Source organism: Pantherophis guttatus, chromosome 2, assembly GCF_059756535.1.
Source record: "Pantherophis guttatus breed Tessera chromosome 2, ASM5975653v1, whole genome shotgun sequence".
NCBI classification, from domain to species: domain Eukaryota; kingdom Metazoa; phylum Chordata; class Lepidosauria; order Squamata; family Colubridae; genus Pantherophis; species Pantherophis guttatus.
The window spans coordinates 11,725,490-11,969,282 of record NC_142064.1 but is presented as its reverse complement, the minus strand read 5'-3'; the positions used below and the strand labels follow the sequence as shown (position 1 = coordinate 11,969,282).

Below are 243,793 nucleotides of genomic sequence, written 5' to 3'. Positions count from 1 at the left end.
TGTTTGCTGCAAGGAGGCAAAATTGCTCAGAGGCAGAGGGAGATTTCTTTTTCTTCTTTTCCTCACCCAAAAAGGTAGGTGCGTCTTATACTCCGAAAAATATGGTACCCTCGAGATGCCACCTTTTGGGAAAGCAAATACTTTCCTTTCCTGGATCATCTGCAAACGTGGTCGTGTTAGATGTATATACATGGATAGTCTACACGCCTAAAAATAATTGAGCAAATCCTGGGGCTGATTTGAGCAATCAAATGGCTGTGCACAAGCATAATCTGAATTAAGTTCATGTGGCGCAAAAAATATTAATTTACACGTAGGAGCCTGGGTCTTTGTGGCTTGAGCGAGAGGCTAGGAGACAGATCGAATTCTGCAGAAGAGTGGGACCATCTTGCAATGAAGTCAGGGGTCAAAGGAAGAGAATCGGAAAGATGTGTTTTCTAAATTAAGAGTTAGGAAAGGACAGCAGATCCAGTTATTGCCAGATGATGGTTGTCCAACCTTATCACTTTGAGACTTGTGGACTTCAACTCCCAGAACTCCCCAACCAGCAGAGCTGGCTGGGGAATTCTGGGAGTTGAAGTCCACACATCTTCAAGTTGAGAGTTGAGAAGCACTGATCTATGGGAAGTCTGTCTTATTGAACCCTTCATCTCTTGCAATAGCTCAGGGGCTGCCACAAAGACAAGGGGGTGAAGCTATTCTTCAAAGCACCTGAAGGCAGGACAAGAAGCAATGGGTGGAAACTAACCAAGGAGAGAAGCAACCTAGAACTAAGGAGAAACTTCCTGACAGTTAGAACAATCAGTGGAACGACTTGCCTCCAGAAGTTGTAAATGCTCCAACACTGGAAGTTTTTAAGAAGAGGTTGGATAACCCTTTGTCTGAAGTGCTGTAGGGTTTCCTGCCTAAGCAGGGGGTTGGACTAGAAGACCTCCAAGGTCCCTTCCAACTCTGTTATTCTGTATTCTTTCCCTCAATAGCATATTCTCACATTAACCTTTCACTTCATATGGAGAAAAAAAACATTTAACTGGTTAGCTTGCTGAGCAAACTATAAACTAAAGTTCTGACATGATGGGGTAGGGGAGAAACACTGATACATTTCACCTTAAATTCCAAGGCTAAGCTATTGGATTTTTAAAACGTCTTAACAAGAAACATTTCCCTACTCCAGAAATTCCACCTAACACATACTTACAACTCACCTTCTATTCATCGGATGACTGAAGAACTTCAAGTCTTAATTCCTCATTCCTACTCAGCTCCCTGAATTAATATTAGGCTACGACAGTATAGCCCCTACCATAATTGTAACCACGGTGTATTAAAATCCCTCATTCACCCCCCAACTTAATTACTATTAGTTTTGCTCACTCTTCAATCTTCACCATCAGCGGATTTGCTGCAAGTCAACTCTGAGAATAATTGGCACTCAGTTTTTGTCTCCATCTAAGTTACAGGCGATCCTCGACTTACGACCACAATTAGGAACAGAATTTCCATTGCTAAGCAAGGCAGTTAAGTGAGCCGCGCCCAGTTTTATGACCTTTTTTTGCCGCGGGTTGTTAAGCGAATCACTGCAGTTGTTAAAGTGAATCATCTGGCCATTAAACAAGGACCACTTTTGCCACAGTCATTAAGCGAATCTGGCTTCCCCCAGCTTTGCTTATCAGAAGCTGGCTGAAAAGGTCACAAATGGCGATCATACGATCTCAGGACAGTGCAATAGTTATAAATACATGGCAGTGGCCAAGCAGCTGAATTTTGATCACATGACTATGTTGCAATGGTCGTAAGTGTGAGGACTGGTTGTAAGTCACTTTTTTTAAAGAGCTGTTGTAACAGTCGCTAAACAAAGGGTTGTAAGTCAAGGACTACCTGTATGCTTCTCTGCACAATTCAAGCCAATCCATATATTTATAATTAATATGAGAAACACCAAGTGTGTTAAACACAGCAGAGCTGATACGTTATTACATATGTTAATATTTAAACAGTCATTCAGATATTTTAGAAAACAGACGGCAGGGTGACAATATTTTCCCCTCCCACATTAAATTAAATGTTCAGTCCAGAATTTTATTACATTTCCAGCTTTAAATTTAAATCCTTAAATGCTCCTGAGGAGCTGGCATTTTTCATTTAGATCAGTTGTTTCTTTCCCTTGGGAATTTTAAAATGCGGAGACTTCAATTCCCAGAATTCTCCCCGCCAGCTGATCTAAATGAATAAATAACACTGGTGTTGTGATGCGACTGGTCCCCATTTATCCAAAATAAATAAATAACAACTTACCTAAAATGAAAAAAAAAAAACGTAGAGTTGTGTAATGCCATCAGAGGGAACACACTGTCTTTTTTTTTACACTGACTAAATCAGGGGCTGGGAAGCATGGACCCTTTATGATTTGTGGACTTCAACTCCCAGAATTCCATGGTTCCCCACCTCTGGACTAGATGTACTGGTAGAGAGCTGGTTCGAGATATTCAGAAATGTGTGTGCGTGGGAATTCCCAGAGTTTTACACTTGGGTCAAAAACTTTGCAAAAAGCTAATACAGGTAATCCTCAACGTACGACCACAATTAAGGCCAAAGTTTCTGTTGTTAAGCAAGACCGCTGTGAGTGAGTTTTGCCTCATTTGACAACTTTTCTTTTGCCACAGTTATTCAGTGAAACACTGCAGCTGTTAAGTCACACAGTTGTTAAACGAATCTGGCTACCCCACTGACTTTGCTTGCCAGAAGGCTGCGAAAGGGGAATCCCATCGCCCTGGGACACTGCAACCAGTGGTAGGATTCAAGTAAGTTAACAACCGGTTCTCTGCCCTAATGATTTCTTCCAACAACCAGTTTGCCAAACTGCTCAGAAAGTTAACAACCGGTTCTCCCAAAGTGATGCGAACTGGATGAATCCCACCACTGCCTTTGATGCTGCAACCACTGTAAATACATGCTAGTTGCCAAGTGCCTGGATTTTGATCAAGAAATCATGGGGATGCTGCAACGTTTGTAAGTGTGAAAAGTAGTTGTAAGTCCTTTTTTGTCAGTGCTGTTGTAACTTTCAATGGTCACTAACCAATGGTTGCAAGTTGAGGACTGCCTGTATAGCCCTGGGGTTTCTCATAGCAATCAGAACATGTGGAAGAGCAGGGGTCTCCAACTTTGGCAACTTCACGCCTGGCGGACTTCGACTCCCAGAATTCCCCAAAGCTGGCTGGGGAATCCTGGGAGTTGAAGTCCGCCAGGCTTAAAGTTCCCAAGGTTGGAGTCCCCTGTGGAAGAGAATTGCATCAAAGTCTGTACAGAATCAGGCTTTTTTCACTGCAAACCTGTTGGCAAGACATTTTAATGGCAATAATACTTTTTGAGTGGTGTTTGGCCTGGGCTCCCTCTCCTTCAGGATCCTTGCATGTTCTCTGCAATCTCACATCATCGCGGACTTCACTTTTTCAAAAAACGAAAGAGCAGGCTGTCTGCTCATCTAAGGCAGTCCTTCCCAAGTTTTCTTTCATTCCCAAAAACCACGTATTGGAAAGTCCTTTCAGCCCAAGATAGGTTAAAAAACAAAACAAAACCCTTTCCATCAATGTCAGTGTCCCTTTTGTGATTGAGTAATGGGGTTGTGTACCTTTAACCAAAAAGAAAAAAACACTTTTACCCAATGGTGGGTTATTTACCCGGGTTTGGGAAGCACTGATATAAGAATATGTGTATGTATATATACAGACATATATATATATACATATATTTATAGAATGGAAGAAAAAAACCCACAAAGGAAAATAATATTCAGTGCAAATGCAAATACCTTGCCCCCAACACCCCCTCCCCAAAAAAGGGCAGAAAAAAAAATCGCTTCTCAATGTCTAATCTAGAATGAGGTTTGGGGTAGGGAGCCACAGAGGACAGCTAAGGAGACCAACCTTTGAAGACACGAGGAGAGGAAGGCGGGGAGGGATGAAGAGCGGATGATCTTTTGGCTTGACAAAAGCTGTCAGTTACCAGCATCTGGGGTGGAACAGGTCTGTCTTTGTCCCCCCCCCTCCTCTCCCCCAAAGACATCTGCTGTGGCCTGCCTCCCGCCAGTTGGCCAACGCAAGCTGCTACAATGCTTCGGAGACCATCCGTTCTTGCCCTCCAAGTCGCTATTCAACCGGCCATGTTCCTCCTGAGCCGCAACAATAGCTTGGCGGGACGTTGAGTCGATGAGCCACGGGTTGCATAAAAGGGAACTTTCAACAAAACCACAGCGGGGAGGAGAGGGAAGAAAGGAGGAGGGGGCGGCACCTGAGGACGCGACTGAAAAAAAGACATGCTTCGCCCCATCGAACGTATTCTTAAACATGCTGCGGGTTGTCTTTTTAGGAATCGGACCACTGAATGGTCACGCCGTCCCTTCTCCAGTCCCTGTAACTCGAGCGCTCCTGCGTCCTTATAGAATATTCTGAATGTGTGTTTTGTGTTGTTTCTTTAAAGTGCGTGTCTTGCTCCCGGCACTGGGCTGCGCCCGCCTGCTGCCTTCAAGCTGTCAGTTTCTGGATTGTCTTGTTGTAATACTGCGTGATGGTAGGGGTCAGGGGGTTCCAACTGTTGGCGTGCAGCTCAATCACCTCCAGGAGCAAGGACCGCGTCAGCATGGACTCCGAGGGGCACAGCATCTTGTCGCGGGCGGTGGCCAGCAGTTCCGTCATCAGCTCGGGAAGCTGTTCTTCCAGCAGCCGGCCGGCGCTTTGCAACTATTGAGGAAGAAAGAAGGGAGGTCAAAAGCGGAGGACCGGCTGGCTCCCCCTCCCCGTCTGGCCCTTCTTTCCATTCTCCCCCACTATGGGAAGAAGAGAGGCAGAGAAGAAGGCTCTGCTTCCTTTTGCAAATGCTCGATTTAGTTATTGCTTTGAGGCACACGGTTCTGTTAGAAATAATTACATTCTATGCCAGGAGTGTCTAACCTTGGCCACTTTAAGATTTGGGGACTTCAACTCCCATAATTCCCCCAGCCAACCATAGCTGGCTGAGGGAATTCTGGGAGTTGAAGTCCAAAGGTCTTAAATGTGGCCAAGATTGGGCACCTCTGCTCTATGCTTCACAAGACTCTGTAAACTGCCATTTTAAAAGCCAGAGGCAAATAACATAAAAATATAGGATGCTGGAAAGGCGAGAAATTCCCTAGGAGAGGCATCGGAATGGATACCAGGCGAAGAGGTGGGTGTAGAAATAGAGTTTTTCTGATGTTTTATTTTAACGTTTTGCCCACAGCACAGAGCTCTGGCAGTAGAGCTAAGAAAAGAATGGAGTGGGGGGGGGGTCCTCCAGGCCAACAAAGGTGTGCCATGAATTCTGCAGTTTGAATGCTTTGGATGGGTAGACGGAGGAAGGAGGTGTAACAAACTTTGCAATTGTCCTTCCTCACATTGGTCCAAGCAGATGTTGGTCAACTAGGTACATGTTTATTAAGAGTCAGATCTCACGATACATTTTGGATACTGAGATTGAGGGATTTAGAATAAACAACACAATGTGGACTTTGTTCTTTGTTTTTTTTAGCAAAGCAATTTACAGTATGAATTTCCACACTGGACTTTTGAGATGTTTCTCCCAAGTTCTGGCTACAATATGCCAGTTAAAAGAAAAAGAAAGGAACCATAGTAAACATCAAATAACGCAGATATCACGTGTATATGATATCAACAAATGGCTTTTTCAGTTAATTTTCTAGATACTAGTAGTCCTTGACTTACAACCATTAACTGAGCCACAAATTTCTGTCGCTAAGCGGGACAGTTGTTAAATGAGCTTTGCTCCATTTTCCTTTCTTGCCACAGTTGTTAAGTGAATCACTGGAGTTGTTAAGTTAGTAACAATGTTGTTAAGTGAACCTGGCTTCCCCATTGACTTGGCTTGTCAGAAGGTTGCAAAAGGGGATCATGTGACCTCGAGACATCGCAACCGTCGTAAATGTGAGTCAGTTGCCAAGCATCCAAATTTTGATCACACGATGCAAATGGTTGTAAGTGTAAAAACGGTTATAAGTCACTTTTTGCTTTGCTGTTGTAACTTTGAACTGTCAATAAACAAATGGTTGTAAATCAAGGACTACCTGTATTTTTTTTTTAGCAATTTTAGGCATGCAGTATCATAAAAATTCAGCTACACTAAACCCTAAAACTCAGCAAGTGTATGATGATGGTAGAATGGGCATAACAGAGCAAGTTTTCCAGTCTTGCCATAAGTCTATAGCAGAGGTGGGTTTCAGCAGGTTCTGACCAGTTCTGGAGAACCGGTTGCGGAAATTTTGAGTAGTTCGAAGAACTGGTAGTAAAAATTCTGACTGGCCCCGCCCCCATCTATTCTCTGCCTCCCAAGTCGTAGCTGATCAGGAGGAAATGGGGATTTTGCAGGAACCTTCCCCTGGATTGGGGAGGGAATGGAGATTTTACAGTATCCTTCCCCTGCCACGCCCACCAAGCCACACCCACAGAACCGGTAGTAAAAAATTTTGAAACCCACCACTAGTCTATAGGAAACATTTATGAAAACAGCTCCTTAGGATAATAAATATAAATAAATACTGTTACGGCTTTAAAAAGATTCTTCTAATATTAGTTTCTGATTTTGTGCAGTAAAAGGGCTGTATAAATTCTTGCTCTTATAATTTTGACATTCTCTAGCAAAGAACAGCCCTCTTTACTGAGCGAAGAAGTGGTGGAAATAGGTTAGATAAACATTTCCAAATATCTACCTCCATTGAGCAGCAAAGAACCGCATCTTCTTTTATATCCTGAGATTGCAACAACTGCAGAAACAGAGAAAAAGGAGACATGGAAAGAAAACCCACTTAGAAATTCTTCTCCTGGAGGAAAAACTCAGGTGTTGAAAGAGTGAGATTTGCTTAGGTCAGAGCCAAAGCAGACTGGCAAAGACCTGTTTTATTTTGCATTCATTCTTTATTGACTCCCTTGATACACTGCAAGAAATGGATTTGCAGGTTAGTTTGATATCTGCCCTCTTTTTGAATTCTTTCCATTTTAGATGATGAGGGGACTGGAGGCTAAAACATATGAAGAACGGTTGCAGGAACTGGGTATGTCTAGTTTAATGACAAGAAGGACTAGGGGAGACATGATAGCAGTGTTCCAATATCTCAGGAGTTGCCACAAAGAAGAGGGAGTCAGGCTCTTCTCCAAAGCACCTGAGGACAGAACAAGAAGCAATGGGTGGAAACTAATCAAGGAGAGAAGCAACCTAAAACTAAGGAGAAATTTCCTGACAGTTAGAACAATTAATCAGTGGAACAACTTGCCTCCAGAAGTTGTGAATGCTCCAACACTGGAAGTTTTTAAGAAGATGTTGGATAACCATTTGTCTGAAGTGGTGTAGGGTTTCCTGCCTAAGCAGGGGGTTGGACTGGATGACCTCCAAAGTCCCTTCCAACTCTGTTATTCTATTCTATTCTATTCTATTCTATTCTATTCTATTCTATTCTATTCTATTCTATTCTATTCTATTCTATTCTATTCTATTCGTTAATAATATTTAATTTAAATGGAATGTTCTGGCATTCCATAAATTATATATAAAATTGCACATGAATGTCTTTTTTTTCTCATTCATCCATCAAATTTCTTGAACTCGCGAGAAGGTTTTCTTTTACAGCGTGTTTCCCTGGAAATGGCGAGGAAAGCGATGCAGCTTGAAAGATAAGACCTACATCCCGCTTCTCGCCCGTCCCACCTGCCACCCCCAAATTACATCCCTAAAGGGGGCGGGTGGCTAAGCGAGGGACAGGAGCCCTGCCATGCCTGGCGAAGGGGGAGAAGAGACGGCAAGGGGAGCCATGTCTCGCTTTTCCCCCGCCCCACCTGCCACCCCTCTCGATAAAGAGACAGCGGGGGAGGGAAGCCGCTGTTGCCATTGGGGTGGGGTGGGACATGTTGGGCCGCTTGGTTGGCGTGAAGAAGAGGGAGGGGAGGCAACAGCAGCAACGGGACATCCAGTCCCACGCTTGCCAATTCGTGCACCCCGAAAATAATAAGACCCCCGATATTAAGGCCAAGCCCTTATTTGGAGGGGTCAAAAGAAAATAAGATTCTGTCTTATTTTCAGGGAAACATGGAAATAAAATCCTATGATAGGTGAATGCGTCACCCTGGTTCACAGAATATATTGACCCAACCAGTTTAATGTATTGTATACATCTAAGGTAAGAATTGCACATCCAAATTCATTGGGAGGATCCTAGTTTAAGACCTCCTGGAGGAAAGCAATGGAAAATTACTGCTTGCTAAGACAACTAAAAGGACACGGCCGTGAAAAAGAGCCTGTAGTACAGTGGACTAAAGCACTGTTATTAACATCAGCTGCCTGCAATTACTGCAAGTTCAAATCTCACCAGGCTCAAGGTTGACTCAGCCTTCCATCCTTTCAAAGGTAGGTAAAATGAGGACCCAGATTGTGGGGGCAATAATCTGACTTTGTATAAATATACAAAAGTATGAAGGCTATTGCTTAACGCATTGTAAGCCGCCCTGAGTCTCCGGAGAAGGGCGGCATATAAATTAAAGCAAAAAAAAAAAGAAGAAGAAGAAGAAGCTGAGATGGAAGGAGGATCTACCTCAGCTTAGGACCTATCCAAGAAAAGAGGGAATAGGATTTCCCTACTTTCTGTGTCCGAATGTGGATTCAAATCTGGTACAGCCCCTTCACCATTATCTACACTGAAGAATTCTGGGAATTGTAGTCTCATTATATCTGAGGTGGTGGTTAAAGTTGGTGGCAATGTGGGTGAAAGTAGCACTGGAGCCATTTTTCTCCAAGCAGCAGAAAAACAGGACCCTGGAACCCTGTTGAGTAAACCCAGCCCTGATCGAACAGGCTCCCATGTAGAAGTTGTGTACAATGTACATCCTCCTCCACTGAGTTGCTAACCTGGCTGCTTTCTCAGGCCAGGCCTACGACTGAACGCAAGTCCATCGCTTTCCAAGAATGGAAGCCAAGATGAATGGAATTTTTTTTTTAAAAAAAAAAAACCCAGTGAAACCAAACAAAGCAGAAAAGGCTGAAATGACTCAGGCAAATGCTTCTCATGGCGACATCGCTCTTTGACTGTCTGCCTTCAATAATAGCAGCTCATGACCAGGGGGAGTTTGGGGGTGGGGAGAGAGAGAGAGAGAGAGAGGGGAGAGAACGACACACAATTTTCCAGAGGATGTTTTTTTGGCTGCGTCTTGTGAATTTTGCTGTGATGACACTGAGGGAGATTATTGGTAACAGAAATGGCTGAACAAAGGTCTTGTTGAAACCTCAAGCCAGGCTGTCTCTGTGTTGGATGTTGGTGGAATCAGAGAGAAGGCAGTTTTAACAGAGTTGGAAAGGGACCTCGGAGGTCTTCTAGTCCAACCCCCTACTCAAGCAAAAAAAACATATACCATTTCGGACAAATGGTTGTCCAATCTCTTCTTAAAAACCTCTGGGGTTGGAGGAACCACAACTTTTGAAGGCAAGCCATTCCATGTATTGATTTTTCTGAACGTCAGGAAATTTCTCCTTAGTTCTAGGTTGCGTCTCTCCTTAGTTAGTTTCCATCCGTTGCTTCTTGTCCTGCTTTCAGGTGCTTTGGAGAATAGGTTGACTCCTTCTTCTTTGTGGCAGCCCCTCAGATATTGGAAAACTGCTATCATGTCACCCTTAGTCCTTTTTTTTAAATTAACTTTGGGCTCTAGGAGATAAACCTTGATTAGATTTATCTCCTAGAGTCCATAGAAGGGCTGATGGTTCTGTGGAATTTATATCTGCCTCCACCATCTGCCTCCACCGGGGTCCATCTATAGCAGTGACAATTATGCTTGAGAGTCCTCAGATGTAGTAAGTTTCCAGCAAAAATGTTATAAATTGAGGTCGTGTATCTATAAATGCTATATACAGTATGATCATAAATGGTGGCCAGCTGCTGAGTGCCCAAAATATGGTCACGTTACCATGGGATGCTGGTCATTGGAACTTGGAATTCAGGTCATAAGAAGCATTTTGGGGGTCTAACTTGACTTTGAATAGTCACCAAGTGACTAATCATAAATGTAGGATTACCTGATGAAAGGTTTCCCTTAGTTAAAATGCCAGGCCTTGACCAGGCAAGGAATGTTTATTTATTTATATTTATTTATTTATTGGTTCGATTTATATGCCGCCCTTCTCCGAGGACTCAGGGCGGCTTACAATGCGTTAAGCAATAACCTTCATACTTTTGTTTATACCTGCTTAGTAGGGCTTTCGCCCCCCCTAAGTGGTGTTCTTTTTTATACAAAGTCAGCTTATTGCCCCCACAATCCGGGTCCTCATTTTACCTACCTTGGAAGGATGGAAGGCTGAGTCAACCTTGAGCCTGGTCAGATTTGAATTTGCAGTAATTGAAGGCAGCTGGTGCTACTTAACCGCACTTTAGTCCGCTGCGCCACCAAGGTACAACTCTTGTTGTGTTCTAACAAATGTTGTTTTACCACATTTATCAATATTTATCAGGTGCTATAGAAATCCTCCCTCTTTTCAGGCAATGGAGTCCCCAAATAGAACTAAGGAGAAATTTCCTGACAGTTAGAACAATTAATCAGTGGAACAACTTGCCTCCAGAAGTTGTGAATGCTCCAACACTGGAAGTTTTTAAGAAGAGGTTGGATAACCATTTGTCTGAAGTGGTGTAGGGTTTCCTGCCTAAGCAGGGGGTTGGACTAGAAGTCCCTTCCAACTCTGTTATTCTATTCCCTCTAATATTGTCTGAAGTGCCCTGCAATTTTATACATTCTCGATTGGGATCTTGCAAAACACAGAATTTTCCAGAGCTGACAATGGCAGGCAAGTTTGCTCTCTTCTTTCTTTTGTCAAAAGCGCTCTGTGGACAGGGATGGATCGTAAGCAAGGAAGAGGTGCCCTCCACCCCCAATTGGACTCACCTCCCTGAGGCAGGTGTAAATGGGGCAGACAAGTACACGGAAGGGCTCCCCGGTGCTGCTCCTCATGGTGCCAAAGACTTCACAGAGGAAGGTGATGAATCCCAGCCAGCGTTCCACGTCCCTCTGCTGCAGCTCTTCTCGCATCGTGAAATCTTTCTGCACAAAAGAAAAGAGGGCAGAGGAAAGTCAGACAGCAGCTGCTGGGAACAGAGAAGAAAGATTCCCCCCCCCCCAAAAAAAACCAAGAAGAGGAGGTTGAAGTGGCCCTCAGTCAGAGTTCATCTTTCTGAATGTTTCCTTTAGTGAAATTTTTTTTTTAAAAAAGTCACAGTCGTAGAACCAGCAGAACAAGGAACAGGTTGGGTTGGAACCTGTCACTCTGATGCATTTGGAAGAAGTTTGGAACGGGACAACACCTGACTGCCAGAGATAGCTTCCTGCCTGTTTCTTGACAGAATGATGGGACGTGGGTGGTATTGAATGTTTGGGTGACTTTAGTCTAGTCTACAACCCCGGGATTACAGTCCTGGGATTCCCAGGGATGCCCTACCCAGCAGGGGTGGGTTCTAAATTTTTTTACTACCGGTTCTGTGGGCGTGGCTTATTTTGTGGGCATGGCTTGATGGTCATGTGACAATTCTTTAGATTTAGCAGAGGTACTGGTCTACCAGGCTTTTAACTGCTTGCTTGTACTGGTCTACTCATTTGTTTTTGGAGGCACTGGTCTATCCATTTATTTTTACAGGCACCGGTCTACTCATTCCCTTTTGGAGGCACTGGTCTACCCATTTATTTTTGCAGGCACCGGTCTACCCATTTATTTTGGGAGGCACTGGTCTACTCATTTGTTTTTGCAGGCACCAGCCTACTCATTTGTCTTTGGAGACACTGGTCTACCACCACACTGCCTTTTAACACTGATCAGCTGTAGGGCGGCCCTTTGAAGCCCCGCGGCAAGAGTTTAAACAGCTTTTTTCCTTCTAGCCGATCAGCTGGGACTCAGGAGGCAGCAATAGATTGGGGGTGGGGCCAAATAAAAGGTAAGAATAATGCGGGGGGGGGCGGGGGGCGGGAGGGCCCAGCTCCCGAACAAAGAGAACCGGTTCGGTGACGTCATATCGGCACCGCTACCGGCTCGGCCGAATTGGGCTGAACCGGAGGAACCCACCACTGCTACCCAGGTTCTAACTGGGCTTACCTCTGCTTTGCTTTCAAAATCACTCACTGGAGACCTTCAGAATACAGGACAGCCATTTCTTTTATATACCCCTTATATATAACCCTTGACTTACAACTGTTCATTTAGCAACCATTCCAAGTTACAACAGCACTGAAAAAAGTGACTTACAGCCAGTCCTTGTACTTACAACCATCCCCATCCCCATGGTCACATGATCAACATTTGGGCTCTTGGGTTCAACAGGCATGATATTGCAATGATTGCAGCATCAATGGAGTCATGTGATTGCCATCGGTGACTTTCCAAGCCAGCTTCAGACAAGCAAAATCAATAGGAGAATTGGATTCACTTAATGCTTGCATTAACAATTGCACTAAACAACTTTGGTGATTCACTTAATAACCATGGGAAAAAGGTTGTAAAATGAGGTGCAATGCATTTAACAACTACATTGCTTAAGGAATGGAAATTCTGGTCCCAAATGATGGTTGTACATTGAGGGCTACCTATGTATGTATGTATGTATGTATGTATGTATGTATGTATGTATGTATAGATAGATAGATAGATAGATAGATAGATAGATAGATAGATAGATAGATAGATAGATAGATAGATAGATGATGGATGGATAGAGATTTTACATAATTTAAATAAAAACAAGAATATAAAATAGGAAAGTAGAAGAAAAAAGATAAAAGAAAAAGTGCTAGCAACAGTAAAATAAAGATAGAAACAATAAGATAAACAGGAAGAAAAAGGAAGAAAAAGGGGAAAAAAAGTCAAAGAAGCAGTGTCTGATCTTCTTTACAGCAGCTACACACTTTTTCCATTTTACCTACTTTATATAACCCCTTTCTTCCCATTGTCAACAGTTTTTAATCAGAATTTTAATCCAGAAATCTCCAGTTCATTTTTATCAGCAAACAAGCTCATGAAAGTTTTCCTATCTTTCATAAAAAGTACTCATTGTTCTGTCTCCAATCAAATAGGTCAGTTTTGCCATTTTGCAAATTCTGCCATCTTCACTGTCCGCTCCTCCTTGGTGGTGTGGTGTGGGGGAAGGAACACAGCCATTTCTAAAGATGTCATCCTCCCAGCTGCAGCATATTTGTGGTGGGTCGCAGCTGTTTTCTGCTGCTGGGACAAACTAGCCAAAGCTTTATCCAGGAGATGTTTTGTGCTCTGGTTCCCTGCCTGGGATTCAGTTTGGCTGCTGGCCTTTCAAAGAAGCATGGCTAATTTCTACATGCCTCTGTTTCCTCCTGTATTTATTTCTGAAAATGCAAGCCTCTGAACTGAAGCTCTGCCAACCAACAGCCGCCCTATTCCTTTTAAAAATCTTCCCTGGCAGGAGTTTCTTGGGATGTCCAGCCAGCAGGAACTATCCAACCCCCAGATTCCTCTTCCCTTCCATTCTCTTCCCCACCACCCAATTCTGAACCTGTTTGTTTTGAAGGCTTTTAATTGGCAAAGAGACTTTTTAGGTAATTCTTTTTCCAATGCTGCTGGTTTCTACCGCTTTTTATGCTGTACCTTTTCCACCCGTTAGGTTTAGTTCCAAGTTTTTAAAAATGTGACCTTAAAGAATTCTAAGCTGTCATGGGAAAACTCTCTTCTTAAAAAAATTAGTTTTTTTTTTTAAAAAAAAAAATCTAATGGATATTCCTTTGAAATGCAAACCGTGGTTTGAGAGAGAAGATTTCAACTTTGGCAACCAAGAGAAGGAGCTGAATTTTTCCTTTGGTGAAAAGTTACAAACCTGAAATTGTTTGGTGAAAATAATCTACTATACAAAGGGAAGTATGCAGTGGGGTAACCCCAGGGCTCTGTCTTAGGCCCAGTGTTCTTCAACATCTTCATAAATCATTTAGACGAAGGAATAGAGGGGGAATTCATCAAAAAAATTTTTTTATTTTTTTTAATTTGATTTATATGCTGCCCTTCTCCGGAGACTCAGGGCGGCTTACAGTGCGCTAAGCAATAGCCTTCATACTTTTGTATATTTATACAAAGTCAGCTTATTGTCCCCACAACTGGGTCCTCATTTTACCTACCTTAGAAAGGATGGAAGGCTGAGTCAACCTTGAGCCTTGGAGAGATTCTAACCTGCAGTAATTGCAGGCAGCTGGTCTTAATAACAGGGTGCTTTAGACCACTGTACTACCAAGGCAGATGACACCAAGCTAGGAATTGCTAACACTTTGCAAGACAGACTTAAGATTCAGAAGGATCTTGACAAACTTCAGAATTGGGCCCTACACAAAAAATAATTCAATTCAGTGATGAGAAAAGTAAGGCAGGAAAAACCAAATGCAGAGGTAGAGAATAGGTGGCACCTGGCTCAAAGTAGTGCCTGTGAGGTGGATCTAGGTGTCCTAGTAGACCACCACTTAAATATGGAGCCAGCAGTGTGCTGCAGATGCCAAAAAAGCCAACCGCAGCCCTCAGTTTGCATCAACCCTGGGATAGCATCAAGATTGTGAGAAGTGATACCCTGTTGGCCCCAAAAGAGCCTGTAGTACAGTGGACTAAAGCACCGTTATTAACAACTGCTGCCTGCAATTACTGCAAGTTCGAATCTCACCAGGCTCAAGGTTGACTCAGCCTTCCATCCTTTCTAAGGTAGGTGAAATGAGGACCCAGTTTGTGAGGGCAATAAGCTGACTTTGTATAAATATACAAAAGGATGAAGGCTATTGCTTAACGCATTGTAAGCCGCCCTGAGTCTCCGGAGAAGGGCGGCATATAAATAAAAGCAAAAAAAAAAAAAAAAAAAAAGACATCCCCTGATAATAAGCCCAATCGGGCTTTTGAGCGCATGGCAATAAGGCCATGCACTTATTTCAGGGTTCAAAAAAAAATATAAGACAGGGTCTTATTTTCGGGGAAACACGGTAGTACTTATTATACTGCACTTGGAGTACTGTGTCCAGTTCTGGTCACCATGGTCCAAAACAGATGCTGAGGACTGAAATTCACACGTCAAGTTACCAAGTTGGAGAAACTCTTGTTTTGTATGAATTAAAAAAAAAAAAAAAAAGCTTGCCTAAAGCTTTTGATCACAAGTGGAAGACTACATGATGCATTTTTTATCAATTATGCTTTGCAAGCTATCTAACCAATATTTATCACCCAGTAGTGCAGGTTGTGAAACTTCACAACGTCAATATTTGAGATTGGCTCAACTGCACGAAGGCTCCACTAAAACTGATCTGTTTGGACTTGCCAAGGTGATTCACAACCAGGCTATGCTTTAAAGGCATTTTTCCCAACCTGGATTGAGATGGGAAGCAACTCCTAACATTCCTAGCCAATGTCACTGAACGTTTGGGAGAAGTACAGGTAGTCCTCGACTTATGACTACAACCGAGCCCAAAATTTCTGTTGCTAAATGAAATTGTTAAGGGTAGGCCCGGTAGGCCTGTTTTTCACCCTCCCCAGGCTCCAGAGGCTTTCTAGGAGCCTGGGGAGGGCGAAAATGGCCTTCCCCACCCCCCAGGAGGCCCTCCGGAGGCTGGAAACAGCCCATTTCCCAACTTCCGGTGGGATTGAAAGGCCCAAAAATCAGCTGGCTGGCACACACATCCGTCCTGGAGCTGAGCTATGGCAACGCTCATGTGCCCACTGATGTGGCTCCGTGTGCCACCTGTGGCACCCGTGCCATAGGTTTGTCATCACGGCCATAGCCGTTAAGTGAATCACTGGAATTGTTCATTTAGTAACATAGTTGTTAAATTGAATCTGGCTTCCTCATTGACTTTGCTTGTCGCAAAAAGATGATCACATGACCCCAGGACACTGCAACCGTCATAAATATGAATCAGTTGACAAGTATCTGAATTTTGATCATGCAAACGTGGGGATGCTGTAATGGTTGTAAGTGTGAAAAACAGTCATAAGTGACTTTTTCAGTGATATTCTTAAATTCGAACAATCATTAAATGAATGGTTTTAAGTTAAGACTACCTGTATGCAAGAGAAGAAATCAGAAACTCTTAAGTATTCCCATTTATTTTTGTGAATAAGAACTGTTGAGATGTTCTTGTTTTTTTGGGGGGGGGCGGGTTAATTCTGGGACTTTGACAACTCCAGGGTTGGAACCTCATCTACCTGAATCCCTTCATAACACAAACCAACAATTTAACACATCAAATGCCATTTCCAATGCTTTTAATTTTCTTGTTTCCTTATTCGTAGCTTGGCGATACACCCTATCCACTTTTTCCTACAGTAAAATTTGATCTGTCTGGCTAAGAGCTGTATTTAGAATTATAGGGCTGGAAGGAACCTTGGAGGTCTTCTAGTCCAACTCCCAGCCTATGCAGGAGACCTTATACCTGCGATGGCGAACCTATGGCACGCGTGCCACAGGCGGCACGTGGAGCCATGTTGCCTGGCACGCTAGCTCAGCTCCGGTGCGCATGCATCGGAGTCTCTGGAGGCTGGGGACAGCAAAAAAGTCACTTCCTGTCCAACCAGAAGTTGGGAAATGGGCCGTTTTGGGCATCCGAGGGGGTGGGGAAGGCTGTTTTCGCCCTCCCCAGATGCATAGAGAGGATTTGGAGCCAGGTGAGAAAGAAAAATGAGCCTACCGGGCCATCGTGTGCTAGGAGCGGGGGGAAGGGGGGGTCACATGCACGGGGCGGGATGCATAGAATTATGGGTGTGGGCACATGTGCACGCGAACCTCCCCCGCCCCCCCTTCCTGGCACGCAATGGCAAAAAGGTTAGCCATTACTGCCTTATACCATTCCAGACAAATGGTTGTTCAATCTTCTCTTGAAAACCTCCAATGATGGAGCACCCACAACTCTGGGAGGCAAGCTGTTCCATTGACTAATTGTTCTCACTGTCAGGAAATTCCTCCTTACTTCCAGGTTGGATCTTGGATCTTCCTCTGAGGAGCTTCCACCCATTGCTTCTTAGCTATTTTAAGTCAAGCGTGAATGCTGATAGCAACATGAAAGAGACATGAAAAGAAAATTCTTTATTTTTCCTCTGTTGCTTGGTGTATTATTCTATCGGGTGTCCTTCAATTGGTGAGATGCTATCTATAAATTTTATATCCTCCACCCTAAACCTAAAATGCTAATGCAATTGTTTAACTTGATGGTCACCGTTCAGTTTTTTTTATAACAGAATGAAAATATGGAGAGAGGGGATCTGTACAAACACAGAAAAAAGAGGAAAGCCCTTTTGTAATTCTTTACAACCATATTTGATCTCGGAATTATGTATGTCGTTGTGGATGTTAAATGGATCATCATGTCCCCGTGCTCAATTTTAAGACCTCTTTTTGATAGTCATTATGAAAACACCATGGTCATGAAGTGAAGCCCTTTCATCCAATGGCTGTTTGATTTTGGGTTTTTTTTGCCAGAAACTGGAAATAAATGTGGGAAACCAGAAAAAAAGACTGAAAATTGGGGTCATGTGGCTCATAGGATGCTGCAAACAGCGGTAAATGCGAGGCAGTTGCCAAATGGCCAAAACACAATCACACGACTGCAGAGAGGGAAGGGGTGGCTGTCCGAACGTCAAAATCGGGTCTTAAGTACATTTTGTGGGTTGGTCCATCAGAACTTCATTTTCCCACTATTTTGAGAAAGAAAAAAAAAAGTAGACTTTATGTGGTATCCAAAACACCTTTCCCCAAAAGCCAGAAATTCTGTCTTCTAGCTGCCACTATTCTCATTCCCAATTATTTTACACAGCCTTGGCCACCAAAGCATAATTTATATCAGAGAAAAAAGGATTGGGAGAAAAAATTAAATTGTCAGGTGCAAATAACCAGCACCATTTGTTGACTTTGAAGTACAGCAGAGTTTATTATTGCTGTCCCTAATACAAGAGTCTAGTCCAGAGGTCAGCAACCCGTGGCTCTGGAGCCGCATGTGGCTCTTTCAGGTAGAGGAAAAAGGACGCCACGTTAGGAGGAGACTCTATGGTGGGGGAACCGGACTTCCAGTTGGCAGAGGAAAGGACGCCATGCTAGGAGGAGACTCTATGGTGGTGGAACTGGACTTCCGGTCGGCTCCAGAATTGAACGGGGGGCTTCCGGTTAGGACCTTTGTGGCTCTTTTGAGTTTTTCAGGTTGCAGACTGTGGGTCTAGTCAACTAACAATCAAGGCTAAATTGGTGCTAGATAAAGGTCAATGGAATTCAAGGATGACTCCAAAATGATGACACGCTTAATGCCGCCTTCTATACAAATCTCAGATTGAAGTTCTGAGATAAAGTGAGTCTAATGCCTCAAAAGGTTGAAGAATGGAGATGTTTACCCTGATCTTATGAATGTGGGTTTGAACAGGAATTTGAGTTCAATAGGGCAGGTTCAGAGGACAAAGCATCCCAGGTTTGCAGACTGATGTAACTTTGATGGGAGTGTCATAAATCTCACGGGAAATATGAAGAATATCTAAGAATAGCTTAGTAAAATGCAACAGGAGGTCATCTCTCAAATCTCACTATTTCCCCCCAAGAAAGCAGAACCCACCAATGAGCAATGGTGTGTTACATTCCGGTATCCTTCTAAGATCTAATCAGATATTTTCACTCACTCACTGAATGCAAAGGAATTTAGCCATGTTTAATTTAGGCTGGATTATATCTTTGATGATTCTATTATTTCTAAAAGTCTTTTTCAAAAGCAAGTCATTAATTGTCCTAACCCTAATTATGAAAAAAAAAAGCTTAAAGAAGATAGATGTTTCATTTTAAGTAATAAAATTGAGAACATTCTACGATTTGACTATTGTGTTACTTGAAGAGGGAGCTTTACTGTGGCCAGCAAAAAGCCTTCAGATAGGAAAAATATATCTTCACTTATTTATCCTTCTTACTGCATTTTCATGGCCCCGATTGATTTTTCAGAAGCTGCTGTAGGGTTGGCCAGAGAACTGAGAATACGCGACCTCTTTGTATGTCGGCTAGCAATACATGCTTGCTTTCCACTATTTTAGTCTCTTCTTAATGGCAGAGGGTAAAAAAAAAAAAAGTCAGATATTGAGTTTCCAGGAGTTTGCAGGCATGCATACACAAATGCTTAGAGAAAAATGGTTAAAAACAAAATGCAAATCCTACATGGTGGAAAACTCCCTGGGGGTTACACAAAGCAGGAGCACAGGATTACTTAGTTCTAATTAAGGGCATTTATTCCTTTTCCAATTACAAGGTTTTTGAAAGAACTTGTTTTATCAAGGGAGTTCATGATTAAGGATAAAAGGAGGAAAGAGGAAAGACAGGTATGGAAATCCGAGTTGAAGCTCACATGATCAGGTAGGAACTCAAGTGACCCATTTGTTTTCAAGCTTTCTCCAACTTCCAAGAGGACTGGAAACTCATTTTAAGCAGAGAGAGGGAAAAGTAGTAATTAAAAGAAAAAAGAAAAAGCTATATAAAGGCTCAAATCCCCATGCTGTAACTGCTGCCTTCTAGTTGCAAACAGTTTAAGGGATGTGGTTCATGGAGACACACATGGTTTTCTTTCAGAATCACCAACATTGAGCCCCCCGCAGAAAAGCAGTAGGAAATATTAAGCAAAAAATAAATAAATTAAGGGCATGCCATTAAAAAAAAAGAAAAGGGAAGAGTTTTAATGAGTTTTAAACCACTCTCCATACTTTTCTATCCTTGCAAATTATTTCCGTTGCTGCACAAATCCCATCACACTTTCTGTGAATCTTTCTTAACGTTAGTATGAGTTTTCTTCTGCTTTTCACTGTTCATTTCTGAAGTGTTGTGCATCTCTCTGTGTATGTGTGTCTCCTCTTCAGAGTGCTGCAAGGGGGAAGATTGTAGTTTATGCCGTAATTGGAGTGGGCGTTTATCCAACGTTGAGGGAGTTTTAGGGTTTGCGAGGTGATGCCTTAAGCTTTAGGTACCAAATACGCCAAACACCACCTTCCTGGCAAAACCCTGGGAAAAATGGCGTGAATTATAGCTGGTTTCAAATGTTTTCGAGACATCAAATGGATGGCACTCATCTTCCCCTTAAACATTCCAAAACGTCGAAGTGGCCCCCATTTCTAGCTCAGCTCATTCCAGTCTGCTCTGCATGTATTCTGGAGCCCGCAAAAGGGATAAAGTAGGGCAGAAGTAGTCCATGGGTGGTGCACCTACAAGCTAGAGCAATTCTTAGGAACAAAGATTCCTACAGGGCTTTGGAAAGCATCGGGAAAACTGTTCTTCCAAATTATGGGGTTGCGAGCTGTCTGGGACGGGCGATGGTATCAAGGGAGGGTGAGTCATGCCCATTGCTACAGCTCTTTTTGAAGGACTCGGTTGCCAGGGCTGGGCTTAATTCTCCAAGGAATCCTTGAGTCTTACACAGCACTTTGAGAACGCTCAAAGCGCTCGGCAGATACCTTGGCTGTCCTCGGATCACCCTGCAAGGTAACTCACGGCTATCTCCCACAGCATCTCAGATGATCCAGCCTTGCCCAACTTTTTGGATCTGATCTTAGGGAGAGTTACAGACTCCCTCGGATTCCAGAAAATGCCTGCTATTGTTATAGTACATTGACTCAACGCCCCAAGGAGAGTGGTTCACGCACAGGGCTTCCATTCACTGATTTAGGGATGAGTTTGGGAAGGTGGGGAGTGCCTGACCTCAAATGACACCAAGAGGGAATCTGGGGTGGGCAGCTTCTCCGGCCTTATCCCCAAGGTGGAATTGTGCTTTTCGGCTGTGCTAGAAGATGAGTGAATGTTGAAAACCAGACTGTAGAGAGACTGATGGATGCAGAGCAGAAATTGCTTCCTGCTCCAAGCAATTGTTTCCTGTTCCAAAACCGCTGTCGTTGTCTTCCCTCCCTCCTTGCAGCCAGAAAAGACCAACTGAGGCCAGAGACAAAGGAGCTGGTTGTTGCTCAGCTTTCCACAGCAGGGGCAGTGAAGCGTCTGAGCATCTCCGCTGCATCATAAGAACTCCCAGTCTGTTTCACACACCTTTGCCACAGTGTCAGGAGAGATTTTGCAGATTCTGCATGATCACCACAAAAAGAGAAGAAGAGGGAATCGTTTGGGATCCTGTCATATGCACCCAGTGGTGTGCTGGAGCTAGTCGATACCGACTTGCAAAAGCTGACAGTTAAATTTTCTGGAATTTGGGGAGCCAGTTAAGAGCAGAGGTGAACCGTGGTGGATGGGGCATCAGTTGTTTGTCCTTTGTGGTGTAGCCGTGGTAATGGAACCAGCAGTATCAGCGAGGCCTGGAGGTGTTGGGAGTTGCTTCGTAAAATGACCTTTGGGGTGAAGGTAGCTACAAAAGATATACAGGTAACCCTCGGCTTATGACCGCAACTGAGCCCAAAATTTTTCTTGCTAAGCGAGACAGTTGTTAAGTGAGTCTTGCTTGCCCCATTTTATGACTTTTCTTGCCATGGGAGAATCTCTACAGTTTTTAAATTAATAACACGGTTGGCAAGTGAATCTGTCTTCCCCATTTGCTTGTCAGAAGTTCACAAAAGACAATTATATTGGGGGCAATTATATCCGGGACATGGCAACCTTCATAAATGTCTGGTGGGCAGGAAGATGGCTATGGCGGCTCCTTCCTAGCAGTTCACAGAGTATGTCGATATTTATTGCAGACAGCTGTTTTAGTTTGGCAAGATTCTGTCTGTAGGTGAATAACAATAAAGAAACTACTCAGAATAATTCCACGTGTTGCTCTTGGTTCTCAGAGAAGAGGTTAGGAATAGATAGTCAGTAGATAGATAGATAGATAGATAATAATCAACCAATCCATTTTCTTTTCAGAGAGCTGGTTATTAAACATTTTCTAGCACACCACTGCATGCACCTCTGACAGATCTAATCGAAGAAATCATAACTGGGATCCAAATAAGAACAAAAGGTGTCATTTCATTGCACTTCCCCATTGCATTGGGCTGGTGATCAGGGGTGGGTTCTATTTTTTTTTACTACTGGTTATGTGGGCGTGGCTTATTTTGTGGGTGTGGCTTGGAGATCATGTGACTAGGTGGGCGTGGCTAGCTGGTCAGTCATTTCTGGAAGGTCCTCGCACTTACGACCAGTCCTCGCACTTACGACCCGACTCATTTGTTTGCTTTTAACACTGATCAGCTGTAGGGTGGCCCTTTGAAGCCCTGCGGCAAGAGTTTAAACAGGTTTTTTTCCCTCTAGTCATCAGCTGGGACTCAGGAGGCAGCAATAGATTGGGGGTGGGACCAAATAAAAGGTAAGAATAATGTGGGGGGATGGGCGGGGGGGAGAACCGGTTCGGTGACGTCATATCGTCACCGCTACCGGCTCGGCCGAACCGGACAGAACCGGGAGGAACTCACCACTGCTGGTGATGCCTGCTTATGAGAAGCAGAGGCCCGCCCAATTAAACCTGTTCCTGCAATCCAGAAAATGAGATTTAAAACAACCTTCATGCCTCTTTGACACACATAAATAAATGCGAAGCTTAAGGGGAAAAAACCCCTCCATGAACAGCAATGGAAGCTGCTTCTTATAAATCCGAGTCACGCCGAGGGTGGGGTTTTGTTTCCATCCAAAGAACGAGGTTTTAAAAGTGAAAATAAAGGTTATACATGCAATGGGTTGACGTGGGTGGGCAACCTCCAGCCCTTCAAACCACTACTCAAAAAACAAAGCATAAATGCTTGATTACATATATCAGCAAAGTTATAAATAAGAGAAAGCCATTTTATATAATCTATCTATCTATCTATCTATCTATCTATCTATCTATCTATCTATCTATCTATCTATCTATCTATCTATGTTTTTCTTTTAGCCAGGTTTTTCCTACGTAACCAAGATTTTTCTACAGCCCTAGCTCAGTGGAGTCACATCCACTTGATTCTGAGCTTTTTTCCTTCTGGCAGCCAGCAGGCCCTATGCTGCCCTATGCTGCCTAGTGAGAGACTTATATAGATCTATTTCTGGCTCATTAGCCATCATCAGTAAGCCACACCCACATCTCATGTATCCTCCCTGTAAAGGTACAATATCTCTTTTCTCTTACTTTTCGTAGGTTTTATATGTGTTTTTCTTTCAGCCAGGTTTTTCCTACGTAACCAAGATTTTTCTACAGCCCTAGCTCAGTGGAGTCACATCCACTCGATAGATCCACTATCTATCTATCTATCTATCTATCTATCTATCTATCTATCTATCTATCTATCTATCTATCTATCTATCTATCTATCTCTTGTGTGCATATTTATGTGTATGTGTGTGTATATACATATCATATAAATAGAATGGTTTTGATCTTGGATTAAACTCTCATGGGAAAATCTAGGTTTAGCAAGCTTTCCGCTTAGGTAGAGATTGGACAGCCACTTGTCTGGAATTGCATAGGGTCTCCTGTTTGAGTAGGGGGCTGGACTAGAGGACCTCAAAGGTCCCTTCCAACTCTGTTATCCTGTTAAAATATTTTCTTTCCGAGAGAGGAATTCACACACAACACCCTATTTATGAAAATATGTGTTGTTTCTCTTTTGAGACAATAGTTCTCCCAGACCAAATCCAAAGAATTTTTTTTTTTGATGCGTCATCTGTTCATACACCTCCAACATCAACCTATCAAAAAAGTTCGCTTTGATGCAGCTCTCGTTCAGGAGGACTTTCTCTGGCCCAATGTTCACTTCGATATATCTGTCTCTAGACAAGTCACAAGGCACCAAAATGTCTGGGGCACTGTGGCTTAGAAAACCCTCTTGGGATGAAGTGCAGATCTATCAGTTCCCAAGATGTTCAGACAGATACTCGGCAACAAGGGACAAACAAAAAGAAACAAATCTTCAGCTGCTGTAGGCTAAACCTCACCGCCTCTTTCCTCTTATTTTTTCAACGGGCAGGTTGAAAAATACTCCAAATCATAGCAGTTTGAATGGGTCATGGCGTTCTTGGATTCAAAGAATCACAGAAAAATTATCTATCTATCTTCTATCTATCTATCTATCTATCTATCTATCTATCTATCTATCTATCTATTTATCTATCTATCTATCTATCCTGTTTTAATCTTTTATATATTCAAAGTCTTTGGCTATAATCACTATCCAATTATTATATTACAATTGGATTTCCAGAATCACAGAAAAAAATCTTTCTTTCTTTCTTTCTTTCTTTCCATCCTTCCTTCCTTCCTTCCTGTCCTAATCTTCTATATACTCAAAGTTTCTCATTGTGATCATTATCCAGTTTTTACAATATTACAATTGGATTCAAAAGACCACAGAAAAGAATATCTCTACCTCTCTATTCTATGTATGTATGTATGTATGTATGTATGTATGTATGTATGTATGTATGTATGTATCTATCTATCTATCTATCTATCTATCTATCTATCTATCTATCTATCCTGTTTTAATCTTTTATATATTCAAAGTCTTTGGCTATAATCACTATCCAATTATTATATTACAATTGTATTTCCAGAATCACAGAAAAAAATCTTCCTTCCTTCCTTTCTTCCTTCCTCTTTCTTTCCTTCCTTCCTTCCTTCCTTCCTGTCCTAATCTTCTATATACTCAAAGTTTCTCACTGTGATCATTATCCAGTTTTTACAATATTACAATTGGATTCAAAAGACCACAGAAAAGAATATCTCTACCTCTCTATTCTATCTATCATCTATCTATCTATCTATCTATCTATCTATCTATCTATCTATCTATCTATCTATCATCTATCTATCCATCCATCCATCTTCTATCATCTATCTCTTCCTATACTAATCTTTTGTATACTCAAAGTCGCTACATGTGATCATTATCTAGTTATTACAATATATTCTACCACTTTCTTCTTTTAAGTCCTCTTCCATTCGCTCTCTCCCCCCTCCCCCCGCCCTCTCTCTCACAGATAAACACGCGTACACATTCATTCCCTGTGTCTTCTTTATTCAGCCCAGGAGCCAAGGAGTCTAGTGAGTGCCGTCAGGTCAGCAAAAACCGAGAGAGCAAAGGAAACTAAAAATGTCCGAGTGAGTCCTGTTTGCATTGGCATCTCCCTTGCAACTTTTCCAGCGGGGATTAATCTTTCACTGGACAGACATAATTTGACGCAAAGTGCCAAGTCCACAAAACACCATCCCTCCTGGTTTCCTCCTTCAGCAATCCTGGGAAAGTTGTGGGGGAGCCTGTCACGGCATTTCCCCCTCTTGACCTGTATGGGGCGTGTCCCTTCCAAAAAGGAGTTGAAGAGCTCGGCTGCCCTCCTGTTCGATGCTTGGCTTTAATTTCTCCTGGGTAAGTTTTCTCCTGGGTTTTTCCTTTATTTGGCTTCCCTTCTCGCTCAAAGGAAAGCAAGCCTTCACCACTAGGATGCAGCAGGAATACCCAAAGATGCATTTCCAAAAGGCAATTGGACTTTCTTGTTTTTTTTTTTCTTGAAAATGTATTCAAGAAACAAAACTCTTCATCTGAGAAGTGAAACCATCATCATCATCATCGTATTATTATTATTATTATTATTTTATTTTATTTTATTTATTTTATTTTATTTTATTTATTTTTTATTTTTATTTATTTTTATATGCCGCCCTTCTCCGGAGACTCAGGGCGGCTTACAATGCGTTAAGCAATAGCCTTCATACTTTTGTATATTTTTATACAAAGTCAGCTTATTGCCCCCACACACCGGGTCCTCATTTTACCCACCTTAGAAAGGATGGAAGGCTGAGTCGACCTTGAGCCTGGTGAGAATTGAACTCGCAGTAATTGCAGGCAGCTGGATGTTAAATGCTGCCTTAGTAGGAGGCATTAGCCTCCTACGCCACTCAGGCTCCTATTCTTCTCCTTCTCCTTCTCCTTCTCCTTCCTCCTCCTGCTCCTCCTCCTGCATGGAATATACTCACTACTTTTTTGCAAAGCTGGCCAAGCCTTATCAGACATCATATCACTCCCCACCCTCCTGTAAGATCAGGGAAAAGTGAAACATTTACAAGAAAGCCATCCATCCATGATTAATCTGTTTTATAATCATAATACCCCTGTAAGGTAGGCTAGACTGGTCAGGACTTGCCCAAAACCACCAGTCAAAGGTATGGTAAACAGCAAAAAAGATGCTAAGGGGCCTGGAGGCTAAACCATATGATGAATGGTTGAGGAAGATAGCTATGCCTAGCCTATCAAAGAGAAGGATTAAGGGGGACAGGATAACTGTCTTCCAGCACCTGAAAGGCTGTCACAGAGAAGAGGAATCAACTTATTCTCCAAACCACCTGAGAGTAGGAGAAAAAGCAATAGAGTTCATCAGCGGGAGATCTAACCCAGAACTCAGGAGAAATTTCCTGATACTGAGAACAATTAATCAATGGAATGCAATATTGCCGGCTAAGTCTGTCCACTGCCAGGAGTTCGATCCTGACCGACTCAAGGTTGACTCAGCCTTCCATCCTTCCGAGGTCGATAAAATGAGGACTCAGATTGTTGAGGGCAATAGGCTGACGTTGTAAACCGCCCAGAGAGCGCTGTAAAACACTATGGGGCAGTATATAAGTCTAAGTGCTATTGCTATAATAAAGTAATTTTACTGCAACTGTGGGCTTCTGTCCTCAGTAACTTCCTGAACGCCACAATTAGGTTTTGCAAAGTTGAGATTTATTATTGAGTCTGGCCTAAAGCCCGACAGTGCTCATTATATCAGCTCATTAAAGAGGAGGTATGCATGCTAAGTACACATATTTCTTTGAGAAGCCTACCCTCTTTGCGTATCAATAAAACTGCTGGGATTAATGGGCAAGGTATATAGAAAGATAATTTGTGTGCCCAAGAATAACACAAAAATAAATTGTTTTGAGGGTCTGAAATTGGGGCAGAGATTGCAGTGAAGGAAGCAAGTGTTTTGAAATGACTAATATGTGAGTGTAAGCTGGGGTAGCAAAGAGGGAACTATTTTAGCAAGGGCCCACTGCCTAGCATTTGGAGGCTGGTGTGTGTATGTGTGAGTGTATGCATGTGTGTTTGTTTACAGACACACAGCAGATGGAAAAATGTCATTGTCTTGTCCTTGCACTGTCTACGTGAATATGAGTAATGTCCCTTTGTGTTGTTCTTGGCAAAAGATCAGCCATCTCCAAAACATCAGGCAGACCTTAAACTGGTCCGTGGGTGCTTTCCTTGAGGTTGACTAGATCAGTGGCAGAATTCTTGGGAGTGGAGATATCCACCAGAACCTTCCCAGTCTGTCAGAGGAACTCCTGCAGCAACAATAAAAATTTCAATGGATACAACCTCATTTTTTCCTCTTCTATAGAAGGGATATTTAACGTTGGCCACACAACCATGCTGGCTGGGGAATTCTGGGTGTTGAAGTCCACGGGTCTTAAAAGTGGCCAAAGTTGGACCCCTCTGTTCTATCGCTTACAAACCGCAACAATCATCAGAAAAAATAAGGTTGGAAAATCCCAGTCTATGTGCGTATGTGAATGACACCTTCGCTCTCTTCCCACCAGCTCCCAGCAGTTTTAGACGCTCTCCCATCATCCCTTTCCAATTTTGGCTGCTCCCCATAGACTCCTTGGCACCTTGGCCGTATAAAGTGGACGCCCTGGAAGTGTGAAGCTTAAATGAAGAATGTGGACTCTTGGCAAACTTCAGCAGATGATGGCTCTGGCCTGCTCTTGTGTATGTGATAACGGACACCATGCCTCATTTTAGATGACCGTCTCTTGTTCTAAGACTGCGAACCAGCTGGCAGGTATGTGCACGAAAGCTTGAGCAGAGGCCATGAGGCTTAAAAGGCTTGCTGCGATACCAGGATCTTTTCTTGGGATTGGCATGGCTTAGAGAACTGGCTGCCACAAACTTTTTTGATGGATCAGGAAGATAGATCATCTGTGTTGGAAGATCTGTTTTCAAGAGGATCTTGACTTTTGCTTTGCATGTTCGTCACCTGAAGCTACCTTGCTCCAAGTCAGAACAACAATCCACCTGTACTGATACTGTCCATCTCAACAAAATCCCCCCCCCCCAAAATTAGCTGATCTCTCGGATCCTTCCAGCTGAAGAATCCAAATGTTGAATTCCCTGAGATCGTTTTTGTGTGATGAGCTTCCTCTGATTGGTGTATAGTACAGCGGTACCTTGTTACTCAACTGCTTTGAAACTCATCAAATTTGGTACTCGGTGCATTTTGATGCAAATGTCTTGTCCTTGTACTCAGCATTTGTTTGTTACTCAATGCATAAGCTAGGACTTGTAGTTGTCGGCTGCCTTGTGACTCACTACATTATTCCTTAAGGGAAAATTTTGTTTGGTTCTCATCATTTTTGGTACTCATTGCACCTCCTGATGATGAATACCAGGTATCTGTATATATGCCCAGTGGGAAAGGAAGCCTCAAACTACAATATTTATCCACAATTAGATATTTATCCACAACCAGATGCTTTGCTGGTAGTTAACACTGGATTAACCTTAAAACTAGAGGAGGTACTTCTGCCAGATAGGACTCAGCCATGGCTATTTGCCTACCATAGTTAAAAGAGCACTACACTAGCATTCAGTGCAGGGGTGGGTTCTAACTTTTTTTACTACCGGTTCTGTGGGCGCGGCTTATTTTGTGGGTGTGGCTTGGAGGTCATGTGACTAGGTGGGTGTAGCTAGCTGGTCAGAGTCATTTCTGGAAGGTCCTTGCACTTACGACCAGTCCTCGCACTTACGACCCGACTCATTTGTTTGCTTTTAACACTGATCAGCTGTAGGACGGCCCTTTGAAGCCCCGCGGCAAGAGTTTAAACAGTTTTTTTCCCTTTAGTCATCAGCTGGGACTCAGGAGGCAGCAATAGATTGGGGGTGGGACCAAATAAAAGGTAAGAATAACGTGGGGGGGTGGGGGGGAGAACCGGTTCGGTGACATCATATTGTCACCGCTACCGGCTCAGCCGAACCGGACCGAACCAGGAGGAACCCACCACTGATTCAGTGCTATTATAAATTTATCAGAACATAGAACATAGAGTCATAGTGCTTGAAGGACTTCTGGTCCAAACTCCTCCCCGAGACAGGAGACCTTATTGCATCCTAGAGAAATGGCTGTTCAATCTTTTCTTGAAGACCTCCCGTGATGGAGAACCCACAACTGTGGGAGGCAAGCTATTTTAATCACTGTGCCACCAGGGCTAAAAAAACGAAGCTGTATGCACACTGAAGACCTGCTTTCTGCAGTACAGGTAATCCTCGCCTCACAACAGTTCATTTAATGTCTGTTTGAAGTTACAACTCACAACAGACAACTGGATAGCTCAGCAGACTAATGCATTGTAATTTAACTCCAGCTGTCTGCAATTAGTAAGTTCGAATCTTGCCAGGCTCAAGGTTGACTCAGCCTTCCATCCTTTCTAAGGTAGGTAAATTGAGGACCCAGTTTGTGGGGGCAATAAGCTGACTTTGTAAAAATATATAAAAGTATGAAGGCTATTGCTTAATGCATTGTAAGCCGCCCTGAGTCTCCGGAGAAGGGCGGCATATAAATCAAATTAAAGAAAAACAAAACAACAGCACTGAAAAAAAGGTACTTATGACCATTTTTTCACACTTACGACCATTACAGCATCCCCAGGATCATGTGATCAAAATTTGGATGCTTGGCAAATGACTCATAGTTATGACAGTCACAGTGTCTGGGAGTTATGTGATCTCCTTTTGTGACCCTCAGACAAAGAAAGTCAATGTTCTAGTCCAGGGGTATCACACTAGATTTCATTGAGGGCTACATCAGGGTTGTGTTTGACCTCAAGGGGCCAGGGTGGGCGTGGACCAGGGTGGGTTCTTCTTACCTTTACTACCGGTTTGCAATGGGGCTGCACATGCACGCTCGCTTCGCTTCACTCACACACTCTTCTGCGCATGCGCAGAAGCGTTCTGATGACGTCGGGGTCGGTGGGTGGAGCCTCCCTCCGGTTTTACTACCGGTTCTATAGAACCAGTCTGAACCGGCGTGGCCAGGGTGGACGTGGTCAGTTTGATGTCAGTAGTGTCGGGGGGCACCCGTGGTGGCGTGAGTGCTCTGCCAGCGAAAATGGGCTCCCGAACTCCATTTTCGGCTGCAACGGTCTCCTGCAACCCTCTGCCAGAGAAAACAGCGCTTGGGAGGGTCATACGCAGCCCTCATGAGCTCTGTTTTCACTGGCAGAGGCACCGCAGGCCGGTCCTTGGCTGTTTCCAGGGCAGCTCCGCGGGACAGATCCAAGCACCCTATGGGCCAGTTCGAGCCCGCGGGCCTTGAGTTTAACACCCCTGTTCTAGTCCCACTTTAGGCATGAAAGCTGGTTGGATGACTTTGTCTAATCACTAGGAGACTGTGAGTTCTAGTCCCGCCTTAGCCATGACTTTGTATTTGACTTGTACTTGATCAGGAACGCCAATCAAACATGGTGTCCTCTCCATGTTGCCTGAAAGTTTCTTAATGGTCTCATGATGCCGACAGACTTTCACTCACCAGGGGTGGCAATCAAGCCGGCCTGTTTCCAAGCACTGCATTTGCAACCAATTCCAGGGAAAACTTAATTAGTCCATGTTCTGCAAAGTACTTTGAATTACGTAAACCATTCTCATTACTTGGGTTAGAAAGGAAACCGTTCATGCGGTTCAGACCTTGGGGTGCCTGCCAGAATGTCAAGCTGGATCAAATTATTGCCTGCACCAATATTATGCATACTTTCAAACCCCCCCCCCCAAAAAAAACACCAGAGTGAATAAAAGATATGCTTTATGCTCATTAGCTGCTGTCATATTTCCTAGGAACTTGCACCTATCGCCTTTCCCCCCCGTGCTTCTACCTTTAACTTTGATCTGCACAGCACCACTTCGACTGCCATTTAATGAAGCACAATTTAAAAAAGAATGGCATTTGCAAAACCCAGAGCAGGTTAGAACAATCACACAACACTAGAGGAGTTCACACAGGAGAAGCCGCAAAACTGCATTGCCTTTGCTTCAGTTTGGGTACAGCTTACAACTGGCGCCACCTTCTGTTTGAAGGACCTCCAAAAGTCATGTTCCTCAGGCCATCGTGGTCTCCACCTTAGCTCAGTGTTTGTCAGCTTCAACAACTTTAAGATGGTTGGACTTCAACGCTCACAAATACCTCAGGATTTCTTATCAAGTCAGAAGAAGAACATGGACATGGTTGACTGTGGAAATTCACTTTATGGAGGAAATGAGGAAGTTATGGCCCTTTAGATGAAGAGCTACAGTTCACTGCATCCCACACAACTGCTCGTGCCAGTTGTGGTTCAACAGCAGCTGGAGGACCAGAGATTTCCTATCTCCTGTCAGGTGTACTGTGGGATGCCCACAAATTTTATACCAACTGATAAAACACAGTGGGATTTTCTGCAGTTCAGATTCAAGTGGAGATAAATCACTAAAAGTCGCAACTGGGAGAGGGATCTAGGTGTCCCAGAGGACTACCCTGCTTAAGAATGAGCCAGCAGTATCCTGCAACTGCCAAAAAAGCTAATGCAGTCGTAGGTTGCATCAACAGAGGGACAGTTTCAAGATCATGTGAAGTGATACCCTGTTTCCCCCAAAATAAGACATCCCCTGATAATACTGTAAGCCCAATCGGGCTTTTGAGTGCATGGCAATAAGGCCAAGTGCTTATTTCAGGGGAAACACGGTAGTATCGCTTCATACTGTGCTGATGAGACCACACTTGGAATATTGCATCCAGTTCTGGTCACTATGATACAAAAATGATGTTGAGATCCTGGAAAAAGCACAGAGAAGAGCAGCAAAGATGATATATAGGGCATGGAAACCGAAGCCTATGATGAAAGGTTGCAGCAATGGTGGGATTCAGCCGGTTTGCACCACTTCGGGAGAACCGGTTGTTAACTTTCTGAGCAGTTTGGCAAACTGGTTGTTGGAAGAAAACATTAGGGCAGAGAACCGGTTGTTAAATTACTTGAATCCCACCACTGGGTTGCAGGAACTGGGTAGAGAAGGAATAGCAGTCTTCCAGTATTTGAGAGGTCATCATGGGAAGGAGTGGGGTCAATCTATTCTCCAAAGCACTTGAGGGCTGGACAACCAGTAATGAATGGAAGATTATCAAAGAAAGATCCAACCTCCAATGAAGGAAAAGTTTTCTGACAATGAGAACAATTAATCAGTGGGATGGCTTGCCTCCATAAGTTGTAGGTGCTCCATCACTGGAGGTTTTCAAGAAGAGACCGAACAGCCATTTGACCAGAACGGTATAAGATCGCCTGCTGGAGCAGGGGGTTAGACTAGAGGACCTCCAAGGTCCCTTCCAACTCTATTATTCTATATTTTTTGTTCCAAGTGAAAACAAGCTTAACAAGCCATCAGTGAGACAGGACATGGCTACTGGGATCGCACAATATGAAAGAGCTGACTAAAATGGGATGAGTTGATGGTGGTTAAGGCACCAGGAGACTGTGAGTTCTAGTCCTGGCTTTGACACAAAGCCAGCTGGATGACGTTGGGGCAGACATTCTGTCTTGGCCCTAGGAAGAAGGCAACGGCAAACCACTTGTGAAAAGCCTTACCAATAAAATGCCAGAGACTAATCACCAGGGTCACCTTTTGCAACTTTCTGAGAAGCAAAGTCGATGGCGAAACGAGATTCACTTAACAACCGTGCTACTAACTTAACAACTGCAGTGATTCACTGTGGCAAAAAAAGGTCGTAAAACGGGACAAAATTCAGTTAGCAACAGAAATGTTGGGCTCAAGTCAAGGACTACCTGTACAATGAGGGACAACTGAATTCCAATCCATTAAACAAATTCCAATCCATTAAAGAAGACCTGAGCAGGATCTTAGCTTATTACATTTTCTAACTAATAAGATAACACCCAACCCCACCTGTCCATTCTCCCCTCAATCTCCGCTATTGCATAAACCCATTAGCTTCCCATCAGGTTTCTTCTGCTCACCCCATCCTCCCACCCTTTAACTCTCTGTATTTAAAGCCCTCATAATAGCAAACTCTTGACTATGCGTCTAATGAAATGAATGAATTGCTGCTCTGATGAAACCTTATGCCTCAATAAAGTTTGCTAGTCTTAAAAATGCTTAGAATCTGCATCAGATTATTCAGTTCCCCTAGATGGTGGCATTGCCTGTATTAACAGTAATATATCATTCTTCTGCACATCAACTCTTCCTTGGGAAGTGGGAAGGGTGGATAAAAGAAGTAAAAAGGAAAGGGAAGGGAAGATAAAAAAGGGAAGGGAAGGGAGAGGAGAGGAAAGGAGAGAGGAGAGGAGAGGGGAGGGGAGGCAGATGGGAGGGAGGGAGAGAAGAGGAGAGGAGAGGAGAGGAGAGGAGAGGAGAGGAGAGGAGAGGAGAGGAGAGGAGAGGGGAAGGGCATTTCTGAAGGGTTTGATTGGGGAAGTCCATGTTTCTGAGCTAACCCACCATCTCAAGCATCTGTCAATTGTGCTTCGCTGGCTTGAATGAAACCACCACTAAGTATGCATTTAAACACAAATACACACACACACACACACCAGCATTAACTCAACACTCCATCTGTCTAGCAGATAATCTCCAATAATAGTAATTACAATCTAACCACACAGGGAGGGGAATGCACTAAGCATCTTCCCAGATCCCCTTGGGGTCCCAAACGCTGACACATATCCCAAGATATTCATTGCTGTCTTGGCATGATAAGCTTTTGATCGGGAAAAGCCAGGAAACAAATTAATGCCTTGAATTTCATTAATGCCACATGGAGGGATCATTTAAAGATACAGATATAGGTTGTCCTCGACTTAAAACCATTCGTTTAGTGACCATTCGAAGTTACAATGGCACTGAAAGAAGTTGAGTTATGACTGATTTTCATACTTATGACCGTTGCAGCATCCCCAGGATCATGTGATCAAAATTCAGATGCTTGGCAACTGACTGATATTTATAATGGTTGCAGTATCCTGGGACCATGTGATCAACTTTTGCGATCTTCCCACAAGCAAAGTCAATAGGGAGCCAGATTCACTTAACAACTGTGCCACTAAACTTAACTACTGCAACAAAACTGTGACAAGAAAGGTAATTGTTGTTGTTGTTAGTTGCAAAGTTTTGTCCGACCCATCGTGACCCCATGGACAATGTTCCTCCAGGCCTTCCTGTCCTCTACCTGGAGTCCATTTAAACTCACACCGACTGCTTCAGTGACTCCATCCAGCCACCTCATTCTCTGTCGTCCCCTTCTTCTTTAGCCCTCCATCGTTCCCAGCATTAGGCTCTTCTCCAGTGAGTCCTTCCTTCTCGTTAGGTGGTCAAAGTATTTGAGTTTCCTCTTCAGGATCTGGCCTTCTAAAGAGCAGTCAGGGTTGATCTCCTCTAGGACTGACTGGTTTGATCGCCTTGCAGTCCAAGGGACTCTCAGGAATCTTCTCCAGCACCAGAGTTCAAAGGCCTCAATTCTTTGGCCCTCAGCCTTTCTTATTTATTTATTAGTCCAATTTATGGACTAATTTCTTATGGTAAGAAAGGTCATAAAAGGGGACAAAACTCACTTAACAAATGTCTCACTTAGCCACATATAATTATTACAATTGGTCCTTGACATACAATCATTGTTTTAGTGACTGTTCAAAGTTACAACAGCACTGAAAAATTGACTTATTCCATTTTTCACACTTACGACTGTTGCAGCATCCCGATGGTCATGGGACATTCGGATGGTTGCAGTGGTTATGGGATAACCTTTTGTGACCTTCCGGTGAGGAAAGTCAATGAGGAAGTGGGCTTCATTTAACAACCATGTTACTAACAACTGCAGTGATTCACTTAACAAGTGTGGCAAAAAAGGTCACAAAATTGGGCAAAATTCACTTAAAACTATATTACTTAGCAATGAAAACTTTGGGCTCAATTGTGCTTGTCACGTTTACCTGTATTGTTCTCCAGGAATAAAGCTCACAAAGAGAAGTAGCAGGGTTACAAAAGATGTAATAGAATAGGGCAGAGGTCCCCAACCCCCCCTGGTCTCTGGACCAGCACCGTTCCGCCGCATGCCAACAACCGGGCCACGGAAACAAGCGAAGTCCCATCCGCGGGATACAGGCAGCATGCAAAACCACGCCTCCTCCGGTCCACAGAAAACCCTTTCTCCATGCTACCAGTCCCTGGTGCCCAAGAGGTTGGGGGCCGCTGGAATAGTCGGAAAGTAGCCTTTGAGTATGTGTAGGTGTGTTATGGAGAGTGGTGGTCCTCAACCTCTGTGGCTTGGCGGCCTGGGTGAGGGTGAGGAGAGGGGAACTGGACTGCACAAGCGGCAGGCTGGCTCATGTGTGAGCAGCAGGCCGGTGCACTGCCACTTGTGTCGAGTTGCACGTGTGCTGGCCCACCACTCACGCGGCCCAGTTCCTAATAGACCGGGAGTTGGGGACCCCTGGCCTAGAGGCCAGGTCAAATTGGGTTGTGTGGGGGGTCTTGGAGTTTTGTAGCCCGCTGCCCCGGGTAAAGAACCCATGACAAACAGGCCAAAGCAGAACGTGCTACAAGTGAGTCTGCCTTCCTGTTACAAATAAAGCGTGGCTCTGATTCAACTTCCCTCTGGTTCGTTCTGGAAATTTTGGGTTCCGTTGTGGTCATAAGTCAAAGACTCCCTGTATATTCCTTCCTCACCTTTGGCCAATAAAAAAGCGGGAAGAAGCCGAGTCCAAAAGGGAACACCGTGCCCAAAATTATCCAGTGACTATCCAGCCAAGCTGGGGATTACGGCACATGGCTCCATCCCCTCTCAACACACCGACAGCCGTCCCGCTGCCTCAGTTTCCCTGGATGGGAGTGGACTGATTCACCCATTTCTCCAGGTTCCCTTTCAGGGTCTGACTCCAAGGGGCACTTGAGAGAAAGGGCAAGGTCAGACTTACATAACATGGCAAGCAAATTTTCCGTAGCTGGGAACTGCCAGGAATCCAGTCTCTCTCTCTGTGTGTGTCTGTGTGTGTCTGTGTGTATCTGTGTGTGTGTGTGTGTGTGTACAGCCTTCTCCAGCCTAGCCAATATCAGCAACCTCTTCCCTCAACTGCCTGCCAGACGTGCTTGTCTTAAACTGAGCTTCAGCCCATTGCTGTTTTGCGTGCCAGAGATTCTCCGGCCAGTTTGATTGACTAGACAGGAGTCAAACCAAGCCCATTGGCTTCGGGGTGACAGAAAGGTTATTTGCATGAGCCGCTTCTCCGATGCATCCAGCCTGAGAGGTGCCATCGCTCCTCTTATGCCCTGGGACAGTTCCCTTACCCCATGGTTGGCTGGACACTTAATACCAGCTTCTTGATGGCTCACTTGATCTGCTCGGATCCAGGTGCAAGAGGCTCACGTAACATTAACAAAGCATAGAGGGGGCAGCCTATCGGGAGATTAGAAGGGGGAAAAAAATTGCATAGATGACGGCTGGGCCAGGCCCAGTTTCACAAAGCTCCCAGTTTCTCACCACCCCTGCTCAACACAGACATGTGCATCTTCTGGAGCTCTGCGGAAAATATCACGGTGACTTCCCACACAATCGGTGAAAACAATAAGCTAGCAAATCCGAATGTTACAAAAACAAAGGACAGAAGAAGACAACACAACCGGCTTTGAATATTGTTTCTATATATAGGGCTTGTTTTTGAATCACAGCAGTTGCTGATGCTGTCAGGATTGACCCCACTGCACGGAACAAACCACTTAAACAAGACCACAAGCAAGCCACAAGAAACCCAGAAATTTTCATAAATAATATTTATTGCAGCAAGCAAGGATTTCAGCGACTGCTGTGAGATTGAAGAAAAAAGCCCTATAAATAGAAACAATGATCCAAACCCTCCTTTGGTCTAGTTTCCCTTTCGGTCCATTTGGATGGTGTGCTTTGGACTGGCTGACCTACCTATCTCCTTCTATTCCTGGCTTTTGTAAGTGGTGAGATTTGCTACCATGTTGTCTTTCACTGACTGTATAAGAACCAGGGGTGGCTGCTGGGGGTTCGCAGGGATTCGGGAGAACCTGTAGCTAAGATTCCGTGCAGTTCAGAGAACCCCCAAATCCCACTCCTGGCAGGCCCTGCCCCGCCCACCTTGCCCCTCCCCTCCCAGGAGTCCCCACGTAGCCCGTTTTGGATGCAGGTAAGTGCAGGGCGTGCATGGAGGTTCGGGGAAGGTGAAAAACAGGCCTACCAGAAGTTCAGGTAGTCCGTTTCCGGCCTCCAGAGGGCCTCTGGAACCTGGGGAGGCCATTTTTGTCCTCTCTGAGGCTCGAGGAAAGCCTCCAGAGCCCGGGGAGGGCAAAAACGCCCGCCCCCCCGCCATGGTGCAGGAGGCAGACTAGGCCACGCCCACCCAGCAACTGGGCAGAGAACCCCTTACTAAAAAATTTTAAGCCCACCCCTAGTAGCTCACAGAGAACTTCAGCTTGTACAGCATCAGGGGGCAGGGCATAGGAAGAGGGGCCTTAACTACAAACACCAGTTAAAGGAACTTGGTATGGATGTTTAGCCGAAAGAAGAGAAAGCAAAGCGGAGACAGAATAGCAGTTTTCCCCTATAGGGAGGATATCACAGAGAAGAAGGAGTAGATCTATTCTCCAAAGCATCTACAGGTAAGAGAAGAACCAGGTGGAAGTTTTGCACAGAGATCCTAACTTGAACTGAGGAGGGACTTCCTGACTGTGAGGGCTGTTTGAGCCAGTTTGGTCTTGTGGTTAAGGCACCCGGCTAGAAACCAGGAGATGGAGAGTTCTAGTTCTACCTTAGGCATGATAATTGGCTGGTTGACTTTGGACCAATAACCAGGAGATGGTAAGTTCTAGTCCTGCCTTAGGCCTGAAAGCTGACTGGGTGTCTTTGGGTCAGTCACTCTCTCTTAGCCCAATTCACCTCAGAGCAGAGGTGGGTTTCAGCAGGTTCTGACCAGTTCTGGAGAACTGATAGCAGAAATTTTGAGTAGTTCGGAGAACCAGTAGTAAAAATTCTGACTGGCCCCGCCCCTATCTATTCTCTGCCTCCCGAGTCCCAGCTGATCGGGAGGAAATGGGGATTTTGCAGTATCCTTCCCCTGGAGTGAGGTGGGAATGGAGATTTTACAGTATCCTTCCCCTGTCATGCCCACCAAGCCACGCCCACCAAGCCATGCCACGCCCACAGAACCGGTAGTAAAAAAATTTGAAACCCACCACTGCCTCACAGGAGGGGAAAATTGTACGGAAAGTAGGAGGAAAGGGGAGAATTGGGTATAAAGTAATATAGATATAAAAATAATAAAGGTGGAATAAAAATATAATTAATAAATAAATATTGGCGTTCACAAGATTGTGATGGTGGCAGTGGGAACAATTTCAGTAAATTCTTTGCCCCATATAGGAAAACAGAGGGTTTTTTTTAAAGTGTAGGCTCTTGAGTCAATGGTTTATGACATCTGATACAGGCATTAAAAGGTTTTAGCAGGGATGTTGATATGGCCAAAGAGAACATTCTGGATTCTTCGGTAACCTGTCACTTGGATGCTGCGAATTCCAATATGATCCAGGCTGTCTCTGATTGCAAGGCTGACTGTCTCTCAGGGGTTTCAGCTTTGTGATCAGGTAGACAGGGCGACAAATTAACGTTAAAAGCAATTCAAGCTATTGGGTGCCATTTGGGATATTCAATCGCAAGATACATTTTTATGCCAACATGGAAGCCGTGATTTTAATACTGGCTAGAGATCTCTGAGGATCTGTGGAACCCAATGATCTTGTCTGCCAAGTGACCCATCTGGGACCGAAAAAGTTAGGAAGCTATATGGAATTTTGGTGAGCAAATGTGTGTGCACTGAAATTGAAACGTTTCCTCGAGTTTCACAAGCCACTGTCTATGTGGGTTTGGTAATCTACAGGTAATCCTCAATTTACGACCACAGTTGAGTCCAAAATTTCGGTTGCTAAGTGAGACAGTTGTTAACAAGAGCCTGTAGTACGGTGGACTAAAGCACTGTTATTAACATCTGCTGCTTGCAATTACTGCAAGTTCAAATCTCACCAGGCTCAAGGTTGACTCAGCCTTCCATCCTTTCAAAGGTAGGTGAAATGAGGACCCAGATTGTGGGGGCAATAAGCTGACTTTGTATAAATATACAAAAGGATGAAGGCTATTGCTTAACGCATTGTAAGCCGCCCTGAGTCTCTGGAGAAGGGCGGCATATAAATTAAAGCAAAAAAACAACAACAACTGGATTTTACCCCATTTTACAACCTTTCTTGCCACAATTGTCAAGTGAATTACCACAGTTGTTAAGTTACTAACATGGTTGTTAAGTGAATCTGTCTTCCCCATTGACTGTCATCTTTGGAAGTCATATTAGGCCGGAAGCTCCAATGCTGCCAATTTAAGCACTTGTCTGACCAATTTGATGTGGCCTTCCATATTTTCGCTGAATATAAGAATGTCATCAAGATAAACAAGAACCCCCTGATATAAACGCTCATGCAAAATTTCGTTGATCAGTTGCATGAAGACTGCGGGGGCCCCCTGGAGTCCAAAAGGCATGACCTTTTGGAAGCTGCCCAAGGGGCAGTTAAAAATAGTCTTCCATTCATCTCCCTCCTTTATGCGAACTCGGTAGTAGGCTTCTCTTAGATCTAGCTTGGTGAATTTTTTTCCTTTCGATAGGTGGTTCAGCAAGTCCTTCATCAGTGGGAGGGGGTAGGTATTTTGTATGCAAATGGCGTTAACGGATCTAAAATCAACGCATAATCTTAAGGTACCATCTTTTTTTTTCTTTAAAGAGTACTGGGGCGGCCATACTGGATTTTGCAGGCTCGATGAACCCTCTGGCTAGGTTGGTGTCCATGTATTTCCTCAACTCGCTCATCTCAGCAGGTGTCATGGAGTACATTCTAGGTTTTGGCAATTTGGCCCCCGGTTATAATTTGGCTGACATTGACTTTGCTTGTCAGAAGGTCGTAAAAGGGGATCACATGACCATGGGACATTGCAACTGTCATAAATATCAGTCAGTTGCCAAGCATCTGAATTTTGATTACTTGGCCATGGGGATGCTATAACAGTTGCGTGAAGAATTGTCACAAGCCACTTTTTTTCAGTGGCACTGTAACTTTGAACGGTTATTTTATTTTATTTATTTATTTATATTTGAATTTATATACCGCCCTTCCCCCCCTAGGGACTCAGGGCAGTGAACAGCCGAAATTAAAATACATACAATATAAAAGTTAAGATAGCTAAAATAAATTAAATCAATCGGCCCCCAATTTAAAACTCCAAAGCTATACAATTAAAAAACTAACCCATAAAAAACCTAATTAGGCTAGGCCAGCTTGGTGAAATAAAAACGTCTTCAGGGCCTTACGGAAAGTGCGGAGATCCGGGATCAGTCGTATTCCGGGAGGAAGCTCATTCCAGAGGGCGGGTGCCCCCACAGAGAAGGCTCTGCCCCTGGGGGCCGCCAGCTGACATTGCTTGACCGACGGCACCCTGAGGAGGCCCTCTCTGTGAGAGCGTATTGGCCGGTGGGAGGTTATCGGTAGCAGAAGGCGGTCTCGTAAATACCCTGGCCCTAAGCCATGGAGCGCTTTAAAGGTGAGAACCAACACCTTGAAGCGACACCAATAGTTTATTAAATGAACTATTGTAACTTGAGGACTATCTATATCCTGTGGATCTATGTGGGGGCCTCTCTCTGTTTATCCATCCATCCATCCATCCATCCATCCGGGTATTTTGATGCTGAAGCATCTCTTCCAAAAGTACCTGGAATTTTGCTACCCTGACAGAATTCATAGCTACTGAAGATGCTCTGGGATTACAACGCTTATCAACATGAGTTGTTGATGGGAGTTGTAGTCCCAACACATCCCAATATGATACTATGGGAAGAATGGATTTAGGGAATTCAAGCTCAATGGAAATCCTTTTTTTTCTCTCCCAAATGTGTTTTATCTCTTTCATTTGTCCATAACAATTTTTATTTATTTCAAAAATAGGGTATTAAAAAAAACTAAAAGATGAAAAAGACAAAAAAAAACAAAACACAAAAATTACAGGCACAACAAAAGAGAAATACTTTTGATTGCTCTTTGCAGATTGTCTGTGTGATGCTGCAGGGTTTTAACTAAAGGTTCATTTTCCTTTACAAATTTCCATAAGTGGCCTGGCTGGCATGATCAGTAGTATTCCCCATGCCTAAATCCCCAACATGAAGATTCTTAGCTTATTGCAACTAATCACAGATCACTCACGAAAATGTTTCCTCTAATCTTGATGAATAACAAAGAGAAGGCTTGGAGAGCGCCCCTCCTCCCAAATTCAGAAGCCATGAAACTTTCAATAAAATCAGTTCAGATAGAATCTGAAAACACAACACTGAAACATGTGCATTCTGCCTCCCTTCGTTTGGTATGCTGCTCCAAGTACAGGTAATCTTTGATTTACGACCGTAATTGAGCCTGGAATTACAGTTGTATGTCCTGCCAGTCTGTGCCCAATTTTATGACTTTTTTGCTTTTGGTTATTTAATGAGTGCTCTGGTTTATTTATTTATTTATTAAATTTATATATCGCCCTACTCCCGAAGGACTCAGGGCGGTGAACAGCCAAAAGATAAAACACACATAATACAAAATTTAAAAACAATATAAAAGCCCATTAAATAATTTGGCCCAAACAATTTAAAACACCCCTATTATTTTAAAACAAATTTAAAATTAACAATTAAAAAGGAGGTTTGGCCAGGCCAGCCTGTTGAAATAAAAAGGTCTTGAGGGCATGGCGGAAAGTGCGTAAGTCCGGGATCCTCCGTATCTCCGGGGGGAGCTCGTTCCAGATGGCAGGTGCCCCCACAGAGAAGGCTCTCCCCCTGGGGGCCGCCAGTCAACACTGTTTGGCCGACGGCACCCTGAGGAGCCCCTCTCAGCCCCACTTGTTAAGTGAATGCGGTGGTTGTTGAATGAACCCATTTACCCAATGGGCATTTTTTGCTGTAAACTGGAAGTAAACACCAGTTTCTGGCAAAAATATCCTAACTCGTGATCATAAACGTCCAAAATGTGATCATGTGACCATGGGGTGGGGAGGGGGAAGCACGTGGCCATTGGAGCTTCAAAATTGGGTTGTCAGTAGCTCTGGGGAAGTCGATTGTAACTTCAAATGGTTGTCAAGTGGCTGATTGTAAGTTGAGGACTAACCGGGGCTACTTTAAGACATTGCTTTTAAAAAACATGAGACTCTTCTCCACAGAAACACTGAGTGCTGTTCAAGCACATGGCTGAAAATGAATAGGAGGGAATGTTTTATTGATCATAGAATTTGGACTACCACCTGCAACAGAAAAACTTAACAGTCTACCCCAGTGTTTTGCAAACCTGGCAACTTTAATATGTGTAGATTTTAACTCTCAGAAATCCCCAGCCAGCATGGGACACATTTTAACACAGCAAAGTTGCCAAGTTTGAACAACACTGGTCTAGACCCATCTTAGCCACTTAGAACCTTGACCTGTTGAGATGACAAGTTCCAGATTCTGAGCCAAAGATTATGCAGCCTAAGAATGATCAAACGTGCACTCCCAACACCTCCAAGATGATTTAAGGATGGAAAATGCCAACATTGCTTCTCATTTCAAGAAGTTGATGCAGGCAAGCTTCCTAATAGATTGGGTCTCATGTTAATGCCAAAAAAACAGGCCACAGGTGGATCAAATCCAATTAATTAATTAGTTAATTCATAATAACAAAGTTGGAAGGGATCTTGGATGTCTTCTAGTCCAATCCCCCGCTAGAGCAGGGGATCCTATACCCATGATGGCGAACCTATGGCACATGTGCCACAGGTGGCACACGAAGCCATATCAGTGGGCACGTGGAGCCATATCGGTGGGCACACGAGCGTTGCCCTATTTAAACTCCGGTGTGCGCCAGCTGATTTTCGGCCCTTCCGGGCCTACCGGAAGTCGGGAAACAGGCTGTTTCCGGGCTCCAGAGGGCTTCCAGGGGGGTGGGGAAGGCCATTTTCGCCCTCCCCAGGTTCCTAGAAAGGCTATGGAGCCTGGGGAGGGCGAAAAACGGGCTTACCGGGCCATCATGTACCAAAAGCGAGGGGAGCATGGGGGCGTCATGTACGCATGCACGGGGCGCATTGAATTATGCGTGTGGGCACGCACACATGCAAGCCCCCCCGCTCCCCCCACTTTTGGCACGCGACAGCAAAAAGGTTCGCCATCACTGTCCTATACCATTTCAGACAAATGGTTGTCCGATTCTTTTTTAAAACCTCCAGTAATGGAGCATGCACAACTTCTGAAGGCATTCATTCATTCATTCATTCATTCATTCATTCATTCATTCATTCATTCATTCATTCGATTCTATTTATTCTCCATGAGCATGAGGCAGCATTTACAGCTCTTATTCTTCCATTTTTTGTCCGCTGCAACCCTAGGAGGTTGGTTATGCTGAGCAACATTTTCCTTGGATGAGGCTGGATTAGAATTTGGGATTTCCTGAACTGTGACATCACACGGTCAACACAGTTTACTATAGCCAGTGGTATTACGGGCAAAGCTTAAAACAACACTGTTGTTATTATTTTATGCATGATACTTTTCAGGTAAAGCATTACAAAACATTTATCCTTAAAAATGTTAAAAGGCATATATGAAACAATATAAAACAGTAAGACTATGACAGAAAAGGACATTGAATTTTTTCCCCTTTCTCTAAGGATGCAGTCTTTGGGACTGCAAACTAGAGAGATTCCAATAAAGGAGAATATTTTTAGCTCAAGGTTGAAATGAGGGGGTGCTCTCTGAGCTTGGTTGTTTTCTTGCATACATTTCATTACCCAAACTAAGTAACATCATCAGTGCAGTCAAGAGATTGCAGCCAAGGATTAGATAAACTCTTTAGCAAAACACAAATCTATGGGTCATTAAATCTATGGAAAAATGGAAGGCATAATATATCCATTTGCTGGTTGGAGACGAAAGAATTAACAGTCCAAGCCATCGGCAGACCAACAGTCAAGGAAAGCTTTGAATGCATTCATTAAAAGTATCCTCCCTGGATTCTACCCCTTGTTTACTTGATAATGACAAGACATAACAACTCCGTCATAATAAGAATTGTTTTAGGAAAGTTTTATGCATTTGTTTCTGTTTCTCTCTTTTGCAACAAGCCGGCAGTCCTGGAAACAGGGAAGAGTTCTGCTAGTTTGGGACTCTCTCTCTCTCTCTCTCTAAGCCCACCTACCCCTTTTTTTTTTCCTGAAAGGTATCACATCCTTCTGTTTGACATGTTGTTGGAAATGGTTGCTAAGGAGAACAAGGTTCTGTTACAACCAGTGAGGCTTGCTCTAATAATACCCTTCTCTGTGCATAGTTCAGGACCAGACACCTCCTGGCTATAAAGAGACTGCACATTTCAGCAGAGGAATACTTTAACTTATGTTACATCCCCGGAGTTTGCAGGCAGGCCAGTTAACCTCCTGGCTCCACACAGCCCAGAGATGGGAGGGCTAATATTTATAACAATGGCCAGCAGAAGCTTCCCAAGAAAAATAGCTTCCAGCTTCTACAACTGGGGATGAAGATCATGTGAAGATTTACTGCTTTATATAATGCCTTGGTAAGGCTAGATCTGGAAGAAGTGCTTGGATAGACACCACGCCTCATAGGAACACAGCATCCTTCATTCACGTTTTTCCCACGTCAACAAACCCTGTGAGGTGGGTTGAGTTAAGAGGCATCCCACTGGCCCAACATCGCCCAGGCGGTATCCATGGCTGATGATGGATCGAGAGTTACCTCCTAATCCAACATTTTAATGTCTAAGCCATGCTGGCCTTTGGTAGCTGAGGTCTATTGGGATTTAGGTAGACCTGTGAGTTTTGCATGGGTATAAAAAGAGCCTTGGTAGTACAGTGGTCTAAAGCACCCTATTATTAAGACCAGCTGCCTGCAATTACTGCAGGTTCGAATCTCGCCAGGCTCAAGGTTGACTCAGCCTTCCATCCTTTCTAAGGTAGGTAAATTGAGGACCCAGTTTGTGGGGGCAATAAGCTGACTTTGTATAAATATACAAAAGGATGAAGGCTATTGCTTAGCGCATTGTAAGCTGCCCTGAGTCTCCGGAGAAGGGCGGCATATAAATCAAATTAAAAAAAAAAAGGTAAAGATTCCCCTCGCACATAGTCGTTCCTGACTCTAGGGGGCGGTGCTCATCGCCGTTTCAAAGCTGAAGAGCCAGCACTGTCCGAAGACATCTCCGTGGTCATGTGGCCGGCATGACTAAATGCCAAAGGCGCACGAAACGCTTTTACCTTCCCACCAAAGGTGGTCCCTATTTTTCTACTCGCATTTTTTACATGCTTTCGAACTGCTAGGTCGGCAGAAGTTGAGACAAGTCACGGGAGCTCACCCCATTACGCCGCACTAGGGATTCGAACCGCTGAACTGCTGACCTTTCGATCAACAAGCTCAGCGTCTTAGCCACTGAGCCACTGCATCCCCCTTGCATGGGTATAGAACAGAGCAAAATAAGCTACTCCCAGTTTGGAAGCAAAATACAATTTGGTCTATTTAACCCAGCCATAAAAAAAAGACCCAAATATACATCAAGCTGGGAGAACAGGAATCTGCTCCAGAATCTGTTTATCCGCCAGGTGGGAAAGATGGGATGCTATGACAAAATTGTGTAGTCTTACTCCCTTCTGCACTCCATGGGGTCTCTTCTGTAATGTTTCTGCAGCCATCTGTTCAGTAATGTAGAAAACCCAACACACCGCAGAAATGGATAGACTAACTTTAAAATTAAATGATAAGGAGGACTCACAGTATTTCAAAATATGGGACAGATGGTATGACTGGATTAATCAGTGGAAAAAAAGGTAATGTCAAATATAGTAGGAAATCAAAGGTAACAAATATACACCGTCATTAAGATAAAAGAAGCAAAGGTTAATGTATATATTTGTATACTTATATATTATAGATAGGTAATCCTATTTGTTATTTTTTATAAATAGTTTTGAATGTATTTTTAGAGTTAAGAACTTTTTGTATAACTTTTATCTTTTTATATTGAATAAAGTTTGTTTTTAAATCAAAAAAAAAAAAGAAAGAAAAGAAAAGAAAACCCAACACACACACAAACAGCCAGAGCTAATCCCAGGATTCATCCAATCTACAAGAAGCAGCAGATCCTCCCCTCCCAACAGCCCCCTTCCCCTTTGACAGTGACAACAGATTATTCGTGGGTGGTGGGTTGCTTGAGAGAGAGAAAGAGTCACTGAGGACGTCTATCGCCTAAAGCTCGTGCGAGATGTCTCTCATTCTTCAACAGACTTTCGGCTGGCGGGCGGGTGGGCAGCTGGGGGGGTTTGCTTTCACAGCTCCAGGTCAGCAAGGGGGCAGGCAACAAAAGGAGGGAGGGGGGAGAGCTAAGCTACAAGGACTGTTTTTCTGTCCAGATGGCACAAAGCTCCTGAGTTCCAAGCAGCTCCTACGTGACTGGGTAGCAGGTGACAGGGAAAATTAATCCAGCTCTCAACAGACCACAAAATAACCTGGGGTTTTCTAAGCATCTTTTGCCAGGATGGCCCCTTTACGACTTGTGGACTTCAACTCCCAGAATTCCTGAAGCCAGGCGATCGCGCGCAAAGCGCCTGGCGCGATGCGAACCGGTGGTAAAACAGATTAGAACCCACCACTGCCCTCATGCCATCACTCTGCTGAACACCTAATCCTCACAGTATTATCTTTTGTCTGTTTATTCAAATTGTATGGCTGTAGTTTTATTATTATCCTTGTCATCTTCTCTATTACCCCCTCTTATTGGTATCGTTATTATGATTATTATTACTCTGTTGCTTTGCATGTAAATTGAGAGCTCCTGCACCGGAGACAAATTCATTGTGTGTCTAATCACATTTGGCCCAATAAAGTATTCTATTCTATTCTATTCTATTCTATTCTATTCTATTCTATTCTATTCTATTCTATTCTATTCTATTCTATTCTATTCTATTCTATTCTTCTACTCTACTCTACTCTACTCTACTCTACTCTACTCTACTCTACTCTACTCCATTCCATTTTATTCCACTCCACTCCACTCCACTTCACCCCACCCCACTTCATGAAAGCTAAAGCTGGACTTTGAAGAAGTAGGATAAAAAGAGAATTGATACTTTTGAATTTTGGCATTCGAGAAGAGAATACATGGACAGTCAAGAAAACAAACTGGCAGATCATCAAATCAACACAGAGGTCTAACTGTCCTAGTTCAGACCCTTATCTGAAGAATTAGTCCTCCAGAGAAGAAGAAGCTGGGAGGAATGGAAAGAAAGAAAAGATGAGCAGCAGTGGTGATGGGTATGCCATTGGAAGACCTAAAACACCCAGGCAGGGGTCAGATCATTTTAGAGAAGATATACCTAGTCCACTAAGTCAAATGACTTGAGGCAAAAATGACCATATTTATTTATTTATTTTTTTATTAAAGGTATATGCTGCCCATTTTGCTAAGCAAATATCCTTCAGACATATTGCATGAAGATCTTGCTCTCTGGAAGAAGAGGATAACTAGTAGCTTTTGTAAAATGCACATTCGCCCTCAGATATAGACAAAATGGACAGTTCAAGCTCTCCTATTCAAAGTTAGTCTTTAAAAATGATATACTGTATGCTGGCTGGGGAATTCTGGGAGTTGAAGTCCAAAGGTCTTAAAGTTACCAAGGTTGGACATCCTTGCTGTACATCAATGTTTCTCAACCTTGGTAGCTTGAAGATGGGTGCACTTCAACTCCCAGAATCTCCCAGCCAGCGCTGCTGGCTGGGGGATTCTGGGAGTTGAAGTCCACCCATCTTCAAGCTACCAAGGTTGAGAAACACTGCTATACATGATCCACTAAAAAAAGAGGGCGTAAGAGAAACTCCACTGATCACACACAATACATACAAAACTGGAGACTCGCAGCCAAAAGCTAGCTGGTGATTTCAAGCCAGCACAATAAATTCAGTTCTCCAAACTTCAATTTTCCTTCCCACCAACCCTTTTGCAATTCCTCCTGTCCCTGGCCCCTGCTTGAGGTTTTTCCTTCCCCTGCTAGCTCTTTCACCTCATTGGGCCTTAGGAGTCACACATATTTACTCAAATGGGATGAAAACCCCTATATAAAACCAGCTCTTTTGAGCACAAGCCAATGTTCAAAGCAAAAAAGGGGGGGAAAAAACCCTCCATCCCTCTGTAGATCAACAGAGGCAGCCTTTCAACCATTTCCCCCCCCCCAAAAAAAACCAGTCCCCCTCTCCCCATATGCAGAACAGAGAAGAATCGCACTTCGAGAAACTGAGTGTTTGCTAAAGCGATCATTTAAAATAGGTAGTGAGAAGGAGAAGGACGGCAGTGTCTATAAAAATTATAACGGTTCCCTGTAACCATGAAACGCATCATGTCAACAAACAGAGATGCCACCGCCCCTTCCCTTTCTCCCTGCTGTTTTTATTTTTCTAAAATTAATTGGGTGCAAAAGGAATGCTGGCTTGCTTTTGAAGCATGGCCAGATGGTATGGAGATCTCACCCCGCCAGCAAAGGAACGCCTGAAGGCGCCGAAGCAATAATTTATCCGGTTACCTGAAGCATGTTGAGAAGAAGACTCCGGAACTTGGTGCCATCCACCATGAAGAGAGCCATCTTGTCGCACAGTTTGGCTGCTGTGCACGCAAAGCTACGGTCAGTCACGGCCTTCTGGTAGATGGTCTTGACGATCTCCCCCAGCATCTCCTCGGAGTTGGTGGAATTCTGGGCTTCCTCCATGAAGTTGGTGAGCTTGGAGTCCACCCCGCTGCTATTGTTATTCCTCATGCTATTGAGAATCTCAATTAATTTGTCCATTTTGTTCCTTTGTGGGTCCGTGGACTCCACCACCACTTCGTCCTGATCCGTGAAAAGGGAAAGACAAGGCATCTGTTACGCAAGGGAGACATGGAGGGAGAAAGAGAAGAGAACACAGATCAGCACTTTGTGACAAGCCATGGTGGTTAGGAGGCATCAAACAAAAGCTAGCATAGAAACCTGCCTGTTCAACCTAGGACCCTCTAGGGAATTCTGGGATTTGTGGTCCCAAGGCTGCCATATTGTGAAAATAGTAGAATATTTTTAGTGGCAGTTCTCACCTGGTATCAATTTTTAGCTAATCTCTACTCAAATAGTGGTACATCTCCATAGAATACCAGAATCAATCTAAATCAGTGTTTCTCAACCTTGGTAGCTTGAAGATGGGTGGACTTCAATTCCCAGAATCCCCCAGCCAGCTGGCTGGGGGATTCTGGGAGTTGAAGTCCACCCATCTTCAAGCTACCAAGGTTGAGAAACACTGATCTAACTGGTACCTTTCAAATTTTTCAATTGACCTACAGGTAATCCTCAATTTACAACAGTTCATTTAGTGACCATTCTAAGTTACAATGGCACTGGAAAAAGTGGTTTATGACTGTTTTTCACGTTTACGACCCTTGCAGTATCCCCATGGACATGTGATCAAAATTTAGATGCTTGGCTACTGACTCATATTTATGACGGTTGCAGTGTCCCGGGATCATGGGATCAACTTTTGCGACCTTCCCACAAGCAAAGTCAATGGGGAAGCCAGATTCAATTAACAACGTTACTAACTTAACAACTGCAGTGATTCACTTAACAAATGTGTCAAAAAAGGTCGTAAAATGGGACAAAATTCACTTAATAAATGTCTTGCTTAGCAAAAGGAATTTTGGGCTCAATTGTGGTCGTAGGTTGAAAACTACCTGTATTTTTTTAACCAACGAATTCCAATATCCAAGGTCTTCTGTAAAAAGTACTGTCCTGTTTCTTCAAATTCTGTGCTCTGGAAATGGAGATAACCACATCCCCTAAAAATTTTTCACAGACCTTGGAGTGTAAAAAATATTCTGTTTTTTGAGCAGAAACTCTGCACTTTTAAGGCCCATATGGCAGGCAGCAATTAAAGGAATGAATAATCCTAAAGAAATACTGACGTCTGTAATACTGAAGCCATGCCCATTGAAGAAATTTGCTCATCATTTTACATGATGAAATTTATTTTCATTGAATTACTCATTCCATGGTGTGATAAATAATTAAAGTCCCCTCCAATGTTGGAGGTAAAATTGCATTCTAATTTTAATTAGCTGGCTTGCTTCAGGTAAATTGGCACAAGAAATAAATGGGCTATGGTTGGTTTGCCATGAATCATACCCAGGACACTGTTTTAATGTGGGACTTTCTTGAATGTGGAAGTGAGATTATCTGGGTCAAAATTTAAGATTAGCTCTGATCAATAGAAAGCAAAAGCAACAAATAATACAGAGTGACACCTAGAGGCAGAACATGGTATTACAGGACATTGCGCTGGTTTTGCTGTAGCAGAAGAGAAATTAAACAGGGACATTAAACATGACTTTTTCAAGACAAAATAAAGCTAAAGAGCAATAGTTTATGTAAAGTTGACAATAGCAATAACAATATATTAGTATTCATTTATATTCTACTTTTCTTTCTGGAATACAACATGATTTCCTTATGATAAGGCCATGAAAAGCTAACTCACTAGAAAGGGCCTTTTCTGTGGTGGCTCCCTATCTTTAGAATCATTCCCCCAGCGATAAGATCGGCCCCAACCTGTTGCTTTCTGCAAACTCTTGAAAAAACTGTTTGGTCAGAGACCCCATTTGGAGCCAATCAAGTGGCTTGCTTGATTCTCCTGTTGCCACCATGGGGTGGGCAGTGGTTCGGTTAAACTATGAATTTTTTTAACTGTTGACTTTTAATGTTGTACACAGTGTTTCTGTGTGCGAGTTGGGCAGCTATATAAGTTTGTTTAATAAATAAATAAGCAATATTCAACATAACAAATGCATCTCAATTCTGCTGATTAATTTCATGCATCTGGATTGAAATACAGGTAAGAGAGGCAGCTTGTGCTGGAAATAAAAAAGTGTTCATATGAGGGAATCATACACAAATGACTCCAGAGAACTGAACTTATTGTATAGGTTTAAAGCACTCATTTGTGCCAGTCCACCCCCTCTATTTTTTCCCCATTTGGGAGGATTTAAAGGCAAAATGGATGCCTTAAGTCTTGTCTGAACCAGTGGTGGGTTGCCCCCGTTTCAGACCGGTTTGCAAGAACTGGTAGTAAAACCAGCCGGAAACTCCATCCGCCAACCTGGACGTTATCAGAAAGTTTCTGCGCATGAGAACCAGTAGTAAAAGTAAGTAGAACCCACCCCTGATCTGAACATTTTGATTCCGCTTGTTCCAGTGACATCATGGTCACAAATCCTCAGAAACAAGGTTAGCGCAGCTCCCTAACACAAGAAACTTGCAAATGTCTGATGCTTTGGTGGCTCAAGAAGTGAGTGAGGAAAACAAGATGGATGTGTGTTTTCAGATTGGGTTCCTCCCCCCCCCCCTTATGATGGATCAATAGAATGGAGGAAATATGAGAATTTTTTTTTCTTTTTTTTAGGGCCATATTAACGGGGAAATATAATATATGCCGATGAAATAAATGTAAAAACTAGTAACAAAAAAGTGGATTGTGAAAAAATGAATTAACAGAGATGTGGAAATGGATTACTATGCTTGTTTTAAGATTTTGTTTAGGTTGATTTTTAAACTAGAGATTATTTTTGCAATCTGGTTTATTAGTTTTTATTTATTTATTACTTTTTATAAGTAGTTCAAGACAGTGAACATATCTCCTTCCTCCTATTATCCCACAACAACACTGTGAGGTGAGCTGGATTGAGAGAAAGTGACTGGATCAAAGTCACCCAGCTGGTTTTCATGGCTAAGGAGGAACTATAACTTAAAACTCTCCCAGTGATTGGGCCAGTTACCCATCCAGCTTTCATGGCTAAGTTGGGATAGAACTGAGAGTCTCCTGGTGATTGGTCCAAAGTCACCCACCTAGCTTTTGTGCCTAAGGCGGGACTGGAACTCATCATCTCCCAATGATTGGCCCACAGTCACCCAAATGGGATTCATGCCTAAAGTAGGATTAGAACTCACAGTCTCCCACTTTCTAGCCTGGTGCCTCAACCACTGGACCAAATTGGCTTTGATAGTGATGACTAGGTATTTCTGAATTAATGATTGGATAGCTGGATTTGTTGAAGACTATAGAAATATTGTAGAGGTTTCTAAATTTGAAATTAGTTATCGGTTATGTTAGGCTTAATTTAGATATTATATATTTGTACTGAGAAAAGTTGAATGCCTTTCCCTACTTTTCTCCTTACACCCACCCCTCCCACTTTTAACTTTATCTCCTTTTGAATTTTCTCCTTCCCCTGTTTTTGGTAGTTAGTGTCAGAGGTGGGTTTCAGCAGGTTCTGACCAGTTCTGGAGAACCGGTAGCAGAAATTTTGAGTAGTTCAGAGAACCGGTAGTAAAAATTCTGACTGGCCCCACCCGCATCTATTCTCTGCCTCCCGAGTCCCAGCTGATTGGGAGGAAATAGGGATTTTGCAGTAACCTTCCCTGGATTGGGTAGGGAATGGAGATTTTACAGTATCTTTCCCCTGCCACACCCACCAAGCCACACCCACAGAACTGGTAGTAAAAAAATTTGAAACCCACCACTGCTTAGTGTCCATTTTAACTCTTTCTGAAATTTAATAAAGTTGTATTAATAAAAAAAAAAGAAGTGACTGAGAAACAAAAGCAGCTACCTTTTCTTTTAGCCTCCGGCGTAGTCTGTCCTTGGAAGACTGCAGCAAGTTAACTTTGGGTCTCTCGTTTTTCCGTTCGTGGAGGTTGTCCTTCCGCTTGCTTTCGGGATCCTGGAGGTACTGCGGCGATGGCCTCTCGGTGGCGTCATGGTTGCGGTGCATCTCCAGAGGGATGTGCACCGTGCAGACAGAGGTATCTTCTATTTTCAGAGTCTCGGTCTCTTTGGCGTTTCGGTGCGTCTCTTTGTCATTGGGGGAGTGTTTCTGGTTGTGATGCCACCGCCGGTTCTGGCTGTAGCCGTGGTGGCCACATCGCCCCGAGGAGTGTGGCGCTTGGCCTCCTTGTGAGGGTTTCTGGTGTTCTTTGTTGTGCTTGGTGGTGCCTTGTTGATTTTCTGAGTGCTGCTGTGGCTTGTTTCCTCCAGGAGCCCTTTGTTTCCTGCAAAGCCAAACCAAGAGAGTCAGCAGGGGTGTCCGTCTGCATGTTTATGGAGATTCTCAGTCATCCAGGTCACGGCTGTCCCCAAAGGTACTTTTTCGAGAGGCAACTGGACTTCCTGGTTTTTCTTTGAAGACGTTTCACTTCTCGTCCAAGAAGCTTCTTCGGCTCTTCTCAGAGCTGAATCCATTCTGAAGAAGCTTCTTGGATGAGAAGCACCTTTGGGTGGTCGGCCTGTACGTGGCCATGAAGTAGGCCTCTTGGACACCATTCTCACAGCGCACAAAATATCTATGTGAGTCCTTCTGAGAAACAATGCAGGTAGTCCTTGACTTACAACAATTTGTTTAGTGACCACTGGGATGCTGTGATGGTTGTAAATCCAAATCCCAGTTTTAACTCGTATTAGTGCCATTGTAACTTCGAATGTCGCTCAACGGATAGTGGTAAGTCGAGGACTACTTCTAGAAATATAGGTAGTCCTTGACTTACAACAGTTCAAATAATAATAATAATTTAGTGACCGTTCAAAGTTATGACACTGAAAAAAGTGACTTATGACTGTTTTTCACATTTACGACCATTGCAGCATCCCCAGGGTCATGTGATCGAAATTCAGATGCTCGGCAACACTGACTCATATTTATGACATTGCAGTGTCCCGGGGTCATGTGATCAGCTTTTGTGACCTTCAGACAAGCAAAGTCAATGGGGAAGCCAGATTCAATTAACAATTCTGTTATCAACTTAACAACTGCAGTGATTCACTTAACAACTGTGGCAAGAACAGTCGTAAAATGAAGCAAAACTCAACACATGTCTCGCTTGGCAACAGAAATTTTGGGCTCAATTGTGGTCATTAGTCGAGGACTACTGGATAAGATAGGCCTAAAGTCTAATCTAGCCCTGCCAGATCAAGCTTTAGGTCCATCATATCCATCATTCTGTTCATTACTCTGTCCAGTTTCTTGCATTTGCAAATTCTCAAATATGCCCAAAGAATTCACTAGGTGATTTTGGAACCAATGTCTAGATAAATAAAGGGCTACCCAAAATCTTTAAAACATGAGAAATGCTGGGGCTCCTTATGAAGGTAGAATGTCTGCACCCACTTCATCCCAGCTCTTCTCATCCCTTAAATGTGGTGCCAACAAATATCAGGTGGCCAACTTTGGATTTAAAGAGTAGTTAACTTGACACATTCCAAATATTTTGGGCTACAGAGTTCATAACTCTCTCATTAATCATGCTGGTTTGGAATTATGGCCATTGTATTTGCTTTATCTGGAATTAAGTCCTATTTGATTGACTTCCTGGTAAACATGAATAAAATTGCATAGTGAAATATAAAACAAACCAAACAGACAAGCAAACAAAAACTTTGAAATATTGTAAATTCTGATCACTGGTTTTCCATGCAACTGACAATCCAAACTATAAACTTTTTTTTTTTTTTAAAGGAGATTGCTAATATCAAGCAGCAAATTCAAAGGACAGAATCATAATCAAATAAACACACAATTATTTGTCATAATCCCTTTTTTAAAAAAATATAAGCATATAAAATAGCTTCATTACTCCTTTTCTTGGCCCCCGACTGGCTCATTCTGGACATTCAGTGGAAGGTTTATAAACAGCCCCATCAATTATTTTAAAACCAGATAACTAAGCACACAATCACCGTTGGAGCCCCTAACCTGGACAAATTTGGTCCTCCATGAATTTAAATTACTCCACCAGTCCATTTCTTTTCCTTCCTTCCTTCCTTCCTTCCTTCCTTCCTTCCTTCCTTCCTTCCCTTCCTTCCCTTCCCTTCCCTTCCCTTCCCTTCCCTTCCCTCCATGAACCTTTGACCTAGGGCCGTGATGGCGAACCTATGGCACCATATCTGTGGGCACACGTGCGTTGCTCTAGCTCAGCTCCAGCACGCATGCGCACATCGGCCAGCTGATTTTCGGGCCTTCCAGGCCCACCGGAAGTCGGGAATCAGGCTGTTTCCTACCTCTGGAGGGCGTCCGGGGGGGGGACAGTTTTCGCCCTCCCCAGGCTCCAAGAAAGCGTCTGGAGCCTGGGGAGGGTGAAAAACAGGCCTACCAGGCCCACTAAGCCATCACGTGCCTTAGGACGTGGCTTAGGACCTGGTTATTTACGGGACCGCCTACTACCACAAGCAGCCTCCCACCGGCCAGTACACTCTCATAGAGAGGGGCTCCTCCGGGTGCCGTCAGTTAAACAATGTCAACTGGTGGCCCCCAGGGGGAGGGCCTTCTCTGTGGGGGCACCCACTATCTGGAACGAGCTCCCCCCAGAGATACGGAGGATCCCGGATCTGTGCACTTTCCGCCGTGCTCTTAAGACTCTCCTATTCCAGCAAGCCGGCCTGGCCTAATTTTCTCCCCTGTTTTAAAATTCTTTTAAATCGAAATTTTTATCTGTTTTAAATTATTGGGATTTTTAATTGTCTCGGGCTAAATTATTTAATCTGGTTTTAATTATGTCTTTTAACTTTTGTATCTATGTATTTTATTTTGTGCCTGTTCACCGCCCTGAGTCCTTCAGGAGTAGGGCGGTATATAAATCTAATAAAACAAACAAACAAACGTGCCAAAAAGGTGGGAGTGTGAGGGAGGGTTCAGGCGCGCATGCGTGGGGAGGGCGTGGCATGGGGGAGCATTGAATTATGGGTGTGGGCACGCGCATACACAAACCCCCCACACTCCCATCCTGCTTTTGGCACGCGATGGGAAAAGGTTAGCCATCACTGATCTAGGGCAATTAGTCATCTCTCTCTACCTTTTATTTTATTTCCCCAAAATACTTCCTAGCCAGGCCTTTTGAGTCAACAAACTAGGGTTATTCAAGCATCAGACAGAGAGCGAACTCCCCTGGGGGCTCTCAGGAAGGATAAACTAACCCCAATTTTCCATGACATACAGTGACTTCCGATCTGTGGCTTTTGCAAAAGGCACATCGCGCTTGGGAGCATGCGCCAAGGGCTGCCAATGAACTCAATGCCATTAGTTCTTCCACATGTATCTATAAGTAGGGATCTGCAGCCAAGGATGGGGTTGGTCATTCTGAATCATGGTGAAAGCCGGCTCTCATCTCTGTAACCACGCTCGGAGTTTCTGTATTTTTTTTTTTTTTAATTCAGAAAAACTGACTTCACACTTCCCTTTCGGCTGCTGAATGAATGATTCACAACATGTTGTCACTGAACCTTGTCAGCAGTTATAATATGTATGAATGTTCCATGACATATGAGCACCTTGGCCAATTCCTGGGAAGAGAACTCTGACAGAACTAGGTCCAGATGCAAATCCAAATATATTTCTGCACATTATGTTGGCTATAGAGTTATAATAACTTTGTGGGTAGCTTAACAAGATGATTAGTGGCTCACATTAAAAAAAACAACTGCTTTCAGTCATTCTCCGCTCCAGTTCTTTGGAAGTAGGCTGATAGTGTAACCGGATTGCTATGTGGGTCTGACGCATTTTCCCACCGCATTTTCAGGTGGAAAAATCCAAAATTTCCCACAAGTGAAAAGAACAACTTTTGGGATTGGCATGGGGTTCTGAAATTGGATTGTTTCATCTTTGTTCTTCCTGGAACAAACTAAAGATTCTTCTTGAACCCAGGGCAGAATCAATTCTACAAGATGTTAAGGACCAGAAATTGCTGCACAACCTATCAACTATGGGAGTAACAATTATGGAAAGATACCTAAATTCTGACAATGGATGATTGGCAGCTGATGGAGGTAGCAAAGATGGCTAAACAGACGGCTCTAATTAAAAGAAAAGAATACAACTAACTTTGTCTCTACTTGGAAATTGTTTCTGGACTTTGTGTTTGAGGTGGGGGGAAAAATGAAACTTTGATTTTGGGTTCTGCTGATTAGATAAGTTTTTGGTTATAGAAATCATTAGTAAATATTACTATGTAAAAGTAAAAAATTGAGACTATATGATATTACTTTATGCTACTGTGCTAAAAAGAGTTGAAATCAATGCTTTTCTTTCTTTTTTTTTACCTTTTACCCATCACTTTCTCCTCTTCCCTTTTTTCTTTCCTATTTTCCCATTATTTTTATTTTACTTTGCATTTTATATTTGATAAACTAATAAAATTTGAAACTGGGAATACAGGTAGTCCTCAATTTTACGACCACAATTGAGCCCAAAATTTCTGCTTTTAAGTGAGACATTTGTTAAGTGAGTTTTGCCCCATTTTATCAACTTAAGAGTTGTTAAGTGAATCACTGCAGTTGATAAATTAGTAACACGGTTGTTAAGTGAATCTCGCTTCCCCATTGGCTTTGCTTGTCAAAAGGTTGCAAAATGTGATCACATGACCTTGGGACACAGCAATGGTCATAAGTATGAACCCGTTGCCAAGCATCTGAATTTTGATCACGTGATCATGGGGCTGCTAAAAAGGTTGTAAGCATGAAAAATGGCCATAAGTCCCTTTTTTCAGTGCCTTTGTAACTTTGAATGGTCACTAAATGAACTGTTGTAAGTCGAGAACTTCCTGTGATAGGTTCCAAAGGTGCTTTTTCAGGAGGCAACTTCAGGAGACTTTCTTGTTTTTTTCTTTTGAATGGAAGGATTTATATTCCTTGAAGGATTTTTTAGCTATACAATTTGGGATGAGCACCCTTTGAATGGTGTGGGAGAGGAATGGATTTCCAAAGGATTTTTTTTTAAAAAAATTCTATTCAAAGAAAAAAATGCAGACTACAGGAACCAGGAGCACCACTCAAGTGAGCCTGAGGACAGATAAACCTCCAAGTGCTTCAACGACCCTCTAAAAGGATGCAAATGACCAGCTGTCTGCATGGAATATAAATCCTTCCCTTCCCCACTATCCTGTCAGAGCTGAAGAAGCTTCTTGGATGAGAAGCAAAACATCTTCAAAAGAAAAAACAAGAAAGTCCAGTTGCCTCCTGAAAAAAAAGCACCTTTGGGACAACTATGACTTGGATGAAAGAGCCTTGGTGGTGCAGCGGACTAAAGCGCTGTTAAGTAGCACTTAAGTAGCACTTAGCTGCCAGCTGCCTGCAATTACTGCGAGTTCAAATCTCACCAGGCTCAAGGTTGACTCAGCCTTCCATCCTTCCGAGGTAGGTAAAATGAGGACCCGGATTGTGGGGGCAATAAGCTGACTTTGTATAAAAAAGAACACCGCTTAGGGGGGGCCAAAAGCCCTACTAAGCAGGTATATACAAAAGTACGAAGGCTATTGCTTAACGCATTGTAAGCCACCCTGAGCCTCCAGAGAAGGGCGGCATATAAATCGAACCAATAAATAAATACAATAAATAAATAAATGACTTGAGACTCTCTACAGACTTCCTATAATAGGGTTCTTCAGCACCAGCGTCTCTGCAGAGAGCCTAGAATGGAACACACCACCTGTTTTTAAATTACTGCAAATTATATTTTAATCCAAGGGGGGCAGTTAAAGATGCTGAGCTTGTCAGCTGGAAAGCTGGCAGCCCAGGTTTGAGATGCATTGGGGTGAACTCCCGTTACTTGCCCCAGGTCCTCCCCACTTAGTAGTTCGAAAGCATGCAAATGCAAGTAGATAAATAGGTACCACTTTGGTGGGAAGGGAACAAGTGTTCTGTGCATCTTGGCATATAATCATGCTGGCTACATGAACATGGAAACATCTTCAGACAATGCTGGCTCCCTCAGCTAAGAAACAAAGATGAGCACCGACCCCTAAAGTTAGACACGACTGGACAGGGAAAGCCTTCACCTTTATTTTTATTTTATTTTATTTTATTTTTTAATTTGATTTATATGCTGCCCTTCTCCGGAGACTCAGGGCGGCTTACAATGCGCTAAGCAATAGCCTTCATACTTTTGTATATTTATACAAAGTCAGCTTATTGCCCCCACAATCCGGGTCCTCATTTTACCTACTTTAGAAAGGATGGAAGGCTGAGTCAACCTTGAGCCTGGCGAGATTCGAACCTGCAGTAATTGCAGGCAGTTGGTCTTAATAACAGGGTGCTTTAGACCACTGTACTACCAAGGCTCCTTTAAGGCTTTACCTTATACTTTAAACCAACCATTTCTAATCTGGTGCCTTTCATATAAATTCATACACAATTCTTATAATTCACTACTGGGGAGGCCATAAATGCAGTGTATGAACTCAAAAGTTTTCGAAAAGCAACATTGCTTTTTTATATTATCTCCCATAAATCACCAGACTGAGATGGGCTGGCTTAGATCTAGCTAAATAATGTAACTGTAAAAAGATGAAAAGCATTTCTGATGATATCCTCATTACTAAAATGATAAAATAAGGCTGCATTATGCCATTAGATCAGGGGTCTCAAACTGGTGGCCCGCGGGCCGAATGCGTCATGCACAGGCCATGCCCACCCCAGCTCCACGAAGGGGGAAAACATTGTGAAATGTCACTCGACAGCAACGTGATGTGGCAAGTTTGACACTTGTGCATTAGACGGATTCATCGTTGGCTGAATGTCCAAACTGAGAGTATTAATCATATGAAATTGGAGAATGGTATTTGGGCAGAAGGTCAGAGAGCTTTGTGTTCAGCATTTTTATTAGTAACCTCGATGAAGGGGTTGAGTAGATGATTATCTGGTCTGTGGGTGATATACATGTCATCCTTGTTTTACAATCATAACTGGGCTCAGAATTTCCATCTAACTTGTTGCATTCATAAATCGAGCCAGAGCCGATTTTATTCCATTTTTATGGCAGTCGTTAAGTGAATGCAGCAAATGGGTATTTTTTTTTTGGTGCTAGAAATAGACAAAAAAGGTTGCAAACATATTCATGTGACCGGAGGATACTGCAATTGGTCATAAATGTGAGACTATTGCCATGCACCTGAATTGCAACCATGTTTGTATGTGTGTGTGAGAGAGACGATCGTAAGTGTTAGTACAGATGGTAAGTTACTTTTTTCAAGACTGCTGTAACTTTGAACCTTTGAACTTAAACAGTCATAAGTCGAGGAGTACCTGTAAAACACGAAAGATGGATAAACATCTTAGAAGAGATAAAGAAGACTGAAAAGCTCTTGATCATGTTTGCAACCTGAACTCTGAGGCCTGAAAAGGAAGATGAAGTTTCAAGGAAGGAATGTAAATTCTGTATTTGGGCAAGAAAAATAAAAGGAACAAGTAAAGAAGGGAAAATGTGGCTTGGCAGGAATATTAGTAAAAAAAGATCCAGGTGGTTGAAATTGTGGAGAATGGGTTACAGGGTCCAATTATCTCTGTTGGGCAACCTGCAGAGCAACTGAAAGAAAATCACCCCAAAACTTGGCCACTTAAAAAAAAAAAATCAAGAAATTGTAAAATTATAAAAGTCAAATCCATCAGTCAGAAAAAAAAAGTATGAGATTTAGCAAATAAATTGTCTGGAATCAAATATTACTGAACAACTTGTGGGTTAGAGAAATTTCATGCTCAGAAAAAGAAACACCAGAGTTTAAGGAAGGTAGTCCTCAACTTACAACAGTTCATTAGCGACTGTTCAAAGTTACAATGACACTGAGAAAAATGACTTATGACTGTTTTTCACAGTTACAACCTTTGCAGCATCCCCATAATCATATGATCAAAATTCAGACGCTTGGCAACTGCTTCATATTTATGACCGTTGCTGTGTCCCAAGGTCATGTGATCACTTTTTGCGGCCTTCTGACCAGCAAAGTTAGTTGGAAAGCCAGATTCACTTAACAACCATGTTACTAACTTAATAACTGCAGTGATTCACATAACAACTGATGCAAGAAAGGTTGTAAAATAGGGCAAAACTCACTTAACAAATACCTCACTTAACAACAGAAATGTTGGGCTCAATTGCTGTGGTAAGTCGAGGACTACCTGTACATTGGAAAATCAATTAAAAACTTTAAAAAAAGTTTTGAAACTGAAAAAAGAAGGTCAATACAAACATCCATTTGGAAGCAGCCAGTGAAAATTCTGAATCGTCAATTCGTAATTATAAAACAGAACCACAGCTGTCTGAATATTAAAAGTTACTTAGAGGAAAAAAGTTTTGGAATGCATGAAAGAAACGGTAAGAAAAAAGATTACCTCCTTTGATATCTATTCAAAAGAAACATTTTAAAAAGGTTTTGTACAGTGCAAATAGGGCTGTCCACTCAAATGATCAAAGGGATGAATCAGCTCATGAACAGCCTTGCAAAAATAACAGCAACAGAACTAGGTTATAAATTAAAAGCAAGCCACCAAACTAAAAATCAGAAGCCAACCTAGAAAATTAAATTGGAAAATGAAATAAATCAATTTCAAAAAAAAATCACGATATATAAAATTTAGAGCAACAGAAGTGGGAAAAATGAAAAAATAAACGCAAATGAGAAAAAGTAAGACAATCCTGAAAGCAAAGTAATTGCAGAAGTCATGGAAGAATTAAAATAAAGAATACCAGCCACTTCTAACAAAATGGAACAATATGAAAGTAGAGCTAAACAATTCCAAAAACAATAGGTACATTCAAACAAAGGAACACTTGTTTTTCCAGAAAGCTTAATTGAAAACATACAAATCAAGTGGACTCCCAAAAATAAGGAAGAAATATTGGAATTTTTTAAAAAATGAGATAACCGTCCCCAAAACAGAATTATATGACCACATGGATACATACAGAAAGACAAATAAAAATAAAAATCTGAGGAAACAGTAAACATAATTGCAACAGCAGAAAGGATAAAAAAAACAAAATCAGAAGGTGAAGAATACCATAGGAAAAAATAAACTTCACGGATTTTAGCTTGAATATCTATTTGACATTCCTGTTTTACAAATCCTTTTTGATTAAGTGTTGCGACAAAGGTTAAGAGAGATGGTTGGCTCAATACAGGCTGGCATTTTTGATCATGAAAAGCAAAAGAAAACACACAACAAAGCAAAGAGCTTTTGGGTTGAATGGCTGTGGTCTCATTTTCTTTTGTTCTGACGTTTTGCCAGCAGCTGTGGCTGGCATCTTCAGAGGCAGAGTGAGTTGCTTTGTGGTGTATCTCTTAACAGATGACAGACAACCGAAATGGGATGAACAGGCTTTGGAATTTAAACCGGATAAGATGTCTAATGAAAAGAAGGACTAGGGGTGACATGATAGCAGCATTCCGATATCTGAGGGGCTGCCACAAAGAAGAGGGGGCCAACCTATTCTCCAAAGCACCTGAAGGCAGGACAAGAAGTAACGGATGGAAACTAATCAAGGAGAGAAGCAACCTAGAACTAAGGAGGAATTTCCTGACGGTGAGAACAAACAAGTTCAGAAGTTGTGGGTGCTCAACCACAGAGGTTTTAAAATGAGGTTTGACAGTCATTTGTCTGGAATGGTTCAGAGTCTCCTGGTTGAGAAGGGGGTTGGAGTAGAAAATCTCCAATGTCCCTTCCAGCTGTGTTATTCTGTATTCTGTTCTATTCTGTATTCTGCATTTTGTCTACTGGTGTGGCTGGTCTACACACAACTCTCAGCAATTTTTGACCAATCTTCTGCCTACAACATTCAATCTGTTAACAAGAATCCTTGCCAATAACATCTACAAACACCTGGTCTTGAATTCATTGAACCTTCTAGAGCCGTGATGGCAAACCTATGGCACGGGTGCCACAGGTGGCACGTGGAGCCATATTGGTGGGCACGTGAGTGTTGCCCTAGCTGAGCTCCAGCACGCATGCGTGCGCCGGCCAACTGATTTTCAGGCCTTCTGGTCCCTCTGGAAGTTGGGAAACTGGCTGTTTTCAGACTCCAGAAGGCCTCCGGGGGAATGGGGAAGGCTGTTTTTGCCCTCCCCAGGCTCCTAGAAACCTCTGGAGCCTAGGGAGGGGGAAAAACGGGCCTACCGGGCCCACCATGCCATTGCGTGCCAAAAGCAGGGGGAAGTGTGGGGGGGGGGGTCACGTGTGCATGCACGAGAGGGCGGAGCGCATTGAATTATGGATGTGGGCACCCACACCCACACTCGTGACCCCCCACACTCCGCCCACTTTTGGCACGCAAGGGCAAAAAGGTTAGCCATCACTGTTCTAGAGTAATATTTTTCAAGCTTGGCAACTTTTAAGATGTGCGGACTTCAACTCCCAGAATTCTCCTGTCAATATTCTAGCTGGGGAATTCTTGGAGTCAAAGCCTACACGTCTTTAAAATACCAAGTTTGAAAAACACTGGCCTATAGGAAAAAGGGAACTTCACACATCCAAGCCCAGTAGTTGATTGATAAAACAGTACGATTATGAATTATCCAATCAAGGACAAACGTTTTTACATTTGCTCTGTATGGATAATAGGAAACTATGTGCAAAAGCATGGAAAAAAGTTACTTTTAGGAATCTTTAGTGATGTCGCGAGAATAGAATTTAAACTGATCAAATGTGCTACACTAGCAATTACAAAAAGAAAAAGTTGAATAATGGATTTGAACTACGGATTGGTACAAAGCCTTGACAATGGAGGGAAGTTGTAAGTATTTGGGTATTTTAGAAGTGAACAATATTTTGTATGCACCAGTGAAAAAAAGAAAACCCGCATGGAATACGTAAAACAAGCTAGAAAAGTTTTTAAAAGGAAGTTGAATGATGATAATATAATCAAAGCCATTAATATCTGATTTATGTTTACAATATCCCACAGCAGGCATTAATGATCGGACAAACGTGGAATTAGATGCTTTAAAACACAAGACCCAAAACATATGACAATTCAGCATGCATTTACACCCCAAAATTGACACAGATCATTTGTATCTATCAAGATAAAACTGTGGTTGTGGTTTGTTGCAAGTGAAGTAATTGAGAATGAAATTTTATATAAATTATTACAGGTAGTCTTTGACGTACAACCAAAATTGGGACCAGATTTTATGTTGCTAAACAAGCAGGTTGTTAAGTGATTCCTGCCCAATTTTACAACCTTTTTGCCACAGTTCTATGCAAATCATTACAGTTGTTAAATGAATCATGTGGTCATTAAGTGAATTCAGCTTCCCCTATTAATCTGGCCTGTCGGATGCTGACTGGGAAAATTTATTTATTTATTTATTTATTGGTTCGATTTATATGCTGTCCTTCTCCGGAGACTCAGGGCGGCTTACAATGCGTTAAGCAACAGCCTTCATACTTTTGTATATACCTGCTTAGTAGGCCTTTCGGGCCCCCCCAAGCGGTGTTCTTTTTTTATACAAAGTCAGTTTATTGCCCCCACAATCCGGGTCCTCATTTTACCCTCCTCGGAAGGATGGAAGGCTGAGTCAGCCTTGAGCCTGGTGAGATTTGAACTTGCAGTAATTGCAGACAGCTGGCAGCTAAAGTGCTAAACAGTGCTTTAGTCCGCTGCTCCACCAAGGCTCTTATTAAAATGATAAATGGGTGATTCCATGATCCCAGGATAGTGCAATTGTCATAAATACATGTTGGTTGCCAAATGCCTGAATTTTGAACATATGACAGCAGGGATGCTGCAACAGTTGTCGATGCAAGAGCTGGTTGTGAGTCCTTTTTTTCAAGGGTGTTGTAAATTTGGTCACTGAACGAATGGTTATAAGTCAAGGACTACCTATACATAAAGGTAAACAAAGAAAAGATGCTAATAAGGGTCTGCCAGGAAAACATTTTGAATGTGGCAGAATCAAAGGTGAACATACAAAACCGCCTAGCTACAAAAGTGAATGAAAAAATGGAATAACAGAATAACAGAGTTGGAAGGGACCTTGGAGGTCTTCTAGTCCAACCCCTTGCCCAGGTAGGAAACCCTACACCACTTCAGACAAATGGTTATCCAACCTCTTCTTAAAAATTTCCAGTGTTGGAGCATTTACAACTTCTGGAGGCAAGTTGTTCCACTGATTAATTGTTCAGGAAATTTCTCCTTAGTTCTAAGTTGCTTCTCTCCTTGATTAGTTTCCACCCATTGCTTCTTGTCCTGTCCTCAGGTGCTTTGGAGAATAGCTTGACTCCCTCTTCTTTGGGGCAACCCCTGAGATATTGGAAGACTGCTATCATGTCTCCCCTAGTCCTTCTCTTCATTAAACTAGCCATGCCCAGTTCCTGCAACCGTTCTTTATATGTTTTAGCCTCCAATCCCCTAATCATCTTTGTTGCTCTTCTCTGCACTCTTTCTAGAGTCTCAGTTTTACATCGTGGCAACCAAAACTGAATGCAATATTCCAAGTGTGGCCTTACCAAGGCATAATTGACCTATGCATGGTCTACGGTTGAAAGAAATTGAAGGCAAGGTGAACAGTATGTAAATTTGGCTATAACTTTAAGTTGGAGCCATCAGGAAGGAAACAGAAGGCTTAACATTTGCTGTACAAAAAGTACTAGCAACAAATCACATAAAAACATTTTAAAAAGCAAAAAGTGAAACCAGAGCACATGTAGACCACACAAATAAAAAAAAATAAGACTGTTCATTACCTAAATGCGCATTATAAGACATGATTGTGCGGTTAAAATGATATGCCAAAACTTATACATGGCCCAGTATATGTCATAACCTGGGTTATAGATGCATTGTGTATGTTCATAAGGTTGATAAAGTGCTTCAGAATAGTGGTGGAAAGCTATTATGGTATTTCTGAATTCAGACAGATCTACGCCTAGAATACAGCTTGCCTAACATTACAGTATAGGTAGTCCTTGATTAACTACAATTGAACCCAAAATTTATGTTGCTAAGTGAGGCGTTTGTTAAGTGAATTTTGCCCCATTTTACATCCTTTCTTGCCACAGTTATTTGGTGAATCCATGCAGTTGTTACGTTAGTGACACCGTTGTTAAGTGAATTTGGCTTCCCCACTGACTTTCCTTGTAAGAAGATTGCAAAAGGGGACCACATGACTTCCGGACAATGTAGCCATCATAAATATGAAGCAGTTGCTAAGCGTCTGAGTAAGTAAGTTAAGTACAGTGGTGAACTCTGAACCGGTTTACTACCGGTTCGCTGCCTGCGCATGGGCTCTATGCGCCAAGCGCCCACTGCACCCACAAAGCGCACCATGTGCCTGCTGCACATGTATATGCGCAGTGCGCACCACGCATCAAATGCTAGGTGCGCGCACACACACAGTGCACACCAAAAGGAGGCATGGGAAGGAAGATAAGTAGAATAGCGCATGGGGGAGTGTCTGTGATCAGCTGTGGCATGCAATCGTGGGAGCCTTTTTCTTTTTACTTTTTAAAAGCATTTTTTTACTACTGGCTCGGGTGAATAGGTAGTAAAAAAATGCATTTAAAAGGTAAAAAAATGGCTCCGACGATCACAGCTGGGGCGTGCGGTCGTCAGAGCCTTTTTTTTTTAGTAGGTAGTAGGTAGGTAGTAAAAAAATGTTTAAAAAGTAAAAAAAAAAAGTTCCCACGATCACGCATCGCTCAGCTGATCGTCGGAACTTTTTTTTTTTTTTTTACATTTTTCTACCACCAGTTCAGCAAACCGGTAGCCTTTTTTACTACCAGTTCGGGTGAACCGGACCAAACCAGTAGCATTTCACCCCTGAATAAGTAAGTAAGTACTAAGTATGAAAACCGCTTTCATAAGTCGCTTTTTTCAGTGCCGTTGTAACTTTGAACGGTCACTAAATGAACTATTGTAAGTCGAGGACTACCTGTACTTGAGGAAAGTGCAAGCTTGATTTATAGATGTAGCACTAGACAATGATATCGGAGTATTGGCTAGTCTAAAGAAAAAAAATTAGGGGTGACATGATAGCAGTATTCCAATAAGCCACAAGGAAGAGGGGGTCAAATTATTCTCTGAGGCACCAGAGGGCTTAGTTACCAAACATAACTTAATTCTCCTGGAATTAAGGAGAAACTTCCAAAGAGTGAGAACAATTAACCAGTGGAATACCTTCCCTTCAGAAGTCGTGGGTGCTTCATCACTGGAGGTTTTTAAGAAGAGACTAGCTAGTCACTTATCTGAAATATTATAGGTTCTCCTGCTTGAGCAGAGGGCTGGACTAGAAGACCTCCAAGGTCCCTTCAAGCTCAAGTCTAATTTTAATTCTAATTCTACTCTAAGTTTACCTCCCATCATTGTGAACATTTTCAATGGTTTTGCTACAAACCAGCCACTGCTGTGGAATGGAAAGGATCTGGCCAGCCAACTAATCTATCCATCCCTCTAGTCAAAAAGTGTACCTGATTCCTAGACTCCCGCCAACACTTGAAGCCTGAGTGGCGCTACAATCCATCAAGAGGCATTTTCTCTTCTCTTTGATGGCAGCAAGATTACTTTGTGCACAAAAATGGAAGGACACTTTAATTTCCCCAATGGATGAATGCAGTGGTGAAACGTAAAATTTGTTACTGTGGGCGTGGCTTGGTGGGGGTGTGTGTAATGTGACTGGGTGGGCGTGGCCATTTTTTTTCTTTTTACTTTTTTAAAGCATTTTTTTACAACTTATTCAGCTGAATAAGTTGTAAAAAATGCTTTTAAAAGTAAAAAAAAAAGGCTCTGATGATCACAGCTGTGGCGCACAATCGTCAGAGCCTCTTTTTTTTACCTTTTAAAAGCAGGAAGTAATGACATCCGGGGCGGGTGGGCGGACCCGTGCGCCACCATCGCTACCGGTTCTCCGAACCACCTGCCACAATCGCTACCGGATCGCCCGATCCGGTCTGAACCGGGAGCCTTTCACCCCTGGATGAATGGCTGCAGAAGTTGATGGAGTTAGCAGAGATGGCTAAACTGACTGTTTGGATTAAAGACAAAAACACAACTACTTTTGTTTCTACTCGGAAGCCACTTCTGGACTTTGTGCTCAAGGTGGGGGAAAAAAATGAAACTTTGATTTTGGGTTTTACCGATTAGACAGGTTTGTTGTTATAGAAATGGCTAGTTTTATAATAGCCAGATATTGGAAATTAGATGTGAATTTTAGAATAGAAGAATGGTATTGTGAAATGTGGAAATTAGCTTTAAACGATAAAATGACATGTGATATTAAAATTAGAAATGGTGACTATAAAGAAGATATTTTCTGGAAAATTTGGAAACCATTTGTGGACTATGCGCTGGGAAAATTGGATGCTTCGGTACCTGTACCCCGAGAACGTGGATTTTGGCGATCATGAGGATATATCCGAAGAACCAAATCTTCCTTTCTTATGTATAGCACAAGGTGAAATATTGTATACGTTGTTTGTAATATTAGTAATTTATTTATAAAAGAAAAAAAAAGAAAAAAAAAGAAATGGCTAGTTTATACTATTATGTAAAAGTAAGAAATTGATATTATTACCACTGCATCTTTCCTATTATTTTCTTTTGTATTTTTATATCTTATAGTATTCATATATAAATAAATTATTAAAAAATTCCCTTCCCACTATGTTATCTGTTGTTCCTTTCTCCCTCCTTCCATTCCTTTTAGGTGTTTTCTTCCTGTTTTAAGGGAGGAAGAATAGGATGCGGTAATGGGTCAACCAGGTTGGTGTAATATGTGAAGGTCCTGAGCTAGAAACTGGGCGATGGTGAGTTCTAGTTTCCCCTCAGGCCTGCAAGATGACAGGGTGATTTTGGGCCAGCCATTCTCCCTCAGCCAAACCCACCTCACAGCCTTTTTGTCGTGCGAAAAATAGGAGGGGCAACCATTGTGTACACCGTTCTGGGTTGTACAAATAAAGGCAGGATCTAAGCCTAACAAAAGTACGTAAATAAAGCCTAGCTAAGTAAACTATTAAGAAGGCAGGGGTGGGGGGGGGAGAGAAATCTTATCCAGCTTCTTCTTCTCCTTCAGAAACCTCAGCCAAGCTTGTTATCAAAGGTGGAAACGAAGAAAAATGGTTCGCCGGGAAGGAGCTTAGAAAATGCTTTTTTTTTTTTTGCGGAAACATAACAAACAAAGCGTATTTGCCAACAGCTATTTTAAGCTTCATATGGAAAGCAAGGTGTCATTTCCTCCAGATAGGAAGTCAATTAAAACATTAGCAACAAAAACATTTTGGTTTTGGTTATTCAAACACCGAGTCAAATCACCTGTAGAAAAGTCACTCAAGTAGAAAGGCATTTAATCAGTGAATATTGACCAAGTACCTCTTGCAGCCTGAAGAGATAAGGAATGAGGGAGTTTAGCTTATACAGGTAGTCCTTGTCTTAAAAACCATTCGTTTTGTGACTCTTTGATGGTCATTTTTCACACCATTGCAGCATTCCCATGGTCACGTGATCAAAATTTGGATGTTTGGCATGTATTTATGAGGGTTGCAGTGTCCTGGAGTCAGGACCTTTTGTGACCTTCGGACAAGTCAATGGGGAACCCAGATTCACTTAACAACTGCAGTGATTCACTTAACAACCATAGTAAGAAAGGTCATAAAATGGGGTAAAATTCATTTAACAACTGTCTTGCTTAGCAATGGAAATGTTGGGCTCAATTATGGTCGTATGTCGAGGACTACTTGTACCTCATTCTTCCTGTACTGCAGGCCCATATAAACTGAGGCCTGAGGGTTTGCAAGAACCAGACCGAACCGGTAGCAACCCACCACTGGGAAGGACCCATCTAAGGACTTGTGGACACAGCACTTAAGAAGAAGACTTAGCTCTCAGCTCTCTTTTCTGTCAGCTTTGGAAGCCATATTAGGCCGGAAGCTTCCATGCTGCCGCCTTCTCATGTGTGGGAAAGTAGGAGGGGAGATTTAGTGGAGGGGTTGTCTGTAGACATAATAGCATTCTTCCTGTCGGTCAAGGTCAGGCCGATCCTGCATCTGGAGAAGGAATGGTTGGAGTGCTGTCTCGAGATGGGACGGATGTTGATTGGAGCATGTGATCGACTGAGGACTGAGGGGATGGTTTTGGAGGTTTTGATTTATTGAGGGAAAACCCGAACCTCTCAGAGTCAGGTTTTCCCAGATGTGCCAGTTTACCTATTCTAGTAAATAGAACTTTGAAAAATGCTTGCTTCAGAGTTTTACTTGGAGTTGGGGGGTTTCTAGAACACTGACACTTTCCATGTGCTCCTTGCTCGAGAGCAGTAGGGCCACCACTCATCCCTGCTGTGAGGGAATCATGAGGCATCTATCACAGGCATCTCACAACATGGCTCCCTGAGGATGCCTTCACCGTGATGCATGTATAGAGTAGAAAACAATTTCACAGAGTGGAGAATTGTACAAGCTCTGGTTCACTGCCTATCCTGGTTCACCACTGGAAGCAACTTTTTGTTGCTAATAATAGGATGCGTCCTGCAAAACTTCAAACTGGCATTTGTTCTGCCCCAGCTCTGGATTTCCGAGGATATTGACACACACCAACGGTCCTTATCAAATTTATTAAGTAGCAAGAATAAACCAAAGTCCGGCAAAGGTTGGCAACCAGCCCAGAAAACAAAATACGATAAGACTTTTCCAAAAATGCTCTGATGATAATTACAAGTTGTTTCCAGCAAGAAACTTACTAACCGTGTGTGACTTAACTAGGCTAAGGGAGTGGCCAATTATCCTCAAGCCTTATTCTCGAGGAGACCTCCTCCTCCTGAGTAGCCACTCCTGCCTTTTGGCAGCCCTGCGTGCTCGAGCATTGAGGAGAGGCTCCTCCACTTCGCTCTCTCCACTTGAAGGAGCCTCTGGAAGTTCTGAAGGCCTTGGCTGAGTCTCTGCCTCTGGCACCACATCCTCTTCAGCCTCCTCGTTGTCCGACGCAACCGCCGGCTGCTGGCACGACACCACACCAGCCTCCTTGTTGTCGGGATCAGCCACGATCCGCGCAGGCCACTGGCGGGCCACAACAGCATTGCAATTTCCATCTCTGCTTCATTTCTTTGCACCTGATCTTCCGCGCATGCGCTTTGCTGGTGCGTGTGCCTTTCGCGCATGCGTCCGGCTTAAAAAAAGTGCCTAAATAGGATGGCATAGAGCCGGGGCAGGTGTGCGGGCTCACCCGCGATTTCTGCTACCGGTTCAGGTGAACTGGTCCAAACTGGCTAAATACCACCTGTGTGTGTGTGTGTGTGTGTGTGTGTGTGTGTGTGTACAAACACACACACACACACACACACACACACATATGATGTATATAAGATATACATCAACTTCAATACATGAACTGTGTAGCATCTGAGTATCATTCTTTTTAATACAAATAACAATGATATTAATAATATTTGTTATATTAATCAAGCTTTTGTAATCTTAGTGTTGATACACATTTTCGTATTAAAATATAATCCTTCATTATTTAATTGTTCAGTGCTTCAGTGTGCCATTCTAATGCCAATCACAATATTAGCTGGGCATATATAGTAATACCATCTTTCAACCTCTAATTTTTCCATCTGGTTACTGCTTTTATTTTATTATATAAAAATGTGTATACTAATATTCCCCCCGTTTCTTATTTCTAACTCTATTCTGACTTTTATTCAGGCCACCATTACTAGATCTGCTTCATTTCTGATGTGGACAATAAGAAGAACCAGTTTTTGGGGAGGGGGGCAAGGGGGAATTATTGACAGAAATTCAGAATGCAAAGTCTTTCCCCTACCTCCGGTCGTTCCTCCTCCTCCTGAACAGTTTTTTGGTGTGTGCAATTTCTGCTTCATGTGGCAATGGGTGACAGCCCTGGCATAAAACAGGGGAAAAAAGGAAGATGGTTATAAGTTCAATAAGAAGAACCAGAAAATACTCATGATTATGGCAAGGAGCAGAATGTAACTGTCTCTGGCCTTCCAGATCTTTAGAACCTCTTGAAATGCCGGTTCAGACAAACCGCTCATTTTAATTTTTCCTAAGAGTTGCTAGAACAAAGTAAGCTTATGATGATTAAGAGTAGAATCGCATGCTATTCATACAATCAAACTTCACCATTGCAATGCAGTGTGAAAAAAGCTATTGCTTCAAAGTTTTAAGACCATCACATATCATGCATCCATGACCATTGTAAAGTATTCTGGGAATTGAAGTCCATAGGAACTCAGATCGTGGATGCTTGGACTAGATTTTTCAAATTCTGGTATTCATCCAAAATTATTGTAATAGGAAAATGCTTTCCATTTGTGTACAGTATCACCAGGTGTCAACTTTCCCAGGTAGACCAGACAGGAAAAACAACCAAATGAACTACTGTAATTCTACTTTATTGCAAGGCTAATTAACAGAATTTTGCAAATCTGAAAGTAAAGATCACTTTTTACAGCCTGATAAATGCAGAAGCATCTGGACAGTCACTTTGAGAACAAATTGTAGGATCGCAACTGGTTGTTTTTTTTCCCCAACTGCCTTTTTATTAGCATAATACAATTCTGACTTGCCTTAGAGGCAATTTCATTGTTACTTGAGATGTTTTAAAATGGTTTAATCCGGTAACAGACTGAGCACAATTGAACCCCTATCAAATTCCACTAACTTATTTACTTAATATACTTCTATGCTGCATTCCAGGGTAAAACGTCTCAGCGAGAGGCTCATAATTGGAATAAAAGAGAAAGTCCAGGCAAGGAAATAATTTATGATAAATCAAAGCATTCAATATAAAACAAATGTGAAATTTGGACATTTAAAAGGTGAGAGTGGAAGGAAAAACATTCATGAGCATCAGTCATACAACTGTGGCACCAAGACTTAATCTTAAAAGCCTCTCAAATAGCATTTCAGAAAGTGAGGCTATTCCTGCAGTAGAAGTTTGCTTGCAATTAATAGAAATGACAGTTTGTAAGATGCCTACAAGTCAGGAGCCCCTTAGAACAGCTTTCTATATTGGCTCATTCATAAGAAGAGGTTGGACAACCATTTGTCTGAAACGGTATAGAGTTTCCTGCTTGAGCAGGGGGTTGGACTAGAAGACCTCCAAGGTCCCTTCCAACTCTGTTATTCTGTTAAATGAAGATACCAACTCCAGAGTGCTCTTCATGAAGAATAAACCACTGTTGTCCAAACTGAAATGGTTTGAACACCAGAGTGGTTGCTTCTTGACCAGTTGGATGTCAACCTCTCCGGTCCTCATCCTACTTTTCTAGAACTTGCCTGGTCTCCTAACATTTCTTACATTCCGCGCTTCCATATCAATCTTCTCCCCATCTAATAAGAAAACTACATGAAATCATCCTATCTCCTCTCCTTTTAGAATGGGTTATCTCATCAGATCCATTAAACCACTGAATATGGATTTAGTTTACAACCGTATGTATGTATGTATGTATGTATGTATGTATGTATGTATGTTTGTAATTTATGTGCCGCCCTTCTCCTGAAGGACTCAGGGCGGCTTACAAAGAACAGAACAAAAATTACATAAACATTAAAAATCCAATTAAAAATTAATTAAAATTATTTAAAATCACCCCTGCGGATCAGCCCATTTGATGAAAGAGCCACGTCTTCAATTCGCGGCGGAAGGAGGGAGGTCAGGGACTGTCCTAAGGCCGCCCATTCCAGAGGGTCGGCGCTCCCACAGAGAACGCTCTCCCCCTAGGGGCCGCCAGCCGACATTGTCTGGCTGACGGCACCTTGAGGAGGCCCACTCTATGGGAGCGCACAGGATGATGGGACAATTCAACCTTTGAAGTCAGAAAAAGGGAAAGCTCAGCTCCACCTTCCTAGCCAGTATGGCCAATGATCAGGGATGACAATTGGAGGAATTCCTTATGAATTCTCTACTCCTGTGGCAGACATTCCACAATGTTGGAATTATCTTTGTCTGCCTGGCACTATTTGAACCCAGAGAAAAAGTCTGATGGTATGTTTACCTTGATTTACATGGCCGATTTGTGTGGTGCACTCAAACAAATCAGCCATCAATAGGCACATAGAGATAAACAACATCTACATACCATTTTAAAGAGACAATCAAAAAGTCCAAAAGGAAACAAAAAGACCAAAATACCTCCTCACCATCAGTCAACACCCGGATGAGCAGAAATTGAAGTCAAGATAACACTAGGCCAACAATCAAGAAGCAAATAATACCCCCGTCAAGAAACTACTAACTCAAACAAACAAGCTAACAAATAATAAAAATAAAGAACAGCCTAATCAAGAAAGACCACTCCCACCAAGACTGACAGGGCAAGCCACAAGTATATAAAATGAGAGCAAACCCCACTCCTTTACTAGCACTGATGATGTAACCTAGTTTGGTAATGAAATGTCTGCAAGAAGATTTAGCGTTTCATTACTATTGTTTAAAGCAGGGGTCCCCAACCCCCAATTTGCGGGCCTGTACTGGTTTGCAGTCTGTGGGAACTAGGCTGCGTAAGCAGTGGGTGAGCGAGCCCAGCTTCATCTGCACATGTGCAGGAGTTGTATAAGCTGTATATGTGAAACCACGGAAGACAACTTTTCTTCCAAAGTTGGTCCCTAGAGCCAGAAAAGTTGGGGACTGCTGGCTTAAAGAAGAGGGTCCCTAATAATTGCAGAGTGTTACTCATTTTCCTAGCACCACAAAACTGTCAGTTTGCAAGCAGTAGAAGTATTTTATTCATGCTAGCCAGTGCCAGGCATCTAAAGAGGGATTCAGTCTGCAACTATCTGGAACAATTCGTTTTCCTGTTTATCTTATAATTTTCTTACAGGCTACCTTTATCTATATAAATCCTTTTCTGAATAAGAAAACTAAATGTGGATGTTTTAAATTCTGGGCTTCTGAAGATTACTTATTTTGACGTTCTTTTTATCATTCGTTGTATTTTGTTTTGGATATTCTGTCCTTCTCTCCTTTCATGCTACCTGCCCTCTTGTGCATTAAGAACAGTTCCCGCTGTATGTTTTAGAAAAACCCACGTAGCAATGTGAATTTATTTTAAAATATTTCAGAACAGATGATACAGGCCAGTGTTTTGTTTTTCTCTGTGCCAGGGCCCTTTGGATTACAATTAAGGAGAATATTTGTAGATCAGGGTTGAAATAAGGGGTCCTTGGTCTTCTCTGCGCTCGCTTGTTTTCTTGCAGGCATATCATTACCCAAACTAGGTAACATCAGTGCCTTTAAAGTCTTCCTTTAAATAAAGTGAACAAAACCAAAAAGTAAAGATACAGTAGGAAACTCGCAGGGAGGAAGAAAGATTTTTAGGTGTGTGTTTGTGTTACCTGTACATATTACCTGCCTCTAATTTTAAGGTCTGGGATTCAGAACTACCAAATGACTTTCAAATGTGTCTTTTTTTTTTCCAGGTGAGAAAAAGAAATACGACAGGTGCAAAGTAACACTTCCAAGGATAATCTCTGGGTTTGCCCAACTCTCTGGCACTCACCTGCCTGCAGGTGCCAACAAAGTGTGCGTGGTCAAAAAAAGATGCGATGCCCATTAAAAATCAGCACAGCCTCAATCACTTCGCAGCCAGCCTCTAGATCCGTGATGGCGAACCTATGGCACGGGTGCCACAGGTGGCACACGGAATCATATATGTGGGCACGCGAGCATTGTTGTAGTTCAGTTCCCGCGCACATGCATGTGCCGGCCAGCTGATTTTTGGGCCTTCCGGTCCTACCGGAAGTTGGGAAATGAGCTGTTTCCAGCCTCCAGAGGGCCTCTCAGCGGGTGGGGAAGGCTGTTTTCACCCTCCCCAGGCTCCTAGAAAGCACCTGGAGCCTGGGGAGGGTGAAAAAACGGGGCTACTGGGCCCACCATGCCATCACGTGCTAAAACTGGGTGGTGCAATTATGGGGGTGGGCACACACGTTGGCAACCTCCCCATGCTCTTCCCGCTTTTGGCACGCGACGGCAAACAGGTTAGCCATCACTGCTCTAGACCAATGTTTTTCAAACTTGGCCAATTCAACATGGCCTGGACTTCAACTCCCACAATCCCCCAGCTGGGGACTCCACGCTATTTAAACTTGCCAAGTTTGGAAAACACTGACTTTTTCGACTGCATCCTGTGGATGCCCCTGTGTGACCTGCCTCAACGGAAACCCCAACAGGACACGGATTCAGTGTTCGCTCAGATGCAAGGAAATGGTTTTTCCGCAAGCCACATTGATAAAAGGATCTCACCACTCTGTGTGTATGTGTGTGTGTGTGTGTGTTAATATGTGGGCTGCCTGCGTGGGAGAAGATCTATCCAGCACCTGAGTACCAAGGTTTCCTTGGAAACAAGGCTGTGAGGATCATGGTTAAGTGGGTCACAGCAGTCCGAGATAAAGCTATTTTTATTCCTGCTTTTGCAACTGAAGGCAGCTGTAGCAGTATTTGGAGATCTTTATTATGTTTCGTATCCACAGCTTGCTCAAGCGATCTCAGAGATCTTGGGGTGGGTGGGCGTGCAACAAGGCAGCTGGTAGCATTCTCAAGATGGTCATCTGACTTGTTCTTTGTCAGTTGTCAAAATCAGGTAACGGGCTCTGCTAGAAACACAATATTTATTTATTTATTTATTAGTCCAATTTATATGCCGCCCTTCTCCGTAGACTCAGGGCAGCTTGCAATGCATTATAGCAATAGCCTGCATACTTTTTATGTATATACCTGCTTATTAGGGCTTTTGGCCCCCCCAAGCGGTGTTGTTCTATACAAAGCTGGCTTATTGCCCCCACAATCCGGGTCCTCAATTTACCTACCTCGAAAGGATGGAAGGCTGAGTCAACCTTGAGCCTGGTGAGATTTGAACTCGCACTAATTGCAGGCAGCTGGCAGCTAAGTGCTAGCACTTAACAGCACTTAGTCCGCTACACCACCGAGGCTCTTATACTACCACTCTTAATGCTGTAGGCCAGGGATCTCCAAACTTGGCAACTTTAAGACTTGTGGAGCCCAGCACCTTCCTTGTCTACCAGCCTTCCTTTGCTGGTCTTCAGAAAATTTAGAACTTTTCTTTGCATATTAAAACTATTTGTTTTGTTTTGTTTTGTTTACTGGGACTACACCTTTGGGTCACTGAATCTCAGGGACTTGTGAAAGTTTATTTTAATTGATGCATGCTGGGCTGGGGAATTCTGGGAATTGAAGTCCACCTGTCTTAAAGTTGCCAAGGTTGAGAAATTTTGTTCTATGGGATATTATTGCCAAGTATTACCAACTCGGATTTTCTTTACCATTGCAGCCAGGAGCGTTTCCAGCACGCTCTGGGGAAGCTGCCCAGTGAACGTGAGACTGACCTGCAGCCTACAAAGCAGGAAGAACTGCTGCTTCCCTTTATCCGAGACCCAGGCGCCAGGTAGACCTGGAAATGTTAATGCAATGCCTCTCTCTATCACGCTCCACTTAAAACCATGGAGGCTGCACAGCCGACTTAAGGAAGAGCACAAAAATAACTCACAAAAGAAAATCCTCTTTTGTTGAGAGAATCAAACCAGTCAATGCGAAAATCAGTTACAATCTGATCTAGGAAATTCAAAGTACTTTTCCCATGTTACGGCTGCATATGGAACAATGCTTTTACCCGTGGATGTGACTGTGATTGTTTTAGCTGATGTTATTTTAGTTCTGTTTGGGTCTATTGCTTATTTGTATGCATTTCCCGTGATGGAGGTCACGTTTAAAAACAGTCGTTTAGCATCGGTGAGCCTAAACTGGGCTGCAAAAGAGATAAAAGGGGTGGGGTAAAGGAAACCGGTCAGAAAAATGAGTGGGAGATTAAAAATATATAAAAAAACACCCAGCCATTGAGCTGTTGAGGCTAAAGATTACGGAAGGCGGCAAAGACAGAAGGCGCTTGGAGTCATTTTGGGGGGAAAAACAGTCGCGAAAAACATCCGCCTAATTGTCAATATTTAGTGCGACGTGCTTGAATAATAAATCAAAAGTATAGAAGCCTGATAATAGCTTTAAAGTTGGCACTGGTAGGCCATGACGTATGACTACAATTGGGACAAGAATTTCCATTACAGATAGTACTCAACCTACAACAGTTCATTTAGTGACCATTCAAAGATACAACAGCACTGAAAAAAGTTTCTTAAGAACACATAACAGCTACTGCAGCATCCCCAACGGTCACAGGATCAAAATTTGGACGCTTGGCAACTGACTCGTATTTATGACGGTCGCAGTGTCCCGGGGTCTTGTGATCCCCTTTTGCGACCTTCTGACAAGCAAAGTCAATGGGGAAGCCAGATTCACTTAACAACTCTGTTTACTAACTTAACATCTGCAGTGCTTCATTTAACAATTGTGGCAAGAAAGGGGGTTAAAATCAGTAGTGAAATCCAATTTTTTTTTTACTACCGGTTCTGTGGGCGTGGCTTGGTGGGCATGTCAGAGGAAGGATACTGCAAAATCTCCATTCTCACCCCACTCCAGGGGAAGGATACTGCAAAATCACCATTCCCATCCCACTCTGGGGCCAGCCAGAGGTGGTATTTGCCAGTTCTCCGAATTGCTCAAAATTTCCGCTACCGGTTCTCCAGAACCTGTCAGAACCTGCTGGATTCCACTGCTGGTTAAAATGGGGCAAAACCCACTTAACAACTGCCTCACTTAGCAACAGAAATTTTGCTCAATTGTGGTCATAAGTCGAGACTACCTGTACCTTCGTTTGGCTGGGTATAAACCCTGCAAGGCTTCCTTTTCTTTAGCCATCGATGGCATTCCCTTCTCTCTGTCGCTGATAAAGGAATATTTCCTACAAGCTCCAGAAAACTGGAAGTTGACAGAAATTCCCTCAGCCTAAGAGGGGAGGAGAGAGAGACATAGTCAAAGACTGGATGGCAAGCCACATTCTCTTTGTCCGCTAACAGCAAGCTTTACGAGGCCCAATTTACAGAGAAGATTCAGAGAGGGTTTTATTTGTTCCAGATGCCTGTTTCCTTTCACCTCTTGAAGTGGCATTTCCTAGAGGGACACAGTTTGCTACGCTTTGCTTTTTATTTTTATTGACTCAACGCCGGAAGAAATAGCTTTAATCTTGCTCTAGTGGAGGCCAGAGAGGGTAGACAGGAAAGAAATGGCTGTATTTGCTCGTAACTCCAGAAATAATAGGAGGATGGCATCACCCAAAGAAAGAAACGCTTGCAGGAATTGGAGAAGAAAAAGGACAAGATTAGAAAGGTACAAGGAGTGAAACAGTTGGGCCACAAGCATAGATGTTTTTCACCTTCTACAGGTAGTCCTCGACTTACGACCAAAATTGAGCCCCAAATTCTTGTTGCCTAAGATAAACATTTGTCCCATTTTAGAACCTTTTGTGCCACTGTTATTAAGTGAATGACTGCAGCTGTTAAGTTAGTAACACGGCTGTTCAGTGAATCTGGCTTCCCCACTGACTTTGCTTGTCAGAAGTTCGCTGTTGTGGCCCGCCAGCAGCCAGAGGAGCTGGCAGCAGATTCGGACAGTGAGGAGGTTGGGGAGGAACATGGGCCAGTCCTGGAGTCTGGGGAAGGCTCTGATGAGGGCTCTGCGTCGGAGGCAGAGAGGGGGCCAGGGCCGGATGCCAGTGATCAGCTGCCTTCGGAGTCGGTTATCAGTGTGGCAGAAGAACAGCTGGAGCCTGTTCCCAGTGTGCGCATGCGCAGAGTTGCCAGACGAAGGGAACAGCTAAAGAACAAGGGTCGACTTGGGAGTAAGGCCACAGATGGACGATGAATGGCCCATCCCAGAGGGAATAAAAGAGGAGCAAAAGGGGAATGGAGTTTGCAGGAAACAATTAGTTCGCTTAATTGGTTCGTGACTCTCCGAGGCTCCTTGCCAAGTTTTGAAGATATCGGCCTGGCAGCTCTCCAAGCCAGATAAGGTCTGTGACTGTAAATTCTCTCTTGAAAGACTTTGCGGAGTGTGAACGAGAGAAATTCACAGTAACTTAATGAAAAGGGGTTCCAGAGTTATTTCATCCCCATTTGCTACCTTCCCAGCCAACTTCCAACAAGCAAGGTTAATAGGGGAAACTGAATTCGCTTAATGACCTCATAATTCACTTAACAGCTATGACCAAAAAGGTTATAAAATCAAGCATGACTCACTTAACAACCATCTTGCTTGGCAACAGAAATTCTGGTCCCAATTGTGGCCATAAGGGGAGGACTATGTGTATTTATTAGCAGAAAAGGGATGGAAGAAGTCCTCCGTGTGGTCTGTAGGATCCCTGCTTCTTCTCACATCAGAGTTGCTTTTCATCATCATCACCACCACCACCATCATCATATCATGTGATCATCATTTGTGACCTTCCCAGGCAGTTTCCAACAAGCACAGTCAATGGACAAAGCTATATTCACTTAACAACCGCATGACTCCCTTAACAACTGTAGTGATTTTCTTAAGAACCCTGGTAAAAAAAAACATGTCCTAGGACCGTGATGGCAAATCCAGAGGTGGCACGCAGCGCCCTCACTGTGGGCATGCAAGCCGTCGCCCCAGTTCAGCTCCATTGTGCATGTGCGTGCGCCTCCTGCCGGCCAGCTGGTCTTCGGGTCTCTGCCGCGCATGTGCAAGGGACTGAGTGCGTGCGGGGGGCCCACATGCACATGCATGGGGGCGGGGCAGATACGGGGCCCCCACATGTGCATGCATAGGGGGGAGGGCGCATGCACATGGGCGCATGCGGGGGCCACACACACATGCGTGGGTGGGGTGCGTACAGGGGTGTGTGCATGCATGGGGGCAGGGCGCATGCAGGCTGCACGTGCATTGCATTTTGGGGGGGTTCGGGTGCGTTCGTGCGCTTTGGGCACTCAGACTGGAAAAGGTTAGCCATCCCTGTCCTAGGATCTGGGACAACACTTCACAGCTTTGGTTAGGAACAGAAATTTTGCTTCCACTTGTGGTCATGAGTTGAGGCCTACCTGCATTGTCTTTACTCTTTTTATCCATTTTTTGTTTCATGCTTTAATTCCCTGATGGCGAACCTATGGCAAGTGGCACACGTAGCCATGTCGCCAGGCATGTGTGGCGTCGCCCATTCCACTTTCCGGTTTCTGGCACGCATGTGCATGCGATGATCAGCTAGCCTTTGTGCGTGCGGCAGTGCCGGAAACTGGAAGAGCTGGTCTTCCATTTTCTGGCATGAGCATGTGCGCCATCCAGCTAATCGGTGCGTGTGCATGCACGGCAGTAACTGGAAGACTTGCTGGCATGCATGCCAGAAACCGGAAGTACCTTATCTGGCACGCACATGCCCTCTGGACCAGGGGTGGGTTTTACTTACCTTTACTACCGGTTTGCAACGGGATTGCGCACGAACACGTGCTTTGCTCACGTGCACGCCTTGCTTCTGCACATTCACAGATCACTGATGATGACATCCAGGGCAGTGGGCAAGGCCTCCCGCTGGTTTTACTATCGGTTCTTGCGAACCGGTCTGAACCGGCGGCAATCCACCACTGCTCTGGACAGTTCCTTTTTCTGGTCGCGGCCCTGACACGCGCAAAGTACTCACAGTTCGGCATCACTGCTTTAATCATTATTTTTGCCCCCAAACTAGAAGGCAGAATTCTAATTTTGGATCCACATTTCGCTTTACAAAATCCCAGGGAGAATGAATGGGATGGAGACTGCCAAATAGTTTTCATATAAAAAGAGCTACAGAAATCTGATTTATTTAATTATAACTTTCCCCCCTTTTTTCCCTGCTATATTAAAAACAAACAAATAAAATGTATCAGCGGCATGGAATCCAGAAGGAACAATCCCTAAATAAATCAAACTCCGCACGATGCCAATGAAAACTAACCATTTCTAAATTGGCCCAACTTCAATAGCTCAAGACTGCAGAAAAGGTCATCCTTGACTTACAACCATTCATTTAGTGACCGTTCGAAAGTTACAAATGGCACTGAAAAAAGGGACTCAATTAAGTCAAGGACTACCGGTACCTGGGAAATGAAACTTTAAATTCTTGTTTGCATTTATATGGAGCAATTCTCACCCATCCACCATCATCCTTTTCCACCATCTCCACCATCATCCTTTTCCCCACCTGGCTCCAGGGGTGGGTTCTAATTTTTTTTTACTACTGGTTCTGTGGGCGTGGCTTGATGGTCATGTGACAATTATTTAGGATTTAGCAGAGGTACTGGTCTACCAGGCTTTTAACTGCTGGCAGACCTGTACCGATCTACCCATTTATTTTTTGCAGGCACTGATCTACTCATGTATTTTTGCAGGAAGTGGTCTACCCATTTATTTTTGCAGGCACCGGTCTACTCATTTGTTTTCTTTTACCAATGATCAGCTGTAGGGCGGCCCTTTGAAGCCCCAGGGCAAGAGTTTAAACAGTTTTTTTCCCTCTAGCCATCAGCTGGGAGTCAGGAGGCAGCAACAGATTGGGGGTGGGGCCAAATAAAAGGTAAGAATAACGCGGGGGATGGGTGGGTGGAGTGTGGGGGTGGGGGCGGGCAGAACCGGTTCGGTGACATCATATTGTCACCGCTACTGACTCGGGAGAACCGGGCCGAACCGGGAGGAACCCACCACTGCCTGGATCCCTGTAGATGTGTTCAGACCACAAGTCTTGGAATCTAGGAAATTCAATTTGGCAAGACCGTGGGAGATCTCATTGTCAGGAAGAACAGGTTTAAAATTCATCCTACATCCTGATTCGGCCATGCAAGTTCAGATTATGGGGCCAAGTGTTCATGTTCTAAACTGTGTTACAATCAGATAAATTGCTGGCTCATAACGATGATTAATACAGTTTTTGTTCTACCGCGGTTTTGAGAGCCGTGTTTCTTTTCAGGGCCTAAATAAATACTAAGGTATTTTGCTGGACACATCGATGTTTCCGTGGGTGGCCTGCTGTAAAGAGCACTGGAGAAACCAGCCAGGAATCACAAACCCAATTTATATATTTTACAAAAGAAACGTGAGAGCTGCAGAAGTGGGCAAATTAAAACTAAAAGGCTCCTATTCCCTAACCTAGCCATTTCCAGATGCACCGAGAACACGACCTAAGACTTCCCAGCCCCGTAGGCTCTGCTGCCTGCGGTTTCTTTCTTTTCCTTATGTAAAAGGCTGGCTGTCTTGTGCCAAAGATGTCCTCGGATACTCTGTGCTTGGGATAAATAGGTTTATGCATTTCTTAGTGCTCTCTGAGCTCGGTTATTCACTAGAATCCAGAACATGCCGGCAGAGGAGGCGTGATGTGGGTCCCATCAGCCCGATTATTCCGGCTGGCAGGGTCCAGGCGGAGGGCTTTCTCTGCTGTGGCTCCTGCCCTCTGGAATATCTTGCCCCCCTCTCCCCCCCCAATGTGAGGTTGGCCCCAACCCTCCTATATTTTCGTAAGGGCCTAAAGACCTGGCTCTGCCAGTCGGCTTAGCGGCCCAGTGGAGGGATCAGCGCAATGGAGGTGGTTGATTAATAACAGATCCCTCCCCCCCCCACTGCTCTGCCCCCACCCTTCCCATGTATCTTTGGTAGTAAGGTTTGATTTTAAACATTTTATGTTTTAACTAAGTTGTAATTGCAAGCTGCCAAGAAGAAAGAAAGAAAGAAAGAAAGAAAGAAAGAAAGAAAGAAAGAAAGAAAGAAAGAAAGAAAGAAAGAAAGAAAGAAAGAAAGAAAGATAGATAGATAGATAGATAGATAGATAGATAGATAGATAGATAGATAGATAGATAGGAAGGAAGGAAGGAAGGAAGGAAGGAAGGAAGGAAGGAAGGAAGGAAGGAAGGAAGGAAACGAAAATGGCCTCCCCCCCCCCGAGGCCCTCCAGAGGCTAGAAACGGCCCGTTTGCCAACTTCCGGTGGGACCAGAAGGCCCCTTTTTCGCCCTCCCCAGGCTCCAGAGGCTTTCTAGGAGCCTGGGGAGGGTGAAAACGGCCTCCCCCCCGGAGGCCCTCCAGAGGCCAGAAAGGGCCCGTTTGCCAACTTCCACTCCGAAGGGCCTCCGGGGGGGGGGTTATTTTCGCCCTCCCCAGGCTCCAAGAAAGCCTCTGGAGCCTGGGGAGGGTGAAAAACGGGCCTACCGGGCCCACCGTGTCATTGGTGCCAAAAGCGTGTGGGAGCACGGGGGGACGGGCCACATTGAATTATGTGTGAGCGCAACCCCCCCCCGTGCTCCCCCCACTTCTGGCACGTGACGGCAAAAAGGTTAGCCATCACTGTTTTATTCTGTTCTATTCTGTTCTGTTCTGTTCTATTATGTTCTGTTCTGTTCTGTTCTGTTCTATTCTATTCTCATTCTGATAAGCAAAGTCAGTGGGGAAGCCAGATTCACTTAACAACTGCAGTGATTCACTTAACAACTGTGGCAAGAAAGGAAAATGGAGCATAGCTCGCTTAACAAATGTCTCGCTTAGCAACAGAAATTTTGGCTGCAAGTCGAGGACTACTTTAACTCAGAGAGTGCAGCAAGCCTTGCTGATGGTGTGGGAAGTACGCATGTTCTGTCTGCAGGAGGATTTCTTTGGAGGTGGATCGGTAGGTGGGAGAGAACTTTGTCCCAGATTCCTCATGTCCTTGTGGCCCCCTGCCATTAATTATTCCAAGGAACACTGCGTTTGGCCTGTGTTGTGTCAGCCTGCCCCGTGCTTACTAACACCCTTTTCTGAAATCCCCACCCAGACAAAGCTCCAAGAGAGGAAATTAAGGAAATGCCTGAGTTTTCCAAGAGGAAAAACTATTCTCACTAGCTTTAAAAAAAGAACCACGTTACGCTGGGTAAATTACTTCCTCCTTGCTCTCTTTTACCCAACATGGTCTCGCGTCTGCGGTGATTAAGGAAAGGCGCTCCAGGAGAAACACCCTAAGATGGAAACGGACTCAGCAGTCTCCTTGAATGAAGACAGGAATCGTCACAATAAAAGGAAAGATCAATTTAGTCAGGGAAGACCCTAGCAATTTAAAAAAAACACACACACACACCAAGTGCAGTTCTGCAAATTTATTCAAATTTGGCTGGTTTGTTTTTTCAACAGAAGAAGTCCTCTCTGGTACCTGCTTGCATAAAATTAAGAAGCACTGATTTTTAGGAATTGTGCTGCTGGGTTAAAAATACACATGGAAGCAAGCTGGTGCTATCAATTAACTCAAGCAGCTGATTAATTAGTTAAAATGCATTTAAGTAATTGTGTTAGATTATCCAGAGATCCAAACAGACATTTCAGAGATATTGGGGGGGGGGGGGAAATAAAATGTATATTTACTTTTAAAATAATTATTCCAAAATATCTTCTGCTCTGGTCAGTTGAGGTCTTTTCTAAATTTGCCTTTGTATATCGATACTCTCCATCTTTGAGAGATGCACCTTTGGCATTTGAGAAAAAGTTATGGTCACTCACAAAGTGGCTACTACACAGCCATGACAAAAAGCTTATGATAGTTGCAGCTCTCCATGGTCACATAATCAAAATTCAGGTGCTTGGCAACTAGCTCATATTTATGACGGTTGCAGTGTCCTGGCGTCATGTGATCACTTTTTGTGACCATCTGACAAGCAGAGTCAATGGGGAAGCAAGATTCACTTAACAACTAGCTTGTTACTAACTTAACAATTACAGTGATTCGCTAGTGGCACATGAAATATGGCAAAAAAAGATTCTAAAATGGAGCAAATTTCACTTAAGAACTGTGTCGCTTAGCAACAGGAATTTTGGACTTAACTCTGGTCGTAAATCGAGGACTACCTATAATACTTTATCTTGGTAATATATACTGGTAGATTGTTGGTGACAATATTTATATATTACCTGGACTTTCATTAAGACCTGCAACTTATCAAACAATATAAGATGTGCATAAAACTAGCTCATAAAATATTGAAAATTCTTTTCTAACCATTTTAGTCCTGTTTGACTCTATGAAGCTTGTACCTTCCTGTTTATTCCCTCTATATTTTATTTTTCCTTCTTTGCGTTTCTCTTTTCTTCTTAGTCCTTTTTTCTTTTCTCAAAAACTTTAAATAAAAATGTAATTAAAAAGAATAAAATAAATAGGCTCATGGTCAGTGATTAGGGGGGGAAAAGCAGAAATCCTTAACTCGGACATGAGGTAATAGCATAAGTGACTGTCAGAAAAGCCTCCAGTTCTAGAAAGAGTCACAACTGGAACCCAAGATGTAGTTTAGGGATTCCTAACCTCCATCTGCTGCTTCAGCAGGAGCTGTGAGTTCAAGAACATACCCAGATGACAGTTTTGCGAGGGAGAACACAATTTCCTCCAGGACAAGAAATGGACTTTTTAAGGAAGCAGAAATAGAAATTATGGGAACTAGTTTACTCTTTTAGGTGTCGATATTTTGACTATGATATTTCTACCTTGCTGCATGGAAGGAAGGTTAAATCTTATTAAATGGAGCAGAACAATGCCCGTGCGTATAGTGTAGAGTTCATTCCACACTCCTTTGCCCTAAGATGTGGGGTGAAACACTCCCAAGTTTACCTACGAAAGGCCCAGCCTGGGGAACTTGTCTACGTGTGTGGACACACAGCTTCAGCCAGCTAAGGTGATGTTTACCTTGGGTATCTGTGATATACAATAGAGTCTCGTTGCAGTGACAAACTTTCTCACAGGCAGACTTATCATCTCCCACAAGGGAGATGGGAGGGGATGTAAGGGTTGTTTCTTTCCACAATTCCCTACACAACGTGTCAGGTTGCACGTACTTGAAGTCTGGCTACAGGGTTCTAAGAAAAGAGAGAATTTCGCCCGATTCACGGCGACTTCCTCTCCTGAAACTTGTCGGTCTCCAGGAAAGTAACTCCGTTCTGAGGAAATCTTTGGCTCCAGCTAACTAAGAAAAGTTGTAGCTTCTCTCCATTTATGGGAGCCATAAGCACGATGCACACACACACACCCCAAAAAGGAGGAAAAATTTAAGATTGGCTAGCTGCCGCTTTTGTTCATGGGAAACCCTAAAGGTGGAAGGTTTACGTGTTCAGTGTGTACTGCCATCAGCTCACTGGGGAGAAAGAAAGGAGCTAGCAATGGTAAATAGCCTTCTGTTTACATTAGCTAACGGGACAGAACAGGTGAAGTAAAACTTTTGCTGGACCAGCATATGAGGGTGAAAAAACATGCCATTTTTTCCATAGCTCCAGTTTGAGACAAGGGCACCTTGTGTAGGTCATTTTATCACCCTGAAAAATATAGAGAGAAAGAGGAAACCAGTTTCTCAGATGTTCAAAGCTGGATTCTCCTTGACTTTCGGTCTACAATTTATGGCATGTGCATGTTGCACGGAGGAACTGAATACTACAGCCTGGAGCAAGGGTCTCCAACCTTGGCAATTTTAAGACTTGTGGCTGGCTGAGGGATTCTGGGAATTGAAGTCCATAACTCTTAAAGTTGCCAAGGTCAACTGAGATCCCTGGCTTGGAGGACAGAAGAGAAAAAGGGGACATGATTGAAACCTTTAAATATATTAAGGGCGTGAATAAGGTTCTAGAAGGCAGTATTTTCAATATTAAATGGAAATCAAGGACACGGGACTATAACCTCAAACTGACAGAAGGCAAGTTCAAAAGTAATATTAGAAAGTATTAAAAGAGTAGTGGAAGCTTGGAGCCAACTTCAAACAGAGATAGTAAATCAAACATCAGTAACTGAATTTAAACATGCTTGGGATAAACACATGTCCATCATCAAACACAAATTAAAAAAATAGATACAAATATTTTTTTAAAAAACCCTCAAAGGACATATTCGATGGACTAAGAGGTTTTTTTTTCCAGTCAGTTTTCTATGTTTCTATGTCTGTTTCAGCAGGTTCTGACCAGTTCTGGAGAACTGGTAGCAGAAATTTTGAGTAGTTCAGAGAACTGGTAGTAAAAATTCTGACCGGCCCCATACCCATCTATTATCTGCCTTCCGAGTCCCAGCTGATCAGGAGAAAATGGAGATTTTACAGTATCCTTCCCCTGGAGTAGGGTGGGAATGGAGATTTTACAGTATCCTTCCCCTGCCACACCCACCAAGCCACGCCCACCAAGCCACGCCTACAGAACCGGTAGTAAAAAAAAAATTAACCCACCACTGGTCTCTTTTCTCCTTTCTATAGAACATGTCCATGAAGACTCTTCAGTCATCCAGGCAAAAGTGTCTACAGATTGAATCATGGCAACTGGGCAAATTTTTGTTTATTTATTTATTTTATTTATAAAATTTGTATGCCGCCCTATCTCCAAGGACTCAGGGCGGCTCACAACAACAATCGACTAAGCAACTGTTAAAATCAACAAATATTCACAAAAATATGAAAAGTTTTAAAAATTTTAAAATATGTTAGCTTGAGACGTTTCACTGCTCATCCAAGCAGCTTCATCAATCAGAGCAAGTCAGTTAGGCAGAGAGTTTTTGGAATGCACCAACTCTTACCAAACCGACTTCAGAGGTTTCCTTCCCAAAATGGGTTCCAATATGTCAATGAACATTTCTATAGAACCTTCCAACATAATTTCCACAGCTCTTCTAAACTCCTCTGGTGGTTTTGTAGGAGTTTGCTGCTGGTGCGAAACAATGTTCAGGAATGTGTAAAAGCTTCATAGGAAGAACAGTGTAGTTAATACAACTGTATTGGACTAAAACAACAACCCAAAAATTAATATCAAAATAGAACACATGCCAAAACTGTTTCCCAAACTTTCTTATTTTTTTTTCCCTTACCACAATGCCAAGGAACTCTTTTTACGATGAGAAATGGATCTGAACTCCTGGCTGGGTTTACACAACATGATAAATCCTAAACCTGGGTTAGCAGACAACATAAAATGCTCACCTATCGTGCAGCAATTCAACCATGGTAGCTTAGCACGATGATCTGATTCACATAATATGCTAAGACAACAGGTGAGTTCTTACAACATGCTAAGATGTAAACTTTGGCTTGTCTGGTGTAGTGTATGAACCAAACCAATGTGTCCCTAAAATAAATACAGAATGTTCATTTGCACATAATGCTTGCGGGGGGGGAGGGGTGTCCTTGGTGGTGTCTGGGCTCAGTGGTTTTCTTGCAGATACTTCATTACCAAACTAGATATTGCACTGAAGATGTTACTTAGTTGGGTAATGAAATGTCTGCAGGAAAACCACCAATCACAGAAAGCAAGGACCACACAGCTCAACCCTGAGCTACAAATATTCTCTTCTATCGGTAGCACATAATGCTTTCATGGTTTTCCAGAGACTGTAAACCAGCAGCAGGATAAAAGTCCTTTACATTAATAGGGGTCGCTTACACAGAGCCCAAGCTGATCCAGCTCATCTTCTCTCAATCTTCTGTTCTCCCAAATGTTCTGGCTACACTTCAAATCCACCACAGTTCTGGGAAATCTAACGCAGTATCTGGGAGCACAATTCAACACACTTTCTGAAGGGCTCCAGGCTGAGAAATCTTAATTTTCTCTGAGTTAAAAAAACCCCCAAACCTAACCAATAACTCAAGATAGTCAAATTACTCTATGAGATTCCACAAGAATACTTCTATTAGGAATAGACAAAAATGGAATTTGCCAGTTACATCATGTTTCATAATTCCTTCTCAGACCAATATTTGTCATGCAGCTAAGGACCTATTGCCTTGAAATTCCAAATTCCAAATAATAGTATTTTAGGTTAGTCCAGTAAATAACCAAGCAAGCAAGCAACAGGTAAGATTGGCCTTGATGGATGTCTTTTCAGCCAGTGTGAAATTCAGATATCCTTCAAAATGGCGCGAGATACAAATGATTGTGAACGCAACCACTGAATATTCTCAAGCCTGTGGGCAAAATCAGGAAAAATCAGAGCAAGCTCAGCATGGTTGGTGAGCTTGCAGTGTTTCTTAGAGGTTCCAGTGTTTCTCAGAGGTTTTGCACTTCCACACCCCTTCCTTGGCCACCTTATCACTAAGCAAGTAAAGGTATAACATGCCCCACCCATGAGAATTTATCTGAACTTTCCTCTCCTTGAAATGAATTTCTAAAGCAGAATCTCTTCCATCAAATTAAACCAGAAGTAGTTAAAAACTGACTCCGGGATAATTTCCCCAGCCTAGTGCCAGTAGTAAAGTTGGGAAATCCACAGCCAGATCAGGACGAGGAGAAAGGAATTACAGCATTCTCTGTAAAGCTCATGGATAGATCAATCCAGATCAGATAATGCGTGCCAAGGTTTCTGTCTGAAAACATGCAAAGCTATCAAGAGACCTCAAAGATAGCTATCAAGAGCTATCTTAGCCACAATGATGAGCAACCTAAAAATGCAAGGATTTCTCTTCAGCGGTGTGGTTTATTAATTTCAACAGGAAACAGGGACATTAGCTGAACTGAAACTACGTCATGTGGCTGCTATGAGTTTCAAAGTATGTCATCTTTCAACCTTCTCTTCAACAAACCATGATATGGCTTTCCCCAAATGGAAGCCTGCCAACTGTTAGCCATCCCAAGCCACCATGGATGAGGTTGTAATCCCACCATCCAGAAATTGCCAGATTGGGAAACTTGAATTGGCATCTTAGCGGCCTACAGGGCACCACGATGTAATAAGTGGCTGAAACAAACCTAGATGGGCATGTATTTGATTCTCATATTACGGTGTAGTAGTTCTTTGGACAGGTTCAAAGTTTACTACACTCACATTTCAAGGAGACTAAAATTGTTCATTTGGTCGCCATGGCATAAAAAAGATGATGAGACTCCAGAAAGAGTACAGAGAAGAACAAAAATGATTAGGGGGCTGGAGGCTAAAACATATGAATATTGATTGCAGGAATTGGGTATGTCTAATCTATGCAAAGAAGGTCTAGGGGTGACATGATAGCACTCTTCCAACATCTAAGTGGCTGCCACAAAAATAGAGGGCCTCAACCTATTCTCCAAAGCACCTGAAGGCAGGACAAAAAGCAATGGATGGAAATTCATCAAGCAAGAGAACCAATCTAGAACTAAGGAGAAATTTCCTGACAATGAGAACAATTAATCAATGGAATGGCTTGTCTCCAGAAGTTGTGGGTGCTTCATCAGTGGAATTTTTAAGAAGAGATTGGACAACCATTGTTTGAAATGGTATAGGATCTCCTGCTTGAGCACATTGGACATTGGACTAGAAAACCTGCAAGATCCCTTCCAACTAGTGGTGAAAACCAGTTCTATCTGGCTTGCACGAGCCAGTAGCGCCAGTGGTGTGTCATTCGGTGAATGGTAGCGGAGGTAGCACAAGGCTCCGCCCACCCACCTGGACGTTGTTACTTCCTGGTTTTTAACCCTCTGCACATGCGCAAAGTCTTCTGCGCATGCGCAGAGGGTCAAGAATCAGATGTGACGCGGTGCGCGCACTTCCAAACCAATAGGGAAGGTAAGTAGATTTCACCCCTGCTTCCAACTCTGTTATTTTGACCCATTGCATGGTCTTGGTATCTTGGTCCAGCTTGGCATGACTATCAGGAGACCAGGTTCATCCTCTCCACTGGCAGCACTAGCTGTGCCCTTCAATGCCGAATACTACGAACATTTCACCACGCAATCATTCTTAGGAATCCTACCTCCACACCCTACCCCAAGGAAATACAATCAGCCTCAAGGACTTGGAGCATTCTTTGATGGAACCAAGATTATGAACATCAAACCTGGTCTGGCCAGACATTCTCTCTCCCTCCCATCATGATATCACGAGCTTTTGCTCAGCTCTGGAGTCCAGAAAACAGCCTGGGATTCTTTGCACAATGGAAGGAAGAGGGTGTAAGGGAGAAGATCTCACCGCTGACCCCTTTATTGTTCTTGGGCTAGAAAAAGCCTTCCTCCAAGCTTCGGAACTGCCACGTTGAAAAATATTTTCCAGCCAAGTCAAGCCATACAGAGAGTGACTTTCAGGTTTCTCCCTTCCCGCCGCCTCCCGTCTCTGTTTGGCTGAGCCACAGGGAGTCACCGGGTTGAAGTCCATTCACAAATACTTGCTAGTTATCACGCACTCTCGCCCCCACTGGCCCCAGCCACGCAGAGCCACACAGAGCCAGGAAAGGCCAGGAGCAGAGGGCCTTAGCTGGCTAAAAACAACTTTCCTCCCCCCCTCCTCCTCCCCGACAAATACAATGGGAGGGGGAAGACAAAGAAAGCAATATTTTCCCCACCCCAATGCAAGTGATGCTTGCAGTTTTTAGATACAAGGGAAGTAACCTCCTTGCGGGAGGAGACCCTGGCCTGTATGCAATGGCCAGGGATGAAAACAAAATCCGTATTTGTTCCTAAAGGCATAATGGCAATTTCTCAAAAGTGTCCATTGGGATCGGACACCCCACATCGGCCAAATGGAAAAACCCAAAGGCAACATTGCCTTTTAATTCTGGGGCAAACAAAGCCTCAGAAGGTAGCATAGAAACGTGATGCAAGTCCAAGAAAGGCTGATCTTCACTTTTGCCTTCTTTGTTCCTTGGGGTTAAGATTAGATTGGCCCTGATCCTGTTGGCCTTCCAGATAGCCCTAGAGATGTGGCTTTGCCAGCCGGACTGGGAGATCCGGTTGCCGTCGACAGCCGGTTCAATAGTTACTTGGAATGCTGTAAATCTTTGCCATTTGCCTGTTTGTATGGTTTTAATATGGTTTTAACGTACATGTTTTGGAGTGGTGCAGTGGCCTAGAGGTGGAGCGCTTGCTTCACAATCAGGAGGCTGTGAGTTCGATCCTAGGTACAGGCAAATATTTCTCTCTCTGGGCACACTGACAATATATCCGCCGAGCAAAACTCCGCATTGGCGACAGGAAAGGCATCCGGCCATTAAAACATTACAGAGCCTTGGTAGTACAGTGGTTTAATGCACCCTGTTATTAACACAGCTGCCTGCAATTTCTGCAGGTTTGAATCTCTCCAAGGCTCAAGGTTGACTCAGCCTTCCATCCTTTCTAAGGTAGGTTAAATGAGGACCCAGTTTGTGGGGGCAATAAGCTGACTTTGTATAAATATACAAAAGGATGAAGGCTATTGCTTAACGCATTGTAAGCCGCCCTGAGTCTCCGGAGAAGGGCGGCATATAAATCAAATTTAAAAAAACAAAACAAAACACTCTGCTAGCTCCATTCAGTTGCCCAGACTCTACCCTGCAAGGGATTATGGGGTTGTTAAATGAAGATGATTTAACATACATGTTTTGTATTGCATTGTGCATTTTATCAGTTTTATTTTAAATTGAGGGTTGCCTAGAGTCACATATGTAAAATGGGTGGCTGCATAAGTGAAGTGGAATGGAGGGTGGGGGGGGGAGGAAAGAGCCTGTAGTACAGTGGACTAAAGCACTGTTATTAACATCTGCTGCTTGCAATTACTGCAAGTTCAAATCTCACCAGGCTCAAGGTTGACTCACCAGGCTCAAGGTTGACTTCCATCCTTTCAAAGGTAGGTAAAATGAGGACCCAGATTGTGGGGGCAATAAGCTGTATAAATATACAAAAGTATGAAGGCTATTGCTTAACGCATTGTAAGCCGCCCTGAGTCTCCGGAGAAGGGCGGCATATAAATTAAAGCAAAAAAAAAAGGGGGGGAAGGGAAGGGAAGGGAAACCAACTCAATCAAGTCAAGTCAAGTCATCTTGATCTATATAACTTTGATAAATAAATAATGAGGTGGGGTATTTTTAGCTTCCGTTTCATATGGTTTGTATCTCTCGCTTTTCTGATAATTTATTAATATGGATTTTTATATTTTAGTTATTTGTTGCTTTTAATCTGAGCATTGTGCACTGCACAGAGTTGCTTTAGGTGAGACAGATAGCTATGTAAGTCTGATAGACAGACAGAGAGACAAATCAGAAACCCTCTTTGCTCCATTCCTACTTTTTCCTTTTCACAGTCAACACTCTATTTAGACTAGAAACAACTCTTCTTCCATGCCAGGGATGTCTATAGAGTAAAGGCAAGATGGCAGCTGTAACAATACAGTCAAATTTCTGCCTGCTTTTTAGGTGCATTGCCTGTCCATCAGACAACCAGACTGATCTCATTACGACTTATTACTGAGTAATCATGTTAAATGTTCTCCCAATCCTGGTGTTCTCCAGATGTGTTGGGATCTATATTTCCTGGAATTCTGCATGCCGCTGGCAGGTAGCCAGTTAAGGAAGATTCCTCGCGAGAAGCAGTTCAGAATCCATGGAGTCTTTGGCTGCCTAATTTAAAAGATTGCTCTGCATTGGAAGAGAGTGCCAATCAGCCTGCTACTTACAGCTACTGTTCTGCCAAAGAGCATCAGGTTGGAAAAGAAACAAGAAGGGGGTAGAAGAGAGAACGAGGCCAACCTCTCAGCAGCTGTTGGATGTTACAGGTTTCTGAATTGAATTATGGGGGGTTCTAACAGATCTCCATAATCAAGCACATCTAGCACAAATCACCATTATGTTAATCCCTGGCAGATATTTGGAGACCGGAAGTCTAAATTCATACCAGTCTTGCAGCAATTCTGGCTGCTGCAGCCCCCAAATACCAGAAGGATGCCAACTTAGAGATGGTTGTGTTAACTCAAGAGTTAATGCCCCAAAGCCTTGCTGAAGACCATGTTTTCTTTCACTGGAAAAGAGATATAACCAAGAGTCAAGGTTGCTAGGGATCAACTCATAACAGGACACTTGCAGACAACCAGATTTTTCATCATCCAGCTCCCTTGGTCTTAAACATGGAAGAGCTGTGGTGGCACAGTCATTAGAATGCAGTATTGCAGGTTGGCTCTGCTCACTGCCAGGAGTTCGATCTTGATCTGCTCAAGGTTGACTCAGCCTTCCATCCTTCCGAGGTGGGTAAAATGAGGACCCAGATTGTTGGGGGCAATAGGCTGATTCTGTAAACCGCTTAGAGAGGGCTGTAAAGCACTATGAAGTGATATGTAAGTATAAGTGCTATTGCTATGGAGCTCTTTTAACTATGCAGAATGTCACTGACATCTCTGCCCTTGCAGATGTCATCGTTGATCTGGGCTTAGTTACTAGCCAATAACCAAGTTCCTTGTTCAGGAGGAGGAGGAGGAGGAGGAGGAGGAGGAGGAGGAGGAGGAGGAGGAGGAGGAGGAGGAGGAGGAGGAGGAGGAGGAGGAGGAGGAGAAGAAGAAGAAGAAGAAGAAGAAGAAGAAGAAGAAGAAGAAGAAGAAGAAGAAGAAGAAGAAGAAGAAGAAGAAGAAGAAGAAGAAGAAGATTTTTTTTGCAAAACCATCACCATAATGATGATGATGTTATCCATTCAGTCATGTCTGGCTCTTGGCAATTGTATGACCAGGTCCCTTCACATCTTCTGATCTGGCACTATTTCTTTGAGTTCTTCTATGCTCTGGCTGAGGTTAGCTTTGACGGTGTCCTGCCACCGTGTTCTTTGGTGGCCAACTTTCCTTTCACCACTAAGTCTTCCAAGCACAATTGCTTTCTCTAGTAAATTCCCTAGCATGACTTGGCCAAAATAAGTGAGATGCACTTTTGTGATTTTACCTTCCAGTGACATGTCTGGTACCACCATCCCAACCAAATAATAAAGAGCACAGACCTTCTCTAATCGCTATGGTGGCCTTCCAATTAACATGCTGGCCCTAAATTTTGATCCCTTTACCATGATCTGCTTGTACTGTCATATCACCAGAAAAGCAGGAGCTTGGCGTCTCATATTGCTTCTATTGGCTAGGCAGGTAAAGACAATATTGTGAACGTTATAATATTGTTATAACAATTAGCGTTGCTTTTACCTGGAAGATCCCTACTTGCCAAGTGTTTTGTGATCACAGGAGGGAGTTTATACCTTTACCATGAGTAAAGGAGAAAAGCTGTGATAATGCCATATGTGACACAAGCTGGTCCAAAGCAATGTTTCAAAACGCTTATAAACTACTTTAGCTCTGAAAGCTGGCTATCTTCCTGCCTCTCTGACATGTAAATTGGCATGTAGTAAGCATAAAAGTGAGAATAGCGTCTTGATCATTGATATATGAACAGCAACAAGTTAATTGCCCCTTTTGGCCATGCCTTAGAGTCCCACTGGAGCGTGACAGCAATGAGGAACAGAAGGAATGCTTATGTGCCATCTTGCCTGATTGGCTGCTTAGTCAAGCCAGGCTGGTAGGTACAGTATGAACACACTCAACCACAGCTTCAACTGGGAAGTTGTGACCATCCTAGATTAAGTCAAGTCCAAAAATGCCAGAGTATTCCTGGAAGTCTGGAACTCAGACAAATCAGCCATCAACAGTCACACAGAGATAAGTAACATCTACATGCCATTCAAGAAATAATCAAAACCCCCTAAAGGAAACAAACAGATCAAAACACCCTCTCACCAGCAATCAACACCCAGATGACCAGCAATTAACACCAAGTTTAACACTAGAACCAACATTCAAGCAGGGTGGATAAAAATCAATGATTTTTTTAAAAAAATAAAAAAAAATCAGATTTTTTTTATTTAAATCGGATTTTTTTTATTTAAATCGGATTTTTTTTATTTAAATCGGATTTTTTTTTATTTTTATCAAATTTATTTTAATAAAAAACTTTTGGGGTAAAAATCTATCATAAGATATTTTCTATTTAAGATACATAAATAATTTAGTTTATTCAGCATGAAATGGAGCTTAGTTATGTAGCAGGAGGCTGTATATTCTGCAACACTGGGACTATCGGTGAGTCAACAGTGGGTCAAAGGAGTAGCAGAGATGACAGTTGCTCTTTAAAAATTATGATTTAAATCAAATTGATTTAAATCAAGCCTTTTTACTAGTGATTTAAATCATGATTTAAATTGTGATTTAAATCAACTCAATTTAAATCAAATCCACCTTGCATTCAAGTAAACAATACCCTAATCAAGGAACAACCAATGCAGACAAACAAGCTAACAATGAACAACAGCCCAATCAAGGAACCACCAGGAACATATTCACCAACACTGACAGAACAAACCAGTTGTATATAACTAGAGAGAAATCCCCTCTCCTTCCTTCTAGCACTGATGATATTATCTAGCTTGGTAATGAAATGTCTGAAAGAAAAACAACCAAGCTCAGAGAGCACCAAGGACCCCACAACTGAACCCCAAGCTACAAATATTTTCTTCTATCAGAAGTAAGAATGACTTAAGCAGCTTTAACAAAGCGGTACACGCCATGCTCTGGAGTGCAAAAAAGCAAGCCAGAAGCGTGCCTTCAACTAAATGCAGAGAATTCTGCGCTGTCAGTCCTTAACATGGCTGGCGCCATATTTATTAAATCCAGGTCTTTGTTTGACATGGGGAAGAGAGAATCCAGACTCCGAGGCTACACTGTACAATAACTCCTAAGTGCCTACCTGCTAGCTGAGGACAGGAAACCAGCATTTGAAGAATTTACATTGTATTGGTTGCTATTTTCATAATATCGGAGGAAATGCTTCAGGGATCCAGGCGGGGGAGGGAGAGAAGAATTGAATACCGAGGACAACCACAAGCAAGCGGAGAACCCATTTTAGTCTCAACAGGAAACATTAACCTATTATATTACGAGAAAGGATGTCCCATTACCACAGATCTAGCAAGGAAACCAAAGCAAGATGATGCGTGGTGCTTGAAAGGCTAATTTTCCCTAGCAGGAATGGGCCCTGATCTGGATGGCCTCCCATTTTAGAGGCATTTTTCAATTTTCTCCTTGGCTAAAACCAAGATCGTGGAAAGATCGGCTAATATTAATTTTTATGTTTGATCCATAAAAACAGAATTCAGTTTTTAAAAAATGGATGAAACGTGGCCCCGTTTAGGATATGGAGTTAAACCAACTTCATCAGCGTCACCATTCAGAATCAATCCGCTATGGCTCTCCAAACTTGGCAATTTTAAGATTTGTGGATTTCAACTCCCAGAATTTCCAACATTTCTCTTTTTTTTTTTTTGCCAAATCATTTTTTTATTTTAAAACAAAAAAAGAAGAAAAATAAAACATACAAACATCATTCATTCAATCAAGTACAGACAGTACATCGGTCAGTTTGCATCCCTAGTGCCCTCTCCCCTCTTCACAATATTACTACATATCCAAAACTTATTCTTATGTAAAATTTATCAGTTGTATCATCATTTAAAGTATTTCAGCATTTACTTATATATCACCATTTTTTATTATCTACCCAATGGTAAAATAAATCCCATATCAAATAATATTATTTTTCTTCCTGCTCTCTTATTTCTAATGTCAGTTTACTCATTTCGGCACAGTCGAACATTTTCCTAATAATTTCTTCATCTGTAGGTATCATTTCTACTTTCCAAATTTTTAGCAAATACAATTCTAGCTGCTGTTCAGAATTTCCAACATTTCTGTTGCTAACCAAGGCAGTGGTCCTTCGGGAGAAGGGCAGTATAGAAATAAAAAAATATACTAATAATTATACTAATAGCAATAGCACTTAGACTTATATACCGCTTTACAATGCTTTATAGTCCTCATTAAGCGGTTTTACAGAATCAACACATTGCCCCCAACAATCTGGGTCCTCATTTTACCAACCTCGGAAGGATGGAAGGCTGAGTCAACCTTGAGCCGGTGAGATCCGAACTGCCAAACTGCTGGCAGCCGGGGATCAGCAGAAGTAGCCTGCAGTACTGCACTCTAACCACTGTGCCACCGCGTCACAGCAAGTTTTGCCCCATTTGATAACCATTTCTTGCCACAGTTGCTATAGTTGACCCAGGGACACTGCAACCATCATAAATACATGCTAGTCATGTCAGCAATGACAACCCTGAATAGGATTCGCACCTTACATGGTGTCTGCTGTGACTCTCTATATAAATGCGGCATAATATCCTCCCCTCTGTGAGACTTCGGGGTTCCACATCAAACTGTACATCACATTATGACCAGCTTTAAGCATCTACTGGTCGAGTATCTGATTTTTAAAAAATATAAATGATGCTGTGCTTCAATGGCTAGATAACCTAGACCAGAGGTGTCAAACTCGATTTAATTGAGGGCCACATCATGGTTGTGTCTGACATTGGGGGGCCGGGCTGGGCGTGGCCAGCTTGACATCACTCATGTTGGGGGTGCCTGTGGCCCAAGCACTGTGCCAGCAAAAACAGGCTTATAAGCTCCGTTTTCAGCAGCGACGACCTCCTGCACCTCTCTGCCAATGAAAACAGAGCTGGGGGGGCCACACGCGGCCCTCGCAAGCTCCATTTTCGGCCGCAATGGCCTCCTGCAGCCCTCTGCCAGTGAAAATGGAGTTGGGGGACCGCACATGGCCCTCGCGAACTCCATTTTCAGGCAGGACAGCCTCCTGCAGTCCTCTGCCAATGAAAATGGAGCTTGCGGGGGGGGGGTCTATGTGCGGCCCTCGCAAGCTCCATTTTCGGCCGCAACGGCCATCTGCAGCCTTCTGCCAGTGAAAACGGAGCCTGCCTGAGCTTCATTTCCACTGGCAGAGGCACTGCCAGCTGGACCTTCGCTGTTTCCAGGGCTACCCTGGCACCCTTGAGTTTGACACCCTTGACCTAGACATTGTTATTTGAACATAGATCTTTTTAACGTTCATATTATATTCTGTTATACTAATCTAAATGAAATGTTGATATATACTAGTCAACTGGGCTAGCTGCTAGTCCCATGCATGATATGCCATGCGCTAAATAAATAATAACATGCCGGTTGCTAAGCATACAAATTTTGATCACATAATGACGAGGATGCCTCAACGGTCATAAGTGCGAAAAAGTCATGTCATTTTTTTCAGTGCTGTTGTAACTTTGAATGGCCACTAAACAAATGGTTGCAAGTCATTGAATCAGGTCAGGAAATCTCTCAACTCCTGCGCGAGCTGCACTGGCTGCCGGTGGTCCTTCGGATCCGCTTCAAGGTGCTGGTGCTTACCTATAAAGCCCTTCGTGGCATGGGCCCAGGGTACTTGCAGGACCACCTTCAACCGGCCTCCCACCGCCCAGTGCGCTCACATAGGACTGCCCTCCTCCGGGTGCCATCAGCCAGACAATGTCGGCTGGTGGTGCCCAGGATGAGGGCGTTCCCTGTGGCCGCACCGACCCTCTGGAATGAGTTACCCACTGGGCTCTGGACGGCCCCTAACCTCCGCTCTTTCCACAGTGACCTGAAGACATGGCTTTTTCAGCAAATCTTCTGATCTGTTTGGGAGCTAGAGTTTTACTTTGGGGATTTTAAATTGGATTTTTAACATTATTTATTGTCTTGTTTTATTGCTGTGAGCCGCCCCGAGTCCTTCGGGAGAAGGGCGGCATATAAATATGATCAAATAAATAAATAAATAAATTACATTCCCTTTCTGAGCAGGGATTCAGAGTCAATGGTCTGAATTACTGTCCAGTTTGACGATAAGAGGGGAAACCAAGCGCAACCTCCCTTTCCAAAATCCATCTCGAGTCCTAGGCCTTTTTATGCAAGGCTGAGGGTTACGTTGGCCAAGCACTGTTGCTTGTAGGTAGCTTGAGGTCAGCCGTGATGACTTCAATGGGAAGACAGCGCGCCCTGACCCTTGTTCAGGATGTGTATAGAAAGGCTGCTACTAACACACACTGCATTCTACTATTTGGAAAAAGTGACAACAGCTTCCTTTCCCCCCAGATCTCTGTTTAGCTAAAGGAGTCGGAGCCAACAGACATCTTTTCGTTAAGCATTGTAAAGATCACAGTGCCCTCTAGTGGTGGCCATGCAAAGTGCAGGGTTTAAATTTTCCCCTAGGTAGGAGAAGGACTTACAATTTTTCATTCGAAGAAGAAAAAGAAAAGCTTAAAGTAAGAGAAGGGAAATAAGAGGCACGCTGCAAGTGGTCCTCAACTTAGGGCTGCAATTGAGCCCGCAATTTTTGTTGTAAGTTAAGTCACAACAGTCGTAAAGCAGGTCGTCACATGACTGAACCCGCTTTTTGCAAATATTTGCAGACTGTTAAGTGAACGTTACAGTTAAGCAAACCCATCATTTTGCTACGAAGCGGTTTGGAGTGACTGTATGACTGGTTGTCGCATGTACAACTGTGGCAGTGTCCTCACAGCCACATGATCAAAATTTGGATGCTTGGAACCAGCATGGATGCTGAGAAACGCCCAGCCGGGCAGGCAGGAGGCAGGGAATTAGCCTTGAATCCAGTGGTGGAATTAATTTTTTTTTACTACTGGTTCTGTGGGCGTGGCTTAGTGGGCGTGGTGCGGCTTGGTGGGTGTGGCAGGGGAAGGATACTGCAAAATCCCTATTCACAGCCCACTCTGGGGCCAGCCAGAGGTGGTATTTGCTGGTTCTCCGAACTACTCAAAATTTCCACTACCGGTTCTCCAGAACCTGTCAGAACCTGCTGAATAGCACCCCTGCTTGAATCCTTGTGCAGTCGCAAAAGATCCAGAACTGATCCCATTAAATTCCATAGAGCCTTATTTATGTGTTCTCAGGCAAAGGTGTCTGGGAAGATTCCTGTATTATAAGCTGAATATAATAAAGCGGTTAGCTGAATCAGAACAGAGCTGGTAGGGACCTTGGAGGTCTTCTAGTCCAGCCCCCTGTTCAAGCAGGAGATCCTATACCAGTGTTGGTGAACCTTTTCAGCACCGAGTGCTGAAACAGGAATGCACATGCGGGGGGAGCGCCAGAAACCGGAAGAGCAGTTCCCAGTTTCCAGCATGCGCATGCGTGCCGGTCACCTGGTTTTCCGGTTTCTGGCACACATGCATGTGTGAAGACCAGCTGGTCAGCAAGCATGCACATGCTGGAAACCGGAAGCTCAGCTTCCTAGCATGCGCATGTGTGCCAGGGAGCTGCTCTTCCGGTTTCCGGCACTCCCACGCGTGCAAAGACCAGCTGGCCAGTGCACATGTGCACGCCGGAACCCGGAAGAGCAACAGGCGATGGCTGGCTTGCCAGGAGAGATGGCTCTGTGTGCCACTTTGGCACGTGTGCCATAGGTTCACCATCATGGTCCTATATCATTCCAGACAAGTGACTGATTCATCTAACAATTGCGGCAAAAAAAATATTCATAAAATCGAGTGGGATTCTTGCTTAGCAACAGAAATTCTGGTGCCAATTGTGTTCAGTTGAGAACTACCTATACTACTCGTCCGTACAGGTAGTCCCTGACTTACAAAAGTTCATTTAGTGGACGTTTGAAGTTACAACATCCCAATGGTCAAGTGATTTACATTCAGATGCTTGACTCATATTTATGATGGTTATGATGGTTGCAGTGTTCAGGAGTCATTTTGCAACCTTCTGGCAAGCAGAGTCAATGGAGAACCCAGATTCACTTAACAACCGTTACTAACTTAACCGCTACAGTGATTCACTTAACAAAAGTGGCAAGAAAAGTCGTAAAGCGGGACAAACTCACTGAACCAATGTTTCACTTAGCAACATAAATTTTTGGGCTCAGTTGTGGTCGTAAGTTGAGGACTACCTATAATTCAAGGCACCTTCGTTTGGTTTGGTGGAACCGAACACACTACCTTCTCGAAATCGATTAACTGTGCCGAATCAAATATGAATATATGCTGCCCTCTCCTGGCTATCAATAAGAACAAACATTTCTTGATGGGAGTAGGGAATAACGGACAATAAGAACTTGGGTTTCTTCAGGCTAATTTGTCCCTGTGGAGAAAGCCACCAGCCAGTTCTTGTTAAGAAAACTTTAGCAAAGGGGAAGTCACAGCCACCAGCATTTTAGGCAGAGCAGAAAGACAAACGCTTGAATCTCCTTTCTTGTTTTATTTCAACACTAAAGAGGTGGCCTAGATATAGTTGATCTCGTTGAAGCCTGACACAGATGGAGCCCTCAGTAATCTGAGGCTTTTTAGCACCAGAGGCAGGAATGAAGCTGCCCTCTTTTTTTAAAATAAATAATAAATAAAATTTAAAATAAATGCAGAGTTGCTCTAGCCCAAGGGTCTGAAACGTGATTTTATTGAGGGCCACATCAGGGTTGTAGTTGACCTCAGGGGGGCCAGGTGGTCATGGCCGGGTGGTCATGGCCAGCTCAACCTTGTTCACTTTGGGGGGGCCTGTGGTGGCCTGGGGGGGCTGGGGGGATCCATTGTCTCCAGCGAATGCCCAGAGGCCGGTGGCAGCCCCGCTCTGGTCCAGGGAGGCCCCGCAGATCTAAGGCTGACTGCGTTCTGGCCCAGATGGCCCCCAAGTTTTAGAACAGCACCTGTTGTGGCCCGTACACGGCCTGTGCGGCTGGTGGCTGATTCGGACAGCGAGGAGGCTGGTGTGGTGCTGCGGCAGCAGCCTGTGCAGCTGGCACTCGAGTCGGACAATGAGGAGGCTGGAGAAGATGTGGTGCCAGAGGCGGGGATTGAGCCAGGGCTTTCAGAACCTCCAGAAGCTTCCTTAAGTGAAGAGGATGAAGAGGAGGAGCCTCTTCTCGATGCACGGGCACGCAGAGCTGCCAAAAGGCAGAAGTGGCTCCTCAGGAGGAGATCTCCTTGAGAGTAAGGCTTGGGGCTAATTGGCCACTCCCTTAACCTATTTAAGGAGGAATGCCGAATGAAGCAATTTGCAGAGAACAACTTCGTTCATTCTCCTTTGTGCCTCGATCTTAGTTCTTTGCAAATTGCTTCTGGGCTTTCTGCCAACCATACTAAGATTAAGATTATTTATTCTGTGGATTCTTGTAGGCTGTTAAGAAAGTTAATTAACAGCCTTTGTTTTGGGGGGGGAACTTATTTAATTTAGTAAAACTAAGATTTGTACAGACTTTGTGTGTGCTGTGTTCTTTGGGGTTCGTAGCTGGGGAATCTGCTAGGATACAGAGCATTGATCCACCCAGAAAAGTAGGCTAGATTAGAAAGTTTAGGAGGAAGAATCTCTAAAGAAAACAGAGGAAAACCTATTCTGTAACGTTGCTAGCCTAGAACCCAGGCACTGGCCACTAATTCTAAAGAAGTCTTATAGCTTGATAGTTCAATAGGCAGCTGAATGCTAAATATTGGACTAAAATCCACACATGGTTGGAAAAAATGACAAGAAACACATTGACTTTAAACCTGAGATATTTTTGTTAGGGATTTTACCAGAAGTCTATAATAGTGAACTGAGATATTTAATTGTAAATGTTTTAACAGCGGCTAGAATTGTATTTGCTAAGAATTGGGAAAAAAGAGAAAATACCTACTGAAGATGAAGTTATTAAGAAAATTATGGAATGTGCTGAAATGAGTAAATTGACATTTGAAATTCGAGAACAGGAAGATAAAACAATATTATTTGATATGGGATTTATTTTATCAATGGCTAGATAATAAGGCATGGAAATGAAGTATGAAATATGAAATTAATGTGATGATAAAATATACGAAGTGATTTCTTAGGGAGTTAAGCCTTTGTTAGATAATTGTTAAATGAGAATAATGATATTAAGAGATATATAAAATTGTTAAATAAGAGAAATTAAATAACTTGTAAATGTTGGATATGGGATTAAGCACAAAAGAATTTTAACTGATCGACACACTTTCTGTGATTGTAATGATGATGTTATGTTATGTTATGTTTAAAAATAAATTAAAAAAAAAATAGGCAGCTGAATGCTAAATGGTTCATCTGAGGCCACTTATTCTGATCTGAAGAAGTTCAGTCCTGGCACACTGATCTACAAATTATTATTATTATTATTTATTTAATTTATATACCGCCCTACTCCTGAAGGACTCAGGGCGGTGAACAGCCAAACAGTAAAAACACATAAATACAAAATTTAAAAACAAAGTAAAATCGAATTAAACAAATTTGGCCCAAGACATATTAAAACCCCAATCATTTAAAAACCAATTTAAAATTTGCGTAATTAAAAAGAGGGAAAAAATTAGGCCAGGCCCGCCTGGTGGAATAAAAAGGTCTTAAGAGCGCGGCGGAAGGTGCGCAGATCCGGGATCCTCCGTATCTCCGGGGGGAGCTCGTTCCAGATAGTAGGTGCCCCCACAGAGAAGGCTCTCCCCCTAGGGGCCGCCAGTCGACACTGTTTGGCCGACGGCACCCGGAGAAGCCCCTCTCTATGAGAGGGTACCGGCCGATGGGAGGCTATTGGTGGTAGTAGGCGGTCCCGTAAATGTTAAAGCACAACCTCAGAAGGAATTTCAAGACGTTATTGGATGATGCAGGGATTTTACAGTAGAAAGACTGAGAACAGATGTCATATCCATCAAGTCCCTGTGTCGTATCTCCTCTCTATATCTGCTCAGATATCATCATCATGGATCATCATGGATGAGGGGCTGCCACAAAGAAGAGGGAAGGGTCAACCTATTCTCCAAAACACCTGAAGGCACGACAAGAAGCAATGAATTGAAGGTAAAATTAAGGAAAGAACCAACCTAGAACTTGGGAGGAATTTCCTGACAATTGGAACAGTTAACCAATGCAATGGCTTTGCCTTCAGAAGTTGTGGGTGCTCCATCACTAGAAGTCTTTTAAGAAGAGATTGGATAGCCACTTGTCTGAAATGGTATAGGATCTCCTGCTCGAGCAAGAGATTGGACTAGAAGACAACCAAGGTTCCAACTAGTGGTGAAATGTAAAATTTGTTACTACTGGTTCTATGGGCGTGGCATGGTGGGGGGGGGGGGTAATGTGACTGGGTGGGCGTGACCAACTTTTTTTTTTACTTTTAAAACCATTTTTTAAAAAATGCTTTTAAAAGCCTCTGACGATCCCAGCTGAGCTGCACGATCATCAGAGGCTTTTTTTTTACTTTTAAAAGCATTTTTTCGGCCAAAGAGGTTTGTAGAAAAAATGCTTTTAAATATTTTTTTTTAAAGCCTCTGATTGCGCGGCTCAGCTGGGCATGGGGGGGGGAGGGCAGGGATTTTTGCTACTGGTTCTCTGAACCACCCGCCTCCATCGCTACCGGATCGGGCGATCCGATCCGAACCGGGAGTATTTCACCCCTGGTTCACTCTCAATTTGGCAGACAAGTTTCTATGGAAGAGGGGAGATCACACAGGATGCCAGATTTTTGGCGCCTCCCTGTGGGGACCTTCAGAAGTCCTTCTCCACGGTCTTGGGTTGGATTGACCGAGGTTATACGGGAGGAACAAACTAACCAACTTTTTGAACTGCACTCCGAAACACACAAGTAACCAATGCTACTCCTGAGCAAGTGATACAGCATGGCAGAAACTTTACAGCTTAATGAGAGTACGTGTTGCTGCACCTTGCACCAACTGAAGTTTCTAGATGATTTTCCGGGGCAGTTCACTTTTACTTAGAAAGTGAACTACATTAAACCATGAAAAACAGAAAATCCAAGTTATTTCCTCACACCACCCCAAAAAATCAACCAGATCCACAGATTTGGGATGGGGCAGCCCCATCACAGTATGGTATCTCCAACTTCCAACCAAGATACTACGATTGAGAGTTTCAAAAGCTGCTGAGGGGTCCAGCAGGACAAGGATGGTTAAAAAACTTCACCATGAACAAAATCAAGAGTGAAAAAACAGCAACAACAGAAAGACGTCGATTTCTCTATTTTTTGTTAGAACTTCAGCAGGTGGCTGCTGTGTCCATTCCCAGCCACAAGATGGAGCAAGGATAATCCAGAATATATTCCAGGCAAGAGAGCCGGAATGTAAATTTCAATGCTGGAGTCCAAGACACACACCCAAATTCCTGACAACCCTCATCCTTGCCAGGAAAAGAATTCTGGCAATTGGAGTAATGCAAAGGAGGGAAAGGTTCATCAAACAGAGAATTCACAAAGGCAACTGGCAACTTCAATTCCAAGCATTCTTGATGAATGTCACAACAGAAATCTGGCATTAAAAATAAGTGTGTTTATGCAAGTAATTCTCGATTTATGACTGTAATGGAGGCCAGCATTTCTATCATACATCATGACAATCAGAAGTTGAGGCACTCAAATGACTGACATGGTTTTATGACATTTTTTGGCAGAGGCCATTAAGTGAACATGACAGTCGTTAAACGAACCCATTTTCACAACGGACATTTTTTTGCTGGAAACTGGAAATAAATTTTTTTTGCTGGTTTCTGGCAAAAAAAAAATTGTCATAAATTGTAGTCATGGGATTATGGATCCCTGAAAACAGTTGCCAAGTGCCCCAAAATGTGATCATGTGAATGCAGAAGGGAGGCGGCCGTCATAACTTTGAATCTGACTCATAGTACCTTTTGGGGAGTCTATCATGACTTCAACAAGTTATTAAGCAACTGGTCATAAATCGAGGATTACCTGCAGTTTTGATCTCCTCTTAAGGTCTGGCTATTGCTATTACATCACTGCACACATACCTTAGAAAGTAACCATAGGATCCGGTGCTTTGATCAAAATGATAAAATGAGCATCATCCTGATGTACATAGAAAAAGGGCGGAGCCTGTGTCATAATAGCGCAACGCTTGTTTGATCTTTTGCTTCCCCTTACATGAGTCTCTGCTAGTAAATGACGCATATGCAGAATGCAGCCACATGGGTTGCTACGGGAGCCCCTCGTTACTCCCATATAACACCTCTCCTGTGTGAGCTGCACTGGTTACCAGTGGTTCTCCGGGTCCGCTTCAAGGTGCTGGTTCTCACCTATAAGGCCCTACATGACTTAGGTCTGGGATATTTGCAGGACCTTCTCCTGCCTGCCTCTCACCGTCCTGTTCGCTCACATAGGGCTGCTCTCCTCAGGGTTCCGACGGCGAGCCGATGTGGTCTGGCGGCACCCAGGGGTAGAGCGTTCTCTGTGGGTGCTCCCACCCTCTGGAATGAGTTGCCTACTGAGCTCCGGGTGGCTCCTGATCTCCGCTCCTTCTGTGGGGACCTGAAGACTTGGCTGTTCAAGCAAATCAGGCTGACTCTGATTCTGGGTTTTATTATTTATTATTTATTAGTTAATTTGGTTTAAAATGGGATTTTGTTGTACATATTTTTAACTTGTGTTCGCCGCCCTGAGTCCTTCTGGAGAAGGGCGGCATACAAATACATGAAATAAATAAATAAATAAATAAATAAATAAATAAATAAGTGATATCTTTTCAGAGGCAAACAAAATTAGGGAGCTAAATGGCCCAGGTTCATTGAGCCATTGGTCTAGTCTAGTGCAAGGGTGTCAAACTCGATTTCATTGAGGGCCACATCATGGTTGTGTTTGACCTCGGGGGGCCGGGGTGTGTGGCCAGGGGAACATGGCCAGCTCGATGTCACTCGTTTCGGGGGCACCTGTGGTGGCCCGGGCGGGGCTGGGGGGATCCTCCTGCAGCCCAGCGAAAACGGAGCTCGGGAGGGCTGCACCACGGGCCGGTCCTTCGCTATTTCCAGGGTGGCCCTGTGGGCCAGATCTAAGCACCCCGTGGGCCAGATCTGGCCCACGGGCCTTGAGTTTGACACCCCTGGTCTAGTGGTTAAGAGCACCAGGCTAGAAAATGGGAGACTTGGAGTTCTAGTCCTGCCTTAGGCATGAAAGTCAGCTGAATGACACTGGGCCAGTCATTCAGTCAAACTCACCTCACAGGGTTGTTGTTTTGGGGAAAAGAGCCTTGGTAGTACAGTGGTCTAAGGCACCCTGTTATTAAGCTGGTTATTAAGACCAGCTGTCTGCAATTACTGCAGGTTCGAATCTCGCCAAGGCTCAAGGTTGACTCAGCCTTCCATCCTTTCTAAGGTAGGTAAATTGAGGACCCAGTTGTGGGGGGCAATAAGCTGACTTTGTATAAATATACAAAAAGAATGAAGGCTATTGCTTAGCACATTGTAACCCACCCTGAGTCTCTGGAGAAGGGCGGCATATAAATCAAAATTAAAAAAAAAAAAAAATAGGAAGAGGAAAGTGTGTTGGATATGTTCGCCACCTTGAGTTATTTGTAAAAATAATAAAGGCAGGTTACAAATAAATAAATAATTACTGTATTTTTCGGAGTATAAGATGCACCAGAGTTTAAGACGCATCTTAGTTTTTGGGGAGGAAAATAAGAAAAAAGCTAATTGGCAGGTGGATTGGCCTCCCAGAATACCCCAAATCAGCTGTTCACAGAGGTGAATCTTAGCAACAGGTTCCTTGGTTGTGAGCTCTGTGCCTTGCTTTTTTTTTGCTTTTTTTTCTGCCTCTGAAACTTCTGAAACTCCGTTTCAGAAAAAACTATTCCCTGCCTTTGAAAGCCTCCAAAACAGAGCTTCAGAAAAAAAGCCTCTGAAGCTCTGTTTGGGGGCTTTTTTCCTGAAGCTTCGTTTCTGATGCTTTTTTCAGCCTCTGAAACCTCCGTTTGGAGTATAAGACGCAGCCAGATTTTCACCCTCTTTTTTGGGGGGGAAAAGGTGCGTCTTATACTCCGAAAAATATGGTAGGTAGTACTTACAAAAACAATTTAAGCCCAAAATTTCTGACAGTTGTTAAATGAGTTTTGCCCCATCCTATGACATTTTTTTGGCCACAATTGGTAAGTGAATCACTGCAGTTGTTAAGTTAGAAATATGGTTGTGAAGTGAGCCTGGCTACCCCACTGATTTTGCTTATCAGAAGGTAGCAAAAGGTGTTCACATGATCCTGGGACACTGCAACCATCATAAATATATGCCGATTGGCAAGCATCCGAATTTTGCTCACGTGACCATGGCAACATGCTGCAACAATTGTTGAGTGAAACACGTCATAAGTCACTTTTTCGGTGCTGTTGTAACTTCAAATGGCATTACATAAATGGTCTTAAGTCGAGGATTACCTGCATTAGATGGTTTGTCGCACAGTTTCTTGTTATTATCCTCTTGGCACCCAGATGGTCCACCAAACAAAAATACAGATTCTAGGGGATGGGAGAAAACTTACCTGCCAGGCTGGGAGAACTTTTCCAATGTCATTTAAGTTGATTCCATCTCCTTCTTCACATTTTCCTTTGCCAATTCTAAACCAGGGATAGACAAATGAGTCAAATAAAGCACGATTTATGTATTTACCCTGTTTCCCTGAAAATAAGACATCCCCTGATAATAAGCCCAATCGGGCTTTTGAGTGCATGTGCTAAAAGAAGCCCCCCCCCCGAAAATAAGCCCTCCCTGAAAATATTTAAACGCAGAGCTGGAAATCAGGTAAGATGGCAAGAGGAGCCCCATCTTGCTCCACAATAAGACCTCCCTGAAAATAAAGTCAAGCACTTATTTCGGGGTTCAAAAAAATATAAGACAAGGTCTTATTTTCGGGGAAACACGGTTTATTTATTAAATTTATTATTTATTAAGCAAATTTATATGGCTGACCAACTCACACACGGTGACTCTGGATGGCTTACAAGATTAAAATTTCACAATGTAAGAATTCATAACACAGAGAGAGAGGGGAGGGGAGGGAGGGAGGGAGAGAGAGAGAGAGAGAGAGAGAGGGAGGGAGGGAAGGAGGGAGAGAGGGAGAGGGAGAGAGAGAGAACGCACTGGCCGCAACCACACAATCACACCAACCACTTGATCGGCTCCATATCACCCTGGACTCCCTAGGCCTGCTGACAGAACCACATCTTCAGGGCGTTCTGAAAAGATAGCAAGGTGGGGCCAATCTTATCTCTGGGCCAATGGCATTTCAAAGGGAGGAAGTCACCACAGAGGAGGCCCTGCTCCTTTGTCCCACTAGACCAGGGGTCTGCAATCTTAAACACTCAAAGAGCCATTGAAGTGATGTCCCGGTGCCTGGAGGCCGTACGGATCTGGATGGGGAGGAACAGGCTCAGGCTCAACCCATCCAAGACCGAGTGGCTGTGGTTTCCGACGTCCCGATATAGCCAGTTGACGCCATCACTGACTATTGGGGGCGAATCATTGGCCCCCACGGAGAGGGCTCGCAACTTGGGCGTCCTCCTGGATTCACGGCTGTCTTTAGAAGAGCACTTGACGGCCGTGACCAGGAGGATTTTTTATCAGGTCCGCCTGATTCGCCAGTTGCATCCCTTTCTGGATCGGGACTCGTTACGCACGGTCACTCATGCCCTCGTCACCTCCCGCCTGGACTATTGTAATGCTCTCTACATGGGGCTCCCCTTGAGGAGCACCCGGAGGCTCCAACTGGCGCAGAGTGCGGCCGCGCGGGTGGTAATGGGAGCGACATGGCGCTCCCATGTAACACCTCTCCTGCGCGAGCTGCACTGGCTCCCGGTGATCTTCCGGGTGCGCTTCAAGGTTCTGGTTACCACCTTTAAAGCGCTCCATGGCTTAGGGCCTGGTTATTTACGGGACCGCCTACTACCACCAATAGCCTCCCACCGGCCAGTACGCTCTCATAGAGAGGGACTCCTCCGGGTGCCGTCAGCCAAACAGTGTCGACTGGCGGCCCCTAGGGGGAGAGCCTTCTCTGTGGGGGCACCTACCATCTGGAATGAGCTCCCCCCGGAGATACGGAGGATCCCGGATCTGCGCTCCTTCCGCCGTGCTGTGAAGACCTTTTTATTCCATCAAGCGGGCTTGGCCTGATCTCTTCCCTTTTTAAAATATGTAAATTTTAATCTGTTTTTAAATTATTGGGGTATTTTAATTTGTCTGGGCCAAAAAGTTTAATTTGATTTTATCGGGTTTTTAAATTTTGTGTATTTATGTATTTTATTGTTGGCTGTTCACCGCCCTGAGTCCTTCGGGAGTAGGGCGGTATACAAATCAAATAAAATGAAAAATGAAATGAAATTTGGACCCGTTTCCCACAGAAAACACCAGGAGTCACAAAACCTGGGTGGGTTCTCTTTTTCCACTCTCACTCTCTCCCTCCATCATTTTCTCATTTCTCTTTTTCTCCCCTTTTCTCTCATTTCTCTCTCTCTCTCTCTCTCTCTCTCTCTTTCTCTTTCTCACACTGTAAAATATGCATTCTGAGCCTTAGCTCTCTTAACTGTCTCACTTAGCAACACAATTTTTGGGCTCAATTGTGGTCGTAGGTTGAGGACTATGTGTACAGTATTGTCACAAGCAGCCAACTGGCACAGCATTACATGTCCAATTCAAGTGACTGAAATCTTTCTGTCTTTTGATCAATGTTTATTCTAATTCTCCCCAATTTGGTATCTGCCATTCTGATGGTTAGGAATTCTGTGATTAGTCCCAGTCCCTCTGCAAAGCCAGGAAAGTCACTAGGGTAGCAAAACTTATTTCTTGCATTTTAAACTGTTTCTTTCGTATAAACTGGATACTTACCCTTCTCTGTCTATCTGTGGAAGAGGATGCTTAGGTGTGTTGCGGAGTTTTCTGTGGAACTGTGTGAAGTCAAGTTTCTCTGGTTGCAAATCCCAGGTTGCCCCACTGTAGAATCAAAAAAAAATAATAATGGAGAAATGGAGAAGGCTGAAAGACTGAAGATTTGGAAGGAACCACCATACAAAATGGTAACTGGGTTTAACAGGGAATTGGGAGCACTAGGCAAACAAATATAACTGATATAACATTTCATTACCAAAGTAGGTAACATCATCAGTCTGATAATGAAACACTTGCAAGAAAACAATTAAGCTCAGAGAGCTCCAAGGAGTCCTCAGTTCAGCCCTGAGTTACAAATATTCTCTTCTATTGAAACTGATACAAGACTATGCACTGAGTATGGGTGCAATCAAATAAACAAACCATATTACTGAAGTGAAGAAGGCAGTCCAAATAAGGACTTCTGCCATTGTGAAAAACAGAGTAAGAATCAGAACAAGAGAAGGTCTACGTTGCAAATTTGTTCCAGCATTGACAACTGACTGATTTGATGGCAAACAAAATTATACTCGTATTAGTCCTTAAGCTGAATTACTAAAATATTCATTAAGACCCAACTGGTAAATGGAGATGTACAAAATGGAACTGAAATTATGACATGACTGACAGAGCAAAATGTAAATTAGAAAAGAGCGATGGAATCCAGAAAAGTTATTAAATCCTCAAATGGCATCTGAATGTTGGGCCTCTTTTGACAGCTGAAATGGCAGGTAAGGCCAGGTGACCAAAACTTCAGCTATTAGGATCAAACTGGTCCTTCAAATATGAAGACCAAGGAAGGGCTGGAGACAGAGAAAATCAGAACATTTGCTTTATATGCCTGTGTTCAATTCCTGTCACTCAAAAAAATCTTTTCCCCAGCTCTGTCTGTAAATTTGGTGAATTACAACTAATTACAGGTAGTCTTTGACTTACAACCTCATGTAAGCCCCAAATTTCCATTGCTAAGCAATTTAACATGAGTTGTGCCCCATTGCCCCAATTGTTAAGTAAATCACTGCTGTTAAGTGAATCATGTGGCACTACCTAAGAGTTAACAAATACTTCCCACATCCTCCTTCGTTCTGTGGGCAATATTCCTTTTACACAATGGTTGTCCAGCCTGTGGGTCTCCCTCCTGTCTCCCAATGTCATTCTCATTTACCATTGTTATTGCTGTTAGTTCGTGTCCGACCCATCGCAACTCCATGGCAACATTCCTCCAGGCCTTTCTGTCCTCTACCATCCTCTGGAGTCCATTTAAGCTCATGCTGACTGCTTCAGTGACTCCATCCAGCCACCTTGTTCTCTGTCGCCCCCTTCTTCTTTTGCCCTCAATCGTTCCCAGCATTAGGCTCTTCTCCAGGGAGTCCTTCCTTCTCATTAGGTGGCCAAAGTATTTGAGTTTCCTCTTCAGGATCTGGCCTTCTAAAGAGTAGTCAGGGTTGATCTCCTCTAGGACTGACCGGTTTGATGGCCTTGCAGTCCAAGGGACTCAGGAGTCTTCTCCAGCACCAGAGTTCAAAGGCCTCAATTCTTTGGCGCTCAGCCTTCCTTATGGTTTAACTTTCACAGCCATACGTTGCTACTGGGAAAACCATAGCCTTGACTATACACACTTTTGTTGGCAGGGTGATGTCTCTGCTTTTTAGAATGCTGTCTAGATTTGCCATGGCTTTCCTCCCCAGGAGCAAGCGCCTTTTAATTTCTTGGCTGCAGTCCCCATCTGCAGTGATCTTGGAGCCCAGAAAAATAAAATCTGTCACTACCTCCATTTCTTCCCCATCTATTTGCCAGGAATTGAGAGGGCCGGATGCTATGATCTTAGTTTTCTTAATGTTGAGTTTCAAGCCTACTTTTGCACTCTCCTTCTTCACCCGTATCAAGAGGTTTACCATTTACCATTACAATTTGCTAGAACCCAGAAGGAGGACACTGCTTCAGCCCTAAAGAGCACCATTTCCCCTGAGATCCACATGGACCTGAACCTGACCTTATTTAACAAAGACCTTCACACTTAGTTTGCCTTCAAGGACTTGAGCTAGCCGCTGGTGAAGATCTCCAGAGTACTCCCATCATGGCCAGATCTTCTGTGTAAAATTACCTTTTGGTGTTTTTGATGCTTTTTTAAAATCAATTTTTATCACTGCATCCCTCTCTTACTTATCTACACTCCTGTTCCTGCTTCTCACACACAAAAAATCATTGGACTTAGGAATTTAGGATTAAAAAAGGACAGAGGCTGGGAAAAGATTAAGATGAGAATTACTCGCTTAGAAAGAAGGTCGGAAGTCATAATTGTATGGTTCTTTTCTTCTTTTTCTTATCTCCTTTTTTCTTCCATTCTTATTTTCAAACTTTGCTTTTGTATTTTCTATTTTGTTACTGTGTTGAAAAATATATTACATAGCTAGATAGCTACTGTAGCTAGCTAGAAAGACAGACAGATTAGATGGGTGGGTGGGTGGACGGACAGACGGATGGATGGACAGACAGACACTGGAATTTTAACTATGGAATACAGTGGTACCTTGGTACTCATCATAAATTGGTTCCAGGAGGTGTAATGAGTACCAAAAAATTGTACAAAACAAATTTTTCCTACAAGGAATAATGTAGCGTGTCACAAGGCAGCTAACACTGATACGCTCTAGCTTGTGTGTTGAGTACCAAACAACTATGAGTACTGGGACTAAATTTTTGCGTCAAAATGCATTGAGAACCAAATTTTATGAATTTCAAGCAGTTGAGTACCAAGGTACCACTGTACTTTGACAATTACAGATTGCAAGCCAAAATATTCATCTACGGAAAATGAAAGTAAGCTTACCTGAAAGATTCAAGAGTATTGGCTGCCCAGATATCCGTTCCCAACATGTCCAGAGAGCTGTTTTTGTTTCCATTCTTTGAAAAAGAATGTAGACAAGATAATTGAGATATTTCCTTGTATGTTAAAAGTTTGCTTTGCAGCAGCATGTTTTTAATACAGGTAGTCCTCGACTTAGAACAGTTTGTTTAGTGACCATTTGAAGTTACAATGGCACTGAAAAAAGTGACTTATGACCATTTTTCACACTTACAACCGTTGTAGCATTCCCACGGTCATGTGATCAAACTTTGGATGCTTGTCAACTGGCTCATATTTATGATGATTGCAGTGGCCCAATATCATGTGATCCTCTTTTGCAACTTCTGACAAGCAAAGTCAACGGAGAAGCCAAATTCACTTAACAACGTTGCTAACTTAACAACTGCAGTGACTCACTTAACAACTGTGGCAAGAAAGGTCGTAAAATGAGGCAAAACTCACTTAACCACTGTCTCGCTTAGCAACAGAAATGTTGGGCTCAGCTGTGGTCAACTGTAAGTTGAGGACTACCTGTATACAGCCTGTGAGTGGTTCTCAGAGATTCATGAAAATATTGTTTTCATGTAGGTTTCTCTCTGCTTCGTTAGTTGTAGTAAAACGTGAAATGTGAGGAATATTGTGGGTTCCTAATGGCAACGATTTGAAAGCTGTAAATTGAGATATTTAGGTAATCCTCAATTTATAACCACAAATATAATTGGGGGTAGAAGGTATGGGTAGGACTGAGACCCCTTTGGTGTCTCCATCCTAGCTTCTGATGTCTCTTGATGTCCTTCAGATGGTGTCTTGTTGATAGCCATTGCCACCATTGTTGACATAACAGTTGGGAAGAGCTGATGATTGTGAATGAGGGTGGGGCCAGGGTTGAAATCCAGCAGGTTCTGGAAAACTGGTAGCGGAAATTTTGAGTAGTTCAGAGAACCGGCAAATACCACCTCTGGCTGGCCCCAGAGTGGGGTGGGAATGGAGATTTTGCAATATCCTTCCCCCAGGAGTGGGAGGGAAGATTTGCAGTATCCTTCCCCTGCCATGCCTACCAAGCCACGCCCACAGAACCGGTAGTAAAAAAAATTGGATTTCACCACTGGGTGGGGCTCATTGTTTATATGGAAGGGATCTGGGTCTGTGTATGTATCTTCTTTGCTTTTTTAACTGTAATGCAATTCCTACACTTTGCTGAACATAGCTCAAAAAGAAAGGCAATATCCCAAATGCTTCTAGAACCAGATGAAGGTGTAAGAAGTTCTGTTCCTTAACTGTGCATGCAATTTGCCCATTGCCAGTTTTGACCACACCCAAAGGTCAGGTGGGTTCCTGGCCATGCAAAGCTTGACCATCTCTTCTGTAAACAATTTCCAAGCCAAAATGATCCGTATCCGTAGTAAGATGATGCATGAAAAGATTTGGACAAGATATTGTCCAAACCGGTAGCAAAAATCCCTGCGCCCCACCCCCACCCCAACCATGCGCAGCTGAGCCACACGATCATCAGAGGCTTTTTTTTTAAAAAAAACTTTTAAAAGCATTTTTTCTAAATCTCTTCCAAGGAAAAAATGTCTTTAAAAGTTAAAAAAAAAAAGCCTCTGATGATCGCGTGGCTCAGCTGGGATCCTCAGAGGCTTTTCAAAGCATTTTTTTCTGCAACCTTTTGGCCGAAGAGGTGGTAAAAAAAATGCTTTGAAAAGTCTCTGACGATCCCAGCTGAGTTGCCTGATTGTCAGAAAGGCATTTTTTAAAAAGCCTCTCTGACGATCCCAGCTGAGTTGCCTGATCGGCAGAGGCTTTTCAAAGCATTAGAAAAAATGCTTTGAAAAGTTAAAAAAAAAAAAAAAGTTGGCCATGCCCACCCAGTCACATTACCCCCTCCCCCCACCAAGCCATGCCCACAGAACCGATAGTAACAAATTTTACATTTCACCCCTGGGTGCAATGTATCTTAAACAAAGAACTGCATCCAAATCATTGCTACCCTGGAGAAGTTGTCTGGAAGAGCCCCAGGTGGGAGGAGAACATTGTGCAGAGAAGCATTGGGCAACTTATGCTTTAGGTATCTAGCTTCGACTCACCGGAGTCTTTTCTGCACTCTCAAAAGAGTGCATAAAAGAACAACAAAGATAAGTAGAGTGCTGGAGGCTAAAACATATGAAGAACGGTTGCAGGAATTGGGTATGTCTAGCCTAGTGAAAAGAAGCACTAGGGATGACTTGATACCATTGTCCCAATATTTGAGGGGCTGCCACCAAGAAGAGGTCAACCTATTTTCCAAAGCATCTGAAGGCAGGGCAAGAAGCAATGGATGGAAACTAATCAAGGAGAGAACCAACCTAGAACTAAGGAAAAACTTCCTGACAGTGAGAACAATTAACCAGTGGAACGACTTGCCTCCGGAAATTGTAGGTGCTCCATCACTGGAGGCTTTTAAGAAGAAACTGGACAACCACTTGTCTACAATTCTAAAGGTTCTCCTGCTTGAAAAGAGGGTTGGACTAGAAGACCTGCAAGATCCTTTCCAATTTTGTTATTCTGCTAATTTGTGTGGGTTCCTTGAGGAAGGAAACACCATCTGCCATTTTTAATAGTAGGCAGTCCATTCATGTGCAAGTTCAAGCTTTCATTCAATTTTGAATTAAAGACAGAATTAGGAATGGAACTCATTCTTAACCCATGGTCTGCCTTTGTTCAATAGTCCCACTGGGTTTTATTTCTAGGGAAGTCTGTGTAGGTGTGAATTCACTCAATGGTATTTACTTTCTAACAGAAACACTACTCAGCTGCTCTCTAATCAAAATATAAAAATATATAAATATTTAATATATAAAAAGAGCGCAAACCTCACTCCCTTCTAGCACTGATGGTGTTACCTAGTTAGGTAATGAAATGTCTGCCCCCCCAAAAAAAACTCAACTAAGCTCAGATAGCACAAAGGACCCAACAGTTCACTCCTAAACTACAAACATTCTATTCTATTGGTACTAAAGGATGTTTTTCTGCATTAAAAAAATTCAATTTTTATTACCTGATTTTGGTTATGGGGTGCTGACCCCTTGCCTCTGTAGCCGGACATGCTGCTTTCTATTTCCTCGTTACAGTCAACGGTCCACTAAAAAAGAGAGAAAAGACTAAGGTTTTGCTGTGTGTCACCCAGAGTCATGTGGGGTTAAATGGACAGCTATATAAATTTGATTAATGAACAAATGAATACATTCTGACTGAAACAATGAACAAAATAAGGTGGCAGTGAGAGCAATGCACCAAGAAGGTAATTAGAGAGTTGGCTTTTGCTGGCAGGTTCGAGAGAAAACACCCCTTCTTTCACACCTTGTATCACAGAATATACCTGTGTCAACAGGTAACTGCACTTGACCAATCTTACTGGAACTTGAAAGCTAAGCAGGGTCTGGTCTGGCTGGTTCTCGAATGGGACACCCCAAAGAAATTGCACAGCCTTTCCAGATTGTCGCCAGATAGGTGGCATATCTAACCAATTGTGGTTGACCTAAAGAAGCTAAGTGGGATCAGAGTTCATTAATATTTGGATGGGAGTCCAGGATTTTAAACAAGGCTAAAGTCAGATAAAAATATATCTGGTTTCTATTTCCTATAACTCAAAAGGAATACAAAATGAGTCATATTCTATTTTGCCCACAAAATAGAAAAGAGAGGGAGATGGGGGGGAGGGGAGGGGGGGAGAGGAAGAGACTAGCCCCAAATCATCCAGTCATCTTGTATTCCTAAGGGAGGAATAAAAGGCATCACCATCTTCTGAGATTGGCTCAAAATCAGCCAGCCAGCTTTCACGCCTAAGGCAGGATTAGAACTCACCATCTCCTGATGATTGGCCCAAAGTCACCCAGCAGGATTTCATCTCTAAGGGAGGATTCATGGTCTCCCAGTTTCTAGTGCAGCACCCTATCTACTAGATCACATTGGCTTTTAAGCCACCTGTAGGAAGCCAATGATTCATGTGCGGCCATCTGGTAACTGATAGTAATTGGGGGCTAAAATTAAGCCCCTTAGAGGTTCCTGAGTCACGTTTGATTTTTGGTGACTGATCTGCCAAATACATCATTCTTGACTCTTATTCCTAAAAAACATCTTCCTAGAGACCTGGAAGATTTGCCCCAAACTCACCTTGGTGACCAATTATTAATTATTATCATTATTAAATGAAAATAAAACTTTCTTTTTCCAGCAAGCCGGGCTGGCTTAACATAACATTTTTTTAAAAACATTTTTAACTGGTTTGTCATTTTAAATTGGGGCCAAATTAATATATATCCTTTTAATTGTTTTTAATGTTTGTATTGTATGTTTTTAGCTGGCTGTACACCGCCCTGAGTTCCCAGGAAGAAGGGTGGTATATAAATTCGAAGTAAAATAAATAAAATAAATTTATTTGCTGCCCATCTCGGTGTTTAGAGACTGATGCCATCACTGATCATTCCTCTGCAGCCTCCAAAACAAACTTTATTGTTTGTTAAAATGGTGTCCATGCCTGATTTAAAACACACAGCTTGGAACTATCTGAAAAAACATCCAAACTCTAATTCAGTTCTGCCGTGATTGTTATTCTTCTCACGATGCCTCTTTTTTGTGTTTTTAAGCCAGTGGGAATGACCCACTCCAGGCCTGCCACCCACCTGCGAGATATTGGACTGTGTCTTCTCGTTCTCTTCATCCCCTTCATTTTTTTCGGTCAACAAGCCTTGGACTTGATACTCCAAAACGTAGCTGTCGATGAACCTTTCCAGCTCCTCAATTTCTTGTGACCGGTTGCTTCCTGCCTCAGAAGAGGCAGAAGCCACAGAAGAATTTTCCATCCCCCTCTGTAATGAACCAAGAATTGAGGTGTCCTAAGATGGGGAGAGGGGAAAAAAAACAAAAAACAAAAATTAAGCCAGTGACTGAGACATTATACACTCCATGTCTTCCTCCTAGCTAGCAAAACCTACACAGGTAATTCTCGACTTATGACCACAATTGAGTCCAAAATTTCTGTTGCTAAGCAAGATGGTTATAAAGCAATTTTTTCCCCATTTAGCAACCTTTCCCTGCTATAGTTATTAAGTGAATCACTGCAATTGCTAAATTAGGAACACATTTGGTAAGTGAATCTGGCTTTTCCATTGACTTCACTTGTCCGAGGGTCGCCAAAGATGATCTATGACCCTGGGACCCTGCAACCGTCATAAATATGAACCAGTTGCCAAGCATCCAAATTTTGATCACGTGGCCATGGGGATGCTCTAATGGTCATAAGTGTGAAAAACGGTTTTTTCAATGTCTGTAGAGATTCTCAGTCCTCCATTCTCAGTCTTCCAGGTCATGGTTGTCCCAAAGGTGCTTTTTCAGAAGGCAACTAGACTTCCTTGTTGTTGTTTTTTCTTTTGAAGATGTTTCGCTTCTCATCCAAGAAGCTTCTTCAGCTCTGACAGGATAGTGATTTTTTTCAGCGCCGTTGTAACTTTGAATGATCAGTAAACAAATGGCTGTAAATTGAGGACTACCCTGTAATGTACTAGTTGATGAAATTCTTTATTGTCTGAGCAACAAATCCTTTTAGAACTGCAACTTAATGTATGGTTTGTGCACCTGACAAGTTATTAAGTAATCCGGGAACATGGATAAGTAATATTTACAATATTGAGAAAGTATCATGTTTAATCAGTCTTTTTATTCTCTCTCTCTCTCTCTCTCTCTCTCTCTCTCTCTCTCTCTCTCTTTCTGACACACACCTGGGAAGGAACATACTGCTTCCTTTTCGCCTTTCAGCCCCAATCCAGAAGCCCTCAGGCAGTGGCTTTCAAAACAAACTATTTTGTGTTAAATTTCTATTTACTGACAAAGAAATAAAGGGAGACGAGTATAGATCTATTTCAAACTATGGGCCCAGGTTCGAATCCCAGAAGGGTATGGCTAGCTGATGAGAGCTAAATAGCTTGAAATAGATCTATACTAGTCTCCCTTTATTTCTTTGTCAGTAAATATACTGCTCAAAAAAATAAAGGGAACACAAGCAGAAGACATCTGAGATCTGAATGAATGAAATAGCCTTATTAAATACTTTGTTCTTTACATACAGTAGTTTATATACTGCTCAAACAACTAAAGGGAACACAAAACTACTGTATGTAACGAACAAAATATTTAATAAGGCTATTTCATTCATTCAGATCTCGGATGTCTTCTGCTTGTGTTCCCTTTATTTTTTTGAGCAGTGTATATGTATCAAATTTATATTTCACTGATAAAGAAATAAAGGAGACTAGTATAGATCTATTTCAAGCTATTTAGCTCTCATCAGCTAGCCATACCATTACTTGGATTCGAACTTGGGCTGCATTAACCTCTGAGCCACAAGTTCTCCTCCCTTCATCAGATTGAACCAGGAGAGAGATTAAGAGTTTTTCTATCGAGACACCTGATCTACCCCAGTATGTGAGAGGGAGCATACTGCATAAATATATATAAACCTCCTACCTAGTGTTTAGTTTTTCTTCCCATTCCACCTAGTAGACAATTGGCATCCTCTTCTGGCTAAGGGATCTGGCTCGTCTCCATCTTTATAAAGATCAAACTAGCTATCATAATGTTTTTCAACTGGGCTGGGTGAGAACTAGCTCTGCAACATGCTTCGTTTTTTTTTCCTTGGTACTTTTGTACGATGATAAATCTGCTCCTTGGAAGCCAGTCAAGATTTGAAAGTTGTCAACGTGCTGCAAAAAGCATATTCTAAAAATCTGGAATTTGTCTATTTATGAAGAACTTTGGGTTTTATTATGCTTGGAGTGGGGCCAAAAAGAGCATCATGTATTCCTGGAATGATACGTGTATATGCCAATTATCAAAGATTGGTTTGATGAAATATGTATAGTCTCAGCTTTAGAGCTGGCACTTCATGGCTATAAGTGAGAAATTTGTTGTGAATTTTGCCTCATTTTATGACTTTTCTTGCCACTGTTGTTAAGCGAATCACTGCAAGTTGTTAATTAGTAACACGGTTGTTAAACAAATCTGGTTTCCCCATTGGGATTGTTTGTCAGGTCACATCAACATGATCCCGGGACACTACAACCGTCATAAATGTGAATGTAAATCACGTGACCATGGGGATGCTGCCACAGTCATAAGGGTGAAAAATGGTCATAAGTCACTTTTTTCAGTGCCATTGTAACTTTGAAGGGTCACTAAGTGAACTGTTGTAAGTCAAAAACAACCTGTATTTTGCTTCTTACAGTTTAAACAAACCAATGTAATCATCATTTAAAGAAGGATTAGTGTAATGGGCAAACGAACTAGGCCTGTCTTCACAGCAACTGAGATTCGTTTCAATCCACTGAACTTTGCCCCATTGAAGCCAAGATGGCACCCACTGGCCTTGGCAAAACCATTCATGGGATCCGTCAGGGAAATTGCGCAGCCAGTGTCCCAATGAAGTCAAAGATGCTGAAATGAACTTGTAGTTTTATATTTGGATTTATAAATATATTTAACATCTATATTTACAGTAAATAAGATAGCAAGTCACTGATTAACATCATGAGGTAAATCGTCCTCATTAAAATCATGAGGTAAATCGTCAGGTAAATCACAGAACAGCAAATGGAGCGCACAGAAAAAAAAAGGCGGGAAAAAAGGGAAACTCCCCCATTACACCCAGCAACCAATCATAATGTAGATTGCCTCAGGCAGGAGCTCGCACTCTCCAATCAATCAACTACCACTGTTATCTATCCGTTATCCGCTTTACTGTTCCAGCTATTAAATTAAATATCTTAATAGGCCTCTCAAGCAGTTTGCCCCCTTCCTTGTACAAGTAGTCCTTCGCTTATGACCAGAATCTGAGCCCAAAATTCATGTTGCTAAGTGAAACATTTGTTCAGTGAATTTTGCTCCGTTTTGCCACCTATGTTGCCACAGTTGTTAAGCGAATCATTGCAGTCGTTAAAGTTAGTCACACGGTTGTTAAATGAATCCTGGCTTCCCCATTGACTTTGCTGGTCAGAAGGTTGCAAAAAGTTGATCACCTGACACCCCCCCCCCCCGGGGACTCTGCAATGGTCATAAATATGTATCAAGTTTGCCAAGTGTCTGAGCTTTGATCATATGACCACGGGGAGGCTGCAACGGTTGTAAAATGGGAAGAATGGTCATAAATCACTTTTCTTTTCAGTGCCGTTGTAACTTTGAACAGTCACTAAATGAACTGAAGGACTACCTGTATTGGCAAAGTGCTTGCAAACTGGCCCTGCCATCTCTCTTGGCAAACACCACTCACTTCCTACCCAGAATAGAATAACAGAGTCGGAAGGGACCTTGGAGGTCTTCTAGTCCAACCCCCTGCTTAGGCCGGAAACCCTACACCACTTCAGACAAATGGTTATCCAACATCTTCTTAAAAACTTCCAGTGTTGGAGCAGTCACAGCTTCTGGAGGCAAGTTAGATGGAAACCTGTGCTTCTCACTTTGCAAAAGTCACACAGGAGGAAGGAGAAAGTGAAGAAGGCATTGCTAAGGTTATAGAATAGAATAAGAGAGTTGGAAGGGACCTTGGAGTTGCCTGATCGTCAGAGGCTTTTAAAAGCATTTTTTAACAACCTCTTCGGCAGAAGAGGTTGTAGAAAAAATGCTTTTAAAAGAAAAAAAAAAAAAGTTGGCCACGCCCACCCAGTCACATTACACACACACACCCGACCAAGCCACACCCACAGAACCGGTAGTAACAAATTTTACATTTCATCACTGCTTCAGGTGCTTTGGAGAATATATGCCTCTTCCTTGTGGCAGCCCCTCAAATATTGGATCTGGGCTATCATGTTACCTCTAGTCTTTATTTTCACTAGACTAGATATACCCAGTTCCTGCAACCGTTCTTCGTATGTTTTAGCCTCCAGTCCCCTAATTATCTTGGTTGCTCTTCTCTGCACTCTTTCTAGAGTCTCCACATCTTTTTGGCGACCAAAAAGATGATGAATCGGTGAACATCATGGTGACCAAAACTGGAAGCAATATTTCAAGTGTAGTCGAGGACAACCTGTATACTGTGGAGCCACAGGGAAGCCCAAACAATGGGCAAACAACTCACTTCCATGGTTGACAAACAAAAGGCAGAGGATGGGGGGGAGGGGCGAAAAAAGACTCAATGAAGCCTGCTCTTCAAATGGTGGGGGGGGGGGAGAGAGAAAGAGGGAAAGCAGAGGGAGTCTCCAACTCCGTGTTGTAAAGTTCCGTGCTGATCTGCAAAGAAATAAAAGGCAAACGCTTTTGCTACGAGAACGTGATCTGTGAGGCAAACTCATTGTTCCACCCGCTGCAGCAGACAATGGAGAGACGCCATGGAGGACCGTCATTCACTGGGACTGCTTTTCAAGAAGTGACAGATGGACAATGCTGAGCAGGCATGACATGTGGGAGCAGGAAAGAACTTGGGGGTGGTGGCGATGATGGAATGGCAAATCATTAACTGGTTGGAGTGGATAAGGACCACAAAGGAATAAGTGATCCTTCTCTATAAATCAAGTATTTTTCTTAATAAGCCCTGCTAAAAATGTAGGATAAATGAACGGCTCCTGCAGCAATTACATGCTGAATGTCAAGCCATTGTTTTTTTTTTTAAAAAAAATGCTAATTACTCAAGTTCCCAGACCAATTAAAAAAACTAACATTATTTAATTAGCAGAAGAAAAATCAAACCTGAAACTATAATTGATGAAAAGGAAGGACCAATGGACTCCTGCATTCCACAGTTTTTGCTAAGAATGTTTTTTGGTGGTTGGCCATGTTTGATACTGTAGAAGGAGGTCAGTAGTTTCTTGATCAGGAAGACAACTAAGATTTCTCATCAGGGTGGATAAAAATCAATGATTTTTTTTGAAAAAATCAAAAAAATCAGATTTTTTTGATTTAAATTGAATTTTTTTGATTTAAATCAGATTTTTTTTATTTTTATCGAATTTTTTTTTAATAAAAAACTTTTGGGGTAAAAATTTATCATAAGATAGTTTTCTATTTAAGATACATAAATAATTTAGTTTATTCAGCATGAAATGGAGCTTAGTTATGTAGCATGAGGCTGTATATTCTGCAACACTGGGACTATCGGTGAGTCAACAGTGGGTCAAAGGAGTAGCAGAGATGACAGTTGCTCTTTAAAAATTATGATTTAAATCGAGTTGATTTAAATCAAGCCTTTTTACTAGTGATTTAAATCATGATTTAAATTGTGATTTAAATCAACTCGATTTAAATCAAATCCACCCTGTTTCTCATCAATTGGATCCATGAGTGTGGGATCCTTAGTGCTTTCTGAGCTTGGTTGCTTTCTTGGAGATAGTAGGTGACATCATCAGTGCTAGAAGGGAGTGGGGTTTGCTCTCTCTCATCAATCTCAGCAGTGAAAAAAGTGACTTAGGACCAGTTTTCACACTTACAACTGTAGCAAATACCCATAATCAAATGATCAAAACTCAAATGCTCACCAACAGATTCATATTTATGACTCAGATGCTCACCAACTGATTCATATTCATGACCCAGGGACATATTGCAGGGTCCCTAGGTCATGCCATCACTTTTTGCAACCTGACAAGCAAAGGCAATGGGGAAGCCAGATTCTCTTAACAATCATGTTACTAACTTCAGTGATTCACTTAACAGATGCGGCAAGAAAGGTTGTAAAATGGGGCAAAACTCCATAATAAATGTCTTGCTTAGAAACAAAGAGTGTATCTCAAAGATTGAGCTATCACCGAATCTACAAAGGTTGGGTTAACATTTTGAGAACTAAGGTTTCATAAGAGCCATTGCTGGCTGTATTCACTTCTGCTTCCTCAACCTGGGTGCCCCACAGATGCATGGATCAGTTTTCAATAACCTTTAACCTTCCTGGCTGTACAGTACCTACAAATCCTGCAAGTTGAAGTCTACACAACTGGAAGAGAAACAGTGTTGGAAGTCTGACTTAATACATAGTTATCTCAAGACTCTTCCCTCTCGTTCTACTGCGTGCAACATCAGATCTGATTCAAAGAGCTTTGTTGATTGTAAATATGAGTTATCAGTATCAGGGGTCAAGGCCACGAGTGGGAAAAAATGGAAACTGTGCAGGAAAGAGAAAGGATCAGCCTTCTGGTGAGTCACCTGTCTCCAAAGGTTTTGAAATCAAGAGGAGTGATCTATTGACAGAATCTTGCTGAATTGTTCCTACCTATCAAGTGTCTGGTGTAGGCAGATTTAGATACTGTAAATACTATTCAAGCGAAAAAGAACTCACAAACTTCTCTCAGTCTTCTACTTAGCGAAAGCAATCCTTATTTATAGCAAAGCTGCGCCTAAAATTTTTCCTCTAATGACTTAGCTATGTGGAAAAAATATTTCCCAATTAACCTTTAATCCCCTGAAAACAGATATTTAAGAGGAAATGCTGACAGATTCTTAAAATGCAACATCACCAGCAGGTGCCATCCTAATTATTTTAAAGGCATCTCATCTTTCACCTAGTCTATTTGTTTCTCAAAAATACTTTGTGGGCATAATGTGGTAGCCAGAGAGAGACTTTGGGGAAAGGTGCTTTCAGGTGAAACACAGCTATATTTCTCAACATGGAAGTGGTTAAAAAAAAATAATTTGCAAACATTGTTTTGTGAAGTGAAAGAAGGAAGTCCCAAACAGGTAGTCCTCACTTACAACCCTTCATTTAGTGTCTATTCAAAATTACAATGGCACTGAAAAAAGTGATTTATGACAATTTTTCACACTTACATATGCAACATCTCCATGGTCATATGATCAAAATCTAGATATTGGGCAACTGGCTCATATTTATGACAGTTGCTGTATCCCGGGCTCACGTGATTCTCTTTTGCGAACTTCTGACAAGTAAAGTCAATGGGGAAGCCAGATTCATTTAACAACGTTACTAACTTAACAACTGCAGTAATTCACTTAACAACAGCGGAAAGAAAGGTTGCACGCAATATGGGGCAAAATTCACTTAACAACTGTTTCGCTTAACAACAGGAATTTTGGACTCCATTGTTGTCCTAAGTCAAGGACTGCATATATTGTAATAACCACAGGTGTTTTGTCAATTTTTTTAAAAGCCATGATTCTTGCTAAAAGACAACCTGGAGCACTGTTTATCATACCAGCTAGAATATCCTGGGATTTGAAATCCACACGTGTTAAAGTTCATGAGACTGAGTTACACTGATCTAGAGGAATTGTTGGTAGTCCCCCATTTTTGTGAACTTAAGAGGGGCTCATCCTGCTTTGTAACAGTTCTGCCTTTGGACCAGGGGTCAGCAACCTGCGGCTCCAGAGCCGCATGCGGCCCCGCCTCTCGCCCTTCCCTCCCAGTCACTCTTCACCTGGCCTGAGAAGGTAAGGGTGATGGCGGGGGATGGGAGAAGTGGCCAGGGCAGAGACAGAGAGATATAGAGAGAGGGGAGAGAGAGAGAGACATAGAGATACAGAGAGAGAGGGAGATGGGGTGGGGAGAGAGGGAGGAAGGGGAAAGAGAGAGATGTCAAAAGGATTTTGTGGTTCCCGGTATTTTTTAACAACTGGTTCTCTGCCCAAATGACCGGCTGGGTAGGCGTGGTTAGGGGGGGTCATGTGACCGGTGGGAGTGACATTGAGTTGGCCACGCCCACCCAGGTTTTGTGGCTCCCGGAGTTTTATTTTCTGTGGAAAATGGGTCCAAATGGCTCTTTGAGTGTTTAAGGTTGCAGACCTCTGGTTTGGACCATCCTTAAAAAATGGATTCCAAAAAACAAACTCTTCTGAAATGCCTTTCCCAGATCTTTCTCTCTCTCTCTCTCTCTCCCCACTCTCTCTCCCTCCCTCTCCCTCTCCCTCCCCTTCCTTCCTTCCTTCCTTCCTTCCTTCCTTCTTGGCTGCCCAACTCTAAATAAACTCTTCCTTATCTAATAAGTTTTCCTTCTCATTTAGGCCCAATGGGCTCATTAGTTCTACACTGCCAACCTGACTTGCAGTATTTTTCAGGCTCTGCAGCTCTCTGTGATGCCAGGAGAGAAAAGCTACCCTGGATTACCTGGAAGAAACACAAAACTGCCTTAAAGAACTGCAGTTAGATGCACACATCAACACGCCTTTTTGGAATCAAACGCCGTTTGCAGCATCCCACAGTCACGTGACTGCGATTTATGACTTTGTTTTTGCTGGAAACTGGCATTTACTTTCAGTTTCTGGCAAAAAAAATATATTGGCTGAGAAATTCTGGGAGTTGAGGTCCACACAGACTAAAGTACAGGTAGTCCTCAACTTACAACCACAATTGAACCCAACATTTATGTTGCTAAGTGAGAAATTTGTTAAGTGAGTTTTGCCCCATTTTATGACTCTTTTGCCACATTTGTTAAGTGAATCACGGCAGTTGTTAAATTAGTAACACGGTTGTTAAAGTGATTCTGGTTCCCCCGTTGACCTTGCTTGCCAGAAGGCCGCAGAAGTGGATCACATGACCCCAGGATGCTGCAACTGTCATAAATGTGAATCAGTGCTCAAGCCTCCGAATGCAAATCACTGGATCATAAGGATGCTGCATTGGTTGAACAGCCAAGGTGGCGCAGTGGTTAGGGTGCAATACTGCAGCTACTTCAGCTGACTGCTAGTTCAGCAGATCAGCAGATCAAATCTCACAGGCTCAAGGTTGACTCAGCCTTCCATCCTTCCGAGGTGGGTAAAATTAGGACCCAGATTGTTGGGGGCAATATGTTATTTAGTATACGGTCTTTGGTGTAAGCCGCCCAGAGTCCTTGGAGAGTGGGTGGCATAGAAATATGAAAAATAAATAAATAAATAAGTGTGAAAAATAGTCATAAGTCACTTTTTTCTGTGCCGTTGTAACTTCCAATGATCACTAAGTGAATTGTTGTAAGTCAAAGACTACCTGTAAGCAAGGTTGAGAAACACTGCTTTAAGGAGTCCTAAGGACAATAGAAAAATTGACCTGGGTTACAAAACCCACACCACCACAAAACCACCCTTTTCTTCAAATTTATCCTCCCTACCAAGTTTACTCGTGTCGATGATTAGCAAGCTTGTTGTGAATACAGGTGGTCCTCGACTTACAACAGTTTGTTTACTGACCGTCAACAGCACTCAAAAAAGTGACTTAGGAGCATTTTCCACACTTATAACTCAGGGGTTATAAATCAAAGAGCCATTTGGACCCGTTTCCCACAGAAAAGAAAACACCGGGAGCCACAAAACCCTTCCTGTGTCTGACTATTTCTTGAGCAACCACAAAACTAGCATGTGTAGTTGAATTAAATTTTCTCTTTTCTTCTGAAACTTTTCTTTTTTTGGATTTATCCATGGTTGGCCTACGGGGGTTGAAAAGCTCAATAAATCACGTGCCGGCAGGTGTCACACATTGGCGGTTGTGACGCATATTCTGAATGACAGGGAGCCACAGCAGAGGGGTGAAAGAGCCACATGCGGCTCCAGAGCCGCAGGTTGCTGACCCCTGTTATAACCATTGCGGCATCCCCATGGTCCCATGATCAAAATTCAGACGCTTGGCAACTGATTCATATTTATGACGTTTCAGGGATCACATGATTCTCTGTTGAGACCTTCCGACAAACAAAATCAATGGGGAAACCAGATTCACTTAACAACCCTGTTACTAATTTAACAACTGCTGTGATTTACTTAACAAATGTCACAAGACAAGTCATAAAATGGAGCCTGGTGGCTCAGCAGACTGATAGCATTGTGATTAACACCAGCTGTCTGCAATTACTGTAAGTTCGAATCTCACCAGGCTCAAGGTTGACTCAGCCTTCCATCCTTTCTAAGGTAGGTAAATTGAGGACCCAGTTTGTGGGGGCAATAAGCTGACTTTATATAAATATACAAAAGTATGAAGGCTATTGCTTAACGCATTGTAAACCGCCCTGAGTCTCCGGAGAAGGGCGGCATATAAATTAAATTTTAAAAAAAATCAAATTTCTCACTTAGCTACATAAATTTTGGGCTCAATTGTGGTCGCAGGTTGAGGACTATCCGTACTGGCTGAGGAATTCTTGGAGTTGACGTTCTCACAACCTAAAGTAGGCAAGATTGAGAAATACGGCTTCAGGGAGTTCTAAGGAAAATCGAAAAGCTGATGTTACAAAACACATTCCAAAGCAAATTTTTCTTCAAATCTGTTTTTCCCTACCGAGTTTACCCATGTGAATGACTAGCAGGCTTGTTATGAATAATTTGCCCTTTATTGTTTGTTTATATTGATGGGTGTTATTAACACACCCTACCCTGAAACTTACAGATTATTATAATTTGTGCCAGCAGCCTCTTCATAACCAATTTAATCATCTTTAATTTTGTTTGCTTTTATTTGACTATTATCCTAAGAATAAGGGCTTCCCTTTAAGTGGGCTGTGTTCTTTCTTTGCTAAGCAAAATTGTGCTGAAAAGATTTGGTTCCTATTCTATTTTTAAATGTCTGGTTTTTTTTTTAATGACCCAATCATTTTCTAATCTAACCAGCTCTTCTTTTTCAAAGGAAATGTCTTAAAAGGCTGTGACTGTGAAACAGGAGACTTGCAATTTGCCTTTGAGCTGGACAAGAATAAAACAAGAAAAAATGGCGGCACAGATCATGGTGGCTAATAACAATGTGGCACAACTTATTTCTCGACTTAAAATCGTAATGGAGGCTGCCCATCATGATCATAAGATGGGTCAGTCATAAAATGGGACTGATCCATTTTATGATCTTTTTTGCACATATTGGTAAGTGAACACCACAGTTAAGTGAAACAATGGTTCACTATGGGTGCAGTTTTACCAAACTGCATAGTGCAGACAGTTTGGGAAAAACTATCATAAAACATGACTGCACAATGCTATAATTGGCCATAATTGCAGATATATTGCTGAGAACTCAAAATTCGGTCACATGACTGCAGGCAGGATGGAGGGGCAACTGACAAAACTTTGAATTAGGGACACAAGTAGCCCCAAGGCAGATCCATCATAACTTCAAATGATTGCTAAGCAAGCAGTCATAAATCAAGGACTACCTGTAGAGTAGATTAAACACCAAGAAACTTTGCATTCCAGTTGATGACATCAGGCCATTTTCTCTCTCTCTGTCCCTCATTCTCCACCCAACCCAGCTCCTCTTATGGTGTGGAAAATGGAAGTCCAAAGCATTGTGTACGCCACCTTGAGTTATGCAAAATAAATCTAATAATAAACAAAAATAGAAATAAAAAGTAAAGCATCCTTCAAGCTTAGCCCAACCGTTAGCAACATCATAGACACATCTGTGATAAGGTACAACATTTACGACTACAATTGAGCCCAAAATTTCCATTGCAAATCACTGCAGTTGTTAAGTGAATCATGCAGTCATTAAACGAATCTGGCTCCCTCCACTGACTTGGCATGTCAGAAGCCGGGTGGGAAAGTTGCAAATGATGATCACATGACCCCCTGGATACAGTGCAACTGTCATAAATACATGCCAGTTGCCGAGTGCCCAAATTTTGATCATGTGACCATGGGGATGCTGTAACGGTCATAACTATGAAAAACTCTAGTCCATCACTTTTTCCAGTGCTATTGTAACTTTGAACAGTGACTAAACGAATGGTTGTAAGTCGAGGACTACTGTATTGTCTTTTTCCAGGAAACCCAGGGTTTTGATAGGTTTCTGGATTACAGGGTGGATAAAAATCAATGATTTTTTTAAAAAAATAAAAAAAAATCAGATTTTTTTTATTTAAATCGGATTTTTTTGATTTAAATCAGATTTTTTTGATTTTTATCGAATTTATTTTAATAAAAAATTTGGGGGGTAAAAATCTATCGTAAGATAGTTTTCTATTTAAGGTACATAAATAATTTAGTTTATTCAGCATGAAATGGAGCTTAGTTATGTAGCATGAGGCTGTATATTCTGCAACACTGGGACTATCGGTGAGTCAACAGTGGGTCAAAGGAGTAGGAGAGATGACAGTTGCTCTTTAAAAATTATGATTTAAATCGAGTTGATTTAAATCAAGCCTTTTTACCAGTGATTTAAATCGTGATTTAAATCAACTCAATTTAAATCAAATCCACCCTGCTGGATTATTATTAATTTTTATTTCCTGGTCGTATTCCACAACTTCGTAATCCATCTAGTAGTTTTTCTATTCAAGAAAGGAAGTATTTTTGCTACTTTTCGGAGGCACTTTTTCCAACAAGACCATTTGTGTAGAGGTTGTTGTTTGAAAAAGGGGGGCATGCATTAAATTGTTAAAGCATTAATCTCTAATGCCCTCCATCGTTACAGCTCTTTGCTGGACATAAAATAAACGGGAGACATCTGATCCTGACGTCTGTCCTAGCCCTGAGCTGGGTTGCTGGCCGCAGCCAATGTCAGCTCCTTGACCATCCCTGGCAGTGTCACAGAAAGAGGAAAATTCCTAAGGACTTTTTTGAAAATAATTCTGTGTGCCTTACCAGCTGGGATCTGACTCAGCCTCCATCTTCCTAGAGCAGAGGTGTGGAACGATGGACCTGTTATGACAGCATGGCTGTCTCAGGAATTCTGGGAGTTGAAGTCCACAAGTCATAAAGGGGACATCGTTCCCCACCCCTGCCCTAGAGGTTTAGGACAGACACACCTGGCCCACCCACCCACCCACCCACCCGTTCCTGCCCTGCTTTGAGCATTCTCATTCCCCCCCACCCTTTAATTAAAAGTCACTAAATAGAAATCTGGCACGACATAAATCGATGTGCCGTCCTCCAGCATCTCCCTTTCTGAGGAGCACTTCCTAAACTCTCAAAGCTACACGTAGAAGGAGCCTGGTGGCGCAGCAGACTAAACTGCTGCTGTTAAAGTAGCACTTAGCTGCCAGCTGCCTGCAATTACTGCGAGTTCAATTCTCACCAGGATCAAGGTTGACTCAGCCTTCCATCCTTTCGAGGTAGGTAAAATGTGGGGGCAATAAGCTGACTTCGTATAAAATAGAACACCGCTTTGGGGTGGGGGCAAAAAGCCCTACTAAGCAGATATATACAATTTATATGGCGGCATATAAATCGAACCAATAAATAAATAAATAATAAATAAATAAATAGAAAATGAAGCTGATTGCAGCTCTGCCTTTGTTCTGGAGGCCTGACCAATAATTAAATAAGAAAAGCAAGAAAGGGGAATGCAGGCCCAGAAAGATCTACAGGTCATCCTCGACTTAACAATCATTCTTTAAATGGCTGTTCGAAGTTACAATGGCACTAAAAAAAAAGTGTTTTAGGATCATTTTTTCACTTACAACCGTTGCAGCATTCCTGTGATAATGCTAACTGGTCATGGTAATCGTGTCAACCATCCTGGGAGTATAAATGAAACACTCAGCACAGAATCACCTTGTCGATGAGGTGAGCGGCATATAAATTTAATAAATAAATAAAATCCCACTTGTGCAAAGATGGCTGCCAGCTCCAGAATGCGGGATAATAGAGAGCCTACTCATTTCCAAATGAATGTCAACTCTGAAGCGAACCTGGCTGAAGCCATGGTTTGCTGCCTCATAGTTGCCACGAACTCTGAGAGGGAGAAAGGAGGGAGACCGGCTACCAGTCAAAACAAAAGGTTTTCTTGTGGGAACCAAGGTCATCCCAACAGGTGACAGTTGAAGGAGGAGAGGAGTGACCAAGCAGCCTGCCAGCTACTTTCATTGGACAATGTGACTGGGGACATATGAGGAGGGAATTATTTGCTCTTTTAATTAGGGGAAAAATCCCGGGAACTTTTAGAGTTGGTTTTCACTAGCTGTGCCGGTATGATGTATCCAATAAAGATGTTCTTTACCATCTACTCCAGACCTTTTAATACTTTGATTCTTCTTTCCCCTTAATTTCTTTAGTTAATTTATCTAATTCTGCACATTCCAGGATTTTTTTAATTAAATCCTCTTTCGTTGGTACTGTTTCTTTCTTCCAATATTGCGCGTATACAATACGTGCTGCTGTCAATATATGCAATATTAGGTACTGTATTTCTTTGGTATAATTTTCTATCGAAATTCCTAACAGAAACTGTTCCGGTAGATGGTATGAATGGTTGAAAAATAAGGAAATAAGTTAAATGTATGAAGAAAGGAGGGAGAAAATGTGTATGATCTTTTGTTAGTAAAGAAGAAATGATATAAAGTAAAAATGAAAGTCAAATAAGTTAATATTTAAATATCTGTAAATATTGATGTATAGAAAGAATAGACCGCTGTATATAGCTGAAAAGAAAATAATACTTTGTTTTTTGTTGTGTTACTTCTTGTTGTTTGTACATGTTTTGATTTTAATGTTGTTTTAATGTGTTTAAAATAAAAAACTTTTTAATTAAAAAAAAAAGATGTTCTTTAAGGAATCTACCTGCCTCAGAGTTCTGCTTTTGATGGATGCGTTACTCAGAACGCTGCCAATGAAATGACAGTATTTGGCTAACTTTCCCTAGTTAGCCAAATACAGTTAGTTCTTGACTTATAACAGTTAATATAGTGACCGTTTTGAAGTTACAACATCACTGGAAAAATGACCAGTTTACCAGTTTGCACACTTGCAATCTTTGCAGCATCCCCACGTGATCAAAATCCAGATGCTTGGCAACTGACTCACACTTATGACAGTTGCAGCGTCCCAGGGTCACGTGATCACCTTTTGCGAACTTCTGACAAGCAAAGTCAACGGGGAAGCCAGATTCATTTTACAACCGTGTTACTAACTTAATAACTGCAGTGATTCCCTTCATAACGGTGGCAAGAAAGGTCATAAAATGAGGCAAAACTCACCGAACAACTGTCTCATTTAGCAACATAAAATTGGGGCTCAATTGTGGTTGTAAGTCAAGAACTACTTGTATCTGGTCTTCTGAGTCTTCGTGATATTCAGGAGGTCCCACTTTGGGGAGAAGATGCAACTAACAAATTGACTTCTGCAAATGGTGATCATGCAGCCTCTGTTACCCTTGGTTCTCTTCTGTCGGTCTGCCCTACCCTGGCCCTCATCTCCTGCAGATGGGTTTGGACTGCGATACCCAGAATCCCCAGACAGCATGGGTATTGAAGTTGTTACCTATGAGGATTAATTTTAAAACTGCATGCTAAAGGCCACGGCCTACTTTCGGGAAGACTGCAATTATACATTAGGATATATGGCCAAATAGGGCTGCAGGTGGACTCTTGGGCCAGAGAGCCAAGCAAAAATTACTGTCTGTCCAACTTCTTTCTCATCCAGCAAGATCAGTCTTTAATTTCTTCATGACCCGTTCTGCTTACAGCAAAGAGATCTATTTTTATTTATTCAATCTATATCCCGCCTTTATTATTTTTACAAGTAATTCCAGGTGGCGAGCATACTTAATTTTCCTTTCTCCTATTTTTTCTCACAACCCTGTGATGTGGATTGGGCTGAGAGGGAGGGACTGGCCCAAGGTCACCCAGCTGCCTTTCGTGCCTAAGGCAGAATTAGAACTCACAGTCTCCTTGTGATTGGCCCAAAGTCATCCAGCTGCCTTTCGTGCCCTAAGGCGGGACTAGAGCTCACAGTCTCCCTCTGATTGGCCCAGTCACCCAGCTGGCTTTCGTGCCTAAGGTGGGACTAGAACTCACAGTCTCCTTGTGATTGGCCCAAAGTCACCCAGCTGGCTTTCGTGCCTAAGGCCGGACTAGAACTCACAATCTCCTTGTGATTGGCCCAAATTCACCCAGCTGCCTTTCGTGCCCTAAGGCTAGAACTCACAGTCTCTTGCTTTCTAGCCTGGTGCCTTAATTACTAGACCAAACTGGCTCTTTATGCCAAAGATTTAAAGTGGACGTTTGCATGGAAAGATGAACATTTTGGGATAACATCGCGGTTTTTTAAAAAAACAAAAAAACATGGTCATGTGATCAAAATTTGTGTGCTTGGCAACTGGAAATTCGGGCCCCAATTGTGTTTGTAAGTCAAGGGCCACCTGTAATTTGCAACAGCTTCTCAGATTAATAAGGAGCAGACAGATGGTGAGGCAAAATAAAATAAAATGAGAAGGATTGAGGAGGACATGATAGCTGTACACTAATACTTGAGGGACTGCCACAAAGAAGAGAGGATTGACCTATTCTCCAAAACACCAGAGGGAGGACATGAAGCAATGAGTGGAAGCTAATTAAAGAGAGATCCTAGGTAGAACTAAAGAGAAATGCCCTGACAGTGAGAAGAATTAATTAATGGAAAAGCTTGTCTCCAGAAATTGTGGGTACTCCATCATTGGAGGTTTTCAAGAAGAAATTGGACAGACAGTTGTCCAGAATGGTATAGGGCCGTGATGGTGAACCTATGGCACGCATGCCACAGGTGGCACACAGAGTTATCTCTGCAGGCATGCGAGCTGATGCCCAGGTCAGCTCCACTGCGCATGCCCGTGCGCCAGTGGTGGGTTGCCCCCGGTTCGCACCGGTTCTATAGGAGGCTCCGCCCACCGCTCCCGGCATTATCAGAACGCTTCTGTGCATGCGCAGAAGAGTGCACGTGCGCGTGAGCAAAGCAAGCACACGCAGCCCCGTTGTGAACCGGTAGTAAAGGTAAATCGAAGCCACCCCTGCCGTGCGCCTCCTGCCGGACAGCTGATTTTTGGGTCTCTTCCGGGGAGAAGCACGCGCATACGCAGGGGGTGGGGGGTGCCCTCCGCCCCATTTTTTGTTCGAGGAGGCTTCAGGGAGGCCTGCTAAAACCAAAACGGGTGTCACGTGCGCATGTGCAGCGGTGGGGGGAGCGTGAGGGGTCGCACGTGTATGCGCCGGGCCTGCAGGGGGCCATTGCATTATGGGTGTCAGCACGTGCATGTGCGCTGTCGGGCGCAGGCGCTTTTGGTACCTGAGGAAAAAAAGGTTCGCCATCACTGGTATAGGGCAGTGATGGCTAACCTTTTTGCCATCATGTGCCAGGAGGAGGGGAATGGGGAGGGGCATGGGCACGGGCCCACACCCATAATTCTACATACCCCAAACATGCGCGCACAACTCCCCGCCCCCCGTTCCTGGCACGCGATGGCCCGGTAGGCCCGTTTTTCTTTCTCCCCTGGCTCCATGGCCTCTCTAGGAGTCTGGGGAGGGCGAAAACAGCCTTCCCCATCCCCCCCCGGATGTCCTCCAGAGGCCAAAAACGCCACGTTTGACAACTTCCGGTGGGACCCTCCCAAGCCCTCCGGAGGCAGGAAACAGCCTATTTCCCTACTTCTGGTGGGCCAAGAAGACCTGAAATTCAGCTGGCCTCACATGCCCATTGATATGGCTATACGTGCCACCTGTGGTACGTGTGCCATAGGTTCGCCATCATGGGTATAGGGGGCTGAGCAGGGGTCTGGACTAGAAGACCTCCGAGGTCCCTTCCAGCTCTATGATTCTATAAAATCAGAAGTCACAAATTCCCAGTCCTCCCAATTCTTTTTCCCACTTAACTCAGTTACAGTACTAATCCCAGGTTGTCTGTTGCAACGCAGTCTGCTCTTGGCAACCGGTAGTAAGCCCTGGGCAAAGCTCACAAGCGAACAAAAATAGCAACTGCTTTGTTGATCTGCTTTCAGACGGGTCGGTATGTATAATGTATGTTGAAATTCTAAAAGCTGCTGTAGAATAGGCAGCACTCCAGTTCATCTCATTCCTACTCGCTCTTTCTCCCTGCATGAGGAAAATTAAAGACTTGCCAAGCGAAAAATCTAACGCACGCGGAGAAGCGAGGAGGAAAAAAAAAAAACATGGATTTTTACACCTGGTATGGAAACGGCCTTGTTTAAAAATGCAGTTTGAAATGGCAGGAGATCAGTTGGATGCCTAGCGTGGCTGACCCAGACTATTTTTGGCTTTCTGGTTGACATATCATCACACACGCACACTTTTGCACTTGAAACCGACCCCTTGTTTTGCTCAGACTCTGGAATGTGTTTTAAATACCACTGGTGGCTTGCAACGCAGGGGGTTGGCAAAGGCCAGTTGCTAGGTGTCTGCAGGGCTGCGTTTGATCAAGAGAACGAGCTGGGCATGATCCAAAATGTGAGCCTTCTCTGGCGTTCTTGGTTTCAGACGGCACTTGGGCAGTTCCTGAGCTGCCCTGCTATTCACCAAGATGAATGCAATTTGAATAACATGCTGCAAATACTCTTCTGAGTAAATAGGATAAGGCCGTGATGGCAAACCTATGGCACATGTGCCCAAAGTGGCACGCGAAGCCATGTCACCCGGCACGCACGGCCTTGCCTGTTTGTTTTCCAGGTTTCTGGCGCACGTGTGCGCAATGATCAGCTGTCCTTTATACATGTGGCAGTGCTGAAAACCAAGGTGCGCATGCGTGCCGGCCAGCTGATTGCTGGGTGCGCATGCGTGCCATAACCCGGAAATTTGGCTTTTTCAGAGCGCGATCCCATTGCGCACAGCAGTGCCGAAAACCAGCCTGCGCATGCGCGCCGGCCAGCTGATCATCGGGCACGCATGAGCGCCGGGACTCGGAAGTTCGGCTTTTCCAGAGCGCAGCCCCGACAACACGCAATGTTTCCATGTGACCTTTTTGGCACTCAGTGCCGAAAAGGTTCGCCATCACTGGGATAAGGACTTGCACCAACCACCAGAACAGAACAGAAAAGTTGAAAGGGACCTTAGAGGTCTTCTAGTCCAACCCACTACTCAGGCAGGAAACCCTATACTCTTTCAGGCAAATGGTTGTCCAATTTCTTCTTAAAAACTTCCAGTGTTGGAGCATTCACAACTTCTGGAGGCAAGTTGTTCCACCGATTAATTGTTCTAACTGTCAGGAAATTTCTCCTTAGTTCTAGGTTGCTTCTCTCCTTGATTAGTTTCCACCCATTGCTTCTTGTCCTGCCTTCAGGTGCTCTGGAGAATAATTTGACTCCCTCTTCTTTGTGACAGCCCCTGAGATATCGGAACACTGCTATCATGTCTTCCCCGGTCCTTCTCTTCACTCGACTAGCCATGCCCAGTTCCTGCAACCGTTCTTCATACGTTTTAGCCTCCAGTCCCCTCATCATCTTGGTTTCTCTTCTCTGCACTCTTTCCAGAGTCTCAACATCTTTTTTTTACATTGTGACCACCAAAACTGGATGCAGTATTCCAAGTATGACCTTCCTGAGGCATCGTAAGGCATTACCAAATCCTCTTCTGAGCAAATTGGACAAGGGACTTGCACCATCCACCAAATTCTCCTCTGAGTCAATTGGACAAGGACAAGGTGATTGGTGCAAGTCCTTATTTGCTCAGAAGAGAATTTGAAGCATGTCATTTAAATTACATTTGTCGTGCACTGGCCTTCAGCAGCCTTGTCACCCATTGCATAGCAAACCAATTTATTATGTTCTGCCCACTTTGAACTATAGATGTAGGCCAGAAATCAAGGCCTGTGTAGTGGGGAGTTTTTGTTTTATTCTGGAGAGATTGGATTGGGGTGGGCTGCTGGGGGTTCACAGGGGTTTGGGAGAACCTCTAGCTAAGATTCTGTGCAGTTCGGAGAACCCAAATCCCACTCCTGGCTGGTCCCGCCCACCCTGCCACGCCCCTCCCAGGAGTCCCCACACGGCCTGTTTTAGATGCAGGTAAGTGCAGGGTGCGCATGGAGGCTCGGGGAGGGTGAAAAACGGGCCTACCAGAAGAACAGGAAGGCCGGAAATGGAAAAAAACGGGCCCGTTTCCAGCCTCTAGACGGCCTCTGCAGCCTGGCTGTTTTCACCCTCCCGGAGACTGAAGGACAACCTCAGGAGCCTGGGGAGGGCAAAAACGTCTGTCGTTGTCCCTCCTCCCCCGCTGTGGTGCAGGAGGCCGACTAGGCCACGCCCACCCAGCAATCTGGCAGAGAACCCCTTGCTAAAATTTTTGAAGCCCACTCATGGATTGGATATTCCAGTACAGAAAAGAAAAACATTAGAAAGTGAGTGGCCATTACTGGTTGAAATCTTCCCTTTTTGGCTCCAACAGCTCTTTCTGATCTCAGTCGCACATGTTGGGGAAAACTCTTCAAAGCAGGGGTGAAATACTCCCGGTTCGGACCGGATCACCCGATCCGGTAGCAATGGTGGCGGGTGATTCGGAGAACAGATAGCAAAAATCCCTGCCCCTCCCCCGATGCCCAGCTGAGCCACGCAATCATCAGAGGCTTTTTTTTTTAATTTTTAAAAGCATTTTTTTCTACAGCCTCTTCGGCCAAAGAGGTTCTAAAAAAAATGTTTTTAAAAGAAAAAAAAAGCCTCTGACAATTAGGCAACTCAGCTGGGATCGTCAGAGGCTTTTAAAAGTATTTTTTTACAACCTCTTCGGCCGAAGAGGTTGTAGAAAAAATGGTTTTAAAAATAAAAAAAAAGTTGGCCACGCACATTACCCCCCCACACACCAAACCACGCCCACTGAACCGGTAGTAACACATTTTACATTTCACCACTGCTTCAAAGGAAGATGTGGCCTCAAGGGAGAGCTAAGGCAGATCTGGGCAAGGACCAGGTGCACCAGCTGACATCTTCTCCAGGCTTTGTTTTCCTCCAGGCCTAAGTTTGGATGTTAAATTAATTCCAGCTTCCACTTTGGTGAAGTTGAGGGTTCAGCTTGGTTTCAGGAATAAATATTTCTTTAGCAAACATCAGAGAAAACCCTAGCTTGGTTATCTTCTCCTGTTCCTCAGCCAGATGCTGTGTTTGGTTGCATCCTTGCTGGCTCAGGAATTCTTAGCAGTGGTGGGTTCCTCCTGGTTTGGTCTGGTTTGGCCGAGCCGGTAGCGGTGACGACATGATGTCACCGAACCGGTTCTCCCCCCCCGCCCTCCCACCCCCCCACGTTATTCTTACCTTTTATTTGGTCCTACCCCCAATCTATTGCTGCCTCCTGAGTCCCAGCTGATGACTAGAGGGAAAAAAACTGTTTAAACTCTTGCCACGGGGCTTCAAAGGGCCGCCCTACAGCTGATCAGTGTTAAAAGCAAACAAATGAGTCGGGTCGTAAGTGCGAGGGCTGGTCGTAAGTGCGAGGACCTTCCAGAAATGACTCTGACCAGCTAGCCACGCCCACCTAGTCACATGACCTCTAAGCCACACCCACAAAATAAGCCACGCCCACAGAACCGGTAGTAAAAAAAATTTAGAACCCACCCCTGATTCTTAGCGTTGATGTTTGTTTGCCCTTTTTAAAGTTCCCAAGATTGAGAAAGAGTTATATTTATCAATATTTTACCTCATTACAAATTTAAATTAGTCCTCCACTTAAAACCATTTACTTAGGGACCATTCAAAGTTAGAACAGCACTGAAAAAAAAAAAAGAGCCATGAGTCACCATCTGTGACTCAAGACAAGTCAGGGGGGGCGGGGGAGCCAGATTCACTTAACAACCGCAGGATTCACTTAACAGCTATGACAAAAACGGTGCTATGTCTACCTCAATTTTCCTGTGGTTTCTTTCCTATATTATATACACCAGTGGTGAAATGTAAAATTTGTTACTACTGGTTCTGTGGGCGTCGCTTGGTGGGGGTAATGTGACAATGGGCGTGGCCAACTGTTTTTTTTTTTTTACTTTTAAAACCATTTTTTCTACAACCTCTTCGGCCGAAGAGGTTGTAAAAAAAAAATGCTTTTAAAAGGCTCTGACGATCCCAGCTGAGCCGCGCAATCATCAGAGGCTTTTTTATTACTTTTAAAAACATTTTTTCGGCTGAAGAAAAAAATGCTTTTAAAAGTAAAAAAAAAAAAAAGCCTCTGATGATCGCGCGGCTCAGCTGGGCATGGGGGGTGGGGCCAGGGATTTTTGCTACTGTTTTTTTGTTGTTGTTTTTTAATTTGATTTATATGCCACCCTTCTCCGGAGACTCAGGGCTGCTTACAGTGCGTTAAGCAATAGCCTTCATACTTTTGTATATTTATACAAAGTCAGCTTATTGCCCCCACAAACTGGGTCCTCATTTCACCTACCTTTGAAAGGATGGAAGGCTGAGTCAACCTTGAGCCTGGTGAGATTCGAACTTACAGTAATTGCAGGCAGCTGGTGTTAAATTACAGTGCTTAGTCTGTAGAGCTATCCAGGCCCGTGCTATCAGTCTCCGAACCACCCGCCGCCATCGCTACCAGATCAGGCGATCCGGTCCGAACCGGGAGCATTTCACCCCTGATATACACGCAGATAAATACAGCTTTACCTGTTTCCCAGCTTTTTAAAGCTCTCATTAATTCCCACTCAACTCTGGATTCTCTTTATGAAACTCACTCCAAGAGCCTAAGGATATCACATTATTTGATCAAAAGGCACAAAGGTTATGGAAACCATCATAAAATCCAATTGGGATGAGGATTCAGCAAAACCTCTATCATAAATCATATAGAGCAGTGGTGGCGAACCTTTTACTTACTGAGTGCCAAACAGGAATGCGCTTTGTGTGCTGTGCACGCTCGTGTGCCATTCGCGGTAATGCGCAGCTCCTCCCCATGCGCTGCGTGCGCAACCGCACCATCTGCATATGCGTGCAGCTTTCATGCATGCACACTAGCGCACACTGAGTGCACAATCTCATCATATGCACATGTGCATAGCTTTCGCACGTGCAATGCACATGCACAAAAAAGCTGTGTATGCACGCACTGCACACCAGTTATCTCACGCGCATCCACAAACACACGCGCATGCGCAAGAGAGCTCCAAAGACCAGCTGGGTCCCCTGAATTGGGCGCATGCACACCAGAGGCCTGAACACCAGCTGGGGCACGTGCACATGAGCAGTTTCAGGTGAGCTCGGTGACGGCTTGCGTACCTAGAAAAATGGCTCTGCATGCCATTTCCGGCACCCGTGCCATAGGTTCGCCAACACGGATATAGAGTGAGTAAGTAGGTCTTCCTCAGAACAACCATACTTGCAGAACAGATAGTTGTAATGACAAAACTTTGGGCATACATCTTGATATGTAGCAGTGGTGGCATTCAGCCAGTTCTATCCGGTTCGCGCGAACCAGTAGCGGCAGCTGCGGGAGCCTCTGCCCACCTGCCCCGATATCATCATGTCCCATTTTTGACCCTCTGCGCATGTGCGGAAGGCTCTCACTTTTGCAAACCAGTAGCGAAGGTAAGTGAATACCGTGTTTCCCTGAAAATAAGATCTTGTCTTATATTTTTTTTGAGCCCTGAAATAAGCACTTGGCCTTATTGCCATGCGCTCAAAAGCCCGATTGGGCTTATTATCAGGGGATGTCTTATTTTGGGGGAAACAGGGTACTACCCCTGATATGTAGTATAGATAGTCCTTGACTTTCCATGGCTAAGCAAGACAATTGTTAAATGAGGTTTGGTGAGGTTTGCCCATTTTACGACCTTTCTTGCCACAGTTGTTAAAGGAACCACTGCCATTGTTAAGCTAATAACATGGTTGTTAAGTGAATTTGGCTTCCCTATTGACTTTACTTGTCAGAAGTGTCACAAAAGGTGATCACATGACCTGCAGGGACTCTGCAACCATCATGAATGCAAGCCAGTTGCCAAGCATCTGAATTTTGATCGCGCGACCTGCAACGGTCATAAGTGTGAAAAACGGTCATAAGTGTGAAAAAACAGTCATAAGTCAGTTTTTTCAGTGCCGTTGTTAACTTTGAATGGTCACTAACTGTTGTAAATCGTACAACTGTACAGCTTCAGCTTCTAACATTCTAAAATCTTACTTACTAAAATTAGTAGAAACTGATGTAAATGAGAATAATACCACAAAGAACAAAAATAGGCAGAAGTAGTGTAAATGAGAGATACTTATATTTGGTTCCTTCCCGCCCCAAACATTAATTTTTAATCCCAGGATGTGTGCTTTAAGGGATGCAGAAAAGAGGAACAATAAATATGATCTTCTGGAAAATGATTAAGAGCCTTTGTTTCTGTACTTCCTATCTCCAAAATGAATCTATGCCAATATTTTGGCTATGCAAAAAATTAAACCGATGCTTCATTTTCCTTTTAAAAGCCATTAAAACAACTGATTTTTGGGGGTGGGGTGGGGTAGGGGTATATGTGTAGCAGTTTAACAATTTATCTCTGTTAGCTGCAAAGTTGGTTTTCCTTCAAAAGCTGTAATTAACTGCCACGCTCTAAGCTTCTTTAGTTTTCCCACCGGCCAGCAGAAACAGGGAGTCCAACTGCTTAACTGCTCATTCAGAGTAGACATTATGCTGCATTAAGCATTTTACCACATCTGATGCTGCAGTTTATACAACTTCATTTCCCATTCATATTCCATTTCTTGATTTTTGAGAGGAGCCTCTGCGGGGAAAAAGGGGAAAGCCAAAAAATATTTGCCTTTTCCCTCCTCGGAAAAGCATAGGGTCTCATCCTTGAGGTCCCTGCCAACTCTGTAATTCTGTTAAGTCATGAAACCCAACGGGAATATGTATTAACCGTTTCAATTCAAATCATGTCAAAAGTCCAGAATGCGGCCACGCGGGTGATATTGGGAGCAACATGGCGCTCACATGTAACACCTCTCCTACACGAGCTGCACTGGCTCCCAGTGGCCTTCCAAGTGCACTTCAAGGTGTTGGTTCTTACCTTTAAAGAGCTCCATGGCTTAGGGCCTGGGTACCTACAAGACCACCTTCTGCAACCTATAACCTCCCACCAACCAGTATGCTCCCACAGAGTGGGCCTCCTCAGGGTACCATCACTAAAGCAATGTCGACTGGTGGTTCCCAGGGGGAGACCCTTCTCTGTGGGGGCACCTACCCTTTGGAACAGGATACCCCCAGGGATAAGAATAATCCCAGATCTTCGTACTTTCCGTCGGGCACTTAAGACCTTCCTCTTTCACCAAGCCGGGCTGGCATAATTAATTTTTTTCTTTCCTTTTCCTAATTGTGTAAATTTTATTCTGAAGATCTTAATTTAACTGATAAGCCAAATTGACTTAATTATTATTTATTGCTTCTATTCATATTTATATATATATGTTTATTTTGACTGTTCACCGCCCTGAGTCCTTCGGGAGAAGGGCGGTATAAAAAATTAAATAAATAAATAATAAAAGGAATAGGACTCCCAATGACTATCAAAGGAGGTGTCCATGGGGAGATTTTCCTTCTCTGGTATGGTAGATTAACAGGATCTTTGTTTTAGTTACTGCATCTTTTGTTTTTATGCCTTAAACTATTGCATGTTGCTTAGAATCACGTCTGTGCTTGAGGTGGCATCTCCAATGAGTCAATACAGTAAATAAACAAAACCTCCAGGACTCCATCTGTTCACTCTGGGTGCCACCTCCAGAGCCTTTCAAAGCCTCTACCAATTTGTAATTAAAATTATTAAAAGACACGGCTGGCGAAAAATTATATGAATTAGGGAAAAGAGACATTTAGCTTTTGCTTCGGTTGCACTTACTATTTCGGGGAGCGTGGCACTGCTTTGGACATCCTACTCAAAAAGCTACCGCAGCTCTCGAGCCAAAAATGATTACAGGATACAGAAGCAAGGTGGATTTTTATGCCATCATGAATAATATCACCTCCAGGTTGGCCTCGCCTTACGATCACTCGCTAAGCCACCATTTCAAATTTAAGACAGACCTCCCAACAGCTATTTATGACCCAGTTTTGAAGTTTTGACAAAACCCCCACCCCTCCCACGCAGTCACATCAGGGGTGAAATGCTACCGGTTCGGACCGGTTCGGCCGAATTGGTAGCGATGGTGGCGGGTGTTCAGAGAACTGATAGTGATGGCAGCATGTGGCTCCGCCCACCTGCCCGGTCGTCGTTATTTCCTGGTTTTAACCAGGAACTAACCTGTTTTTTACCCTCTGCGCCTGCGCAGAAGGTCCCCGCACGCACTTCCGAATCGGTAGGGAAGGTAAGTAGATTTCATCCGAGTCACATGATAACATTTTGGATACTTGGTCTTCATTTATAGCTGTTTGCAGCACCCCAGAATCACGTAATTGTAATTTTTGGCATTCTTTGCCAGAAACCAACATTTATTTAGGGTTTCCGGCAAAAAACAGCCATTGGGTATAAAAAGGTCATAAAACCAGGCAGAGTTGTGAGATGACCGTCTTAACCACTATTACAACTGTTTGGAAAAACGACAGGTTAATTGAAACACTGATCACGACAAATGTATATTCCAAGATGGAGGAATATCGCTTTAGATCAGAGGTCTTCAAACTTGGCAGCTTTAAGACTTGTGGACTTCAACTCCCAGCTATGCTGGCTGGAGAATTGTGGGAGTTGAAATCCACAAGTCTTAAAGCTGCCAAGTTTGGGGACCCCTGCTTTAGATGATAAATACATTTAATCCTCGATTTACAACAGTTTGTAAGCCAAATTAATATATATTCTTTTAATTGTTTTTAATGTTTGTATTGTATGTTTTTTATCTGGCTGTACACCGCCCTGAGTCCCTTGGGAGAAGGTGCAGTATATAAATTCGAAATAAAATATATTCGAAATAAAATAAATTCGAAATAAAATAAATTCGAAATAAAATAAAATAAAATAAAAAAACAGTTCATTTAGTAACTGTTCAAAGTTACAACGGCACTGAAAAAAGTGATTTATGACTATTTTTCACATGACCGTTGCAGCATCCCCATGGTCACATGATCAAAACTCCAACTCCTACTCATAATGGCCATGGCGTCTCATGGTCACATGATATCCTCTTTTGGGGCCTTCTGACAAGCAAAGTCAATGGGGAAGCCCAAAGATTCACTTAACAGCCGTGTTCCTAACTGCAATGGTTCCCTTAACATCTGTGGCAAGAAAGGTCATAAAGCAGAGCAAAGCTCTCTAAACAACTCTTTCGTTTAGCAAATGTTGGGCTCAACTGTGGTCGTAGTACGTCAAGGACCGTGGTGTGGGAGTAGGAATGGATTTCCAGAGGAAAAAAAAAAATTGCAGACTACAGGAGAACCACTCAACTGACCATGAGGACACAGATTAACCTCCAAGTGCTCCAACGACCGTCTAAAACACGGGTGCCAAATTCGTGGCATTACGCCATCACATGACATGTCGTGACGTTTTTCCCCTTTGCGGAGCTGGGGTGAGCGTGGCCTGCGTGTGACACATCCAGCCCGCAGGGCCGCCAGTTTGCTCTAAAAGGATGCAAATGTCCAGCTGTCTGCAAGGAGTATAAATCCTTCCATTCCCCACCGCCCAGTCAGAGCTGAAGAAGCTTCTTGGATGAGAAGCGAAACGTCTTCAAAGAAAAACCAGAAAGTCCAGTTGTCTCCTGAAAAAGCACCTTTGGGACAACAATCACCTGGGTGACTGAGAATCTCTATAGTCTATAGCTGTGATGGCGAACCTATGGCACGCGTGCCACAGGTGGCACACGGAACCATATCAGTGGGCACGCGAGCTCAGCTCCGGTGAGACTGGAAGTTGGCAAACGGGCCGTTTCTGGCCTCCAGAGGGCCTCTGGAGGAAGGCCATTTTCGTCCTCCCCAGGCTCCTAGAGAGGCTCTGGAGTTTGGGGAGAGCAAAAAACGAGCTTTCTGGTCCCACCGGAAGTCGGCAAATGGGCCGTTTCCAGCCTCCAGAGGGCCTCTGGTGGGGTGGGGAAGGCTGTTTTTGCCCTCCCCAGGCTCCTAAAGAGGCTCTGTGGGGGTGGGGAAGGCCGTTTTCGCCCTCCCCAGGCTCCTAGAGAGGCTCTGTGGGGGTGGGGAAGGCCGTTTTCACCCTCCCCAGGCTCCTAGAGAGGCTCTGTAGGGGTGGGGAAGGCTGTTTTGGCCCTCTCCAGGCTCCTAGAGAGGCTCTGTGGGGGTGGGGAAGGCCGTTTTCACCCTCCCCAGGCTCCTAGAGAGGCTCTGTAGGGGTGGGGAAGGCTGTTTTGGCCCTCTCCAGGCTCCTAGAGAGGCTCTGTGGGGGTGGGGAAGGCCGTTTTCGCCCTTCCCAGGCTCCTAGAGAGGCTCTGGAGCTTGGGGAGAGCAAAAAATGGGCCTACCGTGCCTACCGTGTGCCAAAAGTGGGGGGGGGGTCATGGGGGGTCATGGGCGCATGCGTCAGAGGCATGGAATTATGGGTGTGGGCACACGCATATACACACACACACCATGCTCCCCCTGCTTTTGGCACACAATGGTAAAAAGGTTAGCCATCACTGGTCTATAGGATATTTAAGACACAGCATTTATACACAGAAACCCTTCATTCTAAAATAGTAAAACCTATGTATTAGGAAAACTTTCACAAGCAAGGTTATTACTACACCTACACTGCTGTTAAAACAATGCTTTCAAGATACACTTAGGCCTCCAGGCAGCACTGCCATTTTATAAAATAACTACTATTATGAAAGGGAAAACAGCATAATGGAACAGAGATAAAGATTCATATTTGGCAGTGGTTTTGCTCTCCAATCTCGTTTCAATTTCGTTTCTGAACGTTTCGTTACCAAACTAGGTAACATCATCAGCATCATCATCAGGATTGTCTTACCCTATTCCTCTTTAGCTTATTAATGACTTGTGTGCCCGTGTGGTCAGTTGGTCACTTGATTGGTTGTTCGTTTGGAGCTATATTAAAATTCTGAGCAGCTGATTGGTTCTCCTGTTGATTGGTCATTTGAATGGTCTGGTTTCTTACCTACTCATATGCTGGATCTAGATCAATATGCTTGTTAATTGCTCCTATAAAGACTCATATCTTTATAGATGAGGCCATCTGAGTCCTTCGGGAGTAGGGCGGTATATAAATTTAATTATAAATAAATAAATAAATAAATAAATAAATGAATGAATGAATGAATGAATGAATGAATGAATGAATGAATGAATGAAAGAATGAATGAATAAATATCTGGCAATCATGCAGCATTTGATGCTGAATGCTTTAAAGCAGGGCCACTTAAAGTCTTAAAGTGGCCACTTTTAAGACTTGTGGACTTCAACTCCCAGAATTCCCCAGCCAGCTGGCTGTGCGCTATGCTGGCTGGAGAATTCTGGGAGCTGAAGTCCACAAGTCTTAAAGCTGCCAAGTTTGAAGACCTCTGCTTTAAATTTACAGTGGTACTGAAAAAAGATACTTGTGGCCAGTTCTTGCATTTATGACCATTGCAGCATCCCTAGGTACAGGTATTCAAAAGTCAGGTGCTTAGGAACAGGTGTGTATATACAACAGCTGCAGCTTCCCAAGGTCGTGTGATTGCTTTAACTCTCCTAGCGGGGTTCTGACAAGCAATCTCAATGGAGGAAGCCAGGTTCGCTTACTGACAATGTGGTTTGCTTAACAACTGCCTCAAAAAGGCCTCAAAATGTTCCTGTAGACTACAGGAACTAGGCGCACTACCTAAGTGACCCTGAGGACACAGGTAAACTTCCAAGTGCTTCAACGATCCTCTAAAATAGGGGTCACCAGCCTTTCGGACCTCAGGGACCACTAAATTCATAATTTTAAATCCTGAGGACCACTAATATGATCTGCCTAATGACCGGCTGGGTGGGCATGGCTAAGTGGTCATGTGCCTGGGTGGGTGTGGCCAACTTGATGTCACTCACGTGGAGGGGCACCTCACCCGCCTCTACTCACCCCTCCCCTCCCAGCCACTCCTCACCCGCCCGCCCAGGCTCCTTAGGGACCCAACAGAAAGCAGTTATTGGAGCTAAGCAGCCACCACGAGAAAGAGTTGGCAAAACAGCTCAGTTCAAATTGGATCTGACCGAGAAGGAGGCTCAGCAGAAGCACCTCACCGAGGACTAGGAGCATAGGGTTTCCAAGCAGAGGGAAGATCTGCGGGAGTGCAAGGCCAGGTACCAGCGACTGGAGGCTCAGCAGCCTGAGATGGTCAGCCAGTTCCAGGCCATGATCCAGTCCCACTGGAACAAGGCCCTCTGGCTCTTCGCCACCAGTGGCACTTCCCTCCAGCCTTAGCCCAAAGCCCCATACCAGGAGGCTGAAGCAGACCCCAAGTCGGAATTTCTGCCCCCCTCCGACCCACACAAAAAGACCCCAAAGGGGGAGACTCTCTGCAGCATCACAAGCGTTCATTGCACGTATCCGGCCCAGAGGCCGTAGTTTGAGGACTCCTGATTTAGCGCAATATAAAAAATGCAAATAATTGTTCTGCGGACCACCAAAATTTTCTCGTGGACCACCAGTGGTCCACGGACCACCAGTTGTTGACTGCTGCTCTAAAAGGATGCAAATGATCAGCTGTCTGCAAGGAATATAAATCTTTCCATTCCCCACCATCCTGTCAGAGCGGAAGAAGCTTCTTGGATGAGAAGCGAAATGTCTTCAAAGAAAAAACAAGAAAGTCCAGCTGCCTCCTGAAAAAGCACCTTTGAGACAACCACGACCTGGATGACTGAGAATCTCTACAGACTTTTAACTGCCTCAAAAATGTCCTGAAATGGGTCACAACTCACTTAATGACCGCATAGCTTAGTGATGGACGTTCCAATCCCAACTGTGGTCATAAATCGAGGACTGCCTCTAAAGGTAAAAATGTTCTGCTCTATTTAGGACACGATTAATTATTATCCATTTTTTAACATCTTGGATAATAATTATTACCCATTTATTTACATCTTAAAAGGGACGCGGTGGCTCAGGGGCTAAGACGCTGAGCTTGTCGATCGAAAGGTCGGCAGTTCAGCGGTTCGAATCCCTAATGCCGCTTAACGGGGTGAGCTCCCATTACTTCTCCCAGCTTCTGCCAACCTAGCAGTTCAAAAGCACGTAAAAAATGCAAGTAGAAAAATAGGGACCACCTTTGGTGGGAAGGTAATAGTGTTCCGTGCGCCTTTGGCATTTAGTCATGCCGGCCACATGACCCCAAAGACGTCTTCGGACAACGCTGGCTCTTCGGCTTTGAAATAGAGACGAGCACCACCCCCTAGAGTCGGGAACAACTAGCACATACATGCGAGGTGAACCTTTACCTTTTATCTTTATTTACATCTTACATTTACAGGGTAATCCTAACTTGACTGTTTATCTAAAGAGGCATGATGGTTCGACATAGTCTACTAAATCAAAAGCTAAAACCACAATGTCTACATCCGCAAAACACTTTTAAATCCAAACCCAACAGATTATATTATGGATGATCAGGAGGGGTCACTCCCAGCCGGCAAACCTCAACTCAAACCAAGATTCGAATGGCAGTCTTAACTGATGACATTTACAGCTTCACTTCTAAATTCCTAGTATGTCATTCTGTAAGACTGCCAGCCATTAAAGAAATGTTCGTTAATAAATCATACAATTACTCATACGAGGAAAAGAAATGAATTAAATTTAATTAAATTAGATGAAAAGGAACATGGGTGATAATAGCAATTAACGTATCTATGGTAATTCTAAACATATAAAATCCAACACGAATAGGAAACACTAACCCAATACATAAATAAGAATGGTGCAATCAACAGAGTCTCCTCAAATAATTCAGTGTACAATGATTTCCTAAAAGCCAGCAGGGAAGTCTAGGTCTGATCAATAAGGGGAGGCCATTTTAGAGTAGCAGGGAGTGGTGTGGTGGCCTAGAGGTGGAGCTCTTGCCTCACAATCAGGAGGCTGTGAGTTCGATCCTAGGTACAGGCAGATATTTCTCTCTCTGGGCACCATGAGAATGTATCTGCTGAACAAAACTCCGTATCGGTGACAGGAAAGGCATCCGGCCAATAAACACTCTGCTAGCTCCATTCAGTTGTCAGATTCCACCCCGCAAGGGATTATGGGGTTGTTAAAAGAAGATGATGATTTTAGAGTAGCAGGACCACCATAGAAAAAAAAAACACTTCCTACCCTCGTTCCTCCTCGCTCATCTTCCAGAAATGTGGGATCACCAGCTACACAATCTAGCAAATCAGGCCAATTTTGATTAGAGCAGGTATCCTACAAGTGCCAAGTTATAAAAGCCTTTATAGGTCAACAAAAGCCTTTATAGAGCCTTGGTAGTACAGTGGTCTAAGGCACCCTGTTATTAAACTGGTTATTAAGACCAGCTGCCTGCAATTACTGCAGGTTCGAATCTCGCCAAGACTCAAGGTTGACTCAGCCTTCCATCCTTTCTAAGGTAGGTAAATTGAGGACCCAGTTTGTGGGGGCAATAAGCTGATTTTGTATAAATATACAAAAGGATGAAGGCTATTGCTCAGCACATTGTAAGCCGCCCTGAGTCTCCGGAGAAGGGCGGCATATAAATCAAATTAAAAAAAAAAAAAAAAACACCAGCCCTTACGATATAGTTGGCAACCTGTTAGCAACCAGTTAAAAGACCTGCAAAATGAGTTTTAGGTGCGCCTATCACCACGAGCTGGCAAATATAGGAGCCATCAATTGCAGCTTCCAGATCACTAAGAGCTGCCTCATGTAAAATGTACCGCAGTAGACCACTCAACTTGCGATGAGGACAAGTGTTACAGCTAGTCCTCAATTTATGACCACAATAAATCCCATTATAGCAGTAATCCAGTATTTGAGAGGTTGCCACTAATAAGAAGGGGTCAACTTATTTTCCACAGCACCAGAAGGCAAGACAAGAAACAATGGATGGAAACTAATCAAGGAGAGAAGCAACCTGGAATTAAGGAGAAACTTCCTAACAGTGAGGACAATTAATCAGCAGAACAGCTTGCCTTCAGAAGTTGTGGGTGCTTCATCACGGGAGATTTTTAAGAAGAGATTGTATAGCTACTTGTCTCAAATTGTATAGGGTCACCTGCTTGAGCAGGGGGTTGGACTAGAAGACCTCCAAGGTCCCTTCCACCTCTATCCTGACCCAAGGTTCTTTGATTGGGCTGTTTACTGTTCGTATGTTTGGCAGGTCCCTGATTGATAGCTTCATATGGATATTACAAAGGAGGGAAAGAAGATCCCTTGCGTCAACATGGGAAAGTCTACAAGGACTTATTTCTCTCATGGTCTAACATGGCTGAATTTCCTTTCAATGGAGAAACCAAGTCTCCCACTTAATAGATGGACTGGTCTTCTTAGTCAAGGGGCACCATCAAAGATGAATATTTACTATAAAAGAGTACCAGCAAAACTCTAACTAACTATTCCTCACATTTCCCTAAAACAGGGGTCGGCAACCTTAAACACTCAAAGAGCCACAAAGGTCCTAACCGGAAGCCCCCCCATTCAATTGTGGAGCCAACCGGAAGTCCAGTTCCCCCACCATAGAGTTTCCTCCTAGTGCAGCGTCCTTTTTCCTCTGCTGACCGGAAGTCCAGTTCCCCCACCATAGAGTTTCCTCCTAGTGCAGCGTCCTTTTTCCTCTGCTGACCGGAAGTCAGGTTCCCCCACCATAGAGTTTCCTCCTAGCGCAGCGTCCTTTTTCCTCTGCTGATAGGAAGTCCGGTTCCCCATCATAGAGTCTCCTCGTAGCGCGGCATCCTTTTTCCCATGCCGACCGGAAGTCTGGTTTCCTCCCATCATAGATTCTCCTCCTAGCATGTGGTCCTTTTTCCTCTACCTGTCCTAACCGAAAGCCCTATCAATTTTGGAGCCGACCAGCCACAAGGAGCCACAGCAGAGGGATGAAAGAGCCACATGCGGCTCCAGAGCCGCGGGTTGCTGACCCCTGCCCTAAAGCAATAAACCTGACGTATCATGGGACTGAACCTCAATCAAAGTTTAATCATACAGTTTAGCTGGCTGGGGAATTCTGGGAGTTGAAGTCCACACATCTTAAAGTGGCGAAGGTTGAGAAACACTGACCTAGAGTTTCTGGAGGCAGCTGGCCTCATAACCATAAAGCTGTATAAGGGATACAAATGTACAAGTTTCTCCAGAAATAATTTTAATCGACAGGAACTTAAATAACTGGTTGACCAAGTTGGATTGGCATAGAGCGGAAGCACAGCAATCTCAAATTATTATCAAGATTCTCTTGTCATATTCAGTTCTAAACGCATGAAAGCAGACATCATTTACGTCTCTTCTTTCCATTCCCCAAAATTATTTGATTGCCTCGAAACAAGATCATCAACTTCTCATTCTGACTTTGTCTGCGCTTTCTTTGGCCGACTGCTTATCTCAGTAAAAAATGAGTATAATGTTCAACCTACAGCCTGATTGCAATCGATGTTTTGCTAGACGTCAGCTGCCTTAAAATCCACAGAATTTCCTCCCAAACAATCAAACTTAGGACATCTGCCTATGAGATTCATCAGTCACAAACTGGAATTGTCTTTCAGCCGCTACTTGCAAGCCTTCCCTGAGATTAGCCACATCTGGTTCTGAACTATAATTGGAAACACACCTAAACTGGCTTCCTTGTACAAAAATCACTATGGTGTGCTCAGTGGTGGGTTCCTCCCGGTTCGGTCCGGTTCGGCCAAGCCGGTAGCGGTGACGATGACATCACCGAACCGGTTCTTCCCCCCCACCCTCCAACCCCCCCACCCACATTATTCTTACCTTTTATTTGGTCCCACCCCCAATCTATTGCTGCCTCCTGAGTCCCAGCTGATGACTAGAGGGGAAAAAAACTGTTTATAAACTCTTGCCGCGGGGCTTCAAAGGGCCGTCCTACAGCTGATCAGTGTTAAAAGCAAACAAATGAGTCGGGTCGTAAGTGCGAGGACCTTCCAGAAATGATTCTGACCAGCTAGCCACGCCCACCTAGTCACATGACCTCCAAGCCACACCCACAAAATAAGCCACACCCACAGAACCGGTAGTAAAAAAATTTAGAACCCACCCCTGGGTATGCTTGAGAGACCCCTTCATGGATTACTGTCTTGTCGTGGTGAAGGGGCTTGCGTAGCTCAATGAAGCTATGAGGTATGCCATGCAGGGCCACCTGTTGTGACCCAGGCCCAAGTAGGTATTATCAGACGCAATCAGTTCTAAACAAACAGACTTTATTAGAACAGCTGAGAATTAACTCATTCTCAGCGTAGTCCAAACTAAATTAAAACAAATTCTTCATAACACAATTCTTCAGCCTTATCACCAACCTTGGTCTACTGTGGCAAACTGCCAAAGGCTTTTCTTGGCAAAAGTTCAGAAGCAGAAGATGCCGACAAGAAATAAATGCAGCAAGACAAGAAACAAATCTATCAACGTTGTTTTCCAACAAAGAGCCCAAGAGCCATTGCTGGTCTTTTAAACCTTATGGGAGGGGCCAATTATCTCTTGGCCTTACTCCCGAGCTGTCCTTTTTGCTTTAGCTGCTCTTGCCTTCTGGCAGCTCTTCTCATGCGTGCGCTAGGAACAGGCTCCTCCTGCTCCTCTGCCTCTCTGCTGTCAGCCTCTGGAGGCTCCGGAATCCGCACATCACTCCCAGATGGCCCTGGCCCCATCTCTGCCTCCGACACAGAGCCCTCATCCGCGCCTTCCCCAGCCTCCAAGACTGTCCCATGTTCTTCCTCAGCCTCCTCACTGTCCGACTCCGCTCCCAGCTCTGCAGGCTGCTGGCGGACCACAACCCTACCCAAGACAGACAGGTCATAGCAGAGAGCTCTTGACAAAACATGATCCACTGGAGAAGGAAATGGCAAACCACTCCCAGTATCTTTGCCATGAAAACCCCATGGGACAGTACCAAAAAGCAAAAAGATGAAGCCGGAAGATGAGTCCCTCGGGTCGGAAGGTGTCCAATATGCTACTGGGGAAGAGCAGAGGGCTAGTACTAGTAGCGCCAGAAAGAGTGAAGCGACTGGGCCAAAGCCGAAAGGACGCTCAGCTGTGGATGCATCTGGTGGTGAAAGGAAACTCCGATGCTGTAAAGATCTATTCTCCATAAGAACCTGGAATATCAGATCCATGAATCAAGGCAAGCTGGACGTGGTCAAACAAGAGATGACAAGACTGAACATCGACATCTTAGGAACCAGTGCCTGGAAGCCATACGGATCTGGATGGGGAGGAACAAGCTCAGACTTAACCCCTCCAAGATTGAGTGGCTGTGGTTTCCGGCGTCCCATCATAGTCAGTTGACTCCATCATTGACTATTGGGGGTGAGATCTTGACCGTCCTCCTGGACTCGCAGCTGTCCTTAGAAGACCATCTGACGGCTGTGGCCAGGGGGGCTTTTTATCAGGTTCGCCAGATTTACCAGTTGCACCCCTTTCTGGACCGGGACTCCTTACACACAGTCACTCACGCCCTCGTCACTTCCCGTCTGGACTATTGTAACGCTCTCTACATGGGGCTCCCCTTGAAGAGCACCCGGAGGCTCCAACTGGTCCAGAATGCGGCCGCACGGGTAATTATGGGAGTGACTCGACGCTCCCATGTAACACTGCTCCTGCGCGAGCTGCACTGGCTCCCGGTGGTCTTCCGGGTGCGATTCAAGGTGCTGGTTGCCACCTTTAAAGCGCTCCATGGCATGGGACCTAGGTATCTACGAGACCGCCTTCTGCCACCGATAGCCTCCCATCGACCGGTACGCTCCCACAGAGAGGGGCTCCTCCGGGTGCCGTCGGCTAGGCAATGTCGGCTGATGACCCCCAGGGGAGAGCATTCTCTGTGGGGGTCCCTACCCTCTGGAATGAGCTGCCCCCGGAGATTCGTAGGATTCCCGACCTGTGTACCTTTCGTTGTGCCCTAAAAACATTATTATTCCAACAAGCAGGGCTGGCCTAAATAATAATAATATTTTACTATTTTAATGGGTTGTTTTATTAGAGTTTTCGGCCAATTTATTTAATTGTTTTAAATTGCTTTTAATTTTTATATTGTCATGGTTTTATTTCTGGCTGTATACCACCCTGAGTCCTTCGGGAGAAGGGCGGTATAGAAATTTAATAAAATAATAAAATAAATAAACCAGCGAACTAAAATGGACAGGAATGGGTGAATTTAACTCAGGTGACCATCAGGTATACTACTGCGGGCAAGAATCCCTTCCTGTCTTCCTATCTATTCCAGCTGTTGTGTCTTCAGATTGATAGGCGTTACTTCTGAATAGCTTCCTGCAGGTACAGAGTCCTTCTGATGCATTTTGATAGCAGGAGACAATGGTTTGGGTCAGTGGTGGGATTCAAATAATTAAACAACCGGTTCTCTGCCCTAATGATTTCTTCCAACAACCAGTTCACCAAACTGCTCAGAAAGTTAACAACTGGTTCTCCCAAAGTGGTGAGAACTGGCTGAATCCCACCACTGGTTTGGATCCAACAACACGTTATGTTCTGCTTTGGCTTTGCATGTTACCCAAATCCAGACCAGGGGTTAGTTATGTTGTAGTTAAGGAGTTTCATGGCTGGATTTTGGTTAGTTCAGTTAACCGTGTCATTTGAACATGGATTAACACAGATAGTCTTCGATTTACATTCGTTTAGTTACGCACGGTCACTCATGCCCTCGTCACCTCCCGCCTGGACTATTGCAATGCTCTCTACATGGGGCTCCCCTTGAGGAGCACCCGGAGGCTCCAACTGGCGCAGAGTGCGGCCGCGGAGGTGGTAATGGGAGCGACATGGCGCTCCCATGTAACACCTCTCCTGCACGAGCTGCACTGGCTCCCGGTGGTCTTCCGGGTGCGCTTCAAGGTTTTGGTTACCACCTTTAAAGCGCTCCATGGCTTAGGACCTGGTTATCTACGGGACCGCCTACTACCACCAATAGCCTCCCACCGGCCAGTACGCTCTCATAGAGAGGGACTCCTCCAGATGCCGTCAGCCAAACAGTGTCGATTGGCGGCCCCTAGGGGGAGAGCCTTCTCTGTGGGGGCACCTACCGTCTGGAATGAGCTCCCCCCGGAGATACGGAGGATCCCGGATCTGCGCACCTTCGGCCGCGCTGTGAAGACCTTTTTATTCCATCAAGCGGGCTTGGCCTAATCTCTTCCCTTTTTTAAATATGTAAATTTTAATCTGTTTTTAAATTATTGGGGTGTTTTAATCTGTCTGGGCCAAAATGATTTAATTTGATTTTATCTGGTTTTTAAATTTTTTGTATCTATGTATTTTATTGTTTGGCTGTTCACCGCCCTGAGTCCTTCGGGAGTAGGGCGGTATACAAATCAAATAAACTATAACTAAACTAACTATAGTGACTGTTTGAAATTAAGACAGCGTTGAAAAAAGTGACTTATGACCATTTTTCGTACTTACAACCGTTGCAGCATCCCTTTGGTGACGTGATCAAAATTCAAATGCTTGGCAATTGGTTCGTATTTATGACAGGTTGCAGGATCCTGGAGTCACATGACCAGATTTGTCCTTTTGACAAGCAAAGTCAATGGGGAACCAGATTTATTCGACAAGCGTGTGACTAACTTAACAACTGCAGTGCTTCACTTAACAGTTGTGGCAAGGAAGGTCGTAAAATGGGTCAAAACTCACTTAACAACTGTCTCGCTTAGCAACAGAAACTTTGGGCTCAATTGTGGTCAGGGTGGATTTGATTTAAATCGAGTTGATTTAAATCACAATTTAAATCATGATTTAAATCACTAGTAAAAAGGCTTGATTTAAATCAACTCGATTTAAATCATAATTTTTAAAGAGCAACTGTCATCTCTGCTACTCCTTTGACCCACTGTTGACTCACCGATAGTCCCAGTGTTGCAGAATATACAGCCTCATGCTACATAACTAAGCTCCATTTCATGCTGAACAAACTAAATTATTTATGTATCTTAAATAGAAAACTATCTTACGATAGATTTTTACCTCAAAAGTTTTTTATTAAAATAAATTCGATAAAATCAAAAAAATCCGATTTAAATTTAAAAAAATCTGATTTAAATAAAAAAAATCTGATTTTTTTGATTTTTTTTTAAAAAATCATTTATTTTTATCCACCCTGATTGTGGTTGAATGTCGAAGTTACCTGTACCTAGTTGCCTTCAGAAATCCTGGACGCTCCATCATTGGATGTTTTTTAGTCCAGACCCGTGATGGCGAACCTATGGCACGCGTGCCACAGATGGCAGGCGGAGCCATATCAGTGGGCACGCGAGCATTGCCCTAGGTCAGCTGCAGTGCACGAGCGCACAGGCCAACTGATTTTCGGGCCTTCCGGGCACACCGGAAGTTGGCAAACAGCCGTTTCCGGCCTCCAGAGGGCTTCCAGGGGGGTGAGGAAGGCCGTTTTTACTCCTAGAAAGCCTCTGGAGCCTGGGGAGGGCGAAAAACGGGCCTACCAGGCCCACCGAGCCATCACGTGCCAAAAACAGGGGGAGCATGGGGTGGTCGCACGTGCATGCACGGGGGGTGATGGGGTGTATTGAATTGTGGGTGTGGGCACACACGCATGCAACCCCCCCATGCAACCCCCGCTTTTGGCATGCGACGGCAAAAAGGTTAGCCTTCACTGGTCTAGACCAGGGGTGTCCTCACACTTACGACCATCTCAGCATTCCCCATGGTCACTTGATCAAAATTTGGGCACCTGCCAACTGGCATGTACAGGTAGTCCTCAACTTAACAACAGTGACCATTCGAAGTTACAATGGCACTGAAAAAAATGACTTACGATCATTTTTAACACACTTATGACCGTTGCAGCATTCCCCATGGTCAGGCGATTTCCATTCAGATGCGTGACAACGGACTCACATTTATGACGGTGGCAGTGTCCCGGGGTCCCAGGGACCCCTTTTGTGACCTTCTGACAAGCAAAGTCAATGGGGAAAGCCAGATTCACTTAACAACCGTGTTACTAATTTAACAACTGCAGTGATTCACTTAAACAAATGTGACAAGTCATAAAATGGGACAAACTCACTTAACAAATGTTTCTCTTAGAAACATGCATTTTAGGCTCAATTGTGGTCGTAACTCAAGGACTGCCTGTATTTATAACGGTTGCAGCATCCCAGGTTTAATGTTGATCATTTATGACTTTCCGAGAGAGCATCTAACAAGCAGAGTCAAGGGGGAAAATTGGATTCACTTAATGACTGTGTGATTCATTTAACAACTATAGTAATTCACCTAAAAACCTTCCCAAAAGGATAGTAAAAATTTATTTATTATTTTTTATTTATTTTTTATTGATTGATTGATTGATTCAATTTATATGCCGCCCTTCTCCAGAGACTCAGGGCGGCTTACAATGCGTTAAGCAATAGCCTTCATACTTTTGAATATACCTGTGTAGTAGGGCTTTCACCCCCCCCCCCCCAAGCAGTGTTCTTTTTTATACAACGTCAGTTTATTGCCCCCACAATCCGGGTCCTCATTTTACCTACCTCGGAAGGATCGAAGGCTGAGTCAACCTTGAGCCTGGTGAGATTTGAACTTGCAATAATTGCAGGCAGCTGGTGCTACTTAACAGCACTTTAGTCTGCTGCACCACCAAGGCTCTTGATGGACATGACTCAGTTAATAACTGCATTAACTAGCAATGGAGATTCTTGTCCCAGTTGGAGTCGTAAGTTGAGGACTACCTACCTATGTCTTGAAGCTTGTTTGGGGAATTCACCACATTTTTTCATGAATCATGGCTATGGTTTAGCAGCGATGGCTAACCTTTTTGCCGTCGCGTGCAAAAAGCGGGGGGAGCAGGGGGGGTTGCATGTGAGTGTGCCCACACCCATAATTCAATGCCCCCGTGCCCCACCCCCCATGCATGCGCACGTGACCTCTCTGCACTCCCCCGCTTTTGGCACGTGACGGCAAAAAGGTTCCAAGGCTTTCTTGGAGCCTGGGGAGGGTGAAAACAGCCTTCCCCACCCATCCCCAGAGTCCGTCCAGAGGCCAGAAACACCCCATTTCCCAACTTCCAGTGGGCCCAAAAGCCCCAAAAATCAGCTGGCTGGCGCATGCGTGCATGCTGGAGCTCAGGTAGGGCAAAGGTCACGTGCCCACAGATATGTCTCCGTGTGCCACCTGTGGCACGCGTGCCATAGGTTCGCCATCACGGGTTTAGCATCTTGGCTTATTTGCATTTGCCGCATAGAATAACAAATTGTCATTTACAAACCCGGCCGCTTTAACGAGGATAAAATTGACGCCACAAAGCATCTTTTCAAAACAGTTTGGGGGGGGGACCATTCTCAGCGACATTAACAGAAAAGGGAGCTTCATGAAGCTTCCACATATGTTTTGCAAATGTGTATTTCTAAGTCAACAAAATACCATCAAGCCGTCTGCTCAGAGATGATTAATTAGAAAAGTTAAATAAAACTTCAGTGAGCTATACTCAAAATACAGTATAATGATGACAAAATGATTTCCAGATAGACTGAATATCAATTGCGGGTAGTCCTCGATTTACGACCACAACGTAGCCAAAATTTCTGTCGCTAAGCAAGACAGGGTGTTGCCCATTTTACCACCTTTCTTGCCACAGTTGTTCAGCTTTTTTTCTTTCTTTCTTTTCTTAGATTTATATACCGCCCTACTCCCGAAGGACTCAGGGCGGTGAACAGGCACAAAATAAAATACATAAATACAAAAGTTAAAAGATATAATTAAAACCAGATTAAATAATTTAGCCCAAGACAATTAAAAAATCCCAATAATTTAAAAGAAATTAAAATTTCGATGTAAAAGAATTTTAAAACAGGGGAGAAAATTAGGCCAGGCCGGCTTGCTGGAATAGAAGAATCTTAAGAGCACGGCGGAAAGTGCGTAGATCCGGGATCCTCCGTATCTCTGGGGGGAGCTCGTTCCAGATAGTGGGTGCCCCCACAGAGAAGGCCCTCCCCCTGGGGGCCGCCAGCTTGTCAGGTCGCCAAAGGAGAACACATGACCCCAGGACACTGCAACCGTCACAAATATGAGTCACTAGCCAAGCATCCGAATTTTGATTACATGACCACAGGGTGCTGCGATGGTCGTAAGAGTGAAAAACAGTCATAAATCAGTTTTTCAGTGCCATTGTAACTTTGAATGGTCACTAAACAAATGATTGTAAGTCAAGGACTACCTGTATACAGATTCCGGACATATGTAGAAAGTAGATTTTCAAGCTTTCATATTGGATTTATCTTGGGAGTGGTGTGGTGGCCTAGAGGTGGAGCTCTCGCCTCACAATCAGGAGGCTGCGAGTTCAATCCTAGGTAGTGTTTTTCTATCGAGGCACGTGGTCTACCCCAGCATGTGGCAGGGAGCGTACTGCATCCCTTTCGCCTTTCAGCTCCAACCCAGGAGCCCTCAAGCAGTCGCACTGACGACAAACCATTTTATACCAAATTTATATCATGAGCCACGACCAAGGACCAGAAGCCAGACCGCAGCTGCATCATTAGCCACTTTAAACCCCTCCAATCCATACATGAAGCAGACTGACACCCACCATGAAGAGCTCGCACGGCCACAAACACGAAGCCAAACAACAACAACGCAGCTCACCAGCTCAAATCCCCCTGCAACTCAGACTAAGCTGAGCACAACCAAGCCCCCACCCAAACAGAACACAACCCCAGCCAATCAGAGCACAGCCAAGCCCCTAACCAATCAGAACACACCTCCACCCAATCAGAACACAGCCAAGTTCCCACCCAATCAGCTCACACCTCCACTAGCAGTTAAAAGGAAGAGACAGCTGCGATCTCACATTGCTCCTGGAAGCACGAAGCCGAGAACACCAGCCTGAAGATGACGAATGAGACTTCGTCGAAACGTCGCCAAGACACTTCCAATTTTACGTGGGAGAAGACCCGAATAACCAAAGACCTACATACAAACACCCGCGAAAATCTGAGAAAACATAATATATAAGAAATAAACTGTGCCTATATGCAGAAGCATGAAAGAAGAAAAATGTTCTTCATTTCACACACAGAAAAAAAGTTACTTAGCCAAGGAAGGCTAATGAGATTAAGGCTGATGTAATTCCTGATGTCATTGTGTAGACGGCAGCCGCTCAAATGGGATCAGAAATCTTGTAATCTGGGGGAATCCCACAGGAAATCCGCGTGGCAATTTTAGACTTGCCTGGTGCCAAGTGAGCCAGCACAAAGAGAAGGCTGCCTCACAGATTACCCAACCGGAGGATTTTCCTGCGTCTTTCCAACAGTTTTTACTTTTATCTAAAAAAAAAAAAAATGTGTCAACTCCAATTTACACTTTATAGCAACGGCTGCCATCCCGAATTGCACGTGGAAAGTAATTTTTGCTAAACTTCTGTACGTTTGTTAAAAACCCTAATTTGGTGTTTCAAACACCATTACTTGGTTTGGGTTTAAAAAGGTCCAGAATATTTTTTTTTTCCATTCATTGTCTTTCGGATTTTAATCTGATCCATCTACATTTCTGGAATTAGATTTACTGACTTCAAAATATTTTTTTAGATGACGTGGGCATTTCTAAAGATCAATGTGCTAAAGAGAGAGAAAGACATGATCCATTAAATTCCATTAAGCCTCACTTTCTCCTGTTGAGCTTAAATGTACACACAGTCAGCAAATAAATAAGGAAACCAAATACAATGAAATAAAGCATTTTGGTGTTTAGAAGACATGTGAAGGCCCAGCTCCTCAGCCAGATCTTTGCTGAATGAAATAGACCTTGGGTATCTTTTCTATCCTTCCTTCCTTCCTTCCTTCCTTCCTTCCTTCCTTCATTTCCTTCCTTCTTCCCTTCCCTTCCCTTCCTTCTTACCTACCTACCTATGTACCTACCTAATCCAGGGGTCTGCAACCTTAAGCACTCAAAGAGCTATTTGGACCCGTTTCCCATAAAAAAGAAAACATCGGGAGCCACAAAACCTGGGTGTGCTGGCCAGGTTTCCACCAGCCACATGAAACACCCACTAGCCAGGCCTACCCAGCCGGTTATTAGGGCAGAGAACCAGTTGTTAAAAAACACTGGGAACCACAAAACCCTTTTGACATCTCTCTCTCTCTCCCTTCCCTCCCTCCCCCCTTTCTCTCTGTATCTCTCTATGTCTCTCTCATCCTTTCTCTGTATCTCTCTATGTCTCTCTCATCCTCTCTCTGTATCTCTCTGTCTCTCTCATCCTTTCTCTGTGTCTCTCTATGCCTCTCTCATCCTCTCTCTGTATCTCTCTATGTCTCTCTCATCCTTTCTCTGTATCTCTCTGTCTCTCTCATCCTTTCTCTGTATCTCTCTATGTCTCTCTCATCCTCTCTCTGTATCTCTCTGTCTCTCTCATCCTTTCTCTGTGTCTCTCTATGTCTCTCTCATCCTCTCTCTGTATCTCTCTATGTCTCTCTCATCCTCTCTCTGCCCTGGCCGCTTCTCCATCCCCCGCCGTTGCCCTTACCTTCTCAGGCCAGGCGAGGAGTGACTGGGAGGGGAGGATGAGGGGCGGGGCCAGCCAGTGGTGGGATCACCTGACAGGGAGCTACAGCAGAGGGCCCAGAGAGCCACATATGGCTCCGGAGACGCAGGTTGCTGACCCCTGAGCTAGTCAAGCACCAACTCCCAGCATTATCGTGATTTCAAAAAATGCCTTCCAGCCACAAATGGTTTTTTGAGCTTTCGCAGCAAATGCAGGTAGTCCTTGACTTACAACAATTCCTTCAACGATCAAAGTTACAGCACAGTCTTTGCAGCATCCCCAAGGTCACACGGTCAAAATTCAGGCCCCTGGAAAACTGGCATGTATTTATGATAGTTATACAGTCCCAGGGAGGGAGATCTAGTCACCCTTTGTAATCTTTCCAGCTGGCTTCTGACAAGCAAAGTCAGCCAATGGGGGAAGCCAGATTCACTTAACATCCTCATGATTCACTTAACTAAAGTGATTTGTTTTAACAACTGTGACAAAAGAGGCCATAAAATAGGGTGCAATTGCCTTGCTTAGCAATGGAAATTCTGAGCTCAATTGTGGTTGTAAATCCTAGGTACCTGTATCATCAGGTAATTATCACTGTCCCAAATATCTGTCTGAACTTTGCCCAATGTATTTATGGTAAAATGGTTCTGTAAATAAGCATATGTCTCTGGTTTCCCTCCATAAGGAAATGAACCTAAATTGTCTTTTTGTGCACAAATTACTTGTCATAGTTTTGCAAAAAAAAAAAACAAACAACAACAAACAAGCCCACAGCCAAAACAAAGAATTAGCAATCTGATACTTTCTTTACAAATTAGAACCTTGATACAATTAGATTACTATAAACATGTAAAAGTTGTTTAATCAGATTTTTAATAAGTGACTTGTTTTAGATCAATTTCACATACTGGTATCCTTGTCTCAGCTTAAATGTAATATAAGGCTAACAGTAACTTCCTTAAAAAGATGAATACTACAAGGCTATAGAGCCTTAGTAGCACAGTGGACTAAAGCACTGTTATTAACATCTGCTGCTTGCAATTACTGCAAGTTCAAATCTCACCAGGCTCAAGGTTGACTCAGCCTTCCATCCTTTCAAAGGTAGGTAAAATGAGGACCCAGATTGTGGGGGCAATAAGCTGACTTTGTATAAATATACAAAAGTATGAAGGCTATTGCTTAACGCATTGTAAGCCGCCCTGAGTCTCCGGAGAAGGGTGGCATATAAATTAAAGGAAAAAAAAAACTAACTTGTAAATTTATCAAATGCAATCACCTAATCAAGCTGACTGATTTTGTTGCTGTTGTCACACAGAGCAGTATTGCTCTTCTGGTCCCCCTTTTAATGCCCATTAATGATTTTTTAAATTCCTGTTTCAGCACAAGGCAAATCCTTCATGGACATGCTACAAATGCAGATTAGCAAAAAAAAATTCACATAAAAAGGCAAAACTGGTTTTGAACAAGTTTCTAGTCCTTACAAAGAGCACAGTTGTATACAAAGAGGAAAAACAATCCGCTATCAAGAGACTTCCAGGTTTCTCTTTTTTTAAAAAAAAAAATGCTACAGGATCAGATTTTCCAACGACGACAACTAAGATTGAGGCAAAGTCGATATGAATAGTGCATAGAGATCAGAGCTATCGTTTTCATTTCATTCTAGGCAGCCATCCTTGAAATGTTTAGCAGGCTCACCAGCCTGCTAAAAATGAATGTATCTTGGGATCCAATATTAAGCCTTTTGGAAATTCATGAACTCCAGGCTGCTTCCAGAAGGAGCATCTTTGAAATCACGGTAAGGGACAGCTTTTGGGATCCGCTATGCATTTGGCTGCAAACATATATTTTTTTTAAAAAAAACGGGTTACACAGAAGGAAGGATGGAGGCAGAGAACGGAGTGAGGTTGGAAGGGAAGTGACTGTCACTTCAGGAAGCTGATGCCCTTCTGGCTTTTTTTTACCAATGCCCCCCCAAGACGCAGTCCTAACAATTCCACCCCTCACCCTCCGTTCAGAGACTTTCCAAACTAGCCTTCCATCTTTCCTATGACGAAGGAGGAGAAAAATCAGACGCGGCTACATGATAGGGAAAAAGCAGATGAAGGAAGGGCTGCAGAGAATAAGATCTGAGGGGGCACTCACAAGAATTGTAATAACTGGGAAAATGGACCGCGCCCGAGAATACCACAATCGGCCCAGGTATGGCGCCTCAAAATAGTGGCAAGCTTGCAAGCTTTCCACTCGCCTGTCAAAATGCACGCGCGGAGGATTGCATGGCATGTCACCACAAGAGATGCTCCGAATTTGCTTTTCCCTTAGCAAACCTCTCACTTCTGACAGCCCTTGTCAAGTGTCTCTCTCGCAGGGGTGGGAAGGAGAGTATCAAGCATCCTCTTCCTGATGGATATTAAAAAGGAAAAGGTCACCCACAGCCCTGCCACCCAAAACCCAATTGTATGTTTAATTTGCCAGTTTCCATTTTATATCCCTGTATAAACATAGCGGGGAGGGGGGATAAGAATGCCGAATATGCTACACATTCCCTTGTAAACAACTATAGCTCTGATAAGCTTCTATTGCCCATTTGCAGCGCCACAGGAAAATAACACCACCAGTTAAAACACCAGGACCATTAAATCCATGTATTATAAAAAAAAAAATCCGCATTTAATAACCAAGGAATCTAGGCAGGCATAGCTAAGCTACCAAGCCTGCTGTAGGATATGGTTTGTTTGTTTGTTTTTCTTTCCTTTTCGTAATGTGCTCCTTTGGCCAAATGCAACCTCCAGACCTTGCAAACCGCTTCAGAGCAATTGCAACCTTGCACACTTCCCAATGTGCAGAACTGGAATAGAGAACTCGGGCGCAAAAAACGCCCAGGGCCTCTGGGAAACCCCCGAAAGGGGATTACAATAGTCTTTAGGAACAAATAATCCAATGGGATGATGAAGAGGAGAGTTAGAGGGGTGGCCTGACCTCAAGGCATTGTCTGGGAGAGAGGGAGCTGTTTTAAAAAAAAAGATTACAAAGGGAGATTAAACCCCCCATCCCCAAAGAGTGAAAGTCTGAGCATCTGTCTCGATGTATGACAAATCCTTAATAATAATAATAATAATAATAATAATAATAATAATAATAATAATAATAACAACAATAATGCAATTTCACCCTAAGCCCTCCAACTAATCCTACACTTTCTCAAGAATCTGCAGAATTAATAAAATAAAATAAAATAAACACAGCCAAAGGAAAGATGCGCCCGTCCATTGCAGCACCCGTTTATTGCAAGGTGTGAAAGGGGGGGGGGGAATAACCAGGCTGTGCATCACCCCACCTTTTCCTCTCCCTTTCTTCACCTCCTTCCTTTCTTTCTTTTCCTTCCTTCCTTCCTCCCCTCCTTCCTTCCTTCCTTTTCCTTCCTTCTTTCCTTCCTTCTCCCCTCCTTCTTTCCTTCCTTCCTCCCCTCCTTCCTTCCTTCCTTTTCCTTCCTTCTTTCCTTCCTTCTCCCCTCCTTCTTTCCTTCCTTCCTCCCCTCCTTCCTTCCTTTTTCTTCCTTCCTTTCTCCTCTTTTTCTTTCCTTTCTTTTCCTTCCTTCCTTCCTCCCCTCCTTCCTTCCTTCCTTTTCCTTCCTTCTTTCCTTCCTTCTCCCCTCCTTCTTTCCTTCCTTTTCCTTCCTTCCTCCCCTCCTTCCTTCCTTTTTCTTCCTTTCTCCTCTTTTTCTTTCCTTCCTTTTCCTTCCTTCCTTCCTTCCTCCCTTTTCCTTTCTTCCTTTCTCCCCTCCTTCCTTCCTTCCTTTTCCTTCCTTCCTTCTCCTCTCCTTCTTTCCTTCCTTTTCCTTCCTTCCCTCCTTCCTTCCTTTTCCTTCCTTCCTTTCTCCCCTCCTTCCTTCCTTTCCTTTTTTCCTTCCTTCCTTCTCCCCTTTTTTCCTTTTCCTTCCTTCCTCCCCTCCTTCCTTTTCCTTCCTTCCTTTCTCCCCTCCTTCCTTTTCCTTCCTTCCTTTCTCCCCTCCTTCTTTTCTTCCTTTTCCTTCCTTCCTTCCCTCCTTCCTTCCTTTTCCTTCCTTCCTTCCTTTTTTCTTTCCTTCCTTCCTTCCTCCCCTCCTTCCTTTTCCTTCCTTCCTTTCTCCCTGCCTTCTTTTCTTCCTTTTCCTTCCTTCCTCCCCTCCTTCCTTCCTTCTTTCCTTCCTCCCCTCCACAGCCCCACCGGAGGATCTTCGTGCGTCGGAATGATGCGTTTTCTTCCCAGGGCTGACCTCCGCCAGGCCCAACCAACCAACCAACCAACCATGCTGGGGATTTTGCCCGGGTTTGGGGGGAAACCGCAAGGGGTGGGGAGGTGGGGAAGAGAAGCGGAGAAAGCGGGACTGATTTGCACAAACAATCGCAAGGATTTGGGGGGGGAGGCAGGCAGGCAGGCAGGCAGAGAGAAAGAAGACCCGCAGAGGAGCCTTTAATTAAAATAAATAAAATAAAATAAAAATAAAAAGGCAAATAAAAAGGAAAGCAAAACAAACTCAGGTTGGAGAGGAGGAGGAGGAGGAGGAGGAAGGCTGGAGGTGTTGGGCGGGGGGAGGAAAAGGGGGTCGCGGCCTCTTCTTTTTTTTTTTTCTTTCTCCCCCCCTTTTTTTTCCCCCTCCCTCCTTCTCCGATCTGGCCTTCCGCTTTCCCGCACCTGGTTCCCGGGGAAGCGAGGCGAGCGAGCGATCCAGAGGCAACTTTGTATCCCGGCGGTCGGTCGCAAAACAAAGGGAAGCGCGCCGCCCGCCCCGCCCCGCCAGCCACGACAACACAGGAGCCGCCGGGCTGGTGAGAGAGAGAAGTGGGGGGGGGGGGTGAGGGGGGCTACCTTCCTTGGGTCGCCTCCGGAGCCTCGCAGCAACACACACACACACACAGGGAGGGAGGGAGGGAGGGAGGGGGAAAGAAAGGAAAAAGAGGGGGGGGACTCACTGACTGCACCCGCTTGGATCGCGGGCCCCCAACTCCCCCACCTGCACAGCCCCCCCCATCTCTGCACCCCTGGGGACCCCCATCCCCCCCCAAAAAAAAATTGGCTTGAGAAAGACATCCCCCCCTCCTCCCCTCCCCTCACAAAAGCAGGGTTACCTTGGCCGAGAGTCCCGGGAGGAAGAGGATGGCTGGGCGCCGAGGAAATCGGGCAGGGATCCCGGGATCAGACGCCGCCCTGGAGGGGCATTGGGGTGGGGGGACGGTGGAAGATATGGGGCTGGGGGGTGAAGGGAGAAAGCAGGGTTCGCGATGTGAGGGAGTGGGAGGGGGGGGGTTTGAAGGTCCCTTCTTTCCCCTCAGCAGCAGCACCAGCAGCCCCGTTCCGACGCAACCCGGGTTCCTCTGACACAGGCGAGGAGAATGCAGGAATGTGACGTTCCCAGCTCCGCCCGGCGAGCCACGTGCATCGCTTTAATTAAATAAAAAAATAAAAAAAGAAGGAAAAGAAGGAGAGGCGCTATGGGTCCTGGGAAATGTAGTTTCCATCCAAGGAGGAGAAAGTGGGGGGGGGAAGGGGGGGAGGAGGAGGGGGAGAAGGAGGAGGAAGGAGGGAGAGAGCTGCATTATTTGATTTGATTTTATTCTACTTTTAAATTTTGTATGTATGTGTTTTATTGTTTGGCTGTGCACCGCTCCGGGTGTAGGGCGGTATAGAAATAAAATAAAACAAAACAAAACAAAACAAAACAAAACAAAACAATAGATAGATAGATAGATAGATAGATAGATAGATAGATAGATAGATAGATAGATAGATAGATAGATAGATAGATAGATAGATAAATCCAGGTCTGGAGAAAGCGGGGGTTGCTGCTCCCACTTTCATTGCGGGTCCTGAGGTTTTGGGGACGAGAATTTGTGGCGATCTTGGGGTCTTTTCCTTCTGGTGTCTCCTCTGCAGAATTAACCTGGATTGAGGTTTTTTTTTAAATTTGATTTATATGCTGCCCTTCTCCGGAGACTCAGGGCGGCTTACAATGCGTTAAGCAATAGCCTTCATTCTTTTGTATATTTTATACAAAGTCAGCTTATTGCCCCCACAAACTGGGTCCTCAATTTACCTACCTTAGAAAGGATGGAAGGCTGAGTCAACCTTGAGCCTGGTGAGATTCGAACTTACAGCAATTGCAGACAGCTGGTGTTCATCACAATGCTATCAGTCTGCTGAGCCACCAGGCCCCTTTTTGTAGGCTGGGTGGGAAAATGAAGCTGGCTCAGATCTTTTGACCTAGATGGCAACCCCCATCCCTTCATCTTGGCCGTGGGAAAGACCTGGCCTTCACTCTTCTCTGCGTTTTTTATCCCCTCCCCCCATTCCTTCATTCGTCGATTCCCTTGCTTTTACTTTAATTAATTTAATAGTATTTATTTAATTTAATTTAATTTTAATGTAATTTAATAGTACAGTGGTCTAAAGCACACTGTTATTAACACAGCTGCCTGCAATTACTGCAAGTTTAAATCTCACCAGGCTCAAGGTTGACTCAGCCTCCCATCCTTTCTAAGGTAGGTTAAATGAGGACCCAGTTTGTGGGGGCAATAAGCTGACTTTGTATAAAATATTGCTTAACGCACTGTAAGCCGCCCTGAGTCTCCGGAGAAGGGCGGCATATAAATCAAATTAAATATATATATATATATATATACAAAAGTATGAAGGCTATTGCTTAATGCATTGTAAGCCGCCCTGAGTCTCCGGAGAAGGGCGGCATATAAATCAAATTTTTAAAAAAATTAATTCATTTAATTTAATATTTAAATTTATATACCGCCCTTCTCCTGAAGGACTCAGGGCGATGAACAGCCAGAAGTAAAAAAAAAACAAATACAAAATATAAAAACAATTTAAAAATGAATTAAACAATTTGGCCCGACAGTTAAAATCCCCCATTAAAATCCAAATTAAAATACACAATTGGAGAGATTAGGCCAGCCTGACTGGATGAAATAAAAAGGTTTTGAGGGCCTGACGGAAAGTACGTAAGTCCGGAATCATCCGTGAAGGGCAACTTCACGTCCACACTGGGAAAACAAGCCTGAGCCTCTGGGGTTTGAGAGCCCCGGGTTTCCCACGAAGAGATCTTTTGTGTGAGTCTCCCTCCACCGGCTGCTTGCTAGAAACGCCTTCCTTACACCTTTCCTGGCTGGTGTGTTTCCAAGGCGGAAGGGAGGAAGGGAAAACCCCTTTGCGGTTCTTTATTTGGCTAAAAGGGGAAATTGACAAAACTCGTGTCAATTTCACTTGCTTAAAGAAAAAAAAGAAAAAGGAAGGTCTACTGTTTTGCCATTCAGTTGGGAGAACAGGGAGGAAGGAAAGAAAGAAGGATGGGAGGGAGGGAGGGAGGAATGGATGGATGGATGGAAGGAGGGGAGAGAGGGGAAAGGAAAGAAAGAAGGATGGGAGGGAGGGAGGAAAGGATGGATGGGAGGAGGGGAGAGAGGGGGAAGGAAAGAAAAGGATGGGAGGGAGGAAAGGAAAGGATGGAAGGAAGGATGGATGGTAGGGAAGAGAGGGGGAAGGAAAGAAAGAAGGATGGGAGGGAGGAATGATGGATGGATGGAAGGAGGGAAGAGAGGGGAAAGGAAAGAAAGAAGGATGGGAGGGAGGGAGGGAGGAAAGGATGGATGGTAGGGGAGAGAGGGGGAAGGAAAGAAAGAAGGATGGGAGGAAAGAAAGGATGGAAGGGGAGAGAAGGAGGAAGGAAAGAAAGAAGGATGGGAGGGAGGAAAGGATGGATGGAAGGAGGGGAGAGGGGGAAGGAAAGAAAGAAGGATGGGAGGAGGGAGGGAGGAAAGAGGATGGAAAGGGAGAGAGGGAGGAAGGAAAGAAAGAAGGATGGAAGGGAGAGAGGAAGGAGGGAGGGAGAGAGGAAAGATTGGAGAAAGGCAGGGAAGGAAAGGAAAGGAAAGGAAAAAAGAAGGGTGGTAGGGAAGGAGGAAGGAGCATAGTTTTACATTCTTCCTGAATCTTGGATTTTAAAAGGAAACAGACAGGATTCTGGTCAGTTTCACCTGATTTTTTTTTTAGAAAAGCATGTGTCATCTTCCCTTAGTAACCCTGTAAAACAAAACAAAGAAAAGCCATCTAATTCAGGAAGGCTGAGTGCAACATCACATTGTCTACGATAATTGTAAATTGATAATAATATTACATTTTACATAGTCCTCATGGCTGGCAGCTCCCAGCCAACCTTGTCTGATTTTAAAAACTAAGCAGAATAGCCAATCTTAATTTAGATTAATGTGCAATTTGAACCCAGATAGCGGGCTAGTTTTAATATGGGCTGTGTACATTCCAATGGAAGCATTGGTAATCATGCATATTTCAGAAGTAAACTCAGCTTATTTAAATGCAATAAAAGGTGGGAAAATTTAAATTCATATACAGGGGGATTCTCCAATCTGGATTCTGATGAACCACAACATCGTAGACTACTCTTTCTAGTAATTATAGCATTGATCAGTCTGTCTCAAGACAGTTTTCCCCATGTTCAGATACCCTACTCCATCTATTTTCCTGACACTTTTAATTGTACGATATACGTGTCTCTTCTTCACCACCCCATTCTTACTTAACATTATGCAATTCTGTTAATTGCTTCTGCTACGCTGTCAGAAAACAGCAAGCTGCACAACTCCTTGGTAGAGAAGAGGGGAAAAAATATCAAAGAGTTAGACTCGGAATAAGTGCTATTCACCCCAGGAGCCTTTTAAAAGGAGACCCTCCACTGGTCCTGGCAGGGAATCAGGGGTGAAATCCAGCAGGTTCTGACAGGTTCTGGAGAACCGGTAGCGGGAAATTTTGAGTAGTTTGGAGAACTGGCAAATACCACCTCTGGCTGGCCCCAAAGTGGGGTGGGAATGGAGATTTTGCAATATCCTTCCCCCAGGAGTGGGGAGGGAATGGGGATTTTGCAGTATCCTTCCCCTGGAGTAGGGTGGGGGTGGATAACCCTGCCACGCCCACCAAGCCACACCCACCAAACCACACCACACCAACCAAGCCACGCCCACAGAACCGGTAGTAAAAAAAAAATTGGATTTCACCACTGCAGTGAATGTGTTATTGTTATTGTTTGTTGGGATGATGTTTTTGAGTCAGCCTGTTGACTTCCCTTGTAGATTCACGACTCTGTAACAAAAAAACAAAGAAACCAGATTCTGAACTGGATAAAAACATAACTCACAATTTTTTTTGCAAAACTGGTTGTTTTACCTACTCAATGCCGTTTGCATTCAGCGGTCAAGCATGGATGTTTGGAGCTGGCAAGCTGAAGGCTGAGAAAAAAAAATGGTCTTCAACTTACAACCATTTGTTTAGTGACTGTTCCAAGTTACAGCAGCACTGAAAAAAAAGTGATCTATGACTGGTCCTCGCACTTACGACCTGTGCGGCGTCCTCATCGTCACACGGGCAAGCGTCAGGTGCTTGGCAACTGGCATGTACTTGAAACAGTTGCAGCGTCGCAGGCAGGGGTGAAATGCTCCCGGTTCAGACCGGATCGCCTGATCCAATAGTGATGGCGGCGGGTGGTTCGGTAGCAAAAATCCCTGCGCCCCCCACACCATGCTCAGCTGAGTCGCGCGATCATCAGAGGCTTTTTTTTTTTTAACTTTTAAAAGCATTTTTTCTACAACCTCTTCCGATGAAAAAATGCTTTTAAAAGTAAAAAAAAAAATCTCTGATGATCGCGCGGCTCAGTTGGGATCCTCAGAGGCTTTTCAAAGCATTTTTTTCTGCAACTTCTTGGCCGAAGAGGTGGTAAAAAAAATGCTTTGAAAAATCTCTGAGGATCCCAGCTGAGTTGCCTGATTGGCAGAGGCTTTTCAAAGCATTAGAAAAAATGCTTTGAAAAGTTTTTTTAAAAAAAAGAGTTGGCCACGCCCACCCAGTCACATTACCACCACCACCACCAAGCCACGCCCACAGAACCGGTAGTAACACATTTTACATTTCACCCCTGGTCCCAAGATCATGCAATCACCATTTGCGACTTTCCCAGCTATAGGGGAAGTTGGATTTACTTAATAACCATATGATTTACTTAACAACTACAGTGATTCACTTATCAATTATGGCAAAAAAAATGTTGTAAATTCGGGTGCAACTCACTTCACCACTGCCTTGCTTAGCAAGGGAAATTTTGGTTCCAATTTTGGTTGTAAGTCAAGGACTGCAGGAAACACTCTAAAAACCCAGAGTCGGTTTTTACAGTGAGTTGGGTGGCATATAAATTTAAATAAATAAATAAATAAAAATAAATAAGTAAGTAAGTAGTAAATTGGAAGGGACTTTGGAGGTCTTCTAAACAGGGGTGAAATTCACTTACCTTCCCTACCGGTTCGCAGATGTGCACGTGCCGCGCAGAGGCTGAAAATCGTTGCAAAAAAAGGGACATCATGATGTCCACGTGGGTGGGCGGGGGGCTTCGCACAGTCGGCCGTACCGTAATGGGCGATACGGATAGAACCGTCTGAATTTCACGCTTGCTTCTAGTCCAACCCCCTGTTCAGACAGGAAGCCAGTGGTGGGTTCCTCCCGGTTCGGTCCGGTTCGGCCGAGCCGGTAGCAGTGACGATATGACATCACCGAACCGGTCCTCCCACCCCCCCACGTTATTCTTACCTTTTATTTGGTCCCACCCCCAATCTATTGCTGTCTCCTGAGTCCCAGCTGATGACTAGAGGGAAAAAAACTATTTAAACTTGCCGCGGGGCTTCAAAGGACCATCCTACAGCTGATCAGTGTTAAAAGCAAACAAATTAGTCAGGTTGTAAGTGCGAGGACTGATCGTAAGTGCGAGGACCTTCCAGAAATGATTCGGACCAGCTAGCCACGCCCACCTAGTCACATGACCTCCAAGCCACACCCACAAAATAAGCCATGCCCACAGAACCGGTAGTAAAAAAAATTAGAACCCACCCCTGCAGGAAGCCCTATATCAGTGATGGTTAACCTTTTCGGCACTGAGTGCTGAAACTGGATCGTGCATGCCGGAGCACCGCAACCTGGAAGAGAGCAGCTGGCCGATGCACACCGGCACCTGGAACAGAGCAATTGGCAACAGTGCGCGTGCCCATAGAGAGGGCTCTGCGTGCCACTTCTAGCACGCATGCCATAGATTCATCATCACGGCCCTATATCATTTCAGACAAATGGTTATCCAATGTCTTCTTAAAAACTTCCAGTGTTGGAGCATTCACAACAGGGGTGGGTTCTAAAAATTGTTGCTACCGGTTCTGTGGGTGTGGCTTATTTTGTGGGCATGGCTTGGTGGTGGCGTAATGTAACTGGGTGAGCGTGGCCAACTTTTAAAAAAAAAAAACTTTTAAAAGCATTTTTTCTGCAACCTTAAGAGGTTGCAGAAAAAAATGCTTTTTTTAAAATTTGATTTATATGCTGCCCTTTTCCGGAGACTCAGGGCGGCTTACAGTGCGTTAAGCAATAGCCTTCATCCTTTTGTATATTTATACAAAGTCAGCTTATTGCCCCCACAAACTGGGTCCTCAATTTACCTACCTTAGAAAGGATGGAAGGCTGAGTCAACCTTGAGCCTTGGCGAGATTCGAACCTGCAGTAATTGCAGGCAGCTGGTCTTAATAACCAGCTTAATAACAGGGTGCCTTAGACCACTGTACTACCAAGGCTCTTTTAGGAGCCTCTGACAATTGGGCAACTCAGTTGGGATCGCCAGAGGCTTTTAAAGGCATTTTTTTTTTCTACAACCTCTTTGGCTGAAGAGGTTGCAGAAAAAATGCTTTCAGAAGCCTCTGACGATCCCAGCTGAGCCGCGTGATCATCAGAAGCTTTTTTTTTATTTATTTACTTTTAAAAGCATTTTTTCGGCTGAAGAGGTTGTAGAAAAATTGTTTTTAAAAGTAAAATAAAAATAAAAAAAGCCTTTGATGAGGTGGGCGGGGTAAGCGAGCGGCGACCGGGCGGGGCCCAGTTCGGGGGCATGGCCAGCCAATGTTATTACCGGTTCTCTGATCTACTACAAATTTTTACTACCGGTTCTTGCGAACCGGTGCGAACCAGGAACAACCCACCACGGATTCACAACTTCTGGAGGCAAATTGTTCCACTGATTAATTGTTCTCACTGTCAGGAAATTTCTCCTTAGTTCCAGCTTCTCTCCTTGGTTAGTTTCCACCCATTGCTTCTTGTCCTGCCCTCAGGTGCTTTGGAGAATAAAATATATCCATTCCCTGGCATCTTCCAATGGGTCTGTTCAAACAGAAATTCTAGGATGTTGCTGAAGTCACCATTGGCAATCAGAGATCTGATTTGATGTAAATTTAATAAATCATTAATAGGATGATGAGCACCCCTTTTCTTCATATTCCTTGTTCGCATCCAGTTTGTTTTCTCCGACATCTCTGTTCTTTTGTGTTGTTTTTGTATTGTTCCTTGTTTTTAAATGTTTTCAACCCACTAGTAAGCTACCCAAAGTCATTGGAAGTCAGGCAGCATAAAAATTATTATTATGGTTGGTCGCACAAGTCAGCCAGATGCTTAGACTGGTTTTGCCATTTTTATTCATCCATCTATTGCGCACTTCCCAAGGACCTGCAGATGTTTGATGGTATTAAAGGTATTACTGCAGGATGGAAGCTGTTCCATATAAAACTGCCTTTTGCAATTGACTGATGGTGAATTTTGTCCATACTCATGGCGTTCAAGTTGGGCTCTCAGCAACAATTTTTATATCTAAAATCTAAAATTCCCTGAGATGGCTAAACTGACTTCTTTGATTTGAGAAAAGTCTCTTATCTACATTTAGCATTTAGACTTCTATACCGCTTCACAGTGCTTTACAGCCCTCTCTAAGCGGTTTACAGAATCAGCCTATGGCCCCCAACAATCTGGGTCCTCATTTTGCCCACCTTGGAAGGATGGAAGGCTGGAACATTGAGCTAATCAGAATGAAACTGCTGGCAGTGAGCAGTGAATTCTAACCACTGGGAAAAGAAAGGAAGGAGGGAAGTGTAAGAAGAAATATCCTTCTGGGTTCAGCTCCAAGTGGGGAAAAAGACACTGGAAACATGGAGACAGCTTGGAAAGATGGTTTAATGGTGGACAGGATCACATGGTTGACTTCCGGAACAGAAAAGGGGTGAGGCGCAGTGAGTCCCCAGGTTTTATGCCCTCTTTGGCTTTGAACTTCCTGGGGCCCAGAAAGAGTATCCTGATTGGTTGTCAGACTCCCAGGGGGTGGGGGGTCTTAGCTAGCCTTGCTGGCTGATGTAATCTTCCCAGGTGCCATGTGGTGAGTTTCTGTTGCTAGATGGGTCCTATTGTGTTAGTTTCTGTTGCTAGATGGGTTCTATTGTGTTGCAGATGATGGTCCATTGACAAAGATTGAGTTTCTGCCTCTGGCCCATTGACAAAGGGTGGGGGCAGGAAGATGGGAGCTGCTTCATCTTTAAAACATGCTTCTTCATTTCTCATCCAGGGAAACATAATATTCTGCCTTTTTAATATTTCCTAAAATATTTCATTCTTCTAGGAAAGGGGTGGGTGCTAACTTCCTACGGAAGGAAGGAAGGAAGGAAGGAAGGAAGGAAGGAAGGAAGGAAGGAAGCCCTTAGACTTATATACCACTTCCCAGTGCTTTACAGCCCTCTCTAAGCGGTTTACAGAGTCATTCTATTGCACCCAGCAATCTGGGTCCTCATTTTATACCAACCTCAGAAGGATGGAAGGCTGAGTCAGCCTTGAGCTTCGTGAGATTTGAACTGCCAAATTTATTGATGATTAGAAACCTCTTATGGGCTTTTGCATAAAAATGAAAAAACAAACAACAAAACTTGTGATTTATGGCTTTCGTGATTAGACAGAATAGACTGCAGAAAGAAAAATATTATGATTTAATTTTACAGCAGTTAAAATATAATTTTATATTTGCTATGAAAAATATCAGGTATCTCTCTTTTTTCTTTCTTTTCTGTTTTTCTTCGACTGTTTTCTTATACTTTTTGCTGTCTCTTTGCTTTTTTTTTCTTTTTTAGTTCCTTCATATTAGTTTGTATCAGTTTTTAGTCTTTTTTAAAAGTTTCAATAAGCATCAAATAAAAAAACAAACCAGTGTTTCCCAAACTTTGAGGTGTACCAGCTTTGGAAGATGCAGACAGAATCTGGGGGAGGTGTGAAGATTTTTTTTTTTTTTAATGTCTTTATTAAAAATAAAGCTTCATTGTATTGGTTTTGGTGTTCATTTATGTTTATTATGGTATTCAGATTTTTAGGGGATCTATGGACGTTAAGATTATATTGCAGGTAGGCCTTGATTTGAAGTTAGGATGAACTTTTAAAAAGCTACATATGACCAGAGGTGGGTTTCAGCAGGTTCTGACCAGTTCTGGAGAACTGGTAGCGGAAATTTTGAGCAGTTCGGAGAACCAGTAGTAAAAATTCTGACTGGCCCCATCCCAGGGGTGAAATGCTCCCGGTTCAGACCTGATCACTCGATCCGGTAGTGATGGAGGCGAGTGGTTCGGAGAACTGGTAGCAAAAATCCCCACCCCTCCCCCCCATGCCCAGCTGAGCTGCACGATCATCAGAGGCTTTTTTTTTTTACTTTTAAAAGCATTTTTTCTTTGGCAACCTGTTATGTGATTGCAAATTTTCTAGAAGAAAAATGACTGCTTCCATCAGAAAATAGCAGGAATGCCTATTAGATATACTGGATTCACTTAACAACTCCATGATTCGCTTTTTAACCATATATTCTCTTAAGAACTGTAGTGACTCGATTTATGACTGTTGTAAAAAGAGTCATAAAATCAACTCCAGTCAGTTGGTGCCTCGACTTACAACCACAATGACTCCGGCCTCCTTTGTGGTCCTAAATCGAGGACAGTTTTAGGAATCCTTGGTACAGGTAGTCCTCAACTTACAACCACAACTGAGATGAAAATTTCTGTCATTAAGTGAGACACTTGTTCAGTGAGTTTTGCCCCATTTTACGACTTTCCTTGCCAGAGTTGTTAAGTGAATCCCTGCAACTGAGACGAAAATTTCTGCCATTAAATGAGACACTTATTCAGTGAGTTTTGCCCCATTTTACGACTTTCCTTGCCAGAGTAGTTAAGGGGATCCCTGCAACTGAGATGAAAATTTCTGTCATTAAGTGAGACACGTGTTCAGTGAGTTTTGCCCCATTTTACCACTTTCCTTGCCAGAGTTGTTAAGTGATTCCCTGCAATTGTTAAGAGTTAGTCATTAAGTGAATCTGGCTTCCCCATTGACTTTGCTTGTCAGAAGGTCGCAAAAGGGGATCGCATAACCCCGGGACACTGTGACCGTCATAAATATGAACCATTTGCCAGACAGCTGAATTTTGATCACATGATCGGGGGGGAGGGGAATGCTGCAAAGGCCTTAACTCTGAAAAACAGTCCATAAGTCACATTTTTCAGTGCCGTCGTAGCTTTGAACAGTCACTAAACAAACTGTTGTAAGTCGAGGACTACCCATATAAATATTTTTATGGCTGAGCTTACAGTTTGACTGGGAAAGTAGCGTAAGAAGGGAGAGATCTATTCGCCCTACCGAACAATCATGTTTTTCTATCTCCTTCACTCCTGACCTCGGACATTCATATAAGCTGTGCTGTGCCGGCCCAATTTATGACTGTCACGTCAACCATAACTCTGCGCACTTAATGGCAAGAGAGCAGGAACAATCTGAGGCCGAGCCTGAGTCATCTGTTTCCTGGAACAGCCAACTTCATCTTCCGAAACAGCAGTGCGGTGACCACAGATCACTCAGCCAGACAGAAATCAGAGCTTTCCAAATCTTCTCAGCTCTTGCACAGGAGTCTGGAGAACGGGAACTTCTCCAGGTTTTCTTTCTTGCCGGGAACAAAATCAAATTACAAGTAGCCTCCACTTATGACCACAATCATCATCTCCTTTTAATGACCCCATAATCCCTGGTGGGGTGGAGACTGGGCAACTGGATGGAGCTGAGTATTTACTGGCTGGATGCCTTTCCTGTTGCCAATGCGGAGTTATATTCAGCAGATGCATTCTCATCGTGCCCAGAGAGAGAAATATCTGCCTCTACCTAGGATCGAACTCACAGTCTCCTGATTGTGAGGCAAGAGCTCCACCTCTAGGCCACCGCACCACTTTACTTATGACCACAATGGGGCCCAAAATTTCTGTTGCTAAGCAAGACAGTTCTTGAGTGAATTTTGCCCCATTTTACGATCTTTCTTGCCACGGTGGTTAAGTGAATCACTAAAGTTGTTAAGTTAGTAGCACGGTCGTTAAGTGAATTTGGCTTCTCTATTGATTTTTATGTCAGAGGGCTGCAAAAGACAATCAAATGATCCTGGGACACTGCAACCGTCATAAATGTGAGTCAGTGGCCAAGCGTCTTAATTTTGATCGTGTGACCATGTGGATGCTGCAATGGTCGTAAGTGTGAAAAACGGTCATAAGTCACTTTTTTCAGTGCCATTGTAACTTCGAAGGATCACTAAACAAATGGTTGTAAGTCAAGGACTCCCTGTATACAATCCATTTGGGGTAAGCAGCAAAATGCATAAATGAGATGGGGATAAAAGAATTCACTCGGTATGTTTGTTCAGGTTAATTAATTGGATGGGGATATGCAAACGGTACATTAATGCTTCTACTCGTGTTCTACCTATGGGGCAATGGTAAATTGCCAAGGGGGTCAAAAAGTCAAGATGGCAGTGTTCATTGTGATTTAAAAAAATCTTTTTACAAGATTTTAGAAGGGAGAATTGAGGGAGGAAGTGTGCGGTGGCAGCCAAAAAAGCCAATGTAATCCTAAACTGCATTAACAGAGGGATGCAATCAAGATCAAGTGAGGTACTAATACCACTCTATAAAGCCTTAGTAAGACCACACTTAGAGTACTGCATCCAGTTTTGGTCACCACACTATAAAAAAGATGTTGGGACTCTGGAAAAAGTGCAGAGGAGAGCAACCAGGATGATGAGGGCACTGGAGGCTAAAACATACGATGAACAATTGCAGGAACTGGGCATGGCTAGTCTAGTGAAGAGAAGGACCAGGGGAGACATGATAGCAGTCTTCCAATATTTGAGGGGCTGCCACAGAGAAGAAGGGATCAAGCTATTTTCCAAAGCACCTGAAGGCCAGACAAGGAATAATGGATGGAAACTGACCAAGGAGAGATTCAACCTAGAAATGAGGAGGAACTTTCTGACAGTTGAGAACAATCAACCAAAGGAACAGAAGTTGCCTTCAACTGGGAGCTTCATCACTGGAAGCTTTCAAGAAGAGACCGGACTGCCAGCTATCAGAAATGGGGTGAGAGGTTGAATTAGATGACCTACAAGATCCCTTCCAACTCTGTTAATCTGTAAAGGGAAAAAAGGAAGAAATAAATATTTAAAAGACAGGAAAGAGCACAATGCTTAACTTATATTATTTATTTATTGATTGATATTATTGATTTATTTAAGTTTTACATTATTTGAAAAATATTTTATCCAGGTTTGTTTTCTCTGATGTTTTTTTTTTTTTGACATGTGTATTTTAATTTTTTTTTGAGTAAAATAAAAATGTAATAAAAAATAAAATATTAAATTTATATGCTGTCTATCTCACAGATATGGCTACTCTGGGCAGAAGGTTGCATAAAATGTATTGAAATAGATAGCCAGGTTTTAGAAAGGATTTCTTGAACTATGCACAGTTTATATCCACCAGCTATAAAGCTTTACGCATCCAGAAATTCAGCCCCTCATTCAGGAAGTAAATGAAACAATGGAAGCTTTAGTCACTCTATATTAAATTGGCTTTACTGAAGACAAGAAGGAAATTGTATGCTGAAATCAAGACTTCTTTGCATATATCAATCAGAGGCACCTGATAAAAAGGCCGTGCAAGTTAAATACAGTTTAAAGCTTTTACCATGCAAGTTAAAAAGAGCTTCAGTTGAAAACATCAAACATTGACGTGAAAACGTGTGTTTGGTTAGCAGTTCTGGCTTTACAATAGCTGCTTCTGACCAGCTTCAGCCTTTGCAATGTGAGCTAAATATCTAATTTTTTATAAGTAGTGCATAAGAGACACTTGCTGTAAGATAGATAGATAGATAGATAGATAGATAGATAGATAGATAGATAGATAGATAGACAGACATAGGGATAGATAGATAGATAGATAGATAGATAAGTATAGATAGATAGATAGATAGATAGATAGATAGATAGATAGATAGATAGATAGATAGACAGACAGACAGACAGACAGACAGACATAGGGATAGATAGATAGATAGATAGATAGATAGATAGATAGATAGATAGATAGATAGATAGATAGATAGATAGATAAGTATAGATAGATAGATAGATAGATAGATAGATAGATAGATAGATAGATAGATAAGTATAGATAGATAGATAGATAGATAGACAGACAGACAGACATAGGGATAGATAGACATAGGGATAGATAGACATAGGGATAGATAGATAGATAGATAGATAGATAAGTATAGATAGATAGATAGATAAGTATAGATAGATAGATAGATAAGTATAGATAGATAGATAGAAAGATAGATAGGTATAGATAGGTAGATAGATAGGTAGGTATAGATATGTATGGATAGATAGATAGATAGATAGATAGATAGATAGATAGATAGATAGATAGACAGACAGACAGACAGACAGACAGACAGGTATAGATAGGTATAGATAGATAGATAGATAGATAGATAGATAGATAGATAGATAGATAGATAGATGATAGATAGATAGATAGATAGATAGATAGATAGATATAAATAGGTATAGATAGATATAGATAGGTATAGATAGATAGGTAGATAGGTAGGGATAGATAGATAGATTAGATAGATAGGTATAGATAGATAGATGGATAGATGGATGGATGATAGATAGATAGATAGATAGATAGATATAGATAGATATAGATAGATATAGATAGGTATAGATAGATAGGTAGATAGGTAGGGATAGATAGATTAGATAGATAGGTATAGATAGATAGATGGATAGATGGATGGATGGATGATAGATAGATAGATAGATAGATAGATAGATAGATAGATAGATAGATAGATAGATAGATAGATGAGAGCAAGACAGAGAGAGAAATAGGTAGGATGATGGAATAACAAATAGGTTCACAGAAAGGCATACATATAGGATAATAGATAGGATGACATGAAGAGACAGAGAGAGACAGACAGACCTGTTAAGATGACTGAAAAGACAGAATTAATGTTTCCCACAAAACGTCTGCTGTATCACCATTTTTTATGCAGTGGCACAATTGATTAAAACTAGAAGCTTCTTGGTCTCTCAGCCATTAGAGGCAGAGTTTGGCTGCTAAATAAGTTTCTGATTTCTTGGCTGGACCATCAGAGACACAGCATTTTGCTCAGTGGTGAAATCCAAATTTTTTTACTACTGCTTCCGTGGGTGTGGCAGGGGAAGGGATACTGCAAAATCTCCATTCCCACCCCACTCCTGGGGGAAGGATATTGCAAAATCTCCATTCCCATCCCACTCTGGGGCCAGCAAGAGGTGGTATTTGCTGGTTCTCCAAACTACTAAAAATTTCCACTACTGGTTCTCCAGAACCTGCTGGATTTCACCCCTGATTTTGCTCCACTAGGCAAAGCAACTCTCAGGCTGACCCCATGAGTTTGATTTGAATTTCTCTGAGTGCGAGATTGTTCCCTCCCCTTATTCCTTTTTCATCATCATCATCATCATCATCATTTAACAACCCCATAATCCCTTGTGGGGTAGAGTCTGGGCAACCAAATGGAGCTAGCAGAGCATTTTAATGGCCGGATGCCTTTCCTGTCACCAATGCTGAGCTTTGTTCAGCAGATATATTCTCATTGTGCCCAGAGAGAGAAATATCTGCTTCTACCTAGGATTGAACTCACAGCCTCCTGATTGTGAGGCGAGAGTTCCACCTCTAGGCCACTGCCCCACTCTGCTCCCCTTATTCCTTTTTCCTCTCTGTAAAGTCCTTATTGCATGCAAAGGTTAGGCTCTACTAATGTAACAATGGTATTGGTATATTATGATTTATCATTTGTTGTTTGTATCATATGATTTATGATCCATGTTTTATCACTCTGTTGTATGTACATTGGGAGCTTATGCACCAGAGACGAATTCCTTGTGGTCCAATCAGACTTGGCCAATAAAGAATTCTATTAAAGAAAGGAATTGCTTTATTAAAACCTTTCCTACGCTCAGGATTTTACAGTTGTGTAGCTCCCTCTTGTGTTTCAGAAGAGTTAAGTTGGGCATCTCTGCATTTCAGGCAGGAAGAGTTACCGCAGTGTTTTCCCAAGTTGGCGACTTGAAGATGGTGAACTTCAACTCCCAGAATTCCCCAGCCAGCGGTGCTTCAAAATTGCCAACTTGGAAAAACACTGAATTATAACAACTCCCTTTTTAGGTCTGGGCCAAAGGAAGAAATCCTTGGTGACCCCACTGAAGAGACTTGGGTATATCAAGAGCCTGGTTAATGGCAATAGTGGCAAGATGATTTTTTAGGCATGGGGGGACAGTTTGGTCTAGTGGTTAAAGCAGCAGGCTAGAAGCCGGGAGACTGTGAGTTCTAGTCCTGCCTTGGTGTGAAAGCTAGCTGCATGACTTTGGGCCAATCACTAGGAGACGGTGAGTTCTAGTTCCGCCTTAGGCACGAAAGCCAGCTGGGTGACTTTGGGCCAATCACCAGGAGACGGTGAGTTCTAGTTCCGCCTTAGGCACGAAAGCCAGCTGGGTGACTTTGGGCCAATCACCAGGAGACGGTGAGTTCTAGTTCCGCCTTAGGCACGAAAGCCAGCTGGGTGACTTTGGGCCAATTACTAGGAGATGCTGAGTTCTAGTTCCGCCTTAGGCACGAAAGCCAGCTGGGTAATTTTGGGCCAATCACTAGAAGACGGTGAGTTCTAGTCCCACCTTAGGCACAAAAGCCAGCTGGGTGACTTTGGGCCAATCACTAGGAGACTGTGAATTCTAGTCCTACCTTAGGCATGAAGGCTGGCCCTGTGACTTTGGGCCAATCCCTCTCTCTCTCACAGCCGAACCCTCCTCACAGGATTGTTGTTGTGGGGAAAATAGGAGGAAGAAGAACTATTGGGAATGTTCACTGCCTTGAGTTACTAATAAATAATTTTATTCTGCATTTATTACTAATAAAAGGTTAGGGTTTCCTGCCTAAGCAGTGGACTGTACTAGAAGACCTCCAAAGTCCCTTCCAGCTTTATTATTCTATTCTATTCTATTCTATTCTATTCTATTCTATTCTATTCTATTCTATTCTATTCTATTCTATTCTATTCTATTCTATTCCATTCCATTCCATTCCATTCCATTCCATTCCATTCCACTCCACTCCATTCTCGGCCAGTCAAATCTCTCTATCAATACTCCTGCCACTCAGTTAAGCTGTAAAAAAAACCCAAATATATTAAACACCCTCAGACTTCAAAAATAGATAGCTGGGAAAAACATGAGAGAAGCAGGGAGAGAGACATAAACAATAGGCAACGATTTAACATTTATCTCTTTCTCAATAGATTGATTTTCCAAAGCTGCTAGAAAAAATACTGTGGGAAAATATCATACATACTCCCATCATGAATTTTATCCGTATATATTTTTTCCTGCAGACATTCAAAACAGCACATTAGCCATCCATCCATACCCAAAGATGGAGGGCATGTTGGCTGACATAGAACTTAATCCCCAGATCCTTGTTGTTCTCTGGTTTACTGTGTTTTCTACTTCTGAATTGATCGATAAACAGGCTGGCGTAATCTACTATGAAAAGAGGCTCTCTGGATGTTATTCCACAGTTCAGTCTGGAGTTTAGTTTAACGAAAAGAAGGACTAGGGGTAACATGATAGGAGTCTTCCAATATCTCAGGGGTTGCTACCAAGAGGAGGGTTTGTGGGTGTCAAACTATTCTCCAAAGCACCTGAGGGCAGGACAAGAAGCAATGGGTGGAAACTAATCAAGGAGAGAAGCAACTTAGAACTAAGGAGAAATTTCCTGACCGTTAGAACAATTAATCAGTGGAACAACTTTCCTCCAGAAGTTGTGAATGCTCCAACACTGGAAGTTTTTAAGAGGGGACTGAATAACCATTTGTCTGAAATCGTATAGGGCTGTGATGGTGAACCTATGGTACGCGGAGCCATATCTGTGGGCACGTGACCGTTGCCCTAGCTCAGCTCCAGCGTGCATGCGCGCGCCAGCCAGCTGATTTTCGGTGCTTTCGGGCCCACTGGAAGTTGGGAAATGGGACGTTTCCGGCCTCTGGAGGGCCTCCGGGGGTGGGGTGGGGAAGGCTGTTTTCACCCTCCCCAGGCTCCAAGAAAGCCTTGGAACCTTTTTGCCGTCACGTGCCAAAAGCGGAGGGAGTGTGGAGGGGTCACATCAGAGGTGGGATTCAGCCAGTTCGCACCACTTCGGGAGAACCAGTTGTTAACTTTCTGAACAGTTTGGCAAACTGGTTGTTGGAAGAAATCATTAGAGCAGAGAACCGGTTGTTAAATTACTTAAATCCCACCACTGGGTCAGTGGTGGGTTCCTCCCGGTTCGGTCCGGTTCGGCCAAGCCAGTAGCGGTGACGATATGATGTCACCGAACCGGTTCTCCCCCCCGTCCTCCCATCCCCCCCCGCCCACATTATTCTTACCTTTTATTTGGTCCCACCCCCAATCTATTGCTGCTTCCTGAGTCCTGGCTGATGACTAGAGGGAAAAAAACTGTTTAAACTCTTGCCATGGGGCTTCAAAGGGCCGCCCTACAGCTGATCAGTGTTAAAAGCAAACAAATGAATCGGGTCGTAAGTGCGAGGACCTTCCATAAATGACTCTGACCAGCTAACCACGCCCATCTAGTCACATAACCTCCAAGCAACACCCACAAAATAAGCCACGCCCCCAGAACCGGTAGTAAAAAAAATTAGAACCCACCCCTGCACTGGGTCACATGCGCATGTGCGGGGACGGGGCACGGGGGGCATTGAATTATGGGTGTGGGCACACTCACGCGCAAACCCCCATGCTCCCCCCACTTTTTCCACTAAATTCTTCAGTGGTTACAACTAACGTGGAATCCAATGAGTGATTCCTTGCGTTCTTGGAAGTCTGATTCCTCTTCTTTCATACATCTCCAATTTTAATTCTGCAGAAAACGCGGTTCCGTTATAGAAGCCGTCCCTTTACACAATAATTTATCATCTGCACACAGTGTTAAAATTATTTTGATTTCATTCCAGGCTGTTAACTAATTTTGACATAATCTAACAGCCAGATGGGTTGTTTTTGTTTTTTTAAAGGCTTCTGGATCTTCCCGATGGGAAACAGATGTCCAGTTTCACCCCTTTGCTGAGTGACAGTTCAAGCCAAGTAAATAATTAGCACAGTTTTTTTCAACCTTGTCGACTTTAAGACAGGTGGACTTCAATTCCCAGAATCCCCCAGTCAGCATTCTGTAGAATCCTGGGAGTTGAAGGCCACCCGTCTTTTTTTTTTTTTTTTTAATTTGATTTATATGCCGCCCTTCTCTGAAGACTCAGGGCGGCTTACAATGCGTTAAGCAATAGCCTTCATACTTTCGTATATTTATACAAAGTCAGCTTATTGCCCCCACAAACTGGGTCCTCATTTTACCTACCTTATTAGAAAGGACGGAAGCTGAGTCAGCCTTGAGCCTGGTGAGATTTGAACTTGCAGTAATTGCAGGCAGCAGATGTAAGTGGATGTTAATAACAGTGCTTTAGTCTGCCGAGCCACCAGAGCGCCTACTCTTAAAGTAGTCAGGGTTGAAACACTGAATTGGTAACACATTCTCGTATCAGTTGAGTTGAGCGTCTTCTTGCCTATGCTGCATGCGTACATTTTTTACCGCATTTCTTAATATAATAACTCAAAGTCTGACTACCGTCTTTAAACACACACGGGCGCACGAAATGAAGCATCCATCAGAATTATCTGAATATATTTTTCCCACTAGGCCAGGTGTGATTAATGCCTCTGTAGAGGTTTGACAATATAAAGTATCTTACACTTAGTATTTCCTGTCTGACAGGGAAAGAAATGGCGTTCTACGGCCTACAGCAAGCTTTGAATAATTTGAATTCGGTTTTATGGACCATATTTCATCAGGACCTAACTAGAACCATGCCTCCTTCATGGCATGGAAGTTGCTAGGCTAGGTTTTAAGCTGTAGTCTTCTGAATGGAGGTGGCGTCTCCCAGATGGAAGGGTATCACTAGGTCAAAAAAGTCAAAATGGCTAATGGTGATTGCAGCTCTGCCTGTTTCTTTGGTGGCATTTTCGGAGACGTTATGATGATGTCATGATGCAGAAAAGAAGGCAACAGGTTGCAGTGCAAATAAAATAGGAGTTGACCTCTGATGATGATGGAGAATGGAGATGGGAATCAAGTTGGATACTTATGGAGAACCAAAGAAGAAGAGAAGTCTTCTTCTATTTAGACATTGACATCAAAATACAGTAGTGGTCAAAATTGTGGAAACCTTTTGGGAAAAGTGTATTTTTGAGGTTTGATGGCTAATAACACCACTTTTTTTGGAGTTTGAAGATAATCATATTCCAGTGCTGGAATGGCCTGGGAATAGCCCAGACCTTAACCCCATTGAAAATCTATGGCGCCAACTAAAGAAACTTGTTAGTCAGAAGCGACCCAACAATAAAACCCAGTTAATAGAAGCAATCATTCAATCTTGGTTTCACATGATAACAGCTGCAGAACTAAAAGACTTAGTTCACTCCATGGGAAGACGTGGTAAGGTAATTATAATTCATGCTAAAGGTTACCCAACTAAGTATTAACCGATATGGTGATAATTTTTGTATATCTTTTTTTTTCTCTGGTGATAATTTTTGTATATCTCATTTTTTCTACGTGTTTCACTTTTCTTCTTTATTCAGTCATGAGATTGGGGGTACCATCTTGACTTTTTTGACCTGGTTTTCCTCAGAAAGCAATATTTTCCCTCTGCTGTGTATCCAAGGCATTTCCTTAATCACATACCCAGCTCGAAGGTATAATAAGCTTGCACCCACCTTAGCAATGCCTTTTAATAAAGTAGTGTTTTCTCATTTATTATAATCTTGTCAAGAGTCAGCCTGAAGGTAGGTAAATTTGTATGTCAGTCTTCATTATCTCAGCTGGCTGACTGGAATTGGGAACTGAGGTAACGTAGGCAGGTCAGGGACAGGCATCGCAAGAGCAAATTTGATGCCAGAGTTGCTGTGTTTTTTGCTAAATGAAAGTTGGGGGGAAATTCAGCCATGGGGGAAAAGAATGTATTCGCTTAGAGAATATCTCTGAATTTCTCTCTTCCTTTGAAATAATTTTGGAAAAGTTTTCCTCCCATCAAACTGAAGGAGAAGAAATGGGAAAACCATAGAGCCGTGATGGCGAACCTAAGGCACGCGTGACCGAAGTGACACATGGAGCCATGTCGCCTGGCACGCCAGCCATCACCCCAGCCGAGCTCTACCGCACATGAGCGCGCGCCTCCTGCTGGCCAGCTGGTCTTTGGGTCTCTGCCGTGCATGCGTGGGGGGTGGGGCGCATGTGAGGGACATGCACATGCATGTGCGGGGGCAGGGCGCATGTGGGGGGGCACTCACAATGCATTTTGGGTGTCCGAGCGCCGTGCGCCGTTTTGGGCCTGGAAGCCCTCCTGCACCAACCTGGAAGCCAAAACAGGCCGTGAGGGTGCTGTACGCGGCCTCCCCCATGCCCCATTTTGGGCCTGGAAAGCCTCATGCACAAACCTGAAAGCCAATCAGGGTTTGGGGGGGGCAGGACACATGCGCGGGGCCCCCCGGGCTGCATGCGCAGGGGACAAGCATGCACGGGCAAAATGCACATTGCATTTTGGGGGTCCGTGCACACCAGTGGTGGGTTCCTCCCGGTTCGGCCCGGTTCTCCTGAGCCGGTAGCGGTGACAATATGACGTCACCGAACCGGTTCTGCCCCCCCGCGCCCCTCCCACGTTATTCTTACCTTTTATTTTGTCCCACCCCCAATCTATTGCTGCCTCCTGAGTCCCAGCTGATGGCTAGAGGGAAAAAACCTGTTTAAACTCTTGCCGCGGGGCTTCAAAGGGCCGCCCTACAGCTGATCAGTGTTAAAAGAAAACAAATGAGTAGACCGGTGCCTGCAAAAATACATGAGTAGATCAGTGCCTGCAAAAAGAAATGGGTAGACCAGTGCCTGCAAAAAATAAATGGGTAGATTGGTACAGCTCTGCAAGCAGTTAAAAACCTGGTAGACCAGTACCTCTGCTAAATCCTAAATAATTGTCACATGACCATCAAGCCATGCCCACAAAATAAGCCACGCCCACAGAACCGGTAGTAAAAAAATTTAGAACCCACCCCTGGTGAAGACGCGTATGCATTCGTACGTATTCGTGCGTGCTTTGGGCACTTGGCACCAAAAAGGTTAACCATCACTGCTATAAGGTATAATTTCTTTGCTTGGCACTATTTTTGGCCCTCCATTTGTCCCTTGTTTTAACCGATGTGAGAAAGATATGGCACAAAAAAGGGGCTGCGGACAAAAATAAGGAAAAATAAATCTGTCCACATCATGGAATTTGCTTTTTGCTCTTTTCTGTCCTTTTCAGCAAATTATATAATGCTGCAGAGAGCGAGAAAATTCTCCCTCGCTGGGATGTCTCTGAGAAGAAAGTTCAAGATCCTGGTGCCTTGATTAATAATTTGGATTAAACACTTGGGATCAGCTCTTAAAACACCTTCCTCATTAATTAAAAGTGCAAAAAAAACCCTCAAGCTTTGAACTCCTCTTTTCAAAGGAGCTAGTAGAGCTGCACGAGGGAAAAAGATGCTCCTCAAATTTAGTTTCTCAGATGTCCATTTTTTTTTCCTTTTGCACTGTTGAGATATTTAAAATATTATAATTAGAAATGAAAGGTGAGGTAAATGTGTTATTTATATAGTGCCTGGTTTGTGCTCTTTTGAAATATAATCTAGAAAAGGCCTTTCTGCTTTCTGTTGGACTTTCAAGCTAATATCTATAATTTCTAGCTGAAAACCCTGCAATTTATGGAAAAGGAAGGCGCCAGAAATGGTTGAAAATGATCTGTAATAATAATTTAAAAGCTGAACACTTGGCTGTACAAGTAGTCCTTGACCTATGACTGTAATTGAGTTTGGAATTACGGTCATCAGTTGTGATGGTCATTAAGCGAATCACCATATGACTGCGCCTGATTTTACGATCATTTATACAGCGGTCATTAAGCGAATGCTGTTAAACAAACCCATTATAACCAATGGATGCTTCTGGCAGAAAACAGGAAGGAAACATTGGTTCCCAGCTAAAAGCGCTGAAAATTGTAGTCATGTGACCACAGGACGCTGCAAACCATAAATGTAGGTTAGTTGCCAAGAGCCCAACATATGATCATGTGACCACAAGGGGGAGGAGCAGCTGACAGAACTTTAAAACTGGGTTGTAAGTAGCTCTGGGCAAGTCTGCTGTAGCTTTCGAACGTCACTAAGTAAATGGTTGTGTTGGGAGAAATATCCATCTGGTTCAGTTCCAAGCTGGGAGGAAGACACTGGAAACACGGAGGCTGATTGGAAAGATGGTTTAATGGTGAAGTAGAACCACCAAGCACGTGTGATTCTGGAGTTGAAAGTGGGGGATATTTATACCTTCTCTTGGGCTTTGCACTTGAGCTTCCTGTTCCTGTGCAAGAACATGTATTCTATTGGATGTTGTCAGACGCTCCTTGTGCCACGTACAAATCCTAGGAGTTTGTCTGAGCTAAGCTTGGTTGAAGTTTGGCTGATGCAATGAAGGGGCTCGTTGGGCAATTCCTATTGTGGCTGAAGGCTAACTTTACCTTTGTTCAGACCAGGGGTGAAATGCTACCAGGTTGCACTGGTTTGGGTGAACCGGTAGTAATAAAAGCTACCGGTTCGGGCAAACTAATAGTTAAAAAAGGCTACTGGTTCATCCAAACCGGTATTTCCCACGATCAGCTGTGCCGCACGATTTATATTTCTAGCGAATCTAAATCGCGCGGCACAGCTGTTCCCCCCCCTCGCTGTTCTACTTACCTTCAAATGGTTCCTTTTTCTGCACGAAGCGCACTTTTGGTGCAGGCTGTGTATGCGTGCACATGCAGCATGCCTTTGGCACGCACTGCGTGTGCGCCAGAGGTGGGTTTCAGCAGGTTCTAACCAGTTTTGGAGAACCTGTAGCAGAAATTTTGAGTAGTTTGGAGAACTGGTAGTAAAAAATTCTGACTGGCCCCACCTCCATGTATTCTCTGCCTCCCGAGTCCCAGCTGATCGGGAGGAAATGGGGATTTTACAGTATCCTTCACCTGGAGTGGGGAGGGAATGGAGATTTTACAGTATCCTTCCCCTGGAGTGGGGTGGGAATGGAGATTTTACAGTATCCTTTCCCTGGAGTGGGGTGGGAATGGAGATTTTACAGTATCCTTCCCCTGCCATGCCCACCAAGCCACACCCACAGAACCGGTAGGAAAATTTTTTGAAACCCACCACTTGCTTGCGCGCACAATGTGTGTTTGTGCACCTTGCACTGCGCATACATGGGCAGAGAATTATTGGCAACCCATGGAGGATTTCACCACTGGTTCAGAACTTGCTGCATGTCAGGGTGCTAATTAATCCCATTCTGCTTTTGGGTAATCGCATCTTGATTTAGAGACGTGGATCGAGACTTTTCCCTTGAATCATACTTTTGTAAGAAAATAAACCCGGAGATATATTTTTCTAAGAAAAAACTCATTTATTTTGTTATAAAGAAAAATAAAACATCTCACTATCTAAATTAATTACATTTTGGCAACGTTCCTGCCGGCCACCTCTCTCTGCAGCCGGACCTCTTGGCTGGAGAACAAAGAAAAGTAGGAGGGAAAGTGAAAGAATGGGGACATGCGCAGTGGATCAGAGATAAGGACTTGGCAAGCTACGGAAAGTCTGACCATCCAAAAAGATGAGCTCATCTGGTAAATACAAAAACGCAGTGACACTGCAGGGAGTAATGGATTACCAAATCTGCATTTCTAAAACTGCCCCTGCTCAGTATCTGCTGGAGGGGGGGGGAGGGGAGCAGGGAGCTGAGGCTCTGAGTTTCTGTCTCCCTTAAGATATTTTATTTCTCTTTTAGGGGAAATATTTTATCCTGCCTTTTTTAAAAAATATTTCTCAAAATATTCCATTCTTCTAGGAGGGGGGGTAGCTTCCCGCAGTTGTAAGCTGAAGGCTACCTGTATGTTTGGATTTGTTTGTTAGGAAAAAAACAAAACTAAAGTGAGTTTATTTATCTTTTCTTATGAGTTTTGAGCAAGGGTCAGCTTGCAGATTTTCAAAAACCACTGGGCACCTCCACCCCAAATCCTGTGAAGGAGCCTGGGCTGAGGAACAGTACTAGTGATATACCACTCTGGCTGCTGTGGCCTAGAGGTGGAGCTCTTGCCTCACAATCAGGAGGTTGTGAGTTCGATCCTAGGTAGAGGCAGATGTCGGGTCTCCTGCTTGGGCGGGGGGTTGGACTAGATGACCTGCAAGATCCCTTCCAACTCTATTAATCTGTTAATCAGGATAAATGGCTGTCCAGTCTCTTCCTGAAAACCTCCAGTTTTGGAGCACCCACAACTTCTGGTGGCAAGCTGTTCCATTGATTACGTGTTCCAACTGTTAGGAAGTTTCTTTCTAGTTCCAGGTTGCTTCTCTCCTTGCTCAGTTTCCACCCATTGCTTCTTGTCCTGCCTTCAGGTGCTTTGGAGAATAGCTGGACTCCCTCTTCTTTGTGGCCGCCCCTCAGATACTGGAACACTGTTATCAACTCACCCCCTTTTCTCTGCTTTTCTCTGCTGTCCTATCACAGTGGGGTGGGATCAGGGGTGGGTTCTAATTTTTTTTACTACCAGTTCTGTGAGCGTGGCTTATTTTGTGGGTGTGGCGTGATGGTCATGTGACAATTCTTTAGGATTTAGCAAAGGTACTGGTCTACCAGGCTTTTAACTGCTTGCAGAGCTGTACCGGTCTACCCATTTATTTTTGCAGGCACTGTTCTACCCATTTATTTTTGCAGGCACCGGTCTACTCATTTGTTTTTGGAGGCACCAGTCTACCCATTTATTTTGACCGCCCTGAGTCCTATTCTGGAGAAGGGCGGTATAGAAATTTAAATAATAAATAAATAAATAATAAATAAATTTTTGCAGGCACCGGTCTATTCATTTGTTTTTGGAGGCACCGGTCTACCACCAAACTGCCTTTTATCACTGATCAGCTGTAGGGCGGCCCTTTGAAGCCCCATGGCAAGAGTTTAAACAGTTTTTTTCCTTATAGTTCATCAGCTGGGATTCAGGAGGCAGCAAATAGATTGGGGGTGGGGCCGAATAAAAGGTAAGAATAATGCGGGGGGGGAGGGGGGACAGAACTGATTTGGTGATGTCATATCGTCACCGCTACCGGCTCGGCCGAACCGGGTGGAACCTACCACTGGGTGGGATGGTTGGAGTAGCAAGTGCAGAAAAGGAAGGGAAAGATAGTTTGGGTGCCAAATCTATGATCCCACAGTCCTTCTGGGGCATACAGGAACTGGCACCAAGGAGCCATTGCCTTCCTCTTCCTCTGTCTCCTACCGCCACATGGTGGGGAAAGAAAAAGACCCAGTCCCTTCTTCCTCTCCCCTTCCCCATGGGTTGAGAAAAGAAGTGGGCAAGCTTGATATTCTCAATGTGACCCTGAAAATCGGGGACCAGAGCAGGGATGAAAGAGTGCATGAAAGAGACAAAATGCTAATAGTAAACTGTAGGGAGAATTATATTGTGAAAAAAAAGAAAAGAAAGAAAAGGAAGGAAGGAGGGAGGGAGGGGGAAGGGGGGAAGGAGAGTAGAGGAGGGTTTTTGATTTTTAGAATTTGTACTGTTCTGGTTTGGCACCGGTTTTCATCCTCCAGAACAGAGGTGGGTTTCAGCAGGTTCTGACCAGTTCTGGAGAACCGGTAGTGGAAATTTTGAGTAGTTCGGAGAACTGGTAAATACCACCTCTGGCTGGCCCCGCCCCTATCTATTCTCTGCAGTAACCTTCCCCTGGATTGGGGAGGGAATGGAGATTTTACAGTAACCTTCCCCTGCCACGCCCACCGAGCCATGCCCACAGAACCGGTAGTAAAAAAATTTGAAACTCACCACTGCACCAGAAGTTGTGGATGCTCCATCACTGGAGGTTTTTAAGAAGTGATTGGACAGCCATTTGTCCAGGATGATGTAGGGTCTCCTGGAGCAGGAGGTTGGACTAGAAGACCTCCAAGGACCCTTCCAACACTGTTATTCTGTACAATATTCTGAATTCTGAATTTTCTTTCCAACCTGTCATTCCAAAGCAAGCCACAAGAGGGGGCAAGACCATGCTAAATCAACAGTCCTACAAAACTTCCAGCACTGGCTGCTTGCTTTCAAGGGCTCCTTTGGATGAATTCCCTCAATACACAGAACAACTTTGCGTCTTTATGTCTGCCTGTCTTCCTCTCTGTCTTTCTATGGCATAGTTAATTGGAACATGGATGGTATCCAAGTATTGTGGGAATCCTTAAAGTCCCTCAGCTACGATTTCTTTTATTCCGTATGCTGTAGCAAAATGCCGCACGGTGCATAAAAATCACAGAAACAACATATAAAATGGGTATCAAAATACAAAACACCAGAGCAGTGAGTTATTTTAAAAACACACAGCAGGAGTGATGAATAAAGTTATGAATAAAATTAAGTGATGTACGAGCAATTACTGGGATGATTAAACCAATGGCTGGATATCTAGAGTGTTTAGCCATTGGACAGCACTATCCTCGAAATGATGCACTAGCTGCAGGTATCTAGGGAACCTTCTGAGGGAACATTCCCTCATAATATAATGTAAAGCTCATGGGACATTCCCCAGTCACAATTCGGATTATCTTCCACCAACCACCATTTATATTTCCAATATTGACACCTGCCGTGGTTAGTTTAGATCCAGGTGAGTCCTGTCCTTGGAGGTTTTCCTTGGGAGATCTAAGCCGAGGGGCCGTTGTACTGAATCAGACACTAAATTAAACAGATCTAGAATAGAATAGAATAGAATAAAATAGAATAGAATAGAATAGAATAGAATAGAATAGAATAGAATAGAATAGAATAGAATAGAATAGAATAGAATTAATGGAATGGAATGGAATGGAATGGAATGGAATGGAATAGAATAGAATAGAATAGAATAGAATAGAATAGAATAGAATAGAATAGAATAGAATAGAATAGAATTAATGGAATGGAATGGAATGGAATGGAATGGAATGGAATAGAATAGAATAGAATAGAATAGAATAGAATAGAATAGAATAGAATAGAATAGAATAGAATAGAATTAATGGAATGGAATGGAATGGAATGGAATGGAATGGAATGGAATGGAATAGAATAGAATAGAATAGAATAGAATAGAATAGAATAGAATAGAATAGAATAGAATAGAATAGAATAGAATAGAATTCTTTATTGGCCAAGTGTGATTGGACACACAAGGAATTTGTCTTTGGTGCATAGGCTCTCAGTGTACATAAAAGAAAAGATACATTCATCAAGAATCATAAGGTACAACACTTAATGATGGTCATAGCGTACAAATAAGCGATCAGGAAACAATATCAATATAAATCGTAAGGATACCAGCAACAAAATTACAGTCATAGTGTCATAAGTGGAAGGAGATGGGTGGTGGCAACGATGAGAAGATTAATAGTAGTGCAGACTTAGTGAATAGTTTGACAGTATTGAGGGAATTAGCTAGAACAATGATGGCTAACCTTTTTGCTATCGCGTGCCGGGAGCATGGGGGGGGGTGTCGCACATGTGCATGCCCACACCCATAATTCTATGTAGCCTGCCCACGCGCATGTGCGCACAACCACTCCTCCCCGCACTCCCCGTGCTCCTGGCATGTGATGGCCCAGTAGGCCCGTTTTTCTCTCTCCCTAGGCTCCAGAGCCTTTCTAGTCCCACCGGAAGTTGGCAGATGGCCATTTCCGAACTCCGGAGGGCCTCCAGGGGTGGTGGGGTGGGGAAGGCCCTTTTCACCCTCCCCAGATTCCTAGAAAGGCTCTGGAGCCTGGGGAGAGAGAAAAATGGCCTTCCCCACCAACTCCCAAGACCCTCTGGAGGCAGGAAACAACCTGTTTCCCTACTTCTGGTGGGCCCAGAAGGCCTGAAAATCAGCTGGTGCACGCCGGAGCTGAGCTCGCGTGCCCACCAATATGGCTACGCGTGCTACCTGTGGCACGTGTACTATAGGTTCGCCATCATGGATCTAGAAGTTGCCAACTCCTGGAGCCATGCTATCTCAATGTCAAAGTCTTCTCTGACTAATTGCTGTCCAAGTTTCCACGGCATATTCCAAGATTTGAGCCTGAATATTTGATCACGACAGTCCTCATGTAGAGGTAATAATTGGTTTGCCTCACGTTTTCGCCACTCCCTTTTTAAGCCCGGCTGTTTTCTAAGATGTAGGGATGGTATGTTAGGTAATACCGGTAGCCACTTGGAAGGCATCCATTTAATAGTTTCTGACATTAGCCTCGTAGTGTGATTAAGCTTGGTAGCCACTGGTTTTGTATGGGCCCTGTTTAGCCATACAGGGGCTGCAATACTCAGCCACCAACAGGAAAGGAAGAAAATGGCTTTATGGGCCACATGGTTCCTTCTGTTGCTTAGAAGCTGTAGAAAGTCAGCACCCACCCTCCTAGAAGGATGAAATATTTTGAGGAATATTTAAAAAGGCAGATTATTATATTTCCTAAAGGGAGAAATGGAGAAACATGTTTTTTTTTGGAGGCAGAAAGCAAACCCCACTTTCCTTAATAGCCCACAGCAGATGTCAGCACTTAAAAGATAAAGATCTTATTGAAAGAAGATAAGTAAAAAGAGCCTTGGTAGTACAGTGGTCTAAAGCACCCTGTTATTAACACAGCTGCCTGCAATTACTGCAGGTTCAAATCTTACCAGGCTCAAGATTGACTCAGCCTTCCATCCTTTCTAAGGCAGGTTAAATGAGGACCCAGTTTGTGGGGGCAATAAGCTGACTTTGTATAAATATACAAAACTTTGAAGGCTATTGCTTAACGCATTGTAAGCCGCCCTGAGTCTCCGGAGAAGGGCGGCATATAAATCAAATTAAAAAAAAAAAAAGTATCTAGGTAGCTCTAAACACCCTCACCCAAGAGCCAAAACAGGACGAAAGCCATTAAGCCACAATAGGAATTACCCAACACCCTTTCAGGCATTGCATTGTCCTCAGAGCAGTCCAAACTTCAACCAAACGTAGCTCAGACAAATACCTATAGAGCCAGCTATGACCCCTACATAACCTCTACATGGCCCCATGGGAGTCTGACATCAGCCGATGGAATACATGTTCTTGCACAGGAACAGGAAGCTCTAGTGCAAAGCCCAAGAGAAGGTATAAATACCCCACTCTCTCAACTCCATGTGGTCAGCTGCACCAGAACCACAAAGCCATGTGGTTCTGTTCATCAATAAATAGACCTTCTTTCCAATCAGCCTCCAGCCTCCATTTTGTTTCCAGTGCCTTTCTCCCGGCTTGGAACTGAACCAGATGGATATTTCTTTCCACAAAGCCATGCAAGGAAGGGTGACTGTTTGCTTTTGCCTATAAGGATCTCTAGGAAAAAGGGCTGATAATGTCAATAGTTTTGCTAGTTCAATGCCAGCTGGAAGATATTTTGCTGCAAATAAAACCCTTCCCAGATTTGCAGCAAACAGCAGTGGAAAAATAGGGGGTGGAATGCTTTGGGGATGAAGCAAACCAGCTATTCCCAGGTGGCAAATGATCCATGGGAAATGGCTGGCATTGCAGGTCCCCTGCTTTCATTTTAAGCTTCGTCTTCACTCTTTCAATTATTGCTAACGTCCCTGTAGATTTGCCCCGAATTTCTGCTTCAATTTATATATTTCAACGCAGGGTCTGTTCGAGAATCACCGGCTTACTCCCACATGCATCTCTTAAGATGGAGAGTACGGATTTTGTATTGTTTGAGTAATTAAAACTTATCAATCAAGGAGGATGTTTGTAGGGTCCTTGGTGCTCTCTGAGCTTGGTTGTTTTCTTACAGATGTTTCATTTCCCAAACTAGGTAACATCATCAGTACGAGAGGGAGTGGGGTTTGTGGAGAGGAGGAGGAGGAGGAGGAGACTGTGGACTCCTTGGTGTTCTCTGAGCTTGGTAATTTTCTGGCAGAGGTTTCATTACCCAAACTAAGTAACATCTCTATTTAGATGCTAGTGGCTTAATGGGAGAGTTGCTTTCGTCTTTGGAATTCCTTGATTAGGAATAGATTATTCTGCTGTTGTTACATGTTGATGAAAGAGCAAACCTTACCCCCCCCTTCTAATATTGATGATGGTACCTGGTTGGGTAATGAAATGTCTGCAAGAAAAAAAACCAAGTTCAGAGAGAACCAAGGACCCCTAATTAAAATTTAGACTCAAGAATGAACCTGAACAAGCTACAATGTATTGTCTGATTCACACATCCACATAAAGGTAAAGGTAAAGGTTCCCCTCGCACATACGTGCTAGTCGTTCCTGACTCTAGGGGGCGGTGCTCATCTCCGTTTCAAAGCCGAAGAGCCAGCGCTCTCCGAAGACAACTCCGTGGTCATGTGGCCGGCATGACTCAACGCCAAAGGCGCACGGAACGCTGTTACCTTCCCACCAAAGGAAGTCCCTATTTTTCTACTTGCATTTTTTAGGTGCTTTCGAACTGCTAGGTTGGCAGAAGCTGGGAGAAGTAACGGGAGCTCACCCCATTACATGGCAGTAAGGATTCGAACCGCTGAACTGCCCACCTTTCGATCGACAAGCTCAGCGTCTTAGCCACTGAGCCATTCACCGCATCCCCTACATCCACATATACCTTGTAGAATATTCCCTGCTTGATGACTGCCAACCAGTGTCTGCAGGGTGTGCCTGTATGTCTGTGTGTCAAAATAGTCAGGTTATGTAATGGTATGTGGGAATGACCTTGGGAGACAGGAAGAGGCACTGAAAAAAAGATACTTGTGACTGCTTTTCGTACTTATGACCATCGCAGCATTCCCCTGGTCATGTGATCAAAATTCAGAATCTTGGCAACTGGCTCCTATTTATGACACTTGCTGTGTCCTGGGATCACGTGATCACCTTTTGTGACCTTCTGACAAGCAAAAACAACAGGGAAGCCAGATTCACTTAACCACGTTACTAAATTTAATTATAATAATAATAATAACAACTGCAGTGATTCACTTAACAACTGTGGCAAGAAAGGTCATAAAATGGGGCAAAACTCACCTAATGTCTGTCTCACTTAGCAATGGAAATTTTGGGCTCAATTGTGGTCATAAATCAAGGATTACCTGTATGTTCCCGATATGGTGGCGTAGTGCAGAGGTGGGATTCACTTAACTTCCCTATTGGTTCACCAATGTGAGTGCGCACAGCCTTCCGAGCATATGCAGTGCTCGCACATTACATCTGGGCGGGTGGGAGGAGCAGTTGCCATTACCGGTTTTCCCGAACCGGACAGAACCAGCTGAATCCTACCACTGGTGTAGTGGTTAGAATGCAGTACTGCAGGCTAACTCACTGCTTGCTCCAGCAGTTCGATCCTCACCGGCCCAAGGTTGTCTCAGACTTCCATCCTTCTGAGGTCGGTAAAATGAGGACCCAGATTGTTGGGGGCAGTAGGCTGACCCTGTAGAATGTAAAGCACTGCGAAGGGGTATATAAATCTAAGTGCTATTGCTATTGCTAATTCTGCTGACTGCCAGCAGTTCGATTCTCACCATCTCAAGGTTGTCTCAGACTTCTATCCTTCCGAGGTCAGTAAAATGAGGACCCAGATTGTCGGGGGCAATAGGCTGATATTGTAAACCGCTCAGAGAACGCTATAAAGCACTATGGAGCAGGGGTGAAATCTACTTACCTTCCCTACCGGTTTGGAAGTGCGTGCGTGTGTCACGTGCAATTTTGGACCCTCTGCACATGCGCAAAGCCTTCTGCACATAAACAGAGGGTAAAAAAACAGGTTACTTACTGGTTAAAACCAGGAAGTAATGACATCCGGGCAGGTGAGTGGAGCCTCGTACTACCGCCATTACCAGTTCTCCGAACCACCAGCCGCTGCCACTACCTGTTCGCATGAACCGGTGAGAACCGGTACCATTTCACCCCTATGGAGCGGTATATAAGTCTATGTGCTATTGCTAACATAAGCAAATTGAGTGGCATCTATTTTAGCATGTTTTATTCATACCTACGTCACCTGGCAATATAGCCAATCTATTTTTATATAGGCTTATATGTATGCAACAATTCACAGTTCATTCCAAGGGTGAAATGCTCCCGGTTCGGACCGGCTCGGGTGAGTAGGTAGCGATGGCGGTGGGCAGTTTGGAGAACCGGTAGCAAATTTATTTATCTATTTATCTATCTATACTTATCTATACATCTATCTATCTATCTATCTATCTATCTATCTATCTATCTAGTCTTTCCATCCATTTATCTATCTATACCTATCTATACATCTACCTACCTATCCACCTACCTACCTACCTACCTACACCTATCTATACATCTAATCTATCTATCTATCTATCTATCTATCTATCTATCTATCTATCTATCTATCTATCTCCTCTCGCACCCACTCACCCATCCATCCATCTATCTACCTACCTATCTCCTCTCTCTCGCCTGCCTGCCTACCTATCTACCTACCTACCTATCCATCTATGTCTCATTTTACGACCTTTCTTGCCATGGTTGTAAAGGGAATCACTGCAGTTGTTAAGTTAGTAATTGGTTGTTAACTTAATCCGGCTCCCCCATTAATTTTGGTCTCCAGCAGGTCTCAAAAGGGGACCATGTGACCCCAGGACACTGCGACCATCATAAATATGAGCCAGTTGCCAAGCGCCTTGAATTTTGATCACGTGACCATGGAGGTTGCCGTAACCATCATAACTGTGAAAAATGGTCATAAATCACTTTTTGTAATTTCAAACGGTCACTAAATGGTTGTAAGTCGAGGACTACCTGTATTCATTCTGTTAAAAGATTTCTGTCTTCCAATACTTTTTATGAATTTTTATCATCTTGAAAGTCTTAATTATTTCTTTGATTTTTCTTCTCCGTGTTCATTCTCCTCCCTCAGATCTCCTACAAATTCCACCCAAAACGGCTCTTTTTCCCCATTCAGAATTGCTCCCCATTCTTAGTCCCTTCAGTAATTTGCTCAGTGTCTCACTGTAAGTGATGAAATCAATTATATAAATCCTCTTAGATCCACATTATGTATTAGAATGGTACATACACAATTCACTTTCCCTTAAGCCCTCAGTGGAGAGGTATACCGATGCCATGGCCCTGAGGTTTTGGTGGGGTACTACCAGGCGTGGGCTGCTGGGGGTTCGCAGGGGTTCGGGAGAACCTCTAGCTAAGATTCTGTGCAGTTCGGAGAACCCCCAAATCCCACTCCTCGCTGGCCCGCCCCTCCCAGGAATCCCCACACGGTCCATTTTGGATGCCGGTAAGTGCAGGGTGTGTGCGGAGGCTCGGGGAGGGTGAAAAACGGGCCTACCAGAAGTTCAGGAAGGCCAGCCTCCAGAGCCTGAGGAGGCTGTTTTCGCCCTCCCAGAGGCTCGAAGAAAGCCTCCAGAGCCCGGGGAGGGCAAAAATGCCCCCCCACCGTGGTGCAGGAGGTTGACTAGTCCACGCTCACCATGGCCATGCCCACCCAGCAACCAGGCAGAGAATCCCTTGCTAAAATTTTTGAAGCCCACCCCTGAGTATGACTTTTAACATCCCTCTTGAGGAGAGGGGTTTTCTCTATTTTTACACTGTAGGAAGTTAGCACCCACCCATTTCCTAGAAGAATGAAATATTTTGGGAAATATTAAAAAGGCAGAATATTATGTTTCCCTGGATGAGAAATGGAGAAGCATGTTTTAAAGACGAAGCAGCTCCCATCTTCCTGCCCCCACCCTTTGTCAATGGGCCAGAGGCAGAAACTCAATCTTTGTCAATGGACCATCATCTGCAACACAATAGGACCCATCTAGCAACAGAAACTAACACAATAGGACCCATCTAGCAACAGAAACTCACCACATGGCATCTGGGAAGATTACATCAGCCAGCAAGGCTATCTAAGACCCCCACCCCCTGGGAGTCTGACAACCAATCAGGATACTCTTTCTGGGCCCCAGGAAGTTCAAAGCCAGAGAGGGCATAAAGCCCGGGGACTCACTGCGTCTCAACCCTTTTCTGTTCAGGAACTCAAACCATGTGATCCTGTCCACCATTAAACCATCTTTCCAAGCAGTCTCCATGTTTCCAGTGTCTTTTTCCCCACTTGGAGCTGAACCCAGAAGGATATTTTTTCCTACAACACAATGTTTATCTTGTGTAGTATTTTCAATTAAAGTGAGCACCAGGAGGTGGAAGTAAATGGGGGTATAACACATCTGTTTCTCTCTTTTCTGAGAACTTAAGAGAAAGTGGACTTTTATATGCCATTTGCATACATTCTGTATACAGGTAGTCCTCAACTTACGACCACCATTGAGCCAACATTTCTGTTAAGTGAGATATTTGTTAAATGGGTTTTTGCCGCTTTTTACGACCTTGCTTGCCACAGTGGTTAAATGAAACTCTGCAGCTGATACGTCAGTAACTCGGTTGTTAAGTGAATCTGGCTTCCCCCATTGACTTTGCTTGTCCAAAGGTTGCAATAGGGGATCACATTCTGGGAGTTGAAGTCCACAAGTGTTAAAAAGTTGCCAAGGTTGGAGACCCCTGATCTAAAGTGTAATGGTCTCCGAGTTCAATTCCTGATAGAGTTTGAACACCATAGAAAAAGGTTAGGCTATGTAAATCTGATGACTCCCAACAAGGATGAAATGATTCTATACTGCCTCTCCGTAGTCAATATAGCATAGATTTATTTTATTTTGATCCCTTTGCCATGTGTACGCGTGAATAGTGTAAGCCAGTGTTTTTTCAGCCTCGGACACTTGAACATATGTGGACTTCAACTCCCATGATTCCCTAAAAGCCAGCAGTTTCTGGAGAATCATTGGTGTAAGGCAGAGGTCTTCAAACTTGGGAGTTTTAAGACTTGTGGACTTCAACTCCCATAATTCTCCAGCCAGCTATGCTGGGAGTTGAAGTCCACAAGTCTTAAAGCTCCCAAGTTTGAAGATCTCTGGTGTAAACCATAATCGGAAGATATCTATATATCTATATCTATATCTAATCTATAGCTAGATATATAGATATATAGATATAAATCTATCTACTTTCCTCTCTCTCTCTTCTGACCAAGGCTTACACCAGTGATTATCTAAATATATCTATATAGCTAGCTTAATATATATATTAGTGTTTACTGAGATACCTGGTCTATCCCAACCTGGTCTAACCCAACATGTGGGAGGGGGCATTCTGCTCCCTTTTGCCTTTCAGCTCCAATCCAGGAGCCCTCAAGCATTCACGACAAACCATTTTATACCAAATTTATATATATACGAGGTGGCTCAGATGCTGAGCTTGTCAATTGAAAGGTCAGCAGTTCAGCAGTTCGAATCCCTAGTGCCGCATAACAGGGTGAGCTCCATGTGTAATGGAGTGAGCTCCCGTTACTTGTCCCAGCTTCTACCAACTTAGCATGTAGGTTCGAAAGCATGAAGGTTCGCCCTCTGGAACGAGCTACCCCCAGGGATACGACTGATCCCGGACTTCCGTACTTTCTGAAATAGAAAAGTCTTTCTAGACTTTTCTATTTCAGCAAGCCGGGCTGGTTTAAAAGTTTTAACTGGTTAATTTTATGGGTAAGGGGTTTTAAATTGGGGAAGCCAAATTAATTTAATCATGTTTTAAATTATTTTAATTTTCATATTGTATGTATTTTAATATTGGCTGTTCACCGGCCTGAGTCCTTCGGGAGAAGGGTGGTATAAAAATTTAATAAATAAATAAATAAATAAATAAATAAATAAATAAATAAATAATAATAATAATAATAATTTGAAAGCATGTAAAAAATGCAAGTAGAAAAATAGGGACCACCTTTGGTGGGAAGGCAGTGGTGGGTTGCCCCCGGTTCACACCGGTTCGCAAGAACCGGTAGTAAAACCAGCGGGAGGCTCCGCCCACTGACCCCAATGTCATCAGGAAGCTTCTGCCCGTGCGCAGACCCTTTGCAAACCAGTAGTAAAGATAAGTAGAACCCACCCGTGGGAAGGAAACAGCGTCTGTGCACCTTTGGCGTTTAGTTATACCAGCCACATGACCACGGAGACGTCTTTGGCTAGTGCTGGCTCTTCGGCTTTGAAATGGAGATGAGCACCGCCCCCTAGAGTCGGGAACGACTAGCACATATGCGCGAGGGGAACCTTTACCTTAATAATCATATTAATCATTATAGGTGTATTTAAGACTTTTTAATTTTTTTCTCATACATTGATTGGGCAGGGGCTTTCTGAGAATTAGAAGGCACAGAAGTAAAACGATGTACTTAACTGCATCTACCTCCTTTGAGATACAATGACTTTTATTTATAATTTATTTATTTATTTGATTTGATTTCTATACCGCCCTTCTCCAGCAGGACTCACGGCGGTGAACAGCCGAGATAAAACATAACATATAAAATTTAAAAAACAGTTTAAAAGACATTAAATAATTTCGGCCCACAATTTAAAACAACCCAGTTAAAACCAATTTCAAATTAAAACCGAAAGGATGGGATCAAGCCAGCCCTGCTAGATGGAATAGATGAGTTTTCAGGGCCCGACAAAAAGTCCGGAGGTCTGGTATCGTGCGTATCTCTGGGGGTAGGTCGTTCCAGAGGGCAGGTGCCGCAACAGAGAAGGCTCTCCCCCTGGGGGTCGCCAGCCGACATTGTCTGGCCGACGGCACCCTGAGGAGGCCCTCTCTGTGCGAGCGAACTGGCCGGTGGGAGGCTATTGGCGGCAGAAGGTGGTCTCGTAGATACCCCGGCCCTAAGCCATGGAGGGCTTTAAAGGTGGTCACCAAAACCTTGAAGCGCACCCGGAAGACCACCAGAAGCCAGTGCAGCTCACGCAGGAGAGGTGTCCCATGGGAGTGTCCCGTCGCTCCCATAATCCCCCGCGCAGCCGCATTCTGGACCAACTGGAGCCTCCGGGTGCACCCCAAGGGGAGCCCCATGTAGAGAGCATTGCAGTAGCAGTAACGGAGAAAAGGACACCATTGCACAGTGAAGAAAGAACACCAGTCCTGCAGAAGGCAGCCAGAGCACAAAACCCAAAGTCACTTAGCCCAAAACTCCTGCTGAAGTTTATTTTATATTTGCTTGCTGCCCATCTCCCTTACAGGCGACTCTCAGCGGCTTATAAACATTAAAAGTCAATCAAACCACGAGCAATAAATATTCCTGTTAAGTTTCCTGTAACGTTTATAGGATGCGGTTGCTCCCTCCGTCACTGATTCAGGGGCGCGTCTGGTCAGGAACGTCGCCTTCACCGGCTCTGAATTCCAATCCTGCTTCTCTCTGCAAAATGCCTCGATTTGGACTGCAACCTATGACTGTCCTGTCCGGGATCGGACGGGAAAGGCACAATTCAGCGCAAATGCTCGGTTTGCAAAGCAATCGCGAAGGGAAAAAGTGTGCAACGCGACCCCACTCGCAGCGCTGGAGGCGGACAAGAAAAGGCAGAGAAGCTGAGCCGCCTCGGGACCAGCAAGGGAATTGATGCTCAACGTTTCATCAAAGTTGGCAAGTTTAAGAGGGGTGGACTTCAACTCCCAGAATCCCCCAGCCTGGGAGCTGAAGCCCACCCCTCTTAAAACTTGCCAACGTAGACAAACATTGACTACCTGGCGCACGTGGTTCCTTTCCTTTTTAGCCAAAGCGCCGCGCCGGGATTAAACAAACACAGGCTCCGATTGCTGGGAGATGGGAGGGCAAGCCGAGGATGATGGGAATTGTAGGCCAAGCACCCGGGGCGTATCAGATTCGTAGAGAGGTGCTTGCAACGGATCGCGATTCGGCTTCGAAAGACCCGGAAAAAAAAGTTTGCCTGCTCGAAAGTTTCAATGCCACAGTATTGTCGTGGTTTTTTTTTTTTTAAGGTTGGAAAACGGGGGACACGACCCTGTGGTTGGGGTTTGCGCATGGTGGGTCAGGCAGGGTTTGTTAAGAGGAACCATGGTTCGATGGTTGGCCGGGATCGCAAGGCCAGGAATTTAACGCGCTAACAAGCTCGGTTTGGCGTTAAACCAGGTTTCTGCTCGCCTTCTCCGCTTGCTTATGGAACCTGGAATTTCGCTCTTTTATTTTTATTTTTTCCCCCCTCTCTTCCTGGAAGCAAATGTTGGAGAAAAAGGCAAGGTTTTATTTTTTGCTTTGAATTACGTTCCCCCTAAATAAGACTTGCACGCGCATAAGAACAAGCCGAAATGGGGTTGCTGGAAAAAGCCGGGCGCTCCACCGGTCGAGCTTCTTTCTCTCTTCCCGATTTGCAACTCGGCGATCTCCAAACTGGCGCCCCTCCACAAGCGTCAGATTATAATTTTCCCCAAGCAGCAAACAAGACCAACGATGGGGCTTGTAGTCCAGCGCGCATGGAACTTCCTAGTAGAGAGGTCCGACAGAAGGTAAAGGTAGAGTGCTTGGTTTTAAAGCCAGCCCCAGATATCCTAAAGCAGGGGTCTCCAACCTTGGCAAGTTTAAGCCTGGCGGACTTCAACTCCCAGTCCGCCAGGCTTAAATTTGCCAAGGTTGCAGACCCCTGTCCTAAAGCACACTGCTTCTGACCATGGAGGTTCCATTTAGTTTTCGTCTGGCTAGTAAAACCCCAACTAACCCAACTTTGTCTCCTCCTCCGGCTCTGAATTCCAAATCCTGCTTCTCTGCAAAAAAAAGTTTTGGATCTATTTAGTTGTTGGTTGCGCAAAACACGGCCACCTCCGACTGCGGCTGTCCCCGGGATCTTAAAACTGTCGGTACCAGGCTTGAGCCGGGGGCCGGCTGCCTATAAACATCGCGCGTTCCTTTAAAACTTCGCAACAAAAGGACATGCATTTTTAGTAACGAGCACCGAGCCCGCGCCGTAACAACAATTACAGCACCCAACTTAAAAAAACTACGAGGAATGCAACCAATTTTTGCCTGGGATCCCGTGCAACGTTTGGAAAAATTGATCGGGAGGCTTCGCCCAGCACACGCCAGGCTTAAAACAAAACAAATCGCGCGGGGCGATTAGGCGTCTCGTATTCCCAAGCCTGAGTGGCATCCAGCTACCTGCAATTACTGCATTTAACATCCAGGTGCCTGCAATTACTGCGAGTTCAATTCTCACCAGGCTCAAGGTCGACTCAGCCTTCTATCCTTTCTAAGGTGGGTAAAATGAGGACCCGGTTTGTGGGGGCAATAAGCTGACTTTGTATAAAAATATACAAAAGTATGAAGGATATTGCTTAACGCACTGTAAGCCGCCCTGAGTCTCCGGAGAAGGGCAGCATATATAAATAAATAAATAAATTTTATTTAGAGCCTTGGTAGTACAGTGGTGTAAGGCACCCTGTTATTAAGCTGGTTATTAAGACCAGCTGCCTGCAATTACTGCAAGTTCGAATCTTACCAGGCTCAAGGTTGACTCAGCCTTCCATCCTTTCTAATGTAGGTAAATTGAGGACCCAGATTGTGGGGGCAATAAGATGACTTTGTATAAAAATATACAAAAGTACGAAGGCTATTGCTTAACGCACTGTAAGCCGCCCTGAGTCTCCGGAGAAGGGCGGCATATAAAAATAAATAAATAAATAAAAAAATAAAAGTCCACGCAAAGCACCAAAAAGCCCGTTTGCAAATCGGCCACGGCAGCGGATGAAACAGGTGCGCAAAGCAGGTGTGCGTCCTGCAAAAAAAGAAAAGAGAAAAAGGAGAGGAGGGGGTGGGAAAGGCTGGAGAGGACAATGGCTTTTGCGAAGGGGCGTCTTCAAAAGAGGCGGGGGGGGCGGGTTACTTCGCCCCCCGTCACATTTACACTCCCCCCTCCCCCTTTCACTTCTCCCCGCCGCTTTTCCAAGCAAAGGGCAGCCAGCGCGCCACCAGCGCCGGCTCTCGCCTCTCCAAGGAGCGCGCGGAGCTCTCCAATCCCAGCAAGTGGCGGCGCGTCAAGGGAGCGGCGGGAGAAGAAGGGGGGAGCGGACTGGAAAGACGGAGACATCCGGGCCCTTTTGCACATGCCTGTTCCTCCCCACACTACTCCCACCCCCGCCGGTTTCTAGCCCCCTTTGCAGCCGCCGCCACCACAGCCGGGAAAGGAAAGAGAGACGCGCGCGCGCGCTCGCCCGCTCCCACAAGCCCAAGCCAAGCCGCCGCTCAACTTCCGCGCCGGCAGGTGCTGTTCCCGCGCCTGCCAAGCGCTCTCTTCGCCTCCCCGGGCAGCTTGCAGCTGCTGTCACCGCCGCTCCGGGAAGGGAGGCAGGCAACCAACCGGCCGGCCGCCAAAACCCGCCAGCTTTGTCCCCCCCTGGTTAGAAGCAGCAGCAGCGGCGTCAAGAAGGAGCCGCGCCGCTTGGCGGCGACTGAGGCGCTGCGCTCCCGCCGAAGGTGACCAAGGAGAAGGCGAGGCGAAAGGAGCCTCCCGCAGCTTTCGGAACCGGCTCGCCCGCCTGCCAGCCAGCCAGCCAGCCAGCCAGCCAGGTGGGTGCCGTGGCCTTTTCTTCCTCCTCCTCAGGTTTCCTCAGGTCTCCTCTTCGCCGCCGCCCGCCGGTGCCTGACAGCTGCTTCTTGTGGCGCCGCCGTTGCCGTTGCGCGCTTCAGGTCAGCGCGGCAGGACTTGAGGGAGGCTGTCGGTTGGGGCCGGTGTGGGCAGAGGTTGCCGGACCGGGAAGGAAGAAAAAAAGGAAGGCCGGCCGGGCAGGTATCGCGCCGAGCGGCCAGGTGTTCCCCCGTCTCCGCCGCCGGGGAAGTTCCCGGCGCGAGAGTTTCCGCGGGGGAAGCCGGTGCGCGCCGCTGGGTTGGCTGCCTGGCTGGCTGCGCTTGGCGGAGCTCGCCGCCTTTCCTTCTTTCCTTCCTTCGGGTTTTTAATTTGCGAGGAGGCTGCGGATTGGCGGAGGGCGCCGGCTAATGGGGGGGAAAAAGTCGCTACTTTCCGAGCTGGCTCCTTCGGCGGCGTTTTAAACTTTGGATTTGGCTCCCTCCGTTGCTTCACGGCGGGAGCGGCGTTCCCGGGGATGGAAGGGAGGGGAGGCGTCCGTCCCGTCCTCCTCTCCCCACAACCCACCCGGCTTCTCAAACGCGCGGCCAGCCCTGCGAGGTAGGCTAGGCTGGGCAGGGGGCGGGGGGCGGGGGGGGGATAGCGGAGCCGGGTTGGGAATTTGGGAACCTCGCCCTTCCCCGCCCGCGTGATCGCGGCCCCCTTGCCGTTGTCCGGGACTGGCTTCGCCAACCGCAATGGGGCGTCTCACTTTATTCGGGTTGAATTTGGCAAAGGGTGCCTCGGTTAACCTCGGGTTGGTTGCCCCAAAGGTGCTTTTTTTTTTTCTTTTCCTTTTTCCAAGAGGCAACCGGACTTTTCTGGTTATTTTTGCGGGGTGTTTTTTTCTTGCCCTGTGTCCCCTTCACTGTGGAGCACAGGCGCGCAGGCTGTTGGGGATGAGTCTGTTGCTGTCTGCCTCTCAAACTGAAGCGCAAAGGGTTCCTGTAGTTTGCAATTTATTATTATTATTATTATTATTATTATTATTATTATTATTATTATTATTATTATTATTATTATTATTATTATTTAATCTTTAGTGAGATTCACAGCCTTTGAGGCTGATTAATAGCTCAGCTATTATTATTATTATTATTATTATTATTTATTGGTTAATCTTTAGTGAGATTCACAGCCTTTGAGGCTGGTTAATAGCTTAGCAGCTCGAGTCCTAACCAAGGACCTAGGAACTGTTAAGGTATCGTCGGAGGATGTAAGCTGTTCCGAGTAAGGTGGTTTTTTGTAGAGTCAACATGTTCAAGTCCGGCAAATTTAGAATTTCTAAATAGCGGGGTAGCCCTTTGGGTATTGCTCCGAGGGCTCCAATTACAATCGGGACAACACACGATTTCTTTTTCCACAGTCGCTCAACTTCAATTTGTAAGTCCCGGTACTTTGTGATTTTTTCTTGCTGCTTATCTTCAATCTGTGCATCACCAGGTATTGCAATGTCAATGAACCATACTTTTTTCTTTTCAACTATTGTTATGTCAGGTGTGTTGTTGTTAATTATTATTATTATTATTATTATTATTATTATTATTATTATTATTGTTATTATTGTCAAACATGTAAGATAATAGATATATGTATAAACATGATGATGAATACAGGGTAAGGATACGAATAAATGGGGACATTAGGACAGGGACGGTAGACATGCTGGTGCTCTTATGCATGCCCCTTAAAGACCTCTTAGGAATGGGGTGAGGTCAACAGTAGACAGTTTTAGGTTAAAGTTTTGGGGGTTTGGGGAAGAAACTATAGAGTCAGGTAGTGCATTCCAGGCATTGACCACTCTGTTGCTGAAGTCATATTTTCTGCAATCGAGTTTGGAGCGGTTTACCTTGAGTTTGTATCTATTGTATTGTTGTGGTTGAAGCTGAAGTAGTCATTGACAGGTAGGACATTGTAGCAGATAATTTTGTGTACTACGCTTAGGTCAGACCGAAGGAAGAGGCAAGTGGACTTTCTAAGAATCTCCATAGACATTTAGCTTAACCAGAAAGTCCAGCTGCCTCTTGAACATCAAGCACTTTTGAGACAACCATGATCCCAGATGACTGAGAATCTCCATAATGGACACTTGGTTTGGTTGATTGGTTATTTATTTATTTATTACATTTATATGCCACCCATTTCACTGTTGGGTAATTCTTGTCGGGTTTAGCGTGTTGTGCGAACGCAACCTGGGTCTGAAACCCCGAATGTGCATTTGCGGGACATTTTACCGAAGTCGGTGGGCACTGGATTAGGTTGCAGCCAAGTGGAAATTTTCCCATCTTTGCTTGTCTCGAATTTCAAGAAAATCCAGCTTTTTTTCCCTACCTTCCAGATGTGCCGATCTTCAAAACCCCTAAACTCCAACAGGATGGGTGCCCTGGGATACGACACTGCGGGGACAGAATTGAAATAGTTAAAAGCTCGTCTCTCCAAGGAGATCTTAAAGAAAAATCTAACTAACCATGATGAAAATTTAATAAGAAACTCTAGGGCTCCCGATTGGGTAAAAATCTGATGGTGATTAAATGATAGTCAAGAGGTTCTGGAAACGTAGCTCTTTGCTGCCATCTGGTGGCTCTCTGGATTGTTACGGTCTCGATCCGGCTGCTAAAAATTTAATTTGTGTGGGCCTAATCGTCTTCTTAACGTTGGAGGTCTTTTAATCCTTAATAATGGAAGGCTAGAACTGAACTCAGTGGATTTTAGTCCAAAGGTTACTTTCCAGACTGAGGGTGGGTTTGCACAACATGCCAAGACAGAATGGTTGTGCTTACGGCTTAACGTGTTGCACGAAGCCGGCAAACCATGGTTTATTGAATGCACCTTTGGTTGGGCAGGCCACCATTGAATGGGTTATATGAAACGCGGTCTGTGATTTTGTTGTCAGTTTGAACAGTTATTTTTCAATTTTTCTCTCTTGGGAAAGCAACATTGTTCTGTGAACACAGCCCTAATCTGAAATCTTAGACGTTTCATTACTAAACTAGGTAATCTCATCAGTGCTAGTAGGGAATGGGGTTGCTCCAGTAGTGAAATTCAAATTTTCTGTGGGCGTGGCTTGGTGGGCATGGTGTGTCTTGGTGGGCGTGGCAGGGGAAGAATACTGCAAAATCTCCATTTCCACCCCACTCCAGGGAAAGGATACTGCAAAATCTCCATTCCCACTCCACTCTGGGACCAGCCAGAGGTGGTGTTTGCCAGTTCTCCAAACTACTCAAAATTGGGATATTGTTTACTTCTTGATTATAAATCTGATGTTAATCTCGGTGTTAACTCACTAACTCTCACATGCCAGAGCTGTATTTTTTCCTTGGGATTTTATAAATACTCCACTTTTTTTACAGTATATCCTGTATGTTTAGAATTACTTTTAGACTTCTTCACTAAGCATATTTGGGGGGGGGGGAAGGCCTTTGAGTCATTCTTAAATTTTGGTGGCTTCAACCACAAATCCATGCTGCCTTCCAGACATTTTTGTAAATGTTTCTCTTTTGTCATTGCCTTCTTTTTAGGGCTGAGAGAAGTGACTGGCTCAGGGTCAGAGAACTCCAGTCTCCTGTTGCTACTCCAGCAGCTTAACCACTAGATCAAATTGCCTCTCAACGAACGTGCCAGGAGAAAGATTCTTGATTTTTATTTTCTCCGGTAACCTACAGTAGTGGCCAAAATTGTGGAAACCTTTCGGGAAAAGTATTATTTTCTAAAACTAGCTAATAACACCACTTTTTTGGGGGAGTAGTACCATAAAATTATATATCAATGGAAAGATAGTTTAATCAAGAATGCAATGCAATAACTTTTACGAAGGATTTGCTATTAGAATAGCAGTTACAGTATAAAGAAGAAAAGTGAAACACGTAGAAAAAATGAGATATAAAAAAATGATCACTAGAGAAAAAACGAGATATACAAAAATCATCACCATGTCAGTTAATAGTTGGGTAGCCTTTAGCATGAATTATGGCTTTACAACATCTTCCCATGGAGTGAACCAAGTCTTTTAGCTCTGCAGCTGTTATAATGTGAAACCAAGATTGAATGATTGCTTCTATTAACTGGGTTTTATTGCTGGCTCGCTTCTGACTAACAAGTTTCTTTAGTCGGCTCCATAGATTTTCAATGGGGTTAAGGTCTGGGCTATTCCCAGGCCATTCCAGCAGTGGAATAGGATTATCTTCAAACTCCAAAAAAAGTGGTGTTATTAGCCATCAAACCTCAAAAATACACTTTTCCCAAAAGGTTTCCACAATTTTGGCCACTATTGTATTTTTCTATGCAGGGAAATGTTGACTTTTGAACAGTCAATAGATAATCCACACTTGGAGCTTTTTAAGGGGAATTTAATCTATTTTAATTTTGAACACATAGGCAGATATTAGGATTGTGGAGTTCTTGGTGCTCTCTGAGTTTGAATGCTTGCTTGGAGACGTTTCATTACCCAATTAGGTGGCATCCTCAGGGCTAATGGGACGGGACCATAACTCACTAGCACTGGTAATGTTACCTAGTCATATAATGAAATGTCTGCTATCAAACAACTATGCTTAGAGGGCACCAAGGACTCCATAGGTCTATCCTGAACTACAGATATTCTCTTCCATTGGAGATACTAGGATCTTAAAATTAGGATAGCGTAGCGTAGAATGGAATGGAATGGAATGGAATGGAATGGAATGGAATGGAATGAATAGAATAGAATAGAATAGAATAGAATAGAATAGAATAGAATAGAATAGAATAGAATAACAGAGTTGGAAGGGACTTTGGAGGTCTTCTATTCCAACCCCCTGCTTAGGAGAGGAAACCCTACACCACTTCAGACAAATGGTTGTCCAATCTCTTCTTAAAAACTTCCAGTGTTGGAGCATTCACAACTTCTGGAGGCAAGTTGTTCCACTGATGAATTGTTCTGTCAGGAAATTTCTCCTTAGTTCTATGTTGCTTCTCTCCTTGATTAGTTTCCACCCATTGCTTCTTGTCCTGCCCTCAGGTGCTTTGGAGAAGAGCTTGACTCCCTCTTCTTTGTGGCAGCCCCTGAGATATTGGAAGATTGCTATCATGTCTCCCCTGGTCCTTTTCTTCACTAGACTAGCCATGCCTGGTTCCTGCAACTGTTCTTCATATGTTTTAGCCTCCAGTCCCCTAATCATCTTTGTTGCTCTTCTCTGCACTCTTTCTGGAGTCTCCACATCTTTTTTACATCGTGGCGACCAAAACTGATCGCAGGTATTTTCTTCTTGGTGAGGAATGAGCAACTATGGCCCCTTTACGACCTGTGGATTTCAACTCCCAGAATTCCTGAACCTCCCAGGAATTCTGGGAATTGAAAGTGTGAAAAATGATCACTTCCCTGAGGATGGGCTCCAGCACGATTCTGAAATTCAGAAGACAAAACCTCTGGCTCCAGTGACCGACTCAGATTGGATCCCGCAACATTATCCTGGGAAACATATATTCGCCTACATTTGGAAAACGATCATAAGTCACATTTTTCAGTGCTATTGTAGTTTCGAATGGTCACTAAATGAATGGTTGTAAGTGGAGGATTACCTATACAGGTAGTCCTCGACTTACAACAGTTCATTTAGTGACCGTTTGAAGTTACGATGGCAGTGAAAAATGTGACTTACGTTATGACCATTTTTCACAGTTACGACCTCTGCAACATCCCCATAATCATGTGATCAAAATTCAGATGCTTGGAAGTTGGTTCATACTTACGACCGTTGCTGTGTCCCAGGGTCACGTGATCCCCTTTTGTGACCTTCTCACAAGCAAAGTCAATGGGGAAGCCAGATTCACTTAACAACCAGGTTACTAACTTATCAACTGCAGCGATTCACTTAACAACTGTGACAAGAAAGGTTGCAAAATGGGGCAAAACTCATTTAACAAATGTTTCACTTAAGGACAGAAATTTTGGGTTCAATTGTGGTAGTAAGTCGAGGACTACCTGTACTCATTCTAGCACAGGGATGTCAAACTCAAGGCCCGGGGCCCGAATTCAGCCTGCGGGGTACTTAGATCTGGCCCGTGGGGCCACCCTGGACCGGCCCACAGTGCTTCTGCTAGTGAAAACGGGCTCCCGCATTTGAAATTAAATTTGTTTAATGTTTAATAAGAAGAGATTAAGATAACTGTTGGCAATAATTGAAATTGCCAACAATTTCACCCTCTTAACTTTTAAGAGGGTGAAATATTAATAATAATAATAATTATGATTATGGTTTACTATGAAGAGGTATAGATAATATATATGTTTGAAAAAGCAATGGAAAATTGGGTTTACTTTAAAAAAGAATGGGAATTGAGAAATAAAAACGAATGATTTTAATGTTATATAAGTGAATTGTAATAAAATATTTGATTAGTATTTGGATAAGTTGATAAAGGAAAGAAATGGAAAAGAGGGAAGGAAATGGGTTATATATGTAAAATTGTATGAATATTAATATCTGTGATTGGAATAATGGAATTTAGGGAAAACACTTGAAATTGTATTATGTGGTGAAAAGGGAGAAATGGGAAAATATTTGAACAGGATGATTTAGAGTTAGGGTTAGGTATTAGAAAAATGATTGATTTTAAATTAAAGGGTTTGAACTTGGAGAAAGCAACGAGAGGAGGAGAAAAAAGAAAAATTGACTAAGATTAGAGATTAGGGCAAATGGTAATATTGGTTATATGTCAGAAGAAACAAGGAAAAGAAAATAAAAATTAGAGAAAGAATATTATGGCAAAAAGTGAAATATATAAATTGTGTTGGAGATAACTAAAAGCTGTACAATTCTGTGACTCGGCCAATACTCTGTTCAGAAAAAATGCATTGTTTGTTTGTTTGTGTATGTTTGTTAAAAAATACCCCGAGCTCCGTTTTTGAATGCCATGGCCTCCTGCAACCCTCTGCCAGCGAAAAGGGAGCTTGGGAGGGCTGCACATGGCTCTCCCAAGCTCCGTTTTTGCTGGCAGAGCGCTCGGGCCACCACAGCCCCCCCCACACAAGTGACTTTGAGCTGGCCAAGGGCATCCTGGCCACGCCCACCCCAACCCTTCGGAGGTCAAACACAACACTGATGCGGCCCTCATTGAAATGGAGTTTTGTTTTTTTTATTTATATGCTGCCCTTCTCTGGAGACTCAGGGCGGCTTACAATGCGTTAAGCAATAGCCTTCATACTTTTGTATATTTTTTACAAAGTCATCTTATTGCCCCCACAAACTGGGTCCTCAATTTACCTACCTTAGAAAGGATGGAAGGCTGAGTCAACCTTGAGCCTGGCAAGATTCGAACTTACTAATTGCAGACAGCTGGAGTTAAATTACAATGCATTAGTCTGCTGAGCTATCCAGGCTCTATCCAGTTTGACATCCTCCCCTCCGTTCTAGCACATGTTTTAACTGAAATCAGGGCAGCACTGCTGTTGAATTAGGATGGCCCTTCCTTTACTTACCTGTTGATGCTTATAAGGATACAGGATGCAAAATTTCTCTTAGCCTTGGAACAAAACACATCCTTTCCTTTGTTCCACTTGTGTTATCCAACACCCAGATCAGTGGTGGGTTGCTCCTGGTTCGCACCGGTTCACAAGAACCGGTAGTAAAAAATTGTAGTAGTTCTGAGAACTGGTAATAACATTGGCTGGCCACGCCTCTGAACTGGTCCCCAGCCCGGTCGCCGCTCGTTTATCCCGTCCACCTCATCTGAGGCTTCTTCTTTTTTTTTTTTACTTTTAAAAGCATTTTTTCTACAATCTCTTGGGCCGAAAAAATGCTTTTAAAAGTTTTTTAAAAAAAGCCTCTGATGATCCCGCGGCTCAGCTGGGAACGTCAGAGGCTTTTCAAAGCATTTTTTCTACCACCTCTTCAGCTGAAGAGGTGGTAAAAAAAAATGCTTTGAAAAGCCTCTGACGATCCCAGCTGAGTTGCCTGATCGGCAGAGAGGCTTTTCAAAGCATTGTTTTCTGCAACCTCTTAAGGTTTACTTTTAAAAGTAAAAAAAAAAAAAAAAGTTGGCCACGCCCACCCAGTCACATTACCCCACCAAGCCACACCCACAAAATAAGCCACACCCACAGAACCGGTAGTAAAAAAATTTAGAACCCGCCCCTGAGCCAGATGGCCTTTTTAAAGCAGCAGGATCAAATTGTCCTAATGCTCCTGGGACAGTTATTTTGGGCAAGATGTCTAGAGGGTTACATTTAGTGAATGGTACCTAAATCTTCACTCCTGTCTGGGAACTTTGAAAAATGGTCATCCAGGCCACTGATTTTATCTTTTTAAGCAATCAGCAGAGGTGACCTGGCCTTATCTGAAGGCATCTTTCTAAATCACGTTTATAGCTTTCTCTTTCATGAATGTCTGCATGCCCTCATATTATAGAAACTAAGGAAAGGGTCAGGTCCTTTTACTCATTTCTCCTGCAGCCTTGTATCCTCTGGCTGAGAGCCAGCAAGTCTGCCGCCAATGATTTCAGAGTCCCAGTTTCCTACCCCACTCAGCTCACTGTTCTTCTGAGAATGATGGGTACCTTTACTGTTTAATAGCTTTGCATGAAGGCGAAAAAATAGGTTCAGTGAGAATCTTTATATTTGTAAGGATAAAGTCTTAACATCTATGGAGATTCTCAACCATCCAGGTCCGTGATGGCGAACCTATGGCACGGGTGCCACAGGTGGCATGCCTAGCCATATCGGTGGGCACGTGAGCTCAGCTCCAGCGTGTATGTGCGCGCCGGCCAGCTGATTTTCAGGCCTTCTGGGCCGACTGGAAGTAGGGAAACAGGCTGTTTCCTGCCTTCCGAGGGCCTTGGGGAGTGGTTAGGAAGGCGCATTTTTTTCTCTCCTCAGCCTCCAGAGCCTTTCTAGGAGCCTGGGGAGGGCGAAAACAACCCTACGGAGGCCAGAAATGGCCCATTTGCCTAGGGAGAGAGAAAAACGGGCATACTGGGCCCACCATGCCATCGCGTGCCAGGAGCGGGGGTGGGAGTGTGGGGGGGTCACGTGCATGCACAGGGCCCATAGAATTACGGGTGTGGGCACGCGTGCGTGCGACCCCCCCTGCTCCTGGCACACGATGGCAAAAAGATTAGCCATCACTGATCCAGGTCATGGTTTTCCCAAAGGTGTTTTTTCTTTTTTCAAGAGGCAACTGGACTTTCCTGTTTTTCTTTGAAGACATTTCACTTCTCATCCAAGAAGCTTCTTCAGCTCTCAATTTCTTCAGAACTGGAGAAGCTTCTTGGATGAGAAGCGAAGCGTCTTCAAAGAAAAACCGGAAAGTCCAGTTGCCTCTTGAAAAAAGCGCCTTTGGGATAAAGTCTTACGCTGCATTGTAGAAATTGCAACCTGTTTTTGATTAAACTTTTGACCGCACTAATAAAGGAAGTGCTTGACTTACAATCATTCATTTAATGAACATTCAAAGTGGCAACACTACTGAAAAAAGTGACTTGTTACAACTGGTCCTCACTGTCATAGCATCGCCCCATAATCATATGTCAAGATTTGGGTGCTTGTATTTACAATGGATCCAGCATCTGCCATCACCATTTGCAACCTTCCCAGCCAGTTTCCAACAGGCAAAGTTAATAGATGAAGCCGGATTCGCGTAACGACTGCATAGTTCACTCAAGAACTCAGTGATTCACTTAACAACCATGACAAAAAGAAATCAGGCATCACTCAACTGTATTTAGCAAACAGAAATTCTGGTCCCAATTTGTGGTCTTAAGTCAGGGGTCTCCAACCTTGGCAACTTTACAACTTGTGGACTTCAACTCCCAGAATTCCTCAGCCAGCGCATGCTGGCTGAGGAATTCTGGGAATTGAAGTCCCACAACTTCAACTCCCTCACAACTTCAACTCCACAACTTCAACTCCCTCACAACTTCAACTCCGTAAAGTTGTCAAGGTTGGAGACCCCTGATTTAAGTCAAAGAGTACTTGTATATTCAAGAGACATTGAGCTCTGGAAAACGATTAGACTTCTTTCATTATCGTTTTCTCTCTAAAATTTCGTAGTCTTCCTCTTCGTGGCATAATAGGGCAATTTGAAAATAATTTGCTTGATACCTCATAGGATTTAATGGAGAACCATGTGGAGCCCAGCTCAGTAATCTTGCCACAGATGTAGACTGAGTTTACATTTGAAACTAAACAAACCAAGTGAGTGCACTCTTCAAATTGAATAATAAAAAGTGTAGTTTTCATACAATCTACTCTTCCTGTAAATTATGAGCTTGTGTACCTAAAGATGGGAAAATAAGCAGAGAGATTTTAGCGCAAATGGTGGTGGGAAAGTAATGAACAATATATGGCCTGTGGCAAGGAATTAACCTTTATCAAAAGGAGCAGTAATCACTGTGTATTAAGAGTGCTTGCCTGTGTAGATCTTATGTAATAAGCCAGGAGAAACTTTAAGGTTGAATGCAATGACACTGGTGTCCTTAAGAAGTTTGTATGTCTGTAAAACAAAAAGAGAAAAGGTAAGGTCAAACGTCAACGGAAGCTGAACGTGGTTTGAATTTGTTTATGTAGCATTTGGCAGACATTGATATCTAAAAATAGATTTGTGTGTGTATGTAAATAACTTTTTCATAACCCTGTAATCCCTTAATTCAGCGTAGAGTCAGGGCGACTAGATGGAACTGAGCATTTACTGGCCGGATGCCCTTCCTGATGCCTACACGGAGTTCCCAGCAGGTATTTTTTCTTTGTGCCCTAGGAGAGAAATATTTGCCTCTACCTAGGATTGAATTCTCAACCTTCCGAGTGGAAGGTGAGCGTTTTCATCACTAGACCACCACATTGTATGTATGTATGTATGTATGTATGTATGTATGTATGTATGTATATATATATATATATATATATATATATATATATGTATCAGTGGTGAAATGTAAAATTTGTTACTACCAGTTCTGTGGGTGTGGCTTGGTGGTGGTGGTAATGTGACTGGGTGGGCGTGGCCAACATTTTTTTTTTTTACTTTTAAAAGCATTTTTTCTACAAGCTCTTCAGCCGAAGAGGTTGTAAAAAAATGCTTTTAAAAGCCTTTGATGATCAGGCAACTCAGCTGGGATCGTCAGAGGCTTTTAAAAGCATTTTTTTCTACAACCTCTTTGGCCGAAGAGGTTGCAGGAAAAAATGCTTTTAAAAGCCTCTGACGATCCCAGCTGAGTTGCCTGATCGTCAGAGGCTTTTTCACCTAAATTAAAACCACAGTGAAATATGAATATTAAAAAGATCTTGTTGGATGCTTATCCTACGGTTGGGTAGGTAATATATAGAAAACTATGTTCTGTAACTTTAACTGCTACAAGATGACTAATTGGCTGTGCTAAGCAGACATAAAAGAAGGCAGGAAGTTCATTCACTTCTGCTCCTGCTATTGAAGGTTGAACTGCTGAAAGGAACTGTGTCTGTGTTACTGAAGAGAACTGGAATTGTAAGCAAACTATGTTTTGTGTTGAACCGTGATTATTTGAAGAAGTGTTATCTTTGTTTTGAGAAGCCAAGTTTGTTTTTTTTAACTACAAGTAAAGACTGTTTATTTTTCTTAAACGTTCAGAGTCTGTGAGTATCTGTGTGTTTTTGCTAAGCAACGTATCTATTCGCTGTCTGGTCCGTTGCACCACTTTGCAGAGGGCAGTTTTACCCTCAACAGATCTATGTTCAGATACCAATGTCTATGCCATCTAACTATTGAAATGTAGCATCGTTTATCTGGGGAAAACCAAAATCAAATGCTGGACTGATATATGGTTTGAATGAGTAATCCTTGTGAAGTCCATTGATTTGATTGGTCGTATAGAATGAATGAATGAAAACCAAATGGCAAAGGTAATAATATGGAGGAAGATTGAATGGGTCAAGAGGAAGAACTGAGAAAAGTTTTGGTTGGATGGAATTTGATGAACTTTGGATGTTCCAGGAAAGAAAAAGATAGCTATGCCAGTTTATGCATCTGCAGGATAGACAAGGGGCACAAGTGATGCCTCCTTGCGTGGCACAACATCACTGCAAATGATGATCTCATGATAATTGGGGACAGTGGTGAAATGTAAAATTTGTTAGTACCAGTTCTATGGGCGTGGCTTGGTGGTGGTGGGTAATATTTCTACAACCTCTTCAGCTGAAGAGGTTGTAGAAAAAATGCTTTTAAAAGTCTCTGATGATCCCAGCTGAGCTGTGCGATCATCAGAGGCTTTTTTTTTTTATTTTTAAAAGCATTTTTTCTGCCAAAGAGGTTGTAGAAATTTTTTTAAAAAAGCCTCTGTTGATTGCGCGGCTCAGCTGGGCAATGCGGGGGGGCAGGGATTTTTGTTACCCGTTCTCCGAAGCACCCGCCTCCATCAGTACTGGATCGGGTGATCCGGTCTGAACCGGGAGCATTTCACCCCTGGTTGGGGAGCCTTATTGTGGTTTCTTCTACAGACCTATGAAGATTAGAACAGCTAGTAATGCTGCGAGGTTGATCAAGAGAGTTCTTTTGATGTCTGACAAATGCCCAGTTTATTTGGAGGCAAAGTTAGCAGAGCAAGGAAGTACTAAAAAAGAAAAAAAAAACATCTGGCAGAGGCTTCACATGAAATTCACAGTGCAATTACAGATTTATAGAGAACAAGGGGGGGTGGTGCAGAATGGATTGTAAGATGGAAAAGGCTGCCTTTGAAGATGCAGTTTTTTTCTGTACTGAATATATTTGCAGCTTTGGAATATGAGTGGATTACCTTTCTTTTTTAAAAAAAAAAAAGTTTCTAGATGAATAGATTTGAAGCATGAAGGCTTGAACTTGGGAAAAAGAAAATTTACCTTAAATTCATTTCCTCAAACATTCCTCTTGGCCCAGAAAAAGGATTTAGCCATGGTTTAGTCAATTAACCACAGTTAGTGGGTTTGTCCTGCATACTTGAACTATAAAATATGATGGACGGCTGATACTTCAGCATGCTATCTAGTTGGGTGATGAAACAACCAAGCTCAGAGAGCATCAAGGACCCCCACAGTCCTCCCCCCCTCCTCTCTCTCTCTTCTCTCTTGCTCCTCTCTCTTTCCTCTCTCTCTCTTTCTCTCTCTTCTCTCTCCCGTCTGTCTCTTTCCTCCCTCTCTTTCTCTTTCCTTCCTCTCTCCTCTCTCTCTTTCCTCTCTCTTTCTCTCTCTCCCTCCCTCTCTCTCTCTCCCTCCCTCTCTCTCCCTTTCTCTCCCCCTCCCTCCCTCCCTCTCTCCCTCCCCCTTTCTCCCTCCCTCTCTCTCCCCTCCCTCCCTCTTTTCCCCTGCTTCCCTCCCTCCCTCCCTCCCTCCCTCTTTCTCCTTCCCTCTCTCCCCTCCCTCCGTCTTTCTCCCTGCCTCCCTCTCCCCCCCCCATGTTACTTAGTTGAGTAATGAAATATTTGCAAGAAAACAAGCTCAAAGAGCACCCATAATTGTTTTCATCGTCATCGTCCTCCTCTTTACAACCCTCCCTCCCTTCTGGCACTGATGATGTTGTTACTTAGATGGGTGATGAAACGTTTGGAATAAAACTAAGCTGAAAGAGCACCAAGGATTCCACAGTCCTCCTCCTCCTCCTCTCTACAAACTCCTCTCTCTTCTGGCACTGATAATGATCCTTTGTTGGGTAATGAAACATTTGCAAAAAAAACAACCAAGCTCAAAGAGCATCAAGGACTCCACAGTTCAACCCAGAGCTACAAATATTCTCTTCTATTGGTATCTGGTTCTTCATTGTAATGAGAGTTTAATCCAGAGGTGAAATGTAAAATTTGTTATTACCGGTTCTGTGGTAGTGGCTTGGTGGTGGGGGGTAATGTGACTGGGTGGGCGTGGCCAACTTTTTTTTTTTAATTTTAACTTTTCAAAGCATTTTTTCTGCAAATGCAAAAAAATGCTTTGAAAAGCCTCTGCCAATCAGGAACACAGCTGGGATCATCAGAGCCTTTTCAAAGCATTTTTTTAATCACCTCTTCCCCGGAAGAGGTTGCAGAAAAAAATGCTTTGAAAAGCCTCTGAGATCCCAGCTGAGCCGCGCGATCATCAGAGGCTTTTTTTTACTTTTAAAAGCATTTTTCGGCAGAAGTTGTAGAAAAAATGCTTTTAAAAGTAAAAAAAAAGCCTCTGATGATCGTGTGGTTCAGCTGGACATGGTGGGGGGGGGGGGGGCACAGGGATTTTTTCTACCGGTTCTCTGAACCACCCGCCGCCATCGCTACTGGATCGGGTGATCCGGTCTGAACCGGGAGCATTTCACCCCTGGTTTAACCGATGCTTTTTATTTGCTTCCTCTTCAAAGTGACTTTTTATCAAACATGGATATAGAAAGGTTGGGCTGCCCTGGGCCTATCATGACAGAGTCAAAATACAGTCAATGAATAAAACAGAAGAGCCAGATCTAAGTCTGAAGTGATACAGAGACAGCCCAAGAATGAGACATTGGCTTCTAGCTTGACACATCTTCATCAGCGTCCATATAATACCCTGAATGACAAATTAGCAAATAATGTTCTAGAGCTTTGCATGTTGGGCTGACTTAGCCTGTTGAATTAGCTTATTTACTCTGTTTTGCTACATGGAAGTTGGTCTAATTGAATAAATGCTGGTTAACCCTACTGTGTTGTATGAACACAGCTCTTAGTAATATGTTGATTGAAAGGACCCTGCTGAGCAAACCTCATTCTTGTGATCTTCCTTGCACCTTAGTAGCTCTTCCCAGTCCAAAATTGGCTTTCTTTGTACCTTGGTTAGTCCTTGGATTCCATGTTGAATTTACACACTCCTTTCTCGGACTGTTGCTAGGTAAGTCTAATGCCCATCACCTTGCTGAGTCTGAGCTGCCAGCCCTTGCGTCATATCTGGGTGCGGATGTCTACAGTAGATTCATGGGAATCGAACCCAGGTAGGGTTCACACTTGGCAGGCAGCTGCCCTGCCATTTGGTTGAGGCAGGGATCAGCAACCTCGGCTCTGGAGCCACATGTGGCTCTTTCACCCCTCTGCTGTGGCTCCCTGTCACTCAAAATATGCGTCAATGTGCGACATCCGCCGGCACATGATTTATTGAGCTTTTCAACCACCGGTAGGCCAACCATGGATAAATCCAAGAAAAGAAAAGTTTCAGAAGGAAACAACGTTTAATTCAACTACATATGCTAGTTTTGTGGCCGCTGAAGAAATAGTCAGGCACGGGAAGGGTTTTGTGACTCCCGGTGTTTTCTTTTTTGTGGGAAACGGGTGCAAATGGCTCTTTGAGTGTTTAAGGTTGCAGACCCCTGGGGTGAGGACTTTGCCTGTCTGAATTCAGCCATCCACTTGCAAACTTTGGTTTATGACTTAGCGGTGTTGTTCAGTGCACAACTCAGGTAAATCATACACCCAGTCACTTCCAGGCAGTGTCTTCCTCCTTTTTATTAAAACGTTGCACAGAAAACCCGAGCATGGGAGAAGACTGCCACAGCAGCAAGGATGACTGCTTTGTTTTCTTCTCGGCTGGCAGCAGGCGGTTGCTGAGAGCATAAGCTTGCCAGGTCAGGAGTTAAGCTGCCAGGTGTTTTTTCCATATGCCTTCCGTGCAGGCTTTTTCCTCTTCCAATCCCCCACGCTGAGGCAGAAGAGGACCTAATGTGCTCACATGTGCACAGCACAACCAGGAAGGAAATGCAGCTAACTTCCCCATAATGGGACAGCCTTTGCGGTTACCGATTTGTTTTCCTTCCCCTAAAAAATTGGCACAACAGCAATAGGAAATTGGCAGTGAAATTCTAAATTGGCTGCCTGGTGCCCAGCAGTGGGGTTTTTAAAAAGACATGCAAAAACAGGGCAAGAGGGGATTTTTTTTGTACTAAAGTGAGTGGAAGAAGTGGGGGGAAAAAACCCCCCACTGGTAACTCTTTCGTTCTGATTAACACAAATCCTGGGAAAGTTGGTTTGCGGAGCAAGGAAATGGCTGTTTATGGGTGAGTGCATCATTTTGGTCCTGGAATAAAATGGCTGTCCAGTAGCAATGGATTCCCTTTTCTTCACACACAATTCACTATTACCTTTCTGAGGGAGGGAGGGAGGGGGAGAGAGGGAGAGAGACACGAGAGGGGCTGTCACACAGAACATGGGGTCAACCTATTCTCCAAAGTACCTGAAGGCCAGACAAGAAGCAGTGGATGGAAACTGAACAAAGAGAGATCCAACTTGACCTAAGGAGAAATTTTCTGACAGAACAATCAATGGGATGGCTGGCGTCTGGATGTTGTGGGTGTACCATCATTGGACATTTTCAAAAAGAGACTGGATAGCCATTTGTCTGGAATGATATAGGGCCGTGATGGCAAACCTATGGCACGCGTGCCAGAGGTGGCACACAGCGCCATCGGTGGGCACGCGAGCTGTTGCCCCAGTTCAGCTCCGTCGTGCATGCGTGTAGACCTCTCGCCGGCCAGCTGGTCTTTGGGTTTCTGTGATGCATGCGTGGGGGCAGGGCATGTGCGGGGGGGACGTGCGCATGCCTGGGGTGAAGGCGGCACGCGCATGTGTAGGGGTGGGAGGCATGTGTGGGGCGGGGGGGCATGCATGGGGTGCATACACATGCATAGGGCGGTGTGAATGCACAGGGCCCGCGCACACATTGCATTTGGGGGGTTCGGCCACGTGCGCACGCTTTGGGCACTCAGTCCAGAAAAGGTTAGCCATCACTGGTATAGGGACTCCTGGTTGAGCAGGGGGTTGGACTAGAAGACCTTCTAGGTCCCTTCCAACTCTATTATTCTAGGTTCTGGGAAAGATGCTCAGCTGTAAGCTATAGTCCAAGAATTCATTGGCCACGGATGGTGGGATATCCACCATTTCTGTGATCTCAATTAGTTCTGACTGGAGGGCTTGGCTCTGTAGCATTCCTTTTTCTTGTTAAACTTCATGCTAGATCAGTGTTTCTCTACCTTGGGCAAGCTTAAGATGCATGGACTTCAACTCCCAGAATTCCCCTAACAGCAAAGGTTTACATCAGTGGATCAATGTTTCTCAACCTTGGCAATCTTAACATCTGTGGACTTCAACTCCCAGAATTCTCCTGACAGCAAAGGTTTACATAAGTGGACCCATGTTTCTCAACCTTAGCAAGCTTAAGGTGTGTGGACTTCAACTCCCAGAATTCCCCTAATAGCGAAGCTTTAAAGGAGTGGATCAGCAAAGCTGTCTGGGGAATTCTGGAAGTTGAAGTCCAGAGCTTTTAAGATTGTCAAGATTAAGAAACACTGGTCCACTCATTTAAACCGGTGCCAAGATTAAATTAATTGCCTGTTTTGATGGGTACTGAGGTGACTTTGGGCTAAAGCTGGAGTTGCTTAAGCTCAAACGATAATTGTAGCCAGGAAGCCTGTGATATAACCGCTGTTCTTCTCTCTTTATACTTTAGGAGCTGAAGGGTTAATTCTGTCCAGCAAGGAAGAACCTCTTCTAGCGCTTGTCACTGACACCTCTGTGACTTTGGCCCTCTTCCTTATTATCTCTCATCTCTGCCTTCTGGTTGCCTGGCAACACCCATCACCGGTGACAGGCCTTGGTTCTTCCATGTTACTTTTATACCACCCTCTCTTTTTTTTTTTCATTGCTGTAAAAAAAAGAGAGAGAGGAAAAATTAAAAGTTGCTCTTTTTAATGGAAGGGTTGGACCGCTTTTGGTAAGATTAAAGGATGCCCGCTCAGCTTTTTTATACCCTACGGAGAAGGGGGGCTTGCATTGCATCCAACTTCTGTGAGAAAATCACTTTTTCCTGAAATGAAGATGACCCTGAATTGAAGATGATGCCCACCCCCAAAGGAAGATTAGATGGGAAAAAAACTCTCGTTTTCATTACTGTTTTCTCAGAAATCTAAAATGAGGTTTCTGTTTTAAAAATAAATCATTTCAGGGGGGAATATATATATTTTCATATATATCAGAGGATATATATCAGGATGAGTGGGTCACACTGAAATAAAAATGTAAGAGAGCTAAGCTGTGTTCAGGCATGCATTTCATTGAGCCTTTAGATGGCTTGTTTATCGTGATCATAGCTTATTGTGATTTATTCAGTAGGCAATGGTAAAGAATACTGTAGTTTAGCATTAGGTCCAGTGGTGGGATTCAAATAATTTAACAACTGGTTCTCAGCCCTAATGATGTGCTGGGTGGGTGTGGCCATGATGGGCGTGGCCAGGGGTGTGACAGGCAGCACCTGTCCACCCCTCTGGGAGCAAATATGGGCCGGGGGGACACACCCCCACGCCCCCCCACGCCCCATTTTGGGCCTAGTAGGCCTTCCTGCACTTACCTGGTAGCTAAAATGGGGTGCGTGGGGACTCCTGGAAGGGGCAGGGCAGAGCCAGCCAGCAATTTAACTACTGGTTTGCCCGAACCAGCTGAATCTCACCACTAATTAGGTCTCAAACTGGTTTGGAGACAATTTGTGTTTAGATTAAAGAGAGACCGAATGGGTCTCTGGGTACTGAGTTCTATCTTGGTTTGGATAATTAGAGTCATTTTTGTAGGAGAAGAAATATAATGGCAGTACCCGGAGATGGGGTGAAAAGAGGGATCAGCTAGAATCCCTATGTAGCCATAAACAAACTAAGCCCAACTCCTCTTTGAGTGCCATTGACCCTTAGCTAGCTCTAAATAGGTGCTGACCATTAGTTGAGAAGATTCCTGTACATAGGCTTTTAGCAATAAATCGGCTTAATGGTACTGTTGCATACGAACCTGGTCTTTCTCACCTGACAATTTTGTAACTGCGGAAATGGCTTGAAATGTTATGAAATGTAAACCAAAAGGTTGATGTTGTATTATTTTTGCAAGTCAGAAGGTCATTACTTCTTTTTTTCCCCCTCTTTGCACTTTTCTCTCTTCTTTTCTAACTCTTGTTTCTTTTTTATCTTTATCTTATAATGAAACTTTATCCTATCATGAATTGTGCTGAGGGTGGAGTTTAGCAGCATCTGGGGAAATGGTCTTAATAAAGCCAGCTGCCTAAAGAGCCAATGCAACCTTGGGCTGCATCAACAGAGAGTGTCAAGTTCAGAAAAAGGGATTGCATAGGTCAGGGGTGGGCGAATGTGGCTCTTTTACAACCTGTGGACTTCAACTCCCAGAATTCCTGAGCCAACTTGGCTGTCTCAAGAATTCTCAGGAATTCTCTGAGCCAGCTTGGCTGTCTCAGGAATTCTGGGAGTTGAAGTCCACAGGTTGTAAAAGAGCCACATTTGCCCACCCCTGGCATAGGTAATCCTTGACTTACAACCGCAATTGAGCCCAAAATTTCTGTTGCTAAGTGAGACAATTGTTATGTTTTCCCTATTTTACGAACTTCCTTGCCACAGTTGTTAAGTGAATCACTGCGATTAAGTTAGTAACATGATTGTTAAGTGAAGCTGGATTCCTTGTTGACTTTGATTGTCAGAAGATTGCAAAAGAGGATCGCATGACCTTGGGATAAATATAAGCCAATTGCCAAGTGTCCGAATTTTGATCACGTGGTCATGGGGCTGTTGCAGTGGCCATAAGTGTGAGAAACAGACGTAAGTAACTTTCTAAAGTGATGTTGTAACTTTGAATGGTCACTAATTGAATGGTTGTAAGTCAAGATTGCCTGTACTGTTCTCAGTTCTCTTGGTCCAACTACGCCTGGAATATTAAGTCCATTTCTAATGGCCACAATCCAGAAAGCAACCTGAAGAACTGGAAAGGGGGCAGAGAAGAGCGACAAGGATGGTGAGGGGTTTGGAAGATAAATAGCCGTGAAAAGAATTTGAGGTGTTCATCCTGAAGAACGTACGATTAAAAGACATAGAAGAATGGCCTTCTAATACATGAAAGAATGTCAGAAGGTCGAAGGTCTGGATTTATCCTTCATAGTATTGGAGAGTAAGGCAAGAATGTGGAAGCTTCACAGAGAGACGCAAACTTCAAATAAGGAGTAGTTTCCTGATTGTGAAGGCTATTAGGAAGTGGAGCAGCCTGCCGCTGGAAGTTGTGGGTGCTCTATCACTGGAGTCTTTCAAGAAAAGATTGGGCAACCCATTTATCTGAACTGGTGTGGAGATCCTTGGCCTGGGTGTTGGGAGATGGACTAGAACAGTGATGGTGAATCTTTTCGTCGCGCGAAAACGTGTGCATGCACGCGTGCTCGCTGGGGCCGCACTCTGAAAAAGCCGAACTTCCGGGTTCTAGTGCGCAACCTTGCCCAACGATCAGCTTGCCGGTGCGCATGCGCAGATTGGTTTTTTGCACTGCCATGCACGTGAAGAGATCGCGCTCTGGAAAAGCTGAACTTCTGGGTTCTGGCGCGCATGCACACCCAACAATCAGCTGGCCGGCACGCATGCGCACATCGATTTTTGGCACTGTCATGCGCGCGGACAGCTGATCGTCGCACGTGCATGTGTGCCAGAAACCCAAAAGACAAACAGGCAAGGCTGTGCATGCTGGGTGACATGGCTGTGTGCCACTTTGGGCATGTGTGCCATAGGTTCGCCATCACGGGACTAGAATAACGGTCTCCCAACCTTTTCAGTTCTGTGGACCAGTGGCGGGGGAGGAAGCGGGGATGGTTGCAAATGCCGCTTTGTGCTTTTACCTGTTCCTTGTGCGTCCCAGTACTGGGCCACGGACCAGGGTTGGGGACACCTGGAGTAGAAGACCTCCAATATCCCTTCCAAACCTATAGGGCAGTGATGGCTAACCTTTTTGCCATCAGTGCCAAAAACGGGGGGAGTGTGGGGTGATCGCACGGGCGCGTGCCCACATCCATAATTCTATGTGCCCTGCCCCCCCACGCATGTGCGCGCAAGCCCCCCTGCTCCCCCCGCTTTTGGCATGTGATGGCCTTGTGGGCCCAGTAGGCCCGTTTTTTGCCCTCCCCAGGCTCCAGAGGCTTTCTAGGAGCCTGGGGAGGGCAAAACAGCCTTCCCCACCACTCCGGAGGCTGGAAACACTTCCGGTGGGCCCAGAAGACCCAAAGCGCATGTGTGCTGGAGCTGAGCTAAGGCAACGCTTGCGTGCCCACCAATATGGCTCAGCGTGCCATAGGTTCGCCATCACGGCTATAGGGTGCAGAAATTAGGTGAACGTTAGATGACAGCAAAATTGTTTCTCTTTATTGCCATGTACTGTCTGGCTTTGGATAGCACAAATATAGCAGCCCCATCTAATGCACTAATGGGCACTAGGTTAGAGAAGGGGAAAAAAAAGACCAATATTTAATATGAATCATAGGCTTTTCTTCACCTGGTGGTCCTCTTGTTTCTCTGGGAAAAATGTATGATGGTTTATCAAACTTGCTTATTGACTATTTCTGCTATAATTTGTTTCGACTTTATAAGGTGCATTATAAGCCCCCAAGACTTGACATCAAAATATACCGCAGTCTTATATTCTGGATTTTGTACAAAAAGGAGGATGGGAGGGCAAATTCCTACCTAACTTAAGTTGGCAGAGATTGATGTCGTGAGGCTATAGTTGGAAATTGCTTACTGAATAATTCAGATATAATTCTGAGCCTTGGTTTGATTTTAGACGGATAAATCTCTCTGGTTTGGTTAATTGTTGCTTAAGAAAAAATGGAGGAGCATTGTGTAATGTGTATGCCAATTTAAGTTAATGGAAGAAAGGCAAGAAATAAATCTAGTATAGATAGTTCTCGACTTACGACAATAATTGAGTCCAAAATTTATATTGTTAAGTGAGACAGCTGTTAAGTGAATTTTGTCCCATTTTACCACCTTTCTTGTAACAGTCGTTAAGTGAATCACTGCAATTGTTAAATTATTAACATGGCTGTTAAATGAATCTGGCTTCCCGATTGACTTTACTTGTCAGAAGGTCGCAAAAGGGGATCACAAGACCCCTGGGACACTGCAACGGTCATACAGTCAGGTTCAAAATATTGGGACATCGACACAATTCTGACATCTTTGGCTCTATACACCACCACAATGGAGTTGGAATGAAACAAACACAATGTGCTTTAACTGCAGACTGTCAGCTTTAATTTGAGGGTATGTACATCCAACTCAGGTGAACAGTGTAGGACTTACACCAAGGCATTTTGATCATATGATCATGAGGATGCTACAACGGTCATAAGTGTGAAAAATGGTGGTAAGTCGCTTTTTTTCAGTGCCCTTGTAACTTTGAGCGGTCACTAAATGAGCTGTTGTAAATTGAAGACTACCTGTAAATAAACAATTTTCATTCTGGCTTACAGCAAACTTAAATTTGTCATTCCATATTAGTTGATAAATATGGATTGTGTTAGCTGGACAAAACAAGAATGGCTAACCAAGTTTCAGTATTATTTATTTATTTATTTATTTATTATATTTCTATACCGCCTTTCTCCCGTAGGACTCAAGGCGGTGTACAGTCAAGAAAAATATAGACACACAAACATCATAAAATTGCTAATTAAAATTATTACTTAGTTTGGTCAATTAAATAAAACCCAGAATTAGATAACATTTAAAAAATCATTCACATGTTCGTATGTTTAGCCCCGCCTGTTGGAACATCAGGGTCTTGAGGGCACGGCGGAAAGCACGGAGATCAGGGATATTCCGTATCTCCGGGGGCAGTTCATTCCAAAGGGTTGGAGCCCTCACAGAGAAGGCCCTCCCCCTGGGAGTCGCCAGTCGACATAATTTGACTGACGGTACCCTGAGTAGTCCCTCCCTGTGAGAACGAACTGGTCAGTGGGAGGCTATTGGTGGCAAAAGACGGTCTCGTAGGTACCCAGGTCCTAAGCCATGGAGCGCTTTAAAGGTGATAAATAACACCTTGAATCGCACCTGGAAGACCACCGGGAGCCAGTGCAGCTCACGTAGGAGAGGTAGTATGGCTTGCTGAGCATCAAACATATTTTGAATACCATAGAGATGCATGGCTTAACTTGAAACAAGAAAGTAACTGGGTAGGTGAGTTGGAAGCAGCTCCATAACTTTTTTTGTATCCTAAAGTTGACTGCATATAGCAACTAACTCATAGATCTGAGTTACAGTTGAATTGATTCTTTATTTTGCTAAAAAAGCAGAGAAAGTCCAAACCAGCATTAGAGCAAAAGTGGGACGAAAGATTGAATAATATGCAGCTTTTTAAAAATTCCTTCCCATTTAAAATCCTTACAGATTTTACAGCCGTTCATTCCAAAATTCTCAACTATTATCTGGAGAATATGAAAGGTGTTATAAATTGCACCAAATAAACGATTGCAGATGTTTTAAAACATAAAATTGGATCATGTTCACGCTTTATGGTTTTTGCTAGTGGGTTCTTGGAAAATATGTCTGTTCACGTAAGTCATTGAAACTGTTTATTGAAGTAATACATCTATTTTTATTTTTTTTTACCATTCCACCTAAATAACACAGGATGGTTTACAGATAAAAGTTGAATCATACCATCAAGCAGGCGAGGTTCCCACAAGTTAAGTTGCAGAAAGTCTGTCCAAGATTAGATTCAATCACATTTAGCAGACAGCTGCCAGAATTTTACCTTAATTTTAACTTAACCTGGTTAAATGTTCTGTAACCCAACCGGTGTTTAAGAAGGTTCCTCTCAGCCCTTTTGACTAGCGAAGGATGTTGGCTTCCTCTTTAGAAATGCATTAACTGATTGAACTTCATACTAGGTATTTTGAAGTCTTTGACATTGTCTATCACCTATAAGACGAGGGAGGAGTCAGGAGGAGTTGGCAGCACTTAGTCAGTTTCAGCTGATTTGAAAAGCAGGGCTAGATACTGTTTTCTATTTGGATGGGACACCACCAGGAAGTTTGGCAGTTCTATCCTGACTGGCTCAAAGTTGACTCAGCCTTCCATCCTTCCGAAGTCGGTAAAATGAGGACCCAGATTGTTGGGGGCAATAGGCTGTAAACCGCTTAGAGAGGGCTAAAAAGCACTGTGAAGTGGTATATAAGTCTAAGTGCTACTGCTTTTCATGCCTAAGGCGGGACTAGAACTCAGACTCTTGGTGATTGGTGCAAAATCACCTAGCCAGCTGTCATGCCTATGGTGGAACTAGAACTCACAGTGTCCTGGTTTAAAACCTTTGGCCTTATCCACTAGACCAGGGGCCAGCAACCTGCAGCTCTGGAGCCGCATGTGGCTCTTTGGGCCCTCTGCTGTGGCTCCCTGTCAGGTGATCCCACCACTGGCTGGCCCCACCCGTTGCCCTCCCCTCTCAGTCACTCCTCGCCTGGCCTGAGAAGGTAAGGGCCATGGCAGGGGATGGAGAAGCGGCCAGGGCAGAGACAGAGAGATGCAGAGAGAGCGGGAAAGAGGGGAGGGGGAAGGGAGGGAGGGAGGGGAGAGAGAGAGATGTCAAAAGGATTTTGTGGTTCCCTGTGTTTTTTAACAACTGGTTCTCTGCCCTAATGACTGGCTGGGTAGGTGTGGCTAGGGGAGGGGGGGTCATGTGACTGGTGGAAGTATCGAGTTGGCCACGCCCACCCAGGTTTTGTGGTTCCCGGTGTTTTCTTTTCTGTGGGAAACGGGTCCAAATGGCTCTTTGAGTATTTAAGGTTGCAGACCCCTGCACTAGACCAAACTGGGTCTCTAGTTCCTCTAAAAGTAAGTGCCTGCCTAGCCTGCTCAAAGACAGTATGTAATTTGGATAGAAGACAATTTTAGAATATTTGGCACTGCAGACTAATTGCAGTGACATTAACCAATGCAGGTAGTCCTTGACTTACAACAGTTCATTCATAGATCTATGCCTTTTTTCTAACTGTAGTGCATAATACAATCATAGCTAAAAATCAGCCCTTAAATGCCAAAAATTAGTGATGTAATTTTTGTTTTTGCTTTTTTTTTAAAACAAAGGAAATAAAAAAAAATAAAAGTCTCAAAGCTCACAGACTTATAAAACCTTTTGTACTTTTAAAAATCCTGCTCCCAATACTACAATTATAACAAGGTGCAAAAATTCTCTAGCTTGCCCTTTGTAGCTTCTGTAAGTTGGGAAAATAGGAGAAAATGTGGTTCCTACTAGGTTTCTTTTCTTGTTAGACAGGACTGTAGCAGTTAGACCCGTGATCTGACTTCAGATCTGTGTACTGCTGAATAAGAAAACTATTGCAACTCACCAGTTCATTTTTTTTGCACACCATAAAAATCTTATCGGAGTGGGTGTAGCATTGATAGAATTGTATGTTTTTTTATGGTAAATCACCACAGAACCTGGATGGATGCCATGTACTGACGAAGGCATTCTAATACAGTAGACAAAAATGATTTCTTAAGACTTGCAGAGGTTTAAAATCCATTTAATCCCTATAAAAATCAGATTGGGTCTCTGGCCCTTCCTACATTTGGAGAACGCCTTTGACATGCTGTGCAAATTCCAAAAATGAGCCTTGAGCTGATAGAACCGGAACACACCCTGCCTGCCTTAACATGGTGACCTACCATGCCTCCAAGGACAAAGAAAATGGTGTTGCTAAGCCATGCACATGGATCGTGTTTGCATAATTTAACCAGGTTAGTTACATTCACCTCGGCATAATGTGCAAAGCTTGGTTAGTTTTAATTTTGATTAGAGCCCCTTCCTTTCCCTTTCTCTCTTCCTCTCCTCTCTCTCCCACTCTCTCTCTCTGTCCGTCTTTGAATAGTCTGGTCCAGCATACTGTGCAAAACCAAAAAAATGTATCTAGATTTACAGCCAGTATGTACCTTGCGTGTTTGAAATTGCTTTTTGGGTGTCTGTTTGCTCCTGCAGTTCTGAATTACATGCCTTCTAGGCAGTTGAGTGTGACATTTGGGGAAGGCACCGCACTTCTTTTGGCTGCAAATTCTCAGCAATGTGCGGCTGACCATGTTCTTTGTTAATTAAAACCCCAAAGATAAGTAACTTCTCTGATGATAAGGGGAAAAGGAAGGTCACACACCAGTTGCTGCTTACCCAGGAGAGACATAATCAGGTGCTGTTTCTCTTGGCTGCCAGTTTCTGATAGTTATACACTACTAATTTATCCTGGCAGCCAACAACCGTTACCATCATGTTGCTGATAGAAATATCGGGATGTACAGCTATGAAACGAGACGCTGACAAATGTCCTGCTGCCTGACATTTTATGATGAGCTTTAATGGCTGGAAGGAAGCAATCGACTTCAACATGGGGCTCTTCAGACCTTCTTCGTAATGGCACACACCACGTCAAGAGTGTGTTGCTGGGGATGACAGAAATTTTGGTCTACCTGGAGGGCTCCTGCTTCAGGAAAGGGTGCTTCAGAGAGGCTGATAACGATCTGGAACCAGAGTTATGCCCGCTTTGAAAATGTTTTGGAAAAAACATTTTCGGATCTCCCATGAACACAACTGTGAGGGATACTTGGTAATTAGCAATTTTATGATGTTTGTGTGTCTATATTTTTCTTGACTGTACACCGCCTTGAGTCCTACGGGAGAAAGGCGGTATAGAAATATAATAAATTAAATAAATAAATAAATAAATAAATAAATAAATAAATAAATAAATAATACTCTCTGAGCTTGGTTGTTTTTTTGCAGACATTTCACTACTCAAATAAAAGAATAACAAAGGGAAGGGACCTTGGAGGTCATCTAGTCCAACAACCCCCTGCTCAACCATTCCTCTGTACCATTGCAGAGGAATGGTTGTCCAATCACTTCTTAGAAACCTCCAAAGTTGGAGCTCGCACAACTTCTAAAGACAAGTCGTTCCACTGATTAATTGTTCTGTCAGGAAATTTTTCCTTAGTTCATGGTTGGTTCTCTCCTTGATTAGTTGGTTCTCTCCTTTCATTAGCACTGATGATTTACCTGGTTTGGGTAATGAAATATCTGTAAGAAAACAAACAAGCTCAGAAAGTACCAAGGATCCTTCATCTCAACCGGAGATGGAGGCTAAAACATATGAAGAACGGTTGCAGGAACTGGGTATGTCTAGTTTAATGAAAAGAAGGACTAGGGGAGACATGATAGCAGTATTCTGATATCTCAGGGGCTGCCACAAAGAAGAGAGAGTCAAGCTATTCTCCAAAGCACCTGAAGGCAGAACAAGAAGCAATGGGTGGAAACTAATCAAGGAGAGAAGCAACTTAGAACTAAGGAGAAATTTCCTGACAGTTAGAACAAATAATCAGTGGAACAACTTGCCTCCAGAAGTTGTGAATTCTCCAACAATGGACATTTTAAAGAAGATGTTGGATAACCCTTTGTCTGAAGTAGTGTAGGGTTTCCTGCCTGAGCACGGGGTTGGACTAGAAGACCTCCAAGGTCCCTTCCAACTCTGTTGTTCTATTCTATTGTAGCCCTGAACTACAAATATTCTCCCTTCTTGAAAACACAAGTGTTCCTGTGCTACTAGTTAAAGCTGATGTGTCCTTTTATTCTCACCCAAATCTGGAAAAAGTTGCTGCTGCTTTAAGAAGCTAATTCATAAAGCGACGCTTAAAGTATCTGCATCTTTTTTCCAGTCTGGTACAGGTAGTCCTCAACTTACGACCACAACTGAGGCCAGAATTTATGTTGCTAAGTGAGAAATTTGTTAAGTGAGTTTTGCCCCATTTTACAACTTTTCTTGCCACATTTGTTAAGTGAATCGCTGCATTTGTTGAATTAGTAACAAGGTTGTTAAATGAATCTGGCTTGACTTTGCTTGTCAGAAAGTCATCAAAGGGGGGATCACGTGACACCCCCCCACTGCAACTGTCATAAATGTGAACCAGTTGTCAAGCATCCAAATGTAAATCACTTGACCATGGGGATGCAGTGGTCATTAGATAGATAGATAGGCAGATAGGTAGATAGATAGATAGAATTCTTTATTGACCAAGTGAGATTGGAGACACAAGGAATTTGTCTTTGATGCATATGCTCTCAGTATACATAAATAAGTGTGAAAAATGGTCATAACTCACTTTTTTCCACTTTTTTTGCCATTGTAAAGTTGAATGGTCATTAAATGAACTGTTGTAAGTCGAGGACTGCCTGTACAGAAGCTTTAAAAAAATGAAAGAGGTGGATGCTTTGATGAGCATCTGAGCAGTTCTCATACAAGGAAGATTTTGCCTGGAGTGTATTACTTCAGAGGTATCGCAGATTTTGATGACTAGTTATTATGCAAGTTTCTTCATCAGCCCATCAGTCTGCTCCTTTCAGAAAGGTCTTTTGTGCTGTGTGAACCATCAGCTGTTGCCAGGAAAACAACAACAACACAACAATGCCCATGTGCCAGCTGTTTTGCTTGCGTTTCTCCATACAACCCCTGGCATGATCCATGCTTGATGTACAACCAGATGCTTAGTTATGACGGAGTTGGAAAAAGGTTCTTAGGTTCTGTATTTGAAGTTCCAAATGTCGGCCTTCCCCCGGTCATGTGACCACATTTGTGCAATCGGCAACCGGCTCACATTTACAACCATTTTGCAGCATTCCATGGTCACGTGACTGGCATTTACTTCTGGTTTTTGGCAAAAAAACCACCACTCCATAAGGAAATATGGGTTCATTTAATGACAGCCACAAAAAGTCATAAAATCAGTCAAGTCACTTGGTGATTTGTTTAATGACCATAATGACTTGAAATAATTTTGGGCTCAGTTATGGTCATAACGTTGAGGACTACCTGTATGTCATGCTTTCTCTCTCTTCCCTTCTACTGTTTTTTATTTATTTTATTTTATTTTATTGATTTTCTATTAAATACATTAAATACGTATCTTTTCTTTTATGTACACTGAGAGCATATGCACCAAGACAAATTCCTTGTGTGTCCAATCACACTTGGCCAATAAAAATTCTATTCTATTCTATTCTTTAATGCTTAATAAACATTATGTTGTCTGGGTATTTAATTTGCTTAACAATATAGATTACATTCCCTTCCACTGTTGAAGAGGATGGATTTTAGGGATTAAGGAAGGCTATAAATCTTATGTATTACAGGTAGTCCTCGACTTATAAGTTCATTTACTGACCATTCAAAGTTACAATGGCAGTGAAAAAAGTGGCTTATGACTGTTTTTACATGACTATTGCAACATCCCCATGATGACATGATCAAAATTCAGATGCTTAGCAACTGGTTCATATTTATGACGGTTACAATGTCCTGGGGTCCTAGGATCAGCTTTTGTATTCTTCTGAAAAGCAAAATCAATGGGGAATCCAGATTCATTTAACAATTGTGTTACTAAACAAATGCAATGATTCACTTAACAACTATGGCAAGAAAAGTTGTCAAATAGGGCAAAACTCACTTAACAAATGTTTCACTTCTTAGGAACATAAATTTGGGGTTCAATTGTGGTCGTAAATCAAGGATTACCTGTACACAATTAGGGACAGAATTTGGGAAGCTATGGGATGGATGGATTGTCTTCTGGCAAGGTACTGTAGAACTAAAGACCTCTTTAAGGTGAACTTGATTATGTTGGTTTAATGGCCATTTTTTTTTTTGCTAACAGTGCAAAGATTATTTGCCACTGATTTCTTTTGGGATATTTTTATTTGTTCTACAGTTGGGATTTTAGTCTCCCATCCAGGCCTGATCATACTTTTCTTCTGAGGAGTCCTTGGTGCTTCCTGAGCTTGGTGTGCTTTTCTTGCGTTTCATTACCCAACTAGGTAACATCATCAGTGCTAGAAGGAAGTTGGATTTGCCCTCTACACTGACTTGCCCTGTTGTTTTCTTGGTAGTTCCTTCTTCATTCAGCTGTTGTTTGTCTGAGTTGGTAGTTCCTTGATTGGGGTATTATGTACTACTTGATTGTTGGTCTGGTATTAATCCTGGTGTTAATCCCTACTTATCTGGGTGGTGAGGAAGCTTCTGAGCTCAGGAAAAAAAACGCAAAATGTTTTCATTTGCTCAGGCTCTCTTCTTCCTTGTTCCTTTTAAATATGCAGGGCCATCTTTCATTTTCCCCCCAGTAAAATTTGGTAAGATTCAATTCCATCCAGTTTTAATGAACGTGGGGGTTACCTATTTCTAGTAAAATGGGAGCAATCTACTTTAAATATGTATTATAAGGAATAAATAGAGCAAGTTTGGTCTTGTGGTTAAGGCATCAGATTATAAACTGGGAGACTGAGTTCTAGTCCTGCCTTAGCCATGAAATCCGGCTGGCGGATTTTGGACCAGTCACACACTCTCCCCTCACCAAACCTACCTCACAGGGATGTTGTAGAAAAAATAGGAGGAAGAAGGTGTGCTGCATATGCTTGCCTCCTTGAGTTATTTATAAAAGCAATAAAGGTGAGAGATAAATAAATAATTCTTGTCTCATGTTTTCAAGGTAGTGTTTTGTATGCTTAAACATTTTGACATAGGGTGGATGGAAAGAGACATATATGGTATCTCCATCACTAAATGCCATGTGGGGTGTGACTAGATGAGAGAGAGAGAAAAAAAAAATACCAACCAGCTTTCTTAACTAAACATTCTATTAATTCCTCTTTATATCTTGCAAATCACAATGGCGTCATTACTTTTTTTAATAGCAAACATGTGCATTTGGTTGCTTATTGGTGGCATCTTGCCAACGGATGCACTTCCATTTGCCGAGAAGGGTTATTGCCTTGTAAATCAACATGAGGTTATTGCTAATGCCTTTTAATTAAAAATCTAATAATCGGCTCCCTTTGTTTTAAACTCTTAAAGGAAGCACGGAGGAGCAAAGGTCTTAATCGTGTGGAGAAGGGGCACACAAGTTGCTACTCGCTGTTCTAGGAAACAAGGAAAAAAATATTTTAATATTTTCTCCTCTGTTCTCTAGTTCAGTGAAATATGGGTGCCAACGGAGGTATGTGGCTTTAAAGCAGGGGTGTCAAACCTTGGCAACTTTAAGACCTTTGGACTTCAATTCCCAGAATTCCTTAGCCACCCATTCTGGCTGAGGAATTCTGGGAGTTGAAGTCCACAAGTGTTAAAGTTGCCAAGACTTTTAAGTCACTCCAGGCTGTAATGCTTTGTAAAGATGCCTAAAAGTAAAGCCTATTCCTGTGATGGCGAACCTATGGCATGTGTGCCACAGGTGGCATGCAGAGCTATATCTGTGGGCACGCAAGCGTTGCTCTAGCTCAGCTCCAGCAAGTATGTGCGCGCCGGCCAGCTAATTTTCGGGCCTTCCAGGCCCATGGGAAGTCAGGAAACGGGCCGTTTCCGGCCTCCGGAGGGCCTCTGGAGGGGTGGGGAAGGCTGTTTTTGCCCTCCTCAGGCTTCTAGAAAGCCTCTAGAGTAGGGGTGGGCAACTGTGGCCCTTTTACAACCTGTGGACTTCAACTCCCAGAATTCCTGAGCCAAACTGTCTCAGGAATTCTGGGAGTTGAAGTCCACAGGTTGTAAAAGGGCCACAGTTGCCCACCCCTGCTCAAGAGCCTCGGGAGAGCAAAAAACGGGCCTACCGGGCCCACCATGCCATCATACGCCAAAAGCGGGGGAAGCGCAGTGGGGGTCAAGCATGCATGCGTGGGGGGCGTGGCACATTGAATTATGGGTGTGGCCACATGCACACACAAACCCCCCCCCCGGTGGTCCCCCCACTTTTGGCACGCGTCGACAAAATGGCTAGCCATCACTGGCTTATTCATTGAGGAAGGGGGAAAATAAATATCAATGGGATTGACGGCCAGTTTTCATTCAGGGCTGGCCAAATAGGCAATCCCATAGGTTTTCAATAATAAATAAAAAAAAATAAAGAGGATTTCCTTCCTTAAAAACACTGGCGGTTTTTAAAGAAAAAGATTGGTTAACCATTTATTATTTATTTATTTATTATTTATTTTATTTATTAATTCAATTTGTATGCCACCCCTCTCCGAAGATTCAGGGCGGCTATTTTATCTGAAATTGTATAGGGTTGTTCAGGGGGTTGGACTAGAAGACCTCCAAGATCCCTTCCAACTCTTTTATTCCTCTGTTATTACAATTCTGTTATTCCTTCCTTTCTTCCAACCCAGCCTAACCGGATTAGGGTGAGGAACAATTTTTAGAACTCCATAAATTCTATTTTTTTTTCCCAAGTGGGTTTGTTTTTGGTAGAGAAGGATGTTTCCTCCTTTGGCTTCACAGCTGAAACCTTGTAATATCCAAGTGCTTCATCACTGTCTCTAAGGTCCCCTTAGCCTCACAGCCTTCAACTTTTATTATAAAATCGCTCTATATTATTATATGGCAACTTAATTATGATTGCCATGCCTATTAATCATAATTTCCAAGATGGCTTAGGAGAGCATTAAAAGAACCATCCTCGACTTGTCTAATCCAGAAGAAATTCCAGCGTTATCACAGGAGCAACAATAAATAAATAAAGGGAAGAAGGAAAGAATAAAATTCCTATCAAATTAAAAGCACATCTCTTTGTAACAAGATTAAAACAAGCGCCATAAATGCAATTGAAAACCGCCAGAGCTGATTCAGTAGCTGAGGAAATGACAATATTTTCAGCAGAATATTATTAGGGAGGTGTTTTGATAGTTGGGTGGGGAAGAGAGGTCCATAGACAGTGTGTTTCTAAGAAAAAGCTCCAGTTGTGCATTTGGCGGAAATGGCAAAAATTTCATCATACCTTAAAGACCATTCAAATGAGAGATATATATCGGAATGGAGAAAATGGATTGATTACATACAGAAGAAGTATCCGAATAAGAAGATTCATATAGCTTATGAATGAAATAATATTAAGTAGTTTATGTTTGTTTTTTCTGAGTTATAAGGAGTTAAGGACCTAGGGAGAATATGAAATGTAATAATTTGTTAGCACATTTTAGTTTTTGGTTTGTGAATGCTATACCCTGTGCTCGTTCTGGGAAGTCTAGGGAGGGGGGTGGGGGGAGGGAGGGGAAGGGAGGGTGGGAAGGGGAGGGTGGGGTTGAGGGGGGAAGGGTGGGGGGGTGAAAATGTTTGTATTTTTCATAAAACTTTTCAATAATAATAATAATAAAAAAGCTCCAGCTCTTGTACATGTAGTCCTCGATTTATGGCCACAATTGAGACCAAAATTTATGTTGCTAAGTGAGACATTTAAGAGAAGAGAGACATAACTGACTCACTGCAGGTGTTAAGTTAGTAACACGCTTGTTAAGTGAATCTGGCTTCCCCATTGACTTTGCTTGTCAGAAGGTTGCAAAAGTTGATCAGGGCCACTTCAACGGTCATAAACACGAGTCAGTTGCCAAGCTTCTGAATTTGGATCAATGTGACCATTGGGATGCTGCAGTGGTCATAACTACTGCATAATGCCCATAAAGTCACTTTTTTCACCGCTGTTGTAACTTCAGACAGTCCCTAAATGAACTGTTGTAAGTCAAAGACTAGATTGCAGTCACAGGTAGTCCTTTATTTACAACAAATCAATAGGGAAGCTAGATTCACCTAACAACGGTGTTGCTAACTTAACACCTGCAGCAATTCACTTAACAACTCTGGCAAGATGCTGTAAAATTGAGGCAAAACTCATTTAACAACTGCCTTGCTTAGCAAAAGAAATTTTGGGCTTAATTGTGGTCGTATGTTGAGGACTAGCTGTAATTCTTGATGGACTCTGGTAATCCGTGGGGAACCAGCAAGCTTGGCCCTCCTTAGTAGAGCAGTGTTTCTCAATCTTGACCACTTGAAGATGTGTGAACTTCCTAGCTTTCCCTAGCCAGCATGCTAGAATTGAAGTCCACACAATCTCAATTGGCCAAGATTGAAAATGGTACTCTAAAGCAGGAGTCTCCAACCTTGGCAACTTTAAGACTTGTGGACTTCAATTCCCAGAATC

The 243,793-nt window shown here is 43.6% G+C and overlaps 1 protein-coding gene across 3 annotated transcripts; it reads right to left on the bottom strand.

Annotated features, from left to right (window-relative positions):
* Positions 1 to 3,331: 3,331 nt before the first annotated feature.
* CTIF (cap binding complex dependent translation initiation factor) lies at positions 3,332 to 169,528 on the bottom strand. 3 transcript variants are annotated; one of them, XM_087885545.1, is made up of 12 exons: positions 169,226 to 169,528; positions 119,656 to 119,868; positions 118,032 to 118,115; positions 114,977 to 115,050; positions 112,108 to 112,212; positions 109,769 to 109,844; positions 71,767 to 71,843; positions 52,810 to 53,248; positions 48,707 to 49,039; positions 10,941 to 11,096; positions 6,737 to 6,790; positions 3,332 to 4,736 (listed from the first exon to the last, which is right to left on the bottom strand). In XM_087885545.1, the coding sequence occupies exons 2-12, from the start codon at positions 119,833 to 119,835 to the stop codon at positions 4,521 to 4,523; spliced, it is 1,794 nt and encodes a 597-aa protein (XP_087741671.1). In that variant the 5' UTR covers positions 119,836 to 119,868; positions 169,226 to 169,528; the 3' UTR covers positions 3,332 to 4,520. The 3 variants fall into 3 exon arrangements, with proteins under 3 accessions (XP_087741671.1, XP_087741673.1, XP_087741672.1); XM_087885547.1 differs by having other exon boundaries at positions 48,707 to 49,009; XM_087885546.1 differs by lacking the exon at positions 169,226 to 169,528 and adding an exon at positions 168,792 to 168,880.
* Between the last annotated feature and the right edge of the window lie 74,265 nt (positions 169,529 to 243,793).

Coding starts and splice junctions, on each gene's coding strand:
- CTIF (XM_087885545.1), bottom strand. CDS start 119,835: ATGGAAAATTCTTCTGTGGCTTCTGCCTCTTCTGAGGCAGGAAGCAAC. Junction 118,116..119,655: donor CACAGTCCAATATCTCGCAG/GTGGGTGGCAGG, acceptor TCTCTTTTTTAG/TGGACCGTTGACTGTAACGA. Junction 6,791..10,940: donor TTTACACCTGCCTCAGGGAG/GTGAGTCCAATT, acceptor CTGTTTCTGCAG/TTGTTGCAATCTCAGGATAT.